The sequence below is a fragment of the Panthera tigris genome, chromosome D1 (assembly GCF_018350195.1).
Source record: "Panthera tigris isolate Pti1 chromosome D1, P.tigris_Pti1_mat1.1, whole genome shotgun sequence".
Lineage (NCBI taxonomy): Eukaryota > Metazoa > Chordata > Mammalia > Carnivora > Felidae > Panthera > Panthera tigris.
The window spans coordinates 18,661,367-18,949,724 of record NC_056669.1 but is presented as its reverse complement, the minus strand read 5'-3'; the positions used below and the strand labels follow the sequence as shown (position 1 = coordinate 18,949,724).

Sequence of the window (288,358 nt, the reverse complement as noted above, 5' to 3'; positions counted from 1 at the left end):
TGCAGTCGGTTAAGCGTCCAACGCTTGATCTCGGGTCAGGTTGTGATCTCACAGTTTGTGAGTTCAAGCCCTGCATCAGGCTCTGCAACACTGGTGCTTGGGATTCTGTCTCCTCTTCTCTCTGACCCTCCCCCACTTGTGCTCACTCTCTCTCTCTCTCAAAATAAATTAAAAAACTTAAAAAAAATTTTTTAAATATACATACAAAACTGATGGGGATGAAAAATGGTACAACCATTTTGTGAGATAGTTCAGCAGTTTCTTAAAGAGTGTTAAACACAGAATTAACATACAAATCAGCAATTCCACTCTAAATATCTACCTGAAAGACATCAAAATATACATTTACCCAGAAATTTGTACACAGATGTACATAACAAATTATTCATAATAGTTAAATGCTGTAAACCATACAAATATTGGAGTGGATGAACAAAATGATAGAGCCATACAATGGAATACTAGCCAGCAATAAAAAAGGAACAAACAACAGTAGTTGGATATGCAACATCAGGGATGAACTTCTAAAATATTACATTAGATAAAAGAAGCCGGACATGAAAGACTACATATTGTATACTTCCAGTTATATGATATTTTTAGAAAAATCCAAACTAGAGACTCAAAGCAGATCAGTAGTTGCCTGGGGCTTCGGGTAGGAGGTGAGATTCACTGACAGTGGCCAAGAGGAAACTTTTAGGGGTGATGGAACTGCCCTAAAATTGCAGCAATGGTTGTCCAACCATATATTTATTCAAAACACATCAATCTGTCCATTACAGCGAGTAAATTTTGTGACTATACAAACTATAGATCAATAAAGCTTGCCTTAAAAAATAAGCCATCGTTGAAAAAGTAAGAAGTTGTAGATTGGGAAAAGATATTTAACACGTAGATAATTATAGAAGGATTAGAAGAATCCAGAATATATATGTGTGTGTGTGTGTGTGTGTGTGTGTGTGTGTATGTGTATCCATATATATCCATATATATGCACTCTTATAAATCAAGTAGAAATAAGACACACAATACCGAAAAAAGAAAAGGTGGCAAAAGTGATGAACAAGCATTGCACAAAGGAAACCTGAACGGGCAATAATCACAACATCTACAAGACAATCAATCTCATGGTAATCAAGTAAAATGTAAGTTAAAACCACAATGAAATACCAAGTGGTGCCAGGGAAAAAATTAAAAATCTTGATCACATCAAACGTTGGCAAGGATATGGAGGAATAAGAATTCTTAAACACTGCTGGCGAGACTATAAATAGTCACTATGGAGAGCAATTTGGCAATGTCTCCCAATGTTGAAGCCCCGCACTCTTCAGGACTGAGCTGTTCCATTGCTACGCAAACACACACAGACACACACACACACACACACACACACACACACACACCCTGAAATTCTCACACATACTCCACAAGATACGAGAACGTTCATAATAGTAACTGGGGTTGGTGTCAGATTAAATCCTTTATTCTGAATAGCCTTAGGCAGAAATTTCTTCAATCTCACTCAGTTTTAATTTCTCTACTAGTAAAAGGGGGATAACCATACCTGCCCACCAGAGATGCCGTGCGGGTTAAAAGAGCAAAATGCGTATGACAAATGTAGCACAGTGTCTGAGACTTACTAGACCCTCAAGGAACATAATTTCCCTTCCCTCTGTGTACTAAATGGATGTTCATATCCTTAATTAACTGGAGGCAATACCTCCACCATAAGCGAGGCTGGAACCTACAGCGAAGCAAGTGGGTTCTTTCAAAATATTGAAGCTCCCATTTCCTCTCTTTGGGTGCTTCCCAGAAAGTGCACCACACCATGCTTCACAAAGAATTTAGAACCGGAAGCAAAAGGTATGTCGCGGGAAGAGGGACGCAGGGACACTGAGACAGTTACAAGGTTAGGAAGCCATTGATCACAGACTTTGCTCCACCTGGATCTCAGTATGAATTAAATCTAATTATGCTTGGCTTAAAGCAGCATTTGTGTTACGTTCAAATGGGTCTCAGTAGTTTCAAGGGGTAAATGCGCTTATATACGTTCAATGGGACACAGGGATTCCTGCTCCCTAAAAACATACAAGACCATCTTAATTTATCCTAGGAGGTAAGAAGACCAGCGATGTTATGGAGGTCAAAGTAAATGTGTTGGCCCTTTCTCATTTAACTTTACAAGGAAGCTCACAGCAAATGAGGATAAAAATGTGGCTGGATTCAGAAGCATGATGGTACGTCCTCCTCTTACAAATGAACGTCAGGCTAGAAGTCTGGTTATTCGGAGCGAGCCCTAACTAACGCAAATTGTCTATGTGAACATGTCAGAACTGGGAGCCACACAGAGCCAGCAGGAAGGGAGTAGGGTGGAATGCACTGGATAGGAAGAGGGTGGGTTTCAGACTCCAGCCCCCGGTGTGCTTACTTACTGGCTATGCCTTCTGAGCAAGCCCCTCAGAGCTTTCAGGCCTCCGTGAGACCCAGTGATGTGCGTGCTCTAGTTCCGGGTTCGGAAGCTCATCACGTCCTTCTCAAACCCCAGTTGTAGAAGTCATATTCCAGGGCATCTTTTAAGACCCCCGGAGAACAGAAAGACCTGTACTGGATATACAAATGGGTACCAATGAAGTATGGGAGACAGGGAACAAAGAGAGGAATTTAGAAGATGCGTAGACATTACAAATGCATAAATGATAGGGGCGCCTGGGTGGCTCAGTCGGTTGAGCGTCTGACTTCAGCCCAGGTCATGATCTCACAGTTCGTGGGTTCGAGCCCCACGTTGGGCTCTGTGCTGACAACTCGGAGCCTGGAGCCTGCTTTGGATTCTGTGTCTCCCTCTCTCTGTTCTCTCTCTCTTCCCCCACTTGCACACACTCTCTCTCTCTCTCAAAAATAAATCAAGATTAAAAAAAATTTTTTAGGCATAAAAAATAGACATGCATTTTTTTTCAATGGCATTCAATTGCAGTGGATACATTTAATTAAAATAATGCCTCCATAAGTTCAAGGAGGTCCAGGTGGGGTACCTACTTTACAGTCTGAACTCTTGAACTGACTAAATGTGTGACTTTGGGTCGGTCACTTTCCTTCCCGTGGCTTCCATTGTCTTCTCTGTAAAAGGAGGGGCTCAGCCAGATGGTTTCCAGGCAAAACAATGTGATGAACCTAAGTTTAGAGGTAAATACCACATAACGTCTGTACAAGCCTTGAGGGATCTGGGAGGAATCCAGGCAGGTTAGAAATGGGCGGGGCTTCCCTCTTAGAACCTCTCCCCTTTCCAGAGTGCGCCCCTCCCCAGCAGACTTCCCAGACCAAGCTGGCGTTGCCAGAGGGCTGCTGGGAATTTCTCTGCAGAACCCTGTTCCCAAACGAATTCCCAGGAGGTTGGGGGATGGAGAAGGGTGCCAGTTTAAAGCAGGTCTGATATGATCCAGGACCTGCTAGGGTTTCAGCTGCCTGCTTTCTGGCAATCTGCAGAGAAATTAAAGAGATTCTTGTAGAGGTTAAATGGCTGTAGTCCTAGGGAGGGGACTCTGTTGCTCAGAAAGAAACACAAAGACGAGATTCATCTTGCTCAAGAATTATAAATAGAACAGTCAGATTAGATTCGGCAGAGGAATGGGGGCACCAGGAAGGAGCCAAGTTCTCTCCGAATAAAGAGGCAAGGCTCCAAAGACTCCCAAAGCAGGCTTTCAAAAGGGAAAAAAAGGAAAGATGGGAAAGAAGAAAACTTCAAAAAAAAAAAAAAAAAATGGGCCTTTTCTTTTAACCCACAACTTTTTATCAGGCAAGAAGGCAAAATCATCAGTTCCCTGAAAGAGAGATTAAAAGTAAATTATCACCCCATAAGGAGCCGTTCCCTGTAAAAGGAATGAAAATAGTTTACTGCTCTACGGAAAATGCAGACGGCTTCCAAACTTTAGGTTAAAAACTTGGCAAGGGGAGTTTGGCCTCCCTGTGCGTCTGTCTTAGAGATGTTTATCCAGCGGATGGAGATACTGAGATGGGTCTGGTTTTCAGGTTTGTTTTTTTTTGTTCGGCATAAGGTTTCCATCAGATACAGTCTGCAAACTGGCGCAAGCCGGGAGGCTGCTGGAGGAGAGGCCGTGATTTAACTGCAGCCGACTCTGCACCTTAGTACCAACACAGCCACAGTGCAGAGACCAAGCTGGAAACCGCGCTGGGGGCTGGTGGAGGGCCTACTGGCTCCTGACTCCAAAGACCTTTTTCCCAGGTCTCCTTCCAGCATTAAATGCCATATGGTCTTAGACAAGTCACTTGACCTGTCTGAGTTACAGATTCCCCATCTGTTCCTCAGTGAGTCTGGCTTACGCCCCCATCTCAAAGTTGTTCAAGGAAGTAATATAAAACACAAGTTCTGTAGAAATGCCATCAGTAGTCGAGGCAAAAACAGCTCCCTTCCAGGGAGCCTCGGGGCTTTCTACAAAACACGGATACCGGGGGCTGCTTGGCCACGTTGTACATTTCCCGTTCGCCAGGATTCCTCTTGTAAAAGGAGGCCCACAGGGGGCATGAAACACAGAGATTTCAGGTTTTAGGCCAAGACAGGCTAAAGTTTGAATCCTTCCCTCCTGTCTCATTCATTAGGTATAGAACACTGGGGGGGGGGAAAGTTTCTGAAACTTTCTGGATCTCAGTTTACTTCACTGTGAAATGGGAATAATGCTGGCTCCACACGTTTGCTGTGAGGACTCGTAAAAATGGTAGAAAGTATGCCCATGTGCTCAATAAAATATGGCTGTTGTGAATCATCACCCACTACCGTGGTCACCAATTTTATTCTTTCTAGATTAAAGCAGACACACCCTCCTTGATTTATTCATATACCCCCAGCTGCAATTTAAGCCTTTTTGTTTTGTTAAAAATATGTCTTTTTTTTCTTATCATATTTCCACTTCCAGGAAGATAGAGTGGGCACGCGTTTCCCTATTCCTCCCACAGACTACAACACAAGAGCCTGGCCGTTATACGTGACACGAACACGAGACTCTACAACGTGGAGAAAAGGCAGAAGCCCGGCTAGGGGCCTCAGGACCCAAGAAACAAGGCAGGGTTTCGTTCTCTGGGTTTTCGTTTTGCTTCGTATATGCCAGGCTTGGAGCTGAAGAAACTGAAACCTCAGACACGGCAACAGGCACAGATTAAAAATAACGTCAACAGCAGCCTGTGCACCCTAGCCAAGGGACCAGGAAAGAGGCAGTCAAGCAAGATGGAAAACTTTTAGACAATAATCTCTCTACTCCTGCCAAAAAGCACAGAGAACACTGTGGCCTTACCCCCACCCATGCCAGCAAAGGCCAGCGAGGAACCTAGATTTCTATCCTTATCAGGCTATAGTGAGGCACCCACCACCCCCGTCAGGCGTTGTCAGAAAAGACCAAGTAGGAAGCTGCACCTTTTATCCCTGCCAGGCAGTAACCCCACCTCCCCACAGTGACACAGGAGGCCATGTGGGGGGCCTGGACTTCCACTCCCACCCAGACTGTTGAGGCACCCCTCCGCATCCCCTCTGGGGTAGTATCAGAGGAGGGCTAGTGGGGAGTCCGAACTTTCACCACTGCCCAGCTGTGATAAGGACACCTCCCCATGGTGTCAGTGTGGCCGGATGGAGGGCAGTAACAAGGCACATCAACCCCTCCCAGCCAGCTTGGGAGGTATTAGTGGGGAGCCAGAACTCCCATTCCCAGCCAGCTATGACAAGGATCCCCCCACTGGATGTCAATGGAGGCTCGGTGAGGAACCTGTGCATTTGTCTTTGCCAGGCATTATCAAAAGAGGGCCCTCGGGCGCCCGGGTGGCTCACTCAGTTAAGCGTCCAACCTTGGCTCAGGTCATGATCTCATGGTTTGTGGGTTCGAGTTCCACGTGGGGCTCTGTGCTGACAGCTCGGAGCCCAGAGCCTGCTTCGGATTCTGTGTCTCCCTTTCTCTGTGCCCCTTCCCCGCTCGTGCGCTCTCTCTCTCTCTCTCTCTCTCTCAAATAAATAAACATTGAAAAATAATTAAAAAAAAAAAAAAAGAGGGCCTGCTTTCCCATTCTTGAAGTAGTGTTAGAGAAAGCCAGCTAAAATGGAATGTTTACATAAGATCCAGAATATCATAACATATACAAATGTGATCAGTTTTCAACTGGAAATTCCTCATCGTACCAACAGCCAGAAAAATTGCCGAGAGAATACATAAAAATACATCAATAGGTGGTAACACCAATACCAAAATGACAGAGACACTGGAAGTCTAAAGAGGCCACGATAAAAATGTTTCAGGGAACAATTATGGACATGCTTAAAACGAATGAAAAAGAAAGCACTAGAAACCCTCAAATAAACACAGGATAAAAAGAATTAAATAGAAATTTTAGGGCCAAAAGTAAAATAATTAAAATGGAAACGCATGAAATAGAATCGGATGAAACTCCAATTAAGACAGAGATTGGCAGAGTGGATAAAAACACATGACCCAACTATATGTTGTCTATAAGTGACTCACTTCAGATCCAGATATATAAATAGGTTGCAAGAGAAAGGGTGGGAAGAGATATTCCATGCAAACCAAAAAGTAACCCAAAGAAAGCAGGGGTAGCTATCCTAATATCAAACACAACAGATTTTTAAACCCAAAAAAGGTCACAAGTACAAAGAAGGGCATTATATACTGATAAAAGGTTCAATACAGCAAGAAGACGTAACAATTATAAACATATAAGCACTAGTAACAGACCAGAAAAATATATGAAGCAAAAATTGACAGAATTGAAATGAGAAATAGTCCTACAGTAATAACAGGAGTTTAATAGACTACTGTCGATAATGGCTAGAACAACTGGAGAGAAGTAAGGAAACAGAGGGTTTGAACAATATAATAAACTAACAAGATCTAACAGACGTAAACAGAACACTCTACCCAACAACAATAGAATGTACATTATTCTCAACTGCACGGGGACGTTTTCCAGGATAAGCCATGTTAGCCCCCAACACTAAATGCCAATCGATTTATTTATTTATTTATTTATTTATTTTTAATTTTTTTTTTTAACATTTATTTATTTTTGAGACAGAGAGAGACAGAGCATGAACGGGGGAGGGTCAGAGAGAGAGAGGGAGACACAGAATCGGAAACAGGCTCCAGGCTCTGAGCAGTCAGCACAGAGCCCGACGCGGGGCTTGAACCCACAGATCGCGAGATCATGACCTGAGCCGAAGTCGGACGCTCAACCGACTAAGCCACCCAGGGGCCCCAAATGCCAATCGATTTTTAAAGGCAAAAGCCATACAACATATCTCCTCTGACCACAATGGGATGAAGCTAGAAATCAATAAAAGGAGAAAAATTGGAAAATTCACAAAGTTGTTAAGATTAAGCAATACACTTTTTGAACAACCAATGGGTAAAATAAAAAACCAAAATGGAAATTAGAACATCTTGAGACAAAAAAGGAAAACACAAGGTGCCCAAACTTATGGGATGCAGTGAAAGCAGTGCTAAGGAGGAAATTTATTAGCTAAAAGTGCTCACATTAACAAAGAAAAAAGACTGGGGCACCTGGGTGGCTCAATTGGTTGAGTCTCTGACTCTTGCTTTCAGCTCAGATCATGATCCCAGTGTTATGGGATCGAGCCCCATGTCAGGCTCTACACTGAGCATGGAACCTGCTTTGGGATTCTCCCCCCCCCCCGCCCCTCTCCCCTGTTTGCACTCTCTCTGTCTCTCTCTCTCTAAGAAGAATAAAAAATAAAGAATAAATGAAAATAAATTTAAAAAAAGAAAGTGATGAGTTTAAAAGAAGAAGCAAAACTTCATATCAACAATCTAACTTTAAAAATTAGTAAGCTAGAAAAAGACCAAACTAAACCTAAAACTAGCAGAAGGAAAGAATTAATAAAAATTAGAGCAGAGATAAATGAAATAGAGAATAGAAAAATAACAGACAAAATTGACAAAACCAAAAGTTGGTTCTTTGAAAAGAGCAATAAAATTGACAAATCTTCTAGCTAAACTGACACAAAAAGACATAAGATTTAAATTACTAAAATTAAAAGTGAAAGTGAGGACAATACTACTGGAACCACAGATATAAAAAGGATTTTAAGGTAATCATAAGCCAACAAGCTAGATAACCTAGATGGAATGGACAAATTTCTAGAAATTTCTAGAAATACAAAATCTACCAAGACTAAATCATGAAGAAATAAAAATCCTGAATAGACCTATAACTCGTAAGGAAATTGAAAAAGCAATTAAAAATCTCCCAACAACCACAACAAGAAGCCCAGACCTGCTGGCTTCAGGAGTGAATTCTACCAACCTTTTAAAGAACACTAACACTTCTCAAAAAAAATTGAAAATGAGGGGAGATTTCCAAATTCATTCTGTGAAGCCAGAATTGCTCTGATGCCAGAGCCAAAGACAATGCAAAATTACAAACCAGTATCCCTTGTGGACATTGATGCAAAAATCCTCAACAAAGTACTAACAAACCGAACTCACCAGCATATTAAGAATTTATATACTATGACTAAGTTGGATTTATTTCTGGAATACAAAGATGGTTCAACATACAAAAATCAACCCTGTAATACAACACGTTAATAGAATGAAGAAAAAAACCAACGCATGATCATTGCAATTGCTACAGAAAAGGCATTTGATAAAATTCAATAAATTCAATACTCTTTCATGATAAAAACACTCAACACACAAGGAACAGAAGGAAACTACCTCAACATGATAAAACCCCACAACAAATATCATACTCAATGATGAAAGACTGAAAGCTTTTCTTCTGTGATCAGAAATAAGGCAAGGATGCCCACTCTATCATTCTATTCAACATAGTACTGGAAGTTCTAGCCAGAGCACTTAGGCAAGAAAATAAAATAAAGGTATACAAACTGGAAAGAAAAAAGTAAATATATCTATTCACAGATGCTATAATTTTATATGTATAATATACTAAAGATTCCATATCAGAATAAAACTATTAGAATTAATAAATGAATTCAGCAAAGTAATAGAATACAAAATCAGCACACAAAAGTAACTTATATTTCTATATACTAACAATGAACAATATGAAAAAGAAATTAAAAAACAATTATATTACAATAGCATCAAAAATATTTAGAAATTAACTTAAACAAGAAGGTAAAAGACTTATACAGTGAAAGCTACAAAACACTGCAGAAAGAAATTAGACATAAATAAATGGAAAAATATCCCATGTTCATGGATTGAGAGACTTAACATTGTTCAGATGTCACTATTACCCAAAGTGATCTTCTACAAATTCAATGCAATCTCTTATCAAAATCCCAACAATGTGTTTGCAGAAATAGAAAAACTCATCCCAAAATTTATACAGACTCTTAAGAGACAGCAAATCATTAAAACAATCTTCAAAAAGAACAAAGTTGGAAGATTCACATTTCCTGATTTCAAAACTTACTACACACATAAATTTGATAACGTTGAGACGAAATGGATCAATTCCTTGAGAAACAGAAACTACCACGACTTGTCCAATATGAAATAGATAAGTTGAATATTCCTATAATTATTAAAGAAATTGGATTCATAACTAAGAAATTCACCCAAAATAAATCTCTGCGCCAGTTAGTTTCAATGGAGAATTCAATCAAACATTTAAAGAAAGATTGACACCAATTTTATTTTATTTTTTTTTTTTTTTTAATTTTTTTTTTTAACGTTTATTTATTTTTGAGACAGAGAGAGACAGAGCATGAATGGGGGAGGGTCACAGAGAGAGGGAGACACAGAATCTGAAACAGGCTCCAGGCTCTGAGCTGTCAGCACAGAGCCCGACGCGGGACTCGAACCCACGGACCGTGAGATCATGACCTGAGCCGAAGTCGGACGCTCAACCGACCGAGCCACCCAGGCGCCCCAGATTGACACCAATTTTAAACAATCTCTTCCAGAAAACAGAAGAGGAAAGAACACCTTACAATTTATTTTATAAAGCTAACATCACTCTGATATCAGTCAAAGACGGTACAAAATCAGTCAAAGACAATACAAAAAAAGAAAACTATAGTCCAATATCCTTCAAGAATATGAACACAAAAATTCTTAACAAGATATCATCAAATAGAATCCAGCAATTAATAAAAAGAAGTATTCATCACAACCAGGTGGAGTTAATTCCAGGGATGCAAGGCTGGTCCAATATTTAACTATCAATCAGTGTGATTCATCATATTAATGGACTAGAAGAGTAAAATCATATGATCATATCAATCAATGCAGAAAAAGCACTTGATGAAATTCAATACCCATTCATGATTCTTTAAAAAAAAAACTCTGAGAAAAAAACAGAAATAGGGAACTTTCTAAATTTGATAAAGACCATCTACAACAAACCAATGGCTAACATTAAACAGTGGAAGACTAAATGTTTTCCTCCTAAGATCAGGAATAAAATAGGGACATCTGCTCCCAGTCTTAGTCAACATAGTGCTGGGATTTCTAAATGCAGTAACACAGTAGGCAAGAAAAAGAAATAAAAGACATACAAATTGGAAAAGAAGAAATAATATTGTTTTTACTTACAGATAGAATGCTTGTCTAAGACTCCTAAACTAATAAGTAACTTCAGCAACATTGCAGGATAAAAGATGAATATAATTTTTAAAAAATTTTTTAATGTTTTATTTATTTTTGAGACAGAGACAGAGAACGAGAGTGGGAGGGGCAGAGAGAGAGAGAGACACAGGATCTGAAGCAGGTTCTAGGCTCCAAGCGGCCAGCACAAAGCCCGACATGGGGCTTGAACTTACAAACTGGAAGATCATGACCTCAGAGATCAACCAACTGAGCCACCCAGGCGCCCCAAGATGAACATACATTTTTATATTTATAAATAAATATATCTTATACATTTATATATTATACATACGTAAATATAAACATGTTTTTCTATTTCTACACATTAGCAATGAATATATGACACTGAAATTATAATACCATTTACAATCACTCAAAAAAAATTAAACGCTTATGTGCAAATCTAACAAAACATGTACAGGGGCTTATATGTTAACAACTGCAGAACAATGATGACAGAAATCAAAGAAAATCTAAATACACGAGTGACACGTTGTTCTCATGGATTTGAAAACTTAACACAGTAAAAGATGTCACATCTCCCCCGAATTTATATGCAGGTTTAATGTAATTCCTAACAAAATCATAGAAAGGCTTTTTGGTAGCCATAGGTAAGATTATTCTAAAACTTACATGGAAAGGCAAACTAAATAGTTAAAACAATTTTGAAAAGAGGGAATAAAATACGACTGTTTTCCAGACTTTTTATATGGCTACAATAATCAAGATTGATATTAGCAGAGGGAGTAGACACACAGATCAATGGAATAGAATAAAGAACACGGAAACAGACTTACACGAATATGCCCAGCTGATTCTGACAAAAATGCCAAAGTAATTCAGTGGAGAAGGGGAAGAAGGGAAGGAGAGGGAAGGGGAAGGGGAGGGAGGAGTGGAGAAGGAGGAGGACATCATAAACTTAATCTCCCTTTTTTTTAAATTTTTTTTCTTTACTGTTTATTTTTTATTTTTGAGACAGAGACAGAGCATGAACAGGGGAGGGGCAGAGAGAGAGAGAGAGAGAGAGAGAGAGGGAGACACAGAACCTGAAACAGGCTCCAGGCTCTGAGCCGTCAGCACAGAGCCCGATGCAGGGCTCGAACCCATGAACTGTGAGATCATATCCTGAGGCCGAAGTCGGACGCTTAACCGACTGAGCCACCCAGGTGCCCCTAATCTCCCTCTTTAAACAAAAATTAAGTCAACGTGGGGCACCTGGGTGGCTCAGTCGGTTAAGCGTCCGACTTCAGCTCAAGTCATGATCTCACAGTTCATGAGTTTGAGCCCCGCGTCGGGCTCTGTGCTGACGGCTCAGAGCCTGGAGCCTGTTTCGGATTCTGTGTCTCCCTCTCTCTTTGCCTCTTCCCCACTTGCTCTCTCTCTCTCTCTCTCTCAAAAATAAATACACATTGAAAAAATTAAGTCAAAATGGATCACAGGCTTAAACATTAAAAAAAAAAAGTATAAAACTTAAAAAAATAGAAAAGTATAAAACTTAAAAAATAGGACAGGGGTGCCTGGGTGGCTCAGTCCATTAAGCCTCCAGCTCTTGATTTCAGCTCAGGTCATGATCCCACTGTCAGCAGGAATGGAGTCTGCTTAAGATTCTCTCTCCCCCTCTCCCTCTGCACCCCTTCAAAAAAGAAAAAGAACAAAATCTTCGGAAACTAGGCTAAGCAAAGAGACCCTACACTGGACCCCAGAAGCACAATCCATAAAAGGAAAAATTGATAAGTTGGACTTTATCAAAATTACAAACCTTTGCTTAGTGAAAGATAAGAGGATAAAAGACAAGCTAGATGCTGGGAAGAAATCTTTGAAAACGACATATCCAGCAAATAACTAGTATCTAGAATATACAGAGATCTCTCAAATCTGTTGAGATTTCAACAGCAAAAACCCCCAAACGCTCCACTGTGCAAAACCCCCGAAGAGACATTTCACTAAAGAGAATATATAGATGGCAAATAAGTACGTGAAAATATATTAGCCATTAGGGAAATGCAAGTTAAAACCACAGTGAGATAACAGTATACACCTCACCAAGCTGGTGAGGGTGCAGAAAAATTGCATCACTCATATGCTGCCAGTGGGGTGTAAACTGGCAGTCTGGGAAAGAGTCTGGTGGTTTCTTTAAGCACCAAACAGGCAACTGCCATATGACTCAGAAAATGCAATACTGGGCATTTATCCCCGAGAAATTAAAAATTATACTCACACCAAAAACCTGGACACAAATGTTCATTGCAGTTTTATTCATAACAATGTATTCCTAATAGTGAAAAAGCTGGAAACCACCCAGATGTCTGAATAGTTAAACAACATGTGGTATATCCATGTACCTGAATAGGTAGCTGAATAGTTAAACAACATGTGGTATATCCATACCCTGGAATACACAACAACGTGGGTTGTTGTATACCCAATATACACAACAATGTGGTGAACTTCCAGAGCATTGCACGTTTTCTGATTCCATGCACATAAAATGCTTAATATAGGGGCGCCTTGGTGGCTCAGTCTTTTGAGCGTCTGACTTCAGCTCAGGTCACGATCTCACAGTTCGTGGGTTCGAGCCCTGCGTCAGGCTCTGTGCTGACAGCTCGGAACCTGGAGCCTCCTATGAGTTCTCTGTCTCCCTCTCTCACTCCCTCTCTGCCACCCATGCCCAGTCTCTGCCTCTCAAAAATAAATAAACATTGAAAAACTTTTAAATAAAATAAAATAAAATAAAATAAAATAAAATAAAATAAAATAAAATGCTTAATATGAAAAAATTACAGAAATGGAGAAGAGATCAGTGGTTGCCAGAGGTTAAGAAAAGGGAGATGCTGGAGGCAAGTATGGCTATGAGAGGACAGCATGAGAGATTCCTGGGATGATGGGATTTTGACTGTATCAATGTCAGTATCCTGGTTGTGATATTGTGCAATAGCTCTCCCCGATGTTACTTACCATGGACCAAGGGTACATGGTATCATGTGCTATTTCTTGCAACTGCCTGTGAATCTATAATCATCTCAAGGTTAACAGTCTACTATTCAAAAAAAGTGATCTACAGAAATCTGGAAATTACATACATAGAAAAATAATAAAAATCATGTGTTTCTCCACCACTCAGAGACAACCACTTTTTAATACCCAGGCATATTTAACAAAAGTTTTAAAAAAATCTTTCTGGGCATGAATAATTTCAAAGAAAGAGAACACTTATTCAATGGAAGTGATTGTATGCCCCACCATGAAAATTGTTTTACTTAAGAAACTCCTTTTCTTACAATGGCCTTCCATATATGTGTATATATATATATATACATATATATATATATATACACACACACATATATATATACATATATATACACACATATATATATGTGTCATATCTCCTATTAAATTTTATATGCAATATACATTATTAATATATATAGTTATCTTACATGTAACAAATAAGGAGTTGGCTCACACAATTATGGAGGCTGTGAAGTCCCAAGGTATACAGTTGCAGGCTGGAGATGCAGGAGAGCTGATGGTGTAGTTTCAGTCCAGAAGCCAGCAGACTCAAGACCCAAGAAGAGCCAGTGTGTTCATTCAAGTTCAAGTCCAAAAGCAGGAAAAGACCAATATCTCCACTTATGGCAATCAGGCAGGTGTCTTCTCTTACTCATGAGAGGATCAGCCTTTCTGTTCTATCCAGGCCTTCAACTGATTGCACGAGGCCCACCCACATTAGGCAATCTGATGTAGTCTACTGATTCAAATGCTAACCTTATCCAGAAACCTCACAGACACAACCAGAATAACATTTGATCAACTATGTGGGCACCCTGGAGCCCAGCCAGTCCAGCTGACACACAAAATTAACCATCACGTGGCCGGATGCCATTCTCTGCCCCACCGGTGAATCACCAACCCTCTGCTCCCAACGCTTAGGCTGACTTCCTGTGATTTCTCATCTGAATACAGGAGAAGACCAAATTCTTCTTTATGTGTAAGAACCAGTGAGGGGCTCCTGGGTGGCTCAGCCGCTTACGTGTCTGACTTCAGCTCACAGCTAGTGAGTTTGAACCCTGAGTCAGGCTCTGTGCTGACGGCTTAGAGCCTGGAGCCTGCTTCGGATTCTGCGTCTTTCTCTCTGCCCCTCTCTGGCTTGCACTCTGTCTCTGCCTCTCTCTTTCAAAAATAAATAAAAGTTAAAAAAAAATTAAAAAAAGAAAAAGAACCAGTGAGATCATAGCGGTGATGTTGCAGAACTTGGCTATCGTATTTTTCAGCCAAATATCCTACATCTGGAGTGTATCTCAAGGGAGGACCAGGGTGAAACTACCCCAGAGGAAATGGAGTGTTAGCTTTGTGATGTATGAGGGAAGTGATGGGGTGCCACAGAAAAACAATGGCGCGCGCACACACACACACACACACACACACACACACACAATGGGACCTTGTGGCCTATCATGCCAACTGCTCCGTTGTTCTGTAGTGAACATCTCAGTCTGATGGTGCACACTCACATCAGGACATTTTAGATGGGTCTAGTCTGCAGAGGAATTATGGCCCTCTCTGCTGCCATTCTGTGCCTCAATTTCTCTAACCGTCAAGTGGGCATCTTTGGTCTATTTTGGGTTCACAGAGCTCTTAAGAAGTGTAGTGATGCCTCTACAGCATTTCAACCCCTTAAAAAAAAAAACTGCATAAATAAGTCAAAGGCCACTGCATAAGAAACAATTCCAAGTTCATAAATCACCCAGATCCTTGGGAGATTCTCGGTAAACATTTAATAAAAGTAGAAAAGTAGACAAATGGCTGGCAACATGAGGATTCAGTTAGCCACAGAGTTCGAAAAGAAAAAAAAACTCACAAAAAACTAAGACCCACATGAGCACCTGATGAAGTGACTCTGTTGTGGCCATACAGTTCTCTTGCACTATGGACCAACTTCCCAATGGAAATATTTTTCATCATTCGTCTATCTACTCTATGACCCAGCAATTCTACTCCTGGTATTCACCCGAAATAAATAAAACAGACGTCCACAAAAAAAGACTTGCACAAACACATTAATGGCAGTCTTACTCATAAGAGCAAAGATCTAGAAACAACCCAAGTGTCAATTACCAGGTGAGTGGATCAACAGAAGTATATTCACACAACACAATACCTCCTCGAAATGAAACAGACCTACACAATAATACAAGGCAGTACAAAATAAAAGGGAATAGACAAACTACAGAGGTAGGCAACCCCATGGATGGATATCAAAATCATTGCGTGAGAGATGAGAACATGCTGTATGGTTCCAGTGACAGGAAGTTAGAACATGCAAAGTTAACATATTATGGAAGAAATCAATACCAGGGTTGTGTCTGGAAGCAGGGATGGGTTCGAGGTGGTGGGAAATAAACATCTGGGGAAGAGGGATGACGGTACTTTCTGGGGAAATGAAAATGTCCTAGATCTTTTGGGGATGAGGTGGTTTCCCAGGTGTATAGAATTATTGCACTCATCAAACTGAACACTTAAGATCTGTGCCCACCATGTTATGTAAATTATATCTTAGTAGTTTTTTTTAATTGTCAGACCCACCCATATCCAGGGGCAGAAAAACTATCTTGACTGAATAAACTTTGAATGGGCAGTGGGAAACAAAATTAAGTTAGGTTTGATCACATCCTTGGATTGTGCTTGTTGAAGATATCAGTGAAAGGCAGGACTCATTTTGTCCAAGAAAGGCAGAAAGGAAGGAAGAAAGGGGATGTCTGACACCCTCTCCGACTTTTCCTGTTTAATACACTTACTTCCCTCCCCCTCAACCCATTGTTCTATCCATTTAATATTTCCACACCTTCCTCCATGCCTGCTGGGAGCTTGGTGCTCTCACGGGCACCCCAAGGTGGTTGGCTGAGAGGGGATGAAGCCCTGGACCAAGTAAAGGATGACCCAAGACACTCTACAATTGACGGGTGATTTGCATGGTACCTGTTCTAAGTGCCAAAATTAGAGAAAAACCCCTCCAAGGGGAGCTGGACAGTTTCACTGAAGCAATGGGGTGAATGTACTTCCAAGAACTGGGAGTATTTATATATATCTACGTATGTGTGTGTGTATGCGTGTGTGTGTGTGTGTGTGTGTATGTGTGTATGTGTGTATACATATATACACACATACATATGCATAAAATTTATTTATTTTGAGAGAGAGAGAGCACAAGTGGGGGAGAGGCAGAGAGAAAGGAAGACTCCCAAGCAGGCTCAGCACTGTCAGCACAGAGCCCAATGTGGGGCTCGATCTCACAAATCGTGAGATCATCACCTGAGCCGAAATCAAGAGTTGGATGCTTAACTGACCAAGCCACCCAAGCATGCCGAACTGGGAGTATTTTAATCAACGTAGACACAGAAAGGGGAAGTTCCATAAGGAGGAGATCATAACCAAAGGCACATAATCAGAAATTTACCAAGAATGTTGGGGAGATAAAAAGGAATAATTATAGCTACCACTTGCTGAAGAGCTTCGCTTTGCCACCCATGAATGTAAGTATCTCTTTTCTTATTTAAACTCAGGACATCTCCACTTTATGCGGTCATCGACAGGGAGTCAGAGGGAAATGAAGGAAGTTGCTCAAGCTCTCCCGAGGGTCAAGTCTTGGTCCTGGGAAATGGGTTGTGTCGCAGTCTGGAAGGAGAAGGGGATGGTCAGCTAATGAGTATGGTACCTTTCAGGGGTCTGAGATCAAGTGGGAGCTGCAGACGTGGTGAGGTTTGCCCAGCAATAATAGAGGGGCAGGGATTGAGAGCAGAGAACCAAACCCGGGGCATGACAGTCACCAGGTGAAGAGCTTGGACTCAGACAGAGCAGACCAGGATTTGGTACCTACCAACTATCTAAGCCTCAGCTCTTCCTTTAAAGATGAAATAATCAATGTACCTTGCTTCCAGGGTTGATGGGAGCATTCAAATACACCGTAAGTACTCGATAAATGTGCCGTGGTTTTTGAGGCATGCATGTATTTTGGGAGAAAGAAGAGGGAGGGAGGCCGAGAGCACCTAAGGGGGGGGGGGTGGAAATCAGAGAAATTTACAAAAGACTTAGAATTGTAAGTGTCCCAAGACATGTGCCCGGAGGGTCTTTAGGAGACACTGATAAACAAAAAAGGGTGGGGTTAGAATGGACCACTAACAGTTGCAATTGCTAGAATAAAATAAAGAAGGCAAGGGGCACCTGGGTGGCTCAGTCGGTTGAGCCTCTGACTCTGACTCAGGTCATGATCTCACGCCTCGTGAGTCTGAGCCCCGCATCGGGCTCTGTGCCGACAGCTCGGAGCCTGGAGCCTGCTTCTGATTCTGTGTCTCCCTCTCCCTCTGCGCTTAACCCACTCGCGTTCTGTCTCTGTCTCTCTCAAAAATAAATAAACATAAAAAAAAAAAAGGCAAAGGCAAAGTTAGATTTCAGGGGGTTACAGGAATACTGGACAACATCACAATGGAGACAGTCGATGTGGACACAGAAGACCTAGAAAAGATATCAGAAAAAGAGCAAATTCAAACGAAGATTTATTTGCAGTATCTAGGAGGCTGCACTATGATTGGAAGCAGAAGTAAACCAAGTAAAGTTCCAGTGAAAAAGAAACAGAACACATACTTGGGAGAAAAATGGTAATTAAGGGACAAAACCCCAGATGAATGAAGTCCAGGAGACACACGGATGACTTAGCCCGAGAGACACAGAGAGAAATCTCTTATCTGGAGAAGATGAAGAAGACACAGGGAGAGAGCGGGGTATAAGAAAGAAAAAGGCAGGTGTTCTGAGGCCCTGTGGGTAGTGGAGAAAAATGTGTCCCCAAGGCTAAGCCACTCTGGTCCTTTGGATTCATCTGTGAGAAGCAGTCCACAAGGGAGGGACCCCCACTTGAAGACGTACACGTGGCCGTACCGTCTGGGGAAGACTATTTTCCTCCATGCAAATAAATGGAACGCCCATACACAGGCTGTTTCAGTAGCTTCTCTCAGTGGCCACCTCTGCAAAGCACTGTTCCAGGTGCCCAATGACAAAGATGGCCAGGTAGCCCCACCATACTAAAGTTGACGTGGAAAAAGTTTAGATTGTAAACTTGGTGAGGGGTGTGCCCTCACCAGGTTCCCTCTGGATCGATGATTTCTGTAGAGATCGTAAATGCCCCAATTCTCTAATGTATTGTGGCTCTGAAGCCTCACCCTCACAGGGGCCTAATTCAACATTTGGCAATCCATTGGAGTATGTGATACGTGGCATTTTCATTGCTTCATTATTTAAAGGGCAATTCATTATGTGCAATGGAAACAAATAAAACTCTATTTCTGACATTTCTAAATCTGAACCCTGAACTCTCAATAAACCTTCCAGTCTCAAAATAATTATTTAAGCAAAGCCCTGGTGTATTCACTCGAAACCATTGAGTAGCGCTCCTAATGGTTGGTGATGCAATCTCTGATGCTCAGACTTGCGCATTGGAACTTCCCCGAAGAATATTAAATAGTCCCCCACGCTACAACCCATTAAAGGCAATCTTGTTCTCACAGGCCTCAATCAAATTTGCACAGCAATTAGTCCTGCACAGGGTTTGATACATTTCTTAATTATAAAACAACTTTGTACTCTATTGGCCCTTTCAGATGGGTTAAGAGAACATTAATTACCTCCTCCTGAGACATCAAAGAGTTTTTTTTTTTTTTTTTTAATCCCCCTCTTAGGGCTGAATAAAGCAAGACGTGCGGAGGAACTAACATCTACTGAGCACCTACTATGCGTTAAGCTCTGTTTGGGGTGATTCACACGTGCGTAAATAAGCCTATAGGTAAATTATCAATCCTGTTTGGCAGATGAGAAGAACACACTGGAAAGAGTTAGATTACCTGTGGTTGGTCACATTGCTAGGAAGTCGGCCCGCCTGCCAGTCAAGTTTTATATCAAAACTGAGTTAGATTGAGGATGATTTTTACCCCCCCCCCTTTTTTTAATGACTTGTTACTGCCCATCACCAATTTTTGAGCACCTTCTGTATGCCAGGGAGCTAGGTGCGGTGAAGAATAAAATGACTAGGTCCTCGTTCCCAGGGCAGACGACAAACAAAAAATTTCTGGGTCCTGCGTCCATCATGCCAGCCCGAGGGCCCCGGGGATACACGGCGAGGAGCAAAAGGCTCAGCCCGGGTGGGTGGGTACGGCCCCGGCAGTTGGCGCAATCAGAGGTGGGGCTCCCGGGATCCGGATCCCGGGAAATCGCCGCCCCTCCCTTTCACCTTTGGCTCTAGGCATCACCCGGAGAAGGAAGTGAAGACGTATCCGGAACCATCCAGCCTGGAAACGCACCTAGGCATTCCCGAGCCCCTGGCTTCGGCGTCAGAAAACGCCAACCGCTCTCCTCCCTCCCTCCGACTCGGGCATTTCAGCCCCGCGCCCTCCGCGGCATCCCTCCCCCACCTCCAGCCAGTCGAGATTTGTTTCCACTGCAATCTCCCTAAATTGCTCATTTCATAAGACCTGCAGGAAAAAGTCAGGAAATGAGGTTTAGAGGAAGACGGAGGAGGAGAGTCGGGGGCCGGGAGGGGAAGCCGGCGGGGGGAAGAGAACTCTGGGAGAGCGAGTCTTTCATTATCGCGACCTGTTAGGCGCACATCCTCTCGCTCTCCGCGCGCCACGCTCTCGCTGGATGCGAGCCATCCTCCGGGCTAATGAGCAGAGCGCAGGAGATAACTAATCCTAATGCAATTACCGCTCGCCATTACACTGATAGGTTGGAGGCGCTCCCCGTGTGCCCCCCAGCCGGAGACCGGCTCGTGCAGATGTGCCTGCGCCTCCCGCCCTAGACGTTTTGACAGCTGTATACGGTGCCGGGCCCCCTCCCCCTGCCGGCATCCCGGGAGAGTGATCTTGGTACAGCCAGTCCCCCAGCAGCCCGGCGGAGGTGAAATGCAATCGTAGCAGCTGGAGGGGAGCGGGGCCCGGCCGCGCGCTGGCCGCGGGGCGCGGCGCGGGGCGGGCGCGCGGGGCCGCCCCCTCCCGGGCCCCCTTCCCCCCCGCCACCCCCCCCCACCCCCCACTGCCCGCACCCCCGCCCCCGCCCCGCCGCTTCCGGAGAGCCCGGGCGGCTCTTACCGCGCGCCGGCCGGGCCCTCTCCTGGCCGAGCTCGCGCTCCCGTGATAGGGGGATGGTTTGCAGCACACATGTTCCTTTGTTTGGCCCGGCCACGTGCTCTGTTTGCACAGCAGCATGTGGTACCACTGGAGGAAATCGAACCAACACCGAAAGTTCAAGGAACAGCCAAGCTCTGCTGGGAAGCGGCTGGGCCAGGGCCGGGTGGAGGGATGGAGCGGGAGGCAGGCCCGGCTCCCTCGCGGAGAGGCCCAGGCGGAGCGAAGGGGGGATGCGGTTGAGGAATGTTCTGGGTGAAGGGGACTGCGGGTCTCCGCAGAGCACGCGCGCGGTTGGGGGTGGGGGGGGGGGAGGACTTTCTGCAGTCGCCCGGCCAGCCCTGCCTGGGGTGGGACGTGGGCTTTGATTATGATACTCATCTCTTGAGTTTGCAAGAGCTTCATGGCTGATAAAGGCTTCTCACAGCCTCCATCTCACTTAATCCTTACAAAAACATACGATGCTGAAGTGCCTCCCCTTCTTGGGGGGAGAGGGAGAGAGGGGAAAGGCCGCAACCCCTGAACTCTTGACCGAGTGGTCTGACCTTCCAGGCGGCCAGTGAGTCAGCCCCAACTATGATGGCAAAATGCATAAGACAGTGATCATTTGTCCCTCTCCCTCTTGCTCCCTCTGCTTCCCTCCCTCTCTCCCTCTCCTCTCTCTCCCTCTCCCTCTCCCTCTCCCCTCTCTCTCTCATTACCGAACAATATACATTTGTGGTTAAAAAACTTTTAAGCAATTCATAAATGTGTGAAACATAAGTGTACAATGTAAAAAGGGAAAGTTTTCCAAATCCAATTTCCCAAATATAGTCATGGTTAAGATTTTCAGCCATTTTCTCATTTTTCCATGCATGCCTGAACATAGTTTTGCAGTTTATAAATGCTTGCGTCTTTTTTTAAAAGAAAAAAAGGAGGGGGAATCTTACTACACATGCCATTGAGCTAAATCCGTTCGATTTAACACTGAATCAAGAAATACATCTTTCCCAAACAGAATATATTCATCCAGACCATTGTTCTTTTTAACAGCTGCATAGTATTTCCTTGTATGAATGTATCATTATTTAATTGCATAATCAGATGGTTTTCCATTTTTGTTTATTTTAAAAAAGCCAAACTAAACATATGACATACATGAATATACATCATATGTGAATATATATCCGTAGATAAATATATACTGTGTATCGTCAAAGTATTATTTTAGGACGAGTTGCTAAAATTTCTAATTCAAAACAGTGTTTTGAATCAAAGGTAAGGCACGTCTTAAATTTCAACAGATATGGCCAAAGTGTTCAATAAAAATGTTACACTGATGTACAATGCATGTAACAAAGTTGACTATTAGTGTTTGACTTTACTGTATGAAACCTAACTGCCTTCCACTCATACCTGACCTGAACATTTATACATTTTTTTTAATTCTTGCTAATTCAACAGGATAAAAATCTAATGTTTTAAAAAGTGAACTTGAGAATATTTATTATAATATGTTTACTGACTGTTTGCTATTTTTTTCTTCTATGAGTTGTATCTTTAGCCCATTTTTCTATTGGTTTACTTATCTTTTCTTATTGACTTGAAGAAATTCCTTTGAATGCTTTGCAAAGATTTCTCCCAGTTCATTTTTTACCTTTCGATTCTTGTAATACAGAAATGTTAAATGCTTAATGTAGTCAAATTGGTCAATCTTGATGGCTTATAGGTTTCATGCTATGCTTAGAAAAACTTTTTCAAACCTCCAGAAAATTAAAATACTCTCCTGTATTTTCTTTTAACATTTTTATGATTGTTTCCGTATTTTATTTAGCAGATTTTTATTGAGCAAGTCACATACACCAGACGCTCTTTGAAGCTGGATATGTGGGGTGCCTGGGTGGCTCAGTCGATTAAGCATCCGACTCTTGGTTTGGGCTCCAGTCATGATCTCGCGGTTCATGAGTTTAAGTCCCACATTGGGCCCTATGCTGAGAGTATGGTGCCTACTTGGGATTCTCTCTCTCTCCCTCTCTCTTTCCCTCCCCTGTTCACTCTCTTTGTCTCTCTCTAAATAAATTAATTTTAAAAATTTTTTAAAAAAATAGAAGCTGGACATGTACACATAGTTCCTAAATTCATGGAGTTATATTCCAGAGTTGGAGACAGACAATAAGCAAATGAATGAATAAGCAATTACAAAATTCAAAGCACTATGACAAATTAATGGAGAATAACAGAGAGCATGATTACAAAAGGCAAATTTTTTTTTTTTAATATATGAAATTTACTGTCAAATTGGTTTCCATACAACACCCAGTGCTCATCCCAAAAGGTGCCCTCCTCAATACCCATCACCCACCCTGCCCTCCCTCCCACCCCCCATCAACCCTCAGTTTGTTCTCAGTTTTTAACAGTCTCTTATGCTTTGGCTCTCTCCCACTCTAACCTCTTTTTTTTTTTTTTTTTTTCCTTCCCCTCCCCCATGGGTTTCTGTTATGTTTCTCAGGATCCACATAAGAGTGAAACCATATGGTATCTGTCTTTCTCTGTATGGCTTATTTCACTTAGCATCACACTCTCCAGTTCCATCCATGTTGCTACAAAAGGCCATATTTCATTTTTTCTCATTGCCACGTAGTATTCCATTGTGTATATAAACCACAATTTCTTTATCCATTCATCAGTTGATGGACATTTAGGCTCTTTCCATAATTTGGCTATTGTTGAGAGTGCCGCTATAAACATTGGGGTACAGGTGCCCCTATGCATCAATACTCCTGTATCCCTTGGATAAATTCCTAGCAGTGCTATTGCTGGGTCATAGGGTAGGTCTATTTTTAATTTTCTGAGGAACCTCCACACTGTTTTCCAGAGCGGCTGCACCAATTTGCATTCCCACCAACAGTGCAAGAGGGTTCCCGTTTCTCCACATCCTCTCCAGCATCTATAGTCTCCTGATTTCTTCATTTTGGCCACTCTGACTGGCGTGAGGTGGTATCTGAGTGTGGTTTTGATTTGTATTTCCCTGATAAGGAGCGACGTTGAACATCTTTTCATGTGCCTGTTGGCCATCCGGATGTCTTCTTTAGAGAAGTGTCTATTCATGTTTTCTGCCCATTTCTTCACTGGGTTATTTGTTTTTCGGGTGTGGAGTTTGATGAGCTCTTTATAGATTTTGGATACTAGCCCTTTGTCCGATGTGTCATTTGCAAATATCTTTTCCCATTCCGTTGGTTGCCTTTTAGTTTTGTTGGTTGTTTCCTTTGCTGTGCAGAAGCTTTTTATCTTCATAAGGTCCCAGTAATTCACTTTTGCTTTTAATTCCCTTGCCTTTGGGGATGTGCCGAGTAAGAGATTGCTACGGCTGAGGTCGGAAGGCAAAATTTAAACAAGGCTCTGGGGGCGCCTGGGTGGCTTAGTGGGTTGAGCGTCCGACTTCAGCTCAGGTCATGATCTCACAGTCTGTGAGTTCGAGCCCCGCGTGGGGCTCTGTGCCGACAGCTCGGAGCCTGGAGCCTGCTTCGGATTCTGTGTCTCCCTCTCTCTCTCTGCCCCTCCCCTGCTCATGCTCTGTCTCTCTCTGTCTCAAAAATAAATAAAAACACTTAAGAAAAATTTTTAAAAAATAAAAAAAATAAATAAACAAGGCTCTGAAAGACGAGCGATAGCCAGTCATTGAGGTGAAGATCATTCCAGGCAGAAGAAAAGGCCCAGAGGAGGAAAAGAACTTGGACTTTTTTTAGGAACTTAAAGGAGGCCAATGTGACGTTAATACTGTGAGCAATGCAGTGAGTCAGAAGATAAAGAGCCTTATAGACCAAGATGAAGGTGAAATTGGGTGCGTTGAAGACCCAGGTAAGGAATCAATTTTATTCTAAGTGCAGTGGGACACCACTGAATAGTTTAAGGTGAAAAAGTATCTGACGCATCTGAGTTATTTAAAAGAATGTTCAGGCTTTCTTGAGAATGATGTAAAGGAGGTCAGAGATGAAGCAGGGATCCAGGAAGGAGTCTGAGGGAAAGGATGCTGGCTTATTGGATAGTGATCAGGGTAGACAGGGAGAGGGGAAGATTCAAGAACCATCTGAGAGGACATTGACATGACTTGTTGATGGAGCAGATGTGGGTGATAAGGGACAAGTAAGAATTATCTTGACCTCTACGTTCTAATTTGAGTGATTAGGTGGGTGGCGGTACTATTTCTTGAGAAGTATAGATTGGAGAAAGACGGGGGTGGGGGGCAGGGAGTCCAACAATCACTTTCAGTGATTATCATGAGTTTGAGATTATCATGAGACACTCAAGTGGATTTATCAGGTAGGTACAAGTTGACCAGCGGTGCAACATTGGAGCTGGGGAGAGAAGACTAGGTAGGAGGTAAAAATTTGGAAACTGCTGGCCGTTATGCACCTGAGTCCAGGAGAAGGGTATGGAGAGAAGAGCAGAGGCCCTGACTATGAGCCCTGAAGAACTCAGAGTGTTTGGAGTTGAACTAAGAAGAAGCCATCAATGTAGACCGAAGAGCAGTCAAGGAGGTAAGGCAGAAAACCAGGAGAGGTTGCTATCTCAGAGATACAGACAGGAGGAATAGCAAATAGCAACAAATGCTAAGGAGAAGTATCATAATATAGAAAGACCAAAAAGCATCCATTACAGTTGACAACAAAGACCTTTACTGACGATATTGGCAAGAACGGTGTTAGGAGAAAAAGGAGGTATTTGGTGGAATAAGAAGTTGTAATCTGAGAACCATGGCAACTCCCTGAGAGAAAACTGAGAATTTAATGGGAGACTTCTGTAGATATACAGCCTTCATCAGGTGTTTCTCAAATTTTGCTGTGCATTAGACTCACCTAGTTAAACGTACAGTTGCCTGCGTCCCAACCCCAGAGCCTGACCCTGTGGTCCCAGGGCCAATATTTTAATTCAGTTCTTCGGATGACTTTGATACATAGCAAAGTTTGAGAATCACTGCCTGAACCCAAGGCTTCTCAAAATGGAATTTCAGATTCTACGTCTGAGGGAGAGACGGAAGACGGGAGGACAGAAGGCCTTTCGGTATCTTTCAGATCATATCACATAAGCAAGCTGCCTACTTACTCTTTTATGAAAACAGTGACCGTACAGAAAAATACACCACTTGGCCTTACGTTGAGGTGTTTTAACCTGAAAATAAATTAGACTCACTGCATACAAGCTGAACTCCCTACTTCCCCTGCCTGTTTGTTATATCCAAAGATATAACAGAGTTGTTGACTCAAATAGCACTCACAGGTGAAATTCCAACCCCCCCTCTTTTTTTTTTTTTAATCAAGACCTACCCAGAATTCAAAAATGTCTCGTATTCCATTGTTCTTCTAACCGACTAGATGGTCTAAGACTGAGACCATCTCCTTAAAGGCAAATCAGCCTCTGGTTTGGGAATTCGGTCACCTCCCTTTGATTTAGCAACCCCACTCCAGGCAAGCACTTTTACGTACATTAATGAATCCTCGGATGAACCTTTTGAGGCAATTACTTTTATTTCTAGTTTATGGATGAACAACTGTAACTAGACTAAATGGAGCTGAAATAAGTTATTAAAGATGTCTCAAAAATAGCATTCCTTGGCTCTGTGTAGACGTGACGGTCTTATCCCTATTATGGAAGGAAATATGGGTGGTTCATTGCCCATGTGATTCTGGTATTTGTCTTTCCTACCACTCTTGGCCCTGTTGTGTAGATCAGATTGTCAACAGCCCAGGCTCCACTATCAGCTGGATTTTTATTCTTTGCCAACGTGGACGAGGAACACGTTGTCATGAAGTACGTGAGCATGAGCTCTAGGGTTCAAACCCTGGCTCTGCCCCTTTGTAACTCAGTACCCTTGGACAAGTCATGTAGCCTCTGCAGGCTTCATTGTCCTCGTGTGAAAATCAAAGGGCTCTCAAAAAAGACGTTGTATTAAATGATATATATCTCAATATTCAGTAACGATTATTTATAACAAACCCCATTACAGCCCTCAGTCAAACCCCAATCTTGCCCAAATGCCCCATAGGATATATTCCTAAAATATTTGGGGGGGAAGGTACTGCTATTTCTTATTCCTCTCTAACCCCTGATGGTGTTATTTCAACCATGTTCTGCCTCTCTTCTGAGTTCCTCATAGCCACCCGCCTTCATAAGCTCTTCGTTTGGGTCCTGAAAGAGAAGCTGCGTCAACCTCATTTCTTTCTAAACCCAGCATCAATATCGACCCAGTTACCCAGGAAAATTGAGGAAATGGAAGAACTTTGCCAAAATTAATCAACTTCATAATGAAAACATATTCAAACCTCTAACATCTAAAAATACAATCTTTTCCACAACATCCCTGCTACCTTGTCGTGTCAATAATGGTTGGGTACTTCTGGAGTTGGAAAACTCCAGAACATTCCATAGCTCTAGCTAGCAGAAATTTCTTCCTAATGTCCATTAAAATCTCTGTCCTATAGTTTTCATCCTACCCTTAAGGACCAGGAAGAACTTAGTCTATCAAATATCTAGCAAAAGTTGGGAGAGCCTTCTTGAGTCTTCTCTCTCCCAGCTACATATTCCCAGTTACTCCTTCCATAACAAGGTTTCTGGTTTCTCCATCATCATGTCTTCCATCCCCAAATACATTATTCATCTCTTCCCCTCGCGAAGTGGGCTACTCCAAAACTAAATGCAAAGTGGGGTCTAACCAGCACAGAAAGCAGGTTTATCCCAACTGTGTTTTTTCTTTTCTTTTTTTTTTTTTTTAATGTTTATTGACTTTTGAAAGAGAGACAGAGACAGAGTGTGAGCAGGGGAGGGACGGAGAGAGAGGGGGGACACAGAATCCGAAACAGGCCCCAGGCTCTGAGCTGTCAGCACAGAGCCCGGCGTGGGGCTCCACCTCACGAACAGTGAGATCGTGACCTGAGCCGAAGTCAGACGCTCGACCGACTGAGCCACCCAGGCGCCCCTACCCCGCCTCTGTTCTAAACCCAGATTCTTTTACCCAGTTAACAGGATAGGCATTTAGATACCCCCACAAGATTCGTAAGGTGGAAGTGAGGTGAAATCCATTTTCCTACCTTCTGCTATTGCCACTAGCAAAGGACAGCGGTGGAGACTGGGATTATTCTGCAACTGAATGAAGTTTCCTGATCACCAGCTTTAAGGGTAATAGAGACAACTATGAAGACATCTGGAGTGGCTTCCTGATTCCAGGGGCAGCCTCCTGATTCCTCTCTGACTGTGGCACAAGTAGACACTCCCTGGGTGGACCAATCGCCCAGTTTTATTCCCGGAGGCCCACCCTACAGCGTGATCCTGCAGCACATCCAACAATTCCAGAGGCACCCAAGTCCTTGTATTAAATCTCTTACTGCTTAAATGGATGCGGTGCCTTCCGTTCCCTGCAATGGCGTGCTAACAATTTGGGCCAATGAAGATCTCAGAAGACAGAAAACATTATAGCAATTTAAAGTGTTGCTTTGGGAGCGCCTGGGTGGCTCAGTCGGTTGAGTGTCCGACTCTTGATTTCAGCTCAGGTCATGATCCCAGGGTCATGGGATGGAACCCTGTGTTGGGCTCCACGCTGAGCGTGGAACGTGCTTAGGATTCTCTCTCTCTCTCTCTCTCTCTCTCTCTCCTCTATGCCTCTCCCCCCCACTCACACTCGCTCGCTCTCTCTCTCTCTCTCTCAAATTAAAAACAAATAAAATAAAAAAAAATAAGAATAAATCAATAAAATGTCGCTTTGTACTCACACGTATGTGATCCCCATGGGACGGGAGCTGGACGGGCCGATGGTTGGACCTGTGGGTAGATGAACATGGGAAACACTATCCATGGGTTTATCCCATAAACTCACAGGGTACCAACACTGATTCCATCTATATTATTGATTGAAATATCTAGTTTGTCCACAATTCTAAACCCTGCTGTTTCGGCCAGGACTTGTGGTCACAAGGGACAGAAACACAACTCAAAAAACTTAAGCAAAAGAGGGGAGGATTAATAATAATCCAACAGCATTAAAGGCAGGGGGAGACATGGCCTTAGGGACAACTAAACCAAGGATCAAATGTTCTAAAAGGTCTCTCTGTTCATCTCTCATTTCTGCTTCCCTCCGAATATTAGATTTATTCTCTCAAACTATCTTACCTAACAGAGTGGCATTTATGGCTGCTGGCTACTCCAACTTTGTATCCCAAATGCTCTAAAACCAGAGGTGTAAATAAAGGCCCTCTTCTCCCAACCGAAATTTGAAAAATCCCCCGACAAAAATTCCAAACATGGTTTTGGATCTTTTGCCCATCCCTTGGACCAATCACTGTGGTCTGTGAGTGAGTGAATGGCCCGCCTGGACCACATGATCACCACAATCGCCCTGTGGCCAGGGGCGCAGAGTTCATTAGCAAGGGACAGCAGGAGAATAGGCACTGAGCAGACAGCAATATTCACCCCCAGTACGGAACCGATCTGAATGACTCGCCAACTGCAGCTGTTAGGCTTTTCATTTTTTTTAAGTGTATTTATTTATTTTGGAGAGGGGTAGAGGGGCAGTGAGAGGAGAGAGAGAGAATCTCAAGCAGGCTTGCATTGCCAGCGCGGAGTCTGATGCGGGGCTCGAACCCACAAAATGTGAGATCGTGACCTGAGCCAAAATCAAGAGTCGGTTGCTTAACCGACTAAACCACCAGGTGTCCCAGCTGTTGTTAGGCTTTTGGATGCTAACTCTTCTCAGAGGATTTAAAACCACCGACCTGATCACTACATTGAGAAGTCCAAGGAACACGTTTCTGAAAGATTTCGTCCATGGAGGATTTTGAAAATAAGGCACTTATCTCAAAGTCAGTTATTTGGCTATCTCAAACATTCAGAATCTAGAAATAGGAAAAAATAAATAAACAGCCTTTGAATAGTTACGAAAGGTGTTTTAAAAATCAAGTTGTAGGGGCGCCTGGGTGGCTCAGTCGGTTAGGCATCCGGCTTCGGCTCAGGTCATGATCTCACGGTCCATGAGTTCAAGCCCCGCGTCGGGCTCTGGGCTGACAGCTCAGAGCCTGGAGCCTGTTTCAGATTCTGTGTCTCCCTCTCTCTCTGCCCCTCCCCTGTTCATGCTCTGTCTCTCTCTGTCTCAAAAATAAATAAACGTTAAAAAAATTTAAAAAAAAATAAAAATAAAAATCAAGTTGTAGTGATGTCGGAAAGTTCTGGAAATACGACACTGGTCATGGTTATACAACATTGTGAATGTACTTAATGCCACCAAATTATAAACTTAAAAATGGCTAAAATATTAAATCTTATGCATATTTTACCACATAAAAAAATAAAGCTATGTATCGAATTCATTTATCCATTCATGAATTCGCTTATTCACCATTTATTTTACTTTGGTCTCAGAGGATCCAGAATGTAGGGACGGACCTATGGAATAATGGGATCAAAAATGGTAGGATTTGGAACGATCCTCAATGCTCTCAGCCCACCAAGAAGAAACCCTTTGTGCCACTTAATTCTTGAGTTAAAAAGTGTTAGCCCAGACCATCTAGTTAATCCTTCACTTGTCACTAAAGAGCATTTCACTCCATCCATCCAGGACACCTAATTCATCCTAGACACAGATGCTTCACCTAGTTTAGAAACATCACTGACAGTAATTGCTCTCCCTCGGCTTCATAAGCAAAACCTAGGTGTGGCCCAGACTGGAAAGAAACACTCATGTGAAGGATGTTAGTACAACGCCCCCACTCCCTGCCACGTCATAATGAGCCAGGAGGTATTTTCCTCTCAACTTATAGAAGCTCATTTAAAACAAAAATGAAGACCTTCCATACTCTTAACCTTAAGAACCTGCGACTGTGCTATAAGAAGAAAAAGAGGGCATAATGTTTTTTCTTCCCCAAATAACAGGCAATGATGAGCTCAGAGAACGCTAAGGTGAACTGATAGACACTTCCAGGGACCATTTGAAGTTTTAGAAACAGAGATTAGAAATCAAGTACTATGTGTCCGTTTCCCTCTACCCCGGCGCTAGGCTTTCAGATAAGTATTCATTTCTCCACGAGACAGAGGCTGTCATGGAAAAGCTGCTCTAGCAGAAAGAATTTAGGACACTTGTACAGAACTGGGTTAAATCAGAGATATTCTCCGGTCAGCTGGCCATAATCTGCCATTTTCAGATCTCTTGAAACTGAAAAGATTTTGTGGTTTATGGTTGATCCACATGACAAGGAAACAAGAAAGTGGGTGGGGTGAGGAATGAAGTAAAAACCCCCATTATGCATTCCTTTAATAGATATTTATGGAAGGCTCAATACATGCCAGGCTGATGTTACAGTTAGTTATCTATTACTATGTAATAAGCTATCTCAAAATGTAGTTGCTTCGGCAGCAATTTAATTTTGCTCGTGAGTTTTGAGAGTCAAGGATTTGGGAATGGTTGAGCTGGATGCACTTGGCATTTGTTGGCTTGGTGAGCTGGAGGGTTTACTTCGAAGGTGGCATCTCCCCTCAAGTGTCTAGAACCTCAGGGCTCCTTGGCCATTCTCGATCTCTCTCTGCCTCTCTCTGCCTCTCTACATCTGTTTCTCTATCTTGCTCTCTCATTCCCCCTCCCACCTTCCCCCCACAGGATGTCTCATATTCTGAGGCTTCTCCACTTTGCTTGGATTTTTCACAGCATGGCTATCTCACAGTATTTGTAGTCCTTATGAGATGACTAACTTCACCGTGGCAAGTGTTCCAAGAAACCCAACTGGAAGCCTTAGAAGTCCCTGCACATCACTTCTACCACATTTTCTTAGTCAAAGTGAATCATTAAAGCCCACCCAGATTCAAAGTGAGGGAAGGAATAGGCTTCACTTTTCCACAGGGGGTGTGGCACGCAGATACAAGAAGGGAAGGACTTGATGGTGGCCATCTTGAAGAGAAACGACCACATATAGATAAGGATCTAGATACAGTCTGTCCTCCCAGAAAGAATGGATGATACGAACGAGTAAACAGGCCCTTACAATGATACAAAAGGTATACTGTGGAATAGGAATAGGAGTTGAAGGAGAACCCAGCTCAGACTTGAGAGGTCAAGAAAGGATTTCTGGAGTAGAAAATATTTAACGTGAGACCTGGGCCAAGCTTGAGGTGGTTGTGCAAAAGGGAGGACAGAAGAGACAGTGTTCTAAGTTGAGAACAATGTTCTAGAAGACCCAGGACAAAAGAGAGAAAGAGCATTTGCGTAAAAACAACCCTGAAATACCCCCAATATGTCAGAACAGTAGGGTGAAAAGATATGAATGTTGAAACATGAAATTGAAGAGAAAAAAAAAAACGAACATAAATCCCCACTCTTTTCTATGTAAAGGTAGATATGCGTTAAAAATACGTTCTTAGAGCAGTGCCTGGGTAGTTCGGTCCGTTAAACCTCTGACTTTTGATTTTGGCTCAGGTCATGATCTCATGGTTGTGAGATCGAGCCCTGTGTCCAGAGCCTACTTGGGATTCCCTCTCTCTCTCTCTCTCTACCTCTGCCCCTTCCCCACTCATGCTCTCTTTCTATCTCTCAAAAAAAAAAAAAAGACATTTTTAAAAAAATGGGTCCATGCCATTCATAAGGTTTTGTGGTACACATTTCATCACTTTATGTTGTTAATGTCTTTTCCTTCTCAGTAAGTACACTTCTAAAACACTGCTTTAAATCTGTGTATAGGGGCGCCTGGGTGGCTCAGTCGGTTAAGCGGCCGACTTCGGCTCAGGTCATGATCTCACGGTCTGTGAGTTCGAGCCCCGAGTCGGGCTCTGTGCTGACGGCTCAGAGCCTGGAGCCTGTTTTGGATTCTGTGTCTCCCTCTCTCTGACCCTCCCCTGTTCATGCTCTGTCTCTCCCTGTCTCAAAAATAAATAAAAATGTTAAAAAAAAATTTTTTTTAAATAAAAGAAAAATAAATCTGTGTATAATATTCATTTATTGTCTCTGTTACTTTATTTACTCAATCTCTTAGTGTGGGATAATTAGGGCATTATTTCCAATTTCTTTTTACGTTTCTCCTTATACTTAAATCTTCATCGTTTTTGATGATAATTTCCTAGATACAGAAGTTCTGCCTTGATATATAAGAACACTTTTTTAAGGTTTTTGATACACAGTACCAAAGAGTTTTCCAGAAATTTTTATTCATGTTTAACGTCCCACAACAAGGTGAGAAAGTGATGACTTCCCTATACACTTCCCGCCAATAGGAAAAATCATTGTGTTTCTAGTTTTGATCAATTTGATACATTTCAGTTTACATTTCTGTCATTACTGGGGAGACGGAAATTTTTGATGCTAGTAGTTCTTTTCTTATGTCAGCTTCTGAAGATGACAAACTTATCAAAACTAGATGTGAGTAGACTTCAAGCTTGAAAATGCTATAAAACGTAATAGGCAAAATTTAATCCACTAGTACATTTCGATGTCTTTTGATAATAACTCTGTCTGCCTCTCTTTCCCCTTGAATGCTTCTGTGTTGGAGCTGTTCTGAAACAGCCACAGCAACTTTGTAGAGAAAGGAGGAGAGGAAGTCAAGGGTTGTGACATATCAGAGACCCGGACTAAGTTCAATTCCAGTTAAATAGGGTGAAGTGGGGTGAGTGGGGGCCTTATTTCATTCATGATAGCTCACTGGCTCCCTCCTTTAATGCATTTAATGGTCCTGTGAATTTAATGACCACTGCAATTAAAGTCACCCTGCTTAAGCATTGTGAATTACATTATGCTTGTTAGTGGCTGCCTCTGATAAAACATAATAGCAAAGTCATCTCTTTTACATCATAAGTCATTTTAAATATTGCTTTTCTGTATCTGTCCTTGCCCAATTGATTTATTACCTGGTACTCGTAAGAAGTGCAATAAAAAGAAAGTTAGGTCTTGAGTAATTCTTCCGGTGTCTGGATAAACAGGCAGCCAAGGGGGACCATGGCCTTCTGATTGGTTAGCCTAAAAATGAAGATGGAAATGAGGGTGGCAATCGGGAATTAAATTAGACGAGTTATACAAAAGGAAAATATTAGTTTTTTTGTGGCCTCTTTGCTCTTCTCCCCTTAGGATGGAAACTCATCAAAGGTCACGTCTCTACCAGGAAGACTTGAGATACAAACGTATTCAGATAAGCCAGGGAAGTGGACCAGAGAGTCAGGAATGGGGACAGGGGACAGAAATGGTGCTAGAAATACGGCATGCCTGCTTTTGTCTCCTTAACTTTATGAATGAAAATTTCGACATAGATATTTGTAACCAAAACTGAACAAGAATCTGTTGAAGTCAATGCCGATTACTGAAGCAAAAACAAACAAACAAACAAACAAAAACAAAACAAAACAAAACAAACCACCTCAAAAAGCCCTCATGTTGCTGTGTTATTAAGTACCTCAACCCTAAATCATGCGAACTGTTGTTGTCATTTTCTTCTTCATTTTGCTCCAGGAAACCAGGTCTCAGCCTTTTGGTCATTCAGTCCAAATAGCTTCCTGGAGACAAGCCCACTGATGCCTAATGTTCATGTAAATCCATAACCCTTTCATCCAAAATCTTTGTCCTTACTCATAACATTCACACTGGATGCATTTGGAGAAGGTAAGGTAGCAGTTGTGTTAAATATAACAAAGCTCAATGATTCAGTGTGTGATTTCACTCTGAGTAGTCCCACATGACAACGCAGAATTACCAGTGATAAAATGTCTTTTGGGGTACACCATCAGGATCTCGGAGAACAAGGGAGGATTCTCACCCGGTACATTATTTTGGTGCTTCCTTAGCTCCAACCGGCTGTTCTGTGATGTCTCCATAAATAATAGAACAAAGGGTTCTCCATTCCGCACACCCAGCCAAAGTTCTTGAGTTGACAAATATAAAGAAGAGTTCACAAATCTCCGTGCAATACCGTCTGCTAACAAAATTACTTGTTGAGAGACAGAGTGGCTTTGTAGAAAATACACTACCCCTGAAACAGGGAGACCTGGGTTTGAGACCCATGTCTGGACCCACCCTGCTGTCTTTCTTTAGATGAATTATTTTAACTTCAAGAGACTTCAGTTTCCTCATCTATAAAAAGAAGGGTTGGACTATACTATCTCTAATTCCCTCTTGCTCCTAAGGACCGTGATTCCACTTTGCCGTCCTGATCACTTCCACTGGATTTTCTGATATAAATTCAGTGGTTTGGGGGCACCTGGGTGGTTCAGTCAGTTAAGCGTCTGACTCTTGATTCTGGCTCAGGTCATGATCTCCCGGTTCATGGGTTCAAGCCCCACATCAGGCTCTGCACTGGCAGTGCGGAGCCTGCTTGGGATTCTCTCTCTCTCCCTCTCTCTCTGCCCCTTCCCTGCCCGCACTCTCTCATTCTCTCTCTCTCTCTCTCTCAAAAAAAAAATAAGTAAATAAACTTAAGAAAACTTTTAAAAAATAATAAATTCAGTAACCTTTTTTCCTCTCAAGATATTTTTTCCATGAAGATACTCATATTCATTCGGAAGGCAGTGGTCCCCTTATGACCTGGAAGAAAAGAAAATAATGACATAAAAGCTTTAGAAGAAATGCAAGTAATAATAATAAATGGATACAGACACATCTAATAGTGTATATGCACACACACACACACACACACACACACATACACGCACATCTTTAGTTTTGAGTTGCTAATTCGCCGCAGGCAAAAAACATTGCTAATATAGTTACACAATGGGCTTGAATCTCCTCTCTCATTTTTAATAAGCGCTCGACTTATCCTTCAATTTTAGTCCGCGTCCTTACATTGCTGTGTTTACCGAAGACTGTTTCCATCCTAAATTGCTGCAGTAGACATCTTCTTAGATCTGTGAGTTGCCTAACTTCTATTGTTTCTTGGGAAATCATAAGAGCCACCAGCACAAAAGGGCATACTTGCATACCACTTTAAGGTCTGTATTATTTAGAGTTAACGTCATACCCACCAGGATTGTATTAGTGGCACCGCACATCAATTCAGAAGATGACATCGATCATTTCACCAAAACAACCTTCCAGAAATAAATGACTAACATTAAATAAGTATCATGTGTTAAAACAAGGTTGATCCAGGGTGCCCCGAGGGGTCTGTCAGTTGAGCGTCTGACGCGGCTCAGGTCATGATCCTGGGTCGTGGCATCGAGCCCTGAGTGGCTTCACACTGAGCAAGGAATCTACTTGGGATTCTCTCTCTCTCTGCCCCTCCCCCATTCGCCCTCCCTCTCTCTGTCTCTGTCTCTCTGTCTCTCTCTCTCTCTTTCAAAACAAAGCAAACCACCGTTGATCCAAAACACCCTCTAAAACAGTTGGTCAGACAGTTGAAGTAATAAAATGTAGAGTAAATACGATGAAATGGGCACTCTAAGACCCATTAATGAAAATAGATGTGATTGTTTCAGTCTTTCTGGAAAATAATTTGGGAAAATGCACCCAGAGGCTTAAAAAAAGTTTGTGCCTTAGTGATTTTAGTTCTATTCATGTATCCTAAGGAAAAATGTGAAGCACAAAGATGTTTTTAAATGTATTCATGTACGAGGGGCGCCTGGGTGGCTCAGTCAGCTGAGTGTCTGACTTCGGCTCAGGTCATGATCTCGCGGTCCGTGAGTTCGAGCCCCGCGTCAGGCTCTGTGCTGACAGCTCAGAGCCTAGAGCCTGTTTCGGATTCTGTGTCTCCCTCTCTCTCTGCCCCTCCCCCACTCATGCCCTGCCTGTCTCTCTCTCTGTCAAAAATAAACATTAAAAAAACCAAAAAATATATATATTCATGTACGAATCATTTATGATAAATGAAAATTGGATCTAATCTAAATGAGCAATAGAAGGTAATGGTTCAGTAAATTATGGCCTATCCATATGATGGAACATTATGTAGTCACCAAAAATATATTTTGTTAGAATTTTTTAATGGCACAGAAAATGCCTCTGATATTCTATTAAGTGAAAAATGTCATAAAATTATATGTTAGAATTTAATCTCAAAACTTTCATACCCAGTAAAAATAGAACACAGTATCTCAATATTGTATTATTATTATTATTATTATTATACTCTTCTTCTTTAAGTCTTTTGTAGTCTCCAAATTTGCCAAGTTGGGCGTCTGCTTCTTTTAAAGTCAACAAAATACCCAGAGACATTAAAGATGGTTTGTATTGAGAGGTCTGGAGTAGACAGAATGCTCAGGGGAATGAACTATTTTGGTGGATTTAATGTTGTGACAAACTACAAATTAATTAAGAACCCCTTTCTGAATCTCTTTGGTGAGAATCCCATCATCAGCCACCAATTGTTTTCTGAATCCGTACCACATCCTTGATTCAGGGCCCCGAATCAAGGGGCCCAGACCAGGCACCTTGCAGAGATTCCAAATCACTACCATTTGGTATTCACCAAGAAAGACTTCACGAAAAGTCTTCACTGACGACACAAGGGAGTCCTGCGGACCGGACAGGATTATAGCAGAACCTCCCCACCCCACCTCCAGGCTGAAGAGCTCGATGGACCAAAGCACAGAGGTGGAGGGAAAGTCAGGGCACGTCTGGGATCAAGAAGTCAAGAAGAGATCTTCCTAGAAAGAGCCAGGGTCTTTGAGGGAGTGCTGGGGCACGGTTTCTCAAGGTCATCAGTTCCCTTTCTAAAACAGTAACTAATGGTCGTAACTGAGTCTTTGCTTAATTACTGTAGACATTGTGGTTCCTGGACCATCCATGGGAACATTAAAAGCCACAACATACTTCATAAAAGCCCATGTCAAAGCCGCAAGATACTGTTCTAAATAACAACTGTAATCCCTTACCTTCATATAGCGCCTTTCTGTTTACAAAGCTTATCACCATTTCACCGATAAGGAAACACAGTCACAGACATGTGATGAATCATCCCCATTACGCCGCGCACGCAAGTGACAGTTGGGTTCAAATCTTGGAACTCCTTAGCATTTCTTTCTGCCCCCAAGCTGCCTCTGACCCAGGGACACACTCCCTCGAAGCCCACTTCTCCTCTACCTCTTCCCCAATCTCATTTTTATCATTGTCATTGTCTGCTTTCTTCTTGGATTATAAAGTACAGGGGGTTCTGTTTAGACTGGGTCTGGATTCTTCAAAGCAGTTCTCCACTTTCAAAGTGCTTTCACACCTCATTTATCCTTACAACTTCTCAGGTAATTCCGACAAATTGAAAACTTTACTTTCGTCTGAATACACCGAGGACAGAATGGGACGCGGAGGGGGTGGGAGCAGGGAGGGGGGCGCTGGGGGGGGCAGGAAGGGGCGGCTAATTTACACACGCTTGGATTCCCTCTGTGCTGCACACACTGAGGCAGAAAGGGCCCTAGGTCCTTGGACCCTAGGACCCTAGGACCATGCACTTTGGTCCTTCTCAGGTTGACAGGCTCCTCCTGGAAATGTCAAAGGTATAAAATCCCCCTTTACAAATTCCATTTTTGTTGTGCCACTTTTCTACCAAAGCCTCTTTCAACAGTCGGTTCCATAAGAAAAACCGTTCTGTCATATGGTTTCAAGTAATCTTTACACTTCTAACATCGAATATGGCTGCCAAGTATTATTGCAAGAACTAAATAGATGACATCTGGAAAGAAGAATGTAAAAACCCACTGTTTCATGACCCCCACCTGTGTCTTTCCAGGCAGCGTGAAAAGGAGAGGGAAAGCAAGCAGCCAAAAAGGGATTCTCAGCAACATCCTCCGGAGGAAAACAGGGAGGAGGGACACATGGTAAAAATCGGAGCTATCATCTGTCTGTGTTGTCCTGATTTACCAAACGCATTTCAAACACTGAGGGTGAAGCAGAAGGTTGCCTATTCAGCCAGTCAGTTCGGGAGATTTTCCCAGCCAGTCGTCTCTCCCAGATTCAGAACCTATTGCTTAAGACATCAGACTGGTGGCGGAACCGAGCCCGGATTTAACGAACAGATAAATCGATGATACTGATTGAGCATCTCCGATGGCCCTGTCCCGTAGAAAATATGGGACAGCGTGACTTTGGGCAAAACATTTTATGCTTCTTAACTCCAGGCTACCCTGTCTGGGAAAAGAGGGAACTAACGACACCGGCTCTTCTAAACTGACAGAATTATCGTGAGGCGCAAATAAGGTAATAGATGTGTAAGCTCTAAAGTGCCAGAGAAATGCAAAGTAACATGATTATATATACAATGAACCAGTAGGTCTGCCCCTTGCTCACACGGAGCTTGCAACCAATCTGGAGGAACAAAGCATCAACATATCCAATGTAAGTACCAGCATAAGGATTACATTAGAGAAGAGACAACGTGACAAGTGGTTTGGCAAGATAATATGCAATTATTTGCAAGTGAGAGGTACAGACAATGAGATTTATGAATTTTAAATAGGTGACGATCTCAGCGAGCTGGAGTGATGGGGACAGGCTTTGTGGCAGAAACAACTTGCGATCTGGCCTTGGAGGGTGAGTAGTAGGTCGGGCAAGAAAAACACGTTATCATCCCTACAGCCAACCTGAGCTCCTTGGCCAGACCCAGGTAGAGACATGCTGAGATAGAATTCACAAACTACGTCAGCCTGTGGTCTACTGTCTGAGGCCAACTGGGTAAGACTCCACCATCATCAAGAGGCAGAGTGAGCTTCAGAAGAAGTCCCTGAACATTACCATAGAAGCTTAACTTGGAATTGTTTGGCTGCCCCATAACCAAAAACCACCCAGACCCTCATACTCTTCTTCGCCACCCCCTTCTCATTCAGATTTGTCTTGCCTGTTAAAACTGCAGGGTGTCTCACAGGAAGACAATATAGTCAGTCACCCAGCAGTTGTGTTTCCGACGTGAGGCAGTCACAGCGTGGTTGGCTGTGGTTGGCCAAGAACTTCCAAGGAGGAAACACAGACGCAAAGATAGCAAACACAAGATGGGCCTCATTTCAAAACCATTCACTTAGCAATGACCGTGTTAGAAGTCTTTTTATCTATGAGGCTGCATGAGGTCACAGGCCAAAAGGGAGTGGGGGTGGGGGGGAGGCTGTGAAGTGTATCTGAGTTGTTTGGAGCAAGGTGCTAATGCGACCAAGTGCAGAGGTTTCACCTCCCACGCATTCAGTTCACCGACCAAAAAGCAGCAGTCACACTTTGCCGGACGTAGGATGCAGTAGAATTTCATCCAGCCATCCCACTGGTGCAAAGTGCGGGTTGTGACACAGTTCAGAACAAGGTGCAAATGGCTCCATCCAACACATTTGCTATGCCTCGACACCTGGACAGCAAGTCAATGCCCAAGGCGCGACCTGGTCCCTACTTCCTTCTTCCCAAAGGTTTGCGCCACTGGTCCGGCCACCATCATCCAGTATGTCGAAAACATTTCCCGATCCACGTCTGTGCTCAAGCTGTCTCTCCTGCCCTGAGGCCTTCCATGTCCCTCCTGCACAGCATCGATTCAAACCTGCTTCCTCCACAGGGCCACTTCTGGTGCCCTGATTTTCATGGTCTTCCCACTGCCTGAACTCCTGGCATAGTCACGATGCTTTTCATTTTGGCCCTTGAGCTTCAGCACGGTACTTTGTACACAGCAAGCTCTCCTTTAAATGCTTCAGAAATAAATTTCAGTTACATACGGTAGAGTAGGGGGTGGTTAGAAAGAGCGGGAGAAAACTTCTCTGGACTTACCTGTTTGGGGTATAAATGCCTGGTCTTCTCAAATAGCACATCAGCAACAGTATCAAGGACAGCAATGGAAGTGGAAACCCTAGGAAGCAGAAGAGCGATGGTGTTAGTCCTTGATTCCTTAATAATATGAGACAAGAGGAAAGCGTCTGGCTCTAAATAGAGAAGAACTAACTACATGATAGAAGCCATTACCTGAGTAGTTTAAGTCAACACACTGGACAGGGACACATGCAGATCTGTGGGGCATCGAGATGAGACAGTCATCATCTCCCGGCCCTATCTATCCTTTTTCCTCTTCAAAATCCAGTAAGTACGTCATTGATCTGGTTCGTTCACCCTCTAAAATGTCCCCCACATCTATCCCCACTTTTGGATCACCCTCAAGCCCTAGGCGTATCTTATCTGGGACAAGCCTGGAAAATTCTCTTGACCTGAAACTCCTGGCCATTTTTTCTGATTCATGGGCTTACTTCGTCTTCACAATAGTACCTAGAACACTCTCTCCTTAGGTCTCCTTTAATACCACCAAAGTACCATGAAGGCAACCTGGTAAGAGGGAGGGACGCTGGATGATGCGTCCAGACACATAGCTTTTAGTGCCACCTTATCTGCTAATTAATGGTGTGACTTTGGTCAAGATATGTTCTCTCTCTGGGTCTCAGTTTCCTTTCCTACTGTCAACTTGGAGGAAAAAAAAGCCCTCCTCCAGAGAAGCCTCTAAGAATAACTACCTTTTGAGCTGGTCTTCTACCAGAAGGTGGTCTCCGAGGAACTTTCTAGGTCTAGCACTCAGGCTCCAAATTTCCATCCTTCTGTCTTTCCTGCTCACTTGTTTTCCCACCCTACTCCCCCCCGCCATGGCATGCCAGTACCACGCCTGACCAAAGCCTCAGCATTTTATCAGAAGTTATTTCCATTATGACCTTCGCGTCAAGATCTCCAACCAGAAATAGGAAGGGTGAATACAAACGACCTCTTTCCTTTCCATTGTGTTCCCGGCTCCCTCCACTTTCTAGTGAAAATGGCCTGTTTGGAGAAGCCAAAATGCCTCGGAATTGAATTCACCAAAGTAATATACACAAGGTTTTAATTTACAGTTTTGGGGTCTCTGGGCCCCTGCATATGAGTTCTATAAATGAGATGTGTTGCTACAATGAGTCCCATTGGGAAAGGCTGGGCTGAGACTACGAACAGCTGTAGAGCTATAATCCAACAACGTCAGCTTCTGAATCAGATATGAATTATTGGTTCAGTCACAAAGCTATGGATACGCTTTCCCCCACAGGCACTCGCATATGGCCTTTGGCAGAAATGAAAACATCTTTTCCCCCCTTTACTGGGTTTGGTTAATAAGGAACCTTTATTCTGAATACTTTCTTATGTCTTAACTTCCTCTCTCTTTGTTCTCATTCCGATTTCCGCGTCAAGGCCGCCAACAGCCCCCTGCACGAGGTGAGGCCAACAGCTCTTGTGAACTGTTTAGAGCTAACGGAGGCCGAGACATCCCAGAGAGTGGTTCTCAGCCTTGGTTTTAGTACTGGGAACACGTGAGGCTCTTTCAAAAACCTCAGCGCCCGCACCGCACCCCCAGGCCAACTAAATTACGAATTCTGGAGTGGGACCAAGGCATCGGGAATTTTTAAGCACTGAAGTGATTCCAATATATAGTCAACATTGAAACCACTGCTTTAAAGTCCATTCTGTCTAAAACACGAACAGCCTTTCTCTCGACCCTCTCACAATGTGTAGGAAATCTGGACACAGAAGACTTTTTCCTTGAAGCTGAAATTGGTGTTCAGTTCCTAAAACCAAGACCTGTCTTCTAAACCAAGGTGGGTAGCCAAAACTTCAAACCATTTACCCAACTGCCATACCTTCTGGAGCGTCAGCTTTCTGATCCTGAAAGCATTTGGTTGTGAAGGCTGGAGGAGAGCAGGGAACAATGAAAAATGTACAAGAGCTGAGTCCTAGGAAGGCTGGGGTGGGGGAAGTGTGTTTCTGGTACTACAGTGGCTGGGGAGCAGTCCATTCAAATTTAGGGGTTCCGTTCTCTCATCTGCAAACTGAATTTGGAGGTTGGTGAAATACAGCCTCTGAGTGGCTTCCTCCACCATCCCCCTAAAGTCATCAGATGGATCAAAAATATATAAAAGACTAACCTTTGTTAAACACCGCCCATTTAGACACAGCCACATGCTCTCAGTATAAACGTAACAATGATAAATAAATACGTTTTGCCCTTTCCAGAACTGCCAGATATTTGGAGAGAAAACCAGAGGGAATTTGGAGGGAACCCTCACCTTGACACCGACTAGAATGACAGAACGACCGCTCTGTCACTCGAGCCGTTACGAGATCAGAAAACTTTCTGCCCTGGTAGGAAACCCAAATCCCTCTAAGCCCCTTCTTCTTCCTCCTCTGTGAAGGACTGAGCTCACCCAGCACAAGTTTACTGCAGACCTCCGGCTTCTACATGACCACCTTTCAGCCTCTGTTGCTACCCTGTTAGTTCTGAAGCTTTCAGACTGGCTTGGGCATGACCCACGCGTAAGCAGTTACTTTTCCCTTTTTCTGAATAACAAATAGATTGTGTTAAAGGTGGAAATATCATGCTCTCCCTCCTGACTCACTGGGATAATTCGTGCTGGATTTTTCTCTCTACCTTGACCTTCACATACAATTGTTTCTCTTAATTCCACTTTTCAATAATCCCTTAAACCTCTTGAACCCACTCCTCCCTTTCCATCCCCTTGCCACTGACCTGGTTCAGGTCACTCTTTTTTTCTTTTTTTCTTTTGAAAGCACGGAGCCTGACTCAGGGCTCAATCTCACAAACTATGAGATCATGACCTAAGCAGAAATCAAGAGTCAGACGTTTAATCGACTGAGCCACTCAGGTGCCCCTCAGCTCCTCCACTCTGGGGGGGGGGGGGGAAGCTGTGCTTCAAGAGATATCTGTGGACAGGCAGGTAACAGAGGAGGTGCCCACTTGACCAACCAATCGATCAATGCAGAGGGGATGGGTTTTGAGAGAGGTGAAACCCAGATCTCCCTCTACCTCATAGTCCAGATCTTTGCCATTTCTTCCCCGGGACAACTGCAGCCTTCTCCTAATTGGTCCATTGTCCACTCCCGCCCCCAAGTCTTTCTTGAATAAAGGATATGTAGGAAGCATCTTGAATAAAGGATATGTAGCTAGGACTACAGAGACAGATCCTCCTGGGCCTGGGTTCAAGCAGCTCTCAATCTAGCAGATGAGATACATGTAAGAAAACCATTGCCACGATCTGGGAAGTTTCCAGCTATTGCAACAGAGAGGAGGATGTAGCAACTCTGGGCTAGAAAAATCAGCGAAGGTTTGGAGCAGAAGTGAATGAATCTGAGCCGGAAGCCATTCCCAAAAGAGAGCGCGGCGTGTGCAAAGATCTGAATGTAGGAAAGATTACGATTCATTTTTGAAACCACAGCTCAATACAGCGGGCGTGTCAGGAAAAGGGGCTTACAAGGGGGCAGGGACCAAATCATGGAGACACCCATATCTGCACTGCAGTGATGAATTTGGGTTGGTCCCATAGTCTTTGAGGTGCCACTGGAGGATTTTAAGTAGGGGAGTCACAATATCATACCGTAATTTCAGAATGCTCTCTTGGATAGCAGCTTGGGGCACCTGGGTGGTTCAGTCGGTTAAGCATCTGACATCGGCTTTGAGCCCCACATTGGGCTCTCTGCTGACAGCTCGGAGCCTGGAGCCTGCTTTGGATTCTGTGTCTCCGTCTCGCTCTCTGCCCCTCCCCCACTTGCGCTCCGTCTCTCTCTCTCTCAAAAATAAATAAACATTAAAAAGAGAGAGAGAGAGAGAGAGAGAGACAAAGCTTACAGGCAGGTGAAGTTGATAGAAAATGTTGCAAAAGTCCAGGTGAGATTATGGGCCTAGGCTGAGGTGGTAACAGTGGGCCCAGAGAGGAAGTAAACCTTTCTGCTTTCTTTTTATGAAGACATAACTGACATATAACATCGTATTTGTTTCAGGCGTGCAACATAACGTTCCGACGTTTGTAGAGATTGCAAAAATGATCACCACAATAGGTCTCGTTGACATCTGTCGCCATACGTAGTTACAAATTTTAACATACACTGTCTTAGCAACTTTCACATATGCAACAAGGTATTATTAACTATAGGCATCATGCTACACATTATACCCTGAGGAGTTATTTATTTTATAACTGGAAGTTTATACCTTTTGACCCCATTCGCTTATTTCATCCACCCCCCCCCCCCCACCTTCCACCTCTAGGCAACCACCAATCTGTTCTCTGTATCTATGAGCTTGGGTTTTGGGGGGTTGCTTTTTTAGATTCAACATATGAACTCATATGGTATTTGTCTTCGACTTATTTCACTTAGTATGATAACCATCAAGGTCCATCCTTGTTGCAAATAGCAAAGTTTTCTTCTTTTTTATGGCGGAGTAATACTGTATATATTATAGATGTAACATATATCACATTTTCTTTATCCATGCATCCCTGGGTGAACACATAGGTGGTTTCCATATCTTAGCTGCTGTAAATAATGCTGCAATGACTGTGGGAATGCAGGTATCTCTTCGAGTTAGTGTTTTTGCATTCTTTTCTTTTATTTTTTTTTTTAACGTTGATTCATTTTTGAGAGACAGAGCATGAGCGGGGGGAGGGGCAGAGAGACAGGGAGACACAGAATCCCGAAGCAGGCTCCAGGCTCCGAGCTGCCAGCACACAGCCCGAGGCGGGGCACGAACTCACGAACTGCCAGATCATGACCAGAGCCGAAGTCGGACGCTCAACCGACTGAGCCACTCAGGCGCCCCCATGTTTTAGCATTCTTTGAATAAATACCTAGAAGAAGAATTGCTGGAACACATGGCAGTTCTAAGTTTTTAAACCGGATAGTTTGGCATTTTGCAATTGGGTTGTCTGCGTTCTTTATATGTTTTATGTGTAGTAACCGCTTATCAGATATATGATTTGCAAATTCTCATTTTGTTGGTGTTCTCTTCTGCCGTGTAGAAGATTTTTATAGTTTAACGTGGTCCCACTTGTTTACTTATGCTTTTCTTGCCCAGGCTTTTACTGCCAAATCCAAAAAATTATTGCCACGATGGATGTCAAGGAGCTTATCCACCTATGTTTTCTTCTGGAAGTTTTGTGGTTTCAGGTCTTACACTGACGTCTTTAATCCATGTTGAGTTACTTTTCGTGGATGGTGTAAGACAGAGGCCCAGTTTCATGCCTTTGCATGTGGCTGTCCAGTTTTCCCAACACCATTTACTGAAAAGAGGAGGTAACTTTAATTTATATCAATGTTTAGGGGCACGGTTGAGCGGCCCACTTTGGCTCAGGTCAGGATCTCGAAGGTTTGGGAGTTTGAGTCCCACGTCGGGCTCTGTGCTGACAGCTCGGAGCCTGGAGCCTGCTTCGGACTCTGTGTCTCCTTCTCCCTCTGCCCCTCCCTGCGCTCTCAAAAATAAATAAACATTAAAAAAAAATTTTTGTTTTAATTATGTGAATATTTAGCCTGATTTCCTCCTGGACTTACAATCTTGTTTTTTGTTTATTGGTTTGGTTTTTATTTTTATTTTATTTATTTATTTATTTATTTTGGGGGGTAACTTTATTTTTTTATTTTTACTTTTTTATACTGTGCTATTCCATTCATTATTTTTTTTAATATGAAATTTATTGTCAAATTGGTTTCCATACAACGCCCAGTGCTCATCCCAACAGGTGCCCTCCTCAATACCCATCACCCATTCCCCTCCCTCCCACCCCCATCAACCCTCAGTTTGTTCTCAGTTTTGTTTTTTTTTTTTTAATTTTTTTTAACGTTTATTTATTTTTGAGACAGAGAGAGACAGAGCATGAACAGGGGAGGAGCAGAGAGAGAGGGAGACACAGAATCGGAAGCAGGCTCCAGGCTCTGAGCTGTCAGCACAGAGCCCGACGCGGGGCTCGAACCCACGGACCGTGAGATCATGACCTGAGCCGAAGTCGGATGCTTAACCGACCAAGCCACCCAGGCACCCCTGTTCTCAGTTTTTAAGAGTTTCTTATGTTTTGGCTCCCTCCCTTTTTTTTTTTTTTAAACATGAATTAAGTAGTCCTGTGCTTTCATTTACATCAATTAAGATTCAAAACACCCCCTGAAAAATATGTATTCGTATCTCAGTTTTACCAGTGAGGAAACTAGCTCAGAGAAGTTAAGTAACCTGCCCAAAGCCACCAGCTAGCTGGTGCTCAGATTTTCTGGCCAGAAGTCAAGGGCTCTCTCTCTTGCCTTTCCACTAAGTAGCCCCAGACTACTTCTTGTCCTACTTCTTTTCTAGGCCAGACTGAAGCCGGGCAATTAGACCATTTGTCTGGACACGACGTTGGTGGCTCTGAATGCTGCTGTGGCTAAGAGCCTGGCTTTGAGTCCAGGTAACCTGGGTGTGATTCCCAGCCTTGAGCAATAACTCTCAAGCCTCTGTCCCCATCTATCACCAGAGGGGCAATAACATCACCCCGCTGGGTTGTGGAAAGGATGCTGTAAATGAGGTCAAAGCTGCCGGCGCTATACCTGCCACATCATCTGTTCTCAAGAAATGGTAACAATTTTCCCCCAGAATAGCCAGGATAGAGTCAAGCTATAACCAGAAGACATGTCCTATATTTGACTCAGACATATGCTAGCAGATAGGACACCTGGGTGGCCCAGTCGGTTGAGCGTCCTACTTCAGCTCAGGTCATGATCTCAAGGTTCATAGGTTCGAGCCCTGCGTCAGGCTCTGTGCTGACAGCTCAGAGCCTGGAGCCTGCTTCGGATTCTGTGTCTCCTTCTCTCTCTGGCCCTCCCCCACTCACTGTTTCGATCTCTCAAAAAAATGAATAAATGTTTTTTAAAAATTAAAAAAAAAAAGAAATAGGCTAGTAGAGGTGGGACACAGACATAAACCAGGATCTAAAAAAAAAAAAAAAAAAAAAAAAAAAAAGATTTGCTTGGTTTTCATATCTCTCCTGTCACCTCAAAGACAATTCTTTCCATTTCCACTTATGTCACTGAGATGATGGCGAAAACACCCCCTAACACCCCCCCTCCCCCAAGACACACACACACATACAAGCTTAATATCAAGCCCAGGAGATCCTTGTGCTAAGCTACTTTACTGGGGTTTTCTGTTCTTCCCCCCCCCCCCCCCCTCCTTTCACGCTAGAATTAAGAAACCTGTAACTTGCTGCTTATCTCATTATCTCCTGCCTTGCATTTTAATGCGTCTCCTCTAAAAAGACCTCATTGATATTCCGGTTATGTATGTGTTTGTTTGTGTCTCTTGGGAAAATTTGCTACCGATCTTCCAAGTGGAGCACCAGCATCCTTACAGCTCAAAGTTGGATCTCTCCTTTGTAAAGGAAAAAAAAAATGGAGATGGTTTGAATATTTTGCATCGACAAGAAGCTGTAAATAGAACAGCGAGTCTCCATCCAAATCCATGCACAAAACGGCAGGTAAAGAATTGGGTGTCTTCCCGGGATGCTGGGTTCTGTCGATGAATAATTCAAGCCTGAAGGCTCTTAAAAGGACACAGTTACCTGGTTTTCCAGATAATTAGAGGCCCCCCTGACAAAAAGGTTTTAACCTAATTTAACCAGATAATTAACCAGATCATCCAGAAAAGAGCAAGCTTTTTATTCTGCCTAAATTATCCAGAGCTTTATCATTATTAGGTAACTGACAACCTTCCCCACTTACCATAACACGGAGTCTACACTGTGGGAGGAGCGGAATCAAGCCTCGAGTTAACAGGTGACACGAACAGGATAATAAGAAATCATCTTGTACAATCTAGCTGTTCTCTTTTCAAGATTGCAGATCGTGGCTACCTCCATGCAAAATACACCGGGAAGCTTAGGGCATTATCTAGAACAAAACAAAAAGTCCTGCTGTGAGAAAGAACAAGACGTGGTAGAGACCTGATTGTATCGACTTTTTACACACACTGAATTATTCAAATAATAGCTTGCTTCGTATCACCGTGCTTACGTATTGACACCAGGAGATAGAAGTGCATGTGTCCGATGTTACTGCAGCTGATGAAATTCTCCCATGTTATTCGTCATCATTATTTATTTATTCTACTTCCCCCAAATAATCCACTGAGATCTTTGGTGAGGTACCACTGCTCATACTAATAAAACGGTCTGAGTGCCAAATATATGCCAGGTCTTTAACATCTATGATTTCCTTTAAATACAGAAAATTCCCTTCGAGGTGGATTTTTATTTATTTACTTATTTTTGAGGAGGGGGGAGCACACGTGCAAGTGGGAAACGGGCAGAGGGAGAGGGCGAGGGAGAACCTTAAGCAGGCTGAGCGTGGAGCCCAACTTGGGACTCGATCTCCCGACCCCGAGACCAAGACCTGAGCTAAAATTAAGGGTCCGACGCTCAACCGACTGAGCCACCCAGGCACCCCGACACAAGCGATTCTTTAGCGATAACCAGTGATCTGGATAATTTAACTTATGACGATTAACATCAATATAGCTGGGCAGCGTTTAAAGTGCTCTGTCCACGTTAACTTGTTTAAGTCTTGCAGTGACCCTCTGCGGTTAGCAACGATTATGATGCTATTTTACAGATGAGGAAGTCACTTAAACTCAGAAAAGCGGAGGGGTCAAAAATCAGGTCCAAGTTCACACGGGTAGTTTGTGACCGAGCTGGGATTCAAACCCGAGGAGTCCCACTCCAGAGTCCATACCTCAGCCGCTATCCTCCACTGCTCCCCCAACCGGAGAGCAGGATTTTTACTCACGGCTACAAGTCAGTTCCACCACCCTGACCATGACTCTCTGTTAAGAATCCTGGCTTCCCTTATTTGCCAGCACTTAAGCTTCGTCCACCTTTCAGGGTGATGATATCTATGGAAATTCTGGCGGTCATTTCTTGGGATTAACTATTTTATTTTTGCTCCCTGTACCAGCAGAATCGATAGCAAGAGGCAAAAAATATTTCTACGTAACCACAGATTCTAGACATCCATGTGGTTGCTACAGGATATTAACAAGGGAATCTACTTTGCCTTGACAAGAAGTCGTGGAAGAGAGCCAGATGTCCCATTAAAAGTCCTTTCTAACCTAAATGAGTTTGTGACGATGTGTGTTTATATGTATGAGGATAAAACATACTGTGAGCGTTGCTTCTCCTAGCGGATAAGCTGTTATCGGAGAATGAGGCACTTCAGGAGGCTAATTGACCACTGGAGGCTGTCTACACAGGCAGAGCAGAGGGGCGATCTGGGGCCCTCCCCAGCCCTGTTCCCCCCACCCCGCACCTACCCCCCCCCATCCACCCACCCACACTCAAGAAAAACCCTGCTAAATTATCCAGGCCGGCCAATTTCATCTGACAGTGAATCAACATAAACGTCTTTTTGCCTCTGTAGACAAAATATTTTTGCATTTTCAGGAGCCTGGGCTCTCTGATGCCCAGAGAAATCTCAGCTGCCCTACCCTGTAAAACGGTCCTCACCGTCCTTCTGAGGACACTTGGGCTCTGCCCCTTGAGCCAGCTCAGACTTCACCACTGTACCCCCAGCCCCGATTTCCGGAGCCTTCCTGTGCCGGCAGCAGCCATTTTGTCACTTAAGAGCCAACGTTTGCCAGAAAAATAAACAAATAAATAAATAAATAAATAACGGTGAGAGAGACCCATGCTAAAAGTCACCGCCATATTTTGTATCAAGATGCTATTTCTTTTAATGGTTATTTATTACCGTTGGCCTTTTTGGATTAATTATGGCACCGTTTTTATAAGGGGCAGAAGCAATCTGTCACCCAGGATTACACAGAAGGCCACCCAGGCTCCGTGTTTCCTGTTATCCTGCTGTAAATCAGTATAACGTGCAGGAGAGCAGGCCACAAGGCACCGACGGCCGGGCCGTCCTCTGGCCCGATCACGCAGCGCCCACCACCCCCTCTTGTCACTCCCCAAAGGGTCCCTGAAAGAGAGTTTGTCCAGGAACGCCGCGGCCCCGCAGCGTGCTGACTTTATAAAGAGACGAGGTGAAGTAACACTTTTCTTTTTAATACCCCGTGGTGCCGAACCGAAATTGCAGCCTGCTTCTATTTTCAGAGGCCTCCTTGGTAAGAGAATGTTTTTATCTGGAGATACAATGACCGTGGCCCATGCTCCGCAGTTCCCATGAAGGCCTTGCCAAAGTCCATGAATGCTCGCTTTATGCATCGGTTTTGCAGGTGTTCAGGGGGGTATGTAATCACTAATGAATAGTCGAAAAACACAGAAACTCTCTGCGAGCTCTGGCACCGGGAGCTGCTGGGCTTTATAATTCTGTGAGAAAACACACATGCATCTAAAGCATTCCCTAGGCTCCAGCATTGCCTGAGGCCAAATATTCGTCACAGTCCATCCCCGGGCTGGTGGTACGTTCCAGAAAAGAAGGGATTTGTAGCTGCCCTGTGGACTAAGAAGTTTGTGGCTCTTACGTGATTTTCCTGTGCTGACTTGTTACAGGCATTGCCCGGGCCAGGCTCCCATCTCTGGCACACGCCATTTACGTGGCACAGCAGGCCGGACCACCTGGACATTTTAGGAAGGCTTTATGGACCCAGGCCACGGACTGGCTGCCCAGGGCAAGAAGGCATTAGAAGGTCAAGACCGAAAGACCTCAGATAATCCTCACGGATTCTCAAGCAGGGCAAGGACTGGAACTGTGGGGCGTCCGGAATATTTTCTCAAGAGGGCTGCTTAAAGGGAGAAGGGGACTGGGAAAGAAAGAGAGCGTTAGGGGCCCATCGAGCCAGAGGCCTTACATCTACACAGAATCTGTCTTTTCCTCTCCACCCAAGAAAAGCTACCTGAGAATCAGTGATTGTGGGAAAAGGGACACTATTCGCAAATCTACCTTATCCTTCCCAGCCGCGGTCCAGAGAGAGCAGAGATGTGGAAGGTTGTGTTTGTCGTTTTCCTCACTCCCCCCACTTCTCACTTCCCCCCTTCTCACTACCAGGGGCCCTCTCTAGCTAGGACAGGAACCCGATCAGCTCTCTAGCCCCCTTGAAGGTTGCAAAAGATCTGGAAACTTTGCTGAGATCTCCAACTTCTCTGGCACTTTGAAGGGGTAGTGAGATCTCTTTACCAGTACAGACACAGGGCATTGGAGAAAGACAGAAGCCCAGTATGGGGAAAACAGGATATTGGGCCATAACAGGTGGCACCTCCCAGCAGCCTGCATGGCCAGGAGCAACCCCAAACCGAGGCACCACGAGCCCCCAAAGGCACCGGTGATGGCACCTTGGCCCTGGGAGGGGGACCTCTAGTCACCCGGCACATGAGACACTAACTCTACTCTCTCATCCAGAGCTAGCAAGGGTGGCCCCAGAGCAGAGCTAGAAGTGGGGATCAGAAGCTGGGCTGTCACCGGGGTGCCTGGGTGGCTCAGTCAATTGGGTGTCTGACTTCAGCTCAGGTCACAAACTCACAGTTCATGGGTTTGAGCCCCACGTCGGGCTCTGTGCTCACAGCTGAGAGCTGGAGCCTACTTTAGATTCTGTGTCTCCCTCTCTCTCTGCCCCTCCCCTGCTTGTTCTCTCTCTTTCTCTCTCTCTCTCTCTCTCTCTCAAAAAAAATAGATAAATAAAATAAACATTTAAAATAAAAAGAAGCTGGGCTGTCAAGACTACCCATAAACATCAAAAAGGTTAACCTTTGTACATTCGGGGTTGAAAGAATTTTGAGACAGGGCAGCCACAAAGATACCAGACTTTCTCACAAAAACCCACCTTCCCTGGGTTTTCAGACCTCTCCTAATACACATTCCTCCAGCATTTCCATCCCCTACCCTGACACCTAAGACGCCAGTCTACCTTTCACAGTTAAGCGGAAGGGGAAGTCTTTGAATTAGCGATATTTCAGAACCACAAGAGAAGTTATTTTATTTCCAAAAATATTTCCCAACTTGGCCTCCCACACCAAAAATTCCACAATTCGAGACGTATTCCTTTGGTTTAAGCCAAACTTGAGCTACCACAAACATTAATTTATTTGGAAAAATATCTCCCGAACACCTTCTTTGTACGCTCCCATGTACGTACTGGGCATTTGATAAAAGGGGCAAATACCATAGAGAAGATTTGTGCTCTCATGGCCCTTACATTAATCTGTATCAGATATTTAAGAATAAGTTTATCAAGTTATTTCCGGAAAACACATTTCAATAGTAGGAGGGGATTATAGTGAGTCCATTTAAAGGAGAGCAGGGTGGTGATAGGTTGTCCTTGAAGGGAAAGACAAAAGGATAAAAAAGTAGGGAACTGTAGGGGCCATTGAGGATAAACTTTCACCTACTTCATTCATTCATTCATTCATCCAGCCAGCCAGCCCACAAATATGTCTCGAGCGTCTCCGTAAAGCCAGATACTGTGGATATATTAGTGAACTTCTATCAGGGAGCTTATATCTAGTGTGGGGGACAGACAGGCCACTAGACAGTTACAGTTAAACATGGCCAGTGCTAGTCAAGGTGGGCACTCAAGGGGCACGCATTAGGGGCAGGCAAACTAGACTTGAGGAAAGGGGTTGATCAGGGAAGGCTTCTTGGAAGGAGTGAAATCACAGGAGTGGGGGCTGAGGGGTCAGCATTCTTGAGAGTGGGAACAGTATATGCAAAGTCCCTAAAACAAGGGTGCCGTTGTGCTCCCCAGCTCCACAGTTGGAAGAGGCAGCATTAAGGCACAGTGGCGGTCAGACTACACATCACCTGTGGGTCTAAGCTGGGGGCTGGCTGACTTTTCCTGCCAAGGGCCAGAGAGTAAACATTGTAGGCTCTGTGGCCCTGTGCCCTGTCGCAACCGCTCAACTCTGCCATCGTAACAGGAACTAGTCACGACAATATGAAAACGGCTGGCTGCAGCTGTGTTTTGATAATACTTTATTTACAAGAAACTGCAGTAGGCTGGACGTGGCCCACAGGCTGTAGTCTCCCAACCGCTGGTCTAGCCGGGACTTGGAGCCAAACAGAGGAGGCTAAGCCAACCTCATCTGCTGGGGTGGGCCTCCCTAGAGAGAGGGAAAACTGGGGGCAAGAGAATACCAGGAAGGGGGCTGGGAGATCTGACCTCAGATCTCTAGGATACCGTCTTGCTCTGCGGTAAAATGAAAGAGTAGAATTGGACAGTCTCTGAAGTCTCTTCTCTGAGAGTCTAGAGCAGGGGCACCTACCCAACCTACAGTACGGAGAGGCCCCAAGGAGCCTAAGGATAACATTGGGCAGTCTATGAGCTTGCACGGAAAAACATTACATTTCTAGTTTCATTCATTTCCAGCTGAATTGGAGAGTTTACGTTCAATCACAAGTGCAGGCGACAAACCACAGTCACGTGAGCAGTACCTATGACTGTGCCTCCATTACAAATCACAGATCTTTTCATATCATGTTACTGCTGTGGCATATATGTTGAAATATCATCTATATTTCACTTCTTTGAATTAATGGTAGCTACGAGCCCTGCAACTAGACTGTTATTTAATATGTTAATAGAGACACACATACGTCTATATTGTACATTGGAGGTTTTTCGATATTTGAGAACTATATTTCCATGTAATTAGTTTTCTTTGTGATCCCATGTAATTTATTCTGCCTGTTAAAAAAACAGTGTTCTGAGAAGGAGTCCACCCCCCCCCATGACTCCCAGTCTAGAGCAATAAATTATTCATTTATATCTATCATGCTGGCAAGGAATTTCTTTAAAAAAAAAAATACCCTTCTGGAGGTATAGCAAAGGAGTACTTTCTTACACAGCTGATGAAAATGAGAACTGTTACAGTCTTTTCAGAAAGTACTGTGACCGTATTATTAAAATTTAAAAGTATTTTAATTTTAATAATTATTATAAATAAATATACGTATAAATAAATATAAAATATAAAATTATAAACATTGTAATATTTATTAAAATTAAAAAGTACGTATATCCTCTGTAATCTCCTCCTGGGAACTTAGCTGACATAAATAAAAACACCCGTACCAAAAAAAGGAGGCATTGGGACACACATTGTTCAAAAGGTCAATAATGAACAAACAAACTTGGGAACAAACAGGCATATTGCTAAGGAGAAGGTTAGGATACGATGATAGAGCCACACGACGGAATATTACATAGTCACGAAAAAGAATGATTTAGAGCTCTGTGTCTTGGTGGAATTTCCGCGCGGCACCGTTGAATAAGGAAAGCGATACTATTTTATTCCATTTAGTTCAAATACACCTCGACAAAAGGAATGCTATGTGCGCCTGATGTGTGTCTGTGATTACATACACACAGAGAAAAGTGAGGAAAGACGTATATCAGGGTATCAATACGAGTTACGTGGGAGAAGGCAGTATTAACGGACACAGTGGTTGGATGAAGAAGGACCCAAACAACAACAGAAAGGAAAGACCATGCTACCAAGGCAAACAAAACATACATATATGTGTCTATATATATATATATATATATATATATATAAAACATGATTGCATTTCCGTGTTTATATAACATTATGTTTGTATGGTAATTATGGAGAAGTAATTCCCTCCAGCCCCTCAGAAAAATCTCTGATATCAGACACATGTAGGCTGATTCACCTTCTCCAGTTTCCTACCGATCCATGGAGTACCTTCGGAATCCCGCCTTGCTCCAAACTGATGCCTGACATCTTCTGGCAGCTTTCTTGGGAATCGCAGAGAGAAATCACAACGCCCCAAACCGTTGTATTTTACAAACGAACATGTCTACTTTGACACAAACAGCCCATTCATTCGTTCATTTGCAGAGATCCACGGGTGCCAGGGACGAGGCTGGACTCTGAGGATCAAAAGGAGGCGAAGGGGACAGGGAGGGAGGGAGGAGTTTACATTCGTCCCTATTTCTGGCTTCTTTATTGTTGTTGTTCACTAATATCAAACACGGATTTTTGGGGCGCCTGGGTGGCTCAGTCGGTTGAGCGGCCGACTTCGGCTCAGGTCATGATCTCACGGTCCGTGAGTTCGAGCCCCGCGTCGGGCTCTGTGCTGACAGCTCAGAGCCTGGAGCCTGTTTCAGATTCTGTGTCTCCCTCTCTCTGACCCTCCCCTGTTCATGCTCTGTCTCTCCCTGTCTTAAAAATAAATAAAATGTTAAAAAAAATTTTTTTTAAATAAAAAAAAAAAAACACACACATACTTTTTTCTTCTCTTTCCTCTATTTTACTCCTTTGCTGGCTCACCAAATTCTCACAAAGATCAGATCAATGCCCAGTACATCCTAGAGAGGCAATAGAGGCTTACAGAGGCAATGAATGTGAGTCCACTCGTCACACCTTTCAAGGTCAGGAGGGAGTAGCATGGCTCCGGCCAGTCGCGATCCTGCTCAATGACCTAGAAGCTCAGGAATCTGATCAGGCCACTTTGCAGAGGCCACCCGCCACCAACTGCCCATCAGTTTCAGTTCTGACGGCCAAGAACGAGAACAAAAGAAGTGAAAGGCCAGCAACCCTCGGTCTCCTTCCCCGCTTCGATGACCTTTTTGTTTTTTACTCCCCCAGTTCTATTCTGGGAACTGTTAACCCAAAGACAGCCTGGTTCTCTCAGACCGCTGTTCCTAACTCTTAGGAAGGAAAAGGCTCTCCGGCTTCTCCTTGCACGGGGTGGAAGATGAGAACCAATCCTAGACATGCTGGCTTCTCTATTATAGGTGGCAGCCGTTACCACCTGATAAAAATGAGAATTCCTTACAGCCAGCGCCACACATTTCAAAGCGTTCCCTTCCCCATATAAAATTTCATGAGATGCAGGAAACACAGGCAGTATTATTAGCACGAGGTGAAGAAGTCTGAAGCTAGGTAGAGGCAAGAAACAAGTCACACAGGAACTAGAAGTGTGGGCCCAGGCCTTTCAAACGCGAACAGGGGCACAGGAGCAATCTGCATTCTGGAGAAAATAAATTGGTGTAGCTCAGCACTGCCCAACGGGAATAGAACGCCAGCCACACGGGTCAACGTTTTGCCAGTAGCCACATTAACAGAGTAAAAAGAAACAGCTGAAAGCCATGGTAATTTCTGACGTAACCCGACAGAGTTTCAATATTATCGTTTCATCGTAATTAATAGGAAAAAACTTAACGAGCTAGTTTACCTTCTGCTTCGTACTAAGGCTTGGAAACCCAGGGTGTTTTTTTACGCACGGGAGACATCTGAATTCGGACTAGCCCCATTTCGAGGAAGCAATAACCACATGTGGCTGGCTACAGCACAGGACAGCTCACAGATAGAGAAAAAGGGAGAAGACGGAGACAATAGATTACATTTACAAATCAAGCGAAATTCGGGGAGCCTGGGTGGCTCCGTGGGTTGAGCATCCGACTTCAGCTCACGGTTTGTGGGTTTGGCCCGAGTCGGGCTCTGTGCTGACAGCTCGGAGCCTGGAGCCTGCCTCGGATTCTGTGTCCTCTCCCTCTGCCCCTCCCCGGTTCCTGCTGTGTGAGTGTGTGTGTGTGTGTGTGTGTGTGTGTGTGTGTGTCTCAACTATAAATACACATTAAACAAACAAACAAAAATACAAATCAAGTGACATTCCCTCCAAAAAGACAGTTGTGGTGTTTTAGCAGCAAGGGAGCTGAGGACAGCCAGCGCCAGCCCCAAACCGGGGAAGCCCCCAATCGAGGCCCTGATGCTGCGCGTGGCTTCACAGGTGACCCCGGAAAAGCATATCTAGCCCTCAATGACAGAAGCAAGGCCTGCAGAGGTTGTGGCGAAGCAGCTCCCTCCAGGCTGGAAGCCGGAACAGACATAGCGGGGGCTTATAAAGCCTCTGTCAATAAGAAACCGGCTCCACAATAATTTTCAACCACAGTGAGCCCTGACAGGAAACTGACCTAGTAAACCAGACAAATTACCGCTGCAGCCAGGCCTGCCTGCCTGCCACTCCATCCCCCAGTGAAATTCGAGCTCTTTGCAAGCTTCTGCTCCGCTTACTGGAGGGCAAGAGAGGGAAGGCCCCAGAGAGGCTTTGAGTGAGTGTTCTGACAGCCCCAGCCACAAGCCCTGGAGTTCTAGGTCACGATCACATCCGGGCGAGAGCAAGAAGGGAGGGAGTGCACTGGGGGGTCGGGGGTCAATCCTGCCCTGCATGCGTGCCCCTTTGAGCCGACTGGTTCCCCTCTCTGAGCTCTCTGTCACCCTATCAGAAAGTGGCCGTAATGACACCTGAGCACCTGGGACCACATCCGTTCAGGTGCCGAGTTCCTCAAGTAGCAAAAGACCATTCGTTGCCGTAATATTTAAGCTACATTTGGATAAAGTGGCCCGTGGCGGTCACATTGGAACCCTTGAGACTTGGTTCCCGGCAAGGAGGCCAGAGGGACCCAGAGGAGGCCACCACCGAGGAAACAACATGAAAGTCTGAAGCCTGGGGAAGGGATCTTGTGTGAAAACAGGTTTGGGCGTCACCAGGACCGCCCACGCGGGTAAGAACCAGCCTTTGGATTTGGAGTTTGATGCCATTTCTCCGTCCCCTTTGTAGACAGGAAGCCTGTGCTCCTAAATGACAGTTACAATCAGCAAACCAAACTCAGAGATGGTGTCAGATCAGCCTGTTGGTACAGGGCACCTGGGATTACTCACATCACGCTAGACTGGTGTGTGAGGAGCAAGCCGCCCGAGCCCCTCTCTGAGCCCCGTTACATGGCCACAAAACAAGGCAAGACGCCTCCCACCAGGCATGTCATCTGAATCTGCTTCCGAACCCTCTGCCCATTCTGCATGCACCACAGGCTGTAAAGCACACACTAAACGGACAAGTCAGCACATTGCACGCAGCACAGCCAGGCAGCTCTGTTAGGATTTTCTCCCGACTCTCGCTCAAGATGCCAAGGTGCTAGAAAGCCATTCTACAGGAAGTGCCAGGGAGGCCGGTGCACGTTGAGGAAAGAGAGAGCTGAAGACCCAGGGCCTCATCATTTAGGGAGCTCCAGGGATTCGCTGCCCCAGGTATGTCGCCCCCCCCCCCCACCGCCCCCCGCTTGCCACGGGCACCTGTGTCCCCAGCACCAGCATTTGGGTTCCTTTCGACCCATTTGTGTCCCCTCCATCTGCGGAATTTCTCAAATGCTCCACATTTTCTGGCTGGTTTAACAGCCTTATGGAGGGGTTAAAATCTCAAATTTAAACTGTCAAAGCTGTTTAAGGTCAAACAAAGCCTCAATGATCTAACTGAATCCAGGTTCCTTTCAAAGATGCAACTGAACGCCATCGCCATTTGGTTTTTACAAATTTCCCCTTTCCTATTGATGTTAAGAAACCCTGACATAATCCTAGAAGGCAAGTAAACATGCAATGAAAATAAAGGCAATGCAATTTCTTAGTAATGCCTCGCACTCGAATTCAAATCCATCATGGAAACTCAAGGCAGTGGTTCCGGGAAGAGGGGCTGCTCTACCATGACCTGTCGGTTCCACACTGGGAGGGGCCGTCAGCACACCTAACCTTTCTCTTGTGTCTTCACCCGGATTTCTGACGTAAACTTGAGCAGTCTTCTTGAATCTCTGAGTCTCAGTATCACTACCTATAAAATGGAGAAGGTGGCTTCTTTTCTACCTAGCAACCCATGTGAAGAATATTGGAGGGGGCTCAGTCGGTTAAGCTGCCGACTTCGGCTCAGGTCATGATCTCACGGTTAGTAGGTTCAAGCCCCACGTCGGGCTCTGGGCTGATGGCTCAAAGCCTGGAGCCTGCTTCGGATTCTGTGTCTCCCTCTCTCTCAGCCCCTCCCCTGCTCATGCTCTGTCTCTCTGTCTCTCTGTCTCTCTCTCTCTCAAAAATAAATAAACATTAAAAAAAGGGGGGGCACCTGGGTGGCTCAGTCGGTAGAGCATTCGACTTTGGCTCAGGTCATGATCTCATGGTTAGTGAGTTCGAGCCCCGCGTCAGGCTCTGTGCTGACAGCTCAGAGCCTGGAGCCTGCTTCAGATTCTGTGTCTCCCTCTCTCTCTGCCCCTCCCCTGCTCATGCTCATGCTCTGTCTCTGTCTCTCAAAAATAAATAAACATTAAAAAAAATTTTAATAAAAAAGAATATTGGAATAACTCTGATTGGGAGTATGGATTTTTTTTCTTTCCTTTATTTTCCAACAATTTTGAAATTTGACAGCATTACTTAAAGAAAGGAAATTTAACTTATTGTAAAATTTGACATAAAGTAACTTGAAATTGATGAACTCCATATGAGGGCAAATCACAGTCAATTCTTTCTTTCTTTCTTTCTTTCTTTCTTTCTTTCTTTCGAGAGAGAGAGAGAAAGAGAGAGTACGAATGAGCAGGGGAGAGGGGCAGCGGGAAGAGAGAGAAAGAGTCTCAAGTAGGCTCCACACTCAGCACAGAGCCCAACAGGGGACTCGATTCCACAATCCTGGGATCATTTCACCTAAGCTGAAATCAAGAGTCAGATGCTCAACTGACTGAGCCACCCATGTGTCCCTCACAGTCGATTCTTAACTACCTGTGTGCCACTGAATTCACAGAGTGTTTTGTCTACACTCAATTTTTTAAATCCAAGTGGAACTCCCCCGGCCGTTAGGAACACCTCTGAGGCCACCTCAATCAATCAAAAAATGTAAATGTACGTGTTTATTTTGAACTGTGAGTTCAGCATTGTGGGAAAAGCTTGGGAGATCGGGAGCACTCTGGTCCTGCCCTGAAGAAATTCACGATGATGTTAGAAAACAAGACCAGGAGCTCATATTTGCTGGTACCTACTACTCAGCAGGCACCTGCCGTTGGGACTTCGCTTAAGTAATCTTGTTGACGTCTTACAAGCCTATGTGAGGAGCTATTCCCAGTATCCCCATTGGACAGATGAAAAAACGGAGCCCCAGCTACCATGCTATGTTCACAGGACAATGCAGGAAAGTCTCCGATTATAGTAGGACATAATGTGACATAAATCAGAATAAAGAGGGGTCAGTTGACAGAAAGCTGTACTGTTCACGGGGCGCCTGGATGGCTCATTCAGCTAAGCATCCAACTCGGTGTCGACGCAGGTGTTGATCTCACGGTTTGTGAGTTCGAGCCCCGCATTGGGCTGACAGTGCAAAGCCTGCTTGAGATTTTCTCTCTCTTTCTCTGCCCCTAATCCCCCTTACTCCCTCTCTCAAAAATAAATAAACACTAAAAAAGCAAGCAAGCAAGCAAGCTGTTGTTCAATACGGTAGCCACAAGCCAATATGCCCACTGACCGGAGACACATCCCGGGTAACTAAGGAACTGAAACAGAGTGAAATATTTTCCTGTTAAACACAACCGTACCGCTTGGTAGGACTACATTGTACTTTAGCCACTGAAAATTTAATTCCCAAACTGAGATGTGTTGTAAGCACAAAATACACACTGAAATTCAAACACTTGAGTGTGAAAAGGGAATGTAAAAGAATTCATGAATAATTTTTACAGAGATTAAACATCAACATGATAATATTTTAGATGCATTCAGGTGAAATAAGATACAGCAATAAACATTTTTCAGCTCTTTGTTTTTACGTTTCTAATGCGTCTACTAGAAAATTTTAAGTTACAAATGTGGTTCTCATTATATGGACAGTGCTGGTAGAGAGCCTCAAAACCCTGGGCATCAATAAAATATACGCCACAAGATTGTTTTTTTTTAATTTTTTAGTGTTAGCCTGAGCTCCTATTTCCTTAAACGAAGAATTAAAACACATTCCAAGTGATTTTATTTGGCTGCTGTTTAGAATCATCTGTAATGCTTTTATTTATACCTTACCCTTTGCAAAGCACCGTCACATGTGTTATGTAAGCTCCCACATCTTCTTTATAGACAGTGAGACAGAGCAGGGATATAATTATCCCATTTCACAGAGCAGGACACCAAGGCAAGCTACTCCCATTGCTAGTGAGGGGCAGAGAAGGCTTCGGCCGCTTTTCCAGCTTCAGTCTCCCATCCTTCCTTGGCCAGAGGCTGCCTCGAACACACATTTGTCCCCATCCCTCGCACTGGCAAATCCAGAGGCCACCAGCCCAGGCGGCAAAATTGCTCAAAAGAGGAATGCCGTACCCGGATGCTTGCCTATGTGGGTCCTGATGCAGCTGCACAGCCCCTTTTCCATACTCCAGGGAGGCATTTGGGAGCCGGCCGTTTGGCTCCAACAGGCTGTTAAAGCAAGTGCCTTAAGACAGCAGGAAACCACTGGCAAAACGTAGGTCTTCTCTGCATAAATTGGTAATAACCCCAGGCCCGCTCAGATGCGAACCATCCTCCTGACTTTACCTGGAGGCTCTGATTGCTTGCTCAGCTCTTTGCCTCCCACGGCACCCTATCCATAATCCCTATCCATAATCCCAAAGGATATGCTTAATAAAGGTCTGCTTAGACAGCTGGGGGGGGGGGGGAGGGAGGGTGGAGCGAAGCCAGCACCTTCTTCCTACTATAAATCCGGGGAAGCTTCCTGGCTCCGACAAGGCAAGAGAGGCCATGTTGCCTAATGCTAAGCGTGTGGCTTCCAAAGCTAGAGAGAAAACTTGCGTCAAGTTTCTGATTCAGCCCCTCGGGACACGTGCGACCGGGGCAAGCTACGTAACCTTTCTGAGCTATGTTGCCCGTTTTTAAATTGAGGATGATCCTAGGGGTCGGAGTTGATCCCTAGGGCCAAGGACGTGAGGTGGGGCTGCAGTGGAGCTTGTACCATCCCCAGGCCATACACCCTTCAGGGCAGGGTCCCCAGAAAAGAGGGTCCCCGTTCTCTGAACCATTCAGCGATGCTAATTGCGCACCAAGCCGGCACCTGAAAGGCCAAGTCCACCCAGATGGGGAGCCTTTTTCTTGTTGCAAAGACTCACCGTGATCCATAATCCATAGCGTACTTGGTCAGAAGTGACTCCTTCAGGATGCTGCCATATAGGAGCTGATGAAGTATTTTCTGTGTTCATGGAACTTTCTCTCCCTCTCTGAGGTAATGGAAAGGAGATGACAGACAGGGTTCCTATCCCGGTTCACCCCTTTCATTTGTGCCTGTCGGGCCTCAGTTCCTCATTTGTACACAGGAGCAACGGTCACACGGTAACAGGACTCTTGCGAGAATTCCTGAAGGGTGTGCAGCACAGTGGTGGGCACATGGCAGGCCCGCGGCAATTCTGAGTGACCTTCCCACTTCCAGAGAGAGAGGGAAGAAAGCAGCAAGGGAGGGGGGCCTGAGCATCAGACCGATTTCCCTGACTCGGCCTCCTTTACCGAATTCTCGATTCCTATCCTTGCCCCCAGCTTGGGGGCATTTGCCATTTGCATTTGCCTGTTGGAGAATTCAGCCACTGTTGGGGTACAGCTCCCACAGGTTTGCACACGGCACCCAGCTTTCTCTCGAGTGAGACACCCCCTCCCCGCCACGAGTTGCAGTCGCACTGCTCTGACCGCCTGTCAAATAGTTTCATTTGAGAGATCAATCAGCTCATTACATTCAACGCGAGCTGAACCAAAATGACCACCCTCCTTCCCAAACCCCCACCGTCCCTTCCCCCCCTCCTCTAGCCACTGGTGACTTTGTTTCTTCCTTCACTGCTATGGCAGCAATCAAAAGCGAACTTCTGCAAGGCCGCCACCAAATTACCATACCAAATCTATTACCATAATGAGCTGTCCCCACTCCTGCCTCCAAGGCCAACCCCTTCCCTTCTCGCCCTCACTCAACCAAACCTCCCCTTTCTCTCCCTAAAAGCCCCTTCTCAAATGGGCCATTCCCATCAGCCAAAAAGTTATGAACAAACTGGAACATCTCCCCCGCCATTAAAAAACTCCCTTGACCCCACATCACCCCATTCCTCTTCTTCCTTGTACAATGGGAGTCCTTAAAATAAGTATTGATACTTGTTGTCTCTACTCTTCTCTCATTTGTTCCAGAACCATCTTCTGCTAGGCTTTCCGGTCACTCTCGTCCAAGCTCTTATTGTCCTATTGTTCTGGTCACCAGTGACCTCTGTGTTGGCAAAGCCAGTAGCTGCTTCCAGTCATCAGATTACTCAACTCACACACACACACACACACACACGCACACACACACAGCCTATTTTCCCCTGAGATATCTCCATCTCCGTACAGGCCAAAAACTGGCTTGCCAGGCCAAAAATTTTAGAGACAACCTTGACACCCTCTCCATTTCTCACACTTCAAAACCAGCTCATCAGTTCTACCATCAAAAAATATCCCGAATCGGGGGTGCCTGGGTGGCACAAGCAGTTAAGCGTCCAACTTTTGATTTCGGCCCAGGTTATGATCTCACAGTTTGTGAGTTCGAGCCCTGCATCAGGCACGACACTGGTGGTGTAGAGACTGCTTGCGATTCTCTCTCTCTCTCTCTCTCTCTCTCTCTGCCCCTCCCCCATTTGAACTCTCCCATTTGAAAATAAATTTTTCTTTCATTTGAAAATAAATAAAGGAACTTAAAAAAACTTTTTCTCAATATCCAGAACCTAATTTTCACCATTTCTGCCATCATCACCCTCATCCAAGCCACCGCCCTCTCTGCACATCAGCCTAACAACTTCCAACAAGATCCCTGCCTCCCTTTTATACTTTATTTTCCACCCGCAGCAGGATGACGTGGTAAAAGAAGTCAGGTCGTAGCGCTCATCCAAAAATGAATATCCCCTGCCCTGTGCCCCTTGAAGATCTCACAGGTGGCATCAGCCATTTGGCATTCAGCACACCCTGTCATCATTCATTCATCCGACAAAATTGATGTTATCGGGCTTCCATCACATATTGTCAATATCTTCTTTCCATACTTGCACCTGACCTATTCGGTTACGTTATAAACCCTCTGAGCGAGAAAACCAAGACCTCAAACGTGTTTGAATGGTCTATGCAATTTTCTATGTATAGGCATAATTACCGATCAAAGAGAATGTGGCCCGATTCATGCCCCCGCATGGTTACCCATGTCGTTCCATCTACTTGAATGAGCTCCCTCTCCTCCCGCTCTTTGGATTCCCATCCGGCACGCAAATTCTCACCTTTCTTTGGGTGAGGCTGATCTCACCCTCCGTTGGATATCCCCTACCTCCAGCACACTGCCCTTGTCAGGTTTCATGGTTTTCTTGTCTGTTTTGTTTGGTGACTGATTTCCTCTCCTAACACCACTGCCGATAATATTTTATGATATATTTAAGCGCTTTACACTCTTCGCAGGAAAAGCCCTAATTAAACCCATGCAGACGCCACAGTTATTGTTGTGGCATGCATCTAGGAACTTTAAACGCATATTCTTGTTAGGAGTACCTTATGTATGTAAAACGCATTTCCTCCTTTTTTACCCTCACAACGTCCACGTGGGTTGCTATGGAACCTCGCCGTGTTGCATTTGAATTAACGAGTTCCGCAGCTCCGTGCTTCTGTTGCTCTACATGTCGCTCCGTTTGCCTGCAATGCCCTAAGAGTAGAAAGAGATTAAACGAATTAATCAATAAAGCATACTCGATATGCGCTGAAGGTCCCCATACTATTGCTCATATTTGCCATTCCTTGGGTATCCCAAGTGATATTAAGAAACAAAGAAGGATTGGGGCACCTGGGTGGCTCTGTCAGTTAAGCGTCTGACTTTGGCTCAGGTCACAATCTCACCCCTCACGAGTTCAGGCCCCGCGTTGGGCTCTGTGCCGACAGTTCAGAGCCTGGAGCCTGCTTCGGATTCTGTGTCTCCCTCTCTCGCTCTTTCCCTCCCCTGCTGGTGGTGTCTCTCTCTCTCTCTCTCTTTCAAAAATAAATAAACATTAAAAAAAAAAAGACAAAAACAAAGAAGGATAAAGACGCTTTATCATGACACAAATTCTGACAATCATGAAGATTGAGAAAGGTGATAGTAAAGATAGTCTGACGGATAAACTGGCATTTTCTTTTTCTTTTTTAATTTTTTTAACATCTGTTTATTTTTGAGAGAGAGACAGAGTGCGAGCAGGGGAGGGGCAGAGAGAGAAGGAGACACAGAATCTGAAGCAGGCCCCAGGCTCTGAGCTGTCAGCACAGAGCCCGACGCGGGGCTCGAACTCCCCAACCATGAGATCATGACCTGAGCCGACGTCAGACGTTCAACCGACTGAGCCACCCGGGTGCCCCTAAACTGGCATTTTCTAAGTGAACCACCTTGGTTCAAATGTCAGCTCCACCTCTTTCTAGTTGTGTGTCCTCGGGCGTTATTTCACATCTCTTATTCTCAGTTTCTTCATCTACTAAATGAAGATAATAGAAGAAACTAACAGTATTGTGATGATTCCAAAGGATGATGTATATAAAATATTTAGCATGCTGCCAGGAACGTAGTAAGCAAGCACTCTATACATAAATAGGGATTATTTATAAACATTATTGTGTCAAAAGACCAGAAATAGATACATGCTTTCATACTTTAAAAAACAATTCTGGGGGCGCCTGGGTGGCTCAGTCGGTTAAGTGTCCGACTTCAGCTCAGGTCACGATCTCGCGGTCCGTGAGTTCGAGCCCCGCGTTGGGCTCTCTGGGCTGATGGCTCAGAGCCTGGAGCCTTCTTCCGATTCTGTGTCTCCCTCTCTCTCTCTGCCCCTCCCCCGTTCATGCTCTGTCTCTCTCTGTCTCAAAAATAAATAAACATTAAAAAAAAAAAATTAAAAAAAAAACCAATTCTGGAAACAGCTTAATAGTGAACATAATATACTCTCACAGAATCCTAGAAAATATTATTGAACAGACGACTTACGAAGAGGAAGAGGGAGTATCTTTAGGTGAGCATGGGTTCCTTGAGACTAAGTAAAATCCACTAATCTTATTTCCTGTATGGAAAGGATTATGAAACGGGTGAATTAATGTGATTATACAGAGATAGTATATCTTCATTTTTGGTAATGTCTTATACTCTCTTGGGTGATTTCTTTAGGAGAAATATAAGCAAAATGAGAATTCTGTTAGGTAAGCGAGTTAAAAATATATAATGGCCGTGATGGAATAACTGATACGAGGCCTGCCTTCCTGTGGTAAATAACTAGAAAACAAGACACAAGCAATGAAACTATGATTTTTAGACATAAAACAGGCAGTGCTTGAGTGTGATCCCTGAAAATAGAGATGCAAACTAGATGAGCCTTGTGATAGGCTAGGTATTTCGTCTGAAAGCATTTCCAAAGCCATAGCACAGGGGGAAGCAGTCCAAGCACAGCATAGTGGTCTCGCTGAATTGAGGAGGCAGAGATCAAAATTTGAGTAGGTAGAGTCGGCTGGAATTTGTGGAATAGAATACTGTACAGAAGGAATCTATACAGGAAAAGAGATCCAGAAATCTGCACAGTGATCCCGTTGAGTCTTTCATTAAGTACTAAGTTTCACATGCTCGGGAAGAAACTCTATGAGGCCAGGCAAATAACAAATACTGAGAATCTGAAATGAAACATTTCTAGAGCTCACATGGGGCTGGGGAATGGCCAAGTTCCAACCAGCCAGCATGGAGAGAGTTTGTTGAACCTTGGGGCATTTTGTCGAGAACCCAGAAGGGTCACACCTTAGAAACATGGTAAAACTACCCCAAGGGTAAATGCTCTTCTAGATCCATCTTTTAAAATTATTTAAAGTCTCTAAAGGATCCGACTGATTCACAGGCAACTTAGTGGCTGCTGAAACAATATTCACCACTCTTTAAAGGAAGACAACAAAATCTACACACTCAACAATGTTACAGTCACAATCTCCAATGCCACTGGGACACCCAACACCACAAATTGCTGGATATGTAACCCCTAACCAGTTAAGCAAAACAAAACAAACAAAAATAACCAAACGGTAAAAACAATGGCAGAACATATAGAAAGAATGGAGGTAGCAGACAGAGGTTTTTAAATGGCGAGTATACAGATGTTCGAGGATTTATTTATTTTTTTAACGTTTATTTATTTTTGAGTGACGGAGCACGAGTTGGGCAGGGGCAGAGAGAGAGGGAGACACAGAATCTGAAGCAGGCTCCAGGCTCTGAGCTGTCAGCACGGAGCCCGATGCTGGGCTCGAACTTGGGAACAGCGAGATCATGGCCTAAGCTGATGTCGGACACTTAACTGACTGAGCCACCCAGACGCCCCCAAATGTTTGAGGATTTAAAGGAAAACATAAAAGTAATGAGATAAATTAAAGATTTAAGGGAAAAAAAAGCAAAATGAAACTTCCAGAGCTGAAAAATTATATCTGAAATGAAAAATTCACTAAATGGACTTCCTTAATAGCATAGTAAACACTGTAGAAAAAGAGACCAAAGAACTTTTGGACGATCAATAGAAATGATCCAAATTGAAGCCGAGAAAGAAAAGCATTGGGAAAAAAATGCTCATAACATCAGTAACTTTTAAGACAATATAAAGCAATCTAACATATGTGTAATTGGAGTCCCAGGAAGGAAGCATAAAAGAATATTAAACAAATAATAATTGAAAAATTACCAAATTTATGGAAATTATAAATCCAAAGATCCAAGACACTCAACAAAGAGCAAGAATAAAGAAAGAAAACTAGACACATCATAATGAAATTGCTATAAGTCAAAGGTAAAGAGATTATTAGAAAAGCATCCAGAGAAAAAAGACATATTAAAAACAAAGAAGCAAATTAACAATGCCCATATTCTTCCCTCTGAAATAATGCAGGCCAGATGGACACCTTTAAAGTCCTGAAAGAAAACCAATCAACCCAGAATTCTATATTCATTGAGTATATTCCTCAAAAATGGAAGCAAAATAAAGACATTCTTAAAAAAACAACAAAGGGGCGCCTGGGTGGCTCAGTCGGTTAAGCGGCCGACTTCGGCTCAGGTCATGATCTCACAGTCCGTGAGTTTGAGCCCCGCGTCGGGCTCTGTGCTGACAGCTCAGAGCCTGGAGCCTGTTTCGGATTCTGTGTCTCCCTCTCTCTGACCCTCCCCCGTCCATGCTCTGTCTCTCTCTGTCTCAAAAATAAATAAAACGTTAAAAAAAATTAAAACAACAACAACAACAACAACAAAACAAAACAAAAGCTAAAAGAATTTGTTGCCAGTAGATCTGCACTTAAAAAAAAAAAAAAGTCAATGAAGTTGAAGCTGAAGGCAAATGAGCAAGGAAGTAGTAACTGTATGAGAAACTATAAAAAATATTTAAATACATTGAATTAATAAATTGAAACCTTCCCCTAAATAAACTCTAATCCTGTATGGTTTCACAGGTGAGTTCTAGCCAACCTATAAGGTAGAGTAATACCCATCTCACAAAAATTTTCAGAAAAGAGAATAAAAGGGAACATTTGCTGACTCCTTTTACAGGACAGCAATACTATGATGCCAACACTAAATAACGAACTTATAAGAAAAGGAAATTTCTAACAAATATCCTAAAACAAAAATCTTAACAAAATATTGGCAAATTAAATTCATCCACATATAAAAATGATGATGCATCATGACCAAATGGGATTCATACCAAGAATGCAATATTAGTTTAACATTTGAAGTTCAACCTCTGACATTTACCATAACAACAAAATAAAGAAGAAAACCACATAATCACCTACATACTTTGTAGAATTTGACACACTGATTTTAAAATTTATATGGACGGGGCACGCCTGGGTGGCTCAGTCGGTTAAATGTCTGACTTCGGCTCAGGTCATGATCTCACGGCTCGTGAGTTCTAGCCCCACGTCGGGCTCTGTGCTGACAGCTCAGAGCCTGAAGCCTGTCTTCGGATTCTGTGTCTCCCTCTCTCTCTCTGCCCCTCCCCTGCTTGTGCTGTCTCTCTCTCTCTCAAAAATAAATAAAAAACATTAAAAAATTAAAAAAAATTAAAACTTATATGGAAATGCAAAAGACCTATAATATATATAACATAATTTTAGATAAAGAACAAGGTTGGAGGATGCATATTATCTGATTTCAGATTTATGATAAAGCTACACTAAACAACACAGGGTGTTGTTGACATAGGACAGGCATACAAGTCAGGGGAGAGCACAAAGCCTCCAGAAATAGATCCCCATATAATTTGGTCAGTTGATTTTTGGTCAGTTTTGACATTCTGGTCAGGTAATTCACACAGTTGATTTACCAAGGTAATCCAATTGGGAAAAAAACAGTCTTTTCAAAAAATTTTCACTTTACCTTCATACACACACAAAGTAACTCAAACGGATCATGAAACAAAACCTAAAATTTACAACTGCAAAACTTCTAAAAGGAAACAGGAGAAAATCTTTATGATTTTAGGATAGCAGTGATTTCTTAGGGCAAATAAAGCATTAGAAGAGAAACTCGGTAAGTTAAACTCCACGAAAGGTATTTCCATTCTGTTCCTTGAAAGATATGGTTAAGAAAATAAAAGAAAAAGCCACAAGCTGGGGGGAGGGGGAGGGGGAAATATACATACTTCTTGAATCAGACAATATATACAAGTTTCCATATGTGTGTAATAAGTACGTATATAAGAACTTTTACAACTGGATAAGAAGATGCACACAAACAACCAACTGAAAAATGGACACAAAGGTAGGAGAACAAAATGAGACCACTCCTTAGAAAACTGACAGTTTCTAATGAAGTTGAGCATACATTCACCTTATGGCTTCATAATTCTATTGTTAGGCATTTACCCAAGAGAAGTGAAAGATAGGTCCACACAAAAACTTGTAGACAAATGTTTGAGACCGGTTTAACCATAATAACTCAAGCTGGAGATAACCCAAATGTCCACCAACAGATGAATCTATAAAGATATTTTTATTTATGCTTGTCATGGAATACTCCTCCTCACTAAAAAGATCAAACTACCAAAGTACTCCCATGTGCTACCATGAATGAATCTCAAAAACATACTGAGTAGGGGCGCCTGGGTGGTTCAATCGGTTGAGCGTCTGACTTCGGCTCAGGCCATGATCTCGCGGCTCGTGAGTTCGAGCCCCACGTCGGACTCTGTGCTGACAGCTCGGAGCCTGGAGCCTGCTTCGGATTCCGTGTCTCCCTCTCCCACTGCTCCTCCCCCGTTCACACTGTCTCTCTCTCCTTCAAAAATAAATAAATGTTAAAAAAAATTTTTTAAAACATACTGAGTAAACATAACCAGACAGGAATAATACATTCTGTATGATTTCTTTACACGAAATTCTAGAACAGGCAATACCATACTAATCAATATTGACAGAAACAGATTTATGGTTGCCTGGGTCCAGGGAGGGTTGAAGATGGCCTGCAAAGAAGCATGGTAAGTGATGGAAATGCTCTATATCTTGATGTGGTGGTATATTTTAACATATGTAATTTAAATATAAATTACAGGCACGCCTCAAAGATACTGCCCTTAGGTTCCAGACTACCACCATATCGTGGATATAGCAATAAAGTGAGTCAGATGAGTATTTTGGTTTCCCGGTGCATATAAAAGTTATGTTTACCCTATACTGTAGTCTATAAAGTATACAATAGCATTATGTACTAAGACAATGTATATACCTTAATTTTTTTTTTAATTTTTTAAATTTATTTTTGAGACAGAGAGAGCTAGAGCATGAGCAGGGGAGGGGCAGAGAGAGAGGGAGACACAGAATCCGAAGCAGGCTCCGGGCTCCGAGCTGTCAGCACAGAGCCCGATGCGGGGCTCGAACTCACAGACTGTGAGATCATGACCTGAGCCGAAGTCGGACGCTCAACTGGCTGAGCCACCCAGGCGCCCCTATGCCTTAATTTAAAAATATCTTATCACTAAGGTGTCTGGGTGGCTCAGTCAGTTAAGTGTCTGGCTTCGGCTCAGGTCATGATCTTACGGTTCATGAGTTCGAGCCCCGTGTTGGGCTCTGTGCCGACAGCTGGGAGCCTGGAGGCAGCTTCGGATTCTGTGTCTGCCTCTCTCTCTGCCCCTCCCCCACTTGCACTCTGTCTCTCTGTCTCTTTCTCAAAAATAAATAAACATTAAAAATAATTTTAAAAAATAAATAATGAAAAAGTTTGAAATATTACAAGAATCACCAGAATGTGACCCAGAGACACGAAGTGAGCAAAATGCTGTTGGGAAAAAATGGTGCCAAGAGACTTGCTCGATGAAGGGTTTGCTACAAACCTTCATTTGTAAAGAATGCACTATCTGCAAGTGAAATAAAGCAAAGTGAAATAAAACGAGGTATGTTGGTATGCCTCAATAATGTTGATTTTTAAATAATCAAAAAAGATTACATAAATTGAACTAAAGTACAGGGCTTTGCTCTCAACCTCACTGGATTCTACATTCATATATAGCAAGAAATTATATATATCAAGTTCACGGGTGGCACATAGATGGGAGAGTTTTTTATGTATTTATCCAACAAATATTCTTTAAGCACCCACTATATGCTAGGGAGTGAAGGTTATAATGGTGAAAAAAAATGAAGTCTCTATTCTTACGGCATTACAGACCTCGGGTGAGGCAGACACTAATCAAATAAGTGGAATGTGCAATTCGAAGCCAAAGGAAGCTGTACCGCTCTATGCGACCACAGGAAAAAGGAACGTGGCTGAGTCTAAAGGGGGCAGGGTAAGGGGTGCCTGGGTGGTTCAGTCGGTCAAGCATCCAACTTCGGCTCAGGTCATGATCTCCCGGTTTGTGTGTCCGAGCCCCCACGTCAGGCTCACTGCTGTCAGCCTGTCAGCACAGAGCCTGTTTGAGATCCTCTGTCCCGCTTTCCCAGCCCCTCTCCCACAGGTGCTCTCCCCAAAATAAATAATAAAATATTTTAAAGAAAGAGAGAGAGAGAGAGAGAGAGAGAGGAAGGAAGGAAGAGAGAAAGAAAGAGGAAGAAAGAAAGAAAGAAAGAAAGAAAGAAAGAAAGAAAAGGAAAGAAAGAAGAAAGAAAGAAAGAAAGAAAGAAAGAAAGAAAGAAAGAAAGAAAGAGGGCAGGGTAAGACTCCTCGAGGCTCCCATCCAGTTGGGAGCTTAAGGACAAGTGGGCAGGACTTATCTAGTTGAGGGGTGCGTTTCGCATTATAAGGCCCCAGTGGGGGAGAAGAAAGCATTTTGAAGGAACCAAGGGAAGGTCAGTGCGGCAGGAGCCCTCAGTGCAAGGGAGAGAGCAAAACAGAAGATGAAGCCTGGAAGGTCAAATCCATGTCCTGGGAGGGGAGCAACTCAGAGGAGCCTGAGCAGGAGTGATGAGGTCAGACCTCGAATCGATCGGGGGTGGGAGGAGGACATGAGAGACATACCCAATCTCAAGTACCTGGAGGACACTCACCTGGAAAAGTCCTGAAACGTGGAAGATGTGGGCTGGAGCTGTGGTACCGCAGCCATCAGGGGGGGACAAGTCATCAAAGACTCGGGGAGGATGAGATGGCACAAGCAGAGGTACGAGGGCAGAAGAGTAGGGGCCCAAGACAGAGCCCAGAGGAGAACTGACAATCGACGCCCAGCCAGAGGACACAGGTGCCACAAACCACAATGGCCAGCAGGGCCTGGCAGGTGGGAGGAGAAGCAGAAAAGTGCTCCACCTCAGAAGCAAAGGAGGCGTAGAGAGCACTTCAAGGCGGATGCAGTTGGGGACGGCACCCCTTCTATCTCGAGGTTCCAGATCCACTCACAAGGCCGGTGGGTGGTGATGATAATGAACATCTAATGTGATTGAGTACGCTCTAGACACTGTTCTAAGCACTTTGCGGGTGAATCATCTGATCTGATGCTCCAACAGCAACAATGGGTCGGAGAGGGGAAGCTCTGCTCTAGATGGATCGCCCTGCCAAAGCCGGAACTCACAGGAGACACCCTAAGCCATCCCAGCATTCTTTCCCCCTACTGCCTTTTCACTGGCCTGGCTTGCCTGGCTCTCTATTTCTCCAAAATTGCCCCTCGGGCTAGGGGACCCAAATTCTCTCTACCATGGCATATGATATACGCTAACCTATTTCAGACTTTGGACTTCTGGGTCTCCTCCCTGGCCCGCCCTGAAGCCAGCTGACTCTCAGGCCAGAGGAGGAGACAGCTGCCATGCACGCCCTCAGGGAAAGAGCATCTATTCCTGCAAATGCCTGGTACAGCTGCCCTCCTACCCCTCCCCGCCCTTTATTATTTCTTGATTATTCCACAGTTGGTCACAGAACTTCTGCAGGAGTTACTATCCCTGCTGCAACTTGTGGGGGGGGATGGATAAGGGGAACATCTCCAGCCCAGCCCCCTGCAAATTCTCTCCCCTCCCTTGCCATCCCATCCCTCGGGTTGGCACCCTTCTCTTTGCTTCCCGGGCCTTATATAGTCATGCGGTTTCACAAGTACCAAGGCAGACTGTCAGCCAGCACCTCTAACCACTCCGCTGCCAAGGCGATGGCTGAGGCGAGCTGCAAACTCCCGAGTCTGAGCCAGACATCAAATATATCTATTTTCTGCTTCTCGAGCAAGGCACCCGAGACGGCCTCCGGGGCCCTGGGTCCCTTCCCACCGGTGCCACAGGCACTTCACAGACGCTTGCAAGGAGACCAGGGTGCCAGGGTGCGTGGGCCTCAGCACCTAGCACTGGGGGAGTGCGGGGTACGCGGCTGGCTGTGCTCGGTGCACGCGGACGCGAGCAGGTGCTAACCACCGCCCTCTCCCTCTCCGGGCGCGCGCAAGGCTGCAGTTCTTTGTGTCTGCGCCTCACCGCTCGCTGTCTGCGCTAGACTGGGTGGGGTGGGGGAAGCCGGAAGCGGCAAATCAACGTCTGGGTCTTGAAAATTGCCTTGAAGGGTGGACATTTTCATTAGAAACCCCGGCACACTCGGAGAGAAGGAGCCTGCGTACGCAGCAGCCCTTTCCTCCCCGGCCCCCGCCGTCCCCCGCCGCCCCTCCCCTCCCCTCCCCTCCACTCCCCTATCGCCTCACCTCCCCCTCCTGATTCCTCCACCAACCTCCTTCCTCCCTGGTCATCTGGATCTCGTTGTTCCTGCATTTTCCCCAGCTGCCTGTCTGCATTTGCAGCCCTGCACGTGCACAGACACACACGTGCTCACGGCACTCCCACCCTGTAGCCCCTCACCGCGACAACCCAACACCTTTCAAACATTCATAAGGCAGTTCCTAACCTGGCTCCAAGACCCCCTTAACAGAATGAGCCCTTTATTCCAAAGAGCCTTGGGTATAGTTAACCGCAGCGAGAGGAGCCACCAGCAAGGGCTGTATTTTCGTACGGGAGAGTGGGTGGGCAACTTCTGCGGTTTGGGATATTTTAGTCACTTCCCAAAGAATATACTATATGAACAATCTATTTCTCCACTCCGAGGGCTTCCCTGCAAGAGGGCTGTTAAAGGGATCAGGAAACACAACTTATGAAATGTTCTCCCCTCGCTTCACCTGAAGACCTTTCAGTACGTTTAATTACTGTTCATTTTATATTTTATATGTTCACCGATGTGCTGGAAACACACACACACACACACACACACACACACACACACAGGCAAAAATCCGGGACATTGTCGCTTTAAGAAACTAGACGAAAACACCTTAAATGAACTCTGCAGCAGATGAAAAAAAAAAAAAAAAAAAACAGAGAGAAAGAAAGAAAGAAAGAAAAAGAAAAAGGAAAAAAAAAAAAGGCCCTTCTCTGGCCCTTGCTGCTTTTGCCATTATTCATGATGTAATTTTTCAGGTGTTAGTTTGGCAGAGAAAGATTGGAACAGGGCTTGTTGCTAGGACATGAATGAAGAAGAGGAATCCCATTGGTTCTCTGGAACTCCGCAGGAGCCAATGAGAATGAAGGGGTTGGGGGGGGGGGGGAAGCCACCCCCCCCAAAAAAAGACTCTGGCTGGACTATTATTGTATTTGCTATGTTAGAGTGGGGTACTGTAAATTTACGGGAGGGTTGTTATTTTTTTTTTTTTGGTCTATTTTTTTAAGTTGTAGGTGGGTAGTATTGTCCGATGGACTAATGCTGAAGAATGAGCACATTAGAGGCAGCTTTGTTCACACTGTCCTGGGTTTCACTAATAGCTCACTGTCACCGGCAGTCTGGAGCAGTATGCAAACGAGACCAGGCACATTTCACACCCTCACCCTGCCACACACCGTTCAGGAAACGTAATTATGCTAGGGCTTCGGGGTGGGGTGAGGCTTTGATGCGTCCTCTAGTCCTGATCACAATCGGGTGAACCCCAAACAACCTTTTGCAATGTAAGTGAAACGGACGCCGCGTGCGTAAACCAGGGGCTCAGCATGTTCCCTGCCTAAGGCTTGGGAGACGCCTCCCAACACGCTGCCCTGGCATCTCTGTGGGTCACAGCCAGATCTGGCCCAGCGAAACCTCCGGTTCTGGTAACAACCACGTGCGCGCGCGGAGAGGCAAAGAATGTCACCCCCGGGTTTCCAGACCCGGGCAGTAAAACGTTCACCCACTTAAGCCGTTTGAGTCTCAGCCTCCAGGCTAGGAAAGTGAGCAGTTCTGTGTGCCAGTCATGCTCAGCTGCTGGGTTCTAGAAAGTTCCTTGCAAACTTGGGCAGGAAGACAAGCTTTGATCCCTGCAGGCCCCCTCTTTCCCTCCACTGACCGTGTAGAGTTGACAATCATCCACCTCCCTTGCCATATTCCATTGTCTGGGCTCCGGCTGTAACCCACACCTTTTCTTTAATAAATGTGCAGGGTTTGGGCAGGGTGACTTGAAACACACATGCAATAAATTGACTTCTTATTGGGTTATAGACCTGGCCAGTTTATTTACACCCCGGAGGGGGCTCAACCTCTGCCAGATTCCTACTTCAGAGATTCCGTGGCTGGAATCCAGCAACATAAAAGGATTTCTCCTTGTAATCGGAGCACTTCCTAAGACCACAGGCAGTTTCAACCAATTAACATCTCTGATCGCAGTAGAAGATTTTAGGAGACCCAGAAGGACCAAGAGGGTTTCAACCACAAGCCTTTATTGGATCCATGGCAAGAATTGATCCGATTATCAATTTCTTTCTTACAGATTTCTGTTGACTTCTGAGCTTATTGGAGATTTGAGGGGATGGAAGGTGGGGCATGAGCAGAAAATGGGAGGAGATAAAACAAAAAGAGAGACGTTTTAATCTGCCTTTCTTTTTCTTCCAGCCAAACAAATGCCAGTCTCTGCTCACGTCCACCCCTCAGCCCTGATAGAAAACACAGCTCCCAGTGCAGACCCTAACTGCACCCTTCAGGTGACAGGTAGCGTGTGTATGCTCCAGTTCAAAGCCAAAGTCGGGGTTGAGTAAATCTGATTTCGGCCAGCATTTCAAAATAAAAGCATTCAACCTTGAGCCCCAAACAGGAGGCCTCCTTGCAGCCTTTTACCAGGAATCCTGAGAGTTGTACTTCACACAAGGTCTCCACTCAAACCTCACTTTGTCCTCAGTTCTCATAAAGCCTCACACTGCTTACAAAGCCGCCCCGCCTGAACCAAGCGGAGGCTCCAGAGAATAGTGCCAGGGAGTGTAAAATGCATGGCAATGATGTTGCAGGCAGCCAGCCCACACTGGGGAGTGGGGGGCCAAGCAGCCACCAAGGGGGACATACTGGTCCCAGGACAGATGAAGGGAGGTTACATGGTGACTTCTCTCTCTATATCTTAACATAGGAACCAGTTAAGTGCCCTTCTCCATTTACTGGGGAAATGGATAAAAATCATAAGGTGTCCGTTTTGTGGGGAAGAGAGAGAGAGAGGGAGAATTATGGGGCAAGTTGAAAAATCAATATTACAGTACTGTCATTTAAGCGCTACAGATTGTATTCAAAGCCGGGCTCTAAATTTAAACCTCTAAATATGCAACTTATGTATTATTAACTCTGTAGAAAAGCATCGTCACTGCTTGATGCAAAGAACTAACAAAGGTCCCCAAAGTCAGGTGATCTGCTTAGTTAACCCCAGTCAGCCTGGGGCAGGAGCCAGGAGGGGACATCCCCCACTCTCCGCCCACAAACAAACTTCAGAAATGAGCACATTTTCATTGCCAGTGTGTGAACTATAGCTAATTATGTTTTCCTGCAAGGGAAGCAAATTATATTGATTGTACAATAAAAGCTATTGTCATTCCCAGTATATTCATCATGACTCAGAAAGATGCAAAAATATTGACTTGCTCTAAATAGCATTTTACTTTTGTCTCCAGACAGCAGTTTTTAAGGCACGGAATGACCAGAGATAGTTTTGTTAACCGGTCATGGTCAGGGAGCGTGACAAAAGAGACAGGAGTTTGGGGTATAATCTCACCCATCGTATGAGAATGACAGAGTGCTCTAAGCAAAAGGACGCACATCTCAGATCTCGTGAAGGGGTTAACCTGTGCTATTACACGTATTATTTTCAAAATTTCTTAAAACTCCCGGCAGTACCTACAGTAACAAGAAAATAAGGAAGGAAGCCCACTGACATCTCTAAAAAGAAGGTGATTAATTAAAGTAATTAGGCTCTACTGAATTATTAAAATACAGAGGCTTCTGTAGGGACCATCAAAAAAAGGCGGAACATTTTTGCAGTTCAAAAATTAAAACCATATTCCTGTTCATTAGCCGAGACGGGAACTCACACGTTTTAGCCTACAATCTTATTCACAGATGCGCAAGTGTCTAATATTTCACACCTTTGTAACAGCTCTTGTAAAAATTAAAAAAAAAAAAAGAAAGAAAGAAAGAAAAAAAAAAGAAAACAACAACCTGACTTCAATTATTTTATGGCTTGTCGTGCAGAGATCTTTTGGAAGAATGACAACGAGACTTTCGGGTTTGCTTTAAAAATGCCCCCAGGCTTTGAAATGCCAGGTGTCTTAGGGCCTGTACGAGAATCGGGCTGGGGACAGTGAAGGGCACTAGGGCTCCTCGTAACACATTCTTCGGCTGTGTCTTCAAAGCAGTCGGTGTCTCTTTCCTTCCTACTAACTGGGTCTCCTTGGCCTGACTTTCAAAGCTCTCTTATTCACCATCAGTGGCCCCTGACCCAAAGGCCCTTTATTCCTCTCCGATGGGCCCTCGTCCCCTCATCTCTCAGAACTCAGCTTCGGGTACTTCTCCACAAAGCCTTCCCCCATTTTCTCCACCATCTTCACACTCGGGCCTTAGGACATTCATGATTTCATTGCCAACCTGATTATGTCGCTGCCCTGCTTGAAACCCTACAGTTGCACCCTCTGCCTTCAAGATAAACGTTCGGGCACATTAGCCTGGTGTCCGTTGCCCTCTGGGATCTGGCCCTGGCCTATTTCTCCAACCAGTGGTCAGCGGTACCCACTCTGGAGCCGGAGAGCCCAGAGGAGGACCCCAGCTCTGCCACACGCTGGTGCGGCCTTGGCCAATTCCTTCTGTCTTTGAACTTCAGTTTCAACAAAGGATTACTGAGATGATTGAAAGAGTTAACGGATGTGACGCGCTTAGAACTGGGCCTGCTATATACTTGGTGCTCAGCAAGTATTTCTTATTAACATTGTCATTAATGTTATTTTTCCTCGGCACAAATCCTGCCCTCCTGCTCACTACCCTACTTCGCTTTTCTGCGAATATCCATGGTTCTTAAAGTCCATCAACCCCAGAGGTGGGGGTGGGGGGAACCACTCTAATGCCACGTTCTCCGGAATCGTGTCCCGGATTCAGCCCCCAAAATCTACCCAGCCCCTAAACTTTGTCAGCACTCCATCGTCATCTCTCTGATGCCGTGTGGCACTATCTGCTTTGTGTCACAGTTTTGCACAGTGATTGAGGATAGGGGCTCTATTTTTCCCCACCTATGGCAGAAGCTGTTAGCGGTCATCAAATATTTCATGGGTCCTGTATTTTCCAGTTTCCCTTTCATGACCTTAAGGTCATATGACTAGTTCAGATCAACAAATTATGAACAGAAGTGGCATATGTCACTCCTGGGCTGAGGGTTAAAAGCCAGTGTGCCCATCCACCCTTCTCCTCCCTTCTTTGGAAACCTCAGAGCTCACATGTCCCCAGAAAGTACAACTACAACATGGAAAGCTTCCATCCGTGTGGGCCTCCAAACACACAACTCCTGACCACACTTGTTGGGTGTGTTTGTTACCTCAGCAACCAATGGAAACCTATGTTGTGTTCAAGCTCTGGAATTTGGAGACAGTTGTTGCTTCCGTATAGCATAGCTAATCCTGACTATTATGCCTCCCCACCTTTTCAATGCTTGATAGAAGAGATTTAGCACCCAGGAGATATTTAGTATTCAATGCCGAATGAGTAACGTATGGATTCTTCTTTTTTATAAACGTGTCTAGTAGTGTCATGTGGCTCAATCCAACCTCGAGCCTTTTATTTGGACTCCTTACCTCGAATGCAAACTCCTTGTGGGCTTTCTCTGTTGGCCAAAGGACCTAGCATAACACTAGACGTGTGCTTAGGAAGACTTTGTGATTAATCAAGGGTCAGCCTCGGTTTACCCATTCACCAGAATGCACTCCGTCTGAGACCACAGTTTGGTAGTAAGAGTTCCAATGATGGCTCACTCCTCCAGAGCTATTTCTGACTCTGCGACTGGTCGGGGGACAGTGAGATGATGGCTGAGCTGTGCAGTGGCCATCGCAGCTCCAGGACCATAGCTCTCCAGGAGAGATCGAGCACAAAGCTGGTTTCCAATGTTTTTTTTAACCCTAGCCTCATTAGTCAAGCTTTCATTAGGGCTTTTGCTAAGTGGCTTGTAGTGTCAGCATTCAATTTCTAAAGATGAAAGTGTAATGAATATATTTCTGGAAAGTACCCCTTTTTCCCTCCTTTGCCCACTCTAAAGATTCTGATATACACCAGATGGGCAGAGATCTAGCTGGGCGCCATTTTCCACCACCTTCATCCCAGAAGGATGAACCAGAAATCACATGGGACTCCTCCCACCCTGTGGTGGGAATGTGAAGAGCCAAGTTCAAGTCCCAGATCCGCCTTGGGGGTAACTCATCATTTCTAAGTCTGAGTTGCCATCTGCAAAAAGGGGAGGAAAAAAGACTCCTCTCTGTTTCCTTCCCCCTTGGGATTGTAAGGGATACAATGAGGAAATGCATTTCCTTGCTGGCTTCTTAATCAAGGCTCCTGTTCCCTAGCACATTCACACAAACGTGCTGGACAAATCTACCTTCCAGAGCTGTCACCCAGGGAAAGACTAACTTGCCTCTAGAACAGAAGCAGCTCAGTTCAGAAAGACAAGGGTAAATCTGGGGGGTTCTCTATTGACTGGGATTTCAGAAAAAAGCATTAGTTAAGAGGAGGCAAATTGGGTCACCTCGGCTGGGGAAAGCTCTCCACTCTGGGATCATGCCATAAAACCAAGATGCCATAAACCCATTAGCCACCTCGCCCACTTGAGAAAGGAAAAAAAGGAAGCTGAGCTCCTTTAGAGGGAAGATAGTTGGAAAATAGGCATCACTGGGGTGAGATTAATCAACTAGAGTGGGATCCCTTCCAGGATATAAGAACACTATACACAGCATCGAGGACTCAGGTAATTACCCTCATCCCGACTTGGAAAGGCCACCTGTGGTAGACTATGCCACCGGTCCCAGGCAACTCTCCACTGCCCTCTTAATTGGTTTTATCTCCTGCCAGTTACTCTCAAAGCCTCTAACTGCCAGTTTGTCCTGTGGGGGCACTGCCCGTGAGTGGACAGAACTAGCTGAGAGGTGCCAGGACCACCAGGCTGTCAGACTGCTCTGAACCCCTAAATGGGCAAATTCGGGACATCTCAGAGCAGAAGGGCTGGCTAAAAGGCAACCGAAGGCGACCTCAGCCAGGAGAGACGGGTTCATAGGGTCACAGCTTAAAATGCAACAAGGAAGCAAAGCTGGCCTCTCAAGCCAGGTGGGAGCCAAGGATGGTAATTAAGAGGTAAGTGACACCGGAGCCAGTGGGCTGGGAATCAGCTAAGCAGATGGTGGGGGTGGACGTGCCGTTGCTTTCCCAGCCAAGTGCCCTTGTGCGCAGATGACATTGCTGCTTAAGTGTCCTACCAAGGCTCCAGCTCTCTGACATGGCAGCGCAACAGCCCTGCGTCCTGCCGTATGGAGACATGTCCTGTCACACCCGCTCCTACACGTCGCCCAAGCGCGTTAGAAACGACGCTGATCTCAGCCATAGTGGTCTCTGCCTCCAGGGCATTTTATTCTCCTGCCTGGCCTTTGAGATTTTTTTTTTTTTCCATTCATTCCATTATGAGCAAATACTGATTATGTGCCCAGCTTTGTGCTACGTATATCTTGGTGATTCTAAAAATAACTAAGACAATGGGGCTCCTGGATGGCTCAGTCAGTTAAGCGTCTGCCTCTCGATTTCAGCTCAGGTCATGATCTCATGGTTCATGGGTTCGAGGCCCACATTGGGCTCTGCGCTGACAGCATGGAGCCTGCCTGGGATTCTCTGTCTCCCTGTCTCTCTACCTCTTCCATTCATGCTCACTCACTCTCTCTCTCTCTCTCTCAAAATAAATAAATAAACTTTAAACTAACTAAGACATGATTGCTGCACCTAAGAAATTCAGTCTAACCAGAGAAACAGACGGGTAAACAAGTACATTAAGGTGATGCAGTCTCTGAGAGAGAAACTTCACACGTCTGGCCACTGATTTTCTCTGAACACCATCTTCTCTAAGCTTCGAGGATCCACATTCACCTGGTTTTCCTCCGAAATCAGTTTCTACCTACCTACGTTTCCTTTACCGGATCCTTCTCCTCCATATCTCTACATTTCAAGAAGCCCCAGGATTCTTCTGTGGTTCTCTCCCCCTCCTTGGGTGACATCTAACCTTGCGACTTTAGTACCGTCTACATACTGACAGTTCCCAAATTTATATCTCCAGCCCAGACTTTTCCCTTGAGCTCCATTTCATATATATACAACTGCTCACTGACATCTGTATATGGATGCCTAATAGATATTGCCAGCCTACTTCCTGTTTACCTATCAATTTCCCTCTCCCCAGTTGTGCCCCCACCTCCCTCACCAAAATCGCTCCCTCAGTACATGACAGGACATCTACCCAATTGTTCCAATAGAAAACGCATGAGTATTCTGGCTTCTGCTCGACTGCGATCGCCGCCATCCAGTCCATCAACAAATCCAGAATCAAATCCAGAATTTGCTGCCTTTTACCACGTCTTCTGCTCTGACTCTCATAGTGGTTGGGGGACCCTATCCGCAAAATGTGCACATATGCAAACTTTTCCCATACAGTTTCAGAAATTTCATAAAGAGAGACAGTTGTCAATAGACTCCAGGTTAAGGACCCAGGTCACTGACTGCTATAAATGAGTGTTTATATCTGTTTAACAGTTTTAGATGTTAAGCTACTTAGGGACAGGAATCCTTCATGTAATTATCTCAGTAGGACACCTGGCACAGTGCCTCCTACAGCTAATCCCTTTATTAAATCTTTTCGAATATAATATGGAGAACAAAATTAACCACTCATCCAATAAATATTTATTGAACACATACCATGTGCCGTGCCCTGTACTGGTTGCCATGGGAATACAAAGATTGAGACAAAATGTACGGAGAAAGGGAGTCAATAACACCGTGAAAGGAGAAGCCAGTTCTAGCTTTAGGGTCCAGCATCAGCAAAGATGCAGAGGTGGAATAGGGCAAGATGGGTTTGTTGAAAAGCAAAGCAGTCCAGTCCGGCTAGAGCAAAGGCATTGGTTGCCCAGAGGCTTAGTGGAGCCACGGTTGGGAGGAGAAAAGGGGTGGAAACAATGCTCAAGCAATACCTTTGTATGGCTGAGTTGGCACGAAGGACAATTTGGCGCTATTCAAAACCCATTACATCATCGAAAGGTGCCAGGCAGCCTTCTTTATTGCCCCATTTTTATGTTGGAAGAAGGAATATGGGTTAGGTCAAACCATAGAGAGCACTCGGCATTGAGATACTGCATAAGACCCTGGGACATTGGAGAACTTATGCGGGGCATTGGAGCATTGAGGTACTCAGGCCACTGGGCATTAGGGTACTTGTAGAGGGCACTGGGCATTGGGGTGTTTACAGAGGGCATTGGGACCCTGGGGAACTTATGCATTGGGGTACTCACAGGGGGCGTTGGACCTTAGGGTACTCGTAGGGGACACGGGGCACTGGGCATTGGAAACTTTCACAGGGCACTGGGTTATCGGGTACTTACAGAGAGCACTGGGGCATTGAGAAACTTATTGGGGTACTAAAGCATTGGGGTACTTACAGGGGGCACTGGAGCATTGGGGTCCTGACAGAAAGCACTGCGACATTGAGGTTTTTAGTCATGTGCTAAGTGTAAGTGTTTCACACGTGTGTTTCATGGCCTTCTAGCATGACTGTAAGCTCTTTGAGGGTGCCTATAACAATAATGGCTATCATCAGTGTAGCAGTTAAGAATTAGGAAACACTCTAACATGCATTATCTTACTTAAGCCTCCAAACCTCCCACTGAAAGAGCTGTTATTCTCTCTACAAACAAGTAAGTGATGCAACCAGTATTTGAGGATGGAGCCCCCTTACCTCTAGCAAGGAGTGCAATGCTTAGACACCCAGCAGATATTTAATAAATACAACTTAAATCGGTGGGCTAATGGATGGCAGAATTAATAGCGGGAAAGCGGCTTTTGGGAAGCCTCTTCATTATAGCACAAAACACAGAACCTTCTAGCGTCACAGTAACTCAAGAAAAGGCCCCGCAGGAAAGAACTCTGGAAAACCTGAGCAAAATTAATTTCAGACTTAGCACTCCCTTTTATCTAAGGGGGCCTGAGAGCTCATAGATAAAGCTGACCTAGCATCTTCTTTTAGCCACTTTGAAAACTTTCCTTGCCCAGCTCCCTTTCAGTGGGTCTTTACCCAGTGCCCACAGTTTCAACTCTCCATTCTGATGGCTGCGGACCCTTGGCACCAGAGTCGAGGGAAGAGAAACGTACTCAAATAATGAAAACGGGGGCGCCTGGGTGGCTCAGTCGGTTGGGCGGCCGACTTCGGCTCAGGTCATGATCTCGCGGTCTGTGAGTTCGAGCCCCGCGTCGGGCTCTGTGCTGACAGCTCAGGGCCTGGAGCCTGCTTCGGATTCTGGGTCTCCCTCTCTCTCTGCCCCTCCCCTGCTTGCTCTCTGTCTGTCTGTCTCTGGGATCTGCCTCCCCTATGCCAATTTATCTAATAGAATCTGTGGATGAAATCAGGTCTGTGGTCCTACAAGAATTGGAGTAGAGATGGGATGTAGATCTAGAAAGCCTTGAGGGGAAGAATCCGTGTCTAACCTATGATACCATGCCCCTGTTGCACCTGGTATAGTGTCTTATTCATGAGAGTTGCTCAATAAATAATCACTGAATTTCACTGAAGTGAAATGAGCCAAAATGGTTCTATGAATAGCGCTCAGAAGAGGGTGTGGCGATGTGATTCTTTGGTCACAGACTTCGTCATTTGCCGGGGGAGGATTCTTGTGCTTCCAGTTTAAGGAGATGGAACCCAGAGTCGAGAATCCCTCGCTATCGTAGGGCCAAGTCCCTGAGCCCAGCCAGATCGCCCGTGTCCATTCGTCATCAGTGGAATCGGTCACCAAAGCCACTCCAAGTTTCCCTACGTGGGATTTAAGCTGCTCTTCGATTCAGCGTGAAACCTGTCTTTCCTACAAGAATCTCTTGTAGGAGCGCGGTCAGCTCGGCCCTGCAGCATGAAAGTAACTGGAGACTCATCTCCTACCCTCCAGAGAGAGGGGGTAGGGAGATAGGAGGGTGGGGACAGGGATGGAGAGAATATTTTGAAAACAGTAATCAAGGAAACACTGCCAGGACAAAACACACAAGCCAACACAATTAGCCGCCATCTGTTATACGGACTAAGGATAGTTATTTAGTGATCAGAACAGACCCCATGGTTCCTGGCCTGGTCTCTTCGTGGAAACTGCTTTGTGCTCTGAAGTTGGTGCCTTTGACTCTCTACACACAGTTTACTGGTGTGTGAGACCGTGGTGACACGGCCATGCCCCTGTGGATGTGATGAGAATGCACTTCCCACACAGGCTGGACAGGAACACTGCTCTAGCAATCTTACGATTTAATTAGTGTTTGCCGTGTATTTGCTGGATCTGCTGGTGAAAAGGGCCACATGTAGGAGCAAAGTTATTATGATTATTATGGTTTATGACTCAACTCCTTTCCCAAGCTCCGTGTTGATACATTTTGAAATCCCACTGTGATTTCAAAGGCAGAGTTGATCTCTTTTACATGCATCCGATAAACAGCTTCCCACTAGAGACTCTCACTGTCTTAGGGGGCCATATTTAAAATTCGCACTAATACAAATAAACACAGAGACGACGCTTCAATAAGGTAGACTCTCTGTGACCTATTTATGGCTGTCGGTTTCTACGCAAATCGTCAATTCTCAATTAGGCACTCAAATAAGGAACTAACGGGGCAGACGCCTGACTGGATGCGAACGAAAGATACTTTTCTTTCTGCCCATTCGTTTACCCACTCATTTTGCAGTAAGCATTTGCTGAGCACCTACTAAGTACCAGGGAGTGTGCTAAGTCATGGAGACTCAAAGCCGACTCAGACAAGGTACTTGCCCTTCAGGAACTCGTGATCTAGTAGGGGAAACGGACAAAGGAAACGCTCGCAGCACAATACGATAAGTGCTGTGAACAGCAAAGTTACCAGATTGGCTCTGAGAACATGGAGGACTGGCTGCTGTCGAGACTGGCCTTACGTGCTCCCCACAACAAGGGCGATGAGTGTGAGTTTCTTTTTTTTTTTTTTTTAATTTTTTTTTTTTAACGTTTATTTATTTTCGAGACAGAGAGAGACAGAGCATGAACGGGGGAGGGGCAGAGAGAGAGGGAGACACAGAATCCGAAGCAGGCTCCAGGCTCTGAGCCATCAGCCCAGAGCCCCACACGGGGCTCGAACTCACGGACCGCGAGATCGTGACCTGAGCTGAAGTCGGACGTTTAACCGACTGAGCCACCCAGGCGCCCCGTGAGTGAGTTTCAAGAATGGGAATGGAAAAGGCCAGAGCACCTAATTCTATCCGCAGAGATTGGGGGAAAATTTTAGAGAGGAGTCATGTATGCTGGTTTTGAAGAACCCACAGGCCTCTGCTATAGAAAAATCATTAACTAGACAGCTGAGTGTCGATGGTTACACAGCAGACAGCTGTGGATGCAGAATAAAGTATATGTTCGGTTGCTCTCACTTTGAGAGAGCCATAGTTTGAATTTGTTTCCTACATGGGATTTAAGCTGCTGTTGGATTCGGCAGGAAACTTTTCCTTCCTACAAGAATCTCTGGTAGGAACATGGTCAGCTTGAACCCGCAGTATGAAAATGGCTGGAGCTCATCTCTTATCCTTCAGAGAGAGGGGGGAGGGGGGTAGGAGGGTTGGGGGCAGGGACATTCAAGGCCACCCATCATCAGACAGCAACCAATCTTTAAATCCTGGTGTATCCCTTCACCTGCCAACGATCTTCCGGTTACACCGGCCTAATCCTTGTTCCCCAAACAATCTCAGGCTTGTGCTTTGCTTCTATTGTCCCCTCAGCCCGAAATTCCCTTCTGGCCCTTTCCCTATGGACACAGTACACACCTCTCTATACCGAACCCAAACACTGCCCCACCTGGGAAGACATCCCTCACCACCACCACCACCACCACCCCAGGGAAGATGAGCCCGTCTTTGTTCTGAGCTTACAAATGTAATTACTTACACCTCCACCGGCCAGCCTTTCTGTTCTGCCTTTGATTAAACACAGTGATTCACATGCCTCCTTGCCCATTCTGGCAAACAGGAAGTGGTAAGTAAATGGCAAGCCCCTCGAGGACAGAGAGACTTCCTTTTGTGTCTTGCTTTCTTATTTTGGAAATGTCCTATCTACAGAAAAGTTGCATAACTACTCAACAAACACCAATAGGCTCCAGCCTTGATTCATCAATTGCGAACACTCTGGCACACTGGTGACGCGGCTGGTGTTTTCTCCCAAGCATTTCAAGGTTAAGTAGCAAACCTGACGGTCAGCCTGACATATTTCGGCATGCCACCAATGATAAGGACTTTCTCTAGAAAACCGCAATATCATGATCACATCGAAACAATCATCAGTCGTCCCAGTATGCAGTCTACACGTAGATTTCTCCAATTGTCTCAGAAGCGTCTTTTATAGCTTTTTTCCCCTTGGATCTAGGACCCGGTCAAGGTTCACACACTGTATCTAATTATAATGCTTCTTTGGTCTCTGACTGAAGACGGGAAGGTCCCAGAGAGCGGGGCCTGATTGCCGCATGGAACGTCAGAGCTGGAAGAGAAGCTGAAGCTTCCTTTCAAGTTTACCTGGTCGCCATGACGATATCTGGATTCTCTGTCTCTCTTGTTCCCGATGACTTAGGGGCAATTCGCTCAACCTTCAAGCATCGAAGATCTCAAAGTATTCAAGGCAAACCTATTCTCAGAAACCCTATTTCACAGGGTTCCTGTGACTGTTCCTTGCCTGGGCAGGATGGAGTTACTTTGGAGGGTGCCTGTTGCCTCCCGTGAGGAAAGACCGAGAAGCAAACTGTACTTTGTGTAGTCCTGGGAAAGGGTGGCAAGAGGAAGGCTTGGAGCTCGGGGCTAAGATAGGTAGGATGCCCCACGCTCGCCTCGCCTCTGTCATCCATTTTACTCAAACGTGTCGCTGAACGTCAATAGGACCCGCTTGCCTCACCCATAAAACCAGATCATTTCGGACCAGTTGTCACCATGAGAGGCATTTGCAGGTGTGAACCCCTCTTGGAAACAGAAGTGATAAATGCGGGAGATCGGTGAGGGGTGGTTCTCATTTCAGACGGAGCGTAAGCATTTATTTAAACCAGAAAAAAAAAAAAAAAACACCTGAAAATTCCTCAGGAAGCATTTGTTGTTTCCAAATTTCTCAGAGGCAACAGCAACACAGGCGTGTGGTTGCTGGAGAGCCACGCTGAACGAGAGAAACTGCCTAGAGGAGGTGGCTTGACTCAGTCCCTAAAGATCTGAAGATTGAGGAAACGCTCAATCACCACGGAGAAGCCAGAGGTCTTATACAGAAATTCCAGGCTTGGACTTGAACTTGCGTGACCTTGGCTGCACCCCTTAACTCTTGGGAACCTCATCTGTAAAACAAGAGAAGTTGAAATAGAATTGCAGTGATTTATTATTATGATTATTATTATTATTATTTTACGTCTGGACGTACATTATAATCATCTGGCTGGGGGAACACTGGTTTAAAATTACGATGCCCATCCCTCACCTCGTTTCCATTCTGATTTCAAGAGCTCTGGAGTAGGGGCCAGGTGATTCTTAAGCAGCCAGGGTTAAGATCCTCTGGATAATAGGATCTGAAAAGCTGATCCTCCCAAGTGAATGAAGTCAGTGTGGCAGCGAGAAGGAATATTGGAATTGCCTAACTGTGCCTGCTGTAAGGAGACCGGGGTACGTATTGTGCACACGTCGCCTGCTGGATCATTCCTCCAAAGCGAGCATCCCCTAGGATCGAGGCGCACTCCTACCACGGGCACTCAGCATTTCCCCAGCAACCTGTGGGGACACATGTATTTTTCTAGCTGGAAGGAAAACGGCAGGAGGCTTGGATCCCTAAACATTCTGGAGGTGTTTGGCCAGCTGTGCGGAGGTCCCACCACCCTTCCTACGTGTAATCCAGGCAGTGGGGTGGCCGCTGGAGGGGGGAGGAGGGGAGAGAGGGCCCAACCACATCCCCCAAGATGGCCGATCAGTCCGCCTGCCTGCCTGCCTGCCGCCAGCGCCCGCCACTGGCTCCCGACGCGCAGGACTAGAAGCATCTGCCAGACGGCTGCCGGCTTTCGATCAGGACCATGTCAAGCCAGAGACCTGCGGGGAAACGGCCAGGCTCCCTGTTGTTGGCTGGCAGGCAGCTTGCTGCAACCTTGCGAGAGGAGCTAGAAGAATTTGTGCACGGGTTCCAAAGTGGGGTGCAAGCAGGGGGGGGAGGCCTGCCCCACGGGGACTATCTCCTGACGCCAGAGTCTTCCATCTCAGCTAGAGGAGGCAAGATGCCCTTTCCTAGCTGGTCGTTGGAGCAGATTCCGGGACTGCCTGTGCCTATTTTGCTACCCCGCCCCAGGGCTCAAAGAGCCTTTCAGCCTCAGCTGACACATTTGAAGAGCCCCGAGACCACCAGAGAGGGTCCCCAGCGCCCCCGATGTCAAGCAGCAGGGCGTGGCGGTGCCTGACGGCAGCGGGGCCGTTTAGAAGACACTTGAGGATTCGGCAGGTCCACTGGCCGGGAGCCTTAAGGAGGGCCTCTGTCTTCTAACTGGGTTCCCCTGGGGCCTTAGGCTGGTGTCCTTAGGAAACCTGGTCTGCATTCTCAGCAGGGAGACTCCCGGGCACCCCTCAAAGCTGTGTGTTAAACTAGGGCTGCCCCCCACCCCCTTCCTGAGCAGCCGGGCCCAGCAGCAGACAGATAGTGTGTGTGTTATGTCTGACAATGGCAGCTACGTGACTTGAGGGGCTCTTCTCTTAGAAAACCAAATGCCCACCAGTTTTGCTTATTTGCTCTAACGTTCAAAGAGCCCAGAGGTCCCTTCCTAGTTCAACAAATAAATCCAGTTCCACTCTAGCGGGCTCCAGCCCGCAAAGTTCTATTGTTACGCCTTCCCTGAATTTCCCCTTTTCGCTCCCTCTCGGGCACCCCAGCCCCAAGCAGGCTCACCCTTCTTTCGTCGTTTTTTTTTTTTTTTTTTTTTTTGGATAAATCAAGCTCTTTTTTTTTTTTTTTAATTCTTTCAAAGGGTACGGAATGTTGACACCCCCTGAAACATGCCTCTGATGTCTGGTTAGACTTCAGACGGCTGTATTTGAACGTGTGCTGACGCAATCGGGCAGATTGGGTTAAACCAAATATTACAATTGCAAGAACTCATCTGGAACTAATAATTTTGAGGCCACCGAAAGTAAAAGGGCCCTGCTTTGGGGCTGGCCAGCGGCGGAGGCCAGCCCGGGCCAATGCTGCCACCTGCCGTGGGCGCAGGGAACAGGGCGCGCCGGCCCGGCCTTCCTGTTTTGTTCAGGACGCACTGGCTCCCACGCAGACGCGTTCGCCAGCCAGCCAGACCAGGGCTATTTTAAAAAGCTAGCGCCTCTCCCCAGCCCTTGGTGTAAAGATAGCTAGTCTGGCTGCCCTGGCTTTTCTCTGGAAGGGAAAAAAAAAAAAAAAAGACAACCTCCCAATTACAGAGCCAAGGCGGGCTACAAAGCCGGTTGCAGTTGGGGAGCTCGATTAAACATGTGCCCCCTTGGATTAAACAGATCATGTGTCAGTGGCTCACTTAGGAGGAAGGCTCGTTGAAGAATTTTTATTTTGCGGGCGACGAGGAGAACGCACAACTCTGGGTTATGTCGGCACACTGCTGAACTGCAAGTCACATGCCAGGTCCAGAAATGATGAAAACATCTGTTTTCGCTTTAGACCAGCGAGGCTCTGGCCGCGGGGAGGGGCGGGGGAGGGAAGGGAACGGCTCTGCTCACCGGCGCCATCTGCTGAGCCTGGTGTAGAAACGCGTGCGTCCCGAGCACAATGCAGGTTGCCGCTCACCCGGGGAAAGGGGGAGAGCAACAGGTGGGGGGGGGCGGAGGGGGGGGGGTCTCTGCCCCGGCGATCACTCTTCGTGGAGGACGGTCCCGATTTTGCCCCGGGGCTTGTGCACTTCCGTATTGTCTCGGGTGTTCACAACAAAGAGCTTTGTCCCTGGGGACTGCTCTGGGGCAGAGGAGGAGGAGAGAGAAGCAGCAAATGAATTCCCAGGTTGGGAAGGACGAGGTGAAGGCGGAGGGAGTAGCTCGTTGGTGGTTTGCAGACAGTAAAATTTGCTGTTCCTTCTGGCTGAAACCTACCAGAACAAAGAAACCGCACCGCGTCTCTAGGAAAACTCCCAGCTGCGCTTCCCCCAGCCATCCCTCTTTCCTGCTCCGATGCCTTTTACTCAGCATGTCTGAGAATGTTCCAGCATTCACAGAGACCATTCTGGTCAGGCAGGGCTTGGCCAACCCTTTAACGTGAGATCCACCCAGCCTCCTATGAATGGAGCCCCGGGGATGGATTCTGAATATAAGAGCCATACTGACAGCCAAGCCACAGCCTTCTTGCAACGTTCAGCAAATATTTACTGCCTGCCTGCTAGGTGCCCAGCGCTCACTCAGCGCAACTATTTGTCATACAGTTTAAAAAAAAAAAAAAAAAACAATACAAATATGTCAGAAGAAAATGTATGTTGAATGTCAAGGGAGCGTTGGAGACCATGACAGCTGTGAGTTCAGAGGCAGAGAGAGGATTCCAGACACTGATCCGGCCCTTTCTCCAGGTTTGGGGGCATTTCTGAGAAGTCTGATTCTCCCAGCTACCCCTCCTGTAGTCTAATCCCCTAAATAACCGCTTTCAGTCAACCTGCTTCCGCCTTAGCCTCTCTCTCCCAAGACCCAACAATTCAGTCCTTCTCTCTAGTTTCTGGGGAGCTCATTGCCAGAGGAAATCACACTAAGGGACCATCTAAACTGTATCCTATAACCCACAACCAGAATTGGGTAGGTCCTGTACTTGACTCCCTGGGTCAGAAGCAAAATTCTGAGACAGACCCTCAGGAACAGTGCCTTTCCCAAACTCACAGGCCGTGAGGGGTTAATCTAAAGGAAAAAGAACTTGGTCACATGAAAAGGTCCAGGCTGGCATATCTCGTTAAGTCCCTTTACCTCCCTTTGCGTTCATCTGTCGAACATAGCCTGAGCTCTCTACTGGCCACTTCTGAGGTTCTCAGAGAAGTCTACTAATTTGAACTGAAGTCAGTCTGTCCACTCATTTTTGCCCACCTTAGCAAAAACTCCCCAGTTCAAAGGGAAACTGAGGTTCTCTATCGGAGCCCATTTCCTTCTGTTCTTCCGTTTTACCCCCACATAAGTATAGCAAGAGCTGGCCTCTGGGTGGGTCTGAGAACCCAACTATCATCTAAAGGATGAGTCAGCAAAAAAAAAAAAAAAAAAAAAAAAAAAAAAGATTTCTTCCCATTCTACAGCTGGACAAATAATATGAGACCCAGCTCAGTCCTTATGGATTTTGACATACGTTAGCTGTACCCCCAGTGCCCACATCGGTTTTGATAAGACGCAAAGTTCTTCCATTGTTAGGATGTAATCTTCAAAGCTGCCTCCAAGTCCGCCAGTCACCTGCACTGCCCTGCACAAGGTTCTGGAAGATTACTAGGTCAGGGGAACCATGCAAATCAATACAATCAATTTCAGGTCTTGTTTCAGGCCCTAACGGATTAAAATAGGAGACTTCATTTTACTCCGGTCTGGTATTGATCTGCCCTGGAGAGTTTTGATGAGTTTTCTTTGTTTTATAAACTGAGGAAATCTGGCCACTGACCCATATGTCTTTTCTGGATCTTTTCCCTGACGCTTTTTCCCATTTCTACCTGGTTTTGCAACAGGTACGTATTTTGATCCCCAGGGGCTGGAGGTGGAATTTTTCGTGCTGCATTGACATCTTTGAACTCAGAAGTTAGGGTCACTTGTCAACATTCAGCAAAATAAAATCTCTGAACTAGACTCAGACAATAGGGGAGGAAAAAACCCTGACGGCAGGAGAAAAGAGGTGGCATGAACATCAACAGTTGTGACTTTGTGCTCTAGTAGGTGCAAAGGGCCAACCTTCCACACGGTTCTTCCAGTCCTACCTCAACTCTCTTTCCCTCGTGATAACAAGAAATTCTGTGGCCCCACTTCACTCCGTATATCTTGGTGTGATTCTCTCCACGCAGAGAGGTAACCTTTGTTCAAAGCTCTGCTCTCCTAAGCTGGGCTGAATTCTGCAAGATCACTCTCCACATACAAGATTAACACCTCCTTTCCAGCCCCAAATAGACTATAATCCGAAAGCTGCTCTTTTAAATAGAGGTTTCTTTTATGCTTAAATTCCTAAATAAAAGGGACATCAATGCTATTGCTACTCTCCCCAGTTAAATCCGATTTGCAAGAAATGCCGCATGCTCAAAAATCTGGGTGTGAGCTGAAGCCGGGGCTCCAGAGCATATTTGGGATTCTCCAGTCATTCTCTATCTGGAGGGCCCTCCAGTGGCCAAAATAATACCTGATATAAACAAAGACCAAACAACAAACAACAAAGGCAGGGGTGGATGCTAGGCTATGTCTAAAATGCTGCGTGTAAGCCCCACGTTTTGCCCCACAGGGGTGTGTCTCATTTAAAGAAAGCCAAGACAGAATCTCTGCTCACGGAAGGGAGACGTTATTTGCATCACAAAAGGACCCTTCACTTGATAAAAAGAGGCAGGTTTGAACTCCATTAAATGACAACTCCCTCTCAAGTCTTTAAGATTCTATTGAATTTGAAAAAAACAAAAAAAAAAAACAACAACCAGATTGACACAGAAAATTCCAGAATGTGTCTGTGCATAAAACGTCGTATGTTTGTACTCGATCGGCACTACTCAGCCCACCCCTCCCACATTCCCATCTCAGAAAAGCTCATAAGCACTTCGACCATAAGACGCAGAGAAGGTGGATTGAGGTCAGAATGCGTGATGGTGAGATCTGAAGGCTCGGGGTCATGGTCAAGATCCTCTGAACCCAGCGTTGCCTCTCTGGACTTCTGTGAGAAAAACAGGAAGTGGCTCCAACACGCTTCCCTCTGGACTTGGAGGACACTTGTGGTGTTCTAGAAGATGTCACAAGAAGGTGTTCCCCACTAGGCAAACTCCTACTGGTTCCACGTGACCCAGGTCTAATGTCAACTCCGCCCAGATGCCTCACCCAATTTCCCCAAACATAAGGCTTGTTTCAACCCCTCTAGGTTCTGTGGGCCTCTGCCCCGGTCACAGGTCTTGGCAAAGTTGATGCCCTCTGGCCTGCAGATCGTGGATAACCTGGTGCCTCCTTTGTCTCAGGTCACCCTTGCTTAGTGTGGGGGCTGCTGATTAGATGTAGAATAAGAAGGGCTGCTCCTGAGAGTAGAGCTCCTCTCCCTCCATTCCCTGCCGATGGGGCCAGCGATCCCTCCCCCAAGGCCCCCCACCCCGACCAGGGACCATAGCATGCCACAGCCAGATGCCAGGAGGAACACAATGGGGGACTCTCCCCCAGCAGCTCTGGGAAGCACAGAGGGGGATGGCCTCCTAGCTAATGCTGTTAGTCACGGCATTTGACGTGCATTATCTAATGCGCCCAATTACCTAATTTAATCCTCACAGCATCCCTATGAGGTAGGTGCTAAAGGATCCTTATTTACAGGAGAGGAACTTTCAGTGCAAAAAAGAGGTGAAGACACACCCCGAATCTCCAGCTCCCCAGTCCAGATTTGAACTCAGACTGTGATCCCAGAGCCCAGAGCCTTGACTACATGCGATTCTGCACAAAGAAAGCGCTGAAATTCTGCGTGAAAGGCTTCCTGGTGCCCAGGAAGTGCTTGGCTGACATTGGTCATGGGTTCCCCCTTGTGGTCCATGGTCCCGTAGCCAGAATTGCAGAAGCAGGCTGCTACCTCAGCTCATGGGCTCTCCCTCTGAGGGAGGACCTATATGACCTGCCCCCCCCACCCCTACTCCACCCCCCCATCCCCCCACCCCCCCCCCCCGCCGGGGGACTGTTGTTCTTGAATTTTTCGTTTGCTTTCCTTTTACATACCAAAGACGCTGTGTGGCAAAGGCCCCTGTGTGGCCAATATCCACCCTCGCCTTCCTCCTTCCAACAAAAGCCCTCCGTCATTGGAAATGGCGACGAGCCAGGGACAAATGAACTACCTTTCCCAGACTCCTTGCAGAAAGGGAACATGACCGCTACTTGTTAGGTGGAGATGCGGAGAAAGTTCTCCGAATGGAGCCGGTGCAGCTCTGAGGTTCTTCTCTGTCCTCCCCTCTTCCTCTTTCTCGCTGCCCGAACCTCGGACGTGATGGCGAGAAGAGGACCCTGGGTACAGACGGCAGGCCACGAGGAGACCCAAAGTGAGAAAACCGGGCAAAGGACGGCAGAGCAGAAAGCCAGGACAACCCTGGGTCTTTCACGGCTGAAGCTTCCACGGCAGCACATGAGAGCAGACAAACGTTTCACACCACGACCGTGTGGGATTTGGGCCGTTCTCTGCTGTACCTCGTACTCATGGATTCATTCTTCGAGAACAGGTTGACTCATGCCTTCACTCAACCAACAGATTGACTAAGTGTCAAGGAATGTTCACTTCCTTGAACACTCCTTGGTTCCACAGAGCCAAGGAGTGGACATAACAACGAAGGAGGAGCCCCAGTCTCAAAGATTCGGTATTTTCTGCCTCTTCGCCTCCACGCTGCCCCACGTGTCACCAGGACCCAGGATGATGGATGATGGGGGTTTTGCTCCACAATGGCCCACCTGCTTTTTGGTGAGATCCCCGGGCCTCACTCCGGAGCTCCCCGCGCCAGGCTGACCGCCAACAGGAGGTGGCTGACTTATGTCCCTGAAATGGAGAGTTCACGTTCTGTGCATCCTGTCCCACCGGGGGCGGGGGGGGGGGGCACTCCCACAGCCATTTCGGGCCTGTTTATACCTTTGTGCGAAGAGCCAACCCACCTGAAATCGGAATGAGCGAGGCCCCAAAAGACGGCTTCCGTCTGGCCCTTATTCAGAAAGTTTGCCACATCGTGGAGATACGTCCACACTCTAACGCGCACAGTAGCTCTAAGAGTATCAACTTGCGTAGCTGTCTTCTCCTTCCTGTTTCCCTCCCCTCTGGGACCACTGGGGCTCTGAATATGGGAAGCGCTAAAAAACCCCACTGTTGATTCCACACTTGGGACCATCCAAAAACCAGTGTAAGTGGGGGGTTAAGACCCTCGGGGTCAAACAGACCTCTGCTAAACACGGGCTTTATTTTCTTCTGTGTAAAATGAGAGGAGATTCTCTTCACTTCAAGGCGTTTTAGATGAAATGAAATGGTGGAGTCTGGCATACAATTAGTCCTCGGCAAATGGGAGATATTATCCACTCATCCATCTGTCCACCGAGCAAGCTTTTCCAAAATAATCAGAGCAGTGTGGGAAATGTGGGTAACAGAAAACAAGTAGACAATATGGCCTTTAACTTTAGAGAACTTAATCTTGCCATCCCAGATAGAAGTTATGGGACTTTTTACCAAGTTCAGACGGCAAAATGGATTTCCTTTCAAAGGGTTCCAATGGCCAAGGATCTCTGCAAACAGAAAACTAATTGTCTAATGAATCCTGTAATGTGATTGATCTTAGCAATAAGCCATCTCATGCCTGAGGCCACAGGTATGTGTCATTTCCTCACATAGCCCTCCCTACCTGGAGATTAGCAGAGAAGATCTGCTCTGTAAATTAAGAATGGCACATGGCAAGAGGCTAGCCGGGACCCAGGGGTATATTTCTCACCCTCTATCCTGCTGGGTCCCCTGTCTCCAAAGTTGACAAACATTCAGGGAAGGAGTCCATCGTGACCCTCCCGGGGGTCCTGCGGGGAATGATGCTGCATTCACAACAGGCCCCCTGGGTGTTAGGATGCGGCTGATTTCACCAATGTTTCCAGGGCTAAAAGGTGAGGGGAGGGGAAGAAATCCCACCATGGGGTTCAGACCAAAGAGGAAAGGGCACCTTGTTCGTTTATGTTTTAGAGGCTAATATGTTCAGTATCAGTTAGTATGAATTGTAGATTTCGGGATCAAGTGGTTAGGATAGATGTATCTGCACTCCATTATCTCTGCTAAAGGAAGGGAGCTGAGAAGCCCTGGGAAAATTGTAAAAGGTGGGCTATTCAAAATTTTAGTCTCTGAGGGGCGCCTGGGTGGCGCAGTCGGTTAAGCGTCTGACTTCAGCCAGGTCACGATCTCATGGTCCGTGAGTTTGAGCCCCGCGTCAGGCTCTGGGCTGATGGCTCAGAGCCTGGAGCCTGTTTCCGATTCTGTGTCTCCCTCTCTCTCTGTCCCTCCCCCGTTCATGCTCTGTCTCTCTCTGTCCCAAAAATCAATAAACGTTGAAAAAAAAAATTAAAAAAAAAAAAAAATTTTAGTCTCTGCGTTTTGTAAATAAAAAGATGGCCTACTTTTCATATGTTTTGCTGACATTATTACAATCAGCCTTCATTTTAAAAAATTTTTTTTTGAAAGTTTATTTTTGAGAGAGAGAGAGAGAGAGACAGAGGGCAAGCGGGAGAGGGGCAGAGAGAGGGGAGACAGAATCCGAAGCAGGCTCCAGGCTCCGAGCTGTCAGCGCAGAGCCCGACGTGGGGTTCAAACCCACAAACTGTGAGATCATGACCTGTGAGATCAGACGCTTCACTGAGCCCCCCAGGCGCCCCAGCCTTCATTTCTCGAGTATAAAAGAATAAAAAGCACAGTGTGAAGTTACAGAACAGTATTTGGGTCCTGGCATCCTTTTTCATTCACAGTCCCTTCCATTTAAGGAAGTCTACGTGTAAAAAGCAATAGCCACGAGGAAACAATGCATCACATAATTAATCCAATCTAGGTAAGCCTCCCATGACACACTCTCCTACCCCCCGGTAGAGTTTCTCTTAGAAGCTGAATTGGAGCCTCTGGCTTAGGCTCAGAATCAAACTGGAGCCTCCTGCCTCCCCCAGTGTAGTCATGAGATGCACAAGAACAGGCTTGACTTCAGACTTTTAGACTAAGGCTGATTAGCCAGCTGATAAACCCAACTCTGAGGCAAGTCACATCACATTCTCCGCCTCAGTGTCCTCTTGTATAAAATCACTGAGATCATCTACACAAGACTCGGGACGGCCTCGCCACGCAGAGGCTCCATCCTACGTGTGCCAGAGGGCAAGAATCCTGTCTGCTATATTCTACACTGTTCTTCCAATGGCCAATACAGGACCTCAGACGGAGGACGGGCTCAACAAGGACTTCCTGAATGAACGCTGCTCTAGGATCCAGGAACCGAGTAGGTGCCTCACTGACCAGGAAGGTTTGCATCTTGCCAGCCGGGAGCTTGAGACCTGACATTAATCTTTAATTTCTTCAGGAACTGTCCCAATCCTCAGAATTCTCTGTCTTCCTCCTGCTTGAGACCTCTCTAGCCTGGAGAGGGTAGATATTTGTAAGGGATCCAACAGGGGACTCACGCCACATTTTTTTTTTTTTTTTTACCGTCTAGCTCTGCCATTATCTATACGCTGCAATTTAACACGTAACTGTCTTGCCATTTAACACATTCCCTTTCCAGTTGAAGTGGAGAAAAGTTCACCCTCCGACACTAAATCCCTCCAGCACTGTTCCCAATTCCCTCTTTTCCTTCCCTACGCGGGTCACGCAGACACAGGCAAACCACCTAGGCTCTAGCCGTCTTCAGACCATTCCCTTCTCTCTCTTAGAATCCAGACACATCCCTCTTGGCTAGCCAGATTATTCTGTACCAAACATGCTTAGTGTGACAACCGTGTTTGCAAACCATCGTCTGCTATGCATCTGTCTTACGCTCTCCTATGTCGGTTCATGCTATTTCCTTTGGTGGGAGGCATTGATGGCTGTTTCTCCCATGTTTGGAAACTAAACGGTGAATGGGGAACCCTTAGTGAGCCAGAGATAATGAAGTGACAATTCTCCGGTTCCACATTTCTTCGGAGTAAGTCTCTGTCAAAACTGGTTGCAGGGACAGGGGCACCTGTGTGGCTCAGTCAGTTAAGCATCTGACTTCAGCTCAGGTCACGATCTCGTGGTCCGAGAGTTCAAGCCCCACGTCAGGCTCTGTGCTGACAGCTCAGAGCCTGGAGCTTGCTGGGGATTCTGTGTCTCCCTCTCTCTCTGCCCCTCCCCCTCTTGCACTCTGTCTCTCTCAAAAATAAACATTAGGGGCGCCTGGGTGGCGCAGTCGGTTAAGCGTCCGACTTCAGCCAGGTCACGATCTCGCGGTCCGTGAGTTCGAGCCCTGCATCAGGCTCTGGGCTGATGGCTCGGAGCCTGGAGCCTGCTTCAGATTCTGTGTCTCCCTCTCTCTCTGCCCCTCCCCCATTCATGCTCTGTCTCTCTCTGTCCCAAAAATAAATAAACGTTGAAAAAAAAAATTAAAAAAAAAATAAAAAAATAAACATTAAAAAATTAAAAAAAAAACATTAAAAAGTATAATCCCCAATAGTGTTATTTAAAAAGGTAAACTAGCTGGTTAAAATAAATCCGAATGCAGACATATCCAAACTGGGCTATCAGAAGGGACACTTGGGAGTGGCTGTGTGAAGTAACTAAAAACACAGACTCTGGAGCCGGGCTACTTGGGTTCAAATCCCAGTTCTGCCCCTTACTAGCTGGTGTGAACTTGGGCAACTTTCTTTATCTTTCTGTGCATCAGTCTCCTTATCTAGAACATAAGAATAATAATATCCTCCTTAAACGATTGGTGTGAGGTTTAAACGAGTTAACGTATAAGAAACCCCCAGAACAATTCCCACCGGAGCGCAATTTGGCTTTGCTACTAACATTCATCGTCAAGTCCCATCGTGGCTACCGTGTATTTGGAACCACCTTTGGGGGCAGTGTATTCAGGGTCTTAAGCACATTCACCGGAATCACTGCAACGTGCATACGTTGGGATACAATTTCGTCCAACGGTAGTGCCGATTCTCGGGAGCAATCAAGCTATTTGGGGTTCAGAATGAGGTGTGCATGCGAAGTCAAGAGCGTGATGCTCCTGCATTGTTCGCCTACCGCCTATGAAGAATTCCATAAAACCCACATGCACACACACCCAGACAGTTGAGCTCCATCTGAGGCTTCATCAATCCCGGGGTAACTAATAGGTTCGGCTTCTGCTAGTGAGAGGCTGAAAACGAAATTTTAATCGTGAGATCTTCATTCCGTCGATGCTGAGGGCTTTCCTGACTGGTCTCCAACCAATGGGCAAGTTTCATAAAAAGCTGATTTACATTTAAATCCAAGCCTTTTTTGTTTTTTTTTTCTCCCTCAAAGTTTGCTGATGCCAAGTTTTAAGTATGAAATGTCATTGTTTTCATACAAATATTCCCAAACATTACCAGTTGTCATTTTGGCATTAAATAAGGTTGCAGCTCTAACAATGGTACCATTAGCATTTTTAAAAGCGTTAACATCATTGTTCTTCTGGAAATTATTGCAGGCTCCAATTACCCTACACAGAATCTTTAAAAAAAAAAAAAAAAATTAATGGGGCACCGGAATCAAAGCCAGTTAGGGCTGGATGAAAAGAATGGCAGCTACCTCTTTTTGCTGGGACCATAATGGTCTCGTGCTAGTCCAATTATCACCCCACTGGAACATGTTGCAATGGTGTGCCCCACCGTGTACCTAAGTAACCGTGAATAAGACGTCCGTTAAACATTCTTTCCCCAAGATGCATGGGATTTTGATAAAATCGAACTGGGTTGTCACAAAGGAAAAGAATTCTCTGTGGTTCTCAGCGCTGGATTCTTAACAAAAACATTTTCCAATTTTTTTTTTTTTTTAAAGAAAAGGTTTCATGGATCTAGCATCTTGTGTTTCACATATATGATTTTGCAAAGAAACTTAAGTCTATCTCGTCATGTCTCCAAATGTCATCCCTAATCTTCCTGGGGGAAATCCTTTAAAATTGTATTATCTGTGCCCTTAAATTCCCTAACCACATAGTATTACTATTCTAGACCTCTAATATTGAAACCAAAAGGGCAAAGTAGCATGTGAATAAGAAAATAAATTTCAGAATGGAATAAATCTAGATTCAAATCTTGACTGTCGCCACTTACCACACGTGAGATCTCGGTTACTTCCCCTAAGACTAATGTAACTCACCTTTTAAAACACAGACTCTTATCTAAATCACAGGATCGCTTTTAAAATTGCAAAAAGCTGTTTCTAGAGTTTAGCAGTGAGGGGCAAAGCATAGGGGTTCAGTAGAAGGGCCCTGTTATAATGCTCATCAAGTGAGCTACTTAATGTATAGGACTGGCCCTATGGGGTCTATAGGGCTTTTTGGTAAATGGCCTCGAGTTGTCGTCGAGAGTTCCTTTGTAGAGGTTTTTGGGTAGTCTAACTGTAAGGTTCTTTCTTAGTTTTTCTTTTATAGTCAGGCTATCTGCCTTTAGCAGTGCCTTTCCATTTTTAATTTGCTGTCAACTGGGGAACGAGACATAGCTGACAGATGAAGTCAGAATTTGGGGGCTACCCTGACGTGGTCCCCCAGACTCCAAAACAACGCCCTCCCAGAGTTAAACTTTAAAACCAACATATAATAGGCAGAATAATTTTACAGGTGCAATGGCTGTCAGGCCAGGATGATTTTATTGTAACCCAGTCAGGGTTCATTAACATTAGCTATATAATGTTTTAGTGAAGGGGTGGGGGGCGGGGAGCTTGCTTCACCCACAAAACCCCAAAAAAGAGGAGTCAGTGGCAGATATGGGCGGTGCCCAAGCCCTGGTGGAGGGAACCTTTGGCGAAGGGACATCAAGGATCAAGACCCCACTGGCGAGACTTTCCTCAGAAATGGACAGAGTTGCAACCCAAAGGTTTCAAATACTAAGTTCATATGGAGTACATTATTCTTGTATTGGCATGCCAATCATTTGTTCGTTCATTCAATATTTATTGGGCAACCCCTATTCTCACCTGGGTCCCTCCCATTTCCTTTCTTCTGAGTCCATGTTACTAAGCAACCTTCTAGTTGTGTCTGGCTTCCTGGGCAGAGGGCCCTGGGAGGGGGGGAATGCACTGGCCATGCTAACATTCTAAGTGACAGGACTGCTTCCCGTGATGAGCTACTCAATGGGCATTATTTTGTCGCAGATCAGTCTCAGGAGCTTGGTTAAAGTGCACCTGCTCACAAGAGACGAACTCACTAACGTGTTGACAAATTATCTAAACCCGGAGACCCAAGGGCTAGGTCACGACCAGGTAAATTCACCCTTGGGATTCCTCTGGGTGCGACGTGTTAGACTGTGTTCTGACGCTGAATGGTGACGGGGGTGGGGTGGGGGGTGGGGAGGCAGTGTGTGGGGTCAGAAATTCTTGGCACTGGAGGCTGGTTCTGCCATTCATGCTCTGGTTTCCCGAAGCCAGTTGCTTAGCCTCTCCGAGCCTCTGTTGCCTCTTCTACACAACAGAAGGACAGTCCTTCGGGGTTCTCTTTGGGCTCAATATTTAAACAAAAGCGACAAACCAGCAGATCTGTTGCATTAGAAACACCTGCCTCCCCTTCTCTCCTGTTCCATATTCTCCAGGCCTGACTGATGGGCCCACCTGCCATTCATTGACCCATCAGAGGGGCTGGCAGCATCCTTCGCACGACCCCACTGCCCACGGGAACCTCCTCAAAGTGCTCTTTGACAACACAGCACATCACACTGCTGTGCTTTCTTCTCGGAAGACTTGAAAACTGCCTTCTTAGCCAACGGTGTCTCAGCAAATGTAGTGACAGCTTTAAGGAAGTCACTGCCCCTGTGGAGTAATTCTATTCAGTGCGAGAACAGCTGCCTTGACATCTCCCCGCTCCTCGGCCAACACTAAGGCATCGTGTTCTTCAAGGATCCACCACGCGAGACCACCTTGGTCATAACAAGATTATCCCAGGCCTTCGTGTTCTCTCGTCTATCAAATACACATCCTCCCAAACCAGGCAAATCAAAAAGCGTCCGGACGCTGTACAGACCATCTTTATTGCGCTCAAAAGAACAACTCAAGACACGCGTAGAGAGTGGGTTCTCATATAGGTGTCTCCTTCACCCAGTTAAATTTTTATTCAGTGAAAAAAGTTGACATTGAGACAAAAATTATCGTAAAACTGTGCAACAATATAGTAAAATCTTCAGCATAAATTGGTGATTTGGAAACGCGTCAAGGCAATCGAAATCATAAATGCCTCATGTCACCTTGGAGAGAAACAAGTATACGGTGTTTCACTTTAAATGAGAGCAGAGTAGGCCTTTATTTTGCTTCCAATGCTTTCGATTTTGCCTAAAGTTTCTAATAATTTGTAACAAGAGTCTTTAGATGAGAAATGACATGGAATATCTGAGAATAATGTTCCCTCAGCATTCATACTTATTCCATTTGCGTTATTGTACGTGAAGCAAATACCATTCTTGGGTTACTTGGCTCTGAGGATTTAATTCCCGACACGGCTGCTCAAAATCGGTGGGCAGAAACATACGCACAACCTATCCTCCCTCAACCCACGTTCAGTGGTGGTTCCCGTTCCGAGAACGTGCTCATTGTCCATGTACCCGACTAAGCATACCTCTTGCTGTCTATTCCATATCTCAGTCTTGCATAGAAAGTAGTCTATATGAACTTAATGCACTGGCTTTTATTACACAAAAATTGTACCTGAAAGGCAGCGCACGCTCCAGTTAAGAAAAATAACATGCTAGGAATGTCAAGGGTACAATCTCAACAAAGTGAAGATTCTGCACAGGGTCTGAGGGTCAATTCGGAAAATCAATATGGAGATGGTGTTCGGTTGATTTATCTCCCGGACCCCTTGAGGGAGGGGTCTCCCAACTCTGCCGAAGGAAGAGAAAAATCTTCTCGGAGATTCACCATGATCCCCTTAGTAGGAAAGTGACCACCCAAACCTACCAAGATGAGGTTTCTGCCCTTAAGGAAGTACCGGGACTATCATCTTACAAGATGGAGTGACTGCCGGGTGGATGTTTGGAGGTAAGATTCTCCCAGGGGAGGTGGGTGGTTATCTACAAGAGCCTCACCACACCATCGCCCTCCCCAGTTCCCCCAGAATGGCCGCTATCTGAGAAGGGTTACGGTCCTTAACAGGCTGAAGCGTAGCTTAATCTAGTAGGCCAGGATGATGGGCAGGAGAGAGCATGTAGCTCTGCGTCCCACACCTGTTCCACCCAAATATCCCTAGAGATACTGGCAGAGATGGAACCCCAGGAACCTCTGTCCCCAAAGTCCCAAGTTTCCACCAGTTTCCCACCATCATAACCATGTACCCAGTATGCCGGGGCAGCCAGGAGTTACTGGAACTTCTCACCTGTCTGGAAATGCCTGCATAGACGTGGCTTCTCCCCAGACTCCTCTGCAGAATTCTACTCTTTGTCATGTCATCCGCATGGACCCGTGTCTCCTCAGGCTCGAGGGGCATTCGATACACATAGGGGCAAAGTCAGCTTCCGGAGAAAACTCTGTACACAGTGCCCCTGCCTGCCAAATTTTAGCGGTCCGTTCGTGGTCCGTCGCGGTCCACGTGCGGGCGGGCTGCTGACATTCTAACGTGCGTGCTGGGAGAGAAGAGAACTCTTTTCCTGTACGGTGTGAACTTTTGAGGTGGCATCTCCAACGAGGTACAAAGCCCCTTCTTCACAAACAACCAGGGGCTCCAACTGGTCACAGTGAAGACAATGATCTGGTCACGTTCAAAGGCTGCACATAGTTTGCGTTCTCATTTCCTATGGTCACTCCAACCTCTGGACTCCTGCAGACGGCGTGTATATACACCACAACCCCACAAAGCCACGCGGAGGGAAGGAAGAGTGGGTGCTTCAAAAGTTCATAAAAATATACAATTTGCACATAGCTGTATCTACCTAGCTTAGTCTTCAGAAACTTAGCTCTTCTGTGTATATAAAATACTCTAGCCCTAAAAGGCTGCTTTTTCTCAAACAGCACAGTGGCGTTTTCCGAGGAGAGGGGTGATGGCCGGTCTATACAGTACTGTGCACTAAGCACTGGGAGGCGCTGGAGACGAGAACTGGAAGCTCAGGTATGTCTCAAGTTGCCAACTGGAGACACGGGCCCTGTAAACAAAGGCCTGCCTACAGAATAACTGAAAATAAAGTCTCAGAGCCTTTTATATCAGCTTTCACAAATGCCACCAAAAAGTTGGCCGAAAAAGAGAAGAAGAAAACATACTTTCTAGGGGTTCAATTAAACGACTTGCCTCCCACCAGACTGTTTATCTTTTAGCTACTAAAAGAGCTTCACTAAAGGGGTGGGGGTGGGGGGTAGGCCTTGGAGTTCCGAACGTAACCCCAAGACAACACGAGATAAAACCAAAGAACTTCCATTCTTTGAAAAAGTAACAAAGGAGAGAGAAAGAAGGGAGACAACGTGGAAGGAGGCTCGTCATGACCACCACGTGTTAAAATAAAAGGGAGCCTTACCCACGCAACATGCTACATGTCTATAGTTTAAGACGCTCCTCCCTGAAAATATATACATACATAAATTAAAACTTTTAGAACGAAGAAAATGGAATTGGCTCTTTGTTTTCCAGACAATCACTAGCTAGAGCGAAACTATATTATCACCCAAGAACGATACTTTTGGTTAAAAGAAAGCAAATACTTGTGAGAAGGTGATGTAAAGCATCTCAGAGGAGATGGGGTTTTTAGAAAGCTCGCACGTAAAGGACACACATTCAGAAACATGACTTTGGACCATCCCCAGAGCTCACTGCTTCTCGGCTGAGAGGTTCTGCAGCGAGGTCCGTACAGGAGGAGTCCCAACAACGCCGGACATTGGTGCCTACGACGCTAGGTCTAAAGGGCGGGCATCAGTCCACAATGGATTCCACGTACCTATCAAGTGGCCATGAGCTGAATACCAGGGTGGCATTTAAAGGCAGAAGAAGAAGAAGAAGAAAAACAAAAAAAGCTCAGCTTGTTCTACAGAGAGAATAAACTCTAGTCTTGTTCCAGCTGCAAACTGGATAGAACGGTCTCGGATTGGTCGATCTCCTGTATCTCTGTAAGAGCGAACAGGACCCTTTAAACGGGGCAGGGGTATGGGGGAAGCAGGTGGAAGGAAACAAAAAGAGAGAGAGACAGAGAGAGAGAGAAGGCACTGACCCAATTCAAAATGACTGCATATATCAGTGTAGATTTGTAAAGACAGTAAGTGGCCACCTCAACACAGATACAAAATTTTACATTCGAGATTCTTCAGTGGTGAGTAAAAACAAAAAAGCCAAAAAGGACAAAGCAGTACTATATCTGCCAGTGTATCTATCATGGCACAGACCTAGGATTCTCCCACGACCCGGGTGATTTTTTTTTTTTTTTTTTTTTTTTTTTTTTTTTTTTTTGCAAGGGCCATGACACCGGGGTGTAGTAAAGCAGGGTTAATCGTTTTGTAGCTGTGAAAGGCGCTATAGTAAGACTCCCTCAGTTAGCGTAAGAGAAGAAACTGCTGTCTGTTTGACTGACTGAAACGGAGCAATGACTCAATGCGCTCTCCTGCCAAATACCATCAGGTGACACACGAGTGACTAAAAATGGATTGCTTCCGACCCTACAAGGCGAGGGGTTCCTAACGGGCAGTGTTGGTGTCAGATGACCGCTAAAGCCTTGCCTTATACAGAGTCCCAATAAATTAACAAAGTAACAGGAAAGAACCTTCCCCTATAACACACACACTTGCATGTAAACTGAGTCTGAACGAAATTTAAAGTTTGAGCACACCTTCAAGGAGGAGGGAGGGATCCCACCCGTCACCCTCTCTTGAAGTGTTTCTATTAAATACATTTCTGTGTCTTAGAAAAATAAAAAGAAAGGCCAGTTTATTGAATCAAAATGATCTCACAGACTTAAAAGCATGCCCAGCAAGCACAGCCCTGTAAGACTACATTAATATGAAATTAAAGCAATTTGGTTACTAAAATCAACCTGGTTGGAAGTTCACAGTTGATGACTACAAAGTGTACTCATTCCTTTCTTTCCTTTTTTTTGTTTTTTTTTTTTTTTGTTTTTGTCTTTTGTTTTTGGCCCATATAAAAATAACATATTGCAACTCAAAGTGCATCTTTTTAAAATAAACCATCAACTATCTTTATCAAATAAAATATTTACACCATTTGGTTTCTAGTGAGGAAAAGCTCTTTCAGGCTATCACCATGGGGACGTCGTCTGAAAATCCAGTTATCATAGGAGCATCTTCGTCATCTTCCCCTAAAGGCAAAACAGTCGGTCCTTGGTAAGTTCCAGAGCACTTGCACCCAACCCCGACACCCACCCCTCCGCCCCAGCCTGGAAAATCGGTACCACGGCCCTCTAGGCACAGTGGTCTAAGCCGAAACCGAGCTCAGCTGACCCTTGACGCTCTTGGGTCACCTTCTCCCCGTCCACGGGTGACCAAGCTTATTTTAATGGTAGCTTGAACTTAACCAAAGAAAGAAAGGAAATCATTTAGGAAGGAGAACCTTATGACCTATCCAAAAGTCCAACGGGTGACTTAGGTTCCCTAATTGGGAGTTATCCACACCCTACAACAACACTGTGAGCTTCTTTATCCGTTTTCTCCTCTGAACCCACACTGCTCTGAGGCAAAGGACCTCAGAGGGGTTGAAGCTATCTGAGGGCAGCTTCCCAGACTAAAGGATGTCCCCTCGTGGCCCCCGGTACAATCCTGTACAACCAAGTCACGATCCGTCTTTAGTGATCACCGTGTGGTACCATTAACTTCTTTTGCCCCCAGTAACGGAAGCAAAGAACCCGCCCCATTCACGCAAAGCAGACCAAATACTTGTACTAAGCAAGACAGGAAACTGAGAAGAGGAGGGAGCAAAGCTAATATCAAATGATCAGTGATCGGGGAATATACAGATACCTTTATAAACAAAAAAATATTATAGCTGGTTTACAGGGAAAAAACTAGGTATGTAAAGTCACAGTCCACATGTCTGCGCTCGGGGACGACCCCAAAACACGCCTAACTTATTATATCAAGTGGTCCACTAGCTCTACGGCATTTCGTAATTATAATGAGCACGTAGACGTTTTAAAAGGTATTTCTTTCTTTCTTCCATACCACGTTATGGGTACGTAAAAAGCAGAATGACTGGGGAGGTGCCCCTAGCGATCGGAAAGGGGCACAGCCAGATGGAAAAGGCTTCTCTGGACGGAAGTCAGTTGGGAAGGCGTGACTCCTGATCTTGACCGGGCTCTTCAAGGACGCCGGACCTCCGGGTCCGGGAAGGATGGAGAGGGGTTGGGAATTCCTGAAAACCTGCTGACACCTCGGGGGTATCGAAAGCCCCGGGCCTATCGATCGACCCTTCCGTACTTCCTACTCAGGCCACCGGCTTGGAAGGGGTCTGCGTGGGGAGGAAGAGCCAGGGCACCCCGTCCCACTTACCCAGGTCGTCCCCGGAGGAGAAGATGGCCGAGCCCAGCCTGGAGCTGTAGTGGCTGTTGGCGAAAGCGGTAAAGCTGCTCCGCAGCCTCCGATGCTTCGTGTACAGGACGGCAAACCCCACCGCCAGGCTCAGCAGTATCAGGAACAGGATGGGTACCACCACGGCGGCCACATCCGTAGACCTGGCCGCCCGGGCCGCGGACGCACCCGCACCTGCCAACGTTAAGACAGCCACGCATGAGCCCCCTCCGCAAAGGCGGCAGAGCCGCCCGCCGAGAAAGCGGGGAGTTTGCCGAACGGTTACCCGAACCGCCTGCCCGGTGTGACGAGTTCCTGCCCGTGACGGCCGGCTGGGTCCCCACGCCGTGCCACGAGCCGAGAGACCACGGGCCTTGTGCATGCAAATACGGTAATTACGTTAGACTCCTAATCACTGCCTCGTTGTTGATTTAGATAATCTCCTGGAAGGGAGACCTTTGTTGGGGTAGCGACACTGATTTCGTTAGCGTTCTTACTTAAGACCACTCGCTGGCCTTACATAAGAGGATGTGAAATCAGACCAGTAATTAACGAGGTTGCAATTATTTCCCCCTACTTGGCACCGAAGTCACTCTGAACAGCAAATACCTGAGGCTCCGTCGAGTGATACAAACGAGATCCCTTAACTGCAACACTGACTTAACAGCTCATGAAGTTTTATGAGGTTTTTTTCCTTACTTAAATAAGAGAGAGAGAGAGAACCCTTCCATATACGTTTAACATTTTAACAATCCACTTGGCAAAGCCATTTAGGTGTCTGTAACCTAACAATGATGCCCACTTGCCACTATCTTCAACAAATTCTCCCTTTATGATGATGTATAGATAGATTTGTACCAATAGGGCCCGAGGGCAAAGCCATCCCCCTGCTGGGTTAGGGCCAGTCTTAAAAATCCCTGGGGAGGGGCCGCCTGTCGGTTAAGCGTCTGTCTTCGACTCAGGTCGTGATCTCACGGTTCGTGGGTTCAAGCCCCGTGTCGGGCTCCGTGCTGACAGCTCGGATTCTGGAGCCTACTTCGGATTCTGTGTCTCCCTCTCTCTGCCCCTCCCCTGCTCGTGCTCTGTCTCTTGCAAATAAACAAACATCAAAAAAAAAAAAATTTTTTTTTTTTTTTTTAATTCCTGGGGAAAGTCTGAGTGAGGCAGGAAAATGGAACTTGGGAGCCCGTTTTAGCTAAGGAAGCAAAGTGGACCTTCCCTGTCCTATGAAGAGTTGAGGCAGTTCCCTGGTTTGGGGCAAGGTGCTGTGGCACAGGCCTGTGCCTCAGAGGGAAGGCTCAGTAGCCACCCAGGGGTTCATCCCAACAAGGTGCTCAACCAGATGGGCCAGAGAACAGCCATTTCTTGCGAGCCTAATCTAACAACTCAAGACGCATGTCTTTACATTCTTTCGTTATTGACCTACGAGGAAAAGCCGTAGCAGAGTCTTACTTCGTATGTCCCAACGTAACCCCAGCTGTGAAGTGGTAAACTAGGGCAATGCTCTTGCCTGGAACGGTTAAGAGGAACCAGGGTGGCGGAGGAAACAAGAATGAGTGGGCCCTCACCTCCTCCACCCTGCTTCTGTGGTGGAAAATGGAGGCCTCACTGAGAGATTCTTTCTGCTGGACGATTTTGGTTTTATAAAGGCAACAGTTGTTTTCCCCCCAGAGTCTATTTCACAGTTGCTAATTGGTTTTGCTTAAAAAGGAGGCTCTATTTAGGAACTGCTAGGTTAACAAGACTTCTGTTGTGTGTTTTCTGTAAGACCTTCTCAGAACCTCTAATAGCGCTATGATTCTCCAAAGGGGACACGGTCTGCAAGGTCGTCCTCCCTCAGGGAGGTGCCTGGGAAACATGACATGACAGAACACACAACAACTCTAACGCAAGATTTTGGCTTAAGCATCAGCGAGCTCCTGGCTGGGAGTAAATGGAACTGAAAAGACCAGTGGCAAAACGTTGGCTGAAATGCTGGCCAAGCTACTACGACACAAGCAGCATTTCTGTACAAATGAAAGGTTCCTCTCCCCTGCCCCACCTCTGCCCTCGGCATGACCCAACATTGGTATCTGTGAGTGTTTATAAGACAAGATGCCAGGCCAAATTCAGGTTCTGATCTGGACTGGCGGCTAAGACGAAGGGGGAGGCTATACAATCGGTTACTCTATGGGAAGGAGATTAGCTACTGACTTGGAAGAATCCCAGGGAATATTAGCATACTAGAGGCTCTGAGAAGTCCTGCAAACAACAAGCAGTAGCACTCACACTAACCTAGTGTTTCCCAAGCAGAATCTCCTTTTTTTAACAAAACCTACTGCTAACCTATGCCCTTTCTAGGCTCTACATTCAGAATTTGGTCACACGGTAACTCCAGCTCCTCACCCCATGGCTGGCTCGGGAAATATTTGTTAAATAAATCAGTGCCTGATTACACGGATGCACAAATGACTTTTTTGAACTGAAAGAATATTTAAAAAAATTTTTTTAATGTTTATTTATTTTTGAGACAGAGAGAGACAGAGCGTGAACAGGGGAGGGGCAGAGAGAGAGGGAGACACAGAATCTGAAACGGGCTCCAGGCTCTGAGCCGTCAGCACAGAGCCCGACGCGGGGCTCGACCTCACGGACCGTGAGATCATGACCTGAGCCGAAGCCGGACGCTTAACCGACTGAGCCACCCGGGCGCCCCTGAAAGAATATTTTAAATGTGCGTAAGAAAGACACATATTCATCAGACCACGCCACATCCTTCATCTATTTCCCCAGAAGTGAAGATGGAAAGTGGCCACACGAGTGACTCACCAGACCCCAGTTCGTCATACAGCAGGACAGCAGGCTCCCCACAGATCTGGCTGCCAAAAAGGCATCTTGCTTGCACAGTGAAAGTGTAATTATGACCCAATTTCAGGTTGGAAATTTTAAAGAAAGTGTCAGTAGTATTCCCAAGGTAAGCTGAGATATTCATGGCTCCATCCAACATGTGTATCTCATAGCCCTGAAAACAAAGACACGAGAGATTGTGCAGGAAGTTAAGTAAGGAATCTGACAGATTCTATTACTGGTTCCAACTTTATGTGAGCTCCTTATTGCAGGCTTTTATAGATGCGAAAGCACTTTGGGTTTCTTACTAGATCTTTTTACGTTACCACTGAGATATTGGATTCAGAAAATGGCAATTTTCCCATCCCAAATAACTACCACGCCCACTTGTGAGCTGCAAAGTGGAAAAGTATAGCCCTAATGAAAGCCATTTTGATAAATATTTTGGTACACATTCAAAGTTCTGGTCAAGAGTCCACTCATCTCAAGCAATACGAAACGCAACAAAGAATCTGGACAATTCAGCAACAGTTTGCTGTAATGTAATGGGATTTGACTCATGATAAATCCGGGTCGTGGTGGGACTCCAGCAGCGGGGCTGGGAAAGTCAGGACATTTCTAGGGAGAACAGTGTGTGGGAACTTCCTTGTCAGCCCACAGCTCACTCCCCAGCTCCTCACTTTCTAGCTCTTCCAGGCTGATGGTGGCCCCAGACCAACTTGGCCTTGACCAGAAAGCACTTCAACATTAGGGTGGGGGCAGAACGGACTTCTGGACTTCTATGACAATCTCCCAATATTCCAGTCTCAAAGCTACCAACTCCCACCCCACCAGCACCAAAAAAAAAGACCTCCTCTCTTAGCTCTATCCACATATTGGGCCCCACTGCATACTCACGGACTCTTGGTCCCCATTCCATTGACCTGTCTATTCTCTGAACTCTAAGCCAGGGGGAGAGGAGAAGGATACGCTATATGCTTATGCCAGAACCCTCCACTGGGAGTCAAATACTGACCTGTCACCTCCACCTAAAAGCTGGGCCGTGAGGCGGACCACTGGCTGCCAAACTGGGGCTCCCAATACTGCCTACCTGGAATCCTGTCCCCCCATTCTTCTTTAGAAACTAGCATTGATTGCTTCTATCTAGCACGTATTTGCTGTCAAGAGCGTGCAACATACATAAAGGTGTAAAGAAAAACATCCAAATGATACAAACGTCGGTCATTCACTTAATTAACTATGAAACATCCTCTTCTTTTAGACACTAAAGTTATTTCCTCTTTCTTGCTATCAGAAATAAAACAAGGCCCTCAACAGGGCCTTGTACATAAATTCTTTATGCACATCGTTTCCTGAGAATAAAATCCCGAAAGAATTGCCGGGCCAAAGGATGCGAACGCTTTTTATTTCTGACATGTATCACCAAAGTGCCTTACAGAAAGGCTGAACCAATTTGTATTCCCAGCATGCTAATCTCCCCAACTACGGCTCATTCTGGTAATACTCTTCCCCCTCCCCTGCCAAACTTAGCTGATTTAATGTTGAAAGGGTCCTATCTTTGTTGTTCAGATCACCAGTGAGATTGATCCTTTTTTCTTTTGCCCACTGCTGCTGGAGTTTTTACTGTGTTACCGGTACCTTTTCCAGAATCAGAATATTAGTCTTCTGAACTGCTTTGAAAGCTTTCTTTATATTTGAGTTTATTAACCACGCATCCGTCCCGGCGGGGAGAGTTGTGAGGGTTTTCAAATTTTACTCTAGCTTTGCTTCTGGCATTACAGGGTGACCATTTACAACCCCAGCGCCCTTTACCGACGCTGTGCCGCGAAAGAGCCACAGTGGATTTGTCGTGTCTCTGTTCAGCTCGTGCTTTGCTGACAACGGGGACAAGCCAGGTCCGCTCAAGAACCTGTCCACCCTTGGGTGACAGATTGGCAGATCTACTCGCCCTCCTCCTCCCTCCTATCTCCTGTTGCGAATATAGTCATGGGTCTGCCAGTGACAAAACAAAACAAAACAAAACAAAACAAAACAAAACAAAAGTCTTTTCTGTATGTTGACGGACTATCTGCAGGTACTTCTTGTTCCTTCGGACATCACCGGAAAGAAACCGCGATGCCACGGCACGGATGTAGCTCAGTCCCCGGCACTGAAGCCACGGCCCTGCTCCGGGACTGTCAGAAGGCACAGGGAGGGCTTGGCCCATTCCCCTGTCTTGCGGGGGGAAAACAAGTTCAGGAATGAAAGGTGCTTAGTGCAGGGCTCTCTTGAACGGGCAGGATAAACCTCTGAGTAATTAGCGAGCCCACAGAAAATGGCCCTTTTGTTCTCAAGTTCGCTCCCGTGCCCTTTTCTTTCTCTCTCCCCCTGTTGACGCGCCAGCGGGCTGGTAACGAGCCCATCTCTAAAGCTGCATTTCAATTAGACCCCCGAAGTCATTGTGGAGGAGGGAGGAACTCACCCTGCTTTCATTGAAATGCTTTTCCTTCAAAGCTAGACTCTTCCAAAACAGAAGGACGTGGTCGTTTTCTGTTATGATTTTTAAGGCATCAGGTGCGGACAATGAAACTGAAAATTAAAGATTCAGCAGGATGCGGTTAGTGGCTATGTATTGGAATCGCTGTTCTCTCTGGTCAGAGGGAGATTAAATAACGCCAACTTGAGAGGCTAGGTCAAGGAAGAAACGGAACCCATGTGTTGCTTAGTACAGAGCCTCACACAAGGTAGACGCTCCCTAAGTGGCATCTCTCTTGTTGCCGTTATAATACCTTTGGCCAAATCTGGATAGCACCTGCTCTAGCGGCCCTCAGAGCCACAGATGGCCGAAAACAAATTGGGTCGGGGAGAGAGGGAGGGGGTGGGATGGACCCCGGTTCCAGAGCCTTCCTGGACTTCTGCTCTGGTTGCAGTCTGCTTTCCTGTCTCCCCGGTCCCGCCCCAAGACCTGAGGAGCCTGACTGCTCAGTGAGGGGCCAGGGGCTGTACCCGACAAGAGGGCCCTGGAGTGACACTGGAGTCAGGCCCTGACCCGCTGCTCACACCGCCAGCCTAGTGGGGCCTCTGTCGCGGACATCCTGACACCGTCTGCTGCCAGCCAGGGACCTGAGCTCGTGACCTGCTTTCTGAACCAGAGTCTGACGGCTGAGCCAGCTCTGGAGTGGCAGCAAGCCCCCTTTAATACGCTGCCCAATTCTTGGCCTCCCTCCTTGGCCGCGAGAAACCACTGTGATTTCGGCCTAGGTTCCCATCCTCGGCTTTCGTGGCAAAGACTGTTTCACTTCCTACCTCTTTGGGGCATTCCTGCCCTTGGCCCCTACAAATGTCGAAACCAGCTAGGCAGAAGGAGAGCGAAAGCGATGCAGGACACGGAGAACGACAGCCGTCCCCCCGGGCCACCACCCTGTAGCCCAGGCCCTGGAACCCTGCCCTGCCCGCCAGGCGTGGATACCGACACTTCCCGTGCGGTTCCTGAGAGATGTTGTGTTTCTACAGGTTTCCTAGCAGCCCCGGGGGCACCTTGCTGCGCGAGAGGGCTCCTCATCGCTCTCCTGTTTACCTGTGGTGATTTTTATACTGGAATCTTTGCTCATGTTCCCCAGTTGGACAATGACGTGGTACTTTCCTCCAGGTTCCAACTTGTTAAGGGTGTACTCCACGGTACTGTTGCGGGATCTTATTTTGTAGCTTCTATCGCTCTTCCTTATTAGATCTTTAACCGCAATTGCATACAACTAGAACAAGAAAGAGAGACCTTAAGGGTAATCAGAAACTCGGCATTTTTTAACTCTTGGCGATTCGATGGCGGATGACAGGACATAAGCGCATCAGTGGCTGCGACCCAGAGCGACGATGTTTTGAGCCCCACAGTCTGACTCTGCTCTTTGGAAAGCCTTTCGGGGTGGCCAGGTCCAAATCTGGAACAAGTATTTGTTCCCAGAACTGTGCACAGAATTATCAATTCAACCCGAAAAACAAGCCTAGGGAAAGTTACATTTATTGTGGCATCAGCAAATAGGTTGCAACAGGCAAGAAAAGTCCAAATGGAGTGTTCAGAGCATCTCCTCAGCTGTGATAGTTTCGGGATGTTGTCAGAGGAGATAAAAGGACAAAACGCTCTGCTTATTCTCTCCCCCACATTGCTTCTTATATATAGGGAGGCAAGAGGAAAAGACAGGGCCATGTGGTAAGTGCAGGAGATTCCATCACCAGGAAGAAGCTGAGAGTCAAGGAAAGCCTTAGCAACAGAGCATCTAAAACCATCCACCCCAGGGGCGCTCAGTGGGTTAAGTGTCCGACTTCGACTCAGGTCAAGATCTCACGGTTTGTGAGTTTGAGCCCCACGTCTGTGCTGACAGCTCGGAGCCTGGAGCGTGCTTCGGATTCTGTGTCTCCCTCTCTGTCCCTCCCCCACTTATGCGCCCTCTCTCTCTCTCTCTCAAAAGTAAATAAGGGGTGTCTGAGTGGCTCAGTTGGTTGAGGGTCCATACGACTTTGGCTCAGATCATGATCTCATGGTCCGTGAGTTCGAGCCCCACATCGGCTCTGTGCTGACAAGTCACAGCTGGAGGCTGCTTTGGATTCTGTGTCTCCCCCTCTCTCTGCCCCTCCCCACTTGTGCTCTTTCTCTCTCTCTCAACAATAAACAAACATTAAAAAAAATTTTTTTTAATAAATAAAACATTTTTTAAAAATTAAAAAAATAAATAAATAAAACCACCCACCCCTGGGATGACGGAGAGGGCAGCCTGGAGCAAAGGAAAACAGAAGCTGTTTTTCACAATTAATGCCTCTTCTTTTAGACCAGGGGCCAGCAAACTTTTTTTTAAAGGTTCAGATACAAAGTACATTTAGGCTTTGAAGGCCAAATGGGTCTCTACCAGAACTATTCAACTCCGCCACGTGTCACATGAAAGCAGCCACAGGGAAGATGTACACGAACGGTTAAGAGTTTGGTTCTAATAAACTGTATTTATAAAAGCAGGCAACGACCTGGATTCGGCCTGCAGGGATTTGTCTGCCAACCCTGCTTCAGAGGATCAGGGGAGGGAAGGGGAGAAGTCAGAGAAGAAAGAGGGACCAACCAATATGGCAGCTGGAAATCATGGAGAAGCAACGATTAAGAAGAGGCACCTGCAAGGACCCCCATCTTTGGCCGGACAGAAACGGGGGGAGAGACCTCCTGCTGAGCTCCCGCCACCAGGGCTGGCTTTCCTGGTCCCATCACAGGACCCCCTCTCCGCTCCCAAACCATGCCAAGAGCACACGCATGGCCGGCCGAATGCCCGGCCTGCTCACCAGGTCCTGGTCAGGAGAATCATACGGGGATTCCCACTTGATGACAGCCGAGGTTTTGCCGGTGCGAACCACATGCAGGTGACGAGGTGGGAGCCTGTTGTCGGGGATCATCCTTACCACAACGTAGTCGGAGGACGGCCCTAGGTAGGGCACCACCACCCGGACCTGAAACAAACACCCATGGATGCACGCAGTCCGCGCTAAGACTTTTTTTTTTTCCCTCCCCCACAAAACAGTGACACACGTACCCAATTACGATTCAATCATTGCAAAAGAAGACACAGAATGTAAAAGAACTCCCCACCCATCCCAGATCTCTAATCCATTTTCCCAGAAGTATCGCTGGAAATGGTCTTAGGTGCTTCCTTCCCGGTGTCCCGTGCACACGTTAAGCGCAGATCTACACACGTGTGCCTCCTACACATGCGTGCCTACGTGCGTGTGCGTCTAGGTAGCCTCTTCTTAATTTTTTTATACAAATGAGAAAATACTACATGGCTCGTTAGGCTCTTCGCTTCTTGCCATTAATAAGAGCCCAGAGGGGCGCCTGGGTGGCTCAGTCGGCTAAGCAGCTGACTTCGGCTCAGGTCACGATCTCGCGGTCCGTGAGTTCGAGCCCCGCGTCGGGCTCTGTACTGACAGCTCAGAGCCTGGAGCCTGTTTCAGACTCTGTGTCTCCCTCTCTCTCTGCCCCTCCCCTGTTCATGCTCTGTCTCTCTCTGTCTCAAAAATAAATAAACGTTAAAAAAAATTAAAAAAAAAAAAAAATAAGAGCCCAGAGATGTCTCCCCCTCGGTACGGGGCTCTCTGTCTTTTGAAGGGTTGCCCTGTAGTTCATTGCAAGGATCAGCCACGCTCTTCTTAACCAGCCTTGGCAGCCACGCGTTTCAAACCTTCTGCTGTCACCAGCAAGAGCGCACCAGACACCTTTCTCCAGAGATCTTGGCACACACGTGCAGACAGGTACGTGGGCTACGTTCCTAGAAGAGGAGTCGGACAGAGCGGGGTGTGTCTGTTCCTGTTGTGACCCATCTGCCAAGTTCGCGATGCCCCCACCAGGGAACGGCGGTGGGTTAAGGGGCCATTCGTTCTGTTTTTCAAGCAGGAACTTGATGCTGCCACAGAAGAGGAACTACCCTCTCCTCACACGCTCAGATCCTGGAGTCCCGCGTCCGGCTCCCCAGGTCTCGGTCTGAGCGAGGCGCCCAGGATCTAAGCCATCCTTAAAGAACAGAAAGTCCTCTGGACCCCCTGGTACGGGAACCTTACCAGAAACAAATACTGCTCATCCCTCCTGACAATGACGGTTTTGTTGTGGAGTGAAGTAGTCAAGCTCTTCGGACGGCGATACAGGTCAAGGAAGGATGTAGCGTAGAAAATGCCATAAACCTGGCCAAGAGGATGGAAGAGGACATCAGCTCGGTGGCCAGTGACTTCATTCTCTTGAAATCCCTAGTTTATGCCCTGCTGCAGGGGAGCTTAGGAGAGAAAAGTCTTCATGTAGCATGTATTTCGTCGGCATTTACAGAGAAGGCGCCCTGGGGCTGGCAGCGAACCCACGGCCACCCAGATGAACACGGCGGGTGCTCTCTGTCCTCCAAGAGCTCGTTTTTTTTTTTTTTTTTTTTTTTTTTTTGAGGAAGGAGGAGCAGAGAAGAAAAACAGACACGATTATAAATGACAAGCTGCCAGTACAGAACAGGGGATGCTACAGGGAGCGACTGCACAAGGAGCCGTGGAGAAGGGGGCGGTGGGTCCCAGAGAGCAGGGGGCATGCTACCTGAAAAGCAGGGATGGGAGAGGGGAGCTGAGCGGAAGTGCTGATTGGGGAGGAAGCGAGTGCATTTGTAGGGGGAGGTGAGGAGGGAAGGCAGCAGGGCGGACATGGGGCGCTGCCCAGAACACACCCATTCTTCGTCTCCCCCTTAGGAGAATCCTGGTTCTTAGTGAGAATTGCCACCTGGAAGAAAATCTGCACTTCCCACCTCCCCGGAAGCTGGGAGGCCAGGTGACAAAGTTCTGGCCAATGAACTTGAAGCAGAGATGTCACGTGGGGCCTGAGTGACGGGCTCGTTAACATAGGGGGAGGAGCCCTTCTTTCAGCTCTCCTCCCGCCTGGAACACAGATGACGGTGTGGCTCCAGCCCTCCAGGCCCTTGAGGTGACCTTGAAAATGGATGCCACGGGCAGCCTGGGTCCCGGATCAAACCGCGCCGCTCCTGTACAAACCCAGGCTCGCCGAAGGACTCCACCTTCCCTGTAAAAGCCACTGTCACTTTCAGGCCTGTGATATGCAGCCACTCTGAACCCCGGCTGAACCCCTTTAAACTGGGAGTTTAAAGCAGGGACGGGGGATTTGATGGGCTTGGGGTAGGCGATGGCCTCTGTGGGGGTTATAATGGGGAAGGGGCAGTAAAGTGCCGAGGAAGCTTTCTTTGTCAGGCAGCATGAAAGCACGCATGGGCAGGTAAGATGGGGGCTTGAAGAGAGCTGTACAAGTCTGGAGAGGAGGTGGGGCCGGAGGGCACGGCCCAGGGACGTGCGCGGGGACTTCCGAGGCCCAGAGAGCTGTGCATTTTCTCGAAGCTGCTCAGCAGCCAGGGCCAGAGAGGGGAAAGCATACAGGGAAGGGGAAGGGAAGCCCCAAGGGGGTGATACACTGGTAGGAGGTGAGGAAAGAAAGAATTGGGGGACTCCAGGGAGTCAGAAGCAAAGCAAAAGGAGCAGAACAGGAAAAGGAAGGTGCTCAAAGCGTAAGACGGGAATGGGGGTGGGGACCTCCAGCCTCAGAAGCAGGCCTGGTTTCCACAGGACAGGCCCGTGGCTGCTGGGGATGGGACGGCGTGGGGCGGCTCCGGCCAGGGGCCAAGAGAGGGCTCCAAGAGCCAAGGAGGCCAGGGTGTAAGAAGGGCCCCAGATATGGACAGCAGCTGTGCAGTTCCCACGGTGGAGAGGGCAACCGTGGGTGACGAACTCGCGTCCTCAGTGGACTGAAGTCGGGAAGAAGCGGAGAGCTTCCAACAGGTGGTTTCACTGGCCTTCTCGCCCTCGGAAAGCTACGCAGAGCAAGGACGAGGCAGAGCAAGGCTACTTCTCGGAGTCCACGTGTAATCAGAGACCCTGAGGTCAAGTAACGACTCAAGGTGCCATACACCAGGCCCCGCGCTGCGAACACGCTTGGGTGCGGCAAGGTGGCCGTGGCCTTGGCTGGGTATGCAAGCGAGAAAGGCCCTTTGTGCAGAGAGTCTACTTCGAGGAGAAGGGGGGGGTCCCGGGCGTGGCTCTGGGCGTCTCATCTCTGCCCCCGCCTCAGAATCGGGCTCTGGAGCGACAAAAGAGCAGAAGCTGTCACACAGGTCTGAGCCAGACCTGAGCTTGCTTTACAGCTTCAATTCTGGCCAGCCTCCTCACCCCTCTGGGCCTCAGTTTCCTCACTGGTAAACTGAGAACACTGACCCCAGGGAGCTGATGAAAGGATCAAGTGGGAGAAGGAAAAAGGGTTCTCGGCGTGTCTTACTTCCCCTTCCTTCAAGGCCGACCTTACAATTACGTGCAAACCTTGGTTCATTCCCCATCGCTCAGTCCCGCTCCAGATGCACACTGGAGATGCCCTCAGAGGACAAGACTCAGGCTTCCATGCTCACCAGTCACGGTGAGGACTAAGTCTCGCCTACAGATTTAGTTCTACGGGCTTCTCCCTTTTGCAAACTCAGAAACCCTTCAAGGAGCTTACAGACTAGTTAGGGAGATAAATAATGCACGGAAAATGTCAACGAGGATAAAGCGGTACCTAATGAGACAGGTCTCTGAATGGCACCAACTATACATTTCTCCGGAGTTCGTACGGGAAAAGCATCAAGTAGAAGACAGTGGGATTGGACTGCAGACCAGAAGGACAGAAGGACTCCAGGAGGAGAAAGAGCATAAGCCAAGGTACAGACGCAGGAGGGGGTGAAAATGTGCCAAGAACCTTGGGAAGACCCACCTAAAAGCAAAGGGGAGGTATGGGGATTGAAAGCCACATTCAAAAAGGAAGCACAAATCTGATCATAGTGAGTCAAAATGCATACATAATGATAAAAAAAAAAAAAAGACCTATGTAACGTGCAGCAGGGACACTGGGATGAAGGGGGAGGGGGGAGGCACATGTGGGAGGAGCAGCCCCGGGGGCTGGGGCGCGGCGGGGGGGGGGGGGGGTCACATAGGTGGGGAGGAGTTGGAGGGTCTTGTTAGTGCTGCTAACGTGTCACCACGCCCATGAGCCAAGGTGGGTCCCCCATGACAGGAACATGACCCCCTCTTGAAACTCACAGTCTATTCGACAGGAAAGAGCATGCACATTTTCTCTCGGATGCCAGGCGAAGGTGTGGAAAGGGATGCTGGGGCTGGGACGGCAGGTGCCTCTAGAAGGTAATCCAGAACTGACCAAGAGAGCGGTCCGTGTTTGGGTGAGAAACGAGGAAGTGGTAACAGAGGAGAAAGCCCTCGGGCTGCTGCCTAGCCTCACATCAGGGCAGGGTCCATACTGACTCTGCAAAGGTCACCCTGGCTGACTTACCACGTTCCTGGGGCCAGTCCAGGTGCATTCCACTGCAGTCTGATTGACGGCCTTGGCTTTGAGGCTAGGAGCAGGTGGGCGGACTCCTTTGGTCATGACATGCTCGAACGCCAGAGGGCTATCCCCTAAATCAGTCTTGGCCCAGGCAGAAATCTCATAAGACGTATGAGCGGTCAGATTGGTAACTGAAAACAGGGACAAGAAGACGTCAGGAGGGAGCTGGAGGTATCAGTCAAGAATCTGTGTCTTGACAAACCAAGAAAGAGACGCTTGACTACAGAGAACATACCTACATCCCCAGAGGGGAGGTAGGGGGGTGCTGGGTGAAACAGGTGACGGGGATTAAGAGCACACTTATTGTCGTAAGCACTGCGTAACGCACAGAAGTGCTGAATCACCATATTGTACGCCTGAAACTAATATAACACTGGATGTTAATGATACTGGAACTAAAATTAAAAATTTCATCAAAAAAAAAAAAGAATTTGTTACTTGCTATACAACAACCTATTTTTTAAGCGTTTTTAAAAAAAATCTCTACCCAGTGTGGGGCTCAAACTCATGACCCTGAGATCAAGAGTCATATGCTGTGCCGACTGAGCCAGCCAGGTGCCCCGATACCCTATTTTTTTAAGGCAATCTCTCGGTTTAAGTGAGCCCCACATAGTGTAGGATTTTCATCGTTTTGCAAGTTCATCCCAGCGTTAGTTACTGATGACTCCTACAAATAACACACTTGCACGGGCGCTAGGTAGTTTCTTTAAAGCTGACCATCCGAGGGGTGCCCGGGTGGCTCAGTCGGTTGAGCGTCTGACTTCAGCCCAGGTCATGATCTCGTGGTCGGTGGGTTCGGGCCCCACGTCGGGCCCTGTGCTGACAGCGTGGAGCCTGGAGCCTGCTTCAGATTCTGTCTCCCTCTCTCTCTGCCCCTCCCCTGCTCATGTGTCATCTCTCTCTCAAAAATATCTCCCTCTCTCTCCGCCCCTCCTCTGCTCATGCGCTCTCAAAAATAGACATTTAAAGAAATTTTTTAAAAAAGTTGTTTCCGAGAATATTTAATGAGACTAGAAAATTCCTACAACTTTACGTTAAGTGGAAAGGGCAGGATATAAAACTACAGCTGCCCCTTGAACAACACAGGTTTGATCCTGCATGAGCCCACCTGTACATGGGTTTTTTATTTTTATTTTTTAAAATATTTTTATTTATTTTTGAGAGAGAGAGACAGAGGCAGAGACAGAGCACGAGTGCAGGGAGGGACCGAGAGAGAGGGAGACAGAATCCGAAGCAGGCTCCAGGCTCTGAGCTGTCAGCCCAGAGCCCGACGCGGGGCTCGAACTCATGAACCGTGAGATCATGACCTGAGCCGAAGTCGGACGCTTAACCGACTGAGCCATCCAGGTGCCCCTGTACATGGGTTTTTTATAATCTGGTACTATAAATGTATGTTGGCTCTTCCCTATGATTTTCTTAAGAACACTTTTTTTCTAGCTTACTTTATTGTAGGAACACAGTAGATAACAGATAACGACATACAAAATGTGTTAATTCACTGTTCATGTTATTGGCAAGACTCCTGGTTGACAGCAGGCTGTTAGTAGTTAAGTTTTAGGGGAGTCAAAAGTTATATGCAGATTTTCAACTGGGTCAGTGCCCTCTAACCCCTGACTGTTCAGGGTCAACTGTATTCAAACGAAGTCCATTTCCTTGTTTGTAAGACAGAAAAGAACAACTACACTTACAGCAGCTACTATTCCAAGGATTCAAAAATAAAACGCTTAAAAAAAAAAAACGTTCGGCAGGGTGCCTCGCATCTAGCTAGCCCTAATATATTTCAGGCAAGACAATTACTGTTTCTGATTCTGCCAATTTCTATCGGTGTGACACTGAGACAATGAGATCATAGCCTCAGAAATCAGAAAGTTGCAGGTTCTAAAGCTGCCACCTTCCGAGGGAACTACTTTATCTCTGAACCTTGGGTTCTCACCCATGAAACGAGCATACCCCATAGATTTATTACTGGGGTTGTATAAAATGCCTAGGTTACAAAGAACGCCTAGGTAAATGCCTGTGCACAGTAGGTGCACACGTATAAGAGGGACTGGGGTACCTCCTTCCCTCCTCCCTTAGCTCAGGTCGCTTGTCCATCCATTCAACAAACGTGCACTGAATACCAACTATGCACCACGCCCTGTGGACCTCGCATTAGCAAAGCAGGAGTGAACCACGCCAGAGAAGAGGTGCAGGTAACTCACTCCCAGAACTTTCTTTTGGAGCTAAAAAATCATCGGTAGAGGGTTAATCTAGCTTCTTTCCAGTTTTTCCTCTTTGAAGCCTCCAACTTCCATTAAGAGCCAACAGAAGAGCCACCAAGCTAGAGAAGGAGACTGACGAGCCAAGCGGACCACCTTCCCCCCCCCCCCCCGAAGCAGGCGTCAGTTACAGTCTCTTCACTCTGCCCACCCAGAACAGCAGGCAGGGGAGAGCCTCCCTTTCCAGGCGGCCCCCACACAAACTCTGCCACCAAGAAATATCCATCTCCTTTCTCCTCCCTGCTCACGTGCCAACTAGCTCCAAGGTGTTACCTTTGTGCGACAAGATGTTCCCCCGGAAGTTCAAAGTTATCTTCTCTTGTTTGTGGGTGTCAAATGCCCAGAAGAGGTTCACCACATAGCCATTCACCTGCCGAGAACGAAGAAACAGGTTAGAGGAACAGTACACAGTCGAGGGAGCACAGCAAACGCAAAAGGCACCCCTTGACGATGGCTGCTTTCGGCATCTCCTTTCTTACAGCAGACAGGTTGTTTCTTTTGATCTTTAGGCTGGTTCCAAGTGTGCGATCACTGAATATTTAGTTACCTGGCCCCTAGTTCTAAAACCAGGGGCGCCTGGGTGTCGCAGTCGGTTAAGCATAAGACTTCGACGCAGGTCACGATCTCATGGTTCGTGAGTTCGAGCCCCACGTCGGGCCCTGTGCTGACGGCTCGGAGCCTGGAGCTTGCATGGGATTCTGTGTCTCCCTCTCTCTCTTCTCCTGCCCTGCTCACACTCTGTGTGTGTGTGTGTGTGTCTCTCTCTCTCAAAATTAGATAAACATTAAAAAAAAAGAGGGGGGGGGTGGGTGCCTGGGTGGCTGGGTCGGTAGAATGTCCGACTTTGGCTCAGGTCATGATCTCACAGTGAGTTCCAGCCCCGCGTCGGGCTCTGTGCTGACGGCTCGGAGCCTGGAGCCTGCTTCAGGTTCTGTGTCTCCCTCTCTCTCTGCCTCTCCCTGGCTCGGGCTCTGTCTCTCTCTCAAAAATGAATAAACATTTTAAAAAAAAAATCCCCCCCCAAAAAAATTTAAAAACAAACAGTAGACTATGTAGAATATAAAATATGGGCTTGATGAAATCAAAAACACTGTAGCAGAATAAAAGGACAAGAGCCAGTTCACAAAGGCAGAAAGAGGAAAAACTTTAAAGATAATTACGTTATGGTAATTAAGGATAAATCTCAGCTCAGGCGATCCTTGCAGTCAAGGCCAAGAGGTCGCTACAAAAGGGGCTCCCTTTGAGCTCTTCTTGTCTAACAGGAGCAAACCTATCCATGTATCAGGAAAGCCTACCTTTTCGAAGTCCTGAGCTCATAAAGGAATTTGATCTAAAGACCTTTAAATATGGGACACCAGCCAAAAAAACACGTGCAAGACCAAAAACTGTGATACAGACAGGGTTTATATAAAGGCCATTTCTTACACCAACGGTCTCTGAAGCCAAGGGCATGTGCCCCCAAACTGCAGTCCCATAATTGGCACAAGGGGCTCTGAAGGCTGTTTGTCCCACCACCGCTCCACGGACAGGGAGGGAAACGAGGCAAAACAGACAAGAACGCTACGGAAGGTGGACCTCAGCTTGGAAAACCACAGGCAGGCAGAGAACCCCGGTGGAGCCGGCTTTGCAGACAGGCCTCGCAGAGCGGACGGGGGCGCTGGAAGGGGAGGGGGCGCGGTGGCTACAAGGGGGCATGTTTCTAAGGCATCCGACTCTCTCTTCCCCTGTGGGAACCTCTGCATTAGTGCTTAGCACCAGGAAATCCAATAAAGCTGAAAATTACAGGGCATACATATTCTGTTAACACCAACTCTTTATTTGCATTGTAGCTGTGAACCATTTAATTATACGGTTTAAAAAAAAAAAAAAAAAGGAAAAAAAGGCACCGGGCTGAGGCAGAACAATTACGTGCAAAGACTCACGTTGTTCTTCGTCGGGGGAAGGAACCGACCTGGCTGTGGTATTTTGGGTTTACTGGATCGAATCCCTCGCTTTTCTTCATCTCATTTGGCCCATGCGGCACCAGCTCCATACAAAGGAGAGCCCCACCCGCCGCTGTTTGGAAATTCCAACGTTACCTTGACGTCACTATCCATGGTCAGGGTGAAGCTTAGAGAATTCTCACTGTAGCTGTCAATGCGGATATCTGGTGGTGGGATCACTGAAAACAAAAAGGAATTCAAAAAGAGAAAGCACGTGACGAAAAGTGAGGAAGGCAGGGCCGAACAGTTTTCAACTCAACAGACAAAGCGATCTTTTTAGTTGGGGAAGAAAGGGCATTTCTTGGGCTGCTTTCACTCGTCTCTTTTACCGCTGTCGTCCTGCAGCTGAGGTTGGGTCCACAGTTGCCCGGCGAACACGTAACCCTCTCGGCTCAGCCCGCTCTCCTGGCAATCAGGTGGAGCAGAAAAGTTCCACTGTGTAAATGCCCCCAAACAGCCCAGCGGCGGCCTGGTTCTGAAACGTGCGGGGATCACAGAAAGCTCCACCTTTATTGGCACTGAGGAGGTCTCAGCGGCCTCTTCAAAAGTTGAGAGCAGGCCAGATCGTAAGGCAGAAGTTGTAAATGCACGTGTGGCAAGATGCAAACCACGTGGCCTCTGGAGTCTGGCAAACCCGAGTTCAAGTTCCCGTTTTAGACGCTTAACGACTGTGTAACCGGAGGCAACTTACTTCCCTTCATACTAATGTTAACTCAACCAATGTGCCTTTTCTTTCCGTGTCCAGTAAAGTCCCGCCTCGGACAGAGGAAGGAACTAGTAAGTCACTGGCATTCTCAAAAAGGCCAGAGCCCAAGCTGAGAACTGGGGGCAGGGAGGGGTGTGTGTGAAAAGAAAGTGGCAGAGGGAAAAGAGCCCTCTCAGTGCAAGTGATGAGCACGGCGCTTGACGTTCAGAAGGCCCGTCCACAAGATGGCGGATGGTGCTCTGCCAGCCACAATCCAAAGGGCTTAGTGGGATAACTATTATCAGAAGACAGTATTTAAAAATTTTTTTTTTAACGTTTATTTATTTTTTGGGACAGAGAGAGACAGAGCATGAATGGGGGAGGGGCAGAGAGAGAGGAAGACACAGAATCGGAAGCAGGCTCCGGGCTCTGAGCCATCAGCCCAGAGCCCGACGCGGGGCTCGAACTCGCGGACCACGAGATCGTGAACCTGAGACGAAGTCGGACGCCCAACCGACTGAGCCACCCAGGCGCCCCCAGAAGACAGTATTTAAATGACAACTTGTATACTTGACTTTTTAGCACATGCGCCTCTGATACAGGCAAGGCAAGAGACACCTGAAGGAGAGGATAAGATTTGGTGGTAAAAGAGACGTACCAAAATCTGGAGGAGTCCCTCCAGATGATCAACCATGCAATGAGAGTCAGCATGAGGAAGAAAAAAGGATAGCAGGGCAGGAAGAAGAAAAGATAGGAGTTTCAGGCCGCCGACTCAGAGCAAAATAGTGTGGGTGCTGCTGTAAAGTCAACCTGAATTATAGTCGTGGTCACTGGGGAGAGGTCACAGTCCTTTCCGAAGCCCAGTTTCTTTAAGCTACAAAATGAGCTAGGAATACTTACAGGATCAGTAAGTTTTAAGGGAGATCAATTCATGTAAAAAGGAAGCAAGGTGCTTAGTACACAAGAAGTATACAATGTACTCAATCTCATGGACTCAATGAGAAACACTGTTGTTATTAACCCACCACATCCCATGATGAACGTGGTGCTTCTGGCTGACGCCACTGCGTCTGTCCTATGTGTTACATCACGAGGACACAGGATCACGGACCGAACGCAACACATACTTTCTGATTCAGCACAGCGTGACCTCCTGCACGTGCCTGAACCAAAACCTGTTATGAGCTGAGGCTCACCAACAAAATCACACAAAAGAAGTTTAAGACACTTTCCAAAGCAGGTGTGATTTGCGCTGAGAGAATTCAAGGCACATGTTTTATTGCTGACCTTCCAGGGTCCCTTCTTTTCGATACGTACGGCCAGCATGCCTTGATGGGTTTTGGAGAGGGAAATGACAACACAGCAAAAACCCTAGGGGAGTGTGAACTCAGTCCATTTTTTTCCAATTACCCAAGAGCACCCTGCTACAGAATGGCTGGCTTCACTAAGTTTGCCTTCCTCTTGCCCTGATCTCAATGAGCCCCAATTTTAAAGGCAACCAGATAGTGACTCTCCATAAACCACAGCCTGTTTCTCACTGGCGCAGGCTCAGGTTAAAGCCCCCCAGTCATGTCCCATAGGACGCTTCTGTCCAGAAACGAAAGCCGCGAGTGCCAAGGCTAAGATCAGGAAACCGCCGAGGAACATGAGGCTGTAATCCACCTCCCCCAAGTATGCCAGAAGCCTTCATTTTAATCGCTTTAATTCATTCCTTCCTCAATTATTTCAATGGCTCGCCCTCAACACCAGTGACACGAGGGCGGAGGAAACCAAGCCGGGCCCCCCTGCCCTCGCGAGGACACGTGCAAGCGGGACAGGGCAGCGGGAGTACGCGTCTCGGCCCAAGGGGAGCAGAGCAGCCCAGCGGCTAAAGGCACAGGCTTTGGAGCCAGGAGGATCAGGGTCTGCTCCCAGCTCTCTGCGATTTACTGACCACGTGGGAGGTGACTTCGCTTCTTTCTACTTCTTTATCTGTTCTTACATCCGTGACATGGGCTGATATATGCCGAGCAGCAGGTGCTCCCGAGTACCCGGCTCTTGGCGGGCAGTCAGCTATCACTAGGGTCAACTCTGGTGCTAGGAACTACCACCTACACACGGTTTGTCAGTGCCGCTGGGGAAGACACAAGGGTCAGCCTGGGGATCTTACAAACACCATAAATGGACACGGACAAAATCCTCTGTACCCTTGGCGAGAAGGAAGGAGTCCTTTGATTTTGGATATTGTGCATGAGTATAAGAGCTGGGCGCAACGGCCTTCAGAAATCCCTCTTGCACGTCTGCATCTTTAGAGATGCTCGGCTCAGGGGTAGGAGGACATTCAACAGGCACCCGAAGAAACTTTGTAGCTAAGGCAGTATGGAAACACCTGGAAATGTGTGCATGTTGGGCAGAAGGAGGATGCGTGAAGATTTCTCATCTACGCTTCTCCGTTTCCCAGTCATACTGTAAGTTATTTCCGAAGGGTTTCTCTGTCCTCTGAATCTGCGAACGCTGGAATCATTTACCTTTGCCTTTGACGGTGGTAATGGATTTAGAATCGCTCCAGTTTCCTACTCCACGGCTAGTCACCGCAGCCACCTTTTCAAATCAGAGTGTGAATTAGTAGAAGATAAAGGCAGTACACCATACAGCGAGGGTCCCCAGTGGGCTACGGGGCTGAGACCCTGGCAATGAGGGAGGCAAACATTCTACACAGAGGGATCCGGGACACTCAGAGGCCCCAGCATCTGAAACAAGGGGCTAATAAGAGGAAGCTGGGCAAAGGGGGTCGTGACAGTGCAGACATGACGGCATTCGTGTGGACTGACGGACGTCAAGGGCAGGGGTGGGGGGGTGCGTGTGCGCGTGGAGGCGTGGGGCCGTGCAGACACACAAATGAAAAAGGGTAATGGGGAAATGATCAGGGTCATGGAGTCGGTGTGCGCCCTTAAGTGTCCCAACAAACATGTTCTGCACAAAATCTCTCTCTTTTCTGCTAAAGGTATTAATAACATATTGCTTAAGATCCCTACGATATTGGCTTGTAAATGCCAGTGACCATAGCTCTGTACCACCCTGCAGCCAAGGATCAGCAGAAAGGTGGTAAGCGTAGACGTACGGGAGCTGAAACGCGAGCAGAAAATCGGGGTGAAAAGCAGGTAAAGCTGCATTTACCATAAATTCTTGGTTATCTGAGGGAAGTCTGATTTCAAGTTCTCTGTGGCACTGATTTAAGAGACTGAAAAAAATGATGCCTCCCCCCACCGCCACGCCCCCCCCCCCCCCCCCCCCAGCAAAGGGCTGGGTTTTTAGCAGACTATTTGTAAGTCGTTCATAAAGGCATGCTCTAAGGCCGCCTGGATGGCCGAACCGGGTGCTAACACTCACTCGGACAGTGTACGGAGTGTTAACCAGTAAATTCTTTATTTCCGTGAAGTTACTGGTAGCCCTCTGGGACGCCCACATCCTGGAAGCATTCCTGCTGTATTCCACCTGAAGCGAGAAGAAACAATTATCAGCAGGGTACCCAATGGTCTGGGACGTCCTGATACCTGACGAGGAGGCAGGAGGAGAGAGGGAGGTGATATGTAAAATCCTCTAACAGGTGGACCACTATTTACCAGGCTACCCCAAATCAAGTGCTCGGCACACAGAACACCCTGCTGTGCTGGCAGACCCAGAATCTCCTGTTCACACAGTCGCACGTGAAGATGCTTACAATGTACTCTCGAATGAGGCCATGCGTGTGGGCGGGAGGAATCCAGTGGGCCACAATCACGCCTTCCTCTTCCCTGTGGAGCGACAGCTGGAGATTGCGAGGGGCGTCTGGCACTAGAAGAGAGTCAAGGCAGGGTTAAAGCCCATCTGTGTGTTGGGTAAATGGGAGGAACTTCCCTGAGACTGACCACAAAGACCGGAAAGAATCTAGAGCCAGCACTGGCAAGAAGCCACCAGGAAAGGCCGTGAGCTTGGCCTTGGCATCGACAAACCTTTCCTCTCGTCTGGAATGTGAGGTGTGCTGTCCACACGTGAGATCACGGCTTCGTTGGTTGTGATGTAGGTGTGAGGCTCACAAGGGCTGCAGGACAGAATCACCTGCAGGCACTGGGCGTTCAATGCTGAGATCCTAACCGCCAAGCACAGCACCTGCTGCCTCGACTTCTCGTACAACCCTCGTACCACAGGCATGACCACAGAGGAGTAAGACTTTCTAACGGCGCAGAACTTCTGTACCCGAATGAATGGGATCACCCTCAAAGCAAGCTCTTTAACTACTTTCCTTTAATTACACGGGCACGGCCGAGACATTTCTGGATCTTCTCTCTCGTGACTGCCTTCAAGAGCTGGGTGAGACGCCGCCATACGTGAAAACCAGCTACGATACCTTCTGGGCAAACTTCATTCTGACTGCAGCGTACTTATCCACGTGGATGAGCCACAAATGTTGAATATTATGGGCCCTCCCATCCCCCCTTACACACCCACACACAGGCGGAAGATACTATCCGCAAACCAGAGGGACAGAGGCCTCAGAAGGAAAATCCCTGCCAGTACCTTGATCTCGGACTCCCAGCCTCTAGAACTGTGAGAAAATAAATTTCTGTCGTGTAAGCCACCCAGTCCACATCACTCTGTTATAGCAGCCCCAGCAAACCGATGCGGTGAGCATTCATCAACAATCGGTGGCTGGCAAGCCCTCCAAGGGCAGGACTGTGTCTCATTCACCCGAAGCTCCCGTATCTAACCTAACACCTGAGCCATACTAGGTGCTCAGCTAATTATCTGTGGAAAGAAAATCAACGAATGGGGTATTTCAAAGATCGCTCCGGGGCGCCAAGAACTTAGCCAAGATCCTCCTTAGCAGTACCATACTGCTGCCTGAGCCTCCGTTTTGTTTGGCCAAGCAGCCTGCAGGCGTCTTCCACTGACACCAGCCCCTCACGCAAGCGTGTGCCCCAGCAAGCAGCCTGCAGAGCCACAAGCAAATCTGAGCTCCTGACACGACTGATCAACGTGTGATCAACGGTCTCCCTTGCCTCCCCGGACCTTCCCCTGGTGTGCTCCACAGAGCTTTACCCCCTGTTTTTGGCTTGAATTGACCAATGCGGCCTCAGCACAGGAACCCCAATGTACTGCACCCGGGAGCCCTAAAAAGGGCATGTGCCCGGGACCCGCCACTCTGTCTGCCTGCACCCTGCCTTCCCCTGCCCATGTGGCCCCTCGGGTGTGCTGTGGCTCTTCCTGGGGAACCTGCGAATGATAAACCTCTCTGTTTCGATTTTCCTTTGTGGTCTTCTGTGGACCGTCCGGCACCCCAGGGGCTCTACTGAACAAACGTTAATTTAACAAAGTCGTAACACACACACGCACTTCCTTGCTTTCTGTAGGCTCATGTCCTAGCTGCCCCGCCCTAGCGCTGGAATCAACGGATTCTTCAAGGAGCCCTCCTTGAAGGTCTTCCTTTTTTGAAGAACGGCACAGAAGCCCAGGTCTTACTGACAGATGCGCTCACTGCTACTGTGGAGTCCTCTCTCCGTCTGGGCCTTCTCAGCTGACAAAGCGTGCAAATACACGCGTGTACACCAAGATACGCCTAGATACGCCTATCTGAATCTATTTCACATGTCGGCATCTGCACGGACACGAAGACCAGCGTGAGTTCACAGTGATGTCTCCAACCGTAATCTAAATGTCAGCACGGGCACTGGCAGATGAGACGTTCACAAAACCTTGGGAAAGAGGATCACTGGAATACACGCACAGTCACCCAGTGTCAGCCACCGTGAGAGGGGAAGAAGCAGGGAACCCTCTAGGACACGTGAGTTTCGGCAAATTTCTTTACCACTTAGCCTCAATAGTCTTGGCGTGCCTCATGGTTTCACAATGATCTCACAATCCCAAGTACTGGGAAATACCTGGAGACGGAAGGTAGGGACGGGAACAAGATAAGAAATGCAAAGGAGGCAACGGTGGGCACAATCTGAAATTAACTTCTTAGGGTAGAAAAACATTACGTGACGTGATAAGGAGAATACCTACATGGTCAACCACTCGGGTGGGACCATAAACTTTCGCCACAAATCTTCTGCATGTGTGAGGCACACGTAATTATGTTCCCACGTTGCCAAGCGTCCTTGAGAAACTCTGAAAACCCCACCTAAGGGCTTGTGCGCTCCATAAAAATTAACTGTGACACTCACATCCTTCCGGCGTCCTCAGAGTCACAAAGTCGTTGGTGTTGTGCACCTTGCTCAGGCACTGCACTTGGACTTTAACCTGATACGTGGTATCTGGCTTCAAGACTTTCAATATCATGCTTGTTTTATTGCTGTGGGTCTCCACAGTCTTCCATATGCCCTCTCCAACCACCCTGGCCAAAAGAATAAAGATACCGTCACGTCAAAGCAGCATGGGGTTGCTGGGATGCCTGCCTCAGCGGGCGGGGAGCCACGCCGTGCTCGCCACGAGGGTTTACAGCACATCCAGTGGTGGTAAGGACACGGTTTTCTTCTCCCGAGGCAAAGACGGGACCCACCTGTAGTAGATGTTGTAGACGCAAGAAGCGGAGGGCATTTTCTTGGGCCGTATCCAGGTCAAAGTTACATTCCCAGAGAAGTCAGCTGTCCACTGGAGATTCTGTACTTTGTATACAGTTAGTTCATCTAGAGAGATGGAGAGGAAGGGTTGGAAAGTGGTATCCTTGGATTCCAAAGGACCCAAGAGGTCCTTTGACTTTTAGGCAGACCTGTCATGATCCACGTTGTCAAGCCACTGTCATCATCTTAAGACATTCCAGAAAAAGAGTTCAAACCTTCCTACACAACCTCTCTCGGGGTCTCCTAAATATCCGGTCACGAAATTTTCATTAGATTTCGCCTCCTTGTCTGCACTGAGGTAAGCTGTTTCTCAACAGAAAATACTGCAGGTCCAGGGACAATGTCATAGCACGATCCATTGCCGCTACAGTAGACTGAATGTTTGTGTCCCCCCCCCCCCAAATTCATATGCTGAAACTCAATCCCCAACATAATGGTATTAAGAAATGGGGCTTTTGGGAGGTGTTCAGGCCATAAGGATGGAGTCCTCGTGAATGAGATTGGTATCATCATAAAAGCGACCCCAGAGAGCTCCCTCACCCCTTTCCCTGTGAGAGGGCACACAGAAGGCGGCCATCTATGATCCAGGAAATGAGCCCTCACCAGACACGGAATCTGCGGGTGCTCTGATCTTGGGCTTCCCGCCTCCAGAGCTATGAGGAGGAAGTTTCTGTTGCTTATAAGCCATTCGGTCTGTGGTGTTCTGTTACGGCAGCCCAAAAGGACTAGGACGATTTCTAGACACGTTCTACACAGAAGGACTGAGCTCACCCCACCGCAAAGCCTGAGGCTCTGGGAGCATGGTGCACCCACACGAGGTGGGACGTCCACAGAAAACAAATCCGAGACCAGTGTTTCCCTCACGGGGATGAGTTCAAACTACCACAGAGGCAGGACAAGCCTCACTTGACCGGGTGCTCCAAAACTGGGCAAAAAGCGGTTTCCTCTTCAGACTGAGGAGGCTCCCAAGGGTTCCCGCTGGAGTGGGGGAGGGGAGAGCTGAGGCTGAGCCCAGGGCCCGAGGGGTGGCACTCACCGCTGCAGGCCCTCTCGTCACTCTCGTCTGAGCAGTCCAGGAAGCCGTCACAGCGCTCGGAGAGCACGATGCAGGCCTCGCCGTCCTCACACTTGAACTCCATGCTCATACAGGTCAAGGTGCTGTGTGTGGCTGCAACACAGGGGAGGGCTACGTTATGGTAACGGTTTGTCGTGTTTAGGAAAAGGGATCTGCATTCTCCGAACTAATCAGCTTCTGATTCAAAATACGCCTCTGGGGGCACCTGGGTGGCTCAGTCGGCTAAGCGTCCGACCGGCTCAGGTCATGATCTCACAGTGTGTGGGTTTGAGCCCCGGTTCGGGCTCTGTGCTGACAGCTACGAGCCGGGAGCCTGCTTCGGATTCTGTCTCTCTCTCTCCATCCCTCCCCTGCTCGCTCCCTCTCTCTTTTTCTTTCTCTCTCAAAAATAAATGAACATTCAAAAAAATTAATAAAAAAATACGCCTCCGGGATGAGGAGTGGTAACCCCCCCACAATGGGACCGTGATGCCTCTTTGACGGTAACCGCTGGACCCTGCCTTCAGGAAGAGCAAAAGCTTTGAAGTCAAGTGATCTAGAGTGCATGCAGTCATTTACAAGCTCCACAGCGATTCACCAGAATTGGCTTGAATACTTCTGTTCCAGAACAAGGACAAGTAATCCCGTTTTCTACCTGAAACACCGCATCGACCTCTGACAACCACACCTTGAGACGGAGGTAGAAAGAACGGATAATGTGCTCACGAGAGAACCAGGATGGCAACGGGAATGGATAAGGGATCGACAGAGATGTTGCTAGAGATGAAGAGATCCAGGGGTTGAGGCGGGGTAGAATGTCGTAACAACCCTCCTCAACTGGCGAATTAAAAATGGCATGTCTCTAGTGTGGAAGTATAGGCTGCAATTAGCTACGCTTTTAAAAGAGCTCTCTACTAGAGGAATTCGCGATGAAAGAAAGGAAATGTGAGGTTTTTACCAACTATAATCCCCCTTCTCCTGGAAAACCACTGTATTATGAGCTCTGTTACATGCTGAGTAGAAACTGGTTTGCTTTGGGAAGTTGCAAGGGGGGCTTGGTTACAAATAAAACTGCATTAGAGCATTTAGAAAATGTTTGAGACCCACTAGTATAAGAAACTCAAGATGGAATTCATCCTTCCATCTATCCATCCACCTACCCACCCACCATCTATCTACTCAGCATCCATCCATCCACCCACCCACCCGCCCATCTAGACACCCATCTATCCACCTACACACCCACCCATCTACCCATCTACCCCTCCATTTATCCTTCTACCCAACCATCTACCCATCCAGTGAATATTCACGGAGGGCTACCAAGAATCAGGCACCGTTCCAGATGCTAAGACTATGGTGATGTGTAAAACAAAGGACCTAACCTCATAGAGCTTACTTTCTATTAAGAGGAACAGCAAACAACTCTGGTATTTTAGATAGTGATTAACAACTACAAAGAAACATAAAGAGAAGAATAATAACAGAACGCTGGGCAGGGGTCATTTCATATAGAACGGTCAGGGAGAAACCCTGTGAAAGGCGTTGTTTTAAGAGACTGCCAAGATCCCCAACACAGAATTACCCCACGTGGAAAAATATAATCAAACAACAGCTTATTAAACATGTCTCAACATTGTTAAAGTGGCAAAATGTAGGTTTTAGAAACTGAGAATCTAGTTGCTATTAATCTGTGAAGATTCCTAAACTGATAACAAATGATTAACAAGCACTTAGAACAGAATGCAGTGGCCTTCAGGGACCAGCTTTTCTGAGAAGAATCATGCCATACTAATCTCATTTCCTTTTTTTTTTTTTTAAGCTTATTTATTTTGAGAGAGAGAGAGTGAGCATGAGCAGAGGAGGGGCAGAGACAGAGGGAAAGAGAGAATCTCAAGCAGGTCCTGTAACACCAGCCCAGAGCCTTGATGCAGGGCTCCAACCCACGAACCATGAGATCATGACCTGAGCTGAAACCAACCATCTCAGATGCTTAACTGACTGAGCCACCCAGGCACTCCTCCTTTCCTTTTTTTTTTTTTTCTTTTTTCAACGTTTTTTTTTTATTTTTTTTTTATTTTTGGGACAGAGAGAGACAGAGCATGAACGGGGGAGGGGCAGAGAGAGAGGGAGACACAGAATCGGAAACAGGCTCCAGGCTCCGAGCCGTCAGCCCAGAGCCTGACGCGGGGCTCGAACTCACGGACCGCGAGATCGTGACCTGGCTGAAGTCGGACGCTTAACTGACTGCGCCACCCAGGCGCCCCTCCTCCTTTCCTTTTTTGATAGGGTTCTCGGATGAATGGATTGGGGAGAATTGGAGACGAAGCACATTTTTATTTTAAGGCTCTTAACTAGGCAACATCCTTATGAATAAGGCCAATTTGGAACAGGTTAAATAAACTTATTTAAAGAATACCAACGAGGGGATGCCTGGGTGGCTCAGTTGGTTGAGTGTCCAACTCTTGATTTTGGCTCAGGTCACGAGCTCACCATTCATGGGATTGAGGCCTGTGCTGGGCCCTGTGCTGCCAGCGCAGAGCCTGCTCGAAATTCTCTCTCTCCCTTTCTCTCAACCCTTCCAACCCCCTCCCCGACTTGCGTCAGCACTCTCTTTCTCTCAAAATAAATAAATAAACTTAAAAAGAAAAAAAAAAAAGAATACCAATCAATGAGTTAATCTCACCCAGGAGGAAGGTCCTACTGCACTTCTCTGTTGATTATTTTCAATGTTCATCTTACCGTGTGGCTGTTTCATTTGGGCCGAAACGCTCCTGCTATCATTTGGGGGAGTGTGGGATTAATCTGCCCTGTTCTTTTCATGTCCCAAAGGCCCATCTGCATTTTACACTATTCCCTATTTAGCGTCTCCCTCTGAGACTACTCACGGCAGTTGGCCTCGTCCTGGCCGTCCTGGCAATCCTGGTGGCCATCACAGCGCTTCCAGTTGGGGATACACTTCTTTGGCTGGCGGCACTCGAATTCAAATCGGTCACAGCGCCCACGCTGAGTGGGAGTAGAGGCAGCAGTGACATTTGCTGGAAGAAGAGGTTGGTTTTTTTTTTTTTTTTAAATTCACTTTTCAGTACTGAGGGACCCGGTCAGCAAGAGCAACCAACTCGACGTGTTAGGAAATTTAGGAAATGACAGTGCTTTGGGAATTACGATGGGGGCCTGGAGACAAAGGTGAGCTCTGGATATGGAAGGCGGATCAACCAGACGTGGGCATCTAACTTTGGAAGGTGGATGTAGACAATGTGCAGGGTAAAAAGGGCTGGTCAGGCCTAGCTAAGAGCAAGAATGCTGTACTGAAGAAAGGGGTTAAACTCACAGATTGCTGGATGCGAGGACCCTGGTCCCCTTCCTCATAAACCGTGGCAGTGACACCTTTATTCTCTAGGCAGTAGATTACTGTAAAAACTCTTCTCTAGGGCAACTGACCAGCCTCGGGGACAAACCCTCAAGTAACCCCAACTCTTGTTGGGGATCAGGAGTTCCCCAACAAACAGCCCAAGCATGAAACTCAAAGCTGTGGGGAGTCTCTTGGCAGTGTTTTCATCCCCAGCCTTAAACACAAGCAAACACCCCAGGATTATGTGGGCAAAACCTTTGACATGAAAGACAGAAACCAGTGTGGACCCTCTTCCCTCCTAATAAAGAAAATCTGGAGGAAACAGAGATTTTGTAAGAAGAAAACTTCAAAAAATAAATATCCTTAATACGCTCAGAATGAAAGAATATAGATTTCTGCATGAAAAAAAGACAAGATGCCATGAAAAAGGAACTGTACTAGAAATTTTAAATCTCTTAAGATTAAAAACCATGGTAACTGGGGCACCTGGGTGGCGCAGTCGGTTAAGCGTCCGACTTCAGCCAGGTCACGATCTCGCGGTCCGTGAGTTCGAGCCCCGCGTCGGGCTCTGGGCTGATGGCTCGGAGCCTGGAGCCTGTTTCCGATTCTGTGTCTCCCTCTCTCTCTGCCCCTCCCCCGTTCATGCTCTGTCTCTCTCTGTCCCAAAAATAAAATAAACGTTGAAAAAAAAAATTTAAAAAAAAAAAAAAATAAAAACCATGGTAACTGACATAGAAAACTCAGTAGTAGAGCTGAAAGATAGGGTGAGTCTTCCAGAAAACAGAAAAAGAGAGAGAGAGAGAGAGAGAGATAAAGAAATTTTAAAAAATAGAAAAAGAGGACCACGTCAGTAGATCTAATGCAGGAATGACATGAGTTCCCGGAAGAGAAAACAGAAAAGAAAATACCATTAATGGAATATTTCAAGGAAAACTCTCCAAACTCAAATACATAAATTTGAAGAATAAAGGAGCCTATCAGCGTCCATCCACCACTCTGGATGGAAAGGAACCTGCATCAAAGCACATCGTTGTGAGATTTCAAAACACTGGAGCCAAAGGGAATACCTTACAAGCTTCCAGAGAGTTAAAAAATGAACAAACAAACAAACATGCAACATGTAAAAGATCAAAATCAAAATGACTTTGAATTTCCCAAGAGCGGTTCAACGGCAGGGGAGACAAATTCTTAAGGAGAATTACTGACAACATAGAATTCCAAGCCCGGACCAACAATCATCAACCACATCTGAAGACAGAAGAAAAACACTGTTAGATAAGCAAGACCTCAATGATACCTCCCACGTTCCCTTTCTTGAGAACGTTCTGGAAAATGTGCTCTACCAAAGAGTGGGATTGAACGGGAAAGGGAGGGGAGGGGAGAAATCTAGGATACAGAAAATAGAAGCTCCAACATGAGAGAAGTAAAACAAGTCCTTAGGATGGAGAAAACATGTCCCACAAGGCACCTGTGGCCCAGGCATCGACAGCAACAGGCACAACAAATCCAAGCAGCAAACTCAGGGGACATACACGTTGAAGGCTATCCTCTCTGTGTCCTCGGCCACTGTGCCACCACATGCATCTGGCAAAACTACCAGAGGGTGTACTCCAACAACACAAGGGAGTAAACCGAGAAAAGCAAAACACGAGACCCAGGAAGCAGCGAATCTAAACCAGGAGAAAGGCAAAGAGAATCCCAAGGAGGGCAGTGAAGGCCCAGGGGAGGGGCACACAGGGGGCCTGGAGACTCCTGGGCCCAGAGAGGGAGATCTAGGCCATTAGAAGGAAAATCGCCCAGAGAAACCCTGGGGCTGAGAAATCACTGATACGGTGACCTTGGGGAGAGTTACCCTCAGAGGTCATGAAGACAGAGAGAGCGTTAACAAACATCACACGATAACCTGAGCTAACAAACACAACAACAAAAACCAGGTACTAACTCTGGGATATTGGGCTCATTCCATGGTTTTAAACCGGGTTTTCAAAGGGGCCTCTCCTACCCCCAGAACCACTCTGCGAAAACAGGGTGCATGAGGAAAAGCAGTAAAATATGAAGCTAGAAAGCCAGGCCAAGGCACATCACAGCACTACTGCCTGGACAGTGAGGGGGCCGCTAGAAGGTTCCAAACTGGGGAGGACAAGATCATGCATCAATATACGGCCTCTCGGAAGGTACACCGAAAACGGGAGAGACACAAAACCCCAAGACCGGTTAGGAGACCCGCAATAAAGAAACCAGATCTGAGAGCTGGAGACAACCTGAATTAAATTTGCACTGATGACGTACATGCAAAAGAAATCACAGAAGTTGAATGGAAAATCCAAATAGGAATCTGCTCACTGGATTAAGCAGAATTTGCTAGAGTCTGTTAATACCCTGCTCAGAGTTCCGATAACCAAAAGACAATTGTGAGAGAAGGAGAATCGAGACACTCACTAACCAGATAGCTGGGTCTTGGGGGCCAAGGACAGAGATTTAAAAAATATCTTTTTTTTTTTTTTTTTTTACAATTTGTTTTGAGAAACGTTTTTGGGACACTAACTATTTGCCTATTACTGTAATAGGCAAAGTGGGGATTCCAAGCAGTATGCAGCACGATCCCCAGAAATACAAGGTCCACAGAATCGCTTGGGGAGGAAAGATTCCCACACGTGAAATGACCAGGAAGCAGCACATGACAGATCATAGTGAGGGATCAAAAGGACAATGGGTAAACGTGACACTGGAAAAGAGATCAATATCAACTATATCAATTACAGGACTCGGTGAAAGCCCCATGGTGGTGGCCTTGTGATGGAAAATGATGGTGCACTTGTTCCAAGAATCTCAAACTTTAGTGAACCTACAGGTCACATGGGGAGCTCCTGAGCTCCACACAGAAATCCTAATTCTGTATTTTTTACAAACACCCCAAGTGCGGGGCGCCTGGGTGGCTCAGTAGGTTGGGCGTCTGACTTCAGCTCAGGTCATGCTCTCACACCTCGTGAGTTCGAGCCCTGCGTTGGGCTCTGTGCTGACAGCTCAGAGCCTGGAACCTGCTTTGGGTTCTGTGTCTCCCTCTCTCTCTGTCTCTCCCCTGCCCATGCTCTGTCTCTCTCTCTATATCTCTTAAAATTCAATAAACATTTAAAAAGATTGAAAACTATATTTAAAAAAAAAAACACCCCAAGTGATTCCCTTACAGGTGGTCTTTGTTCCATACTTTCTTTGATAAATACGGAGGGCGTATCAAGGTCTCTTTTAGCTGCAAAATCCATGCCTCCCTTTGCCGTGATGGATGGTGGGTTTCATGGGGGGTGGGGGGAGTAGGAGGAGGACAAGGTCAAGGAGGACAGAGGTCTCTGATGAGGCAGAAACCCTGCTGAAACAATTATCAGCAGAGAAGAAGCAGGTCTTTCCAGATAGGATGAGAAGGAGGAACCCAGCTTGGCAAAGGTGCGAAGCAATGGCAGGCAAGGAAGGGTCTTGAAAATAAGACTCAAGGACAATACATTTCATATATTGAAAAATTAAAAAAAAATAAAATAAAAAAATAAAAAGAAAAGAAGAGAAGACTCAAGGGTTGGGATCTATCTTCGGGACAAGAGGAAACCACTGATGATGTTAAACAGTGAAGCAATGGGACGGATGAGTCTTAAAGGAGGAAAATGAGTGTTGACCTAGAAGTTTGCTAGGAAAAGGATTTGCGAAGCATGGCGGACAACTGTCTATTTTCTCATTATAAACTGAATTTGCAACAGAATCCGGTTGAGGAAAGAACACAGCACCCTTACCTCTGTCCTGCCTGCAGTTAAGGGCATGCACTAGACAGGGGGTCTCAGGGTTTACCCCCCGCCTCCAGCAACGTGGTTTACTGCCCACACCTTCAGAGGCCTCTCTGCGTTGGGCCACTAGATGGCAGTGCTTACCCTCCTTTAGTAGGAGGGCCTCCAGCTAGTGGGCAGGAAAGTCGGACTCTCCCCTGGAGAGTGTTAACACACACAAATATTTTCCCTGTAATTCCCATTCTAATTTCCTGTGTAGAAGGAAGCAAAGGTGGCCCAACCACAGCCAGGGTGGAAAGCAAGGTGGCTGGCCTCTTCGTGCAGGAAGATCAAAAGGCGGTTATAGGAGACGAGACACTCCAGTCACAAGTTCCACGGGTCTCCCTGCTCTGGAGGCGAGCAGCAGCCTGGCCACCGAGCACAGGGTCCCAGGAGGCAGGGGAAACCGAGCCCGGCGACGCCGCGCCCAGGGCGTACCCCTGAGGCCCTGCTCCACAGAAGCAGGTGCCACGGGAGAGGGCAGGGCCGGCACTCACCAGGCGAGGGGCAGGCTTCCTCGTCTGAGCCATCTGCACAATCTCGGTACCCATCACATACCCAGCTGTCCATCACGCACGCCCCACTGCTGCAGCGGTAGTAATTGGGCAGACACGTGGAGGGCCCGGGAGTCGGGGAGGGAAGAACGTGTGAATCTGAGCAAAACACAAGCAAGCGAGGAAACCCAGAGTGTTACAGGAAGCCGTGACCTCCAACCGCACATTTCTACTGGGGCATCAGAACGGACGGCAATCCTTTCCCTTTGTTGAGGCAGATGCACCTATCCTATTGTGCTTGCTTTGGGCTAATATTCGAACGAGTTTGCTCTTACTCAATAGGGGCTCAGTGCCTTTGCAGGCTGACGGAGGGCAGGTGACTCAGAACGCACAGGGAGGGTGAGAGAGCTCATCCCACGGAGGCTGAACGCTGTTCTGGTGAAAAGTCAACTACAGCACCCCCCTGAGACCCAGTTCCGACGTGAGAACGCCAGAAGGGAAGGGAAGGTAACGAGCTCGCGTTCCACACCAGTGCTTCTCAGATGTAGTGAGGCACACTCGTCACCCGCAGGCCTTGTTAAAATGCAGATTCTGACTCAAAGGCAGCCTGGGGTGGGGTCAGACACTGCATCTCTAACAAGCCCCAAGCAGATGCGGAGGCCGCATCCTGCAGCAGCCAGGCTGCAGAGCGCTTTCCGGGGCCTGCAAAATACCTAGAAACCAGAGGAACCAGCCACACTGGTTTTCAAAGTGGGAGAGGACAGAAAAGAACTCAGAGAGTTATTACCCAACCCCCACCCCGGATCACTGAACCGGCCTGACAGTGAGGAGACAGAACGACGTTCGGTGCAGAAAGGTGGAAGGCAGTGTGCTGGTGACTCCTGGGCATGGGGCTGCCTCAGGACCCTTACCTCCACAGTCCTTCTCATCAGACCAGTCCTCACAGTCGTTCTCCCTGTCACACTTCCACCTGTTGGGGATGCAGTGGCCATTCTCACACTGGAACTCGAAGTAGCGGGAGCAGTTTGGGGCTTCTGTGGGGTTTTCTGGGGGAGAGGAACCACACAGTCAGTCACTAGCCCGGCACCAGGTGTGGACATAAAGGCCAAACAGATACCCAGGTCCCGCAGCCGGCACAACCCTACCAGATACGGCGGGCAGCCAAAAAGATACATATCCGCAAACAGAAGCCCGTCTTCCCGGATCCCAACTCGTGCTTCTCTGAACTAGGCTTCTGTATCTTACAAATAACGCCCGACTTTTTGACACTTTACCAAAGGGATGACCTAACTAGTGACGATGCCCCAACAAGGACAAAGACTCTATTAAGTCGCAGAATCTGTTCACTTATACGTGGAACTTAAGACACACGACAGATGAACGTTGGGGAAGGGAAGGAAAAATAAGATAAAGACAGAGAGGGAGGTAAACCATAAGAGACTCTTAAATGCAGAGAACAAAACCGAGGGTCGCTGAAGGGATTGTGGGTGGGCAGATGAGCTAAATGGGTCGGGGGCATTAAGGAAGACACTTGTTGGGATGAGCACTGGGTGTCACGTGTAAGAGATGAATCACTGGGTTCTACTCCTGAAGCCAAGACTACCCTGTATGTTAACTACCTGGAATTTAAATTCAAGGAAAAAAGAAAAACCCAAAACTGTGAAATCTGTAACTTTTCCTGGGGAGAGAGAAGCGCGCTCTGAAATATTTACCATAATTCCTCTACCATATTCCTTAGACATAATGTGAACTTCCCAGCTGGGGAAAGAGAAGGAATGGGCAAAAACATTCTCCCCCCCACCACCCTGGCCCCCGACACTTCCTGGGGGGCAGGCTGCCACCTCAAGACTCGATTCCTTACATGGAGACTCGCTCGCCAGCTGGCAGGAACGAGTGCTGAGGACGGAGAAGGCAGAGCCTGCGTGGGAGTGTGCTGAGCGTGGCCCTCCTTGACCACAGGAGTCGCCATGACCCGGAGGCTAGGGACAGGAGGCTGGAGGCCCGAGATCTTACCGCAGTTGGCTTCGTCAGAGTAGTCGCCGCAATCGTCCATGCCGTCACATTTCCAAATCAAGCTGACGCACACTCCGTTTTGGCACTGGAAACTGAACTCATCGCACACCTTGTGGAACTCAGGGTCTTGGGCTAGGTAGGGAAGAAGGTTCCAGGTTACTGCCACACCGACGAGTTCGAAGGAGTGCCCCCACTTGGAAACAAGAGGGAAGGGCAAACGTCCTCCTCCAAGAGACAGACCAGCCACCGGCCGCCTTGACAGCAAAAGCCAACCGATGGCCTCACCCCCCCACCCCGCCTGCTCAGACGGTGACTGTACTCGGAAACGGGGTCTTTGAAGAGGTGACGAAGTGAGGGGCGCCTGGGTGGCTCAGTCCGTTGGGCGTCCGACTTCGGCTCAGGTCACGATCTCACGGCTCGTGGGTTCGAGCCCCGCGTCGGGCTCTGTGCTGACAGTTCAGAGCCTGGAGCCTGTTTCAGATTCTGTGTCTCCCCCTCTCTCTGTACCTCCCCCCACTCCCACTCTGTTTTCTCTCTCTGCCTCTCTCTCGCAAATCAATAAGTCACATTAGGGACACCTGGGTAGCTCGGTCAGTTAAGCGTCCGACTCTTGATTTCAGCTCAGGTCAGGTTATGATCTCATGGTTGGTGAGTTCGAGCCCCACGTCAGGCTCTGCACTGACAGTGTAGAATCTGCGTGGGATTCTCACTCTCTCTCTCTGTCCTTCTTCCCACTCGTGCTTGCTCTCTCTCTCTCTCTCTCTCTCAAAAATAAATTATTTAAAAAAAAAAAAAAAAGAAGTGATGAAGTTACAGTGACGTCATTAGGGTGGACCCTAATCTACTAAGACTGGTGTCCTTAGAAGAAAAGGAAAGCAAGACACGGGTAGGCACGGTGAGGAGACCACGTGAGGGAGAAGGCAGCCATCAGCAAGCCATGGAAGAGAGCCTCAGAAGAACCAATCCTCCTGACATCTTGACCTCAAACTTGTGGCCTCTGGACGGTCAGGAAACACTTTTCTGTGGTTTTGAGCCACCCAGTCTGTGGGCTTCTGTGATGGCGGCCAGAGCTGACTAGAATGAGTGCCTACCATGGGCAGGGCCCTGTTTTAAGAAGGGGGCTACAGGGGCACCTGGGTGGCTCAGTCAGTTGAGCGCCTGACCCTTGGTTTCGGCTCAGGTCATGATCTCACGGTTTGTGGGGAGTCGAGCTTGGGATTCTCTCTCTCTGCCCGCCCCCCGCCCACTCGCACTGTCTCTGTCTCTCTCAAAAGAAATACACTTAAGAAAATGGGGCTACAGCAGTGAACAAACCAAAGGCCCTGTTCTCGTGAAGCCCACATTCCGGCAGGGGGAGACAGGCAGGCAAATAAATACACAGCGTGCCAAGGGCTGACTAGTGCCGGGAAGGCCACAGGAGCAAGATAAGGACGCTACAGAGCGATGGGCCGTGGGAAAGGCCTGTCGGAGAAGGTCCCGCTTGGGCCAAGACCTCGGACCTTCGGCGCCTCCCCCTTATACGTATACCAACGACCAAAAAGCAACACTTCTGAAGCCACAAAGGTAAGTCTTTCTCAGGAAGGGCAAGATTGGGCACTCGAGCAAGACCTGTAAACCTGAGTGGCCCGCTCCCCCCAGAGTGTCTCCAGTGGCTCGGGCACCTCCCCATCCAGCCCACTCACAGCATCCCGCGAACGTCGCGTCCTCGTCTGAGCCGTCGCGGCACTGGACGATCCCGTCACACACCATCGAGTGGAAAAGGCACTGCTGGCGGTTCTTGCAGACAAAGTCCATGAAGCGCGTGCACAGGGGCTCTGGAAGGGGCCCGGGGAGGGGAGAAGGCGTCAGCAATTCAGGACTGGTGGGGCCCTCCCCGGCCCTGAGCGGATGCTCCCGGACGCGCGCGCATTCGGGAAACAGTCACAAGAGGCATCATTTATTGCGCACTTCCTGTGTGCCGAGCCCTGGGTGAGAGCACCTGACACGGAAGTACATTAAACTCTGAGGACAATGTTATGAGAGATCTTAGTGTCCTGTTTTCCAAATGAGATCTTCATCACCACACAGAACACGGACTCTCGGGGCGCCTGGGTGGCCCAGTCGTTTGAACGTCCGACTTCGGCTCAGGTCATGATCTCACGGTTGGTGAGTTTGAGCCCCACATCGGGCTCTGTGCTGACAGCTCAGAGCCTGGAGCCTGCTTAGGATTCTGTGTTTCCTCTCTCTCTCTCTCTCTGCCCCTCCCTGGCTTTGTTCTCTCTCTTACCAAAATAAATAAACGTTTAAAAAAAAAAAAAAAAAGAAAGAAAAAAGAATATGGACTTTCTACTACTGTTTCTATAAAGGACCGGTGTTATGGATGGAATTATACCCCCGACGATGCGTATGTTAAAGCCCTAATCCCCAGTGTAACTGTATTTGGAGACAGAACCCCTTTTAAATGCCTTTAAAGAGGTCATTAAGGTTAAAGGAATTCATGTGGGTGGGGCCCTGGCCCAGTGTGGGCGGTGGCCTCCTAGGAAGAGACATCGGGGACGCAGGCGCAGACAAAATGCCACTGAGGACACAGCAAGGAGATGGCCTTTGGACTTGAACGGCAGCATCAGCCTGTCCCTGGGTCTCCAGCCTGCCAGCCTACCCTGCAGATTTCGGAACTCACCAGCCTTCAAAACTGCATGAGCTGATTCCTGAAAAGAAATCTCTCTGTATAGGACACACACGTCCTACTGGTTCTGTTTTCCTGGAGCACGGGGAGCGGCACAACCAGGGGGCAAGCTCGCAAGGTTCTGAGAGTCATACAGTCTCTACCACAACCACTCCACTCTGCTACAGTTGCATGGAAGCAGGAGGAGTGTCTGTGTTTACAGAAAACTTCAGTTAATAGGACAGGCCACGTACGGGCTGGCTTTCCGCCCCCAAGGCCCGACTGCCACCCCTCCACTATTACATCAGTTCTGAACTTGGACTGCCCATCACAAACACCCGGGGCACTTTTTAAAGGTCCTGATGCTTACAGGGCGCCCTGGTGGCTCAGTCGGTTAAGCGTCCCACTTCGGCTCGGGTCATGATCTCGCGGTTCGTGACTTCGAGCCCCGCGTCGGGCTCTGTGCTGACAGCTCAGAGCCTGGAGCCCGCTTCTGCGTCTCCCTCTCTCTCTGCCCCTTCCCTACTCGTTCTCTCTCTCTCTCTCTCTCAAAAATAAATAAACATTAAAAAAAAAAAAATCCCCACGCTCAGGTCATGCTGCAGAATTACATCAGAAATCTAGGGTTGGGAGGGATGGACCCAGGCAAAGCATACTCAGGCAGGAGCACCAGTGACCCGAGACAACCTCTACGAGTAGAAAGGAAACGGAAGGTAAGAGGGTCCCCCGGCCAAAAATGGTACCCGAGCGTCAGTCAGCAACAGGGGAGTAGGAGAAGTAAGCGTTCAGTTCCAAACAATGGGCCAATCCCCAAACACACTGCAAAGAAGCGACAAGGTTCGCCGAGCTACAACCTCTTCCATGATCGCCCCGCCGCTGCCGGGAGCGGACTCACCGCAGTGCTGCTCGTCGGAGCCGTCCGAGCAGTCCCGCAGACCGTCACAATGCTTGCTGGAGGGGATGCAGGTGCCGTTCGGGCAGCGGAAGCCGTTACACTTCTTCTCTGAAATGCAATCCGACAACGGAGGGAAATGACGGAGAGGAAACAGGCAGGCATGCACGCCCATCGCAGGGGGGGGGGGGGGAGAAGGGGACGGGTCTGTACCACCCCTCAGGAGGGTGGGAGATGGGCAACGGCTGTCCCCATTGCAAGTGCACGCGCGCCTTGAGCCGGCGATGCCGTTGGAAAAACGCCATCTGCCCACACAAGTGGAAAATCGGGTAGGTATAAGGCTATTCACCGCAACACTCTTTGCAATACCCTGAGGACCACGTACGCGTCCCTCAACAGGGGACTCTGTAAGACCTTGCTGTACGTACAACCGGAGCACCAGATTGTTACAAAGGGACTGAAGAAGTAGTTAGTACTCTGTAAAAATGTGTCCTAGATACACGGTTGTGTGAAAAAAAAACCAAGGTGAGAAACAACACACATAGCATACGACTCGTGTAAAACAGCGCAAGAATACACACTATATTTAAACGTGCACATACGCACAAAAACATCCTACAAGGGTCTCCAACCAAAGTTTCCTACACGGACAGGGTGAGAGTCCGGCAGATGGGGAGAGAAATGTTTACCCCCACACCTCGTGATACTTTTTTCCATTTTGAACCTGTTACCTACTCAAAAAATGGAGTATATATTTTCAAGAAAAGCTTCGGTGAATGAAAAAAAAAGAAAAGGAGGAGCTGAATCCTGATTATAAACCCTGGTCTTTTAAAGCTCTCATAAATCACCATCTTAATTCTTCAGGAATTCTAAGCCAAAGCCCTTTGGACAAAGTCCATCCTAGAAATGTTAAGAATCTTAGGTTTTACACTTAGCAGAGAATTCTTAGTATGAGGTAACCCTTTCTCATGAACACAGAGCTGCTGCTGGCCATTAGGCTTAATTGTAAGTTCTAGCACGTGAGTCACGGGCCACTGCAAACCCAACTCTTAGGAGAACGGCTCCGGGAGGGGCATGTGTCAGGCAAGAAAATGTGTTTTCATCCCCTAAAAAGCCATCATGCCTAGGAAATTATTCTAAGGACATCAAACAGAAACAGTAAGTGAGTACCATGAGTCAGGGAAATACTTAATGCCGCTAAGTATAAAAGCTTTCTATAAAAGTATAGAATTAAAATCACACGAGACAAACTCCCATTCATTATTACATTAGTGAAAACAACTAAAGAGATAAAATGTAAGATCAAGGGAGACTTGGGGAAACATACACTATGTTACTGATAGAGATGCTTCTGGCATAATCACTCGGAAATGCAATATGGCGACACTTAATGAGAATCATGAAAACACATCAGAACCCTTGACCCAGCAATTCCATACTGAGAAAACATATCATAACGAGTACCTTCAAGAAAAACTAAACCTTCGTTTCCAAAGAAGTGAATAATTTCACTACGTATAACAGCGTAAAATTAAAAACACGCTAATGCCCGACCAGGAAGCAACCAAGTAAACCACGTCAGAGAAATACAAAGTGAATATGCATCTGCCATGAAAATGCTAACTACAGAAAAATACAGATAGAGGCAAACATCTTTGTTTAATATGGTGACATGAGAGGAACAGAGTATGTGACGTGCAGACAATGACTACCATCCCATGAAGATCCGGAACGTATGGTGTAAAATAACAGGAAATATATAGATCTATTGGTCTCTGCCCCTGGTTACTGGCACAGAGCTCTTAAACCCGTATCATTTCCTAGGTGACAGGAGTGTCCTTTGTTCTAATGGGGCAACTCTGGGTAGACTCCTGTGTAGCTTTAGGATAGGGGCTGATCACCAGAAAAACCATGCCATGACCAGAGGCTTGCAACTTTGAACCCCACTCCCCATCCTCCAGGAAGGGCCGAGGGCTAGAGACAGCTAATGATCAGTCATGCCTATGCCGTAAAGCCTCCATAAACATCCACAAGTATGGGGCTCAGAGCTTCCAGGCTGCTGAGCACAGAGAGGCTGGAGAAGTGACAGGTCTGGACAGGGCACGGAAGTTCCACATCCCTTTCCTGTACCTTGCCCTACGCGTACCTTCCATCAGGACGTTCATTCTGTCCTTTTTCAATCAAGTAGGAAATGCGCTTCCCTGAATTCTGTGAGCCATTCTAGCAAATCGATGAACCCAAGGGAGGGGACGTGGGAATGTGGATTTATGGCCGGTCGGTCAGAAGTTCAGGTGGCAATTTGAGGCTTGTGACTGGCATCTGAAGTCGGGGGGGGACGGCGTTGGGGACCAAACCCTTCCCCTGTAAGGTCTCACACTATCCCAAGGAAGACAAAGTAAGGAATGAATTAACTGTGGGACACCCAGCTGGTACTGAAGAATTGCTTAGTGTGGAAAACACACATTTGGTGGCCAAGAAACGTTGAAGTATTCTGTGAGCAGAATATTGAGAGCAGAGGAGAAACACGGGGGATTGGTTTCTGACAGACGTTGTAGAGAAAAGGATAAGGAGAGAGAACCTTAAAGATATCTGGTATCAAAGAGGATTTCATACGTTGTGTTCGTGTCAGAGCTATTTTGTGAAGGTAACTGATGACCTCGGAATTCTCTTCTAAATCACTTATGCTGAAAATGTTCTACCTTCGGGGAAGGGTCCATTTTACCAAAGGACCATAACAGAGAACTCTCAGTCATAAAATAGGCTATTTATAGAGAAACCGTTGGCTAAGTTCTGGCAGAACCCTGGCAATTTCCGTCCTTGGTGACTGCAGTTAGCACTCTGGGTGCGTTCATTGGTTTCCACTGCTTTGCTTCAAAGCTGCGATGGAAAAGCAATGAGGCCAAACGGCTTGCCTGACAACGAAGACCGTATCACACACCCCTTTACGTCCTGCGCGATGCCATACGGAACCTGGGCGGGCTTCTTTGGTTGTCAGAGCGGGCAGAGAGGAACGGTGGAGCAGGACTCCCCGGCCCATCTGTGGCCTCTTTTCCCGACCAGCAGACACCGGGGAAGCTCCAGGGGAAGGCTGGAGCGTTTGCACTTACCGCACTTCACGGGATCCTCATCAGAACCGTCCTGGCAATCCATGTCGCCGTCACACGCCCACCGCTGGGGGATACAGTGCCCGTTGTGACACTGGAAGTTGGAGGCTTCGCAGGTGTGGTAGATGGCTGCCGGCAAAAGGGGAGAGAGAGTGCGTGAATGCCGCCCTCACGGCCGCTCCCCCACCAACCGCCCAGGGGCTGACTAAAGAGACACCGCACTGGGTCAAAAGGTACGCGTGGGGAGCACCCGAGCTCCTCCCTGGCCAGGAGCTAGGCACCCGGGGCCGCCCTGAAGGTGGGGGGCAGCCTCCTGATGAAGCAATCGCTTGGCTCTGTGGGTCTGGAAATGTTACACGAGTGCCGATGTACACGTTAAAAACAACAACCAGAAAAATCATTTGCTTTTCACAACCACCTACGATGTAAGGATTATTCCCCGTCCACAGGTGAGAAACAGCCTCAGAGAAATGAAGAAACTCGCCCACGTTCACAAAGACGATTAAGTAATGGCTCCAGGGCTATCCCAGCCCACGGCCTGTGCTGCCCCTGCTCCGTCTTGCCACTTCATCTTCTCCCATAAACCCACCCACTCATGCAGATTCTGTGGGACACGGAGGGGCGGCGGGTGCTCAGGAGACTGGCCCTAGACCCGGTCCAGCCACCGTGCGGGGGCCTCAGTCTCATCATCGATGCTGACACATAAGGACCCTGGTCGGCTCTGACAGGCTGTCATTTTATAATTCTAAACCAACTACCCAATTTCAGATGGGGAAAACCTCAGCTCCAAAGGGCACAGAAGATTTATCCAGGCTCACAAAGAAAAGGTCCCGGGACCTCCCAGACTCGTCTAACTTTCTCAACAGTCAGGAGTGACATCCACCAGCCAACAATAAATACGTGGTGTCCCCGACAATCATTTCAAAAGAGGCAAGTAGAACAGAGCTATTGTTATAACTGAACAGCCCTAGCTGCATACGTGGGCTGAGGCCACCTGGAAGTCCTTTAGCAACTTCTCGAAGGCGTGATCAAAGGCTGGTTCAGACGCAGAATGGGTGCCTTGAACCCAACCAACATGACTAACCACCTTCTCCATGAGAGTTGCCCTTCCTCCACTGAAACAGAAAGCCGCTTGTGTCTGTTCATGGCCGAATGAAAGCCAGGCCTGGTCTTTTTGACAACTGACATAAAATAATACCACTGAGATAGATGAGCCCTCTGTTAGTTGAACTGTGTGGACAGGATGTCTGCGCAACCCAGGAGGCAAGACAAACAAAAGTGGGTTCCTGAGTGCATACTGTAGTTATTTATTCAATCAAGATGGTTGGCAACTGCTACTCAAGGGTTGGGAAAATTGGCTTCCAACGCCCTCGAGAATTTCTACTGAATTTGAGGCTATTTTTTGCAGCAGTCGGAAATACAAAGAACCTGATCTTTCAAGCCACTTTAACACAAGTGGTGGTCCATTATCTGCTGTCTTCCTCTCTCTCTGAAGACCAAGGATATATGCGTAGCATGCAAACAGGTCTACAGGAAGTTTCAATATTTTACAACCTTTGGTACAAGGAATCCATTAAACATCTTTTTTAAAAATATACTTATCTGGTAAGAGGAGTAACAGGGTACATGATTTTTTGCCCCAGTAAACAGCCATTGCCTGGAATACTTTTTGATCTGTTGGTTTTCCAAGTCTGACAGCCCTTGAAAATATTCCTCAGCAAAGCCTTGCTCACTTTCATAAAATATGCTGCTGCCTAAGCTCATTACCATACTGATCTGCTTGTTATTATTCAGCTTATGCATTTCACTTTTAATTGAAAGCAATTTCAGAGTGCTAATGGAGTTTCCAAATGACCATTCTGGGAGGCATGTCGGAGATCTCCAAAATCCATCACAGGAGCTGCGCTCAGAAAGACTCATCAGTTTGCACCATTCCATTTTAAGTGGCCAGGTATGAATGCAATGCTTAACACATTCTCTTTTTCTGAATTTTCCCACCTCCTGAGTAACTTATTAGCTCTCTGACACTAAGTGTCTAGTAAATAATACATGTTCAATTAATACTTTTTTTTTTTTTAATCACAGGGATAGAAGAGATGGACTTTAATACAGACTAAAGAACTGGGAAGAAAAATAGGAATCCTTCACACGGCAGGATTCACTGTGACTATAAGAATGGATGGGCTAATGGGGTAAATGACCATGAAATTAGAGCATCCTGGTTTCTAATAGAGGCCGTTATCCCACACCTTACTCTCTGACTTGGACAGATCTTCTATGACTCAGCAGGACCCTCTGGAATACCCGATGGAAATTATTAACCAAATACAAGTTGGGGGGGCAGAAGGGATGAATGAATTAATGCGGTAGGAAAGCACTGCCACATTCAACACACAGCACTGGACTATTAGGAAGAGAACGAGGGAACACAAATGAGAATATCAATATAACTTCAATGATTAGTGAAATAAAAGTAATAACGTAAAGCATAAAGAAAAGAGACAGAAATTCGAGATATAAAAAAATACAGTCATGGGGTGCCCAGGGGTGGCTCAGTCGGTTAAGCGTCCAACTTCGGCTCAGGTCATGATCTCACGGATCGTGAGTTTGAGCCCCACATTGGGCTCTTTACCGTCAGCACAGAGCCCACTTTGGATCCTCTCTCTCTGCCCCTCCCCTGTTCTCTCTCTCTCTCTCTCTCAAAAATAAGCTTAAAAAATGTATATGTAGTCATGGAAATAATAATAGCTCAGGGGATTTGTGAAACAGCCCATTAGATTTAGCTGAAAAGAGAACCGTTGAACTGGAAGAGAAGTCTGAGGAAGTAACCGAGACTATAGACAGTCATAAAGAGTCACAAAGAGACAGGGGATACAAAAACAGGAACCATGAACAGCAGAAGGGCACAGTCCACCAAAATGGTTGACAGTAACTGCTGAAGACCAAAGCAGAGAAAGTAGCAAATAGAGCTGAAAAGATCATGGCTGTAGTGCCCCAGAATCGATGAAAAACAAATCCCCAGACCCGAGAAGGAAAACAAGTCTCAAGAGCAGGACAAATAAAAATAATTCCACACCTAGATGGGGGAAGCTGCACACCAACCACAAGACAAACGAATCAACAAGAACCTACAGAGAACTCGAGAGGAAAGAACGTCTGACTGTCGTTTGAACAGATCACCCGACAGGAGAAATCAAATCAACACAGAAGAGGCCAGAAGGAAACAGAATGAATTCGTCAAGATACTTGCGGAAAATTACCAGAAACCCAGAAACCCAGATCCACCTGAATTCAGGACTTGAGAGCAGCAAAATAAAGACACGTTTATATAAACAAAACTTAAAAGAGTTTACCACTCACGGACTCCTGCTGCCAAGAAATGGAGAAGGATGTACTCAGAAGGGAGGCATCAGATACAAGAAGCAGTGATAAATGGTTACTAAAATATAATAGCAATGGCTAATATTAGGCTTTTTAAAATGTGAAACTAAAATACTAAGTATTTACTGAGTCTGTTAGTCTTGGGACCATGTGCAGAGACTGGAATCCAGGCATTCTGAGGAGAGGCGGATGTTACTACAAAGACACACGAGATGTCTAAGTGTAACCGCTAATACAACAGAAATCAAGTTTAAGTTCAAAATTCCATTCAGGGAGGTGGGGAGAAGGGAATAAAGGAAATTCAATCCCATGAAAGGAAAAAGCAGGGGGGGAGAAGAGCAAAGACCTTGCACGCAAGCTGAGGCCAACAGGAAGTCAGTCGACCCCGATCTATTTTCCCTGGCTTTGCAGATGACTTAATTTGTTAGGTCAGGAAATGAAGTGACACGCCATACATCCTAATGAGCTCACAGCTGACCGCCATCGATTCGGAGATGACAGGGAAGGAGAATCATCTTTAAATAGCTTTGGAAGAACAGCCATGGGAACAGGGGAGCAGGTGAGGTGCAAACACTCTACATTTTCCCCAGACAGCCCTGCCAGAAAAAAATGAGAGAGGAAAATCAGGAGTCTACGGTGAGCCCACCCATAGAAACGGGTTGATCATTCATCCCGGAAGATCAGCACATGCTGCTGAAACACAAAATTGACTAACGCGGTTGTGCTAACAAGATGTTCAATCATTTTGCAATTTACAAACTGAAATGCCCAAGTGCACCCCTCTAATTTATTACCCAATCATCCACCCAAACCCACAGCTTCCAGACAGCACTCGTGGTTCCTGGGCTGACGGCAATTCCTTCACAGACCTTGGTTTTTCCTCCTTCTGCGGGCCATGCTCATGTTTGGAGAGAAGCATTTTCCTGCAGTGCCCCCAGAAGAGAGGTTCAGACACTGACAGATCACACCAGAAAGGACAAAGGGCAAGTTCAGGGTAAGTTTGCAAGGGGACAGAATTTGGTAACATCACAGATCATCCTGTGGGATGACAGGGCATTTGGGGAGGGCCATGTACTCTTTAAGGCCACAGGAGGTCACCTCGAAACTAAGATGACTACAGAAAAGCAGTTGTATAAATTACCAAATTGACAAAAGTTCCCTGAACAGGCACTCTTCCCAGGGGCTGGGCAGTGGGAGAACACAAAGGGGTCAAAGGTCACTTCTGCCCTACAGGAACCAAATCTAAAGCATCACGACACAAGTTGTCTCTATTTACATTTGGGGTCTCATCACATAACCTTCTTTTTATTTGCTTTTACACACTGGTAGGCATGCTTCGAGCTCCCAGATGCTGGGCAGTGTAGGAACCGGTGGGGCACGCTGGGGGCGAGAGAGATTAAGACAGGGGACTTGGAAGTCCCGCCACAAGAGCCATGATCCACACTGCATGAATGACAAGTTAATGCAGTTAACAGTGAATTGAAAACCAAAGCCGAGAAGCAGATCTGCCCTCACCACGACGAAATGGGTACGTGAAACCACCTTAGCCCCATCACTGGAGAGATTTAAACGTAGAACTGAGTGAATTTCAAGAAGTTGCAGAGAAATTTACTCATCAGGCAATGGGATCAGTCTTTTTTTTCCCCCTCCACAGCGTTCCCAATTCTTCGTTCTCCTCCACTCCACCGTAATGTAAATGGGCCCCATTCATTCATTCGTTCATTCATTCATAAAAAGTAGTATAATGAACATGAGTGAACCCATCACTCAACAGAAGAATTCAAACATTACCTCCACATCACACCGCCCAGCCTTTCTCTCATATCCTCATGCTCTTTCCAACTTTATTTTTCATAAAATCTTGCCCCAAACAGGTGCACAGTACACTTTAGGCTTTCACCGTTGGGGAATTCTCTGATGCTCCCCATTCAAAAACCTGAGCTAGGAGCGCCTGGGCGGCTCAAGTTGGTTAAGTGTCTGACTTCAGCTCAGGTCGTGATCTCACAGTTCATGGGTTCGAGCCCCGCATCGGGCTCTGTGCTGCCAGCTCGGAGCCTGGAGCCTGCTTCGGATTCTGTGTTTCTCTCTCCCTCTCTCTCTGCCCCTCCCCCATTCATGCTCTGTCTCTCTCTCTCGCTCTCTCTCTCTCTCAAAAATAAATAAACATTAAAAAAAAAAAATCAAAACCACGAGCTAGTCCAGTGCTACCCAATGTAGGGTCCCCAGACAAGGGACCAAGTCTGTCAACTGTGTATTAACGGTCAAGAAGAAATAAGCTTGAGCCAGAATGTGAACCGACTGTATCAGGATACCCGTTTAGTCAATCCTTTTTTCACAGCAAGACCTTCTCCATGAAGAAAGCAGGATGTTGGTTTACCCGTCGGCACAAGCTCATCACAGACCAGCTCTCTGAGAAGCAGCCAATTGGCTGATGTCTACGGTCCAGTTCTCAGAGCCTAGAGTCTACGATCACGTAGGGCTGCGAGGCTAACCAGCGCACATACAGACAAGTGCCGTTCAGGGAGAGCAGGAAGTACTGACCGGTGCAGTTGGCTTCATCAGACCAGTCTCTGCAGTCATTGTCCCCGTCACACACCCAGGAGGAGCGGATGCACATGCCCGAACTGCAGTTGTATTCGTCACTCCGGCACTGGTGCATTTCTGCAGGAGAGACCACAGACACACAGCCGTGGGGACAAAGCCTCGCTCATAATTCCATTCTGGCGCCAGAGCCCCTAAGGGTTAGCAGGGCACGCATTATCCGCATCATCCCCAGTTATCCAGACATAGCACGGACTTGCACCGGGGATTTGCAAGGCCGCTGAGGATTGATTCCAGCCAGCATGCTGCAAATGGGGTACGGGTGCCCCGAGATACTCCTGCTGCTGGTTGCCTCCAGGAAAGAACAGGGTTATTCTCGGTGCACTCTGCAAATATTACCACCGTCTATGGCTACTGCGATGGGAAGGTTGGGGGGCGATGCTCTAGTTGTCCAAAAAGCAGAATTCTCAAGAAACAGAAGCCTTCTAGTATCAGCCTGTGGTTTCAGAAAGGGGGTAGTGAGAACTCCAAGGGGGCTGATTAGGATGCGATGCTCAGATAGGGGAACGTGAGGTCAGTGCCGAGCTCCCGAAACACAGGAAACTGGGGAGCTTCTGTGGGCAGAGCTCCAGGGATGTTGGCTGGCCAGCTGTCTCTAGAAAGGTGGGGTCCTGAAGCAAATGAGCCCGTGCAGCCTGGCCAAGACCTGCAAGCAGGCTTCTCTGGCAACACCATTTACAGGCCCTGGGACTATCCTTTAAAACAGAACTTTCGAATGGAATTAAAAAAAAATTTTTTTTTAAGTTTATTTAATTATTTTGAGAGAGACAGTGAGAGCGAGTGGGGGAAGGGCAGAGAGAGAGAGGGAGAGACAGAATCCCAAGCAGGCTCTGAGCTGTCAGCGTGGAGCCCGACACGGAGCTCGAACCCACCAACCATTGAGATCGTGACCTGAATCGAAACCAAGAGTCAGACGCTCAACTGAGCCTCCCAGGCACCCCTGAAATGGAGTTTTAAAAATTCTATGTGGGGCGCCTGGGTGGCTCAGTGAGTTGGGCATCTGACTTCAGCTCAGGTCATGATCTCATGGTTCATGAGTTTGAGCCCCGCGTCGGGCTCTGTGGTGATGGCTCAGAGCCTAGAGTCTGCTTCAGATTCTGTGTCTCCCTCTCTCTGTCCCTCCCCTGCTCACACTGTGTGTGTGTGTGTGTGTGTGTGTGTGTGTGTCTCTCAAAAGTAAATAAACATTAAAAAAAAAAAAAAGATTCTATGAAAACAGAGGTAGCCAAGTCTGGGGCCCAGAGTAGCCAAGTCTGGGGCCCAGGGTGACTCCTGAGTTGCCCTCATTCAGGAGACAAGTTGAGGGTGAAGTTGGGGATTCAGATATTTAAGAGGACCTGGCTCTGAGGATGTCAGGGACTGAGACCCCAGGACGGACTCAGGAGACACCAGCATGAACAGGCTCATGAAGGGAGAATCCGGCCATCGGATGGTCAAACGTGTGCCCAGTGGGTGACACCACTAGGGTCTCCTTCCTACAAAGCTGTGCCCTTCACCCCTCTGAGGGCGCTGAGGAGGAGATGGAAGAAATGCAGGGAGAACAGCACTGGATCCTGAAGACTGCTTTCCAGAACTTCCTATGTGTACAGAGATGAGGGAAAATGACGTGATCCCACAAAATTCCTCAGAGAGCCAGGCTAGGAGCATTTCCCCTGCTCTTCTCATTTCAGTCCCTGGGGTCAAACTGCCTGCTGGTGAAAACAGCAGGCCCCATCTGTAAGCACAGGCACAGCCTGACCGGACCTGCCCCGTGGGTGGGCAGAGAGAACTGGCACGGCCACACCAACTCATCATGATGTCTGGGGTCAGCGTCTGGCCTCCGTTCTCACTTCCCTTTCATGGCCAGGATCCCTCCAATCTGGTACACTGTGTGCACTGTGTAATGTTTCCTCCTTGCACAGTCAGCAACGCAGAGTTGGGTACCAGAGCCATTCACCAAGACAGGCCTCGTGAACCGGGGCAGGGCTGGTGCCGGGCAGCAGCGGGGGTCGGGTGGGAAACAAGGCTCCGGGTTCCTACTCTGACACAAACTAATAGCATCACCTGAAATATGTCCCTTCGGTCATTTAATTGGAAACTGAAAGGACCTGAACTAGAGAACTCCTTATCATGCCTTGCAATTCCAACACACTAATTTTTCTAAATGTAAAAACCTCCATTCGGAAAACAGATGTTCAAACTACGTTCGTACCATCTGCTGGGCTTCTAACAGAGTTTACTGAGTTAGACTGGTTTTAAAAAACGTTCACTGGGGCGCCTGGGTGGCTCAGTCGGTTAAGCGGCCGACTTCGGCTCAGGTCACGATCTCGCGGTCCGTGAGTTCGAGCCCCGCGTCGGACTCTGGGCTGATGGCTCGGAGCCTGGAGCCTGCTTCCGATTCTGTGTCTCCCTCTCTCTGACCCTCCCCTGTTCATGCTCTGTCTCTCTCTGTCTCAAAAATAAATAAACATTTAAAAAAAAAAAAAAAAAAAAACGTTCACAAAGGTATTGATCTGTGTGTTCGGGAGGCTAATCTCACAGCCGCCCAGATGTGTGGGCCAAGTCTGTTCCACATACAGCTGTTACGAACCGCCTAAATTCATTTAGAAATCTTCCTCACTATCATATCCATGCTTACAGCGCCTCTGAAAGGTACAAGCAGGGGCTGTTATTTTTTGAATGAATCATTCCTACCATGGTGGTCATGCAGCTGGACTATCATAAACCCAGAGACGCTTTCAGAAATCCTGCATCAGGGCGCCTGGGTGGCACAATCGGTTAAGCGTCCAACTCTTGATCTCAGCTCAGGTCATGATCTCATGGTCTGTGAGTTCGAGCCCCGTGCGGGGCTCTGCGTTCGTGGCACAGAGCCTGCTTGGGATTCTGCATCTTCCTCTCTCTCTGTCCCTACCCTGTTTGCACGCACACTCTTTATTTTTCAAAATAAAAAATAAACTTCTTTAAAAAAAATTGAAAGGAAAGGAAAGGAAAGGAAAGGAAGGAAAGGAAAGGAAAGCAAAGGAAAGGAAAAGAAAAGAAAAGACAGGAAGAGAAAAGAAAAGAAAAGAAAAGAAAAGAAAAGAAAAGAAAAGAAAGGAAAAGAAAAGACAGGAAGAGAAAAGAAAAGAAAAGAAAAGAAAAGAAAAGAAAGGAAAGGAAGAGAAAAGAAAAAAAAAGAAAAGAAAGGAAAAGAAAAAAAAGGAAAAGAAAAGAAAGGAAAGGAAAGGAAAAGAAAAGAAAGGAAGAGAAAAGAAAAGAAAAGAAAGGAAAAGAAAAGAAAGGAAAGAAAAGAAAAGAAAAGAAAAGAAAAAAGAAAAGAAAAGAAAAGAAAAGAAAGGAAAAGAAAGGAAGAGAAAAGAAAAGAAAGGAAAGAAAAGAAAGGAAAAGAAAAGAAAAGAAAAGAAAAGAAAAGAAAAGAAAAGAAAAGAAAAGAAAAGAAAAGAAATTCTGCATCTGTAACCCACAACAGCCCAGTGAGCAAAGAGTGTCGCCCTGCTCAGGAACGGGGCTCCTGGACGTCGTGTCTCCTTACCACAATGACTTTCATCACTATTGTCTCCACAGTCATCCTCGAGGTCACATTTGTAGGAGAGGGGGATGCAGGTCCCGGACTCCTGGCAACGGAACTGGGTATCCAGATCACAAACGGTAGTAGCTAAGACGGGAGACACAACATACTCGTTAGGAACAATTCATTCCCCCTGCCAAACACAAACATTTCCCTGGAGAGCCAGCCAAGGTGGGGGGGGGGGGGGGAACCATGAGAATCTGAAATTTACGACCAAGGGAGATCAGAGCGTGTCTTTCGGTAGACAGCTTCCAGATGGGAACCGGGCTGGGAAAGTGAGAAACCACCATCCAGCTGGGAGAGAGACTGATGGGCTGGACTACCTCCTACGATCCGCTCCGACACGGAGGGGTCTTCCTAAGTAAGTGGCAGAAACACCTTCATCTAGAAAAACTACCATTAAAGAAGCCCGATGTCGCACAAGAAGCTGGCACCTCCTCGTCTCGATGACACAGGGAGTGTTGGGCAAGGATTCTGCAGCGGGCACGCGGTCCCTGTTGTCAGGCTTCAAATCCTGGCTCTGCCTCTGCCTCAAGCAATTAACTTTAACCTCCTTGAGCCCGTTTCCTGCACAGCAGGAAGAGGATAAGGTGATGGGGCCAAGTGCTGTGATGACAGAAAGACTAGATACGGATCTCTCGGTTCTATTATCTACCACTTACTTATGTAACCTAACCGTCCTGTGCCTCTGTGTTCTCCATTGTAATGTGGAAATCGTACAATACCTACCCTGTGACAGGCTTGTGAAAATAAATAAGGAAACAGGTTTGGGACCAGAGCCCATTAGATAGGCTGTAAAATAGAAGAGGCTCCCACCAGATGTCACGTCTCTTCCTCGTCCTTCCTCTGCCCGACTGCATCCGAACGGGTACAGATTCCTCTCCCTCTTTGGAACAGAACTTATTTGAAGGTGAGCACAACCCCCTGACCCCAGCCAAAGACCCTCCAGGAAAGGCTGCTCTCGGAAGCAGCTGACACACAAGGTAGGATGTGACAGAAGAGAATCCTGGGGCGGAGGGTGGGGCTGTGCCGTGAAATGAAAAGCCAACGCTGCCGTGACACATCCCCAGCAGCTCTTATTTGAGGCTCCATTTCTTCTCTGTAATTGAGCTCATGGTGGGAGGCAGAGGATGAATGCAAAAATGACAAGGCTGCAGGGGATTCATGTCAAAACCCAGAGCACCTGACAGCTACCCAGCACAGGAGTGTGTGTGCGCAGGAGGGAGATGAACTGACAGGATGCCCCCCTGCCACACCCCCTGGCAGCTGACGGGATGTTGCATTTCACTTCCCAGACAGGACTGCCCAGCCACAGCCTGCTCCTTTCCTGCAGCCCTGCCCTCGGCCGGGGCGCCTCCACCATCAGGATAAGCGCGGCTCTCCTCCTCCTTGATAAGGGAGCCGCTTGAGCAGGCACAGACAAGCACCACTCTCTTGGGTCCCCTGCCACCCCTCCCCTCTGCCACATCTGACTGGTCGGGACTTGGGCCAAGTGGAGTCAATGGAGAAAGAACAGAGCAGCAAGTAAGTCCCATGGTCCCGGGAAGGTCAATCCCAGCTGACGGTGACACCAAAGCAGGGCGGGTTCAGAGCCAGCTGCCAACTTGACCCAGAGGACGAGTGTGAACTCTCTGGAAGCCTGTGAGGCCCGTGCAGAGCTCACGGGCTGGGCGGGAGAGCGTCAAGTCCTGAACATGGAGGGAGGTCCTTCCCTCCTAACGCTGAACCAACACAAGATCCCGGCTTATCCGTCGAGTAGACACCAAAACCCAGGGTAGAATCCCCATCACTGGACACAAGGTCGTCTAGTTTAAATCTCTCTGCTTCCACCAAGCCTAATCATATCTTGGCAATCTTCACCCAACGTGCCAATTCTAAGAAGCATCTCCTCTCCCACCCCATTGTGTAATAAAGTCCTTTCCAAGGTAGGCTCCCCTGTTGTTCATGTGGACAGTTTTTAAGGAGCTTTGGCTCTTCCCCCACAAACACCACACCTTCCTGAGACTCTGGTAGAAAAGAAAAGAAGAAAACACCCAGATAGCCTAATGTTCTCCCAAATCTGCCATTCAGTAAGCTCTTCTCCCTGGGTGTGAATGGCAACCACTGAAACCAAAGAAAAAATCATTAAGAAGAGGTTTAGTAAAAACCTCCTGTGAGCCAGGAAGGGCAATACGTGGTTTTATCAGTGAATTGACTGCTCCTGAGGTTACTTTCTGGATGCAACAGCCTGGGAACCTGGCACAGCTCCCATAGGTGGCTGGCTAAGTATGTCCACCAGAGGCCAGAAGAGTATATGGAGCCAGGAGGCACCCATCGACCTGTTCTTACAGCACAAAGTGGTCAACGAGCTTTTGGATTTCCCATGGGGAAATATTTGAAAGAGAAGCCTGCGGATTAGTTTCTGGCTTGCCTGCTCCCGGTCCGCTTCCGCTCCAGTGCATTCTTCCTAGTCCTTATCTTTCCAAAGACAAAAATCTCATCATGTCATTTCAACCGTTCCCAACTGCTCCTCTGAATAAAGCTCACAGGCCCTTGCTGCTCTGGGGACCATCCCTAGGCCAACTCTCCATTCCTGTCACCGATGCCCCACACCACGCACTCTGACCTCTGGGTTTTCATACCTGCAGTTCTCTTGCCTACCACGATATTCCCTCCACCTCTGCTTGGCTCACCTCTACCCACCCTTCTTCAGGGCTCTCCATAAATACCTACCCAAGTTTGATTTGTGTGCTCTTCCTGGATGCATATGGTGCGTCCCCATCACAGCACTCATAGGCTCCTCTGTAACTGCCTCTATTTTTCCAACTCCCCTACAGACTGTAAACTCCTGATCCACCTGTCCACCTGATCACCTGAGGCCAGGCACAGAGCCAAGCACAGAGCCTAGAACAAAGGAGTCCTCAACAAATACTTGCTGAGTGAATGTCTGAACGTATTACTCACTGTCAGAAGGCAAAGCACCTCCTTACAAGGTAATGTCGAAGCTACTAAAAATTAAAAACTGGGAGTAAATCAATTACCCATGATACGTAGTTATTTGTTTGTCTTTAAACCTTGCTAAACACAATCATATATTTTAGTTGTTACCCTTAGAAAGTATACACTCTTTGGATGTTTCCATGCACACCTATCAACAGCCCCGCCTTTCATTTTTTTTTTTTTTAATGTTTATTTATTTTTGAGACAGAAAGAGACAGAGCATGAACGGGGGAGGGGCAGAGAGAGAGGGAGACACAGAATCGGAAGCAGGCTCCAGGCTCTGAGCCAACAGCCCAGGGCCCGACGCGGGGCTCGAACTCATGGACCGTGAGATCGTGACCTGAGCCGAAGTCGGCCGCTTAACCGACTGAGCCACCCAGGCGCCCCAACAGCCCCGCATTTCAAACCAAACCAGGCATCGTCAGTCAATTAGGATGATCACTCTAGAGCCTGGCAGGCAGCTGATATCCGCCGATTGGAATGGCATACAAAGTAAAACCTGTTTCCAATCTCTGAAAAGGTTGAATTTACCGATCAAGGAATGTCACCTGGTCAACAGCTTTATCACAGTAGTAGGGCCACAGTTACAGCCCAGGCCGCCCGACGCCCCAGGCAGCTCAGTTTCAGCCACGAGATGCTTCTTGGTCAACCCCTTGTAGTGAGCACTTCCCTCACCTGTGGGGGTTGGGTGTTAAACAATAACCCATTCTAAGTGGCGGTGGAGACATGTTCTTCTCTGTTCTCCAAGCCCCATCAGCCTAAACGGGCATCGCTGATCATGAGGGGCCATCCGGGGTGGCAGGTCCCCACCTGGGAGGAGCTGACCGGCCTCGCAAGTAACCACAAACGTGTAACATCCCAGACGCCCGGCCAAGCTAAGAGACTCACGGCAGTTTCTCTCGTCGCTCATGTCGCCACAGTCGTTGTCAAAGTCGCACCACCAAATGCTGTTGATACAGTTCCCGTTGCTGCAGCGGTACTGGTTACGGAGACAGGTGTTCTCTGGCCGCCGGCGGCAGGCAGAAGAGGAAACGAAACCAATATTATTCTTACTGCTGGACCGCAAGACTCTTCTCTTTTGACTTTCCGCTTCTCTTCCTCAAATAACAGGCCTTAAATGGCCAAGAGGGAGAGAGGGGGGGTGTGCCAAGCTCACCTGCACTACGATAGAGGCCTCCTTATTTCCTCTTTCAATTACAATTAAGGGGTAAGAGGGAGCTAGAGAGGTGCCGGGGGTGGTTACAATAATGAAAAAGGACAGTGATGGTGCAGGTTGGGTCCAATGGGTAGATACCAGCCCATCAACGTTATAAAATATTAATCATCCAAGGAACTGCTTAAGGGACTATGTCTACACAGTATGAAAACATACATAGTCAATATAGTTATAGCCATCTGTATTCTGTACATACTATTATATATATCCATAGATCTTCAATTTTTCAGTCAAGTAGGTACCAAAGGATACACAATACTCTGAGGTTTTTTTCTACCCGTGACACACAGGAGAAAGAAAAACGCGTTGTTTGGTAAACTGAGTCTAGAACACGTGATGACTGGCCTCTTGTTTGGGTAACCAAAGGCATTCTAATGGAAAATATAGAAAAGCCTTTCCCTCTCCTCTTGGTTAACTTAGCGTTAACTTTGTTTCTTTCTAAAACAGATGTAAGAGGATGTCCAGAGCCTGAAAGAGAATCTCCCGGGTCTAAGAAGGGCAGGGTCATCTTTTTTCCATTTATATTTCTTTTTTTTTTAAGTGTATTTATTTATGTTTAGAGAGAGGGAGCAAGGAGGGTAGGGGCAGAGAGAGAAAGGGAGTGAGAGAATCCCAAGCAGGCTCCATACTATGAGCACAGAGCCCAATGCGGGGCTCGAACTCACACACCGTGAGATCATAACCTGAGCCGAAACCAGGAGTCGGACGCTTAACCGACTGAGCCACACAAGCACCCCTCCATTTGTATTTCTCATGGAAGAGGGACCCCAGGGCCGCTTCGTGTGTTCCCCCCGCCCAGGACTAAGAGGCTGCTATAAGGAGGGAGGCCGTGATTACAAAGCAAATATAACCTTGGGAATGAAAATAGCAGGGATTCGGACGCTTCCTGGCAGGGCCCCCTTCCAGAGGTTCCCCTCACTGACAGTAATATACGGGGCCAGGACTGCGGAGGTGGTAAGGGCACAAATTAGACAGGAAAGCAAGACGAAGACAGGTTTTCAGAGGAAAAGTTTTAGAACCTATGTATTCACATTCAAAGCAAGAATGGATGGGGTTGTTAGAGCCAGGTGGTCACGGCGTGAGGTAAAGCCTCAAGACCCTCTGCAATGTCATTCTGAACACTCTGGATGTTTCTGGGCTAGTGTTGGGGGCAGGGGGCGGGCAGCGTGTGGGAAAGAGCTGCTGCTGAGCCCAGGTGAGCTGTGAAGGGGTCCGACCAGTCCTTTCTCCAAGTCAGGTTTGGTCCAACTGACAGGAAGCAGGAGAAGTTGAGAACCCGGATGTGGAGGGGTGGATGAGGAAAGGAAGAGGCAGAACGAAGGGCGTCTGGATGGCTCAGTCGGTGAAGCGTCTGACTTCGGCTCAGGTCATGATCTCACGGTTGGTGAGCTTGAGCCCCACGTCGGGCTCTGCACTGACAGTGCGGAGCCTGCTTAGGATTCTTACTCTCTCCTCTCTCCCTCTGCCCCTCCCCTACTCGCTCGCTCTCTTTCTCTATCTCAAAATAAGTGAAAATAAATAAATAAATAAATAAATAAATAAATAAATAAATAAATAGAGGCAGAAGGAGACAAAAAGGGGACTCCCACTGAGGACTGAAGTACCACAGGCCTCAGCTCCTGAGCCGGGATGTCTGTATGTATCTAGCGGATTTGATTCTTACCCGCGGCAATTTCAATAACCCAGCAACGTGGGGAACACACAGCACGGGGAAGGGGAGGGGAGGGGAGGGGAGGGGAGGGGAGGGGAGGGGAGGGGAGAGGGAAGGAGGAAGGAGGGTAGAAAAGAAGAAGGGACGCACCTTCTTTGACACAGGTGCTGTTCTCCCGCTGATAGCCCTGCGGGCAGTCGCACATCAGGTCCCCGGACGGGAGGACAGTGCTGGACACGCCCTCCGGACACCGGCAGCTCTTACCGTTGTTGGCCCTGGGCAGGCAGAGCAGGCTGCACGGCCTGGACACACAGGCGTTGCTTCCTGGAGAGAAGGCAAGCGGCGGTCACATCCGGGTTAAAAAAAACACCGAACGGGATACTGACATCAACACAACCTGCTCGTCGTACAGACACACGACGGCGCGGAGCGCAGAAAGAGAGAAAGGGGAAGGGCCGAGTGCGGGGGCTCGAACCTCGCCGACAACCTCTGCTCAGGGCCGGGCATCCGCTGTTCCTCCTGGGAATTTGGAATTGGGGTGATGGAAAAACAACAGAGCAACTGGGGAGCCCAAGCCGGGAGAGAAGTCACACGGCGTGGGTGTCAAAGGTGAGGCAGGACAAACCAAACCCCGTGCAGGTCAAGGCTGTGCAGAAACAGACTCCAGAGAGGCAGACGGGAGAATACGGCAGACTTCCAGAGGGGAGGGGAAGGGCCACACCAGGGCCCCGCAGGGAGAAGGAGAGAGAGAGACAGAAGTGGTGTCTTTACCATTTCCTGCACCTGTCCCCACAAGGCTCACCTCTGTTTCCTCTCTTTGGGTTCCTTACAATCTCTATGGTTTCATTAGCACTTTTTACTTGAGTTAGCTTGACTGGGTTTCTGCTCCTCTGACCCAAGAGCCCTTAACAAGAACATGCACCTGAGTAATGACAGGGCCCAGACGAACAGCCGGGTCTCTGCTTTTCAATTCCTCTGCGCCCGAGTGCAGCGGCCGAGCTGAATAAAAAGCCAGCCACGGTGCCCATTAGCCTCAGTGCTATCTGTCATGCAATAAATCCACACAAGGACTAGTTAACATTGATCTATCCCTATTTCCAGTCTTTTCTCTGGTTCAGCTTTCCACAGAGAGGGCCAGACGCAAGTCCATAAAATCCTTCGCCGCATTCTGGAGAGAGAACTTTTGTGGATGCACAATGATGGGAAAGGGATGTTCCTACCCTCCACATCCTTCTGGCAAGGCGGGAGAGGATGCACACACCACTGGGTAAAAGCTGGAAACACGATACAACCATGGAGCACCATAAAAGCCACATAAATTATGAAATGTAAGCGTGTTCTTTTGGCTGTGACTGTCCATCATCAAACTCGGGGGGAAATACACATAAACGCTCTGATAAAACTCAGCTGATGACAGTCCTTCAGCTGTGCTGTCTCACGGACAGACAAACCGACCACAATCACATCCAGGTAACCTGTTTCCATGCGGGGAGATTTTAGCCATGTCATTGCCTATACTGACCTGCAGGTTGGAAAACAGGGCTCGTTAATGACGACTGGTATTAATATGGGTGATGACACGCTCAGTGGCTTTGGATGTGTTGGCACTTCATCAGTGTTTAACTAGCACACGCATAAAAATAAAAGTCACCATGATATATAGCAACAGTGTTGTTTAGACGCTAAGGACCGGAGAGTACGAAGCATTACCAAAGACACGAAATACATTCGCAGAGGAGAATCCATATGATGAAACATTCAAAAGGGTTCTACAAATATTTAACCAACTCCACAGGTAGAGTTTCCACAGCAGAATAACCGGTTGACTAGAGCAGAAATGCCAGAGATCAGTTCACCCTGATCTGTTCCATGAGGAGAGATTATTCCTTTTTCAAAATACACATGCTCTAGGCTACAGGGAAGAACACAGAGCTGCCACTAGTGCAAAACAACTCCAAAATGATCTGGAACATGTTCTTTGTATTCAGAGGACAACACAGCATTCAGTGTTCCAAGAAATGGAACGGTAACAGAATACTTAAAAAAAAAATACTCCAGGACAGGATGATGTTTTCACATGGGCTATGTCTGTAAAAGAACACGACTAACACTTTCACATGTGGAGCAAAGGTTTCTACCCAAGGAAGCAAGAGCCAGAAGCACCGAACCCAAAATGGGGTTCTGAATTTTTTTTTTTAATGTTTATTCATTTTCGAGAGAGAGCGTGAGCAGGGGAGGGGCAGAGAGAGAGGGAGACACAGAATCGGAAGCAGGCTCCAGGCTCTGAACTCTCAGCACAGAGACTGACTCAGGGCTCTAACTCGTGAACCACGAGCTCATGACCTGAGCCGAAATCAGACACTCAACCGACTGAGCCACCCCAGCACCCCCAAAATGGGGTTCTAGACAGAGATATATACGGTCTGAGAGGCAGTGTCCAGAGGCAAACCCCAAACCAAGCAGACCCAGTCACTGACCCCAAGAGGTACACTGGGTAGGAGCTTATGGGGTGCTACAGAGAAGCCGGGAGAGCATGGAAAGAGTAGTCAGCAGAATTCCACCCCCAGAACATGGCCACGGACTCTATACAGGAGGCTGCAGTCTTGCATGGGCAAGACAATACAAAGACCATCAATCTGATATAAAGAGTGGACAAATGGCAGTCATCATCTCCAAAGATGTCCCCTTCAAAGACCAAACAGCCCCATGATGCCTTCATTGGGCAGATTCAGAACATATTTCAGATCTCCTCTTTGGAAAATTCCTCCAGAACCAGTTTAGGACACAGAAATGCTATTATCTTGCTTAATTATCTAAACGTTTGACAATGATCAAATCAAATCCACCTCAGAGAATAAGTGTTTGCCCTCACTACAGATATTTAAAAGCCTTAGGTTACTGAGACTCTGAAGGACCATTCCAAGAGCTCCAAAGTATTTTAATCCATTGCAAAAGCAACTGAAAAAATCAACAGCCTTGTAAACTAAGCTCTTTAAAGAAAAAGCACTCAGGGCGCCTGGGTGGCTCAGTCGGTTACGCTTCTGACTTCGGCTCAGGTCATGATCTTGCAGTTCGTTGAGTTCGAGCCCCACGTCGGGCTCTGTGCTGACAGCTCAGAGCCTGGAGCCTGCTTCCGATTCTGTCTCCCCCTCTCTCTGCCCCTCCCCTGCTTGTGCTCTCTCTCTCTCAAAAATAAATACACATTTAAAAAAAGAAAAAGAAAAAAGCACTCTTTGTGGAGAATAAATTCCAGTAACCCTACATGAAAACTAATCAGGGACAAAGATCAAGAAAGGCGTCTGGTTATAACCAAAATCACCCAAATGGACAAATGCTCGGAGTGAACAAATTTTTATCACGCACATCAATCAATCAACATCTAGGACTTCCATATCCCCATCATATACCAGGGCACTGCTATTCCAACAACAGATGATAGAGGGAGCAGAGCCTAACAGTTTCGTGGAAGTCAAGCTTGGAAGTGAATCAGGCCACGGTGCAAAGTCTTACCACTTGACTATACGTATGATACAGAAACATGAGCCTGACTTTCATGTTCTCATCTACAAAACAGAAATATTAATAGTACACAGGATTTGGGGAAGGTTAACTGAGGTCATTCAAGCCCACAAAGCACATTAGCGTGATACTGATAACACAGGAATCCCTAAATAAATGTAGGTTATCATCTCGATTATTATTTTACACTTGGCTAATAGTCCTACGTGCGCTAGAAGCTGACAATAAAAATAATAAAGGTTGACTAGCACCAGAGGTCACGAATGTGCAAAACAGGGTCCAAAAAAATCAGGCAGGTTAGAGCAAACAAGTTCAAGGCCAAGAGGCACCTGCTGCATACAGGCAGTGCTGGCAGGCAGATGTCATTTCAAAAGTGCTCAGCTAACCTAAACTAGCCCTGAGAGATCACAGACTTGCTTCTCCGGCCCTGTGTCTGTGGGCAGGAGGCCGGCTGCAAGGATCCTGCTCACACAAAGGAGAAAAAGGAAATCCGAAAGGCAAATGGAGGAAGGACCAAAGAGAAGGCAGCGACCGGTCCTGAGGCTGCAGGCCCGAGTCTGTGTGCTACCCACCGGCACACATCTCCGTCCAGACCCCAGCCAGACTCCCGGAATTACTCTGGATGGTTTAAATGAAGGGGGCTCGTTCAGGCACAAAGGGGAAATCATGCCCAAGGTGAGGCTCGCAGGCCCGTGTGCACAGCCCCAGGAGACCACCTATGCACATGCTTAGACCACAAACTCGCTCCCCCAGCACACCACCCCCACCCCCCCGGGACCTGGCGGTGACTGCCCATCAGGTGGAATGAAGCAAGTGACCAGCCGAGACCGGGGAGGGGTGGAAGCCCAAGGGTCAGCGGTTCATCTGAACGCTGCCGTGTGCTCACCAACATGTGCTTACAAGCGCTTGTCAAAAGGCAGACTTGCTTTCTGGAAGGAGTGCTAATCCAGAGGAATGCTGAGGACTCACTGGGCTTGCTACCCACGCCCATCAGCAGGGGTGGGGGTCCTCCATCAGACAAAGGCCCTGAGTTTCAGCCCCTGGAGCTGAGAAGCAGTCCTTCATCTCTCCCTGTTTTAAAACAGGCACCATGTCCGAGAAGAGAGTGACCCCTATGTTCTGTGGCAGAACTGGAACAAAAGCCCGGCTCCTAAACCAGCGAGGGACCTTTGAGAGAGCGAATTCACAACATCTGAGATGTCGTTCCCTAATCTATGATCCATGGATCCCAGTACCGCCCCCGCCCACGTCACAGGTCAGTCGCAAAGGCAGGACAAGAATACAGACTTACATTTCCAGCATTCCGTATGGTTTCCTAAGGGTGTTCTCAATGCTATCTCCACTGGTCTCCCCCAAATAACAAGGGTATCTATAACCGTATTTTTTCCCTTTGACAATCTTCTCTTAGCACAAGGCCAGCCAAAACCCACCAAACAATGTCAACATTCTAGTTCAAACCGGGAAACCTAGCAGTTTGTCAATAAAGGAGAGTCAGCAGACCCAGGGTGCTATTTAATCCTGCTGAGAAAAATAGGGTGCTTCTTAAAAGGACTATTCTTCCCGGAGCATCCTGCCGTCTCTTCTGGAGAGCCAACCATACGGGTGGCATATAGACGGAAAGGGCAGGAAATAAGGAAGGAGGCTTTCTCCAGGACCAGAGGGTCACAGGCACCGGAGCAGCTCTCGAAGCCTCCGCCAGCAATCTTTAAGACAGCTACTGGGGCACCTGGGCGGCTCAGTCGGTTGGGCATCCGACTTCAGCTCAGGTCATGATCTCATAGTCTCTGAGTCCGAGCCCCGCGTCGGGCTCTGTGCCGACAGCTCAGAGCCTGGAGCCTGCCTTGGATTCTGTGTCTCCCTCTCTCTCTGCCCCTCCCCTGCTCATGCTTTGTCTCTCTCTGTCTCAAAAATAAATAAAAACGTTAGAAAAAAAATTAAAAAAAAAAAAAAAAAGACAGCTACTGTCTCCATCCAATGGCAGCTCTTCCTTTTCCATGACCTCTTTCCACAAATACCGAGCCCTACTAAGTGCCAGGCAGTGGCAAAACTGTTGAGGCCAGAAGGGAAGAAAAAAAAAAAAAAAAAAAAAAAAAAAAAAGAAAAAACCCACAATCCCCTTCTTCATGGGCCTTAAGAGTTGCAGGAGGGACGCATTCATTAATGCATCATATAGGGAGGCGCTCAATGAGCAACAGGTCATCTGGGCAACCGGAGAACAAGACACGATCCCATCAGGAGGCAGCGACTGTCTGCACACCCAGCACAGCGCTGGGCCCTGTAAGGTTGCCAAGTGGGGATTAAGCGCCCGCTGGGACTCTCCAGCTGCAACAGAAGCCACAGCACCAATCAGTCAGGGGCCAAAGGCAGGGGAGGGGGGTGTAATTACCCGCCAAGTATCACACGCTAGGCAGGCAAAAACACGCTGTCTTCCAGCTGTTTGTGTACCATTAGAAAAGAAATTAAGATGTCATTAGGAAGACATTAAATAATGTGCATGTTGTCGTGACAATAAAAATGCAGGCTGCCAGATCCCGCCTGAGCAGGGATTGCCCACGCCCAGCCCCGCCTAGAGATCCACGAGAGACAGAGAGAGAGAAAGACGAAGCGGGGCACACCGCCTTACCAGTCGTCTTCCCCTTGTAGAAAATCTTCATGTCCATCAGCCCCGTGAGCTGGCTCGCCAGAATCGCCATCTGAGAGCCGGTGTATTTGGAAGCTCGGAAGATGCTGAGCTGCGACCAATCATCCCAGTAGATTTCATTCTAAAAAAAGAAAAAAGAAAACCGTGCTCGTTAGCGTAGTTCCTGGGTCTCCTGTTCTGGACCCTCCGTGAGAACACGGGTTTGCCCGTGCGGGGCGATGCCTGACAGTCACTGGTGAATGACCAGCCTCATCAAGATTCCGCCGAAAGGCAAGGCAGCGGTTTTATCCAGACCTCACCAAAGAGCCGCACAGAAGGGACCGCCCGAAGGAAACTAACCGATGGGCAATCAAGTTTGCCCACGGTCCAGCCCCTTCGGTTCGAAATCTGCTTCCCAACGTCGGGGAGAAGCGACCATTCTGTTTTCTAGAGTCAAAGCAGGAGCGACGGGCAACGCAGGTGGTACAGAGCTCATCTGAAGCCATCAGGGCACGAGGCGGACAAGCCTCACAGGAGATGACACGGAGCCCAGACTACCGGCACTCAAGGGCAAACGGGGGTTTTTCTGTGAAACAACCTCAACCTTTAATCTTTTGAAATGTGAACAGTGAGCAGCCCGGCAACTGTGACATCCGTAAAGGATGTCAAGGACAGGAAACTGTAAAGGAAACTGTCTCAAATTCAGAAATGGGCCGGTTTTCTAGAAGTAGACAAGCATCAATGTAAGACAAGAGCAGCTCTTCACCTGGGTACACTCTTCCCCAGCTCTAACAGACCGCCCAAGGTGGGAGCAAAGGAGGCCCCACCTTAAAGACGGCGATGGCGTAGGGGTGGGGGAGGTTGTCCAGGATGACGGAGCGCTGCTGGCCATCAAAGGTGATCCGCTCGATGCAGTCCAGGTAGGCGTCTGTCCAGTAGATCCACTGGTCATCCACAGAGATGCCGTTGGGCCACTTCACGTCCTCTGACACGAGACGATGCACAGCAGAACCGTCCATGTTGCTCCGATAAATTCCTGGCTTCAGGTCTCCCCAGTCAGTCCAGAACATCACCCTGGTCAAAACCGGGAAAGAACGCACATCACATCAGACCTGGGGAAAGGTGGGGGGGTGGGGGGTGGGGTCACATGCTACCCCAAGGAGGTAAGAAGCCCATCGACAAACATAAGGCCAGTTCGTTCAGCATTATTGTTATAATCTGTAATTGTGATACTTAAGATACTTAACTTCTTGACCCAGGAATTCCTTTACCGGAATTTAAACAGATATAATCAAGTTACGTGACTGCAATATACAAAGCTATTCATCACGGCATCATTCTTACTAGCAAGTGCGTATATATATACATACGTGTACACGTATATGTATTATGTGTGTACAGATACACACACACTTTTAGGTGGATATATATGTATACACACCAAAACGTCAATATACAGAGAAAGTGACAGACTGTGGTATACACAAAAGAGTATTACGAAGCCTGAAAAATCTACAAGCACTCACATGAAAACGTCATCTTCAAACCACGTTAAATATGTTTAAAATATGCAGAACAGCAAATGTCCTCCGATTCTGTCTGACACACGGGCGTGTACATGTGTTTTAAGGATATACGCTTGTATACGGGTAAAAGAGAATTCTGAAAGCTACACAAGAAACCACTAATCATGGTTACCCCTAGGATGCGTGAGCGAGAAGGGTTAAGAGTGAGAAAGGAGAAAACAAATGTTTTTCATGTCATAAGCTTCTGTTCTTGTAACGTTTTTAATCAGGTACATATACTTTTTCTCTTAAAAAGCAGATCGAATTCTGTATCATAAATATTAGAAGGACTGAAAACCTAATCCAGAATTTCCTTTCAGCTATGTTTCCTTAAGTTAAGAAATTAATAAAAAGCACCTTTGCATTTCCCAGGTGCATACAAATTGTTAGTAAGAGAACCCACCCAAGCTGGCGGGGGGGGGGGGGGGGGGGGGGGGGGGGGGGGGAGGGCGCACAGGAAAAAGATGGACGGGATCAAATGTCTGCATCATGCCTCAAACTCCAGGTAAAGATCCTTACGATATCCAACCAGGCCTGACCACGTCTAACCGAGAGACTTGCTTTCAATAATACCCTTCGTTGGAGAAAACACCCCACAGATGTGAGACATCTGGGTGCAGAGACTCTGATGCTCGGGAACGGAAAGGGAGTAGAGTTACCTGACCAGATGACTGAGCTCTGGCTTCAAAACTTGAAGTCAACAGATTATTTCAACCGTAATCATCAGAAACAAGTTTGTGTTCAGCAGTTCGCATTTCCACGAAAATCTGTCTGCTGTAGCATCCGACACATGCTGACTCCCTCTGGGGCCACACTTACCCGTCTTGGGGCAGGAGGACCAGGGCCCGGGGCCGATCGAGCACAGAGGAGTTGACAATCGTGAGTCGGAAGTCACCATCTGGATTAGCTACCTGACAAAAAAAAAAAGGGGGGGGTGGTGGGAGCCGTGGGTGGAAGGCCAAGATGGATGTGAGCTCCTTGAAAGGCCCACATCACAGTTTCCCATGGGGCTGCTGCCTACAGACACGCGCCTCTATGACTGCCTGATTCCCCTGCAGGCGCCATCTGGGAAACTTCCCGGTGGAACGAGCTGTTCCCTCCTCCGGTCATGGGACAATTCTCACGTGGTCTGACAGAGGAGCCACACGGCCGCCTGTGCTCCAGGTCTGGGGCGTGAAGATCTGCACAAAGCAACCCACCTACGTCACTCCAGGCTCCAAAGCCACCAGTGGCTCTACGTTGTCTACAAAACAAATCCTCAAAGTTCCCGCCTCACGATTAAGCGTCTCCACACGGGCGCCTGGGTGGCCCAGTTGGTTAAGCTCTGGCTTCAGACCGACTTTGGCTCAGGTCATGCTCTCACAGTTCGTGAGTTCGAGCCCCGTGTCGGGCTGTGCCGACAGCTCGGAGCCTGGAGCCTGCTTCGGATTCTGCGTCTCCCTCTCTGCCCCTCCCCTGCTGGTGTTCTCTCTCTCGTCTCTCGAAAGATGAATAAACGTTAAAAAAAAAAAACTCAAAAACAAAAAAGGAGCCTCCACAGACCGTTCATTTTCTTTCCTCCATATTCTCTCTCTTCCACGTCAGCCCCTACAACTTTGGTGGGACTGGCCTTCTCGTGGGTCTCCAAGCCTGACGTACTCCTCGTCCTCGTCTGCTCTTACCATATCCCCTCCTGGGCCTGTCCTCTGCCCCGTAATCAAATCGTGTCTTTCCTTCAAAACTCACCTCCAGGCCCCACTTCCTCGGCTTAACGCCTCTGACCTGCCTCGAGCAACGAGCATCGGCACTTCTTGTCCGTGACTCCCCTCACCATTCTGCACAGACGGGACCTGAGTTGTATGCTGTGTGGGGGCTTACGCTTTACTGCATCCTTCCAGCACCTGGCAAAGTGCTGACCACACACATCAAAGAAAGGAGAGGAAGGGCAAGACAGACGCACTACTCAGTATGTCCAAGGCACTGGGCGCCTTCTTGTTCACTTCCCCCAGCCGCGCTGTGGCGTGGACGCTAATCACCCTGTCCTCAGGGCTCCGCTCAGGTGTCACATCCTCGAGGCCTTCCTGCCCACCTCGTGGCATGCCGCCTGACTGTGCAGTCACACGATCACACTGCCCCCCCCCCCCCGCCACCCCGGACATTCTCTGGAGGACGCGTCGCTGACGGAACTGACAGACTTCTTTCTTCATTAGTTCGCTGCCTCCACGAAACTCTAATCTCGATCACAACAGGAACCTGTGGCTCGCCTACTGCTGTCTCTCCACCACCTCAAACCATACCTGGCACGTAAGCACGTGAGGAAAAAGCACCCGTCCAACCACTGAGTGGATAAACGAACCTTCGTATCGCAGACGAAGCACCCGAAGCTTCGGTGGGTAAGAAACTCGCCTGAGTCACTCGGCTTCCAGAATAAAGACCGAACCCAGGTCTGGCTCTCGACTTCGCGGGTCTCGTCTGGCAACTTCTCCCGACTCTCTGAGCCTCCCTGCCTCTACTGCACTTCCTGCACCACCCGCGTGCCATGCTTCCACATCGTCAGTACAAAGAGGGCTGGGGACGATGGGCCGCAGCCGTGACGTCCAGGAGGTGAGCGTGCCTATGAGACCATGACTTTGGTGCTGTCGAGGCCATTCCTGACCCTCGCGTTGCCTTAGGTAGCTAAGGCACAGACAGGTAAAAACGGGATAATAAGAGTACCCGCTGTCGGGACGCCTCCGTGGCTCAGTCGGTTAAGCGTCCGACTTCAGCTCACGTCATGATCTCGCTGCTCGTGAGTTCGAGGCCGCATCGGGCGCTGTGCTGACAGCTCACGGCCCGGAGCCTGGAGCCTGCTTCAGGTTCTGTCTCCGTCTCTCTGCCCCTCCCCCACTCATGCTCTGTCTCTCTCTCTCTCTCTCTCTCTGTCTCAAATATAAATAAAACATTAAAAAAAAAAGTACCCACTGTTAACAGGGTTGTTGTAAGAAGTCTATCACATAATTCATGCAAAGTGGTTCTAGTGGGGCTTGGCACCCAGGGAGTCCTCATTGCCTTTAATAATAACGATGGTGATCATGATCGTGACGCTGTCTTTATGACTCTGGTCGACAACAGTCATACTAGAGCACTGATACTACGGCACGATAATCATGCTGTGGCGTTATTATGATTATCATTATGGTTACTCCCACAGGCTGCCGTTAGCCAAAACAGAACCATTCAGGGCACCTTCGAGAAATCTCTGTCAGGTGGGTCCAGGCATCCTGTTCTCACGTGGGCCCTTCACGGCAAAGGGCAAGAATTCGGAACCTCCCCCCTTTTCTTCCCTTTCCAGAGGCTCCGCTGGCCCATTCTCTGGAATTCTCGAAGAATCTCCAGAGAAGTGGGTGGGACACACTAGCTGCCACCTCGGTGTCAAACGTGACTCCAGGCCCAGGTGCACCCCCTGCTCGCTTAATTACGGACAGCATGGGACACACGTACCTCAATCTTTTTAAAGCCAGAATCCACCCAGTACAATAACTGGCTGAGGGGTTCAAAAGCCAAGGCCTCTACGGTCTCCAGGCCGGAGTTGATGATCACCTCTTGCCCTGTACTCCCATTCAGACAGAGGCGCTGAAGAGAGAAAAAGAACAAAGGCTGTGAAACGCGCAGACGACCCCGCGCCAGCTCGGTTCCCCCCGATGGTAACCGTTTCCTCAACGGGCTTGGCTGGCAAGGGATGCGAGGTTTTAGATGAGTCAACTTTCCACGTGAGCGAAGCCGGTTTCCGGGCAAAGTGTTCTAGAACATGTCACCGCTTCCTGTTTTCAGCAGAACACCTAAACACAACGTAATCATCTGTATGACTCTGCATGAGCGTTACGGACACCGGTTACTGAACGATGCCGTATCACAATAATGAGGTCGGAGATTACGGAGAAGCAGGATTTTGTTTGCTTTTAAAATACACGAAGCCAGACTGCTGTTATCTCTGAGTTCTTGGGTCAGTTTTCAGAGGCTCTCCTCCCTTGGGATAGCTCCACCCACCAGTCCCTCCCAATGCCCATCCCCCACCCCCCATCTCCACCCTCCTCAAAACCCGGCCCCAGTAAAATTGGGTTGGAAGTCCCGAGAAAGCTTGTTGGAATTGCTTTTCTAAAAGGGATTAAGTGGGCAATGAATAAAGATCAAATAGCTCTCCTTTAAAATGCATGGGTTTGGGGCGCCTGGGTGGCTCAGTCGGTTGAGCGTCCGACTTCGGCTCAGGTCACGATCTCGCCGTATGTGAGTTCGAGCCCCATGTCGGGCTCTGTGCTGACTGCTCAGAGCCTGGAGCCTGTTTCATATTCTGTGTGTCTCCCTCTCTCTCTGACCCTCCCCCGTTCTTGCTCTGTCTCTGTCTCAAAAATAAATAAATGTTAAAAAAAATAAAAAATAAAAAAAATAAAATAAAATGCATGGGTTTGAGTGTAGATGGCTATCTATCTGGCCTGTGTGGGGATCTTTAGAGCTCACTTCCCAGTTCTTGACTGTGTTCGGAATAGCTCAAGTGGATAATTACGTGGAGAAGTCAAGTATTACTGGGTCATGGCTTCGGCAGAAGGACGCTTAAGAGGCAGCTGGTGCGATAGTGACTAATAATCCTACGCTGCTAGTCCTAAAATCTTCCCAGCAGGAAAAGTGAGGCTTCCCTTATGAGCCAGACTGCCGGCTTGGGCTCCCTCTGTCCTTCCTACAAGGACAGAAGTAGGCAGGGCAAGAAAATGCTAAAAGAGAAGACTGAAAATTTTCATCAGCCGGCCCTGAAATGAGTTACCACGTAAAACCTCTAATACCCATGTCTAATACCTGCTGGGAATCAGAAGTGGGCTATTTGGAAAGAGGCTTATCAGGACTGGGCGATCACGAGGCGTAGCCCCTGCGAGCAGACCGAAGGGTTGACGCACCTGGATGATGTCCAAGGCCAGGTCAGACCAATACAAGCAGTTCTGCTCATAGTCAAAGTCCAGGGCCACTGCGGCCCGCAAGCCAGTGAGAGGCAGCTGCTCCGTGGCTCCTGAGGCCAGGTCATAGCGGTGGATGGACTTCCGCATGGCGTACAGGATGAACTCATTCTCCTCTGCACAGACACACAAAGCAACAGAGAGGGTGGGCCCGGGGGTTGCTGAGGAGGTCTTGGCATGCCTCGCCTGTTTTCTTCTCAAGCCTAAACCTCAGAGCCACGGGCCCGTGGCGTGGATCTAGTGGCAAAGCACGGGAATCGAGATGTAGAAAGCAGAATCGCCTTTCCACTTGGGACAAGCTACTTCAACCCCTATAAATCCATTGTCGTGTCTGCAAACCGTGTCCCTCGTTACATTTGCTCTTTTTTATCTGGGTGCCCCAGTAGGCATGCTCCAACATCCACGCTTCTGAGCTCGACCTAGAAGTCTTTCAAGTTACACATGAGAACATGATGACCATGCTCTCCCTCGTCACAGGACTGTATCACACGGCACCGTAATCATGTTGACTGGAGACCCCTCGTCACGGAGACTCGTAGCTAATCTGTTTGCTCACCCATCCAACGTCACTCACGATGACACAGGGCAATTATATCAACCTAGTGTGTTTCCAAAACAGTAAGGCTACATTTGTTCTCGAATACTTAACGAAACGTCTCACCACGCGATCATCCCGAAGATTCTACCTCTACTTAACAAATACTTACACAGTGTATATACCAGCTTCCGGCGTTTGTTTCGCGGGCGTAACAACCGCCTGATGGAAGCATGACTGTTAGCTCGATTTTATACGTGAGAAAACCGACAGCAGAGAGGTTAACGCACTCCAGGTCACCCAACTCGGAAGCGGGAGAGCCACGGCTTGAACTTGGGCAGTCTGGCTCCAGGACCTACATTTTACCCACTACACAATGCTGCCTCTTACAGTGGAGATGCTCACGTGGTCGTTTTTTGAAGACACAGAAATAGAGGCCCAGAGTGTTTGAGGCGACTTAATGTCAGACAGCCAGTCACCAGAGGAGCTAGTCTTCTCTCTCTTCTACTTAGGGAACGGCCGAGAAAACATTCAGATTTTTCCACAGCGATGGACACGAGCAGCACAGCCCCGTCCACGTCTAACGTGTCCATTTGGACAGTATGCTGTGTGTGGGACCAAGACCCGAATCTCTCTGCCGCAGGCCTGCAGGGTGACCGTTTTTCGCTCTCTCTGATTCCCTTCATTGAGTTCACGTGGACTAGCTGCCTGCTTCCCAGCTAGAAGACAGATAATGCATCCCCCCCCAAAAAATCTACCTACAGTTTTTTTTTTTTTTAAAGATTATTTATTTCGAGAGAGAGCACGCAAGCAGGTGAGGCAGAGAGAGAGGGAGAGAGAGCATCCCAAGCCGGCTCCACGCTGTCAGCACAGAGCCCAACGTGGGGCTCGGTCTCATGAACCAGGAGATCGTGACCTGAGCCGAAATCAAGAGTTGGACACTTAACACCCAGGTGCCCCTACATACAATTTTTAATAAAGGTTAAGTCTGCCTACTTTTCCTTTGGTCTCATTTTACTTCAAAAATGTCTAAGCCGCCACCACGGGGTAACTAATCTCTTCTTCTGGTTTTCAAGGGAAGCTTCCCACTGTAATTCCCAGTGAAGGGGGCCGTTAAGACGAAAACTGCCAAGCCCGTACGTGACAGGGAAGTCAAGGACTCTCGTCGCAGCTGCCACAGGGGGCCGTGGAGGATACGTTCACAGCAGCAAGCTTTCCACCCCGCATCTCCAACATCTGCAAACCCCATGCTGGGGCTCTGGTTTTCCTTCTAACCACCTGATGCCTTTATAGCAGAGCCTGAGTCCAGAAAGACTTGCCTTAGGATTAGGGACAGAGGAACATTTCCCATTTCTGGTGTTCAGTGCTTAGGAAAGGAACAGAATTCTTGACCAATCCCAGCCTAGGAAGAGCCCAGACATCTGTGTTATTACAGTCCTCATAAAGGAAGGAAGACGACTTCATTTTTAAAAAGGGTGCCCAGGGGTGCCTGGGTGGCTCAGTCAGTTGAGTGTCCGACTTCAGCTCGGGTCATGATCTAATGGCTTGTGGGTTCAAGCCCCCACGTGGGGCTCTGTGCTGACAGCTCAGAGCCTGGAGCCTCTATCAGATTCTGTCTCCTTCTCTCTCTGCCCCTTCCCCATTCATGCTCTCTTTTTCTCTCAAAAATAAACATTAAAAAAAAAAAAACTGATGCCCAGATTACCAGATGCCCAGATTACCTCAATCTTTACAAAGATGCTGTGGTTCCCATCAGCCCTAGGAAACCATCCTTTCCTTTCCTGGTACGCCCCTGCCTTCTGTGCCATGCGTCTTTTTTCTTTTTCTTTTTTTTTTTTTTTTTTTTACATTTGGGAGGTGGTCTACACTACAAATGTGCTTTTTTTCTACTTTGGTCCCTGTTCTATTTTCTCCTCTCAGCAAAGAAAACAGCTCTCTTACCAGTTTAGGTGGTTTTCCACACAGTTTTGTCCCTTACAGAAGTATCTTCAGAAATGTTTATTATGAAAGTATGCACTCCAGCCCTTGAGAGCAACCACTCCAACCCTACTAACCCAAACCCTCATCAGTAACAGCTCTCGTGAGGAGCATATTTGAATATTATCTGCTCATTTGCAGGAATCTGCTGAAGCCGTGTTCTTTTGAAGTCTCCACAGCGAGGGACGTTAATGACTCTGGTAATGATGGAAGATTAAATTAAGGGACTAATGAGCTTAGCATGAAAAACACCGGGGCAAACGCTGGCAAGCGGTGAGCAATGGAGGGGGGCGCTCTGCCCCGTCTGCGGAGGGCCATGCGCTTCTCGTGATTCAGCGGGGTGCCGATGGCTGTTCCATCAGACCCCATCACCACCACCACGGGTCCAAGCAGCCCCAACCATCCACCTTCACCGAGAGGTAAGAGCAGGAGGAAGGGCTCACAGGGAATAAGGAAGTTCTGCAAGAACAAGAACCGGAAACAGAGGAGGGAAGAAAAAAGAGGCCGGGAGGTGAACTCTTTGCAAGGGGATCATCGTCTCCTGCCTGGGTTGCAAATACCTGTGCCATCACCGCTCAGTCAACTTAACGCACGTTTGGACCACACCGTCCCCTTACAGCGCGAACCCTTGCTCCAAAGAACGTTTTCCCAATGGGCATGCATAACGGTCACCTAAAATAATGCGAATGACACTCATCTGCCACTGGGGCGATGGCCAAGGAAGGGCATGGGGCTTAAGAGTCTGAATTTGAACTTTGTCCCTTACCAGATGCGTGACCTCAAACAGGTCGATTCATCCTCTCCTCTGAACATGCTTCTTCGTTAAAAAAAAAAAAAAAAAAAAAAAAAAGCGGACTCATGATAGTATCTGCTTCATTGGGTGGTGATAAGGATTAAAATGGCAACACAAGGAAAAGTACATTAAAAGTGTGAAATTCCATTCAAGTATTCGTTATAATTATTATCATAAAAATGAAGATAGACCACTTTGCTACTTCCCAAAGAGCCATAGTTTCTTTATGTTCCAACCCTGACAAACAGACCAAGGAACACACAAAAGACCCTCGCCGTGCCTAGGACACAAGAGATGCCGAATAAACATTTTTCAATGACCAAAAGGGATTTCCCTCAAAAAACTACTCTCTATTCCTATGCAAGCATAAGGCTATAAATTTGGTTTGGATACCAAGGTTAGAGGAAAAGGGGAGGTCTGTGATGCTTGTAATTCTTATGTTTTTCTACCACTGAGTTAGAAGGGCCACAAGACTGGACCAACGTGAGATCATAAGGACACTACAATGACGTCTCAAGAACTCAAAGGCAAGAAGCCACCTCTTACCTGCCAAGGGACACGGGACCAGTTCTCCTTCCAGCCGTGTTTCAACGTCTCCTCCACTACAAGTGTCCCCAGAAATCTTCCGATAGCTGTCACCCCCCCGCCCCAAGAGCAAGAGGTCAGACACATCCAAGAACAGCCATTAAGTCTTCATACCTGGAAACCTATTTCCTATCCACATCCATCTCTTCACTTCCCTATAGAACAAGAGGATGTTTCATCATTCTCAATTGGTTCTGCTTATAATTACACCGGGAAGCCCAGATAACAGGGAAGACTGTCCCGGGCAAGAGTATACATGTATCCCTTCCACGAAGTCCTATGACGATGTGTCCTTGCTGAAGCTTATGACTTAACATATAGCTAGAGCTACAGAGAAGCTTACGGGTTTGCATTTTTTTCTCACAGAGGGTAGAAGCGTTTGTAAACATCCTAATTCTAAATATTGCCCAAGCTACCTGAGACCCGCTACGAATCCAAGCAGTGGGAGTACGAAAGGAGCCCAGGTGGCTTTCTCTGCTCTCTCAAACCCAGTGCAGACATGTCCCCAGCACGTTGGGGTACGTACCCTCTTGTTCTCCTGTATGTAGAACCCACAGGACAAGGCACAGGAGGGGAGTATGACTTCCCAGGAAAATCAGGATCCGGAACACAGACCTCTAATGCCAGATCTTCACTCATCTTGAAGCCAAAGTCACTGCAAAGGCAATCGGGGTTTGTTAGGGCCAATGGCTTGTGTACTTGGGGCGTGTCAATACCAACTCTTGTGACTTCTCCCATAACGCCTACCAACTTACTGTAAGTTACTAAACATGTCCCTTTGAAGAACACTCCCTTTTTTATGCTAACACACTTTCAATAGAAACGTTGTATCTGAACCACGACTGGCAAACCGCGATCATATGCCAAAAACAGACAAAGGCAATACAAATCATTACACCAGAAACAAAATAATATTACTTTTTTTTAGCTGGATCTAGCTCCCCACCCAAAGGCCCTGGGTCTGCCCTCTCTTTGTTAAGAGGGACCAGCAAATGTTAAAGAGTTACCAGCACTCAGGGATACTTTCTCCTTGACATGCTGACAAGCATTAGAAAGGAAATTTAAAAGACTCACCTTTTTTAAATGAATGATTCAACGTTATTTAAGACCATGTCCATGCACTACCTAAAATCACCGTGGGTGTCTCATCCTGTACTTTAGGACACAACACTTTGGCCCACGAGACCTTCCACAATTTGGGGGCCACATCTCTGCCAAAATACTCAGCTCGGGGGCGAGGCGGGGGGGGGGGGGGGGGGGAGCTGGAGTAGGAACCAGGGACAGTAGGTCTAGTCCTGACTCTGCCCTTTACCGCAGTGAACAACCCCAAGAGGAGGTAGTTACACTGTATACGTCCCAAAGCCCGGCCCAAAACCGAAATTCGAATTCAAAGAGATTCTCCACGTTGACATGCTCTACTCGAAAGGCTTCCTTTATGTATGGAAACCAATTTGACAGTAAATTTCATATATTAAAAAATAAAAAAAAATAAAAAATTAAAAAAAAAAAAGAAAGGCTTCCTTTACTCTATTCAGACCAATGAATTACTTATTAAACACTTTCTCCACGAGAAGCGTTAACAGGTACGGGGCTGAGTGGTCTGTGGGTTCCTTACGCCACAATCGACATTCAGCAATTTGTAGGAATTTTTCAGAAGGGAGAGTTTTATGACTGTGTGGAACACGTCTCATTCATTAAATCAGGTCATTTTTACCGAACGGCTGCTTACGATCTTTTTGGGGGCTAGGTGGAGCATTACCTAATTATTTACTTGCCTCCAATGGCAAAGCACCTGTTCTTAGGCTTCTGCAATCTGTAGGTCACGGCCTAATAGGCCGTGAACACACGTTGGGAGGGTTAAGCCCAGCTTCCGAAAGAAACTAACTCTGAAATCAAGGAACATATGGGCCAGTGGCTGGGCTTTCCAGAGAGGTCAGAAAGGACCGTCAGAAGCAACCAGACTTTCACATGTAGCTGTCAGTTGGCAGCTGAACTAATGCACGGAAACCACAAGCTCACTCATTCTCATTTCCCCTCCTACAGTCTTCCCTCAGACCATCCCGTCCTCACTGCCGCGGTCCAAGCCCCCAAACATTTCCAGGAGCCACACAGTCCAGCCAGCTCCTTTCTAGCAGCTACACAATCAGAGGCCTTGAAATCAATACATCCTTTATCATTTTCATGGGTCATCACCCTCACGATCTCATCTGGCCTAAAGCCCACCTCTGTGAGAGGCAAGACAGGTGGTTTTCCCCGTCCAAACTGAACCCTCAGCCCCTAGTGGGTTTCCACAAGTCAGCTGGGATGAGCATGGGAGACCAGTGGGAGCTAAGCCAGTTTACCAAGAAGGCACACCAGCCTCTGGTTGTTGGCTGTTGTTGTGGTTTTGGTAGAAAGGGAGCAGATTTTAGAGAAAAAGCACAGCAGGGGTCTTTAAGAAAACAAACCAAAAACAAAGGAGAGTTGTTAGGGTTTCTTACATGTTTATTATTTCCTTTTGTCTTAAAGTAGTTAGGATAAAAGAGAGAAGAGAGAGAGCCTTACAAACTTTTCCATGAATAGGGCCTCTACAGTCAGGGGACCTCAGGCCAGCAAAAGCTCTCAGATTAGAATTTACAATTTGGGGGCATCTAAGAGAGAACACAAGGTAGCAAAGGGGCACTGAACGGACAACCCTGGGAACGTCAAACAGCTCTGTGGTTTTACACTGCAAGGCTCTATGCCGTTATCTCAGGACCACACGGCTTTCAAAGAGAATGCACGTCCTGTACGGTCTAAAACCCGGCTGTTCAAAGGATGGGTTGGCAGATTAGCGAGCTCAGATCACCCAGAGCAGGGCACCAGCTACAGAGCCCCAGAACTGGAGTCAGAACTGGCATTTTAACAAGATCCCAGGTGATTCATATGCAAGCTCGACTTTCAGAAGCATGGGTCTAGGGCAGGAGTTGGCCAGATCTGGTTAGCTGTTCTTCTAAACAGAGCTTTCTGGGACCACAGCCATGCCCATCCACCTATGGCTGCTTCTGTGCTCCCACAAGCAGTCGCCAAGCCACCATCATGGACCGCAGGGCTCGCAAAGCCTAGGACGTTTACCCCATGTCCCTGTTCCAACCTCAGGCTAGAACATATCAGAGGCTTCTGGCTTTCATCGAGATAAGTGTGGCTTCCTAAAGCAAACTTTAGCTGTTCTGAGAATGGCAGTGGCTGAGAAGTGAGTGACGTGCTTAGTTCGATACCCATGCTCTCTACTGACAGCCCCGCCCAGCCTGGGGTGATTTCATGCTGGATTACAGGCACCAGGGACTGCCTACGGGCTCCCAGACCCTATGTGTTTTACTGCTAGAATCATCTTCCAAAGCTAAGCTCTGCTCTGATCAGCGACTCTCCTCAAAAGCCTTCAAAGACCCTCTGATGCTTACAGAATAAGGTCCACACCCCTGTCTCTACCCTTACCTACCAGCCTCAGTTCCCCTCACTGACCCCACTTCATACCGACAAGGCATCCGAACCAAACTACCAATGACCTCCCCACCACCCCTCCGCCTCCCTAGTGCTGCCACATCTTCTCAGAATGCTCCCGTCCACAAATCCAGGTGCTTCCATCTCTAACAGTGCCTCCTCCAGGAACTTCCTGATTTCCAAGCCCCAAATCAGTCTCCTCCTTCCTGCCAACAATCACAATAAAGGCACCCCTTCCTCCTCCAAGGTACGTGCGGCTTTCCCTCTCTGGCCACAGTTATCTGTGGACCTGTCATTTCTTCTGCTGTCACCATTCTCAGCCCTGCCTTGGGTACTCTGCTCCAGGACTGATGAGTATACAAATATACATGCACTGACATTCCCTCACTGCAGATAAAGAAGCACACTCCCAGGGGCACCTGGGTGGCTCAGTCGGTTAGGCGTCCGACTCCAGCTCAGGTCATGATCTCACGGTCTGTGAGTTCAAGCCCCGCGTCGGGCTCTGTGCTGACAGCTCGGAGCCTGGAGCCTGTTTCAGATTCTGTGTCTCCCTCTCTCTCTGCCCCTCCCCCGTTCATGCTCTGTCTCTCTCTTTCTCAAAAATAAATAAACGTTAAAAAAAAAAATTAAAAAAAAAAAAAAAAGAAGCACACTCCCTACAGGATAGGGCTTCTAAGGAAAAGGAGTTACTTACACAGGAACCTTCAGTGTGTTCCCTTTGGAAGCCGCCCTCCTAGAAATAAATCCCAGAGTGATCCATTCCTAAATAAACTATGGCAGCTTCCCTAGGATGTAACTCCTCTCCCACATTTCGTAGCTATAAGAATTAAATGGAATAACCTATATAAAAAGTGCCTAGCACCATTCTTGGCACATCAAAAATTCTTAAGAAATCTTTATTTCTGGGGCGCCTGGGTGGTTCATTCAGTTAAGCGTCTGACGTCGGCTCAGGTCATGATCTCACCATTCGTGGGTTCGAGCCCCGTGTCGGGCTCCGTGCTGACAGCTCAGAGCCTGGAGTCTGCTTTGGATTCTGTGTCTCCCTCTCTCTCTCTGCCCCTCCCCTGCTCGCTCGCTCTCTCTCTCTCTCTCTCAAAAATAAAGATTAAAATTTTTAATATAAATATAATATAAATAATAAATATTATAATATATATATTATATATAAATATATTTTTTAATTATATTAAAATTTAAATTTAAATATAAATTTAATTTATATTTAAATTTTAAAAAATTAAAAAAAAAAAAAAGGAAATATATATTTCCTATGATCGCCTTCCTTCCCTCAGGGAAGGGACCATGCCCTAGCCTGTATGTAACACTGCTGAGGAAGACACAACCCAGTCCCCAGGCATCCAGGAAGAACCCACCATTCATAGTCCTCTCGGGTACAGGAGCAGTTGGACACGACCACGGGCCGGTCAAAGTCCTCTCCGTTAAAGCACGTCGCGTGGGGAGTCCTCCGTTTGAACACAGTCTTGTGTCCCAGCAAACACTCGTTGCCCCGCTCATCAGACGGTGACCACAGCTTGTAGTCATTCTCCGTGCAGGGAACCCCTGAGGAAAAGGAAACGCGGCATGAAGCGTCCGAGGGACACCCACGTGGGCCTTCCTGTCCTCCCCGCCCCTCAGCCCCGCCACCCACGTCCGGCTCATCCCGGTGCTTCTCAGCGGGCATGCAGACCTCGGGAACTGTCCCAAGCCCCTGATCACCTTGCTCTGACGCCAGGAGGCACCCAGGCAAATGAAAATGGTACCGCCTGAAACACAGACATTCGTCTGAGAAGTCTGGGAAGAAGCAAGCCACCTTTGGCACTCTCTAAACTTCTGAAATATTTTAGCAGATTCTGCAGTGCCTTCTAGAAATGGGTATCAGAGGTGCCTATCCCCCAGGGAGTTACGCCGAATCGTTGGTAGATGGTGCCACCCAGGGGTGTTGTCTCCTGCCTGCTTTCTGGGGGGGTAGGGTGGGCACACCTGGAAGGAATGGCCCAAGAGCAACAGAGTCCGCTGTCACTGCTTGGAAGAAAGTTCGTGGAAGATTCACGGAAGGAGGGGCTGAGAAATGGTAAGACAACCTGGACGGTCACTCCATCCACCCGTACTCACTTGGAATTTAAGCAGAGTGGCTTCTACGGGAATTCCAAAGTATACCTACGTCTATACTGGTACTCTGCGTCTTTTTTATAGCCGTGTCAGATTGCATGCTGCCTGAAACTGATGAACAGCCGTCAACTCAATGCCATTCAAATCAGCAACTACTTATTAAGCCCTGGCTGCAAGGCTCTCCGGCTGTTCGGTGGGCGGAAAATACAGAATGCACAAGACAGGTTCTTATTCCTAAGACCCTTGTAATCTAGTCGATGGGGAGTGATATAAACAGGGTGACAGACACAAGTTGTAATTCACGGCGTGAGGGGTGGGCTCATGTTCTGGACACGGACGAGAGGCGGGGGGTGGGGGTCCTCTGGCTGGGATATCAGCGGCCAAGTGCATTGGATCCTGAGACGTGAAAAGGATCTCGACTAGGAGAAACGGAATGGGTAGCAGAGGGGATGTTCCAGACAGTTGGAATGATGTCGGCTGAGGCAGAAAGGGGAGGAAAGAGTAGGGCTGCAGAGGGAACGGGGGAGGAAGAAAGACTCTGGATTACACTTCTCCCTGCTTACTTACACATCCTGTGCCTACACTAGCAGACGGCAGATGAGATCCTAGACGGCTGAGAGGTCCCTGCATCATGGGGCACACTGCCATTCACACGGGAGTCACCCACTGAGTCTGTCAAAGCAGAACTGCTGATGTGGAGGGATGTTTTTCATTTACTCACCTGTTCAACGCACACACACGCAGACCTACTATGCGCCAGCGACTAGACAGAAACACCTAACAAGACCTAACACCTGCTCCTATTAAGAACTGTCTGAGTAACTACCTCTGTATTTCCCAACCGCTTACTGCATACGTGTCCGTCTCCTTCAACGGCTACAGACTCTCTCGAGTACAGAGTGTCGAAGCCGATGCCCTGGTCAACAAATATCTCCATGGAGAGGGCCGAGGAGGCAGCGGCTTACCCAAGGCACCTGTGGCATTGACCTGCAGGATCAGCCAGCTGTGGACATTCTCCTTGTTGGAGCCAAAGATGGTGAAGACAGTGCTCTTCTCGCCGGGTTCCGTGAGGAGCCCGTACACAAACACTGGGCTCTCGGAGAAGATGAACGTTTTCCAGGTCTCCCCTTCATTGGTACTGTATCTGCCAAGGACGAGTAAGAGGATTCTTACTTACAGTTAAAGTCTCTAGGGCAAGGGCTTGGTTTCCAGGTAACATTCACTAGTGATAAGAGCCAGGACTCTCTGGAGGAACAGCCGGAGCAGGGAACCTTCAAGGCTGTGCCAGAAAGCAAGGACGTGCTAAGAGACTAACGGAGTCAGTGCAAAGGGACACAGCAGCCAGCCTGATGGAGCTCCAACTGGCCAATTTGGGAAAATCTGAACACAAAAACAGAAAAATGACGGTAACAGATTATACAGCCAATAGAAATACGACAGGGGTCTCCGAATGATGCTGAAAGGAAGAGAAAAGGGAAGGGGGAAGATGCTTTTCTTATGCTACAATGCTACCCAATACATATTGAAAACAATGACAGCATGAGAAAAACGACCATCCCATAACCCGCACTGTAATGACCGAGTCAGGCAAAGAAGACCACTGAATGCTACAACCACATGGTTCACATGGGGACCACGGTGTTCACATCAACCCACAGATGAGTCATTCACTGCAAATGGGGAAATGCAATTTTACAATGGGTTAAGAGTCACAACTGTCACCAAAGTTAGCATCACTAACAATGGGACAACCTGACGTCACGTGCCTCCCGGATAAAGCGTTGAGAATATCATCTATGTGCCGTTCTGTACAACCGGACAAATCCAGAACGTGGGACGGTCTCCATGGCCACTGGTCGGGATTCCTCCAACACAAAAGTGAGGCCGTGAAAAACTTAACAAACCAACCAAGAAAGGCGGAAGGCTTGTTACAAAGAGACTAAAGAGGTGTTAACGACCACACGCAATGTGTAAACCTTGACTGCATCCCAGACCGGTGGGGGAAGGCAGCTGTAAGCAGTTTGGGACAACTGAGAAAATATAAATACAGTGTCTAAGGGACACTGAGCTCATGTGAATTTCCTTAGATGTGATAATGGCATTCTGAGTGCATAGGAAAATACCCGTACGTATTGGTGATACATGTTTTAAATATTTAGCTGTGAAGGGGCACGATGGCTACAACTTTCTTTCAAATGGCTCAGCAAGGGGCGCCTGGGTGGCTCAGTAGGTTAAGCATCCAACTCTTGATTTCAGCCCAGGTCATGATCTCACAGTTTGTGAGCCTGAGCCCCGCATCAGGCTCTGCACTGACAGCGTGGAGTCTGCTTGGGATTCTCTCTGCCCCTACCCCGCTCATGTTCATGCTCTCTCTCTCAAAATTAACAAATAAATATTTTTTTTTTAAATCCACAAATGACAAAAGGATAGACACATGGACAGACAGGCAGGTAGGGTGAATAGATGACAGAAGTAAAGCAAACTGGCAAAATGTTAGCAACTGGTGATTCCGGGCAAAGTTCTGTGGGTGTCCTTTATACAATTCTTCTGCCTTTTCCCGCGGTCTGACAGATTTTTAAGGTGGAGGAAAAATATGTCCAGAGAAAAGTCTCCAAGGAGGACTTGTTCTTGCGACAGCAGAACAAGAAAGCAAGCTCTTTAATTTTTTTTTTTTTTTCAACGTTTTTTTATTTATTTTTGGGACAGAGAGAGAGACAGAGCATGAATGGGGGAGGGGCAGAGAGAGAGAGGGAGACACAGAATCGGAAACAGGCTCCAGGCTCCGAGCCATCAGCCCAGAGCCTGACGCGGGGCTCGAACTCACGGACCGCGAGATCGTGACCTGGCTGAAGTCGGACGCTCAACCGACTGCGCCACCCAGGCGCCCCGAAAGCAAGCTCTTTAAAGAAATAGGCGGCACTGACATAACTGTGCTGATTTTTCATGATCTTTTGTATTGAGGGGGAGGGGAGGCGCAGAGGGAGATGGGGAATACCTAATACTTGCTTCGCCTCCCAGGAAGCTGGCCAAGATGCTCAACATGAGAAACCACTCAGTTAGAGCTCTCTTCAGTGTCAGCTCTCGCTTCTCTCTTAAATCCTACGTGCAAAATTTCTCTTTCACGTTTCCTGTATTTTTGAGATTTTAGTTTTGCTTCCTCAAAGAATGCTTGACACAAATCTTTTCACAACATCATACAATCCAAACATTCTCTCCCAAATCGAGATGACGACAATGGGTACTTCTGCAAGAGGCCACGGGTTAAATGGGAGGTGGGGAGTGGTGTACAAGGCAACATAAATAAAGAAGGTCAACGAGGACCAAGTGACTCCCCTACGGATCTTCCAAAGAGGAGAAATCCTCATCTGGTTGAACTGCGTTTGGTTGAAGCTGATTTTGAAGCAGATATAGGGATAAGTTAACTCATTCACTCTCCTTGCACCAGTGTGATGAGCTAACGGCTGAGTATCACTTTTAAAGGAAAATGAATGGGAAAAGCTGGCCTATTATCCAGACAGGATGAGAGCTATCAGGGATAATGTTGGAGGTCCATCCATTTGCACAGCCCCATAATTCTATTTAGGAGCTCCTTGAACCCCCGATAACCTTAGGAAATGAAGCACCCCATTTCTTGAGAGGTTCCCAGATGACTGATGGGATGACACTTTGATGAGACTGATACATGGCCAAGCAGAGCCTTGTATTTGAGAACAAACTGCGCATTTAGAAAGCGGTGCTTGGGGCGCCTGGGTGGCTCAGTCGGTTAAGCGTCCGACTTCGGCTCGGGTCACGATCTCACGGTCCGTGAGTTCGAGCCCCGCGTCGGGCTCTGTGCTGACAGCTCAGAGCCTAGAGCCTGTTTCGGATTCTGTGTCTCCCTCTCTCTGACCCTCCCCCGTTTATGCTTTGTCTCTCTCTGTCTCAAAAATAAATAAACGTTAAAAAAAAAAAATTAAAAAAAAAAAAAAGAAAGCGGTGCTTTTTCCGAGTTTCGGGAAAGAAGCAAGTCACATTACCACTGCAACAGTTAGGGAGACATCTACTCTAGACCAGGTTCTGATCCCCTAAAGAACAACATGTATTGATGGGGTGAAAATGACAACAGCCTTGCAAGAAAACAAACCAAGTCACCTGTGTATTCCTACAGTCAGGAAAGACCATCAGAGCCCTAACCTTCAGGACTGGAGGATTGAAAATGTTCAGATAAAAATACACACATAGGGGTGCCTGCGTGGCTCAGTAGGCTAAGCATCTGACTTGGGCTCAGGTCATGATCTCACAGTTTGTGAGTTCAAGCCCCGCATCGGGCTCTGTGCTGACAGCTTGGAGCCTGCAGCCTGCTTTGAATTCTGGTTATCCTTCTCTCTCTGCCCCTCCCCTGCTCATATTCTATCTCTCTCTGTCTCTCAAAAATAAATAAATTTAAAAAAAGTTTTTTCAATGTTAAAAAAAATACACACATAATCCCAGGGTCAAAACTCTCAAGAGGATGGGAAGGTAATTTAATATAATTAATGTAATAAATTTGTAAAATAAATATAACACAGATACACTAAATAAGGGAAGTGGTAATATTCGAGACATTAATGTGCGGCTGTACGGAAAGGTCCTTGATGAACTCAGATTTTTAAATACGTTCATGATAAGAAAAGAGCCATACAACCAAAGGCAAAAAAAATTAAAGAGCGGTACTTATCTGCTAGTTAATTCCTGTTATAATTCTGATGGCAAGTAATCTGCAGCAACCGTGAGCAAACAAACCCAAAATGAGTCAAAGATTATGCTTCAAATTATAACAATTAGTGATAGATTCGTGAGTCAGTGGGATGGTGGGTTGGTTGCCTAGTAAATTCTACAAAGTATTAGCAAGAAATTCTATAAAGAACCAGAAAGGGTCCTTTTGATGGTCAGTGGTACAAATAGTAACAATAGAAAGAAGAAAAAAAGGCAGAAGCACTCAATTTCTATTTTGGTTGTATCTTTACCAAGAATGATCTTCAGACTGGACAAGGCAGGAAAAAAAGACAGGGACGTTAAAAGAAAATGAGTACAAAAGAGAGAATGTTCTAGAGAATAGAAATACGATGGCAGATAAGAATCTCTAAAAGAATCACAAAGAACAGAGATTCTTGAAGCCCAGAGGAGGAAGAATAGTTTTACTTTCCTAAAGAACATAAAAATGGGGGCGCCTGGGTGGCTCAGTCGGTTGAGCATCTGACTTCAGTTCAGGCCATGATCTCGTGGTTCATGAGTTCAAACCCTGCATCGGGCTCTGTGCTGACAGCTCAGAGCCTGGAGCCTGCTTCAGATTCTGTGTCTCCCTCTCTCTCTGCCCCTCCCGCACTCATTCTCTGTCTCTGTCTCTCTCTCAAAGAATAAATAAACATTTAAAAAAAAAGGAACTAAAAAATGGTTTCAAGAATGGAAACAGCTGATCTGAGAGACCTTAGAAAAGAAGGAAGTCAGGGCTGGGACTCACATGGTTTCACACCCAAGTCACAACACAACAATCGAATCCCACTTCCTTTTCTCAAGGTCATCCTTGATTTTTTTTTTAATTTTTTTTTTCAACGTTTTTTATTTATTTTTGGGACAGAGAGAGACATAGCATGAACGGGGGAGGGGCAGAGAGAGAGGGAGACACAGAATCGGAAACAGGCTCCAGGCTCCGAGCCATCAGCCCAGAGCCTGACGCGGGGCTCGAACTCACGGACCGCGAGATCGTGACCTGGCTGAAGTCGGACGCTTAACCAACTGCGCCACCCAGGCGCCCCAAGGTCATCCTTGATTTGAAGAAGAGGGCAATGATAGAGAACGTTCTTTTTTCATAAGGATCTCTATGGACCACACAGCTAGATAAAATTCACCGCTGGGAAAACAAGTCCCGGTGTGCTGATTGCCGATATATGGTGTGAACCCAACCCCAAATGAGATCGCTAGTCCCCACACTGCTCCCTGCTTTAGTCAAAGACATGAATAACAATATGGAAGGTCAACCCATCAAATGTGCAAAGCCTACAAGGCTAATTGGACTGGTAATGCAATTAATGCCCAAACAGGATTCAAAACACTCTTCTTATTACATCAAAAGAATAAGCAAACATGAGAAAAAAGTTCCCATGTTGTTTCAAAAGCCTACCTGCTCAGACACCTGCTCAGATGGAGAAAATCTGGTCTTAAATACCATATGATTTCGCTTCTATGTGGAGTTTAAGAAACAAAACAGATTGAACACAGGGGAAGGGAAGGAAAAATAAAGTAAGATAAAAACAGGGAAGCAAACCATTAGAGACTCAACTATAGAGAACAAATTGAGGGGTTGCTTGCTGGAGGGGTGGTGGGTGGGGGATGGGCCAAATGGGTGATGGGCACAAGGAGGACGCTTGTTGGGATGAGCACTGGGTGTTACACGTAAGTGATAAACCCCTAAATTCTACACCCGAAACCAATACAACGCTATACGGAAGGAAAAAAAGTAGTGACAAAACTACTCTAAGTCGAGATAATGCGTTCCATTATTTGCATCAATTACCTTGTTTAAATTACCATGTTAAAAATACTGTGAGGCGTTTCCACGGATGAGAAAACTGAGTCTCCATAAGATAAGTAATTTGCTGAGGTTACCCAGCTAGTGAAGGGTTATACTGCCTTTATCATGAAGTTGCAATACGACTCAAACTGGCTTGGAGGTAAAATAAATAAATTAATTAAAAGAATGCGTTATTTCATGAATGTGAGCAGTCCAATGGCACAAGTCCCCTCAGTACGGCAAAGCTGTCGCTGGGATTCAGTCTGTTTTCTCCACCCCTTGATCATTTTTCCTCTCTGTGGTCTTCATCCTCAGGCTGTTTTCCTACACGATAGCAAAGGAAGTCACGGGCCTCCTGGGTTATGTCTGTGGAGACAGACAGCTACGTACTCCCAGAGATGCAAGGAAAGGAAAGTATGCTGCATGTTTAACTACCCTAGTTTCCTTCTGGAGTTTCCATTAATGCTGAAGGTGGCATTTCCACCCTACACGCACCTATTCAAAATAAAATCTCATGGCGTCTGGGTGGCTCAGTCGGTTGAGGGTCCAACTCCTGATTCCAGCTCAGATCAAGATCTCACGTCTCATGAGTTCCAGCCGGGCCCCACCTTGGGCTCCGCACTGACAGCACAGAGCCTGCTCCGGATTTTCTCTCTCTTTCTCCCTCTCTCTCTCTGCCCCTCCCCTGCTTGCCCGCATGCTCACTCTCTCGCTCTCAAAGTGAATAAACTTTTAAAATACCACTACGACTACTGGGGGCATCGGAGTGACTCGGTCCGTTGAGCGTCTGACTGTGGCTCAATCTGTGAGTTCGAGCCCCATGTCGGGCTCTGTGCTGACAGCTCGGAGCCCCGGAGCCTGCTTCCGATTCTGTGTCTCCCTCTCTCTGCCCCTCCCCCACTCGCGCTCTGTGTGTGTGTGTGTGTCTCTCTCTCTCAAAAATAAATAAACGTTAAAAAACTTTTTTAGGAGCGCCTGGGTGGCTCAGTCGGTTGAACGTCCGACTTCGGCTCAGGTCACGATCTCACGGTCCGTGAGTTCGAGCCCCGCGTCGGGCTCTGGGCTGATGGCTCAGAGCCTGGAGCCTGCTTCCAATTCTGTGTCTCCCTCTCTCTCTGCCCCTCCCCCGTTCATGCTCTGTCTCTCTCTGTCTCAAAAATAAATAAACGTTAAAAAAAATTTTTTTTAAACTTTTTTAATAAAATAAAAGTACTACTACTAAATATAGTCTCAAGTCAATGATATTACAGTAGTGTCGTATAGTGACGGATGGTGGCTACACTTGTGAGCACAGCAGAACATACAGAGATGCTGAATCACGACATTGTACACCTGAAACTAATGTAACATCGTAGGTCAACTATACTCAAATAAAAAAATTAAAAGAAAAAAAGAAAAAGAAAATCGTGCCTTTAATAAAATCCATAAGAAAAAAAAAAAAGATCTGTAGGTTTCACGGTGAAACTGAACTAAACCTACTGATAGAGATCACAGCACAGATAGGATCTCAAAAATATGATGCTGAATAGCAGAAGCCAAATAAGAAACACAGGAAATTCTGCTAGCGGCAGAAGTAACCTACAGTGATAAAAATATAATCGGACCATCAGTTTGCCTCTAGCTGGGGAGGGGCGGGGCGGGGGGCGGTGGTATTGGAGGAAGGGGCACAGAGGGATTTTCTGGGGTGATGGAAATTTTCTGCATCTTGACGAGGCATCCTCCAGCACTGACTAAACGGTGGATTTACAATCTGAGCATCTCATGGCGTGTAAATTGATATCTCAGTTTTTACAAGATGATTTAGTAGAAGCTAGAAAGGTAGGGAGGCGGTCAGAAGTGTAAAAAGAGTCTTGGGTTCTCACTGGCAGAAACTGGGTGTCCAGAGCTGCGTTGGTGTTCATCCCTGCATGTTGGGGTCAGATCTGGGCCCCACATTTGAAAGCACTGACATCGTGAGGTGGGCTAAAGGAGACCCGGATGGTGAAGGGTCGGGACCCCACAGCATCAGAGGACAGGAACCGGAGCCACCTGCCACGGAATGGGAGACACACAGGAGGACAGGGAGGGGCCTCAGATACTGAAAGGTGTTCAGGGGAAGGAGGAAAGGGCCTCTGTGTGCGTCTCCTGGGGGCAGAACTAAGCCTACTCGCTAGAAACCGGAGAGAGGAGAATTGGGGCTCTCTCCGACCTGAGAACCTCCATTCGTAAAGGAATAAATGGATAAAAATGGTGAGCGAATGGAGACATGAACAAACTGTCCCAAAGTGAAATGGAAGCCCCTCGTGATCTGGTAAATTTCCCGTGACTCAAACTATTCAAGGAAAGACTGGTGGACTTCCATAAAAATGCTTTCAAGCACTCGCGAAAGGCCAACCCAGATGACGGACTACGTCCAGATTCCTGCTGGACATCTCCCCTTGGACAGCCCAGAGCCATTCAGCCCACCGTGTCCAAACCCACATTCCTCTGATGGCCTTTCAGGGCCTGCTCCCCTCACTTTCCCCTGCGCCTCTACGAAGGGTTTCATCAGCGTCCCCCGTCATCCTAGTCAAAAGCAGCCCTGCAGACGTTTGTCCCCCAAAATGCTCAGTCCCCCCACCAGCTTCCTCTCTCACCTCCACTCTTGCTTCTTTTACGTTCATCCTCCTCAGCTGGCCAGAGCCATCTTTTCCATAACGTGAATCTAGCCCTGTCATTCCCCTACTGAAAACCCTCTAGGCATTTTTAGGACCCCCGACTTTGAAAGGCAAGTCTGATCTCTCCGGGGAGGCATGAAGGTCCTCCGGCCCCCAGCCCCTACCTACACTGACCTCAATCCCCATGTCTCACGGCCCCCTCCCTGCAGTCTGCATTCTATTACTACTCGAGCTTACACCTTCCACCCTGGTTCATGCCGAACCTTCTCTGGCCAAGGTCTTTCTAACCCTGAAATGGCACACCAACCTCGCTCAAGCTTCCTCTTCCTCCTCCTTCCTTCTCCTGGCTTCCTTCTCCTTCCTTCTCCCTGGCCCCCATTCTGTGTTCCCACAGCACCGTGTGCTCCTTCTACCTTACCCCGTACTCTATTTTCATGACCTGATTTTGTGAGTATCTTCGAGCAGACTGCCCTTTGTCAGAAACGAGCCCTCCTCCTCACTTTCCCGCCCCTGGCAGCTGGCACCTTTCTTGGCACACAGAAGGGGCATTAATTAACATTTGCTAAAGGAAAGTAAATGAACTGCACTGTATTTTTTGAACCCCATCACTCAGTTTCTTAACAATTAACAGGTGATAACACGGGCTTCACTATAACCCAAAGGCCGAAGAGACCACATGAGGGTTAAAATGAAGCAGGTAGGGATGACTCTCTCTGCAACCGTCCCAGTAAGTGGTACCCCCCCCCCCCCGCCTTAATGCTGCCACAAGCATGCGGGCTAACTGCCACCTCCCACATTCTGGAACCAAGGGGCTGCTTCCAGAACTCAGGTCCAGAAAAGACAGCTGCACTGCCGGATGTAATCTTTGCACTGTCTTTTCGGGGCTCCAGGAGGAAAGCCCTATTCAATCAAAAATCTCCTATGAGAGGGGCGCCTGGGTGGCTCAGTCGGTTAAGCTTCCGACTTCAGCTCAGGTCATGATCTCACGGTCCGTGAGTTCGAGTCCCGCGTCGGGCTCTGTGCTGACAGCTCAGAGCCTGGAGCCTGTTTCGGATCCTGTGTCTCCCTCTTTCTCTCTGACCCTCCCCCATTCATGTTCTGTCTCTCTCTGTCTCAAAAGTAAATAAACGTTAAAAAAAAATTTTTTTTTAAAAATCTGTGAGGAAAGACGCTTTTGGGCGAGTCCAAAATATTATTAGTAAACTACCAAGAATAGCCTTTTGCTGGCAGGTAAACCTGCCTAGAAGAAACGGAAAATGATCTTGTCCTTCATGATCAAGTCAGCAAACCTGTGTTTGGGTTTTTGTTTTGTTTTGTTTTGTTTTGTTTTGCTTTGTTTTGTTTTGTTTTATCAGAGTGGAAGAACACAGCAGCCCCTTCTCTGAAGAACACACCGATTATACACAAGAAAACCGTGCATCCCGAGCAGGTTCACGGTGACAACGTGCTGATCGAATGAAGCTGAATCCCCAGAAGGGGTTCTTATTTACTCATTTCAGACATGCAGACACAAGAGCAAAAAATACAGGGTTCCACTTCTTGCTCTCAGTTTCAATTAACAATAACAAAGGTAACAGCCTCAGAGGAGAGTCCAGGCAGGAGCTGAACAAGTAATGGCCGACTCTTAGTATCTGTGCTAATCAGGGAAAGAAAGACGTGAATAGTTTAAATTTTTTTTAATGTAGATTTGAGAGAGAGAGAGAGGGAGAGAGAGACAGAGCGCAAGCGGGGAAGGGGCAGAGAGAGAGAGGGAGACACAGAATCCGAAGCAGGCTCCAGGCTCTGACCTGTCAGCACAGAGCCCGACGCAGGGCTCGAACCCCCCGAACCGTGAGATCATGACCCGAGCCGAAGCCAGACGCTTAACCGACTGAGCCACCCAGGCACCCCAGATGTGAATAATTTAAAAGAACCACCATCAAAACAAGACGAAACAAAAACCTAACTCTTACATTAAGCAATGTTCCAACCTCTGTCCCTACTGAAACTCTTACGAGAGTTCCTGTTGTTCCTGATGATGGCTTTCTTCCCTAAGGCTTTGTGTCAGGAAGCTCCCTTTCGAAACAGGTCCTTCCCCTGGCCTCTCTTTGTAGCTGGCTCAGAGACATAACAGAGCCACAGTGGGCACAGGCAGCTCCTGAATGATGCCTCACTCGCCTCTGCATCCTCCGTACCTAGAACCGCGTCTGGTTCATTGCACGCGTTCAACAAATGTTCGCGTAATTGACGTGAAATGATTATCTAACAGAAATATGCTCGAGTTCCAGCTTGGGCCCTAACTACTGACAAGTCACATTATTTCCTTATGTGAAAAGTGAGGAAGGTAGACTGGGCTAGCCCTGATGCCTCTGGGTTGCACATATCTGGGGGACCAACCCCCACCCCCTGCCACTCCTACTTGAGTTCCAGCAATTGCCATTTAGGCAGAGCACTGTGGGAGCGGTCCCCTCAGAGCCGTGCACCTGCCACAGTCCCGCACCCCTTCTGGTTTTATAAATCAGTAAAGAGGGGCGCCTGAGCGGCTCAGTTGGTTAAGCGTCCAACTTCAGCTCAGATCTCACAGTTCATGGGTTCAAGCCCCGTGTCAGGCTCTGTGCTGACAGCTTGGAGCCTGGAGCCTGCTTTGGATTCTGTGCTTTCTCCTCTCCCTGCCCCTCCCCTGCTCGTGCTCTGTCTCTCAAAAACAAATAAATGCTTAAATAAATCGGTAAAGAAATAGGCAATCTTGCAAGACTAAGTGTGCATGACCTATTTATTGAACAATCAAACACTGACTAAGCACCTGCTAGCCTTTACAGAATAGAAATACTGGGCAAAAGAGTATTGTTAATGAGTTGAAAAAGTCAGGCATATAACGAAAGGGTAACTAGCGAAGGACGTCCATATGTGATCAATGCCCAAATAATAAGACAGACAATAAATGCTGCGAGACTCCAGGAGAGCGATCACAGTGGTCGGGGAGGCCAGACTTGAAGGGGCCCAACACATCTAGACCTGCAACAGAAATCCTCTGTTTGTGCTCAGGTATCACAGTAAGTCGACACTGCAGTCTGAGGATATGAACTAACCATAGTATTATTTCCTGCTTCTCTTCTGATGAAGCGGATGGCACAGGGTGACAGGTCAAAAGCAAAGAAGCAGGAGAAGCAGAAAACAAAACAAAACCACCACTACCACAAAAAACCCAAAAACCAAACCCAAACAAAAACCTCTGAAAGCAACATACTAAGTAAATGCCAGGTGGCTACAGAGATTTAGGCCAAGCTCAGACTCCTATTCGGGACACATGCACCTGTCACTAGGAGGCCTGAAAATATTCTCGTATTTGCACGTGCTTTATTTGAGCCACCCATACAGATGCCTCCAAACACCCCGGAGCAATACAAAGGCGCCACAGTGCCCACAAACCCTCCAGTCCACAACCCCGCGGTCACTTTTAAGTGTCTGGGGAAGGCACAGTGATTTTCTGGCAGCAGGTTTGTTTTCCTGACCATGTGCCGCTCCTGCTAGTGCAGCAATGACACTGTGTTCCCGGAGCACGGGTGCACCGACAGATGGTGTGAGAGGACCAGAGTCACGCGAACGGCTTCCGTGAAGCCAGCCCGGAATGCAAATGGAACCTGCAGAGAAGTTAAACGAGGAGAACCAGAAACTGACTCTACGATCGGACTGCCACTCAAACAACGGCATGGGACGCACAGGAAGCCAAACTGTGTCCCCTACCATATGTCTCACACAGCAGTGCCCCAACCGTCACACCGTTTGTTGGCCTGGGGATCTTAGTCCTGGAGGATGGACTCCTTCCGAGTGAGGGGAAACATCTTATTTTAGAGACTCAGTACCCGGCACGATTCAGGTTTGCTAAGCACGTGAGATGCAAACTGATAATTGATGGATAAATAAATAAGTGGACGGATAGGTAAATAAATGGCAGCTCAGATGTGGGAAGCACAGCGCTCGGTGACTGTCCTCATGGGAGCAAACACCAATCGGAATGCGAATACAGTGCTGCGTACAAACAGGGCTTCTGACTCCTGGCTCGAGAGAAGCAGCTGACCAGGGCCATACGGACTGGAGAACAGCCAGACGCCAGGACTTGGCTTCTCTCTGCTTCTTTGAGGCCAGGCTCCTCAGCACAGGGCAAATTCACCACAGGGGAAACCAGATGCTAAGGCCTCTTTTTTCAAACCACCCACCTCTCTCTTGCTGCTGAACCCTGTTTCTAAAAGGAGCAAAGGAAAAGAAGGCTTTCTTCTTTGCATTAAACAAGATGATTAGTGAAGCCTCTCCACCTCCGTTAGTAATACATCTTGTGGGTTCAGCTCAAAACTGGGAGGGCGCCTGGGTGGCTCAGATGGTTAAGCGTCCAACTCTTCATTTTGGCCCAGGTCATGACCTCACGGTTTGCGGGTTCAAGCCCCGTGTCAGGCCCTGTGCTGACAGAGAGGAGCCTGCTTGGGATTCTCTGTCTCCCTCTCTCTCTGCCACTCCTCAATTAGCATGCGTGCATGTGCGCTCTAGCTCTCCCTCTCTCTCTCTCTCAAAATAAATAAACTTTCTTTTAATTTTTAACATTTATTTTTGAGAGAGAGAGAGGGAGCATGAGCATGAGCAGGGGAGGGGCAGAGAGAGAGGGAGACACAGAGAGAGAGGGAGCTGTCAGCACAGAGCCCGATGCAGGGCTCGAACTCACAAACCATGGGATCATGACCTGAGCTGAAATCGGATGCTCAACCAACTGAGCCACAGGCTCATTTTTTTAAAAATAGGGAGAAGTGACAGCCCGTGTGCCCTGGCGTAACGTTAACAAAACTAACTTTTGTCCTAACTCAGACAAAAATAATCAAAGAAGTGGTTCCGATAAAAGCAGACTTACGCAGGCAGAGTTTACAGACCCTTGACGTTTTTGCTTTTCAGAGCAATACATCTGCAAAGAGTACAGAATGCAATTTAACATGAGTACCAGTCCGGCCTGTCACTAACAGATGTGGGAATCCTCGGCAAGCTACCTTACCTTACTAAGCCTCAGTTTTCTCATTTACAACATGAAGCAGTTAACCCCAAATGTCCCTTCTAGGTCTGTTCCTATGAATCCCAAAACCAAATGGATCACAGCAGAAGTCAACTGATTACCACGTAGAATGCATTCTGAAATGATTACTCAGGTACTATTATCATTTATCGACTGTTTTTATTATCGCTCATTCTATGTCACACACAGAGCAAAGAAAGACAAGTTAAAGTCCCTAGTTAATTGTTTGGTCATTATTAATTCACATTTATAGAGAGCTGTCCTTTGTAGGCTCAATAAAATTATTTCATCTGTTCCTTATGATACCCCCTTGAGATAGGAAGGGCAGATTATCATCCCCCTATTAGAAATGGGGGGTTATTACGCTGAGGTCATAAACTGTGCCGTCAACAATCTAGGGCTGTAGAAAGATAATCCGCTTATACTCACAGACTTAAATTTTGGGGAGTACAGCGTGACGTTAAAAGAAAAAGCTTCATCGGAAACACTTACTTCAGCTCATTGGTTTCCATGCCCTGGGCGATGGCCATGATGATGCCGCCATGATCTCCCCAAGTATAGTAGTGAGGTCCAGGAAGTGCCTAAAGAGGAAAAGCCAGCGCTGATGCCACCGCTGTGGAGGTGACTGGGCAGAAACCATGCACGCCACACAGGCACACACATACACGGGCACACACATGAAAACGCAGCAGCAACACCAACCACTTGAATACAATGTTTTGGTTTTCAGGGCACATTCACATCCATTACCTCGTTTGCTCCACACGATGCTGGGATAGGACAGCAAGTTCTCATATCCTAATTTTTTTTTTTTTTTTCACAAATGAAGAAAGTAGGGTTCACATTAAAGGGGCTGACTATAAACAGTAGAGGCAGGAGTCAAACCCAAATCTACTCTCACCAACCAGAGATTAAAAATTAACCAACTGGAGGGGCGCCTGGGTGGCTCAGTCGGTTAAGAAACTGACTCTTGCTTTTGGCTCAGGTCATTATCTCATGGTTCCTGGGTTCAAGCCCCACGTCAGGCTCCACACTAATAGGGTGGGGCCTGCTTGGGATTCTATCTATCCCTCTCTCTCTCTGCCCCTCCCATGTTCTCTGAAAATAAATAATTTAAAAAATATAAAGAAATATAATAAAAAAGACAATACCTAAGTAAAAGTAGAATGCCAAAACTATCTAAATAATATTAAAAAGGCAGTAAAGGAAGAACAGAGGAATAAAAAATAAAGATCATATATACATACATAAAATCATGGACCTAAATCCAACTATATCAATAATTATGTTAAATGGTAACAGTCTTGGGCACCTGGGTGGCTCAGTCAGTTAAGTTCCGGTTTTGATCTCAGGGTCATGAGTTCAAGACCTATATTGGGTTCCACACCCAATAAATAAAATAAGTAAATAAATAAAATGGTGAATTTTATGGTATGTGAATTACATCTCAACTTTAAAGGGGAACATTAAAAAATATTCTGAACTGAGTGACAGCAAAATTATAACATCTCTAAAATTTGTGGCCGTAGCTAACACAGTATTTAGAGGAAAACTTACAGCTTTAAATGTTTCTATTAGGAAAAATATCTAAAATCAGTGACCTAAAGTTACACCAAAAAAACTACAAGAAGAAAAGCAAAGTAAATCCGAAGTAAATAACGTTAAAGACAATACAAAAGAGCAGAAATCAACAAAAGAACGAACAGAGACAAAGCCAAAAGCATGTTCTTTAAAACGATCAATAATATTGACAAACCAGTAACTAAACTAATAAAAGCAAAATAGAAAAAAAAAACACACAAATTATCAATATCAGGAATGAAAACAGGTTATCACCACAGATCCTATAGAGATTAAAAAAAATTAATACCTTGAGTCATTTTAACCCAATAAATTCAATAACTTAGATGAAACTCACCAAGACAGACACAAGTCGTAGAAAATCTGAATAGTTCTCTATCTGCCAGAGAAATTGAATTTCTAACCAAAACATTCCCAAGAAGACTCCCAAGAATAAAAATGTGCTACTAAAAATAAATTTGAAAAAAATTTAAAAAATAAAAAATAAAAAAAAACAGAAGACGACTCTAGGTCGAGATACATTCACTGGTTAATTATTCAAGAAAAAAAAATAACACCACTTTTACATAAAAGAGGAATCACTGCTCAACTTGTTCTATGACACCAGCCCAACCCTAACACCAAAACTTGAAAAGACATTACAAAAAAAAAAAAAAAAAGCAGACCAATATCTCTCTCGTGAATAATGTAAAAATCTGTAACAAAGTATTAGCGACTCAAACCTAACCTTATATAATAAGGATAATATATCGGGGCGCCTGGGTGGCTCAGTTGGTTGAGCGTCCGACTTTGGCTCAGATCATGATCTCACGATTCGTTAGTTCAACCCCCCGCGTCAGGCTCTGTGCGGGTAGCTCGGAGCCCGGAGCCTGCTTCGGATTCTGTGTCTCACTCTCTCTCTCTCTCTCTCTCTCTCTCTCTCTCTGCCCCTCCCCAGCTTGCACTCTGTCTCTCCCTCTCTCAAAAATAAATGAACATTAAAAAAAATTTTTTAATCAGGATAATATATCATAATGAAATCGAGTTTATCCCAGTAATTCGAGATTAGTATAATAGTCAAGAATCAAACAATGTAAATACCATATCATGTATGTGATGGTACGATAATGAAAAAAATTATGTACTTTGGTCTTCATTCCCAGCTCCTGGTCAGAGCTCTTAAAAACCTTGTAACTTCCTGATGGGAGTGATGTGTATCTTACATATCCTATATCCCTCAGAACTTCCTGGATGATAGGAGAGTCCTTTGTTCTAATAAGGTGACTCTCGGTGGACCCCTGGACAGTACAGGGGCTGGCTACCAGAAAAGCTAAACACGATTAGAAGCCTGAAACTTTCAGCCCCACCCCATCCCCTGGGGAAAGGACAGAGAGCTGGAGAGTCTAAGTTCATAATCAATCATGCCTAAATGATGAAGCCACCGTTAAAAAAAAACATCCCTGGGGCTCCTGGGTGGCTCAGTCAGTTGGGTATCCGACTCAGGTCACGATCTTGCAGTCCACGAGTTGGGAGCCCCACGTCGGGTTCTGTGCTCACAGCTCGGAGCCCGGGGCCTGTTTCAGATTCTGTGTCTCCCTCTCTCTCTGCCCCTCCCCCGCTCATGCTCGCTCATACGCGCGCGCGCGCGCTCTCTCTCTCTGTTTCAAAAATAAATAAATGTTAAAAAAAAAAAAATTTTTTTAGCAAAAATAAAAATTAAAAAATCCCCTAAACTGAAAGATGTGAAGAGCTCCCAGGTTGATGGAGACATCCACATGCTGGGAGGCTGGCACATCTCACCTCCACGAGGACAGAAGCTCCTAGCTCAGGACCCTTCTGGACCTTGCCCTATGTACCTCTTCATCCAGCTACTCATCTATAGCCTTTGTAATATCCTGCATAATAAACTGATGGACGTAAGTAAATATTTCCTTGAATTCTGTCAGCCATTCTAGCAAATTATGGAACCCAAGAAGCTTGCGGGGCGGGGCGGCGGGGGCGGGGGGGGGGGGGGAGGTGGTTCATAGGAACGTCCTATTTATAAGCTGCTCAGTCAGAAGAATAAGTGACAACCTGTACCTTGCAATTAGCATGAGAGGTGAGGTGGGGTGGGGCTCAGTCTCACGAGACTGAACCCTTAACCTTCGGGGTCTGTGCTGACTCCAGCTAGCTGGAGTGTAGGACTCAAGTGTAGGACATCCAGTTGGTGTCCAGAGAATTGGAGAACTGCTCCTTGTGAGGGGAAACTCCCCCAACATTGGGTGTCACCAGTATTCTGAGGGGCGCCTGGGTGGCTCAGTCAGTTAAGCATCTGACTCGTGATTTTGGCTGGGTGATCTCACAGTTCATGGTTTCAAGCTCTGAGTCGGGCTCTGTGCGGACAGTGTGGAGCCTCCTTGGGATTCTTTCTCCTTCTCTCTCTGCCCTTCCCCTGCTTGTGATCTATCTCTCTCTCTCTCTCTCTCTCTCTCTCTCTCTCTCTCTCTCCCTCCCTCCCTCCCTCCCTCCCTCCCTCAAAATAAATAAATAAACTTTTAAAAAATGGTACTTCAAATCTCTTTTTAAAAAGTATTCTGGGGCACCTGGGTGGCTCAATCAGTTAAGCATCCGACTCTTGAATTCCGTTCGACAATTAAGTAATGGCTCCAGGGCTATCCCAGCCCACGGCCTGTGCTGCCCCTGCTCCGTCTTGCCACTTCATCTTCTCCCATAAACCCACCCACTCATGCAGATTCTGTGGGACACGGAGGGGCGGCGGGTGCTCAGGAGACTGGCCCTCGACCCGGTCCAGACACCGTGCGGGGGCCTCAGTCTCATCATCGATGCTGACACATAAGGACCCTGGTCGGCTCTGACAGGCTGTTATTTTATAATTCTAAACCAACTACCCAATTTCAGATGGGGAAAACCTCAGCTCCGAAGGGCACAGAAGATTTATCCAGGCTCACAAAGAAAAGGTCCCAGGACCTCCCAGACTCGTCTAACTTTCTGGACAGTCAGGAGTAACATCTATCAGCCAACAATACATGGTGTCCACTATAATCATCAAAAAAAATAAATAAATAAAAGGCAAGTGGGACACCTGGGTGGCTCAGTTGGTTAAGCGTCTGACTTTGGCTCGGGTCATGATCTCATGGTTCCTGGAGTTCAAGCCCAGCGTCGGGCTCTCTGCTGTCAGCGAAGAGCCTGCCTCAGATCCTCTGCCTCCCTCCCTCTGGCCCTCCCCAGCTCACGCGTGACGATCTCTCTCTCTCAAAAATAACAAAAACATTTTAAAAAATTTTTTTAATTAAAACAAACTAAAGTAAAATAGGTATAAGATGTGAACACTGCACAGCATGATTTTTAAATAGCCAATGAGCATATGAGAAGAAGCTCAGCATCATTAGTCACCAAGGAAAGGCCAATTAAGACCATGATGAGGGGGATGCCTGGGTGGCTCAGTCAGACTGAGCCTGACTCTTGATTTTGGCTCAGGTTATGATCGCATGGTTCATGGGTTCAAGCCCGCATCGGACTCTGTGCTGACAGCATGGAGACTGTTTGGGATTCTGTCTCTCCCCCTCTCTCTGCCCCTCACCTGCTATGCTCTCTCTCTCTCTCTCAAAATAAATTTTAGAAAATAAATTTAAAAAAATTTTAAAACACACAATGAGGGGTGCTGGGTGGTTCAATTGGTTAAGTGGCCAACTCTTGATTTCAGCTCAGGCCATACATAGTCTGACAGTTCATAAGTTTGAGCCCCAAAGAGGACTCTGCATTGAAAGCAAGGAGCCTGCTTGGAATTCCCTCCCTCTCTCTCTGCCCCTACCCTGCTCACGCTCTCTCTCTCTCTCCCTCTCTCAAAACTAAATAAACATTTTTTAAAAACCGTGATGAGACATCATTGCATACTCATTAAACTGTCTAGGGGCGCCTGGGTGGCTCAGTCGGTTAGGCGGCCGACTTTGGCTCAGGTCATGTTCTCACGGTCCGTGAGTTTGAACCCCGCGTCGGGCTCTGTGCTGACAGCTCAGAGCCTGGAGCCTGTTTCAGATTCTGTGTCTCCCTCTCTCTGACCCTCCCCCGTTCATGCTCTGTCTCTCTCTGTCTCAAAAATAAGAATAAAAAAAAGTTAAAAAATTAAAAAAAATTAAAAAAAAAAAAAAACTGTCTAAAATTAAAAAGACTGACCATACCAAGTGTTGGCGTGGACCTGAAGCATTCACAACTCTCACACACTGTTGGTCGAAATGTAAAATGGTACATCCACTTGGGAAAACAATTTGGTAATTCCTTAAAAAGTTAAACATAAGACCCACTAAGCTGTCCAGTCATTCCATTCTGAGGTATCGGCCCAGAAGAAATAGAAATATGTAGCTAAAAAAAAAAAAAAAAAAAAAAAAAGCACGTAATCAAATGTTATAACCGCTATAATTTATAATCGGCAAAAACTGTAATGCCCATCAACAGACGAATGGATAAACAAATTGTAGAATATCCCTACAGTGGGACACCAATCAACAACAAAATGGGAAAGAGCCCCTGATACATGAAACCTCATGAATACACCTCAAAATCACCACGACGAGGGACAGAAGCCAGGCAAACGGGTGGCATATTATGAATCCATTTATATAAAATTCTAGAAAACGCTAACTAATAATCTGGCAGGGACGAGGTCAAGAGAAGGATGGACTGCGAAGGGGGAAGAAAGATACTTTGGGGAGGGACAGAAACGCTTGTTGTCTTAACTGTGGGGTCGGCGACGGTTTAGGGATGGTGACCAATTCTGATCAAACGGTACCCTTTCCTATGCAGAGTTTACTGTCCTCAACAGATAAAGGTAAGGAAAGACGGCACAGAAAAGAACTCGGGATCGGGGAATTTACGCTACTCATGAGTACCGGGAAGGGAACGAGAAGTATAGTCACCAATTTTCTGGGCAGCCTCTACCCACCGCATTTCTATCTCACACTTCCCCTGTCACCACCCATGCCCTTCAAACCCCCAGACTGTCCCATGCGAACACCGCCTGAGCGCACTCAGATGCCCACTCGCACAGACGCAGTCTCAACCCTCCTCTCCCCTCCTTCCAAAAATAAGATCCCTTGTGCAATGCCTGCTCTTGGCGGGCATGAAGCATGCCTGGCAGGAGGCACAAGAGTGGCCCAAGCATTGGCCACATGACACTGCTTCACTGGAGAAGGAACAAGCCACTGTTTTCTACCCTGAAGGAGAGCACTCGCAGATGTTCAAATCCCAGAGGACACCGGCATCAGAATGTCCAAAACAAACCACAAGCCTATCCGCTGAGGAGAGAACACCCCGTTTCAAAAGGAAGGTCTGGCTCCCCAGAAGAGGAAAGCCAGCTGTTTAATCCTTCCCAAGGGGGTGGCGCAAGGATGCCCCCCACACTCCAAACTGTTCACGCTTTTTGACTCCTGGGCCTGAACGACATCTCTCACCCGAACACGGAGTTATGTTCTCCACCATCCTGGATGGTTCTTTTTTTTTTTTTTTTTTTTTGTTAACATTTATTTTTGAGACAGAGAGAGACAGAGCGTGAACAGGGGAGGGGCAGAGAGAGAGGGAGACACAGAACCTGAAACAGGCTCCAGGCTCTGAGCTGTCAGCACAGAGCCTGATGCGGGGCTCGAACTCACAGACCGTGAGATCATAACCTGAGCCGAAGTCGGCCACTTAACCAACTGAGCCACCCAGGCGCCCCTGGATGGTTCTTTATTTACGTGCACACACGACGTCTCGGTCCCAGATCCCTCAGCCTGAAGGACGGTAAGCCCTACCTCGTAGGAGAGAGGTGCTAGGTCTCTGTAAACTGTACAGAAGCCAAACAAACATCGGGTATTATTAATGCTTCACATAGTACATATTTAAATATAAATGTGTACAGGGCGCCTGCGTGGCTCAGACATTAAGCATCTGACTTAGGCTCAGGTCATGATCTCACGGTTCGTGAGTTCAAGTCCCACATCGAGTGAGCTCAAGCCCCTCATTGGATAAACACGAGCCCCACTTTGGGTGAGCCCTGCCTTTCTCTCTCTCTCTCTCTCTCTCCCTCTCTCTCTCTCTCTCTCTCTCTCTCTCATTCCCTCTGCCCCTCCTGGGATTCTCTCTCTCTCTCTCTGCCTCAGTCTCCCCCTGGATCACTTGCACCCTCTCTCTCTCGCTCAAAGAAAAAACAATAACAATAAATAAAGAAGTAAATATGAACGTGTACATATCACATTCCCCAATAAGAAGCACCGTGAGGATGCTGGCTCTTCTGAGAACGCTAAATCCCTCCTGACATCATGCGGGACGTACTCAGTTAAATTCTTGCCCAGTAGTCTGTTGCGATCTCCTGGTGGCTCCCCACACGGGCAGGAGAGTGCCCCTGAAAGCAACCCCTTGGCATGGGAGGCTGCTGAAAGCGTTGTTTCTCATTTTTTTTTTTTTTTAAACAAGTTTGGCAATTCTCTAATGTCCATCCAATGGCTGGATGAACATTTTGGGACTATAAAGCGAGTTCTACTTTCAGAACTAGTATGATCAGTGCCTAAGGACCCAAAGTAGCTCTACGAACTTAAGGTAAAAACAGTCTTCTGTGGCACCTGGGTGGCTCAGTCGATTGAGCGACTCACTTCGGCTCAGGTCACGCTCTCCCAGTTCACGGGTTCGAGCCCCGCGTCGGGCTCGGTGCTGAGAGCTCAGAGCTTGGAACCTGCTTCGGATTCTGTGTCTCCCTCTCTCTCTCTGCCCCTCCCTCGCTTGCACTCTCTCTCTCTCAAAAATAAACAAACATTTTTAAAAAGTTTTAACGAAAAAAGATACAAAAATAAATAAAACAGCCAGCTTCACACCAGATACCCACACCGTCCTTTGCCGACAGGGTCTGCAAACGTTATGCTGAGTACCCGCCCCATGCCAGGCCCTGCAAACTGGGCATTGCTTTGTTCTCTTGGGATATTTAGTTACATTTACAAGGCAGGGGGAAGAAAAGGTCTGTTTTTGATTCAAAGGGCTATCTTTCGGCAAAATCGCCAGCCCACATTACAAGGTGTGGACGCAAGTCAGCGCAGCGGGCGCTCATGTGTGGCTCTGGGTTCCCCTCTTTATTTTATAGTCATACTTGGTGCCATTGACCTCCACCTGAGGCCACAAGTGTTCCTGAAATGCTGAGGCCCAATCGTGTTCTCAGACAAACAAGAACACGGGCTGAGGCTGGGGGCAGGGTTGGGGTCGGGGGGGGGGGGGCAGGGGTGAAGCTGACCTCTCGCCATCGGGCTCCGGCACTGCTGGAGATGTACACGTTCGTCTTGCTTGCCAAGTTCTTTCCCACTGACCCTGAAATGCAAGAGGAATAATGACTTTCAATTTCAAGAATATGTCAGATACCCGCCTTGCCCAGCTAGGAATCCAAAGTGGTATTTAGCGACTGAGAACGTCTCCAAACTACAAACGGCACCTGCCGCGGCAGGTGTCCGTGGTCACCGAGTATTCGGCTGCGTGTAACCAAAGAGCTCAGCGCCTAAGTGAGAAGCAGCAAAGCAGACCTACCAGTGGCAATGATGAGCCCGGGAGCGGACTCCTTGGACAGGATGGGCATCCTCCGGAGCTGAAGGTTGAGCAGCTGGCTGAGCCGCTGAGCCAGGTGGAGGGAACAGCCCTGGGCGAGCTACGGGACACAAGTTCCAGACCCCATCAGCACGTGACAGGATGCCTCCCGCTCCCCCAAAACACGGAGGCCCGTGTGAGGACATTGCGGCCACACACAGCGAAAGGGAATCTGGCCCAGAGGAAACCAGAACTCACGCCCCAGCTGTCCCCGCACCGTCCCCCCTCCCACCCCAGGTGGATGCGATTATCCGAACTACACAAATGCCTCCCGCTGAAGAAAAGAGAAAAATAAAATTAAAACATTCCTTCGGAGACTCTCGGAGAACGGCAATTAGAAATCAGTGTCAACTCAAATAGATCGAAAGCTGTCACTCCCTCTAGATTACCCAGAGATAACGCTCACGTGATTTGGGACCGAAGAGAAATGAAATGATTTCAGGGCACTCGTTGTTTAAGTCAGGAGAGATCAATTGCAAATAGGATTTACGCAACGCCGTCAGAGGAAACACCAAGAATCAGAAGTCATAAAGCTCCCAGATGTACAACACATGAGACCTAAAAATCCACATGAAAACAATTGTGATGCAGTCTGCATTCGTCCCAAGAACCGGCCCTGCGATGAACGTCCACTGCAAAACGAGTTACTCAAACTCGCCTCCACCACTTCACATCCGGATTTTAACAGATCTGCAAACAAAGCCGTTTGCTGTGTGGTCGGGCCCGGTTCCCTTGGCCAGAATGGGATGGTCGAATGTCATCCGGCCACGTCTGGTGTTCTAGACACGGTAACTCTTGGGTGCGCTCACGTTAATAGGTAAAAGTTGACATGGTCTGCAAGATACGCTGGTTTTTATAAAAAAAAGGATCTAACAAACGTCCACCTTGCTGGCATCGCAGTTTCGCAAATGAAAACTGGAGCAAGTTAGGCTGGGTCTCAAAGAAAGATGTGCCGACCAACCTGTTCTTTCACCACCTAAACTCACAAGCAGAAACGAAAAGTTCGACCAACTGTTGTACAACTCATAACTAAACAGACGAGTCAGGGGAATAAGCTGAGTTTCAACAACACCACTAATTCTATAAAACTAGGGCTCAGACCCCCAGCAGACACTCAAAAGCAGCCCACCCCCATCCACACAGACTCACGAAACACTCCCCAAATCTAGAAGACACTCCTGAATAAAGAAGCACCTGGCTGTTTGCCTCTTATCTACTTATAGCCTTGCCTCTTCCCCAAGTTAGACTCCATGCGGTAAGCTGAAACCTGTTGCCAAATAGGGAAGAGTAATCGAGAAGCCTGGGGAAAGCAAGAGCCTCCAAAACAAATTTCCCAATGGCCACAGATACAGCATACAGTAGAGTCGACACAATCGTGGACAAACAAAATTCAAAAACCCAAAAGACCAGGTGACTGTCTAACTCTTACGGTTTTTCCAAGAACTGCTGCCGCTCGAGTTTTTCTGAGTTCCTTCTGCCCACCTACTTTATATACCCCAGATCCCTTGTGCAAGGCGAAAGTGGAGGTGTGGGGTGTCACATAAGGCCAAGGAACTCAAAGCCAAGAACGCACTGTTCTTCCAAGGGACAAGAAAGGAGCCACCTAGGGGAGGGGGAACCCTTTAGTGAGACCAACTAATACTTTGCATATTCTCAGCTTTTCAGATGGAGCCACTGATTGGGAAAATTGTAGAATCCTAAATTCTATTCAAGAAAGCATTTTTTGGGGCGCCTGGGTGGCTCAGTCGGTTAAGCGTCCGGCTTCGGCTCAGGTCATGATCTCACGGTTCGTGGGTTCGAGCCCCGCATCGGGCTCTGTGCTGACAGCTCAGAGCCCGGAGCCTATTTCAGATTCTGTGTCTCCCTCTCTCTATGCCCCTCCCCACTAGCACTCTGTCTCCCTCTGTCTCAAAAATAAATAAACATTAAAAAAATAAATAAATAAATAAATAAAAAGAAAGCATTTTTTTTTTCCAAGTTCCACATAAATGTGAGACTTTAAATGTCAGAATTTCCAAAACTTTTCTGGTTCACAACATAATTAGTATCCCCATGAATTTTTTATAGCAGCCTCAGGCCAGAAGAAATACCAACACTTGTTTTTTAAGTAGTTAAGGCCAAGCAACTTAAGTAAGTATACATGTTCTAATAACTTAGTAGCAGCTCAAAAAAATATATATATATACATATGTATATATACATGTACACACACACACACACACACACGTATATATATATATATACACACACATATATACATATACACAGAAAGAGAAAGAGAGAGAAAACAAAATTTCTATTTCATTCTTAAATAACCACATTTGCTTAATACGGGATATGTGTACCTGATGGGTAGTACGTAACCTCTCAAAGTTTAGAATCATACCAATGTCATTTCCTGCTCCACCCTGATTTTCCCACTTGCTTTTTATCTTATCACCTGCTAGAAAATCCAGCTTCACCAAGGAACGATGCCTCCCAAAGAAATACAGCATGAAGTAATGTTGAAACTAGGAACTCAAGACAGCATTTCACAGGGTGACGAACAAATATCACGTTGTCATGCGTTTCCCTTAAAAACTTAAAAACATCCCAGGTGCCCCTGGGAGTTCACCACGGCAGCCCCGGGTGCCTGGGTGCTGAGTTTGGGAACTGTAAGGGCAGATCGCCGCATAAAAATTTGTAGTAAAAGCCCCAACAAGATGAAAGCATCGATACCTCACAATTGATTTTTTCTCCATATCCTGTGAAGGCTGGAGCCTGAAGAAATTCCCAGGTGCCACCTTTGTCAAAGGTGATGACTGATCTCATGTTCTCCTCATTCATAGAACCGTTAATCAGAGTAGCAATGTAGACTCCTTGTAACCCTTCCACTCGGTGGAAGTCAGCAAATGGCTCGTTTGCAAAATACCTGCAGTAAGAGAAAATAAACAGCTGCGAACCAGAATTGACATTTCCTTGGTATGTTTTTATTGTAAATAACATAAAACTTAACTGTTTTAAAGGACAGAACTCAATGGCATGAAGTACACTTGGCAACGTTATGTTGTACCAGCATCACTATCTGGTTCCAGAACCCTTCCAGCGTCTCAGAAAGAAACCCCATACCCATTGGCAAGCATTCCCCGTCTCCTTCCCATCCCAGGTCCTGGCAAGCCCTCGCCACTAGTTTTCCTCTCTCCAGGTTTGCCTATTCTGGATGTTTCATTATCATCGGAATCGTGCAACATGTGGCCTTTTTTATGGTTACTTTCCCATGTTTTCAACATTCGCCCATATCGTAGCACGTAACAGCACCCCGTTCCTTGTCACAGTTGAATAATCTGTTGGTTTGGTTTTTTTAACGTGATTGTTTTTTAACCTTGAAGGCCAGGATGCTGATCCCCTCGGTAGGGAGTTCAGAATGCTGAGTACAACACAGAAAGCTGATGAGAGGGTCCCACCCAGTTCTTCACTAACAAATTCACCGCAAATCCTCCAGTGAGCCTCGGCCAACGGGAAACAATAAGCTGGTTTTGCCAGACGCTAATAGAAGAGCTGGGGCTTTACCCCAACTGCAGGAATACGGTGTTACAGCTTACACAGCCTTACACTTTCGACTAATTATCCAACACGCTGATCGGACAGAAGCCCACAGGGTTTCTGTCAGAAAGCAGAGCAGAATCCCTACCCAAGGAGGCCATATGCCGAGCGAGGATGGTTCTAGAAACTTGAGGTTCTACTTGGTAACAGTGATGCAGAGAATAAGCCCTCCCAGGCCTGAACTGCCATGCTAGGACATTGATTTCACTGGAAAGCAGTTCTGCACTGAAATGGTACCACAGGATTCAAATGCGACAGATCGCGGAGAAGCGCTAACCAGACTTCACACGTGGCTTTCAAAACTGGAAGTGTGTCCTTTATTTAGAAGGGTTCTGAGCCACTGGGCTTTGTTTAAACACAAAACAAAACAAAACAAAACAAAACGCAGAAGTGCTTTCTTCCATGATCTGCTGTATAAATCTTGAGCTGGTTGGGTGCTTGGCCTCCTCAGACAGAAAGAAGCACGCTCCAGGCTCTGAGGCAGATGAGGAAATTTTTGAAATTTTTTTTTTAATGTTTATTCATCTTCGAGACACAGAGAGAGACAGAGTGTGAGCGGGGGAGGGGCAGAGAAAGAGAGAGAGAGAGAGAGAGAGAGAGAGAGAGAGAGAGAGAGAATCCGAAGCAGACTCTGAGCGGTCAGAGCCCCATCCAGGACTCGAACTCACTGGTCATGAGATCATGACCTGAGCCCAAGTCGGACGCTTAACCGACTGAGGCACCAGGCGCCCCTGAAAAAGAACATTTTTAAAAAGCACTGACAAAGCTACCTCAGGGTGAGAGACGGAGCACAATCCTAAGTAAGATACGGGTGTTGAGACCACATATTCTGACATGTGGTTTCCTTAGGTCTCCTGGAGTTATGTTTTGGTTGCTGCTTTGGAAATCGGTTCAAGATCTATCATCTACCTGCTCTCTGTTTGCCTCAGCAATACGGTGTTGGATTCCATCATCATAAAGCTGCTCCACTGGCTTCCTTCACGCATTCGGGAGGTCTGGGTTTCTCTCATCAAAAGAGCCCTGCTTGTTCCCTCTGGTCATTCCCCTGGAATTTTTGGCTCTTGGATCCAAGCAGAAACCTGTCCTCTGTGCCTCACACGCTCCCCAGACTGTCCTGTCGGCTCCCCTTTGGCCCTGCGACAACTCACCTCTCCCCGAGCGCCCTCTGTTCATCCATTTTCCTACATTTCTTCTCGTTAGCCCTCACGACAGCACCTGCCCCTGCTCCCCGGCCACGCACCAGGGCCACTCGACCACCCTCCCGGCAGAACCCAAGGCCGCCTCGCCCTCATCTGAGGTTCTCCTCAGTTGCCCCCCACCAGGCCTGACATCGCCTCTCCACACCTGGTCCTCCACCCGGACATCACTTTCCATGACATTTCTGCTCTGCCCATCCCCCCAGTGCCAGGGTCACCCCGTCAGGAACTCCTTCTCCAGCTCTCAAAGCAAGTTAGGATCGGTTCTTTGGCACTCTTCCTATTTCGTTCAAAGAACAACTCATTTCAAACACCACAGAAGTGCTGTGTTTTGTTTTGCTCTGTGTCGTGCTGTTTTTCTTAACCAGCCTGCCCACCTAATCCGCTCACTCACCCTTATCCCATTTCATCTTGCTGAGATGGGAGAAGCGGGTGACAAAACTGGACTCAACGGAGCTTATCCGAAGATCTCCAGCCGTGAGATAAAATCTGAGGAGAGCGACCAGAAGGCTGAGCCTGTGTTGGGCTGTGAGTGTATACATAAATCTGTTTCCAATTTCCGAACTGGATCGTATGCTCAGGCAGGGCGGTAGTGACCTTTGTGACCAAATAAAGGACCGTGCGTGTATATGACAGGGACATATGGTCACATAACTGAGCTTACTGCCTCCTGGGGAGCCGCTCTCCTCGGCTTCTGGCTTCAGCTCTGCCCTGAGATCTCTGTCCTGATTACCTGACGAATGTGGAGGATAAGGAAACCTTCCGCAAGCTGGGATTTACCTGCTCCACAGCCAGAGGCTCTCAAAGGTGAGGGGGGCAAAAAAAACCCAGAATCTATACAAGGCCTGAGGAATAATGGCTTATAGTTTTAATTATAATAAAAGGAAGGAGGGGCGCCTGGGTGGCTCAGTCGGTTGAGCGTCCCGCTTCGGCTCAGGTCACGATCTCATGGCCCATGAGTTCGAGCCCCGAGTCGGGCTCTGTGCTGACAGCTCAGAGCCTGGAGCCTGCTTTGGATTCTGTCTCCCTCTCTCTCTGCCCCTCCCCCCACTCACTCTGTCTCTCAAAAATAAACATTAATATATATATCAGATATATATGTATCTGATATGTATGTAACGGGTAATACGTAAGCTAATGTTATGTGAATTCCACCTCGATAAATTATTTTAAAAAGAAAACAAAAAGGACACAGGAACCAGGCCAAAGAGCCTGCCACTGACCAAACCAGAAAAATCTGAGGCTGAATCATGGTAGGAACGGTTTAGAACACATTAACACACACTGAATAATAAATGACTCGTGAGTTTATACTGGGGGGGCGGAAAGTAAGGCATAAAATAGGACACACCTCCAAAAGAGCCGAAACAGGGAGTGGAAAAGCACTAGCAGAGACCACGTAGAAAGTTCTCCCCGTGGGCATCCAACAGGCACATCCAACCTGGTGAGTCCAGATACGAAGTCTTGCTTTTTTCCCCCAATACCTGCCCTTCACCCAGCCCTCCCTGACTCCCTGACTCCGCACCGGGCATCATTCTGCCAATGGCCCAGCCCAGGCAGCAGTGGGCCCCTGACTCTCCAGAGCCGAGCAGCAAATCTACCAGCAAAGGATCAGAATTTGCCCATTTCCCTCATCTCCGCCACTACTGCCCTGGGCCCAGCCCACAGCCATCCCCACTTGGCCTGGATTTCTCTAACACTGCTTCCCAGAATCTTCCCATTCTGCTTCCCAGAATCTTTCCAGAGTCTGCGTTGCACACAGCATCCAGATGGCTTCTTTCAAAGATAAGTCACAGGAGTGTTCACCTGAAACTATTGATAACACTGTCCATTTATGTTTCGTGTGCTCTCCTTTATATAATGCGATTCACAGTGTTTAAAATGGTTTTAAACAATGTAAGGGGTTAAATCAGACCATGTCCATCTTCCGGTCAAAACCCTCCACATGCCGCTTAGAAAGAAGAAAAAGCAAGTTCTCTGCATGCTCTCGAAGTCCTTCTACAATCTGAGCCCTGCTCTCTTAGATCCCATATCTTGGGTTCTCTCCCTCCTCCTCCAGCTGTTGGATCCACTCTGGCCTTCTCACCGCTCCTAAAATAAACCAACAGCGCCCAACCTCACAGCCTCTGTGCATGCTGTTCCCTCTGCCTGCCCTTCCCTCCCTCACATAACTCAGGCACCTGCTGAAATGTCACTGTCCTAGAACAGCCTTCCATGGCCGGCCTATACGAAACAACACGCTCATAATCCCGTCCTCTGAACTTGCTTCCCTTTGCTTCCCAGCACTCCCCATCACCCCGCAAATCACATATCCGTCTATGTTCTGTCTTCCCCCAGTGAGAACAAAAGCTCCATGGAACGGGGGCCCCGTTTTGACTTTTCGTCACTGGTCACGTGATCTCACTGCGGTGCCTGGAACAAGCTCTGGCCCAGAGCAGCCGTGTCCTTGTTGAGAGAAGTGGTGACCGCATCAATCACCAGCCTGATGAGAGACCATGGACGGCAATCCCAAGCCCTCTGACCTGGTGGTCGTGGCCTCAGAGCCAGACCTCGCTGCCCTCCAGCCAGCTTCACCAGACGGGTCCCTTCCCATAGACACCCACAGAGTAATGTTTGCAATTACAGTAAGAAAAAAAAAAAAAATGTCAATTAACCTGAGTCACTTGGAGGCCAGGCCCCATGGCTACCCACACCAGCCTACCCATGACAGCTTGACATTTTCCAAGTGCTTCTTCCCACTGACTCAGAGACCGCAAAGCCAGACAACTGAAGGACAGGAACCCAGGGAGGGGTTGACACATGCTCAGCCTTGGCATCACATCCAAATCCCCCCGAGGGCTTTTTAACATCTTCATACCCCAGGGGCGCCTGGGTGGCTCAGTCAGTTAAGTGTCTGACTCTGGCTCAGGTCGTGATCTCGCTGTTCCCGAGTTCGAGTCCCGCATCGGATTCTGTGCTGACAGCTCAATCTCGCTGTTCGAGTTCGAGCCCCGCATCGGATTCTGTGCTGACAGCTCAGAGCCTATTTCAGATTCTGTGTCTCCCCCCCTCTCTCTCTGTCCCTCCCCACTTGTGCTCTGTCTCTCCAAAATAAATAAACATTACCCAAAAATTGTTTTAATCTTCCTACCCCAGCCACACCCCAAAGTGGTTAAATAGCACCACAAGCCAGGCATCGGGCTTTCCAGAAACTCACCAGGTGAGTCCAAATGCTCAGGTAACGTTGAAAAACACCCAATGTGATGGTGGGGGCTGCAGCGATGTAAGAAAGCAGGGGAGGGACTCATCATCTTACCTCACCAGCGTGTCACTGCCCGCCCCTCCTGGGCTGTAGTACAGCACGTTCTCCAAGGACAGGGAGAATTTCAGCCCTTCTGCCTCCGAGATGTACAAGTTGGTGCGGCTGTTACTATGACTGACGCACACAAATACCTGGTCCTCGGAGGCATCTGCGATGTAATATTCCTTTGGAATCAAGAACCAAAAAACGCACAAGTCAAAAAACACACCCGCGTAGTGGGCTTTCCTTATGGATGCTAAAGTAATGACTTCCAAATGTCCCAAGGACAGGTGTAGGCCTGGAGCCCATGGACAGCTTCCAAAGCTTGGTGAAGGCTTGGCGAGCTTTCTCTGTCAAGGGGCTGAGGATGCCCTGTAGCTGGAGTAAGCCCCTTCCTGGCAAATGGGGCACGGAAGAGTGGGCCGCCGTACTCCGTAAATGACCTTAGAACCTCTTTGTAGTTAATAATGTCTCCTCCCTCTTTTTCTCAGGAGATCTATCATTAGTACAAAGCACGATACACATTAATGTGCATTTCCTTTCCTTGCATTGTCTCTAAGGTACCAAAGGAAGGCGGAACCCATAAAAAGCGAAGAATTGATAAGAATGTTCTCCACCTGAGCTACCAGCCTGCCACTACGCCCACTGCTAGAGGCAAGGCCTTCAAATGTCACCTCTCAGAGCGCCTGGGCGTCTCAGTTGGTTGTGTCTGACTGGTTTCAGGTCAGGTCATGATCTCAAGGGATTGAGCCTGGTGTTGGGCTATGCATGGAGCCTGCTTGAGATTCTTTCTCTCTGCCCCTCCCCCACTCAGGCACATGCACTCTCTCTCTCTCTTTCTCGAAATAAATAAACATTAAAAAAAATGCCACCTTTGGAGCCTGGGTGGCTCAGTCGGTTGGGCACCCAACTTTGGCTCAGGTCTTGATCTCATGGTCCATGAGTTCAAACCCCACGTCAAGCTCTATGTTGACAGCTCAGAGCCTGGAGCCTGCTTCAGATTCTGTCTCCCTCTCTTTCTGCCCCTCCCCCTCTCATGTTCTGTCTCTCTTTCTCTCTCAAAAATGAATAAACATAAAAAAAAATTTTTTTTTTAAATGCCACCTCCTGCCTGTGGTCACCTCTCTGATGACCCCAGCCGATGCAGATCGTCCCTATTGATCTCTACGTGCTAACACACACATGCGGGAGTCAAGCGTTTGACCACATGTGATTTCCTCCTCGGCTCGATTCTCCGCACGTCCAACCTGTGTGTTTCTAAAAGGGTGAGACCCAAATCTTATCCTGTTTTGGAACCCAGCCATCTGTAAGCAACACAGCAGGTGCCTCATCAATAACTGTGGTCACTAGCTCCCCAATCCTTCAGTACTGGCACACTGAGCCCACGGACTCCGGTCCCAAACCTCCCCGCCAATCCCTCTCCACATAAAGCAAATGAAGGCTCCCGTTGAGTTGTGCTTCAAACAGGGAAGAGGGAGAAAACAGACCAAGATGGCCAAAGCATAATGGTTCTTTCTAGAGACCCATCTAGCAAGTGAATGCAGGGGGATTCCATCCAACGCCTACCCAGAAGGACATTCCTCCAACACCCTTCCCCCGAACCCTACATGGGGATGATACACTTCTTTCCACCCCCAAGCGGACCCCACTCACATTAATAGGATGTCTTGTGACAAACTGGGCCGCTCGCATGGGCTTCCGGCCAAAGGAGACCCAGAGCTGGACAGAAGACGGCTGCGGACTGCCCAGGAGATGCTGCCAAGGAAAAGGAGGGGGGAAATGTCAATTGTGCCACGTTTCGGCCTCTCAAAATAAGCGAAGAAGCAAAACGGAGAAGTCAGACCCCTCTATTTCTACCAAAAGCACAAAACAGTGTGACTGCAAATGCACATTTTTGTAACGTTTGTGTTCAGGCCGCGGCTCAGGCTGCATGACCTTCATCCCAGACAACTGGTCTCCGACAGGTACTAGATACTCCCTAACACCAGATAAGGAGGAAGGGAAGATGGTCCCGTGGCTGAAGCTAGGTTTGGGAGTGGGGGTGGAGGCTTAACCCCGACAGCTCCCCAGTGCAGCACAGGGTGAGGTCAGCCACACACCACGCATATAAAACCTATTCCCTGGGGCGCCTAGATGGCTCAGTTGGTTAAGCATCCAACCTCAGCTCAGGTCATGATCTCATAGTTCATGGGTTCGAGCCCCGCGTCGGGCCCTGTGCTGACAGCTGAGAGCCCAGAGCCTGCTTCCGATTCTGTGTCTCCCTGGCTCTCTGCCCCTCCCCCGCTCGCACTCTGTCTCTCTCTTAAAAATAAATACACATTGGGGCACCCGGGTGGCTCAGTCGGTTAAGTGTCCGACTTCAGCTTAGGTCATGATCTCACGGTTCGTGGGTTCGAGCCCCGCGTCGGGCTCTGTGCTGACAGCTCAGAGCCTGGAACCTGCTTCAGATTCTGTGTCTCCCTCTCTCTCTGCCCCTCCCCTACTCACGCTCTGTGTCTCCCTCTCTCTCTCTCTCTTAAACATTAAAAAAAAATTTTTTTTTAACTTATTCCCTGTTCTTTCCCTATTTTCAGGTTACAGGTTCTAAAGGTCAGAGGATTCATTTAGATTACCCTATTTATACCCCTATAAATATATATGAATACACAGATGTGAGTGAAACACACCCTTTTATACTTTATATGTTATTACTTCCCATTGTGGTTGTACCTTAAAAAGGAGCCACTTTTCAGGCTACACGGGCGGCTCAGTCGGTTAAGTGTCTGACTCTTAATCTCGGCTCAGGTCGAGATCTCACGGATCATGAGTTCAAGCCCCACATGGGGCTCTGCACTGATGGCGTAGAACCTGCTTAAGATTCTGTCTCTCCTTCTCTCTGCCTCTCACCTGCTTGTGCTCTCTCACTCTCTCTCTCAAAAGAAATGAACAAACTTTAAAAAAAAAAAAAAGAAAAAAGTCACTTTTTCTCGGTGACACCTGGCTTTAACTTGCACAGAGTTGAGGAAATCTTCACTGCTCCTACTTTTCAATCTTTTAACACTTCTCACTGATGAACGTTTTTGCCGGGATGTGTTTTCTTGGGTAGAGCACCGGGCATTTCCACAGGACATTGGCCACAACGCACTGTGTTTTAGAGACACCAAAGTGCAGCTGTGGAATCTTGAAAATGTGCATGAAATCACTATCAGGAATTCACTCAGTTTCTCCAGGTCTCAGCTTATTCATCTATGAAAATGAGAAGCTGCTCAGCATCAGGACTTCTCTGTCGACGGGATTCAATGGTCCAGGAACCTTGTAAACACATATGCGAATAGTTTGTGTAGATGCTGTCATTTATCCTACCAGGGAGATACACGCTTTTTACCAGGTTCTCCAATGAGTCAATGATTCAAAAAAGGAGAACCACTATAGAGGCTCAAGGTGGTTTTTTTTTTCCCAGCTCTCAAAGCATGGGACTGAGCACTGACAGCAAATGTCACACGTCTATCCGGACAGAAATGGAGACGCGCCCTCCGTGTGGACGTAATCACGCAGATGACGATTGAGCTCAGTGGAACGGTGGGATTCCCCAGCCAGAAGGGGTTAATTTGGCTTCGTTTACCTTTGGCTATGTTGCTACTGTTTATTACAGACTTCAAACTCCTACAGAGTAAGAAACATACCAATTGCTCTTAACTGTAACAACTGAATCCCCTGTGCCAATATACGCCCAATAAACACCGCTGGAAAAGCAAGCCGCTGGACACGAAGTTATTCTTGATTCATCGGAGCCATATATATACTCATATGTTCAAACCACACCGGACAAATGGTTGAAAATAGTTTGTTTTACAGAAGCCAGGTACAGAGGCGCAAAACACCGCCTTTCCAAAATGGCACACTGAAAACCATGTTAATGGCTTGTACTCTGTATGGGGCCACAGGAAACGACAGGATCGTTAAAAACGCAGAACGTATTACCTGAACGAGGAAACAGTGCCCAGCAAAACCATTAGGCATAAATTCCAAAAGCCCTCTTTGAGTCAATAAAATTTTATAGCTATTTATAAAGGTCAGAGGATTCATTTAAGTTACCCTATATAAATCCCTATTAATATACATGAATACACAAATGTCAGTGAAACACACACTTTTATTTTATGCTTTATGTTTTACTACTTCCTACTGTGGTTATACCTTAGAAAGGAGCCACTTTTCTCAGTGACACCAGGGCCCATCATCAGGTAAGCGTTCTTTTTTTTTTTTTTTTAATGTTTATTTAATTTTGAGAGAGAGGGAGACAGAGAGCGAGTGGGGGAGGGGCAGAGAGAGAGGGAGACACAGAATCTGAAGCAGGCTCCAGGCTCTGAGCCGTCAGCACAGAGCTCGACGCGGGGCTCAAACCCACAAAGTGTGAGATCATGACCTGAGCCGAAGTCAGACGCTTAACCGACTGAGCCACCCAGGCGCCCCCGGTAAGCGTTCTTAATGCGAGCTGTTGGTCAGCAGGAGAATTGGGAACTCATACCAAGCCCAGTCTTACTCCATAAATGCAGTAAGTCACAGAATACAAAGGTCACAAGAAACCTCAAAACACATCTGTCCCACTTCCTTCTGGGACCATGATGATTCCTAAGCCTGGACATTCCGGCTTGCTCCTCAGGTCCTCTTAAGGAGTTACCGTAATACTTTCCTGCCACCAAGAAACACATTAACAATGAAACTGTGGCACACTATGGATTATCAGATAGATGATCTAATACTTTCCTTAATGAACCACGGGTTTCTGTGGTTGTTGAGTTTCTCTTTACCACAATTGTAGAAGTAAAACGTGCTCCTGAGAAAGAAATAGCCAACAGTACAGCCGGATAGAAGGTAAAATGCAGACGCTCTCCCTCCCCTCACTCTCTCCTCCTACTCTGCTCCCCAGGGTACCCAGTGGTAACGGGCTCTCATGGGTGCTTACAGAAGTATTCTGTGCCATCATGCCTGAAAGCATATTTATATAGTGACAGACCCGGTGACACTTACCCAACACCCATGATTCCTTTCTCCTTAGCACCAGGACCTTGACTGCCACCCCAAATAAACCACTAGGGTTCTCTGCCTTGTGCGTAATCTCATGTGGCCATGTGACTGTGTGCTAATCGATGGGTATAAACAGAAACGTGGTATTGGCTTTCTCGGAAGGCTGCTTAAAGGGATGGAATCAGCTGGAAGCGGTCTTACTTTGGCCTTTCTACCTGTCCTCACTCTTCCTAACTCCCATAAAGACTTAAAGGCTACTACAGATGTCTCGGACCAAGAGGGAACCTTGAGAATGGAAATCATTAGCCAGGTTGGTGAAAAAGGAAGAGAGAGGGCTGGGTCCCCCATGACAGCAGGGCACCGACATACCAGCCCTAGATTGCCAACCTCGAGGCAGCACTGATGCGAGAAAAAGAAGCCTCTGTCTTCATTAAGCCACTTTCATTTCTAGTCTGTTACCAGTATCCAAACACAATGCAAACTGGATACATGCAATTTTATTTTCTATATACAGAGTAGATAGTGATAAAAATACTGCTATGCAATTCAACTTTTTTTCGTTAACAGAGGCTCTTAGACATCTTCCATTTAACAGCTCACGGGCACTGGTGTTATCTCCAGAAGTACTTTTCGGTGACTATGCTTGTATATATTCCCTTTTTCAGAACTACATAAGAATATATGTAGGATGCCATTCTTAAAGCTCCTAGGTCAAAATTTTCATTTTTGACGGAAGAAATAGCCTTCCTGAAAAGCCCACAGTTAACGCATCTCCCAACACAAACACTTTCACCAGCATCCGAGGTTACTTAAATGTTTCAACTTATTGCCAATATTATAGGGTCTGAGAATTTACGATGATTTTTTTTCACTTAGTGTTTTCATTCTGACAAGTAAAAATAAATGTGTATCTGAATAATCTGAATTTCAGAGGGCGCACTTGCATTCATGTTTGAGATTAGGTCAAGAGCAAAAAAAGGAGGGGTGCCTCGGCAGCTCAGTCGGTTAAACGTCCGACGTTGGCTCAGGTCATGATCTCGTGGTTTGTGGGTTCGAGCCCCGCGTTGGGCTCTGTGCTGACAGCTCAGAGCCTGGAGCCTGCTTTGGATTCTGTATCTCCCTCTCTTTCTGCTCCTCCCCCACTCGTTCTCTCTCTCTCTCTCTCTCTCTCTCTCTCTCTCAAAAATGAATAAACATTTAAAAAAAAGCAAAAAAAGGAAATGAGACATCAAGGAGAAAAGAGCAAGAAAAGATCTAAATAAATGATGCATTCTTGCTGAGTAAAGGCCAAAGGATGTCACAGTGAGCTATTCAATTCACAGTTTCACAGAGAAAAGTGGCCAGAGAATGAGGGACCCCAAGGCACATGCTGGACACCAATTCAGAAGCTCTCGGGCTACAGCATTTACGGTCACCTTCTCCTTCAGAGCAGTAACAAAGTTTCAGGGAAACATCATCGTCCGCGTTAATGTTGTTTATCCTGAAATATTTACAGATAAGAGTTTATATATATTGTATACATATAGTTAAGATTTGCTTTAAAATATTCCAAGACACCCATGAAAAGAGATTAGCAAATGTAATAAAGCAAACATCGCAAAAATATAAATAATACTAAGGCCGAATGACGGCACCTGCGGAGGAGATCCTATCGGTATAAACTGTTCTTTCGTGCACATTTGAACACGCCCACAATTATAAAAAGTTTCACGAAGCTAATATTCATCAGAAGCACGTCCAGCACGTCAGAGGAAGAACTCTCAAACTCCGCTCGTGTCTGAAAGGCAGCAGGAACGCTGACAGAAAACTCTCCACGTCAACTTTCTCAGAGTTCTAAAAATTAAATAAAGGCTCACCAAAACACAAGGGGCACTTACTCAAGAAGCGTGACTGAAGCACAGCGATAGAGACGACTTCGTGGCCTCAGTCCCGTCCCCTTCTCTCTCGCTCTGTGGTAGCCGTGGAAACCTAACTGTGAAAACCAGCAGCCTAGCGGTCCCCGGAGAGCACAGACGCACAGACTACTCCCATGGCTTGCTTCAAAACTGCATCCCCAGGCCTTCTGTTCATATCACCTGACTCCGCTCGCTGCACAAACACACCTACAGCCAGGTCATTTACGGAAAACAGTGACAACTGGCAAAGGTTTAACATCACAGCTGCTGGACCACTCGGAGCTACCGAAAGGCTAACTGAAAAGCGTGGAAGGAAAACCGGGGGAAGCAGATGCCTGTAAGAGGCTCTGATAAGGTGTGAAATATCCCGGGGCATCTACGAGTTCACACACACGCATCTACGAGCTGTATGATGAGGGTTGAAGCGAAGGCTAAGGCAGAGTTGTAGATGGCACTGAAAGCAGGCCCCCAACCCATGCTCAGTGGCCCTTAGCAAAAGCTACCAGAAAGTTCAAAGTATTTAAGGAAATCTCTAGTGGCGCCTCAGTGGCTCAGCTGGTTATGTGTCCGACTCTTGATTTCGGCTCAGGTAACGATTTCACAGTTGGTGAGTTCGAGCCCTGCATCGGGCTCTGCCCTGACAGTGCTGAGCCTGCTTGGAATTCTCTCTCTCCCCCTCTCTCTCTCTCTCTGCCCCTCCCCTGCTCGTTATCTCTCTCTCAAAAATAAATAAACATTAAAAAAAATCTCTATTCAATCATTAGCAGATCGCTAAACCTAATTATCAAACATTTCATAGACCTCCACAGTGAAAAATACAAACACTACAAAATGAATGCAGGGAACTCACAAACAAAACAAAGATAGGCAACAATAACAATACCAAAAGGCAACAACAAAAAAATCCTGCCTTGAGGGGCTGCCACATTATATCATCTAAAATGTCTTACTTTCAACCAAAAAAATGACAAGACAAGCAAATAGCAAAGTATGGCCCACACACACACACACACACACACACACACACACACACACACACACAAAACAGTCAGTGAAAACCATTCCTGAGGAAGGCCAGATATTTGATTTAGAGACAAAAATTTAAATCCTTATTATAAATAAGTTCAAAAAAATTAAAGGAGGGGAGCGTGGGTGGCTCAGTCAGTTCAGCATCCGACACAGGTTTCGGCACAGGTTCATGAGCTCAAGTCCTGCACTGGGCTCCATGCTGACATTGTGAAGCCTGCTTGGGATTCTCTCTCACCCTCTCTCTCTGCCCCTCCCCTGCTTGTTCTGCCTCTCAAAAATACATAAACTTAAAAAAATTTTTTTTTCACTGCTAGGAATTTACCCAAGGGATACAGGAGTGCTGACGCACAGAGGCACTTGTACCCCAATGTTTATAGCAGCACTCTCAACAATAGCCAAATGATGGAAAGAGCCTAAATGTCCATCAACCGGCAAATGGATAAAGAAGATGTGGTTAATATATAACATGGAATAATACTTGGCAATAAGAATGAAATCGTGCCATTTGCAACAAGGTGGATGGAACTGAAGGGTATTATGCTAAGTGAAATAAGTCATTCAGAGAAAAACAGATACCATATGTCTTCACTCATATGTGGATCTTGAGAAACTTAAAAGAGGGCCATGGGGGAGGGGAAGAGGAAAAAATAGTTTCAAACAGAGAGGGAGGGAGGCAAACCATAAGAGATTCTTGGATACTGAGAACAAACTGAGGGTTGATGTGGGGTAGGGGAGAGGGGAAAGTGGGTGATGGGCATGGAGGAGGGCACTGTTGGGATGCACACGGGACATTGTATGGAAACCAATTTGATAATAAATTATATTAAAAATTTTTTTTTTAAATTAAAGGGAACCATGTCACAAAACTTAAAGGAAAGTATGAGAACACTATCTCACCAAAGAAAGAATATCCATAGAGATATAGAAATTATATAAATGGAAATTCTTGAGTGGAAAAGTACAATGACTCACAAGAAAAAAAATTCCCCAGAGGGGCTCAACAAGAGATTTGAACTGGCAATGAACCTAAAAACACATGAATTCTGATCATCCTCAATAAACCCAGCTGAAATCTGACAATATTATACTAGGAAAGAAAACAGTTACCAAAGATCACATAGGATAAGATTCTCTTTACACAAAATGTCCAGAACAGGCGGGGCGCCCAGTGGCTCAGTTGACTATGCACCCAACTCTTGGTTTCATGAATTCGAGCTTCAGGCTCTCCAGGGAACCTGGTCAGAGTTCTCCACCCTCCCCCATTCGCGCTGTCTCTCTCAAATAAATAAAAATAAAACTTAAAAAAAAAGTTCAGAACAGGCAATTCTCTAAGGCAGGAAATTGATATGTGGCTGCCAGAGGCTGGGAGGCAAGGAGAAAAGAATGGGGGTAAGAGGGTGATGAAACTGTTCTGGAATCAGGTAACAATAAGCATTACCCAGCCTTGTGAATATACTGACAACCTGTATACTTTAAAAGGGGGAATTTGGGGCGCCTGGGTGGCTCAGTCGGTTAAGCGTCCGACTTCGGCTCAGGTCATGATCTCACAGTTCGTGAGTTTGAGCCCCGCGTCGGGCTCTGTGCTGACAGCTCAGAGCCTGGAGCCTGCTTCAGATTCTGTGCCTCCCTCTCTCTGACCCTCCCCCGTTCATGCTCTGTCTCTCTCTGTCTCAAAAATAAATAAACGTTAAAAAAAAAAAAATTAGTTAAAACACACAAAAAATAAAATAAAAAAATAAAAAAATGAAAGGGGGAATTTATGGCATAGAATTATATCTCAATAAAGGTGTTATAAAAATTAACTTTAACCTTCTTGGTATTATAGTTTTATTTACAATCTGTAAATGTGTTTGGGTTTTACTGCTGCGCTTAAGTTATAAGCATTAAGTGCTTATACCTAGCGTTATGTTTACGCGCACTGAAGTAATGTTATGATTAAAATAATTTGTCGATAGCTTGGTTTCGGACAGTCATCCTAAAATTCACGCCGCAACTATGGTCAGCTAACTTCTCATAGAGAAGCCCACAATCCTGAGACAATTCCTAAGTTTTCTCATTATCTCTATCATCCTTAGAGACTTCAAATTAGCATAATGAGCATTAGAAACTGGTTTTCAATAGCGAAATTAGTGGTTGGTCGGTCAGAATAGCAAAAGTACAAATGAGCCGTCTTGGGAGATCAGCAGCATGCAAGGTATTTGAATTGGCGATAATATCCTAAAGATATATACGTTGGCATGAACAGTACATAACAATTTAAGGAGGCCCGTAACCTAAACTTTTAGGGGTAATGCCTATGACTTATCAAGCTAGAGGATTCCAGTTGCCTGATGCCAACTCAAAGGGTAACAGAATCTTGCCTCCAGAACAAGGGTCGGTTTTCTGTAAAGATCCATAGAGAAATATTTTAGACTTTGTGTGCCATCCTGCCTCCGTGCAACTATTCAATTCTGCCACTGTAACGTGAAAGCAGTGAAAGACAACATGGGGGCAAATGCAATAGCTGTTTCAATAAAACTTTATTGACAAAAACAAGGGAAGGGCCATAGTTTGCAATCCCTGCTCTAGAACATTGTGTCTGCATCACCTGTAAGAACAGAGGAAATACCATCAAGCCCATACAGAGTGGGTCTTTGCTTACTGATACACATTTGTGCCAGAAAGGTCTGAACCTGGCTTGGACCACGGTAAGCTGGTGGTGAACCTACAGAGGAGCAGCTAGCTGTCACCCACCTCCCACATTCTGGCAACTGTTGATATCTACCGGCAAGAACCTAACAGCTACAGATTGCCAAGTTAACAAACCGAAGTTGGTTTGCAGAAGTATCTCGATGCTGCTTTAACGGCCTATCATTGTGAGGTGGACTATGAAGACAAGTAAGTGAACTTTGTGCCAAAAAACAAGGAATAAAAATTAAACTTAGGTTAAAAAAGATATGAAAGGAGGGGCACCTGGGCGGCTCAGTCGGTTAAGCGTCCGACTCTTGGTTTCAGCTCAGCTCACGATCTCACGGTTTCCTGAGCTGGAACCCCACATCGGGCTCTGCGCTGACAGCACAGAGCCTGCTTGGGATTTTCTCTCTCTCCCTCTCTCCCTGCCCCTCCCCTGCTCACACTGTCTCTCTCTCAAAAATAAATGAAAAAATAAAATAAATACGTAAACTATAAAAACACATACATCAAAGGCCATCAGACCAAAAGCACATATGACGTAAGATCCAGGCCAACAGGGCACCAGCGGATGCTGAAGAGTCAGATACCAGCTTCAGTCCAGAATCCAGATGGCTGTCCCCACGTGTTCTAAAAAGCTAACTGGCAGAGAATTGTAATCATTCATGGTACTGGAGAAAAGCAAGAGTTAATCATCCAAGACCAATTTTCTGTGGTTTTCCAATTAGCTCCGTGATTTGATTTGAATCAATTTAATATTAAGGTCACTCAGAATTCCCCACACCCAGGCAGCCCGAGTGCTAAGTACACCCCAGATAAGAAGTTATACTTGCAGACCTCAACACTCCCACTGATAGGGTTATCCAACCAAGTCCAATGTTGTTTATCCTCGTGGCTCAACAGTCTAATGTAATAAGAACGAAGGAATTCAAAGGGAGAAAACACTCATTTTATCATCCACTGCCAGTTGTGTTTCTTCCCTCATCAACCCATCCAATCTACAATGTTCCTTGGACAACAGAATGGACTATTATCGAAAGCATCTGCAGACAGAAGGCCTCAGGGAAGAGCTTCTCGAATGTTGGAGATTCTTCGGCAGCCTAGGAATGCTCAGAAAATAATGCATTTGGGTCCGGCCATCTGCATTTGGAATACGTGCCCCTGTGTGACGGTGCTGTGCGTGCTCCTAAGACCGCCATTTGAGAAACGCTTCCATGGGGTGGCCGACCTCATCTGCCCCTGACCTAGAGCCTCGAGCTAACACCACTGACCTTGGAACCTGGTGGCTCACCATCAAGCCATGCAGAGAGCTGAGAGTTGACAATGAAAATACCGATCATTTAACACCCCCTACCCCACCAAAAATAATCTACTGGCCTATGCTTTCTAAACTAGACAGGCGAAGATGTCATTCATTCAACTATTGTACGCTTGCTCTGGATCAAGCACCGAGCAGCATGCTGGGTACTACATCAGTGATGAACAAAACAGACACGGCCTCTCATCTGACCACTGGCCAGGACCAACAATAAACTTGCTGCCAGCAGTCTGCAAAGCAGCTATGTCAAGAGAGAACAGACATAGTTGTTAGGTCCGCGTGGAGGGCACAGAAAATTCCAGCTGGGATATAACTTCAGCTCTTGGGTGTGAGATCCAGAAATAATAGGGGTGAGAGGGACGTAAAATAGCGCTCCACCTCAGCCCCAACTCGGTCAATAGAAGGAAATTAAAATCATATAAATAAATTCAGGCCCAAGGAACTCACACAGGAAAGATCCAGGAGCCCTGAAAGACTGGGAACAATCCGGGACCTCAGGAGGGCCAAGAACAGGTCACAAGGAATCAGTTCTCAGGCCTGGTTTCTCACCCTGAGCTCCCCTCACCACACCTCTGCCCAGGACAATCCAAGGGTGCCTGCCTAGTGGCCACTGTGCGTGTGTGAGAGAAAGTGACAGGCAAGGCAGGAAAGGAAGGACCAGCAAGTGACCCAATGCAAACAGCTTGACAGAAGAAAAACTGCCATAATTTTAGTGGTTTTGCAGGGGCGCCTGGGTGGCTCAGTCAGTGAAGCATCCGACTTTGGCTCAGGTCATGATCTCACACTCTGTGAGTTCGAGCCCCGCGTCGGGCTCTGGGCTGACAGCTCAGAGCCAGGAGCCTGCCTTGGATTCTGTGTCTCCCTCTCTCTCTGTCCCTCCCCTGCTTGCACCGTCTCTGTCTCTCAAAAAAATGAATAAGTGTTTAAAAACATAAAAATAAAACCATTTTGCAAAGTAGGTAATGGGGACTCTATCTTGCCTCTAGCCACCCACATCTTCTCACCTCAACCTTTACTCTCTGCTTTCCTTGCGGGGGATGTCCCCTCTCCACCCCGGAGTCCTCCCAAGGTGGGGTGGCCTGCTTCTGCCTGGCCAGCTACCGATCATACAAGTAAGTGAGAACCTGGAGGAGAATATTACACCTGATCTTAGTCCCTACGGTCAAGTGTGATGGAAAGGAAAGCGCCTGCCAGCGGCCATGGTCAGAGCCTGAGGTCAAGGAGGGAATGGCCGCCAATGAGAAAATAAGCTTATAGCACTCCAGAAAGAGCAGCCCAGCCTGCTCTGGGGCAGGGCAGGTTCTTCCTTTACACAAGGGCAGTACGGTTGCAACCTACAATTTGACACAACGGCAAAGCAAGCCCTATTAAATAATCAACTCTGCCTTTAAATGAGCAAGCCCTCCATTCCAGCATCTGGCTCCATCCAACACATCAAATCAAGGGGATGGTTTTCCCAAAGGCTGAGAAGTTAAGCTACTTACTGACAGCTGGAAGCTTAATCACTGCTTTTCTTCGAGCATTAACTCCCACTAGCCAGTGACTACACCTTCTATTAGCCACGGAAATTAACATGTGTCCAGAATTCCCAAAGACATCACCCTAATGTGAAAGGAATCAGGCAGCGAGATGAAAGAAAATCACCACTGAGCCCCACCTCTCCTTTCTGTGTTCTTTTAATTGGGATGTCAAAGAAACGTGTGTTTAGGCTTGTGTTTGTTTGTTTTTTTTTTAATTTTTTAACTGTTTGTTTATTTTTGAGAGAGAGAGAGAAAGAGAGAGACAGAACGTGAGTGTGGGAGGGGCAGAGAGTGGGAGACACAGAATCCGAAGCAGGCTCCAGGCTCTGAGCTGTCAGCACAGAGCCCGACGCGGAGCTTGAAGTCATGAACCGCGAGATCATGACCTGAGCCTAAGTCGGATGCTTAACCGACTGAGCCACCCAGGAGCCCCATCAAAGAAGCACGTGTTTCACAAGGAGGCTTTGCTACCAGGAGACAAATTCCAAGGCCCCACAGACACCCTGAGTGGTTGTCTAAGCGTCTCCACCTCCTCCAGCCTCCCGGGACCATCCAAGCCCCACGGGAAGGTTCGTCTACGTCCAGTGCCCCTCAGTCGAGCTCCCGTGGGCGCTCCAATCCAGTCCCTGCTTGCGTAAACTCACCTGCTGGATCACAGCATGCCAAAGCTCAGAAAGGAAACTCAAAGGGACTTTATTCCTTAGTGCCTGCAACTTACCACCACCTTGGTAGCAAACATGTACTTGTCCCGGAGCTGAAAGTCTCTCACTTCCTCCAGGATCACTTCCTGGTTCTCCCGGGACTGGAAGAAGTCTGTACTTCGGAACACCGTGGAGTAGCCAGAGGGCTCGTGCCGCTCGACGTAGATGGTGTTCGGCTTGTCATAGGGATCAACACCCCTAGAGGAAAAAGAGCAGTTGCTACCATCACCACATTTAACCGTTGGACAAATGGAGGTTCTTCTGTGCAGACAGCCAGCGGGAGTTGAAGGGCATGAAGGTGGGGTCTACCCAGGATACTCTTTTGTCAAGTTTCTCACTGGTCTCTTTCAGGCGCCCTGGGTTGGGTTCCAGGCAAGCCTCGGCCATGCTTGAGAAGAATGAAAACAAGAAAAAGTAAAAGGCGGGCTATTTCGGAATCAATAAAGCAATGGACTGCTCGAGGCTGTCAGTGAGTTTCTGGCCCCAAGTTATGAGCCCCAGAGAATGAAAGACTGTGTGTCCCCAGGACGGTACGTGCTCAGAAGAACAGCTCTAGAAGAAACCACCTGACGCACCAGTGAGTCTAGCCTTGCTAACGGACCCTGCCCTCTCTGTTTCTGTCCATCCTGTGCTGTCGTCACCCGTCCATGCAATCGGGAATCATCCAACCAGTGCAAAGTCACGTTCCGTGAGGGTCCTTCACAAACTCTTTCCCACGCGTACCGATCTCGCCGAGGTCCTTCAGAAACATAGAGCTCACTGCTCCCCCACTCCCCGTGCTCTGTCAACAGAGCACCCCTCTGCAGGGATGCTCCCTGCATGCACTCTGATCTGCACTTCGAAATCCTATTCATCTTCTGAGGTCAAGTTCAAGGCACCTCTTCCAGGAAGCCCTTCCCCCCCCAAAGCTCTCCACCCTTCTCCCAACCCAGGCAATGTATCTGCGCAGTGTTCAATTTCAAGCCTTTCATATGAATTTTATCTGAGTTTCAAACAAAGGTACAAAGCTGCTTTGGGTGGGTGGATTTTGGAATCACTCTCGTGACTTGACACAGTGGTGCCTTTTATTCACTGTAATCTATTGTTCACCATAACGTGTCTGAGCCTCCTAGAGAAAGTACAGATGCTTTAAAGGCCACGTCTTAGATTTCTTTTTGTCCTACAGGGCTCCCAGCTGACCTGAACCTTGCTGCATGGAACCTGTGGACCACGGTACAAAGGCTATTTAAAAACCGTAACGCTGACTAGATCAAACTCCCTCGAGAAGAATCTCTGAACCGGGGTCCCCCCCCCCGCCCCAAATAAGGCCCCAAACAATAGCTGGAAGGATGATGAATCTGCCCCAGGTTTCCTAACTCTCCCAAGACCCCAGGCCAGGCAGACCATTCAACATGTGGGGGAAATAACTAGAAGAACCGGGAGGAGAGCTTCACAGGGAGGACACAGTGATGACCAAGGAAAGGCAGGACTCGCTTCTGTACCCGTCTTTGCACAGGGCCATATTCACAATGGCTCTCAGGATAATGAAGTCTCTGATATAGACTTCCTTCAGAGACGAACTGTCAAGAGTATGTGCTCCAAGAAAGAAAGAAAGAGGGGCGCCTGGGTGGCTCAGTCGGTTAAGCGGCCGACTTCGGCTCAGGTCACGATCTCACTGTCCGTGGGTTCGAGCCCCGCGTCGGGCTCTTGTGCTGACCGCTCGGAGCCTGGAGCCTGTTTCAGATTCTGTGTCTCCCTCTCTCTCTGACCCTCCCCCGTTCATGCTCTGTCTCTCTCTGTCTCAAAAATAAATAAAATGTTAAAAAAAAAAAAAGAAAGAAAGAAAGCAAGCAAGCAAGCAAGCAGGGAGGAGGAAGGAAGGAAGGAGGAGATAAGCAAGAGAAAAAAACAGAAGACTTGACTTTGGCCCCACAATCCAGAGTCTCAGCAGGGCACTGGAGAAGCCAGCAACCTTGGTCCCAATGTGGGATCATCAGACGCTCTGCTCTGGGTGCGTATGTGTGGGGGTGCTGTGGCATGTTCTCTGTGCTTTTCCACAATTAGAAGTACTGATTAAAGTACTTCCTCTACCCTAGAGGATATGCAAATTAAAACAAAGCTGCTAGATATTTTTAAAAAGGCAGAGAGGAAGGGACCTTGACTCAGATTATTTTGAGACAGAGCTCACCTCTATTATTCTTTCCTAAACAAAAGCAGCAGGCAGTATCTAGAGAGAGAAAGAGCTGGGACTCTTCTCCCAATTCTCTTTCACAATCCATACTTGGACCTCCCGTTTCCGAAAGGCAGGCCACCTACAAGCTTCCGCTCCTTTGCCTTCCACTACTTCCGGTTCTCTTTGCCCTCCCTGGAATGAAAATGCAGAGGCTTGCTCCCATCTGGGAGCGCGGTCACCTGGCCTCACCCGGCCTCACGGAACACCCGTGGGTGATGCTTTACCGGGAACCTCTGAGTCCCTCCCCCATAGCCCTCCCACTGTCCTGTCTTGCCCGTCTCCAGCTCTGATTACACAGATCATTGGTCTTCCTGACTTGCTGCTCCCAGGCTGCCACGCGTTATTGAACAAATGTATGCCACTATTCGCAGAGAGGTCAGATCACGCTCTCACGTATTATGGGAAATCCTAGGGGGAAATCCTCCAAATAGCCCGAAATTCCCTGACACCAGACGTGTAATTATCTAAAATAAGATAAGCCGGTCCTTTCCCCTAAGATATCTGCGTATCTGCACGGAGGCAAAAGGTACAACATACAAATTCCCAAGCGTGAAGTTCCTTTATTTGGTCTTCCTGCTGGTTTGCCCTCTTGATATACGGTTACCTAAACAGATCGAAGGGCAATGTGTCCCTGTAAAACTCAAGCAAAGCAGGGGCGCCTGGGTGGCTCAGTGAGTTAAGTGTCCGACTCTCAATTTCGGCTCAGGTCATGATCTCACAGTTTGTGAGTTCGAGCCCCACATCGGGCACCATGCTGGCAGTGTGGAGCCTGCTTGGGATTTTTTTCTCTCTCCCTCTATCTCTGCCCTGCTCGCCCTCTCTCTCTCTCTCTCCCCCTCTCTCAAAATAAGTAAATAAACCTAAATAAATAAATAAAAATAAAACTCAAAGAAAGCTCTAGTGGTATTCCTGGGGTAGAGGTTATACTCGGATAAGACTGTGGTTACAAGTTCACTGAGACGCCACAACCGCTGCCCAAGGAAAATAACGAAAGGACCAGAAACAGCTGCCCTCTTTGAAAAGGAAGTCCAGGGGCGCCTGAAGATACTCAGCTGGGAGACCCCTCCTTCCGTCTTGACGGACCTCCTTCGCCAAGGAAGCAATACCAACTCCAAGACATTCCTCTTCAAATAAGGAGCTAACGGAAGCACAAACAGTATGTGCCACTCTGCGTTTAGCGATAACTAACACTACGTGGAAAGGTCAAAAGAGAAATGATAAACCAAGAACTATAAATACAAATGAACATACATGTGTGATATGTCATTTCACAAGACTAACCTTAAATATGTAAAGAGCACCTGGAAATCAATAAAAAGACTAACCGATCAATAGAAAAAGAGCAAAGGGCATGAACAGACATGCCGTCACAAAAAAAAGAAATAAAAATGACTCCTGACCAGGTTAAAAGATGTTCAAACTCATTCACAATAAAATGCAGACTAAGGGTAAGCATGTCTTTCCTAACATACTGGCTGTGGAGAGAGGCACGTTTCTATGTGGTTGAGATGAGAGCAAAATTTGATACTCTCTATAGAAGATCTGGCAATCTCTACCAAAGTCACAATCTCAATGCTTTATTCACTGGGGATATAGCAGTCCACAAAATTGACCAAAGCCTCTGCCCTTGTGGAGCTTTTTTTCTATTGAGAGAAAGACAAATGATAAGCCTAAAAATCTTGGTAAATGCTACGCAAGAAAAGAATAGAGCAGGGTACAGACAATGACAGGAGAGGAGGTGCAGTTTTAGTAGGATCCTTAAGATAGGCCTCGTTTAGAAAGTGTTATGTGAACAGACTTGAATGAAGTAAGGGAGTAAGCAATACGTATATCTTGAATAAGAGCTGTCTAGGCAGGGAGGAAAGTAAGTGCAAAGGCCCTGTGGTAGGAACGTACTTGGTATTAACCTGAGAGAAACGTTGGTGCATATTAAAAGGTTCAACGCAGAGGGAGGAACAAGATCAGACCTGTTTTTAGGAAGATCAACCAGGCCATGTACTGAGAATTAACTGCAGAAGGACAGGAGTGGCAGCAGAAAGACCAGGTGGACAACTGATGAGTGACAGTGGTGGCCTGGAGTACAGTAGCAGCCACATAGCAGATCCTGGATGTAAACCGAAGGAAGAGGCGACAGGATTTCCTGGTAGGTGGGATGTGACACATGAAACACACATGAAATCAGTGACGACCCAAAGTTCTTGCCCTGTACAACTAGAAAGTGAAATGGGGAAGATTACAGGAGCAGCTGACTGGGGGCAGTGAAGGTCAAGTATCTATCTGGGAAGATTCAACTTTGAACCGGTGGAGTGACCCACTGACCCAGCACATCCTTCTCTGGGAATCTTTTCTGCACATTCGCCCACACGGGGACAAATCCGTGTATTCAAGGCTGCGTCCCGCATCCTGCAACTGTGAAAGATCAGGGACAAGTAGGACTAGAAACAATTGTACTTCTTGAAGGGCGGCTCTGTTGACTTCACTCTCCCTTCCCAAAACCCTGCAATGGCTCCACGACGCTTTCAGAATTCAGTCCAGGTTCCTTTACCAAGCACTGCAGATTCGGATACCCACATCCCTTCCCCCAAACTTCACCCGACATACGGTCCAAAAGTCAGACTCTGTGTTCTCCACCAGAGACCACAGTGTCTCATCTCTGCCTCGGGCCATTCTGTTCCTGCCTGGAATCCCAGCCCGCGCACCTCCACGCCCTCCGGCGACCTCCAGCCTGCCGCACACATCCTCAGTAAACAGCAAGCTTTTCTATGGAGCTGTGGCCTTCCCATCTGGAAAGGACTGTGTCCCTCCTCTGGCTTCTCCTGCTACGTCCAGGACTTCTGTGCTTCTTTCCAAACGTGTTCTGCACACGAAACGTCTTTTCTTACCTCCTAAGCTGCGGTCTCCTTAGTAACTCTGGCCATAAATTATTCAACTTCTACCCTAAAGCATCTAGCATGTTTTATATTCAGCAGACGCCAAAAAAAAAAAAAAAAAAAAAAAAAAAAAAAAAAAAAAAAAGTTATGAATGAACAAGTGAATGAATTTTCTATACAGAAAAATCCACACTTCTGTTATCATGCTCGAAGAGTGAAGGTCTTTAGAAATTCTAATCCATGCAAGTGCTTGGAGATTCCCCTGGGTCCCCTGATGGATTGAAAAATGCAAAAGCTCTGCCACTTTTCTCACAAATAGCCTTCCTTTCTCATCCCCCACCACCTCCCACACTGGGTGTATTATACTGGCACCTCTAATTCCCAGGTCTGGAGCGTGCATTTTCTGAACCACAGGCTTTGCATTTCAGGTGAGGGTAGGTGTGTCCTCCATGAAGGAGCCAGAACTCAAAAAAGGTGATTATGTAATTCTAACTCCTTCGATGGACGACTTACCAAGAAAAGGATTTCACGTGTTCCTGAATCAGGATCCAGGTCTGGCCAAAATCATCCGACTTCCACAGCTGTAAAGACCAAAAGGACAAGAAGGAATCAGGATCCAAGCAGCACCCACCACCTGAATGGCCTGGCCCTCAAACCCCACCTTAAATAACACTTTGGCTGTGAAGACAGGGACAGAGATCACCAGGGCCAGCTCGATTACTCCAAATACAAACAAGGGCAGGGAGGGAAGTTCCTCCCCATAGTTACTAAGACCTCAAGAGCTACAAGAAAAAAATGACTGGGGCTTATCTTCCATTTACAGATCATCAGAAATTACAGTTTACTCAAGACTAGCCCTCAGGTAGAGTAAAAACAAAAGGATTACACTCCATTCTTCCTGCTTAGGAAACAGTGTCCTTAAAAACCCGTAAGGACTAAAATGAACAAATCAGGAGACTATAGATGCTGGCGAGGATGTGGAGAAACGGGAACCCTCTTGCACTGTTAGTGGGAATGCAAACTGGAAAACAGTGTGGAGGTTCCTCAAAAAACTAAAAATAGATCTACCCTATGACCCAGCAATAGCACTGCTAGGAATTTACCCAAGGGATACGGGAGTGCTGATGCATAGGGGCACTTGTACCCCAATGTTTATAGCAGCACTCTCAACAATAGCCAAATGATGGAAAGAGCCTAAATGTCCATCAACTGATGAATGGATAAAGAAGTTGTGGCTTATATATACGATGAAATACTACTTGGCAATGAGAAAGAATGAAATCGTGCCATTTGCAGCAACATGGATGGAACTGGAAGGTATTCTGCTGAGTAAAATAAGTCAGGCAGAGGACAGATATCATAGGTTTTCACTCATATGCGGATCTTGAGAAACTTAACAGAAGACCATAGGGGAAGGGAAGGGGGGAAAAAAATAGTTACAAAGAGAGAGAGAGGAAGGAAAACCACAAGAGACTCTTAAATACAGAGAACAAACTGAGGGTTAATGGGGGGCGGAGAGGGGAAAGTGGGTGATGGGCAGTGAGGAGGGCACTTGTTAGGATGAGCACTGGGTGTTGCATGTAAGCCAATCTGACAACAAGTTATATTCATAGAAAGAAACAAAGAAAACCATAAGGGGTCATGGTGACTAAAGGGGAACAGAGAGAACACCGGCTAGGCACAGAGGCAAAGAGCACCAAAGGGAAACACCTTGAACACAAAGGATACGGCCATGAGTAATTAACTTGCCGATCTTGATCCTTGCCAAAGCCCGTGAACTTCCAAACACCGGACCTGAGCCCCTCTGGCCCTAGTGACCATGTATTATGAAGCAGGGGCACCTGGGTGGCTCCATTGGTTATGCATCCGACTCTTGATCTCAGCTCTGATCACGATCTCACAGATCGTGCCAGCAGAGCAGAACCTGCTTGGGATTCTCTCTCTCTTTCTCAAAATAAATAAATAAACTTAAAAAAAGAAGAAGAAAAAGCTGCAGCAGCAGCAGGGGACCACAAAAAAAACAATAATCCACCTATACTGGTAAACTGACCCAGCCTTACTTAGGTTACTCCCTAAGGCAAGTAAGTGTAAACAGATCATGTTTTCGTTAAACAACCAGCAAAGAAAGAGAAAGGTTCCAAGGTTCCTCTGAGCAAAGCCATTCAACAGTCATCATTAATCCAAACCCACAGGGTCTACAGGCTTCACAGGATTAGACCAGACCAATGCTGTCGATTTGGCAAGTTTCAACCTTGAGATATAAATCCTACAGGGGCTCTCTCCCCATCTTGCTTTCCTTCAAATCCAGGTTCAAGGAGGAAAAAACACACACATTTATATTTGCATATGCATATGCACGCACACGCACGGAGAGGAAAAATTTTAAATTTAATGGTTATTTCAATTAAATGGTACAAAATCAGTGTGTTTACAGTAGAGGATGGGAAAGGTAGAACAGAAATTCACTAAGGGGTCCCAGCAGAGCTCAGACTCCACACTTCTTTAGCTGGCTCTCTCTGGTTAATTTCTAGAGCTTCGATTTACCCCCCAAACCCACAAAGGTGCATCTACACCAAGAAAGGCACGATGTTTAACAGGGCCTGCCAAGTGCTTGGCGTCACCCCCTGGCCGGGATGCATTCTAAAAGTGCCAGGGAGATCTAGTTTTCCTTAGCCATGGGAAGTGAAATAATAGCTACAAAGGCTAAGCTTGGGGGAGGAGGGAGGGAGGGGCCGGGGGAGGTCACTCAGAGGCCACACGATCCACACGGGCAGAGCAGAAAACTCGAGAAGCCCCACCTGACTATGTTCCAGAAGCTCCCTTACCTGCTTGTTGGGGTGAGACCTGTCAAAGCCCAGGAGAAGGTTGGAGGCCTTGCTATGCAGCAGGAGGTCGGCGGCCCGGAATGGGATGGAAAAGCCTTGGAGGGTGTTGCAGAAGTCAAACGTGATCCAGAGGTACTGGGCATAAGCATCTGCAAAGATGTACTGCAAGAGGAAAAAAAAAAAAAAGGCAAGTTCAGAGCAGACGTGGCCAGGGCCACCCACAGCCCCGCTTCTCACAGCGCGTGCGGTGCTGGGGGCCTGTGGGGCCTCCGTGTGGCTTCCTCGCCATCCCCGGGCCAGGAGATGCCGGTGCTTGCCAAGCAAGGCTCAGGGAAGGAAGGGGTGCGGCACGGGCTGGGACAGAGCCAAAGACTGCTCTCCTTTAACCAGGTAACAGCGCGAGTCAAGCCTTTCTTTCTTTTCTCTCAGCTGACTTGGCCATTCTCCCTCTCTGGCAGATCACTCGGTCACAATCGGAGGGTGGCTACCAGCAGCGGGGACACAGAAGTCCTGCTCTTCAGACCTGCTGCACACAGACAGGACTGTTTCTACTACCCCTCCATCCTCTGAGCAGCTACGGGGCATGTCTTCCCAGCAAAATCCCTAAAGTCACACCCATCTAGGAAGATGAGCTTCTCCTTGACACGAGGCCAGGTGACAGGGCAGCTCGGAGGACCGTGCAGCCAGTGGGGCCGGCAGACTCACTGTGGGGCACGGCAGGAAACAGCCTGGGGGAGCAGGGGCGGCACCCTATTTAGCCCCTGCACAAGCCGGACTGTAGAGTGACGGCCAACCCAAAGAGTTCTCGAGGGGAGGGGCGCCTGGGCAGCTCAGCCGGTCGAGGGTCCGACTTCGGCTCAGGTCGCGATCTCACGGTTCATGAGTTCGAGCCCCGCATCGGGCTCTGCACTGGTGGTGCAGAGCCTGCTTGGGATTCTCTCTCTCTCTCTTTCTCTCTCTGCCCCTTCCCCACTTGCACTCACTCACACTCCTCTCTCTCTCTCTCTCTCTCTCTCTCTCTCTCTCAAAATAAATAAATAAAGAGTTCTCGAGGGGAAGGGACGGAGGCAATTCAACCTGACAAATGTGCGTTTAATGTTCACCACGGACCAGATGGTACGATGCCACGGTGAAAACACAGAATCCTTAGGGTCCGAAGTGGCAGAAAGAAAGACACGACCGTGGATAACTCTAACTCGAGGGAAAATGCGATTCAGTGAGACACCATGGACAGAGTCCTACGAGGAGCGCAGAGCACAGATTAGTTCCAGTTTGGGAGACCAGAAAGGACTCCAGGGAAGAGCCGGCCCTTGTAAAAGGCGGGCAAGGCTTCCACAGGGAAAGAACATCCCGAGTCTGAGGCAGTTTGCGCTTGGGAACAAGGGCGGGCGGAAAAAAAAAAGTACAGCACGGACTTGAGGGACTGAGGGAACGGATCAAGAAGCACAGATGGTGGCAGGCCTTGAATGCACAGGAGAGATCTGAAGGAAAGCCTCCCTGCTCCCACAAGGGCAAGGGCGGCTCAGAGGGTCACCGTGAACCGGAGGAAGAGGGACCCAGCTCCTCGGGCGCCAGCCAGTCCCCGAAATCAACAACCCAAAGGAATCCGTTCAAGCACACGTCCCCTAATTGGCTGCATCTGACCCAGATCAATCTTCTGTTCAGAATCCTTTTGGTGCTAACAGCTCAGGCTCGTCCTAATGCTCTGCATTCGCTTGCACGCTGCCCCTGCTCCTTTCCCTTTGGCTTTTCCCTCCCCAATTCCCAAGAACACGCTCTATGTGTTTTTGTTTCCTCCACAGCATCTAATGCAAAACTCCCAAGTCTGCAGGAGCCTAATTAAATCTAACCAGAGAGGCCAGTAAACGTTTTGAAACCAAAAACTACCATAAGCAAATGCAATGTTGTGAAAACAGTCATGATCCTAAGAGGACCATCATGATTTCTGGCACGAAGGCGTTCCCTAGAAGTAACAGAGCCCATCTTCCTGCTCCGAAACCATCTTGGTTCCTAAGGTAGGGAGTGTTCTCGGTTTCTGGGGCACCTGGGTGGCTTGGTTGGTTGAGCATCCGACTCCTGGTTTTGGCTCAGGTCATGATCTCATGGTTTCGCGAGTTGGAGCCCTGCATCGGGCTCTGTGCTGACAGCACTGAGCCTGCTTGGGATTCTCCCTCTCTCCCTCTCTCTCTCTCTCTCTCTCTGCCCCTCCCCTGTTCTGTCTGTCTCTGTCTCTCTCAAACATAAACTTTCAAAAACTAAAATATAATATAAAAATAAATAAAAAGACTCCTCTAGAAATCTACTCCATGGCTTCGACACGTGTCCCATTTAAAAAATCTAAAGATCACATTCCCAGTCAGGGAGCTTATTATCGTTCCTGATAATAGCTAAATGCGGCAAGAACAGGGATGCCTGGCTGGTGCACGTGGTGGAGCGCGCAACTCTTGATCTCAGGGCCGTGAGTTCGAGCCCCACGTGGGGCACGAAGTTTACTCTAAACAAACAGTCCAACAAAAGGTGTCAGGAGCGCTCAGCGTGCGCCAGGCACTGAGTTGCAAACGTGCGCCTGCCTTACCAAATTCCATCCTTCTGGTGCTCACGGCAAGTCAGGGCTTTAGCCATGAGTGTCATCTCCTTTACTGACGAGGACACTGAAGCGCAGAGAAGTTCACTGGCCAAGGTGACCCAGGAGGCAGCATCTACATCGGTGTCTGGCTGGTTCAGAGCCCGTCCCTGAACAGTCCAGCCACCAAGCCTTTCCTCTCCTGCTCCAACAGAGGCAGCATTTCCTGAATTTAATGCCGAGGTCGCACACTGTTCCCCGGGGCTCACTCCTGCGCCTCCTCTCTTACTCCGCTCCTCAAGCTTTTGCGGGCAGCTCCCTTCCCCGGCCCCGTGGCAACGCTGAATCATGCCACGCCTGCACGCCCCACACCCGACCACCCCATCCTCGACTCCCCTCCTCTGGCACGATCAGGCGTGTGGTGACCTTTAATCTATAGCCTCACCCTGACTGCTGCCCTCCTCGGCATCTCCCCTCTAACGCGCCGAGGTATTTCGCCGGGTCCAAAACCGAGCCCTCCCACACCTTCCGGCCACGTCCCCCGCTCTGTGCGTGCGACCCCGTCCCCCGGCCCGAGTTCTCACCACTACGGGTGGCACTCCGCTGCCTTCCCTCGGCCCCCACTCCCAATCAGCCACCCAGCCGGCCACGTTTTCCTTTGTACACTCTCCGCTCTCCTTTTTTTTTTATCCCCGGTGCTGCCAAGCGTGGCCCACTTCCTATGGGTGGAGCCCACGAGCAAACCGGTGCCGGGCACTGGGTTTTGGTCCTTCTCTTGCCTTCTGGGGCTTGGCAGGGTACGAAACGCTCAGCGGGTGATTCGAGGCCTGGCTGAGCAACTGGGCAACTTCATGCCTGTATTACCACGACGGTTCCCTTCCCGGCCCCTCTCTGATCTTTCCCCTTCTAATGCATCCCGCATATTGCCGGGACACACATCTCCCTATAAGACACTATTTACAGCAAGCCCCCTCACTCAGACCCTGCTATGGCTCCCTACTGTCCTCAAGGCCAAAAGCCAACACGACCATCTTCAGATGAGCACCTGCCCGATACCCCAAAGCACCGCGGTGCAAACGCTCCACCCCTGAGAAGTGAATCTCCCCACCGCCTGCACAGAAACCACATACGCCGGCCCCTTGAAGTCTCGGCCCGTGGCCTGTTCCCCCTCTTGGACTCCCACCAGCTCCACGGAGCTACTGGAATCATGCCTGTCCTCGAAGCTCCATTTCCAACCCCAAGTACCCCGTGAGGCCTTTACTTCCCTGATCCAACCTCGCTCGAGGACTCCCCGGCCCCACACACACCCGTGGGTTCCAGCCGGCACTCGGGCACGTGTGGCTTCACGTGGTTACGTAACCGTGCTGCGTGTGCACATGATAGGAAGTACAGCACATCCTACTCTGCCTTTGGTCCCCAGCCTGCCTGGCTGTCAAGTCTGCCCGAGGCCAGCCCCACAGATCTGCCAGAAGAGCTGACCTGACCTACCAAGTGCTTCCTGGGCGATGTGATTTCAGGAGCATCCTCACGTATCCCCACCTTCCCCACCCTGTCGGCAGTCACTGAATATTCAGCTCTTGGCTTACAACTATGTTTCTTCGTGGAGTGCCTGGGTGATTCAGGCAGTGAAGCATCCAGATCTTGGTTTGGGCTCAGGTCGTGATCTCACGGTTCGTGAGTTCGAGCCCCGTGTCGGACTCCACGCTGACACGCGCAGAGCCTGCTTGGGATTCATTCTCTCTCTCTCTCTCTCTCAAAATAAACTCTTTTTGAAAAATGTATTAAAATACCTATGTTTCCTCTTTAAAGTACAAAGAGTCTAGAAACATAAACTAGAGAAGGGGCGCCTGGGTGACTCCGTCGGATAAGCGTCTGACTCTTGATTTTGGCCCGGGTCACAATCTGACGGTTTGCGAGTTCAAGGCCTGCATCAGGCTCCTTGCAGACAGTGTGGAGTCTGCTTGGGATTCTCTCTCTCCCTCTCTCTCTGCGCCTCCTCTGCTCTCTCTCGCTCTCTCACTTTAAACTTAAAAAAAAAAAAAAAAAAGCTACAGAATTCACCTCCATGTTAGCACAAGTGATTCTCTCCAGTTCTGAGGGGAGGAACCAAGAGCACAAAGACAGGACAAAGGGCACACAGGAGGCAATGAAGGAACATAACTCCAGAAGGTAAAGAGAGAGGACCAGCTCTCGAGGCTGGGAAGCCTGGCTGCACACTCGGGGGCCTTTTGTAAGGAGCCCCAGGCATATGCAGACACTGCGTGGCTGACCTCAGGGGCACTGTGAGGCCAGCAGCACTGGCGGGTGGCCAGGGCTGTGCACTGCTTCAGGGAGGCAGCACACAAGGCTGAGAAGAAGGAAGTGGGGCTGTTGGCAGGTACAAAAATAGACCCAAACACTCACATGACCCCCAGAGCCATTCCATCTCCATCGTGAAGCAAAACCACTGGACCACAGCTGCTCGCCTACCCAGCACCTCCTTTCCCTTTGCACAGGTACACAGCCCCTCGGGCTTCCACGTGGCCCTTGTGTGACATCCTCACCTTTCCAGGCAGCTGCTGATGGTCATTTCAACCATTTCAAACCATACTCCTTGACAGCCCCCCTGACATCTTCACCCAGGGGACGTGCCTGGGCCCCGCAACCAGGACTTAACAGTAAGGCACCCGGCCTGTGTGATTTTTCTCAGGAAGTGGTGGGGCTGGTGGGGCAATCTGCCTTCCAAGGGACAAAGGCAAAAGTAACGGAAGTAACGGGCACAACGAGAGTCACGGTTTCCTTCCTGAGAAGTCTGGGGAGGGGTGACCACCTTCTTTGGGGAACTAGAAACTCAGCAGAGAATGCTGTGTCTCCAACCCACTCAGTCTGCTCCAGGCTCGGCCTCCACCTGTCACCAGGTTCTCCAAGAAGGCGGTTCCTCTTCTGTTTCCCCACCAACTGCAAAGCACGTCCCTCTCTCCCGCGAGAAACCCAAGATGTAGCACCTTCCAGGGAGGGGGCACCCAGGCCGCGGGCATGCCCCGTCCCCCCGGCACCTCAAACTCCCTGACAACCACCCCTGAAATTCTCTTCCCGCTCGCCCCAGCGCCCCGGCCCCTGCCCTGCTCCTTCTTCAGACCTGTTGCTTCAAAGGCCCCTCTTCCTCCTGCACCAAACCATCTTCGCGAGCCCAGAACATCATCCTTCCTGTCTTCTGACTACTGAGACGTGCATGCGGGCCTGGCAGCCACTCGCCACAACCCATGACAAGCAGGAAGGAAGTCAGAACCTGCTTGCGGACCTCTGTGCCCTTGCAGTGGGAGGTGAGGAGGGGCGCAGAGAGAGCTGAAAAGGAAGATTCCAGAGGGACAGCGGGGTGGTTCCAAGGCCACAACTGCAGTGAGAGTTAGCTCTGGGGCGATGTGTAAAAAGTCACGATAACAGGCACAACCTGACAAAGTGAGCAATCTGAGAGTTATTTGATTCCCAGAGGCAAGGGGGGGCATACGGATCTCTCCGTGGGAGATGTGGCACAGCCAGCAAGCTGGACCCTGGGGCAGGGTTCCTCACCTCACGGGAGTCAAGCCCTGGGGGCAGCGGGGCCCATCCAACTGTGGGAGCCCCGAATACCAGGGCTGCCTGGCCAAGTGCAGTGGGGAGTGTGGTGCAAAGGGCCGCCAATCTTGTCCACAGAGCCACTTCCCTCCAGCACCTCTTCCTTGTTTCTCATCGCGGAGGGAGTTAGGGAAGAGGTGAGTTTGTTCCTAACTGCTGCTTTTCTTCAAGATCAGGCAGGACTGATAGGAACCACGACGTACCAGTAATAATTATTTTCGTTTAAAAAAAAAAATAGGGGTGCCTGGGTGGCTCAGTCGGTTGAGTGTCCGACTTTGGCTCAGGTCATGATCTCGCGGTCCGTGAGTTCGAGCCCCGCGTCGGGCTCTGTGCTGACAGCTCAGAGCCTGGACCCTGTTTCAGATTCTGTGTCTCCCTCTCTCTGACCCTCCCCCGTTCATGCTCTGTCTCGCTCTGTCTCAAAAATAAACGTTAAAAAAAAAAATTAAAAAAATAAAAGTTTTTAGGGGCGCCTGAGTAGCCCCACAGGTTAAGCGTCTGACTTTGGCTCAGGTCATGATCTCGCGGTTCATGAGTTCGAACCCCACGTCAGAAAGCTCAGAGCCTACTTCAGACTCTGGCTCCCTCTTTCTCTGCGCCTCCCCACCCCCTCTAAAAAATAAATAAACGTTAAAAAAAATTTTTTTTTGCATTGTTTCTATACCCATTAGTAAACAGCTGCTTCCTTGAAACCCAGGAGTGGTCTCTCCTAAGGACCAGTGGCCTGGACCCTTCCCCAGGACCTGTCCACAATCCAGCAACTAAAAGGTTAATGCCTGGCCCAGCAGCGTGGCCTTCAGGACCCAGCTCCCTCCAGACTGGGTCTGTTCTGATTGGTCAGTGCCATACCAGTGGCTAAATATTTTGAATACGGCAATGGGAGAAGCCAGCGCTGGGGGGTGGGCAGGGAGGAGGTGTAACCTGGCCGAGATGCCTGTGGATCTTGTTCCTTTCTGGATGCCCAAAAAAGCAGCAGCTATGCTTACCTCAGAGGTTTCTGAGCATCCTTAGAAGCAGTGGTCTTAACTCTGGAAGTGAGCTAGGACTCACCAGGGTGGGGAAGAAAGCAATCAAATACACCTTAACCCTGCAGGCTGCCTGATTCCTGTCCTCCCCGCCTCTGCAGCCGCCTCTCTGGGACCCGGGACAATCTCAAATCGATGCTCCCTCCAAATCTAATTGCCTGGGGTTCTGCTGCAGAAACAAAGCCCCAGGCCAGCCAGCTGGGAAAACAAATCAGGAGGCACAGCAGGTCTGCAGCCTTGGTTTTCTTTTCTCCACTGGTGCAGGTTTGGGGGGAGGGAGGGGCGCACATGGGTAACGCGTTTGCCACCTGTGAGTAGGGCAGCTCATTAGCTGGCAGATTTTCTGTGCATTAGCCCGACAGGTTTGTCTAGAAATCCTGCCTGGCAGGCACCTGGCCCCCCTGATTATGCACAGTTCCACCCTGACAACCGTGTTCTCCCAAGGTTAGCAGAAAAACAGTCACTGCCAAGCTGCAAACAGATGACAAGGAAGTCCTTCTGCCAGCCCCCCCTTTAGCAGAGCAGTCGTCCCGGATGGAGTCAAGCCCCAGGGAGTCACAACGGGTGGGACAGCGCTTCCTTACACGCTTGTTGTCCGCGGGGCTGTGGTAGAACTGCGCAATCACGGCTTCGCTGCTGTTTCCCACGCCGAAGTTCAATTTCTCGGAAATTTTCTTGAATGATTTTCCATAGTCATAAGACACGTACACCTGGATTAGGGAGGAGGAGAGGGCAAAGAAGACAGAGCTGGTGAGAAACGCAGCAGAAAAGACCCCACCTGTGATCTCAAATCACACCCTGGATCCCAAACGTGGGTGAGAGGCCCCCGGTGTCACGAAACGACAGAAGCCAAGAGATGACACACACAGGAGAAGCGGGGCACCTCTCCGTCCAGTCACGTGGGGGGCGGACGGCAGGGCAATGCCTGCTACACAGGCTCCTTTCTGCCGCCGAGACACGACCCCCCTGCAGGGGGAGACCCACGGATGGCGACGAGGCTGACCTCCTCCCCACGGCTGGGTTAAGTGTTTAACAAATTACATCCAGCGGCAGATAGAATGTGGTTGTCTGGGGAGGGGAGGGGAGGGACTGGGAACTTGTTTTGCCATCTGTCGAAATGTCCCCAAAAGGTAATCTAATCCTGCAATCCTCTGCTGGGAAGTTCTGTTCCTACAGCACTGAGGAAGATGAAAGAAAAAAAGAAAAAAAAAAAAAAAAAAACCCTCCGGGGCCTCCGCAGAGTAGCCCCAGAGATGAGAAAGAAAGCGCTGAGTGATTAAATATGCAGGGAGGTTAAATACATAGGCACCAGATCCCTGGCCCAGTTGGCCTACGCTTGCTAATGCTACATACAGCTCGGGAGAACAGCCACAGGAGCCGTGCCCGTGCCAGCGGTATTTTCTTCTCTCCTGCTTCCGGGTCTCTGGCTACCCAGTAACCACAGTAATAAAACAGAAGAATAACTGTCGTTCGCTGTGTGCTTACGAGGTGCCAGATCCTGTACCACCGTCACGTGGAAGATCTCAGGTAGCTCTTTGCAATGATCAAAATCACTTTACAGATAAGGCATGGGGGGAGGGGGGGGCTTACGTGATCAGTCACTTGCCAAAGCCACAGAGATAGTAAGCAGCAGCGTGGAATTGTGATCCAGGCTGCTTGCCTCCAAAGCCAGATATCCCAAAGCCACTACACCTGGGGTAAATAGATGGCAGAAGAGAAGCCGGCAGGTATTTTGCACCTAGACTTGCTGCCTATGCAACGTGAAATTAACATAATCAGAGGATTCAAAACAAGGCTGGCTGATGAATCCAATATTAAGAATACTTAGTGAGCATTGGGGTAAGCGCTGAAGAAAAATGACAGATGCATCCCAACAAGGACAGGAAGGACTGGACTAATCCCACAAAGGGTATTGCCACCAGGCCCATTGATGCAACAGCAAACACGGTTTAAGGATCTGACAGGAGGCAAGGACTGTGCTAAGCACGAGACATACAAAGACATGCCCTTTACACACGATGTAAGCATACAAATATTTGCAAACAATAACTCATGGAAACAATGAACTACGCAAGGCAGGTACAAAGGAACGGAGAGTATCTACAGGGCGTTAATATTTATTAGATGTCAAGGTTAGAAGAGCACAGATAGAGCCTGTGCCAATATCTGGGCCACCGTGGAAGAAACCCTATTACGAACACTTATGTTTACACATGTGTGTTCCCAACTACCAAGCACCACAGTAAGGGGCCACCATAAAAATGGCTTCAGAAATGCAGCAGGTTGAGAAGTTCGCAGATAATTTGAGTGGGTAAAAAGATAAAGTAGTTCTTACTTCCGTTCTCCTGACCCACAACGGACACTGAGACTCCCCGTTAGGTTCCCATGTCACATGTAATAAACTAATGGCTTCTCAAAAAGGGAACTCAGCCCCCTCCAGCTCCAACATCCCCAAAATGGATAATCCCCTATGTGTTACCTCCTCAGAAGCACAAGTGATGATAAGTCATATTAGGGTAGCATTTTTCGGTATATGATATTCTTCGATATAAATTCTCGCTCAACTTTAAAAAGTCTGTGGGTTAGCCTCACCTTTGCCACCCTCGGCATACCCGAGACATCACAGGCACTCGGTAAAGATTTCTCGCATTAGTAAGTATCATTATATACCACAGAGCGAAGTAAATGAATGGATCCCATAAATGAATAAAAAAGAATGACAGCAATGAGTCAGTGAGTGAATGAAGAATTATTTCCATTTAAGAGATCACAAAAACTAAGACTCAGAGAAGTTCACGACCAGCCCGAGGTCATACAGCCAGTAAGTGACAAAACTTAACGGGTTCCTCCAGTCCCGGTTCCAGTTGTCTTTCCACTCTTGCAAGTTACTCTTCTAAGAGAACGTTCTCTTCTACGTACTTACGTCGCTCTGTTAAAGAGGAAGATCATACGCTGAATCTCCAGGCCGGGCAGTAGGTGTGCAGGAGAAGGGATAAAACACCAACTTTAACAAAATACAGGTCCTTTCTGGGATTCTCAGCCCCATTTCATACTCAGAGGTACAACAGCCCTCACCACCAAAAAGCTCTTCCTTCATACACACCTGCAAACAAACCCCATCTCTTTAGGACTTCTACTTCTTAGAAGTGAAGACTAAGTATGTGAGGGTCCCTCCTACACCTCCAGGCTCTTGTAAAGGACTCATCAACCTTTCCTCCTTTCTCCAGGTTGAACAATCCCAACACGATCTTTTTATCCTGTCCTTAGAATTCTTTTTTTTTTTTTTAATATTTAATGTGTATTTATTTTTGAGAGACAGAGTGAGAGCAGGGAAGGGACAGAAAGAGAGGGAGACACAGAATCCGAAGCAGGCTCCAGGCTCTGAGCCGTCGGCACAGAGCCTGACACGGGCCTTGAACTCACAGACCGTGAGATCATGACCGGAGCCGAAGTCGGACGCTTAACCGACTGAGCCACCCAGGAGCCCCGATCCTGTCCTCATAATTCTTATTTCTATTGGATTAACCTAGACACTAAGCTCCATAGGGCAAAGCCCAGGCTGAGGGCTGTGCACAGCTTTCCACCCTCCTCCACCCAGGAAGCCCAGAAAAGGCCTCTGCCAGCACACAGATAACGCCAAGAAGGCTGACGGCCTCATGGTCTCCGCACTGCACCCCCACCGGTACATTCTGGTTCAGTCTTGCCCCCAGGCTTGTACCAGGCTGCTGACTCACTGCCCACTATGATCTCCAGGCGAATCCGGGCAAACACCCTGTGCCCACTCATCTTGTGCATCGACAGCATGGTCTTTCTCCCAGCACAGGTTTCTGCACTGATTGGTCCCCTCTGACTTCTCCAAGGCACTGCTCCCTAAGGAACAGAATACAACGTGGGGCGCCTGGGTGGCTCAGTCGGTTAAGCATCGAACTTCAGCCCAGGTCATGATCTCACAGTTCGTGAGTTCAAGCCCCCCGGTGAGCGCACAGCCTGCTTGGGATTCTCTCTCTCTGCCCCTCCCCAACTTGCGCACACTCTCTATCTCTCTCTCTCTCAAAAATAAACACACGTTAAAAAAAAAAAAATTTCCTTTTGAAAAGAAAATACTCCTGGCTGCTGATTCACAAGACCACACTTTGAGGAGCAAGGTTTTGCAAGCACTCTCTCATTGACAGATGAGAAGACCAAAAGAAGGTTGATGACTCGGCTCAAGGTCAGACGGCTCATGAACGGCAGAGCCGGGATCCAAACCCAGGGAGGGTGATTACAGAGCCAGAGCTCAGCCACACGCCAGCTCCACGGGCTACCAAGTTCTGCCCTGTGACCGAGCTAGCAAGTACTGGCCCCGCTCCTCGGACAATGCTGGGGGACACCGATCATGTCGCACCACTCTGGGCACAAGGGCAGCAAGTCCTACCATTGCTAAAACCTTAGCTGGTGGATTCTGATCTTCCCTCGGACGCTATCTCTGGAGAGCTCTTTGGCCAATGACGTTGCACCGAGTACATCGTAAACTATGTCAGGACGGGGCAGAAACAAAGAGGTGGGAAGGACGAACCGAAACGACACCTAAACACCGAGTGTTTCCTTTCGTCGACCAGACTTATCAGAGAAAAGGACGGCATTCAGCTGTCATTCCCCATGCAACTTGCTACAAGTTCATCAGGACAGGTTTTTGTTTTGTCTTGTTTTTTTTAATCTGTTTAAAAGCAAACCTTCCGGGATTTCAGATCCAGCCCTTTTTTATATACTGAATATGTATGACTTGGCCGTCCTCCGACACACCCACCCAGTCCCTCACTTGGGCAGGCTCTTTCCCTTCTGCCCTGCTGACGGGGCCTCATGAGCCGTGTTCCCAGTCTTCTTTGAAGAAAGTCTGGATCGTTCCTATCCCGGCACCACCGACTCCAGCCTCTGAGTCATTATTTCTGCATTAACTTTTCACATCAGAACATCTCACTGCCAGCTGCCAAGGCTTCAACGTAGCCTGTATACAGACGGGGGAAATCTCTACCACTCCTATTTATGACCTCCAAGCACTGCGTTTCCTTTCCATTGAATCTTATCACGTATTTCATTACAGAATAGTTTATCACTTGGACTGTTCAATGGCTTCTTGGGAAGATACACCCAAATATTTAGCGTGAGAACCGGGTTTGGGCAGAGTGGCAATTCGTGGGGTGACCGGCCATCCCGGTTCACCTCGGACTGAGGAGGCTCCCAGGATGTGGGACTTTGGGGGCCGAAGCACAGACAAGTTGGCCACGCCAGAAACACGACACTCTCACACAGACAGTGCGTGATCGGGCCTCCTTAGCCACCGCTCTCCTCCCACAGACATGCCGAGCGACCTCATGCAGGCCACTTAATGTCTCCAGGCTCCTGTCTGTCCAGCAAGGCCATAAACCAATGGTTAAGGCTTTTACCTATCTTACAAAAATAACAGTAATAATAATAATCTAGATAAAGAATGTTTTTAATGTGTAAAAAACCCTAAGGAGGACTTCTCAACACAGTAGGGCAGAGAGCTGTTTCCTGTGAGATACATACATCCCCAGGTGCCTGTGGGCCTCACGGGACCGACGGCATCCATACGCTGCCATCTGTGTTTGCAAACCCTGATCACACTTACAAAGGGGCCGAAGCCCCTGCCCCCAAGTAAGTCCAGCTGTCCTTCAGAGCACTGCACCCAACCTGGCTGTCAATACAGGGGTTTCCCACCCACCCCTGCCCAGCAGCCACCCTGGGCAAAGCGATGCATCACAGCCCTTCTATTGCCCTCCCTGTCCATGGCTGCCTCGCTTGTACCCACTAGGAAACAGCCCCCAGTGCTTCCTCCAGTCACCCACCTCGGAGCTCATGTGACCCAGACAGCGGATACCCAGAGAGGGACCTCCCTGAGACCAAATCTACACTCAAGAATTACAAGTGGATCCTTCAGGCCGATGGGACAGTACCAGCAAATTCAGCAGGAGGTTTCCTCTGGCCAAGGAGGCACAGGAAACAAAGCTCCACACTGTGTTTCTTTGTCCACAGATTTACCCTGTGGTGACATCGGTCCCTGACCCAAGGCAGGGGCTGTTCCTCTTCCAGCACGGGGAAGTCTGGAGCGGGGACCGCACTGCTGGGACTCAAGGACGAGCTCTGGCCCTCACATACATTGTGCTTGACCCGCCCAAGTTATTTGTGAAAACCACACATGAGCTGCCAACTTCTAAGACTCAGCAGTTTTCACAGAAAAAGCCCGATCTCTGAGCTTCTCTCAGAGATCAGATCTGGCGACGCCGGGACCTCCACGGCAACCAGAGCTGGGGCCGATGACAGCAGGCCCCTCCAAAGCACGCAAATCCCTTCTACTTCCTCGTGTCTCTAGGACACGGAGACCAAGGATCAATCACCATGTTCAAATTAACATACGGGGGAATGCTTCTTGAACCTGTATCTCTACCGAAGTGGGAAAACGACCCACAGGGTACCAGGAGGCCACACACGTCAAGAAAAATGGGAAAGATCGTTTTTCTCGGGGGACATAAGAGTGTTGTAAATGTGGAGGCCACCCACCCGGTCTCTTGTGGGCCTTTGGGTCTGTGACCCCTGGTCTCACACATCCAAAGCACCTGGACGATTAAACGCTACCGAAAGCCAACTGTGGAAAGAATGGGATTCAACACCGCTCACCCAACCGTAAGGGGTTCCCTCGGGCTCCGCGGCAGACGCGCAGCCCCGCCCGGAACGCACTTCTGGCATTTCGTGGAACAGACGCAACGAGCCAGATCATACCCTATCACTCCACAAAAGTAATCACACATCCCGTGGATCTCATTGCAAAACTGACCGCGCCGCCCTCTGTTCGACGAACAAGGGGGTATTTAGTACCTTCTAGAGTCTCTCCCCTGTTGTAAAACATATCCCCATCCCTTCTCTAATTACCCACTGTTTTTTTCTGGCAGGATAACCCCACCACATTCCAAAAGGGCGTGCTGGCGGCACAGGAGTGTGCAGAACAACACCAATACTTACATCACTGCTCCTGGGCCTCGCCAGCGCCAGGCTGTCCCGGGCTAAGGCCACGATCACGTTGCTTTTCTCTCCGGCCCAGTGCACCACCATCTGATTGTGGGAGTCATTCAGGCTAACCTGAAAGAGGTCAAACCAACAAAGGCATTAGGACCCACGAGGAGCGAAGGCCGTAATGTTCTAAAGCAAGACTCCTCCTTTGTCACTCACAAATAGCTAAGGTTCTTAGATCTGGAACACTGGGCCAGGGCGGCCTATTTTTCCACCAATGCAGATGCCACCAGACACAACTTCCCCAAAAAGAAACACGAATTCCTTGCTATTTTAGATACAAATGGATTGCAAAAAAAAAAAACAAAAACAAAAAACCAACTTCTCAGGCTCTCTCTGGCATCACCAATGACTTCGCTTATTCTTGTCTTCTGCGTAATCAATCTCTGGTCACTTTCATCCCCAACCCATACACAGGACATGCACCCCCTAAGGCTTAAAACCAAAACGCTGGAACATCTTCCTCATTCAGAAAAAGTGCTAAGGCCAGAAAGACCACACGCTTTCAATTTTTTTTTTTGAATATTTTATTTTTGAGAGAGAGACAGGAGTGTAAGCGGGAGAGGGGCAGAGAGAGAGGGAGACACGGAATCCAAAGCAGGCTCCAGGCGCTGAGCTGTCAGCACGGAGCCCGATGTGGGGCTCGAACCCACAAACTGTGAGATCATGACCTGAGCCAAAGTCGGACGCTTCACCGACTGAGCCACCCGGGCTCCCCGAAAGACCACACGCTTGCAAACATCTGTGCCACCGGGTGCTCCGGCTGGCTGGCCTAGAGCGGCCACTGCTCACCCTTAGGGCCTAACAAGGAGGAACAAGAGAAAAACATCATGGCACAGTTTTATTTAATTAGTTTTAGAGTGTCCCAGGCGAGGAAATCTTTTCCAGGACTCCCCAGAAATGACCTTTGGATTATTGCCGGCAGTAGTTCCCGGACTCCTGGATTCTGTAAACCAGTAAATGAAAATAAATTAGAAAAGCCAACAGACGACTGGTTGGCCAACTGTGTTTTGCCAGGTAGGGACGTTAACAAAAACAGCAGTCAGAGCCTGACTTGCTGGTCTCTGAACCGGTTTTTTCTGCTTCCTGAGGACACTGCAGACTGTTGCCCAGGCTGCCTTGCAGTGGGGTGTGGCCTGGGTCTGACTGAAGGTGGCGGTGCCAACCAGCCCCAGCCCCCTCCCGGCCTTCTGCTTCTTCCCCATCTGCAGGCTCCGTCCGGGACTCCAGAGCCCCAAAGGTGAGCAGAACCACAAGCAGGAAGGAGCCCACGTCCCCGAGGAGAAAGCCCTCCCCTAATCAGTCACACTCATTTTGAACTCCCCACAGTTGGGCAACCCAATGACACCACTGGGACTGCCGGGACTCGTCCGTTAAGCAACATAACCACCGTCTACAATCACTGCCATTTTTTAAAGGAAGGACAGTTTCACACCGAAAACAGAGTAAGGATCTATCTCAGAACAAAGAACAGTTCGTGCGATAGTCCCACTTTATGAAAAACCAGCTACGTTACTTTTATTTGTCCTACTTCACCAGACACCGATGGATCGTTCAAGGGCTGGCATCTCACAACCCCCGAGCTAACATTTCACCCCCTCCGTGTGATGAGCAAACCAAGGATCGTACTAACAAAAATGCCGTGGGCTCGTGTTAATGGTCAGAATCAGGCCAAACCACCGCCCACCTCTCCCCCACCAGCCCCCAACAGTCAGGAGAGTGCATGCTCCCTCTTGCGGAGCAACGTCGTGGAGAAGCCTCTTGCTTCTCCAGCCTCAGCTGTCTTGGGCACACGTAGAAGGATCAAGATCCTGGGCTCTGGGTAGTCTCTGTATAGCCCACCTATACACACACCCCACCACCCTCACCTCTCGGGCTGATGAAGAGTCCAAGCCTGAGCTGCGGTGCCCTCTGAGCTGTCTTCCTATCAAGGTCCTGCAGCAGAAAACCCTCCCCTCCCCACGCCTCCTTTCTCCTTTCTGTTCCTTACCCCACCACTGCCCTAGCTTTCCCCACCCCCTCCTTGAGGTGCTCCCAGATGTCACAGGGGAGACAGAAAACAACAGTGCCATAAAACCTGGCAGACAAGATGACAAAGGAGCTAATCCTTAACTACTTTGCTTTGGCTCTTGAGCGCCCGCGTCTAATTTGATCTATCGGAAATGAGACCTCTTTCAAGAAAAGACCTTTGATATGTTTTTAGGAAAACATGTCATTCCAAAATGTCCCTTCTCATTCCCAGAGGTAAGTCCAGGCGACCATCAAGCGAGAGGTACAAATAAAAAAGAGAAAGAAGTAAATAATTGAACCCAGAACGCTAGAGGGGAAAAAAGCAGCTAAGATTGGAATCTCCACCAGCAACTCATGCCTTACTTCCAGCCTTCCTGTTCCCCCACCTCTCCCCTTCCAGCTCATGCCTCTGGGAAGAATCTAGAAGCACCTACAGATCAGAAGCCCACTAGCACAGGTGCCCTGGGAATTCAGGCTACAAGCCTTTCCCCTCCAAAAACATTCCCACCCTTAGAACCAGAGGGGAATAAACACAGACCGTATGCAAACATCTATACGATAAAGGATTCAGAACCTACGAGAATCACCCAAGTTCTCAGTGTCTGGGATGAAAGAGCCCACCAATATTTAACTTGGGCAACCTCAGCACGGTCCCCTGTGGCAGGTGACAATCAAACCACACTGGCAATAGGTGACAAAGCCTTCGGTGAGGAGAGTAGGAAAGAGGTCTCAATGCTCCTTGCTGAAGTCTTTCTACTCAGAGGACGTAAGATTTATGAGGCCCCCTCCACCAGTCCTAACAGAGGTGAAGGGGTGAGAGCGGCACAAAGGACGAGCATCACAACGTCCAAGGGCTTTCTTACAAAGGAAGTCGAAGGCAAGCCTAGAGAAACACCTTAAAAAAAAAAAAAAAAAAAAAAAAAAGACTTGATAAATGAGACACAGTTAATTGGAGCTGGAAAAGCAGCAGGGAGGGGCCGAGGTCTCCCCTCAGAAAGCAGAGAAAAATCGCATGCCAGAAAAATCTCCCCACACAGAAACAGCGTCATCAACCACCAACAGCACTTGGGAGGTGCTTCAGCACCCCCCGCACCCCCGCTAGGCTCACAGACAGCTCTTTCAGGCCCGAGAGGTCACCTGATCAGGGGCTCCCAAACCCAGCGGACAGAACCCACCCCAGACTCTGGGATTCAGATCCCCTGACTGGGGCCCAGGAATTCATCTTTTTAAAAGACACGCTCCAGCTGTCCATAATGCAGCTTCTTTGGGGAGCAATGAATCTAGTCCATTCCCCTCCTAGTACCTGCGACCAAACTCGTGGTAACTGGAAGACTCACTCTTTGGAGCACCTGGGCGGCTCAGCCGCTTGAGTGGCTGACTTTGGCTTCAGGTTGTGATCTCACGGTTCCCAAGTTCAAGCCCCGCATCGGGCTCAATGCTATCAGCATAGAGCCTGCTTTGGATCCCCTGTCCCCGTGTCTCTCTCTCTCTGCCCCTCCCTCGCTCATGCTCACTCGCACGCACGTGAGCTCTCTCTCTCTCTCTCTCTTTCTCAAAAATGTGTAAACATCGAAAAAGAAAAAAAGACTCACTCTTTTTGGGAGGAGGCCGTCTTTGGGTATCTGGAGTAGTTGTTACAATTCTATGATCCTATATATGGCACAACGTGGATAAACCTCAAAAAAAGACTACACTAGTGGAAGCAGTCAGACGCAAAAGGTCACACGTGGCATGAGCCCATTTACATGAAATATGCAGAATGAGTAAATCCATACAGATAGAAAGTAGACTGCTGGTTGCCAGGGGCTGGGGGGAAAGGGAAACAGGAAGTAACCATTTACTAGGTGAGGGGTTTTATTTTCGTTTAGAGAGATGGAAACGGCTTGCAATTAGACAGGGGTGGTGGCCACATAACACTGCCAATGTCCTACACACCACTGAACTATTCACTTTAAAATGGTTGATTTTGGGGCGCCTGGGTGGCTCGGTCGGTTAAGCATCCGACTTCGGCTCAGGTCATGATCTCGCAGTTCGTGGGCTCGAGCCCCACGTCGGGCTCTGTGCGGACAGCTCAGAGCCTGGAGCCTGCTTCGGATTCTGGGTCTCCCTCTCTCTCTACCCCTCCCCTGCTCATCTCTGTCTCTCCCTGTCTCAAAAATAAATAAAAACATGGGGCACCTGGGTGGCTCAGTCAGTTAAGCAACCGGCTTCGGCTCAGGTCATGATCTCACGGTTCCTGAGTTCGAGCCCCGCGTTGGGCTCTGTGCTGGCAGCTCAGAGCCTGAAGCCTGTTTCGGATGCTGTGTCTCCCTCTCTCTCTGGCCCTCCCCCGTTCATACTCTGTCTCTGTCTCAAAAAATAAACATTATAAAAAAAAATTAAAATAAGTAAATAAATAAAAACATTAAAAAATTTAAAAAATAAACGCTACAAAAATTAATAATAAAATGGTTAATTTTATGTTATGTGAATTTCACCTCAATAATTTTTTATTTTATTTTTTTAATGCTTTTACTTATTCTTGACAGGGAGAGACAGAGCACGAGCAGGGAAGGGGCAGAGAGAGAGGGAGACACAGAATCCAAAGCAGGCTCCAGGCTCTGAGCTGTCAGCCCAGAGCCCGACGCGGGGCTTGAACCCACAGACCGCGAGATCATGACCCGAGCCGATGTCGGATGCTCCACCAGCTGAGCTCCCCAGGCACCCCCACCTCAATAATTTTTTTGTTAAGCCTGTACCGGTGACCTGTGAAGAACATCATTACTTCCGAAGTGCTGATCTAATACCTAGAACTCCCACTCTTAGCTGCTTTTTCGACTCATCTCGTTCTTTCTTTCCTGCTACCAAAATATGCAGTCAGAATGAGTCATAGAAGAGGCAGGCTGAGGAGTGGGTCTCTGGCCAAAGCAATCCTTCAAAGGGCCGTCAGCAGCATCCGCAGAGCCGCGGCGTCCCCACAGGCCTCCTGGTCCCTGCTCCCAGGATCCCCAGTCCCCTGCTGGAGAATCAGCCTCGAGCTAGCATCCACTTCCAGCTCTCAAACAATCCTCAGGACCCCCGCACACCTCGGTGCAAGCCACCCCCACGTTGTCTCTCAGCCCCCTCCCCCCGGCCCCCAGGGTGCCCTGGCATCCCGAAGAGGTTAAATGATTTGCCTCATTATTCAGAGGGAAAAAAAGAATCTGCTACCGCCCCAGCCCCAAGCTCTGGATTGTTATAAATAGAAAGGAGGACAAATAAATTGCTTGTTGTATGGAGGCCCTGACCGCTCCGGCCTTCCCCTACTGATGAAGGCACTGGGGCCTACTAGGTGCCAGGCGTTCTTTGAGGCTCGTAAATGGTTTCTTCCCCCATCAAGAGGACACACAGCCCCTCTGGGGGAAATCAGTGTTGCAAGTCTGACCGGTGCGAAGAACCGTCAAAACCCATAGACTCGCTGAAGCTTATTCAGGAGGATGGGGGCTGTTGATGGAACAGGCCCCGTATCATCTCCTTTCATTTCTTCTGCCATCGCCTCTTTCAAAGTGGTCAAAGCCAAAGATCGGGATGTCCTAGACGGACACCCACAGCCTGTGGTCCTCACCACTCCTACACAGCTTCTTTCCAGCTCGCAGGATGAGGAGGACAAACAAGGCAGTCTGGTTCACTCCTCCGCCTCAGCAGCAACGAAATGCGAAGAAGGATTTTTTAAATTCTACAATGAAGGATAAAGCAAATACCCTGTCCTTCAATTTCGAGGACAGGAGGCTGCTAAATCCCCTGGACTATAGGGCAGGCCTGAGGAAACCAAAGACAGACTCCCGAGGCCCAAGAATAACAAGGTTTTGTCAAACCATCCATTTGCATGACCTAAATGCTAGGTGTGCAAATGGCCCCTCCGTGTCCTGAGTGTCCCCTTTCAGGACGGTGTCCTCACTATATTTAGCAAAGCTCATTATCCTCCCTGGGCGCTCCACCTCGGAAGGAGAGCTACGATCTAGTTTAAGAACTCCCTGCAGAGAGCCCCTGCTCAGCTCACACATTTGACTTCTCTGTTGGCTCAAGACGCTTCAGCCACAGAACTCATAAATGACTTTGCTGATAAATTCAGCTGCCCACTTTACAGATGAGCAAACAGAGAATGACTCTGGGTGAAAAAAAACACATTTCATTACCACCTCCTTCACTGGGGTCATGAGCTCGCTTTAGAAAAGAGCTAGGTAGGTAGGTCGGTAGGGGGATATCTTTTGCTTTCCCTCTACCAAAAGGGTAATAATCATATTTTCAATGACTTACAATACCAGTTCAGAAAGATTGACCTGTATTTCTGACTGATCCTTGGCTAGAAGAATCTATCCACCACTGACCTATCTGTGGCACCCCCTCCTGGTGAACCCCACTTTGTCATTTGGCCAACAGCAGCCCTGCTATTCCAGGAGGGCTCCCTATTAAAAAGAACCTGTGAGGGGCGCCTGGGTGGCTCAGCCCATTGAGCGTCTAACTCTTGATTTCAGCTTAGATCACGACCCCAGGGTCCTTGGATCGAGCCCCGTGTTGGGCTTCACACCGACCATGCAGCCTACTTAAGATTCTCTCCCTCTCTCCCTGCCCCTTCCCCTACTCTCTCTAAATAATGAATTAATTAATGAATTAAAATTTATAAGAAACTATAAAAAACCTGTCATGAAAATTAGCAGCCCCTAATTTACCAGGTGGTAAGAAAAAGAAGAAAATATCAGGCCAGAAAGAACCTCAGAGAACAACTAAACCAACTTGCACGTTTTGCAGATGAGGTTAAGTCCACAGACAGAGTTAGAGGTGCTGTTCCACAGGCCCCCAGAGCAGGGCATTACAGGGAGAGGCTACAGCGAGCCAGCTCAGCAGCCGGGACAGGCTGCTGACCCGCTAAGCCAGGGCTAACCGCAAATGAGGATTCACCTAGGAACCCAAGCCATTTCTAAGAGCTCTTTAGAGGATGGCTCTACCACATGCACTTACCTTGCCCTGCCTCTTTGGTTTGGCAGCTTCACCACAAATCGCCCTCCACCTCGTTCATTCATAAATGTTTATTGAGCACTTACTATACAGCAAACGCCATGCCAGGTGTTAGGAAACAGATGACTTCTGGGAGTGGGGCATAACCTCAGGTCAGGGAGAGGATGTGAGTGCCCAGAAAGCGTGACTTACAGTGGGGACCACAAAGATGGAGAGAGAGAAGTTAGGAGAAACGGGATGGAGGAGAAAGATCCACACCGGGGGGAAGAGCAGAGCAAAAGCCAGGAGCTGGGAGGGACACGGGAACCGTCCCATTTGAAAAGCTGGAAGAAAATGAGTATAACCAGGAGAGCCAAGGGGAGGGGAGAGTTCTATGAATCTCTAGGTTTTACAGGAGGAAAAGAGAGTTCACAGCAAACAGGCTGTGGATCCCTGGCTGCAAGCGAAGCTTTCGCTCGAGTATTTACAAGAGGCAAATGTGCCACAGTAAACCGGAGACAAGTCAGAGGCTTGGTTTTCAGTCTCGGTCTCTACCATTTTAATAGCGCAAGACGTTTGGTACGTCGCTATATCTTTTTGAGCCTTCAAATACCCATCTGTGAAATGAGAAGAATTCTTATCTTCCTGATTTTAGGGGGCTGTTAGAAGTATCAAACAGGAAAAAAAGGGGGGGAGGCATCAAACGAGACGTTACCCGTGAATATGCTTCATAACCTGCAAAATGCTAAAACGTTATTTCCTCTTGTTGGTATGTCATTTACACCAAAATAAGCCATTCTTCACAAAATGGCTCTGTATAAAAAAATGAACATCAGCATCACCGAGGCTGGAATCCTGAGGCCTCAAGGGCCAACGGTGACATCGTACATAGGACAATGATGAAAACGCCACACGCCTGAGCCTAGCTCAGAGCTCGCGGCCAGGAAGACTTCCTCACCGCAATGTGGGGTAACCCAAGCTCCCGTTCCCGAGGCTCCAGTGCAGAGGTGGCACTGATTTCTACAACTTTCCTTGCCCCAAAGGGATCACATTCAAATCATGCATCAAGCTCTCACCTTACCGGTGGCTCCTTTACCACACTGGGGAAGCTGAGAGAGAGGAGAACACATCCCATCCAGGGATGTGATCCAGGGTAATACGAGATGCCCCCTAAGCTCACAGGAGGGCAAGGCGCCCGTGGGAAGCCCCCTAGGCATCTCTCTGCGAGCTCAACGCCCCAGCTCAGAGCCAACCAGCCTTTCACCCCTGTCCGAGCCCAGGGGACTAAATATATACAGACGAGGTAAGGCAGAGGTGCACCGTCTCCTGTGACGCAAAGAACTCAGCACAGATTTCAAACGCTTCCCGTCTCCCCAAAAGCTCCCACGGTGTCACCGGCTGCTCTCCCACCTCCACTCTGTTCCCACACCCTGCTGTCAGTAGGTTCCTCTGCGGGGATCCTTAGGCAGGCCAGCACTGGCCTTTCTTCCCAGGTCCCCGGGGCAGACCCTCATGGAACTGCCTTGCACACATCCCCTGGGCTAACGAGAAACAGGGTCCTCCACTACCTGGACCACTACCCCATATACAGCTCATCTCAGAGGCACTCACTTGAGTGTCCACAGTGACAGTCTCCAAACCAGCCTTTCATCCAAGGCTGCCTTGACAATTTTTTTTAATGTTTATTTATTTTTGAGAAGGCGGGGGGGGAACACAATCCGAAGCAGGCTCCAGGCCCTGAGCTGTCAGCACAAGCCCAACGACGCAGGGCTCGAACTCACAAACGGTGAGATCATGACCTGAGCCAAAGTCGGACATTTAACCGACTGAGCCACCCAGGCTCCCCGACCCAAGGCTGCTTTGAACCCTGGCCCTCCTGGTTCAATGAGATCATCCCAGCTTTTCCCGATTTCTTCTGGGCACAGAGGTTTCCTAAGAGTTCAAATCCATCACAACACTCCTCAGCTCCCCCCCACCCCCGGTTGGCAGAGTGAAATGGATCTCACCCCAGTACCAGCTAGCGTCTTAAATTCAGGATCCACTCCTTGGCTCAAACCCACATTTATTTTACGTAAGAATCACCCTAGCCATCTTCCCCCATACTCTGATCCACAGTTATTTGGGGAAGGAAAGTTTCTACTGAACAGGCTAGTCTCTTTTCTAAAACACGGAAGCCACGTTACTTTCTTCATTTAAGAAACCAACAAGGGGGCGGGGGGAGGGGGCTGAATAAATAATAAACAGCACGTCGGCCCCCGCGCGGCGCAAAACGCCTATAAGTACATCTTTTTATTGCCCTTGTCTGCCATTCAGATTTGGGACATAATCACATCAGCCTGCCTTTCTGAGAATTCGTAGCTGTGTTTTTAATCTAATTCCGGGGACTGGAGATAAATCATCGTGAAGGGTCCCGATTTTCCGAGCCAAGAGCTTGCAGCAGCAGGAACAGCGATGGCATGCTAAGGTAAGGGGCCGGCCAGGAAGGGGGCGGGGGGGGGGGGGCCGCATGCAGTGATGAAGACCACACGCCCGTGATGTTTGTCTTCGTGCCAGCCTGCAGGGTCGCAGGGATGAAAGACAGACCCAGCTACTCGGAGGTAAATCAATAAGCACACAGGAAGCGGAGGGCAGGGGCGGGGAGGAGACGGCCCCACCGGCGAGGCACGGCTTGCATCTTGCACCGCTCAACAGACGCGCATGGTGTGTGCAACACCACCCCGGCAAAGCCCGGTACGAGGGAGCTGGGTGTGCAAGGCCATGTCACAGGTGAAGGCCCAGGGGTCAGCCTTCACGACCCAAGTGGCTAATGCCCAGAGGGGCCCCCCCTCTCAGAGGAACGCTGCACCCACTGCACGCCCCGTGGCCGCTGATGCGTTCTGACCTGGGGAAGAGAGGCCACTGTCTCCCGACATCCAAGTTGGCAGTCGGCGGCCACCGAATCCTGGCTTTAGACTACAGCCCTCGGCTCTTGCTTTGCTCCCGCCATTTGTGGCGGAAACAAGTGCTGGCCTCTGCTGTCACCACGGCTTCTCTCCTGGGTGAGGCAGAGGTTGCCCAGTACTGCAAAAGGCAGGCCTCCCTCAATCCATTAAAGCTGTGCCTTCTAAGGGGCGCCTGGGTGGCCCAGTCGGTCGAAGGTCCGACTTTGGCTCAGGCCGTGCTCTCGCGGTTCATGGGTTCGAGACCCGCACCGGGCTCTGTGCCGCCAGCTTGGAGCTCAGAGCCTGGAGCCTGCTTCAGGGTCTGTGTCTCCCCCTAAATAAACATTAAAAAAAAAAAATTTTTTTTTAAAGCTATGCCTTCTAAAACAGTGGCCAAGGGCCACATGTGGCCATTTCAACCTAAACTTAAATTGACTAAAAGTAAGTGAAAGAAAATAAATTCAGTTCTCAGTCCTACCGGTCCTGTGCCAGTCGACACGCTGGACCACACAGACACAGAACGTCTCCGTCGCCGCAGGAAGAGCTAGCAAAGAGCGCTGTGTTTGAAGACCTGCCGTGGGGCCAGGAAGACAGGGTCTTCCGGCTCTTGGCTGGCAGCAGTGACATGATCGTGGACGTCACCACTGTTGCTAACGATGACCCCATGGATAACAGAATTTTGTGCTTATTTTTGGCTCCCCACCGTGGTCCTGATCGTCATGAAGTCCTATTTCTAGGGGACCCGCCCCAAAATGCACAAAGCATGCCTCACGTGACAATCGAGACCTCAAGGTCTCACAGCAACGTAAGAGACAATCCAAATCTTGATGCTGATCAGCCACCGACCCTGCCTTCTCTGATTTATAGCATCATCAGCCACTTCAATGCCAGAAGGCTGCCCATGCCACTTCTTCGAAGGCCCCAGGTCCACAGGTCGATAAACCAATCAATTAGGTCGAAATTAACTGTGGCTCATTTGAAACTGAGGGAAATTGATTTTTGCATCTACGTGGCTGGACTGAATATGCCATGTGCCAATGGATTCGGGCGTACCTAGAGAATACACGGGAAGGTTCTATGCTCAACAGAGTGAACGCCCTACCCCTAGCAGCCCAGACCACTTATGAAGAAATACTAGCCCTCGATTATTCAAACCAAAATGTAGCGAGCTCTCCTTTACTGCCATCACAACTAACTCTTTTTTTTAAAATGTTTTGAAAAGTTAACGTAATACCTCAGCTTGAAGAGATTTCTGTGCAGTTAACTCTCAATTATCGGCATCTGACTCGTTGTCGAAAATTCTACACGCCAAACTGGCTTTCCCTGAACACGTTTATGCCAGCCATTTCACAGATCAGCTACTCAAGAAAGCAAACTCATTTCAATATTCACCTAAGCAAAATTTAACCAGGAGGGTAACCTGGTGCTTTAAATGAAAAGGCTAAATAAATACAGAGCAAAGGTAAATCGGTTACTTTTTGGATTACCTCCTTTCCAGGTTATTAGAATGTTCCTGTGTCTGCCCATGACTGGCTCCATCTACCTCCGGCCCTGGGATGGAACGATGGCAATACAAAGATGGCTGTCACCTCTAAGGAGGAACAGACCCAAATATGACAATGAAATGCCCTGACAACATCCATCTTCGGCTGTGGGATATTAGTTTGCTCTTAGGACCTGCCTCCTGGATCCCAGGTCCCAGAGCAATTGATTAAACACACCACTGACTTCATTTTGCAGAATATAAAGAAAATAGTCTCAAAAAGAACATGAGCAAAACCAAGATCCGTGATGTCTGCGTTCTGACGTTCTCGCAAATCTGGGCTCTTCCCCTCTAGGGAACGGCTCTCCAGCAGCTTGCCAAGAAACAAGAGCTACCATGCCGCTCTTCCCGCCTGCAGGAGCCCTGAGTGCAACGAGACTGCCTTTTCCTTCACCTGGCCTGGAGGAAAAGTAACAACCTATCTCACACTCTGACACTGCACGTAAGTCCCTGCCTTTTGATAGTCATATACCATAAATAACATTTTGGAGCCAGAGCGAATCTCATTCGTTACTCATGGTATCAGCGGCTATGGATAACAGAAAGCCATCGATATTGCAAGTTCCAAATTTTCTGAACATACATGCCATACATGTGGGTAGAATGTTTCCGGAAAGACACACAGAAAAACTGAGGACAGTGGCAGCACAAAAACATAAACAGGGGACGCGAGAAGGAGGGAAATTTACTTCTCGCTATATTCTTGCACAAATCGTATCTTATAAACATGTATTACCCACTGAAGGCTAAATGAACCCACTGGAAGGCTTTTCATTTTCTCTGTTTACTTCTCCGTCTCCTCGCCCCTCCCCCATCCCTTCTTCCTCCCATCCCTTCCACCTCCCACAGCCTTCGCCCACTGTGCCCCAAGATGTACAAGCCCCTAATGAACTAAAGGGTGGCCAGAGCCTGAGCAAGGAGCAGCCCGCAAGAAGAAGAGATGCCAAGTAGAACCAGGAAGTTTTTCAAGGTCACGGCCTTTACCGACCCAACCCAACACCCCAGGCCAACTCTTCACCTACATAGAAGGCCCCGTGAAACAACAAATGCTTTGCCTTCTCATCTTTTGGAAGCAAACAGGTCAAGCATCCTGACGTCAGAATCAACCCGCCGATTCTTTCCCAAGCAAGGGTATCATGCAAGAATCTACTCCAAAGAGATCTAAAGCCACAAGTACCCCACCCCCAAAGGAGGCTCTTTGTCCCCGGGCCTTGTGCTGTAACAGACACTTTATTTTCAGTCTCAAATCAGGACATTGAATACTCCCTGGCCTCTAAAAAAGCAGGAATTATGAAGAGAGAGCTCACTGGAAGGAAAATAAACCTGTAAATCCTGTTAGGCTTTGCGCTTCATTCCAAAGGATTTTTTCCCCAAAACAATACCATTAGCAATACCATGATAGCCCTAAAAGGGAGGCTTCTGTACAACAGAATCCCAGCTCTTTGTTCCACATAACCCCCAGGACAGCACAGCAAAATCAGGACTTCACTATCCTCACCACGGAGAGAGCCAACCCACTTTCCCTCTCCGTTTGTGGGCTCGCCATGGTCCTCCTCCTAAATACCTTTTCTGTAACTTGGATGTGCTTCCTACCCTCTGGGCTCCTCCTCTTCCAAGCGGGCAGTCGGTCCACAAATATTCATTAAGGGCTTCCCAAGTGCCAGCCACAGAGAAGAGAAAGGCTTGGTCCATGCCCTCAAGGAGCAAACAGGGAAATGAGACAAACAAGCAATTATAACACAAGGCAGTAAGTGCTGCAACCAAGTTCAAAAGAGCTCTTCCCACTGGCGCCTGCCCGGGAATGCTTGGAGGTGTTCCCTGGATGCCGAAGAAGGGAACAGGGGCTTTGCGAGCAAAGACAGGAGTGGGAGAAGACCATCTCAGGCAGAGGAAAAGCAAGCATGACGACACAGAGGCAGGGAGCAGGCGTCAAGTCTGGAAGAAAGTCAGTGTGGCAAGAACGATGGAGGCCCCCCCGTCTTCGACTTGGCGCTTTTGCGGCGGGGCTCAACCTCGGAACTCTGAACCCGGGACAGAAAAGTCCTAATATCTGACAGCAACTTGTTTTCACTGCTCTTCCCATATTTTATTATTACAAACATACCCGCAAGGGATCACGGCAGAAACCACTCTCCCACGTTCAAGAACACGAGGAGGAATATCGTCACAGGAACCATGCCTAGTTTGCTCCGTAGGTGACTGGAGCCGGAGAAAAAGAGAACCGGCATTGCCTCCGACACAGTGCTCTTTCTCAGCTGCAGGCCAGCTACCTCCCTGCAGAAGCTCTCCTTCCCCTGTTCCCGAAGCCGGCGGCCTCAACGTCACCCCTACAGCTTCTCCGGTCAGACAGCTTCAGCTTCCAGCCCTAATCTGTGTTGCCAGGCATCCACTTAACCTCACTCGAAGGTCAGAGGGCAAGAAGCTGCAGTGGCTGAGCCCGATGACCCTTTATCCCTCCATCTCCCATGCCCTCCCGTATCACACAACCCACTAACATCCGACCTTAGGGTTGTAGCCGCTTTATTGTGTATTTGCTCCTGTCCAGCACGGTCACACGCCTGGATTTGCATCTGCTGTATCTACTCCCTTAAACTGAAAACTTTCTGGGGTGGGGGGGTGAGAGATGAACAATGTCCTGCCCTCCCTCATTTGCATGCCCGTCTCGATTTAGAACTGCACTCTCTTCCACGGGCTACTGTGGGAAAATATTGCAATTCCTCAGGTTAAAAGGAAGGGGAAAAAAAATAGTTACAAACAGAGAGGGAGGGAGGCAAACCATAAGACTCTCAAATACAGAGAAAAGCCTGAGGGTGGATGGGGGGGGTGGGGGAGAAGGGAAAACGGGTGATGGGCATTGAGGAGGGCACCTGTTGGGATGAGCACTGGGTGTTGGAGGTAAGCGATGAACCACAGGAATCTACCCCCCAAAACCAAGAACAGACTTTACGCACGGTACGTTAGCCAATTTGACAATAAATTATATTAAAAATAAATAGACGTTTAAAAAAAACTGAAAGGCGAGGGGAGGGGAGGAATGAAGTGAACTTGGCTTAGAGCTAGAAGCAGAAGGGACATATAATTTATAGTCCGCATCCTGACACTGGAGAGTGAAGGCAGCGCTTTCATAACCAGCACAGACAACTTACAAACTAGGTCTGTCCCAGGGAAAACAGAGGCGAATGGTCACCCTTGCTAGAAAGGTCATTCCAAATAGATGAGGGACTCCGGAGCTCCAAGAGGGACACGCCAAAGCCCTCAGTCACCTACTCTTGAGCTTTCAGCCTGAAGGGGCTGTGCCAAACATGCTTGAGGCAGATAGCCCAGTACCGGGAAGTTCTTCCTTCTACCTAACTCAGATCCTTAAAGATTCGAGTTAATCCCACTTTTATTAACCTCGGGACCTCAGAGAAGAGAAAAACACTGCCCTGGGCCTTCGTGGTAGGAATTCCTCATTATGAGTTCGCCTGCTAGCTCTCCATTCCTCAACTGAACCAAACGCCATCTGGTTGGCTCAGAAATACAAAAGCGGAGGGTTTGAGAGTCATTCCCAATGAGAACACAGTTCATCTTTAACTTGCCCCACATCCCCAGGAGCCCTCACAAACCAAACCCCAGCAAGAAATGGCACCTGTATGCATATTTTTGAGACTAAGAAGCTCTTTTTTTTTTTAATGTTTATTTATTTTTGAGAGAGAGAGAGACGTAGAACGCATGCGGAGGAAGGGGAGAGAAAGTGAGGGAGACACAGAATCTGAAACAGGCTCCAGGCTCTGACCTGTCAGCACAGAGCCCGACGTGGGGCTCGAACTCATGAACCGCGAGATCGTGACCTGAGCCCTGAAGTCAGACCCTAACCGACTAAGCCACCAGGGCGCCCCCTAGGAAGCTCTTCCCTCAGCCAAAACTATAGCTGCGGGGGACATGAGCTCCAGAAAGAATGGACTCCCACCCCTCCCCACTCCCAGCCCCCAGAGAGCTGATTCAAGACAGCAGAGCTGGGTGGCTGTTAAGACTCAATGAACAAGGCAGTATCTCTTGTTTCCCCTCCCCCGCCCCCACCCAACATGGGGATGCTGCTGTCCCAGTTGAGAGCAAGGACCTTGCTGTTTTCTTTTCAACATACAAAAAGAAGTTTCAGACGGGGGTGGAGAGGGGAAGAAGGTCGGGACCCACAAACAAATCAAGCAGGCGGGCTCCGGTAGCCCTTGCCCGCAGCAGTTACATGCCCCCTTGGCACACACTCTTTCCCAGGGACTGATGGTTGATGGAAATCAGATGCTCCCACCCACTTGCCACCATCCCAAGCCCCTTTGGAGCCGTATTTTTTTTTTTTTTTAATTTTAGAAAGCAGTTATTTAAGAAGCCTTGTATAAAGAGAGCACAACTATTTGATCACCCAAAGGTCACCGGGACAATGCCAACAAAAAACGAAACAGCAGGCAACTCTGCCCCACGTGACCTTGGGCTAGTCACTTCACCTTTCTCAGCTTGTGTTTCTTTATCGACAAAATGGCACAATCAGTGAGGTGGTTTATAAGGTTCTTCCTGGCTTCAAGGGTTGAATATTTAACTCTCTGTATTTCCTGAAGACATGGCTAAAGAAAATCAGTGAAGGGAGGCAGAACTCGGACTCATCTTTTAACTTCTACTTTAAATGGGAACATTTTGACTCCAGAAATCGTGCAATTTGCCATCTCCTCTGGCCCCACTTTTCCCCCCACCCCCACCCCACCACTGACCTTCCAGCTCTGCTGATGTCAATCTTAACCACAGGGCTGGGAGTCTCATGAGGCAAAGAACACGGTCAAATTAATTTCGCCAATGCTGATACTAACCCCCACAAACTCGGTTTGCTATTCCTAGCAGTAAGTCTGGCCATAAAAGCGAAATTCATGTTACTTATGAGCTAATAAACCCATTGCCTGGATAGACATAAATCAGTTACTGAATAATGCCCACCAAATTCTTGCAGTCTTTCAAACCCCTAAGTGTCATGAGTTAATATCCCTGTCCAAAAATAAAGTCAGTATCTCAAAGGGGGAGGTGGAATGGATAGACCACCCTCCCCACCCCCCCCCCCCGCAACCAACAACAACAAAATTCAGCCCTTACACAAACACACAGACGCACGCACACCCCTTGCTCTGACCACGGCAAGATAGTCAGCTTTCAGGTTTGCCCACCTTAATTGTGGTGCGGAAACCCCCTCCCCTGCCTGCTCTGTGTAAGTATCCTGCAACTGCGGGGTCCTCGCCTCCACTGCCAACTGACGATACACACTAAAGAAACCCCGTTTTTCAGCCACATGTAAAATGAAGCTGCACCCCTCCTCTACCTGCTGGAAACTACGCCGGTGTGCCCCCACCCCGGGGAAATGTGCACAGCACCCCGCGAGTTTACCTGGCAGACGTTTGCTAAAATCGACAGGAAGAAGGAAAGATCAATGCAATTCAAGTGCTGACGGTTGTACTCGTGCGAGGGGGGGAAAACACAAATGCAAGCCGGGAAGTCCCCCGTGGTGCCTGCACCTGGGAGGCCACCGCAGAGGATGGATGCGGGGCTGAGGAAGTGCGGGGAGAGGAAAGAGCCGGAGGAAGGCGGGTGGCCAGCCGCTCACCTGTCCGTACACCTTGATGGGCTCCGGCTGCAGGGCAGCGCTCCGTCTCCTCCGGAGCGGCTTCTCGTCCGCCCCCCGGGGCCCCCCGCGCGCCCACAGCCGCAGCTCGCGCGGCTCGCCCTGCACCACGCGGAAGCCCCGGTCCTGGGGCAAGGGCGCGCGGCCGCCGTGCAGCGTCTGCGTCCACACCTCGCACAGAGCCCCGGGCGGCAGCAGCGCGACCAGGGTGAATAGGAAGGGGAGTCGGGACTCCCTCCTGCTGCTCCGTGTCGCCATGTTCGGGCGAACGCTGCCGCAGGTGGCGCCGCCGCCAGGAGAGAATGTGCAGCGCGAGGCCGGGACGGCGGCTGGGCCGGGGCCGCGCGCGCCGCTCCCGGGGCTCCAGGCCGCCCGCGCCGCTCGGGGCCGCCCCGCTGCGCCCGCCGCCGCCGCCGGGTCCCGCTCGGCTTGGCGCGGCGCCGTCACGTGTGCGGCTCGCAGCCGCGTCCCCCCTTCGCGCACTTTCTGCGCTCGGCGGCCTCGGCGCCGCTCGGGCCCCTCCCCCGCGCGGGGATGGGGAAGTCAAGGCAGCGAGCGCCCGCGAGCGTGCGTCCCCTTGGCCCGCCGGCGGGCGCACCGCGTCGTCCTCCCTGCGGCGGTCGAGAGTTGTGTGGGGCTCGCTCGTCTTCCCCGGAGTTAGTTGCCTCCTCCGCAGGGTCGCGTCGAGGTCGCCCTAAACCGGTCTCCTTCCCTGACTGCACAGCCCCCGGTCCTGTCTCGCCGCACGACCACCTCCCCCGGCCCCCCGCCGCATCCCCACCTCGGAGGGAGAGCCCGGAGCCAAAGAAAACGAGCTCTGAGAAGGCAGAACACGGCAGCCGGCAAATTACGGTCCAGATGAACCCGCCCCCATTGTGAAATTCACACGGTTTCTACTACTCTGGGCATCAAAACGTATTTGAAGTGGCCACAGCCAAAAACTACCCTCCATCAAGCTCAACTGCCCAGGCCCCGAGCACAGTAAATACGCGCCCGCACAGAGGCAGTAAGAGCCAGGGACCATCCCAAAAGGGGACAAGCACACAGTTATACAGTGGTTCCTTGCACACGTGAGTGCCTGTGCCTGACACTGGGCCCCGGCACAGCGGCTCGCCTGTGACCCTCCAGGGTGACCAAGCACTGAGCCACCCTACCTACGCTGCTGCCAAACGGGCACAATATGCCAGTCCTCTCAGCCTGCGGCCAACACCTGCCGCAAGCCTCTAAAGCTTGCCACTGGGGGTGGGAGGGGACAGACACTCAAAAGAGGGAGGAGGACACAGGTTACAGCTCAATTCAGCTTAAAGATCCAGACCCTCTTTGAACCGCGAGATACAGTTTCCGCTGGTTGGAACTATGGAGGCACACCCAAGGTAAACATGGATTTGCGGGTTTGTAGCAGCAGTCAAGACCTATCCGCTGTGGCCTCCTCTCTTCCATTTTATATTTCACTGTGCTCAGGTCTCAGATCCTGGGTTTTGATAAGACTAAAGACAGAAGGAGCAAGGCTAAAGATGAGGCCGCTTCTACGGTCGTCCAGTCCTTGGTTTAGAGGGAGCAGGGGGTGATCGGTTCAGTTCTCCCAAAATGCTCCTTGTTCTCAACAAACCACAGTAGCTTGATTTCTCCACCCTGCCCTAGAGTCCTCTCCAGTTAGCTTAGCAGAGGCCCCCTCCCCTGCCAAGCGTCACCCTTCCAAAGGAGGGACAGCCTTTCCTCACCTCCTTAAACCCAGCATTCTGCCACCCTCCCCACCCCATGCCAGACTTGCTGGGGACCAGGCCGCAGGTTCTGCAGTCCCCTACCTCTTCCCAGCCCATTTTCTCCCCGAAGCAGGTTTCCCTCCAAACCCCATCTTGCCGTCCATCTCAATACAATCACAGAACCACCTGGTTCTCCCCACCTAGCAGATCGCTTATCCTCTGGGAAAGCCACGGAACCACTGCCAGCTCCCACCCCCAATCTAGACCAGTGATGTCTTGTCAGGACCACCTTACCAGAAGCGGACCACCCTGTGGCCTCCCCGGACCAACAGCAAAGGCACTGCTACCCCTACTTAACCCCCAAGGATAAATGAGAGGAACACAGTTCCAGTCACAACACCGTGCAGATGATTCAATTATTGTTTTTTTTCCATGTACATTTAACGAGAACTTCTCTACAAGAACAAGCATCAGAGTCCCAGCAGCATGAGGATGGCAGCAGAAAACAGAGACACAGGTCCCTTAAGTGTGGATTTGAAGATAAGGAGCCGCTTTTCCCACACAAAACTGCTGGCTTGAGGCTCAGATGGCAATTTGCAAGGGCCAGCTACTTGCTGATTTTGATTTTGATATGCAACTTGGATGCAGGAAGCCTGGCAAGAATGCTCAAACATGGTTAATGTACTCCTTGAAAGCCCTCCTCTGTGGTCGTTATCTACATTCCAGGCCGTTCTCAGGTGGATAATCGGCAAAGCCAGAGACTGTGTATGCCCCGTAACCACAGGGCACGATGGAAAGCACACTGAATTTTGAGTTAGGAAATCTGCTTTCTAACTTGGAGGACTTGGCCGAATAAATTCCCCAAGCTTCAATTTTCTCATCTACAAAAAAAGGACCTTAATCCGTATCTATCACACAAGACTGCTCAGAGTATCAGATAGAATCACATAGATAAAATAAAATAACTACAGTTGTAAAGGCCGCAGAAAGGAGTATTATGGACGAGTGGCATTAGAGACATGCATTCTAGTCCTGGCTTTGCAACCAAGTGACCATGTGATTTTTGTTCTGGTCATCTCACCCGTCCGGGCGCTGGTTTCTTCATATGCGACACGAAAAGAGGTTTTGCAGCCCTGATTGTTCCCTGCCCGCTTCAGGACCCCCACCTGAGCGTGAGATGGGAGCAGCCACAGGTGAGGCCACCTACGAGGGGTTGGAGCTGGATTGTGCAATTGAGCGGGGTGTTCTGCCTAGCTTCAAAACCGGATCTGGGTTGTAAACACGCCACCACTTCCTCCATGCCTCCAAAACAACATCACCGTTGGGGTGGGAATGTAGACAGAGGGAGGCAGTACTCTCATCACCCTCTGCCCCAACGTGTACGGCCTCGATCTCCGTGCTGTGCAGTATCACAAGGAAAATCATCAGGCGTAGGAATACTAGACTCACGGCTGCGTAACAAAGTCTTGAGCCTGTGGTCAGCCTTTAAGCGGCCCTCCTCTGTCCTGCCCATTCTAGGCCATCCGGAGCTCCGGCTGGAGATAAAGCTAGGCGAAAACCACCCAGAGGTCTTGGCGTCCCACATTTTTATCCAGATGGAGTCACATTTAAAATAGTAACAAGGACAGCCATGAGGAGAAGGGAAAAAAAATCCCAAAAGCCTAACTGAACTTCTTTCTGTTCTCTCTTTCTCCCCTCGTTGCCTTCCCAAATGCCAGAATCTGTCTGCTCACCCTCCCCCGCTGCCCCCGGCCTCCCCAACTCCTGTCCCTCTTCCCAGCACCTGTACCCAGCATAGGTAGGTTACAAGCCCTCACACTAAGGTTCTAAGTCCCCCGCAGTCTTTGATACTTCCTCTCTGGTCACGTTACTTAACCTCATCTTCCTCTCCAACTATAAGCAGCAGGAGGCCAACAATGGGCTTGTCCTGCTCATGTGTGTATCCAGTGCCCAGCATAATCCTGGCACATAATGAACGTCCAGTGATACTTACAGAATGAATGCAAATGAATGAGGGGAGGGATGACCCCCCCCCCCGACCTTTGCTTGTGGCGAGGGTTTGGGGTGGTTAAAGAGCCAATGCAGCTGAATCTTAACCTTTTCTTACCACCACCACTCCCCCCACCCCCCACCACTTCTTTCTTCCAAAGTTGGCTTCTCTGAGTCACAACCAGACCCCAGAAGTCGCCGAGACAGAAAAGGGACTCTCCCTGCCCAACACTTAGAGTGGTCAACTTTATCCCCCTACCCATCACGTTAGCCAAATAACTATCATCCATCTCACCATCCAGGGTAAGACAGAAGTACCCCCCTGCTGTTGTCAGAAACTCCTTTCGTTGAGGCAAAGTCCGGGATAACTGATGGAGTTAAAAATACGGTGCACCCAGAACAAGTAACTTAGATTCTCACTCTAGAATAAATTAACTTCAAAGAGGAGGTTCTGGAAATAGGAGTAACTTTTGCAGAGCAGAAGTTTACATTTGCATAGCATTATAACAACATCATCTATCAAATGGCGTCTCCCAGCAACCCGTGGAAGTGGGCCAACGCGGGCATTACTGACATCCCCATTTCACAGATTTTGAGAATAAAGGCTCAGGAAGGAAGATCACATCACTGGCTCAAAGCCACACACTTTGTACGAGGTAGATTCAAACCCAGCCGCTCTGACTTTCTCTGCCACCATCTGATCTCCCTGAGGCAGAGAGAAGAGCCGGTGTATCAAGTCCAGGGGTGGGCAAGGCCCTGAGAACCGGCACAAAAGACAGAACCGCTCAGGTCCTCTCCCCTCTCACAGCCCAGCCCTGCTTCAACCCCCCACAGGCGGCTCGTGGTGCTCATTTGCCTTTCTCCCTCCTCAGGCCCTCGATTGGGCCACGTGAGGAGTTATGTTATAGTGCTCCCAGGTCAAATCCTGTTTTCTGTTCTCCTCTAGAAAAATGTAATGAGGGATTTGCTTGTGAATTTTCAAATGGGGTATTTTGTTCCCGTGAAGGAGCGCAGGCTTTAAAGGCTGCCCTCAACCTCTGGGTCCACTGCTCACCTAGGGGTCTTGCCTTGATCTCCCCGCAACTCAACTTCTTGAACCTCTGTGACAAGAAAGTGTGTGGTGCAAAAACATAGAAAAGGTCATTATTGTTATGTAGACTCCGGGATTAAAAACTCCTGGCAGGTCTGCTGAGGGACACTGGGAAATTATCTCCTTCTCCATGAGTATAGACTGGGACGCCCCTTCCCGGGTTTGGGCAGAATGAGAAGATCTAAAACTGGAGATTCTTTGAAAACCTCTGAAAAATTGCATATCAAAGACTTCTATGTCCTTCCCTTAGAGCCTTTACAATAACTGAGGGGTGCCTGGGTGGCTCAGTCAGTTGAGCGTCCGACTTCGGCTCAGGTCATGCTCTAAACGGTCCGTGAGTTCGAGCCTCGCGTTGGGCTCTGTGCTGACAGGTTGGAGCCTGGAGCCTGCTTCGGATTCTGTGTCTCCCTTTCTCTCTGCCCCTCCTCTGCTCACGCTCACTCTCTCTCTCTCTCTCTCTCTCTCAAAAATAAACATTAAAAAAAAACTTTAAAAACAAGTAACACTGGGTGGGCATGGCTTTAGGTACTGGAGTGTAAGGAGGCATGGAAAGCCACTTGGACAGACCCAGTTTAAGTGTGTGATGACCCGAATTGCTCTTGGCACTCTCAAGACAAGAAGAGTAGACTAACCCATGCTGGCTTTTTTGCCCTCCTTTGTCTAATACATTCCACTCAGACATAGAATCCCCAGAAACCCTCCTCCCTTTTCCTGTGCCAGTCAAAAATGGAGACGAAAACGCCCCACACACCTTGCCATTGTTTACTCTTCAACTAAAAGGTCACTTCTTGATTCTGCCCAGATACTCCCCCAACCACTCCAAAGCCCTACAATCTTGATATATGCCTCTCCTGAGATGTTGATCATATTCTTCCTTCCATTAGACCAACAACCTTAGTGCTATTAAAAAACAAAAGTTCAGGGACACCTGGGTGGCTCAGTCGGTTGAGCATCCAACTTCGGTTCAGGTCATGATCTCACGGTTCGTGAATTTGAGCCCCATGTGGGGCTCTGTGCTGACAGCTCAGAGCCTGGAGCCTGCTTCGGATGCTCTGTCTCCCTCTCTCTCTAAAGCCCTCCCCCACTCGCACTCTGTCTCTCTCAAAAATAAACATTAAAAAAAAAAGTTCAACTGAGTAAATTTTAAAGATCTCCTTGGCTTTATCTGATGATTTATGAACCAGGCAGCATCCCATCCAACAGAAAGGAGCTCCAAAGAGCTGTACAAAATAAAAGAAATACAGGCAGAGGGGGCAGGAGGAGGAAGTTATTCACAAAAGCAAAGAATGGATTACTTTTGGCAAGGTCACCTTTCTTTAGGGGACCGCAGGGGTCTATCAGGCAGATACCTTAGAAGTGCTGACCAGGTAATTCCAAATTGAGTGGTTTAAGAGTCCATTCCTGGAGGAGACTGAAATTATAATTAAGTCTAAATTTGGTGGCATGGGGCTTAGCACAAGTGACTCCATTTGGGGCCTGTTGTCTTTTTTTTTTTTTTAACAGTACTTACCTCCTTTTCTAACTTATAATTAGGTTTTTCCGACCTATCCCCCTGTCTGGCACTTAATAGATTATAATAGGTTACAGAGTGGAAATGAATGGCTGGGGGGGATGGAATGATTACTGCTCTAGGGAGAAGGAATTTCCCCATCCCAGTGGCCGCAACAAAGGACACTAGAAAGATAGCTGAGGTTCCTGTCAGCACCAAGTGAGTCAGCCTAGTGAAGAAAAGTGAGTCCTTCCGTCGTGACATACTTTTATGTGTGATCCGGTCATTGCCGACCGCCCGATGATAGGGAAGATAGGGAACAAGTATCTGGAAAGGACCGAGCCACTACTAAGTTAAATTAGACTGAAGTGGCTCTAATGCTTTGGTGGCCTACGAGAGCAAACTGAGACCTAAGCCTGTAAATACGTCAAGTTGAAGAAATCAAAACCTAGAGGCACCTGGGTGGCTCAGCTGGTTAAGCATCTGACTCTTGATTTCGGCTCAAGTCACGATCTCACAGTTTGTGGGTTTGAGTCGGGTTCCACACTATTAGTGCAGAGCCTGCTTGGGGTTCTCTCTCTCTCCCTCTCTCTCTGCCCCTCCCAGCTCACGTTCTCTCTCTCTCTCTCTATCTCTCAAAATAAACAAATAAACCAAAAACAGAAAAAGAAATCAAAACCTAAGGATAACCCATCATAAATAGCCAACCAGGCTTTAGGCTGGAGCCAATCAACTAATTACCTTTTTTTTTTTTTTTTTCCCCTTCTGCACCTTCCCTATATAAGTATTTTCCCCGGCTCCCAGGAGCTCTCCTAACCACTTAGCGTGTTGGTGCTGCCCAACCTGAGTTAACTTTTGTTCAAATGAACTCTTTTTTCTTTTTAATTTATTTTGAATGTTGATTATTTTTGAGAAAGGGAGAGAGAGCACAGACAAGCAGGGGAGAGGCAGAGAGAGAGAGGGAGACGCAGAATCTGAAGCAGGCTCTGAACTGTCAGCACAGAGCCCGGAGCGGGGTGGGGGGGAGGGGGACTCAAACCCAAGAACCGCAAGATCATGACCTGAGCTGAAGTCAGACACACTTAACTGAGCCACCCGGGGGCCCCCATTTTGGCTCCGAAAACGCTTAAAATCTGTCCTATGCCCCGGTTTATCTTTTAGCAACAGAAAAGGCTATGCTTTGAAAAAAAGAAAGATGATCAACGGGTTTGGGGAAGGTGAACTGGGGAAGAGTTTTCACAGAACAAGCCGTTTTGAGCAGGGGAGTTTCAAGCGTGTGTCTTTGGACGTGTGGGGACTGGAGGGGGAGGCTGAAACTGCTGTTTCCAACAGGAGCCGGAAGTTATTTTATGCATCTGAAGAGAATGAGGAAAGGCCTCGAGGGCAAAGGGTGGCAGCGAGGCAGGGTGTGGGCTCAAATGGGTAGGGTGGTGCCACACACAGGGAGGCTGGGAAGGCCAGGGGCAAGGTGTAGGGAGACCTTGAATGCAGTGCCTCACTGCCTTTTGTCAGCACCATTGTACAGGGTGGTCGGGGGGTGCCGGGCAGGCAGGGAGGCCTGAAGAGTGTCCTTCAATCACCCCTTTCACCAGGACCATGGCACATGCTCCAAACTGTCATTTGGTCCATCTACCTCCTGAGGCACCTGCTTAGCACATACGGGATCTTTCCCAGGGCACTATGGATCCTACTCCTCTCTGCCTCCCATCCCTAAATCCGTCACAGTTGAAATTCTGGGTGGTGTCATCAGCTGAATTAACACCTGTTATAATGATCATTCCCACCAGACTCGAGACTGCAAGCACTTTTAATGAGGCCCCGCATAAAACATTTTCTCTGAACCCTTAAACAAATTATATTAAATCCTCCACACCAACTACGTTATTGAAATGGTGATTAGCGTTTGGATCATACCAACAGATCTGCTCAGAGGCAAACACCTTCTCATTTGGGGTTTGACACAATGCCAGAGTTAGAAAACTGCCTGACCACCTAAACCTGAGCGCTAAGTGAAAAATCCTTTCTCTTTCAGTGGTTATTTAAACAAGAACTCCAATGCTAAATTAGCAGTGGATTTTTTTTTGTATGAATTTTCTTTGCATTCGAACATTATGTAAATGAAAACCCCAACGAAGTGCAAATTAAGACTATTCTTAATTCTAAAAGGCTGCTATTCTCTGATAATGACGCCATGGAATACCTCACAGTCTGCCAAGCACAGTGTGTGGTTTCTGCCCCCCCCCCACCTGCCTTAGTCACCTGCCAGCAGGGGGGCACCCACTGTGTCCCTTTTTCCCTGCCCACTGAAGTCAGATCTGACCCTACACCTCTCCTCCTCCTTACGATTTCATCGTGCCACGATCATTTAATCGCATAAAGGTAACAAGAGGTCGATGCGCGCTTAACCCGCTTTGGGGAGCAGCGTGGGCAGACGTAAGGCATTGGTTTGGACATTCGGGAAAGAGCTCACCTGGCTCTTTTCCTAAGAAAAGGGAAGAAAACCTAATTTTCTTCCCTTATAAATGAATTGCCAACCTTGGCAGGTTTAAAGGATTAAATGGGTTGGGCTCAAACCCTGAACAAAAGACTTGATCACTAAATGAGACCTATGGTTATTGTGAAGAATTCAGGTCAGGTATCGTTGCTAAATGAATCTGGGCCTTCAGCAATTGTCAGTGTTTTATTCGGGTTTCTGTGTGTCCCTTTGACCTCACCCCCAGGTGACACGTTGCTCTAAAGCAAGTCTCCGATCCGGCTCTATCACATGCACGCAGGTTCTTAGCCAACACAGACAACACACACACACAGGTGGTCAGGCCCTGCTCTCTAGCTTCTCTCTCTCTCTCTGGCTTCTTCTTCTTTTCCTGCAGGAAAACCAGGGCCCCAGGAAAACGCAGCAGTGTTCTGAGGCCAGGGAGTCCACCAAACTCTTGGGCCACATCGGGCAACAGAGTTGCTCTTTAAGCAGAGGTACAAAAGACCAGACATCCCCGGGGCTGGAGTTAGCATGCCACTTGGATGCTGGATTCTTCTAGCTTGTCCGTGCAAGCCCGTTCCAGCCAACCACCTTTCCGATACAGCACTGATTTCATCAGTGAAAAACTATTTCTGATATGCTAATTAGCGCATCATCTGATTCAGATTTAAATAATGATATTGCAAGTTCTTGGCGGAGGGAGCCTTCTCTGGAAGCGTGAATTCCTGCCCCGGGGCGGCGGTGAGGGGGGGTGTGGGGGGCTCAAACTGCTGATCACAAGAGCACGGATTCTTGACTGGGACCCTTCAAATGTTAACTATATGTCCCCCACCATGGATTAAAGTTAGTTTATATACATGTACATGACGCTCTTTATGTTGAAGTATTTAAAAGTCAGTTACAGACAATACAGCGACTACGAGTAAGGAAAAGCTTCCAGCATCCATGGAATAGGAGAGCGATGTGAACGATTGTGATTTTATAATCAGAAATACATATTTGGTCTTCATCCCATTTCTGGCACACAGCTCCTAAAACCCTTGGAATTTCCGAAGTGATAGGAGCAGTAAATGTGTCTTTTGTAATGCATAACAAACCCCGTTCAAGCACCCCAAGAGTTCATGTTAATGAGGTGACTTTTGGAAAGCCCCTAGGTAACCTAAGGACAGGGCAGGGCTGGTTACCGGGGGAACCATCCATCTAAAGTTAAAGGGTTGGAACTCTCAGTCCCAACCAGTGCCGGCCTGAAGATCAAATCAATCCCCAATGGCTAATGATTTAATTAATCATGCCTATTTAATGAAGCTTCCATGAAAACCCAAAAGAATGGGGTTCGGCAGCTTCCAAGCCGGTGAACACATGGAGATCTGGATGCACCCAGAGAGGACAAGGAAATTCCACACCCTTCCCCCATACTTCGCCCGACTCGTCTCTTCCATCTACCTGTTCCTGAATGGCATCCTTTTGTAACAAACCGGTAACCTAGTAAGTGAAACGTGTTCCTGAGTTCCGTGAGCCAGTTAAGCAAACCTGAGGAGGGGGATGCGGGGACCTGCAATCTACAGCCGGCTGGTCAGAAGCACAGGTGCTACAAACTAGACTTTTCGATTTGCATCTGAGGTTGGGGGTAGGGTTGTCTGAACCCTTGACCTGTGGAATCTGCTGCTGTCTCTCAGTAGATAGTGTTTGGACTGAATTAAACTCCATTGAACCACCTGGCCTCACAGGATTGCTCGATGTGTGGAAAACCCACATAATCTGTGTGTCGTAGCCGTGTGTGGTGTACCTATACCATATGAAGTAACCTATATGAGGAGTGTTTCTCCTCTAGAACTAAAGATCCTCCTTCAAGGGCTACGGTCAGGCCTGTAATTTACTAAAGGTACTTCAGCCTAGACAATGAAATACTACTGTGTTGGTTTGAGAGCACCCTAAGGCAGTCATTTGCCCTAATCAGAAATTCATGCTAAGGGAGGGGGGGAGGGGAGGTGTCAGTTCGCATCCTAATCAGAAAGCCCATCCTGGGAGGTAGCTGTTACAAATATTTTAGTTATTCTAATCTCAATCAATACAAGTGATTTCTCTCTCTCTCTTTTTTTTTTTTTTTTTTACTAATCAGCACACACACAAAATGTTAAAAATGGATTTTCATTAGTGGCTTGCTAATTAGCTTAATGAGCATTAAAAATAGACTCTCCTGGGGCACCTGGGTGGCTCAGGTCCAACTTCGGCTCCGGTCATGATCTCACGGTTCAAGAGTCTGAGCCCTGCGTCGGACCCTGTGCTGTCAGCTCGGAGCCTGGAGCCCGCTTCAGGTTCCGTCTCCCTCTCTCTCTGCCCCTTCCCCGCTCATTCTCTCTCCCTCTCTCTCTCTCAAAAATAAACACTTAAAATTTTTTTTAAAAAAGGGGCTAACGTTAGTGAATTCAGAAGTATTCAAGAAAATGGCTTGTCACAAATATTTTACAGACACACCCATCCATCGCATGAACCGGCGAACAGGTGTAGGGATACAAGTCCTCTCGCTCCAGAGACAGCAACAGAATCGTGTTCTGTAAATGGTCCTGTGTGCTTGCGTCTTGGGGATTCTCGCTGCCTGTTTACAGACCATAAGTTTAACTGAACGTTGCCGCCGGAATGTTGTCTCTGCACCTAGCAAAGCACATTCAAGTAAAGTGTGGTGAGCTCTCCTAAAAAAGAGGAGAGACTTAATCTGCCCTGTTTCTAATAAATGATCAATAAGTGCCTGCATGCATGGCAGAATGCATCGTGAGGTTTGCTTTCATTAAAATCTGGCAATGAGGGAACTGGCAGGGTGTTAGTTTCCTTGGGCCACCTTAACAAAATACCACAGACTGGGCAGCTTCAACAACAGAAATGTATTTTCTCACAGATCTGGAGACTGGAAGTCCAAGATGAAGGGGGCAGCAAGGTTGGTTTCTTCTGAGGCCTCTCTCCTTGGCTGGCAGATGGCTGCCTTCTCACTGTGTCCTCACATGGTCATCCCTCTGTGCATGGCCACCCCCGGAGTTTCTTCCTCTTCTTATAAGGACACCAGACATATTAGATGAGGGCTCACCCTAAAGGCCTTATTTGAATGTAACCATCTCTTTAAAAACCTTGTCTCCAAATATGGTCACATTCCTAAGGTACGGGGAGCTGGGACTTTAATATATAAATTTGCAGGGGGGCACAATTCAGCCCATAACGGGAAGTAACTAACCTGTATACCTGCTCTCCCTTGGCAGCTACCCTTTTCTATTAAAAAGAACTGATGATGAGGCAGAACCGAACTGACTGAGGTCAGTTTTAACGTGTGGCTATAGAGTGGTCTGAAAACTAGGGTGAGGTTGGGAACAGCGGGTCACACGATGTTCTCATGAGTTGTGATAAAACGTCAGCTGCAGGCCACGGAGACCCAAAACGATGCCCTGACGCAGACAGCTGAGCTCTCACCTTAGATGGTGGGCCAGCCTTGCTCTTGCAAAGTTGTCAGGAGGTCAGGCTTCTTCTGTGTTGTGGCCCTGTCATCCTAGGGTACCTCCTTCATGTGGTCCACGATGGCTCACAGGCAGAGGCTCATTCCCGACAGTGGGAGGGAGAAAAGGCACAAAGCCGAAGTGCACACATCGCTTCTGCTCACACCCCCTTTGCCAGAGCTTGGTCATGGGGCCACACCTACCTGCAAGGGACGTCAGGAGGTAGGGGCACTGTTGGAGCATCTGGAGGCCCACCTACAAATCAGAGGTTCTCTTCGCCGAGAAGAGGGCTGAGAATCCCCGGCCAACCTCCAGTACTGATGCTCTGGTTCTAAAAACATTGAAATACTTGCATATCCATTGGCAAAGGGTCACTGCTCTAGCCTCTGAGCACCACCCCCAACCTCCGCTGTCCCAGTCCCCATGGACTTCCCCTAGGATCCAGTAAATAAAAGATCGATTAATGCTTGGTCCGCCACGGGCCCTCCAGATCCTGCCCAATGGCCTGTGTCTTCTCTTCTGAGAAGTCACTGCCCTTGTCTTACTGATTTTTTTTAAATATTTCAAATATAACTGGAGAGAGCAATGTCTGGAAATCATATTTTATGAAAAAGTTGAACAACTAGGGATATTTAACCTAAAATGGAGGTTTGGCAGGAACAGCTCAACCATCATCTTTAAATGTTTCTAATAACAATCACTACCTTTAAACATTTAGTGTCTATCACGTGCCAAGACCTGAACTGGGCTCGGTGCTTTATATGTACTTTCTCGGATTCTCAGAGCAATCCTGTAGGGTGGAAATTATTTTCATTTCACCGACCAAGGCACTGAAGATCAGAGACACTGAGTTGCTTGTGGAAGACATAAAACCAGGGTCAACAATTAAACCCCTGGATGTCTGGCTCCAAAGTGGGAAGCTTTCTCCCCGGTGCTGTGCTGCCTCCTCTGTGAAACAGGAAGTGAACAAATTCACACGCCTCCATAGTAGAGCAAGACTAAGACATTACAGGAGAGCTGGGAAAGTTAAGTTCAAATTTAAAAAGAACTTCTAAGAATCGAGCTATTCAAAAATGAAATGTATTGATGGGTTGATAGTAAATTTTTAACAGAAATGTAAAGAACCGAGAATAGCCAAAGCACTCTTGAGAAAGAACAAATTTGAAGGGCTTGTACCACATGATTTCAAGACTTTTGGTACAGCTATGGTAATTAAGACAATGTAGTGTTGGCATAAATAGAAAAAAATAGAGAATCGAGAAATAGAATCACATATATAAACTGAGATGATTTTTGACAAAGGCACCAATGAAATTCAGTGGAGAAGAGGAAGTCATTTTTAAGTGGTACTTGTATAATTGATATCCTATATGGAATTAATGAACCTCAGCCCCTACTTCACATCACACACAGAAATTAATTTGAGATGGGTCATAAACCTAAATGTAAAGGCTGAACTATAAACTTTCTAGAAGAAAACACAGGAGAATATATTTGCAAAGATTGGCACGGACAAAGATGTCTTAGAATACAAAAAAAATATATAGCAATAAGAGAAAAAATGATTTAATGTACCTCATTAAAATTAAATTTTCTGATTATCAAAATAATTGTTAGTAAAAAGCATAGGCAAGGCACACACTGGGGGAAATACACATCTCTGGCAAAGGACTCAAAAACAATAAAGGACTACAAATCCATAATGGTACAACCACTTTGGAAAACTGGCATTTTCTTACAAGGAGTCGCCTATTTTGTGATCTAGGAATTCCAAAAGAAATGAAATCTTATGTCTACAAACGACAGTATGGGAATGTTCACTGTGGCGTCATTTCTAAAAGCCAGAATTTGGAAACCATGCCAATGTTCAGCTGCAGCAGAATGGATACACAAATGGAGGTAATTTAATTCATATAGTGGGATACTGACCAGCAGTGAATACTGTTAATACACACAGCAACATAGATGAATCTCAAAAATGTTACATTATGTGGGGGAAAAAGCCAGACAGGAGTACACGCACTGACTAATTCTACTTACGGGAAGTCCAGGAAAGGCGAAATTAATCTGTGGGAATAGAAATCAGAATTGGGTCTCCCTGGGGGAGAAGGGAGGCAGGATGGTTAACAGGAAAGGATCATGGGGAGATTTTCTGTGTGATGGCAATTTTCTGCATTTTGATCAAGCCATTGGACACACAGGTATATTTGTCAAAATGTCTCAAACTGTATACTTAAGGTCTGTGCGTTTTACTGTATGTAATTATACCTCAGTTGAAAAATAAATTTAAAGTTAAAAAGGACGGAATTAGTTGCCTCTCCCAGGATTGTGCTCCTTGGCATTGGAGGTATTCAAGCTACGTTAAATGCTTGTTGGAGATATGGCGGAGGGCTCAGGTGTGAGAGTTCAGATTAAGTCATCACAGAAAAGAAAACATAAACTCAGGTTTCGAGACCCTGATGTACACGGTATTGAACTAATCATCTATTTCAGAAAAGACAGTGTGTGTCTTCACCATCCACTTTAGGGCACTCAACGTGGGTAAAGAAATTTGTGTTCCTAAAATGCTGAAAACATCTTTCAATGTTTGCATGACTTTCTTTTCTGAAATTCTTCCTATGTCTAGCCTTATCTCAACTTCCCTCCTGACACCCAAGCCTTTAGCCATTCTTTGTTCCTGTACCTTAGAACATGCAGTGTTTGCACATTTCCTTTGTTAAACAACCTCCCCTCCTCCACTTACTGTCAACTTCTGACCCTCTTTGAAGATTCTCTACAGAAGTGAACCACACCGAGAAGACTTCTCTACAGACGTTACTCCCTGCCCTTTGAATTCTCCGCCCATCTTAGACTTAGCTGCAACGTTGCTTTTACCCTAGGCTAGATGATGCCAACGTTCCCTCCAGCTCAAAGATTTTAGCTCTTGGAACATAGATTCCAGACTCGAAGATTGAAGAGAAATAGGCAAGCCTTCAATAATAGGATCTTCATCAGGTTCTACGTGAGGGAGATTGAATGAAAGAAACAGACATGGGGCAACTATAGCTGATCCCTGAACAACAAAGGGGCTAGGGATGCTGACACCCTGTGCAGTAAAAACTCTGTGTGTTCCTTCCAGCTCCCCCAAAACTTAACTACTAATAGCCTACTGTTGACCGGAAGGAAGACTTACAGATAACACAGTCGATTAACACGTATTTTGTATGTTATGTGTATTCTGTACTGTGTTCTTCCAGTAAACCAAGCTAGAGAAAAGAAAATGTTATTAAGATAATGATAAGGCAAATACATTTACAGTACTGTACTGTATTTTAAAAAATCATGTTTAAATAAACATTTAAAAAAATCTAAAAAAAAGGGGGGGGGGCGCCTGGGTGGCTCAGTGAGGTAAGCATCTGACTTCAACTCAGGTCATGATCCCATGGTTTGTGAGTTCAAGACCCACGTAGGGTTCTCTGCTGTCAGCGTGGAGCCCGCTTTAGATCCTCTGCCTCCCTCCCTTCGCCCCTCCCCCGCTTGCATGCACTCTTTCCGAAAAATAAACCTCAAAATATTTTTTAAAAATTAAAAACATGTTTAAGAGGACATGCGTTGTTCAAACTCATGTCGTTCAAGAGTCAACTGTACAATACTTTAAATTGGGTCAGAAATTGGGGCACCTGGGTGGCTCAGTTGGTTAAGTGGCCGACATCGGCTCA

General features: G+C 47.5%; 1 protein-coding gene and 1 long non-coding RNA gene across 2 annotated transcripts; one reads left to right on the top strand and one right to left on the bottom strand.

Moving 5' to 3' along the window:
• Nucleotides 1-87,606: 87,606 nt before the first annotated feature.
• LOC122231184 lies at nucleotides 87,607-88,605 on the top strand. Its single transcript, XR_006208370.1, has 2 exons — nucleotides 87,607-88,205; nucleotides 88,365-88,605. It is a non-coding gene; the product is annotated as an uncharacterized LOC122231184 (long non-coding RNA).
• Nucleotides 88,606-107,226: 18,621 nt separating this feature from the next.
• On the bottom strand, nucleotides 107,227-273,250 carry SORL1 (sortilin related receptor 1). The gene is made up of 48 exons (XM_042959590.1): nucleotides 272,417-273,250; nucleotides 255,325-255,441; nucleotides 248,892-249,017; nucleotides 241,126-241,287; nucleotides 238,814-238,881; nucleotides 233,236-233,416; nucleotides 220,732-220,833; nucleotides 219,094-219,263; nucleotides 213,739-213,931; nucleotides 210,964-211,081; nucleotides 210,677-210,750; nucleotides 202,357-202,445; nucleotides 188,633-188,811; nucleotides 186,932-187,118; nucleotides 182,626-182,754; nucleotides 182,061-182,146; nucleotides 178,153-178,325; nucleotides 176,708-176,839; nucleotides 174,068-174,159; nucleotides 172,511-172,757; nucleotides 171,687-171,825; nucleotides 165,695-165,868; nucleotides 163,566-163,679; nucleotides 159,663-159,785; nucleotides 156,092-156,211; nucleotides 150,173-150,298; nucleotides 147,069-147,176; nucleotides 145,212-145,343; nucleotides 143,530-143,661; nucleotides 142,428-142,562; nucleotides 141,520-141,675; nucleotides 136,753-136,902; nucleotides 133,847-133,978; nucleotides 132,750-132,876; nucleotides 132,415-132,584; nucleotides 129,933-130,045; nucleotides 129,602-129,706; nucleotides 128,740-128,812; nucleotides 125,644-125,726; nucleotides 123,839-123,935; nucleotides 121,254-121,438; nucleotides 117,965-118,084; nucleotides 116,696-116,860; nucleotides 114,957-115,131; nucleotides 113,862-113,968; nucleotides 111,383-111,575; nucleotides 108,560-108,772; nucleotides 107,227-107,373 (listed from the first exon to the last, which is right to left on the bottom strand). The coding sequence occupies exons 1-48, from the start codon at nucleotides 272,690-272,692 to the stop codon at nucleotides 107,306-107,308; spliced, it is 6,636 nt and encodes a 2,211-aa protein (XP_042815524.1). The 5' UTR covers nucleotides 272,693-273,250; the 3' UTR covers nucleotides 107,227-107,305.
• Nucleotides 273,251-288,358: the final 15,108 nt, after the last annotated feature.

What these genes read in the sequence shown, in the direction of transcription:
- SORL1 (XM_042959590.1), bottom strand. Translation starts at nt 272,692, where the DNA reads ATGGCGACACGGAGCAGCAGGAGGGAGTCCCGACTCCCCTTCCTATTC. An exon ending in ATGGAAACCAATGAGCTGAA is followed by an intron (nt 188,812 to 202,356) that starts GTAAGTGTTTCC and finishes CGTCCTTGGCAG; the next exon opens with ATACAGTACCAATGAAGGGG. An exon ending in GTCTACAACATCTACTACAG is followed by an intron (nt 132,585 to 132,749) that starts GTGGGTCCCGTC and finishes TCTTTTGGCCAG; the next exon opens with GGTGGTTGGAGAGGGCATAT.